At 38.8% G+C, this 262,444-nt stretch overlaps 3 protein-coding genes, 2 long non-coding RNA genes, 1 other non-coding gene and 1 pseudogene across 18 annotated transcripts; 4 read left to right on the top strand and 3 right to left on the bottom strand.

The window, feature by feature from the left end:
* Positions 1 to 35,510: 35,510 nt before the first annotated feature.
* Positions 35,511 to 88,584, bottom strand: ALKBH8 (alkB homolog 8, tRNA methyltransferase). 6 transcript variants are annotated; one of them, XM_023644739.2, is made up of 12 exons: positions 87,933 to 88,584; positions 82,268 to 82,403; positions 78,466 to 78,703; positions 75,157 to 75,288; positions 74,389 to 74,484; positions 72,373 to 72,477; positions 70,939 to 71,009; positions 56,536 to 56,642; positions 47,088 to 47,239; positions 44,328 to 44,584; positions 37,457 to 37,606; positions 35,511 to 36,476 (listed from the first exon to the last, which is right to left on the bottom strand). In XM_023644739.2, the coding sequence occupies exons 1-12, from the start codon at positions 87,956 to 87,958 to the stop codon at positions 35,919 to 35,921; spliced, it is 2,028 nt and encodes a 675-aa protein (XP_023500507.1). In that variant the 5' UTR covers positions 87,959 to 88,584; the 3' UTR covers positions 35,511 to 35,918. The 6 variants fall into 6 exon arrangements, with proteins under 6 accessions (XP_023500507.1, XP_001500983.1, XP_005611605.1 ...); XM_001500933.5 differs by having other exon boundaries at positions 87,867 to 87,995; XM_005611548.4 differs by having other exon boundaries at positions 87,838 to 87,992.
* A 20,524-nt stretch (positions 88,585 to 109,108) lies between these two features.
* ELMOD1 (ELMO domain containing 1) lies at positions 109,109 to 172,555 on the top strand. Of its 4 annotated transcripts, none has more exons than XM_023644740.2 (12): positions 109,111 to 109,789; positions 131,424 to 131,525; positions 142,935 to 143,080; positions 143,218 to 143,246; positions 144,172 to 144,269; positions 147,302 to 147,431; positions 153,416 to 153,549; positions 156,611 to 156,679; positions 157,187 to 157,210; positions 160,654 to 160,704; positions 162,110 to 162,243; positions 171,142 to 172,555. In XM_023644740.2, the coding sequence occupies exons 2-12, from the start codon at positions 131,509 to 131,511 to the stop codon at positions 171,312 to 171,314; spliced, it is 1,005 nt and encodes a 334-aa protein (XP_023500508.1). In that variant the 5' UTR covers positions 109,111 to 109,789; positions 131,424 to 131,508; the 3' UTR covers positions 171,315 to 172,555. The 4 variants fall into 4 exon arrangements, with proteins under 4 accessions (XP_070128850.1, XP_023500508.1, XP_023500510.1 ...); XM_023644741.2 differs by having other exon boundaries at positions 109,118 to 109,789; positions 142,897 to 143,080; XM_070272749.1 differs by lacking the exon at positions 157,187 to 157,210 and having other exon boundaries at positions 109,109 to 109,789; positions 142,897 to 143,080.
* LOC111774143 (rRNA N(6)-adenosine-methyltransferase METTL5 pseudogene) lies at positions 117,964 to 129,008 on the bottom strand (annotated as a pseudogene).
* Positions 143,586 to 143,653, top strand: LOC111774476 (small nucleolar RNA SNORD77). The gene has a single exon (XR_002809480.1). It is a non-coding gene; the product is annotated as a small nucleolar RNA SNORD77 (small nucleolar RNA).
* A 12,273-nt stretch (positions 172,556 to 184,828) lies between the features above and the next one.
* On the top strand, positions 184,829 to 230,265 carry LOC138925077 (uncharacterized). 2 transcript variants are annotated; one of them, XR_011440767.1, is made up of 3 exons: positions 184,829 to 185,043; positions 218,044 to 218,219; positions 228,931 to 230,265. It is a non-coding gene; the product is annotated as an uncharacterized lncRNA (long non-coding RNA). The 2 variants fall into 2 exon arrangements; XR_011440766.1 differs by lacking the exon at positions 184,829 to 185,043 and adding an exon at positions 217,093 to 217,774.
* LOC138925078 (uncharacterized) lies at positions 201,064 to 209,734 on the top strand. Its single transcript, XR_011440769.1, has 2 exons — positions 201,064 to 201,444; positions 209,252 to 209,734. It is a non-coding gene; the product is annotated as an uncharacterized lncRNA (long non-coding RNA).
* Positions 208,385 to 212,890, bottom strand: SLN (sarcolipin). 4 transcript variants are annotated; one of them, NM_001433583.1, is made up of 3 exons: positions 212,716 to 212,806; positions 211,873 to 211,944; positions 208,385 to 209,013 (listed from the first exon to the last, which is right to left on the bottom strand). In NM_001433583.1, exon 3 carries the CDS (start codon positions 208,937 to 208,939, stop codon positions 208,850 to 208,852), a length of 90 nt encoding a protein of 29 aa, NP_001420512.1. In that variant the 5' UTR covers positions 208,940 to 209,013; positions 211,873 to 211,944; positions 212,716 to 212,806; the 3' UTR covers positions 208,385 to 208,849. The 4 variants fall into 4 exon arrangements, with proteins under 4 accessions (NP_001420512.1, XP_023500511.2, XP_070128315.1 ...); XM_023644743.2 differs by having other exon boundaries at positions 208,389 to 209,013; positions 212,738 to 212,822; XM_070272214.1 differs by lacking the exon at positions 211,873 to 211,944 and having other exon boundaries at positions 208,389 to 209,013; positions 212,738 to 212,890.
* Positions 230,266 to 262,444: the final 32,179 nt, after the last annotated feature.

Genomic DNA, 262,444 nt, shown 5'->3' on the forward strand with positions numbered 1-262,444 from the left:
ATTAATTGTGGGGCAAATAAAAAGAAATGGTGACTATAGCAGAAACATGCAATATTATATGACAAAAACGTTCAAATCCTACTTAAGGCACAAAAGAAGACTGGAACAAATGGAGAGGTATACCATGTGCTTGAAGAAGAAGGTTCAACATCATAAAGACATCTGTTGTCCATAAATTAATTTGTAAATATAAAGCAGTACCAATAATATTACCCACAAAAAGTGTTGGGATCAGAGAGGGGAACTAGAAAGGTTGATATAGAAAAATAAGAGAACAGCCAGTTGTTTTGACTAGTTTGCATTTGACCACACCTAATAGAAATCCAGAGTTTAATCAAACAAGGGGTAATGTAGTAAGGAGCCTGCCGGTAGCTAGTCCAGGTTTGGTGCTGTTGCTGAAGTAACCAGGTTGTTTCTCCTTTTGTGTGTTGTAACACTTAGACTGTAACTCAAGTCTTCATGGTCAGAAGAGTGCATTGCATTCTCCCACGTCTGCACATGGCATCCACTAAGACATAGGAATGAAAGGGAAAAGTCAAAGGCAAAAAGCATATGCCAACTAAGCCTACACCATTTTTATTAGAAAAAAGATGACTTTCGTAAAGCCAGTTTCTTCCACTTAAATTTCATGAACCCGAAGTAGGTCACATGGCCACAACTAACTACAGAAGAATCATGAAGATTCCAGGACAGTCATGATGTAGAATGACACTCAGCTTGGGTTTGTCTGAGGTTTCTTTGTGGTTAGAGTCATTTTAGGTATCTTGGGCAGAACTATCACAGAAAGGTAACTGTGTTCTCATTGCATCCTATCAGGTAACACACAATTTCCATTTGTTCCATTGCTAGTGATATTAACTCTGATCATTTAAATAAAGTTGTATCTGCCAAACTTCACTGTAAAGTTACTCCTTTTCCCTTTGTAATTAGCAAGTATTTTGTGAGGCAGTTCTTTGAAACTATGCAAATTTCTCATCAAACCTTCTAATTATTTATTTTTTATATCAATATGGCCTCATGATTTCTATTTTTATTCAGTAGATTCATATTTTTATTCAGTGGGATAATAATACATTATTATCAGTATTTATTTTGGTGCACAAATTGTCCCAGTTTTAGCCAGTGAGAGCCCTTCTGTGTCCATTCCACATGCCTCTGTATTCCTTGAGTGTTTCTTTGCTTTCTAGTACAAGAAGATAACCTAGGCTCATTTTGTATTTTCTCTGCCAAAGCCTTGGAATCAGCCCATTTTCCAAGAATCCCAGGTTTATTTTAGTTTAAGGTGGTATTTAGAAACTGTCAAATAAAAAGCAAATCCAGGCTTCAGTAAGAAAGAGCACAGGAGCACAGGCTCAGGTAAAGTTCAAAACTGTCAAAGCCAAGATCTGGACACTAGGTATGCTCATTCACATTGGGGTGTTGCTGCTCCCAGGTCCTCTGGATGGACAGAGCTGGGAAGAAATATACACAGAAACAGATAAAGCTCTAGATATAGATACACATAAATGTCTCCATTTCTATATCTATCTATATATATTGAAACCATGAGTTAATACAGATGCCTCCAATTCCAATTTAACACCACAGGGTTCCTCCTAGTTTTCTTCATTCCCATGTTTGTAACTCCATTCTCCAACAGGGATAAACCTAATTCCCATTATCCTAAATATATTAACTTATTTCATCAATTATCCAGTATGTAAACAATATCTGCTGCCACAACCACCTCTCTCCTTCACATGGATGCCCTCCTCACCTCACCGAAGCCATGACACCCTGTGTTAGGTTACCCTACTCAGGCTCCAACACCCTAAACCAGGCCACCCTCCCACACAGATGCACTCCTCACCCTGCTTGGGTCCTGATTCCCATGTTCCAGATGCCCCTCATGCCACATAAGCACCGTTCTCAACCCATTTATGCTCTGAGCTCCTCCCCCCTGCTCCTCATCGACACGGATGCATTCCTTGTTCAGCCCACCAAATGACTTTGGAACTGAATTGTTCAGGAGGAAAACGAAAAGGAAAGGAACTGAAAGAGAAAGATGACTTAAGCCTCTTTTAGTCTATAACAATTCTTGCTTAACTCCCCTTTCATTTTCAGACTGTTTATTTATTGAAGAGATTGGGTCCCTTTTCTTTTAGAATACCTCACATTCTGGGTTTAGCTTATTGTATCTTCTTTTTTTTAATTTTATTTTAACCTGTTTCTTTACCCCCTATTTCTTATAATCTAGTAGTTAGATTTAGAGATTTGATTAGATTCAGATTCAATATTTTTTACAAAAATACTTCTGTCTAGTTCCTACTGTATCACTGCTTGAAGCACATCACGGTTGTTCTACTTTTCATAAAGTTAAAATTGATAAGTAGATTCAAGTGTTGTCAGTCTGAATTCATCCATTATCAGGGTCCTCATCAATTTAATAGTTTTAATATCTATTGATGATTATTGTCAAAACCTTTTATTTTACTAGTGCTTAAAAGATGGTGATTTTCAAATTCTACTATTCCTCTGCAGTCATTAGATGAAGTCCTTCTGTAAAGAACTTTCCCTCATCAACTATTTGGTATCCTGAAATACAAGCCATACAAGAAAGATAAGAGAAATGGTTAAATATTTCTCTTTATCAATCTTCAAAACATGCATGTTTCTTTTATTGTTTGTATGGGGGTTTTTTTGCTGAGAAAGTTTCACTCTGAGCTAACATCCATTGCCAATCTTCCTCTTTTTCTCCTTTTTTTTTATGTGAGCCACTGCCACAGCATGGCCACCAACAGACTAGTGGTGTAGGTGTGTGCCCAGGAACAGAACCCAGGCCAAGGAAGCGGAGCACACCAAACTTAACCACTAGGCCACCAGGGCTGGCCCATGGTTGAATGGTATTTCTGTAGCCTTTTAACAACCCATGGTAGTTCTGTGGGTAATTCTGCTCCATGGAGTGATTCAAGAGCCCAGGCTTCTTTCATCTTGTGTCTCAGCCATCACCCAGGGCATCTTTTTTGGCATTCAACCAAAGGAAAGAAAAAGTGTTAGAGAAGCACACCTACTTCTTAAAAAACTTGAACCAGAAATGGAACACATTACTTCTGCTCATATAACATTGCCAAGAACTAGTCACATGGCCATACCTAGATGCACAGGAGATGGGAAAAGTGGCTTTGCAGCCACTTCCCAGGTAAAAATCTACACTACAAAAGAGGAAAAATATTTGGTAGACAGCTAGTCACATCTTCACAGGATATAACATTTTTTCCATATGGATATCTAAAAGTCCCAACATCATTTATTGATTTGCTTTATTATTTCCACACTGATTTGAAATGGTACTTTTATCACACACCCATGTATGGGTATATCACATCCTATGTATATGGGGCTGTTGGTTACTAATTACCTTTACCAGTAGGCCTTCCCAGATTAATGTGCCTCCAGTTGTTCTGTTCCACTCTATTCTGGGTTCTGAGAATACAAAGATGGCTTATAAAAACATAACTGCTGCCTCTAAGGAATTTAGACTTTAATGGAGGAAACTAACACTCTAGTAGGCACTTGTCAGATGTGCCTATTTCAATTTAAATGAATTAAAATTGAATAAAATGTTAAATTCAATTTCTCAATTACTCTAGCCACATTTCAATTCTCGATAAGCACATGTTGCTAGTGGCTACATATTAGAGAGTGCAGATATAGGACATTCACATCATCACAGAAAGTTGTATTAGACAACACTGGTCTAAGAATTTTTAGCAGCCCTGTCATTAGACATGTCCATGGCTTATGGTTGTTAATTTTCAAGCATTGCTACAATGTATTGGTTTCTCCATCATCAACTTAAAGGGAAAAATGGAGAGGATGATTACAAAGGTATTAAGTGGATGCTTTGATAATTTGTTTATTAGAGATGGAAAGAACTTTAAAGATAATCTGGTCCCATAATTTCAAAGAGGAGGAAATTGAGTTTCGAAGAAATGAGTTCCCTTATCCTAGATCACCCCTAGACCTCCTGATTTTTCCTCTTCCCTTCTTCACATCAGAATAAAATATAATGGAACAGGATAATATAGAAGAGTGCTAACAATGGATACACTGAATTCATCATAACTTCAGCATTTACTGAGCACTGATATACCAAATGCTCTGCTAAGCTCTGGGGCTCAAGGACCCCTGCCCTCACTGAGCTTAGATTCTAGTGGAAAGAAGGAATCTTCCTTCACCTTTCTTTAATCAGTCTACTATATCCAGAAACTCTAAATATGCATCTCCAGCCCTTCAGAGGCCAATAGAATGTTCCCTTTCCTTTATTCTGCGCATATCTTATGCATTAAATTAGATGCCTCAATGCAGGCAGAGATAAATTGAAAAACAGCGACCTTTGGGTCCCACCTCCTTCAGCTCTTCGTCGGTCCCTATACAATAGGCTGCTGTGTAGGAATGATGTATGTGTATGCACATGTGGACAGCGAGGGATAAAGAACAGAGGACTGAGATCTTAATTTTATTCTCACCTAGGAAATAGATTTATTTATTTATGATTTTAATGATTTTCTTATTTTAAATTATTAACTTATTATGTATTTGTTTATAACTCTAATTTTACTTATTTTAAAATTTTTGTTTAATTTTTTATCTTATTTACTTATAAGGTAAGTTTTTATGTTTTGCTTTTACTAAATTGTTGCCTTTAAATAGTCGTAATAGTAACTGCAGGTATACCTAATAAAAAGAAAGACGGCTCTGAAGTGTTATTTTCCAAGGAGCAGTGTGGCTTGTGGGTTTCCATGTATATTGAAGATCTTTAATAGCATGCTTATGTTTTTATTTTGCTTCAGTTATCCTGTTTTAGAGACTTTCTAATCTTCCTCTGATTCATCAAAGAACACTAACAAGGAAAATTATAGATTCGCAACTTTATGGCAATGAGGTTCCAAGAGTGTCTTACTCTTCTTTTTTCTCCCCCTTGTCTAGGACACTGAACGATTGAATTCAAACAACCTTTTACTCATTTATTCAACAAACATGTATCAAGCATAGAATATGTGCCAGGCACTATATAAAAGCAGAGTCTGCAAAGGTGAAAGCCATTGGCCCTGTCTTCAAAAGCTCGCAGTCTAGCAGGGAAGGCAAACAAGTAAACCAGAAATCACTCACTGACCTCCCTGCTCTTCCTTGAATAGACCAGGCATGTGCAGGTTATTTGCACATACTATTCCCTCAGCCTGGAATGCTCTTTATGTAAATATGTAAATTATGTAAATATTTATACAGTTTCAAGAAGACACACTCAGAGAAGTCTTATTTATATCCCTGTTCCCTTACTCTCCCATAGGTAATCATTTTTTTTTTTTTTAAAGATTTTTTTATTTTTTCCTTTTTCTCCCCAAAGCCCCCCCGGTACATAGTTGTATATTCTTCGTTGTGGGTCCTTCTAGTTGTGGTATGTGGGACGCTGCCTCAGCGTGGTTTGATGAGCAGTGTCATGTCATCGCCCAGGATTCGAACCAACGAAACACTGGGCCGCCTGCAGCGGAGCGCGCGAACTTAACCACTCGGCCACGGGGCCAGCCCCCCATAGGTAATCATTTTTATTAGGCTTCAGTTATCCTTTTTTAGTTTCTTTTTAAAACCCTAGGCACAAAACGAAACATATCAGACATTACATACCTCATGATGTGTTACAATAGGAAGTACACAGCATCGCTGACAAGGCGTTTTTGCCAAAAACAAAAAATACAAAACATGCATTTAATCCAACCACTAGATCTAACTAGTTTATTGGAAGCATGGGATCTAGAGAAACAGGTTAAGTGACATTACACGGAATTGATTGACCAAATCTAGAATTTTACTAGACAAATAATACATCCTGGAGATCACTCCATAGCAAGATATATATATCTCTTCCTGATTCCTTTTTATAGCTGCGCCATATCCTATTATAAAAATTTATTCTTTCATTTGTGGCCTGTTCCCCCTCACCAAAAAATAAGTTCTACTAGAGCAGGGATTTTAGTCTATTTTTGCTTTAGTGCCTAAAACAGTGCCTGCCATAAATACATGTTTGTTGAATATTCATTCAACATTTAAGGCATGTGGTGGTTCTGACAGAGGAATCCCCGGGGTGATTAGGTCGGCAGATGGTGGGGTGGGGGTAGGGATGCTTCGAGTTGAGTGATGAGATTTCTGAAAAGGCTTCCCATAGGCAATAACCCTAAACTGAATCTTGAAACACCTGTAAATGTTAGCAGGGGAAGGGACGGGAGGCAGAGGAGGAGGTGACTTCTAGGCAAACAGCACAGGGTGACTAATATATGGAGGCACAAGAGAACACGGCACATTCAGGGGAAAAGAACAGGTGAACTGACCGCCTCCACATCTAACAAATTAGCTAGGAGTGAATTCGAATGATTCCTTCTTCTGATGTGGCAACCTAGGAAGAATTCTGATTCTTTGAATGGCGTTCTAACACCTGACTCTACCACTGGCTCCTTTTTTGAAAAATCTACAGAAGTTGAAGGTCTAGTGCTGCTTGAGCCTGGGCACAAAAGGAGTTTCCATCACCATAAGGAAAGCTGCCCCAGTTATGAGATTATCTCCCACCAAGGGACCAAGGGACCTGCTTCTTTGTCTTCTTTACATCACCAATAAATAGGTTGCTGCACAGGAGGCTGAGTGTTATGCTTAATTCAGTTGGCCCAGGTAGGTGGATAAAGGGAGCCTGGGACCAGCCATTTCCCTCTCCTTTTTGCCTCTGGCTAACTCAGGGATATCTGAAACATGTATATTCAAGGAAAGAGGTCTGATAGGTAGCTGGACTTATGTATCTAAGAATTTGCAAGAAGCCATATGCTTTTCACTTCTCTAGGCTATGAATTCCATCTTTTAAACTCCAGAGTAGGTTACATGCAAAAACAGTGATGGCCTCTTGGAGATCGTTTTGATTCATTTTATTAGAGAGGCTGCACACTGCACAGCTGGTGCATCTCAAGTCAGGGTAACCAGCCAAGGCAAAGTTGATTGGAGGGGCTGCGGCACCTGCTCACCCAGTACTGAACGCATCCAAGAGAGCATGCATGAAATATTGTCTAACCACTCTGTATGGTCTACACAGCGACCTTGCATCTCTGTCAGTCAAAAGGGCTTTGAAAGGTCATTTTATTGTTGAGAAAGAAGCACCCATGAGCCCCTCTGCCGAAAGAATTATTGAAAATGGGCACATCAGGAAACTAAAAACTAGACTTTGATACTTTTTTCCTGCCATTCCTGTTCCCCCACCCCATAATGCAATGTAGAGGAAAGACTATCCCATGTTGTCACAGCTAAGACCAGAGCTGCCTGCCATGCTCTGGCTCATGCTCACGAACTGCTTGCATCCGCATTCATCTCACAGGGTCTGCTCTGCCCTGTCCCCGCCACTGTGTAAAGACATACAGACTGGTGAGCCTGCCTCTGGCAAGATCCTAACATCATTCAGTCCCATTCCTCTCTAAAGACAGCCAAGGCTCAAGGAACAATGACATGTTGAAATCTGGTCTTCAAGGAATGATGGAGATGTGCAGGGCATCTGAGCTGCACTGCTGCTATCCTTTCACTGCCCCTCTCACCAATCTCCTCCCTCCCCACCTCTCAACCACTGAGACTTGGTCACACGCGATTCCTTTCTGTTCTCTTACCCTCCGAAGGCCTTTGCATTTGGTGTTCCCTCTGCCAGGAACTCTTAAATGATTGGCAACTTTTGGCCATGCATATCTCAGATCAAATATCCCTTCCTGAGCCTTCCCTGACCACACAATCTAATTTCCCCACCCTGACACTACTCCCCAGTTACTCTAACATATCACTCTATTTCATCTTCATTAGAGTACTTATTCTACCTGCAATTATCTTGACTGTTTATCTGCTTGTTTGTTTTCTCCTGTTTCTCTAGCATCTAGCGAAGTGCTTGGCACATGGGAGCTCAACAAATTTGGTGAATGGATGTATTCATTTAAAGAAACGTATTAGTCTACTTATAGTTTGAAACACTCTTTTTAAACCTCATTTATTTAGAATTCATGCTAATTCTTACAAGAAGTCAAAAGTTATCAGCTTGTACAAAATATCTCAAAAACATTTTTCTACAGATTGGCTAGCCTGCTGGATAAGAGAACTCATTTGAAAATGCTTAACCTATCTATATTGTGAAGTCACATTCTGTAGAGGCTAAATTCCACTATCTAGGTGTAAGGCAAACGTCAAGCACAGTCAAAAATTATCCTTGAAAATCCTTCAGATTGCCCATAAAATACAGGTACATGGTCTGGAGAAAACCATATACAGTAACACACATGTATTAATATGTGATGGGTACAGTAATATGCAACTTCACCAGTACTCTACATGTCTTTAAGGTTGAAACATATCTTGTAAATAGGATGACCAAATGTTCCAGTTTTCCTGGGGAAGTTATTAATAGCACCTCTTTTTATTTTTGAGAGTGTCCCAGTTTGGGTAATACATCAACTGGCCACTCTACCATTAAACCAATCTTAATTCTTTTCAACATAATGCTGCCTATCTTTAGAAGAAAGTAAAGTTCAAGGAAAAGCTAAGAGCCTTTTCTAACAATGTGCTAAGTCAATCACATAGATTTAAAAGCCCCTGTCTTCTAGTCACTCTTGTAATAATTTAAAGGTATCAGTGAGGTGTTCAATTCACAAGTTCTAAAGCCAGACTTCCTGGATTAAACACTAACTTTGCCACTTACTAGCTGTGTCAGGTTACATAATCTGCTTATGCCTGGTTCCTCACCTGTGAAATGCAAATAATAATATATATCTTATAGAAAATCTATGAGAATTAAGTGAGTTAAAACATATAAACCTTAGAACCGTGCCTCAAAATTGTAAATGCTTAGTGTATGTCAGCAACAATTATTTTTAGACTTCAATGAGGCCTTATCATATCCTTGTCAATTACCTGATGCCACAGTAATTCATTTTTCTTGTAAGCTTTATGGCACATATCCTGGTTATATTCATTACGTTCATATTTACAAGTCACGTAGGAAACTAAGAAAACCATTTCTCAGAAAGTCCACCATGCCACTCCTTCTCCAGAATTGGCACAGATCGCTATTTCTCTGGTTGAGCATCATACAAAGCAGCAACCTGTATTTAGAGACCATACTGTCCAAAAATCACCTTCACCTCATCTGGTCCACATTAGTTAAGTGCTAATGTGTTTAACTTAATTTTAATTGATTGATTTTTTAATTAAAAATTGCTTTTAACATTCAAGATGTCACCATGATGAACTCTTTCACTGTCTGTTGTCTTAGTAAAATTGCTTTGAAAACTCTCTCCCTCTGTCTGATGTATCCTGTCTACTGTAAACACTAGAGGTCGGCCACCAACAAGTTCGGCTCCACACAATATTTAAACCAAAGTCTAAATTAGCAGAATATTGAGAGTGCTTTATGCGCTAGGGAATTAGGTGACTACTTTTCCACCCCACATCTGGTGTTCCTGGAGTTGAATCTGGCACAATGGATGCTTTCCTCTCACATCCCACTCCATGTGGCCCATCCTCCCCAGTTTCTGGTTTTCTGTGCATCGGGGTAAAACTGGGGCTGGATTCTGGAACTGGAACCTGGTTCTGAGCTTCAGCTTAGTTGGAGGGGGGCTCTGGGATCTCCCACACCTGCCAGCCTCTTTCCTGGGGCTGGACCCTGCTTTTGTTATCTCTCACACTATTTTGAATGGCTCTCCCAACCTTTATGATTCTGATCCCTACCAGATTACTAAGAATCCCCACAGTCTTCTCCTTGGCCTGAATCCCTTGGATATTGACACCTGCCCTAACCAGAGCAAAACTGGTTAAACTTCCTTGATTTTGGTGACTTAAGAGTGTTGTTTCTCCATGGAGGTGGCTGTAATCTTCTACCCCTAGTAGTTTCTCCCAGCTCCTGCTGGAATTCACTGTGCTCCCAAGTCAACAGCAATGTTGGTGTACTGTGTGGCTAGGGGTCAAGCCAATTGATCTCACCCATCTCAGTGGGTTTGAGTCTTCTACTATTTTGCCAGGTGAGGCTTTCACTCGTTCAGGACCTGGGTTGGCTAAGCCTACAGTCAGCAGATTTTTAGTCCTCTCAGCAAGGAAAACAAGGAATAACAAGCTGTGAATTTCTATTTTCTCGTGCATAAAGTTCACTGTGTTTTAAGTACCAATCAACTGTTAATTATCCATGGTAATGGAAGAGAGTAATGACATATTTCCATATAGCATTGTCTTAATCACATATGCTTTGGAGCCCTATTATTTTCCCCATCAGCAGATTTGCTAGTTACACTGTGCTTGTAATTTTATTAAAATGAGTCTGCTCTCCCTGAGCACCGTGCTTTATAATCATAGGAGGAGATATCACAAAAGCCTGCTCAGTGGCAGGGGCCAGGCAGTCTTGGCTTAGATACTTAGATTAGATGCTTACTATAGAGAAATCCCATGCATCTGTTGAAGAGTCAGTTGTAATGACTGCTTTAGACATCACGTAACAAGATCCTAGGGTGGGACTAGGGGTGGAAGTAGGGTATGATTTGGAGTGAGGAATTGAATATGTGGAGAGTTATGGTAACCAAACACTAATAGGAGAACAACCTAGGCAAAAAGGAAAAAGGAGAGAATACGTTTATTCAAGGACAACTTGTTGCAATGTTCACATATTTAAGGACCATGGTTGTTTATTTCACAGTGAAAATAATTTTATACTAAAATAATTGATCAAAACTTTGAGAGAAGCTGGGGAAAGAGGAGAAAGAAAAGAAGAGGAGGGTTAGGAGAAGAACTCACATTTACTGAATGTGTTGTCCATGCCAAGAACTCTCATAGGAAGGTACAATCATTGTTCTCATTTTACAGATGGGCAATACAGAGAGATTAAGTAATAGAAGAATCCAAGATAATCTGATTTCAACATCAATATTATTACCCAACATTTACTTTCTATTGCCTTTCACAACAAAAAGCAGTGATGTTAAGTATAACTTTAATAGAATATCAAAGAATAAAAAACATTTCTTGCAATGACTGAGCCCTTTTAGTCTTGGATAATAGATCATTTGTGTGCTAAATGGAAACTAGTGATAGATAGTGGAGAACATATTTATATTTTTATCTCCAATTTAGACCAATCTTGGTCACTTACAACAACAGATCAGAGTAGATTATGTTTTTTAAAAGTGGGGCCAGCCCTAATAGCCTGGTAGTTAAGTTCAGCAGACTCTGATTTAGCAACCCAGCTTCGGTGTTAGCGGCCATGCTGTGGGGGTGACGCACACACTAAAAAATGGAGGAAGACTGGTACAGATGTTAGCTCAAGGCAAATCTTCCTCAGCAAAAAAAAAAAAAAAAAAAGATGTCCCTGCTTGGGGCTTAGGTGATCTATATCTGAAGAAAGACCATGTGATAGAAAGGGAACAGTCCTTTAGAGCCTCTAAAAAGAAAAAGCTAAAACAAGCATTAGCCATTGTCCAAGAAGAAAAAGCAGAGATTTTGACAATGCAATCACCAGAGAATTGAGCTGTTGATGTTTTGTCAATGTTTATCACAGCATAAGAAAAACGTCCCTCAAAACTCTTCAATTATCTGTGCAATGATTTCCATGCCATCACATGGCACAAATCTAGGGGACACCATTTCCATTTTATTCTATGTATTCCACATGCATCTTCCGAGGAATAACTCTACCTCCTAAGAACCTTAATCCTAACAAGGGAGTAGCTGGAACTACAAGTAAGGAAATTATAACAAATGTTATTTGTTGAAGTCTAGTCTCTGAAAAGAAATGTCTTGCACGATATAGGAACAAAAGGGTCTTGATCAGTCTCTTATGACTTTGGGTCCTGACACTCAGTTCCCTGCTCCTGATCGACTCTGGCTGCCCTGTCAAAATTGAGTTTCTGAACCTGCAAACCTGAGGCCAAAACCTGGAGTAGAATAATCACCAGCACACCCTCCACCTCAAGTAGGAGGCCCTGTCTGAGAGGCAGTAAGTCTCCTTATTGCTCTAGAACTGCAACCACTTTCAAAACTCCCTGCTTTATATTAGGTTATATTAATTGAGTGCAATTAGTGAGCAGGTCCTAGACATTTCACAAAGTAAACATGGTCAATCCCCAGTAAGTTGGTAATTGAAAGAGGCAACTTTCCAAGGGACAGGATATTAATAGCGCCACATATAGTCATATGCGAGGAGGGTTATAATGCAGAAGTTTGAGTGCTACCACTTTGCTATGGTTTCTGCTTACTTCCTCAGACTCTAGCTTATTTTTCATCATGACCTATCTTCTTGGAGGAAAATGCAAAGGTCTGCATTATTTTCCTTTTACTTAATTTCTTATGGGGCTATTTCCTACACATCACAAAAACCTGTACAATTCATAGAGTCAATGTATCTCTAGAAAATAAGTAGAATGAATTTAATAAGAACGATCATATCCACTTTTGAGGGATTCTATTCTGGAAACCTCATCCTATTTGCTAGGATATAGCACATTTCCCCTTCAAAGTGCCTCAGCTTACATGGTTATAATGCAGATTGAGAGCTCACGTTGCAGCTGACATCCAGTTCCTTTCGTGAACAAGTGTGGCTGCAAAAAATAGCATTTACCAAAAGGCGAAAAATGTGAAAACTACAACATGGCATGGTGTAGAATAATGATGCCTTTTTAAATATTTTCATCCCACAAGCCAGGTTTGCAGAGAAATACTCCTGAGATTGTGGTAGACTGCTTAACAGTACATTTTCACTTAAGGTTAAAATTTCCTACACCAGTGCTGTCCAATAGAACTTTTTGTGATGATGTAAATGTTCTATATCTGCACTCTCCAATATGGCAGCCACTAGGCTCATGTGGCTATTGAGCATTTGAAATGTGACTGGTCCAACTAAGGGACTGAACTTTTAAATTTTATTTCATTTTAAATAATTTAAATTTAGATAGCTACATGTGGCTACTGGCTACCATATTGGACAATGCAGCTCTATAAGAAAGAAGAGTTTAAGAAATTATCTGTGCCAGAGAACTATTGAAAAGTCCTCTTGCTGCTTCCATAGCACTCAACATTGAAGAACAATGACAATGTCCTCACAGTGATCAGGACCAGGGGATGACAATAGTTTGCAATTTCTTTCTATCATGCAGTGAACCATAGGAGACCAACAGTTGCCAAAGGCCTAGGTATGATTATGACCTATGGATGCTGCTTCATAAAAACAGCTTGGCTTACATAAAATAGGTCTTCTAAATGTGCTTATATTTACAGATTGGAGTTACCAACCGTTAGATACTACAATACAAAGTAATTCAGACAAAATTACTTTTTAGCACATATCAAAGTTTTACTCAACCCATTAATGAAAGAACCAATAGGAAGACAAGATCACTGGTTCCAGGAGTATGTGAACAACTGAAATTTATAGTCTGTTAGGAAAGAAATGCTGAAATAAGACTGCTAAATTAGATACAAAATTGTTAGTTTCCTAGAGGGCAATAAAATTGTAATCTTTGGGTTTATCTTTTCTACCTGGTCCAAGAAGGAAGAAGAGACAGAGGTGGAAAGGAGGAAGGGAGGGTAGCACCTCAAACTCAGGAGTAACTGATGCTGGATTTATCTTTCCCAATAGCCAACAAGGTCTCCTTCAAATATCTGGACTTCTCTCAAGGACACCAACTATTCTCTTTTGCTCTTACTTGTCAAAGTAGTTGCTATATCTTCTTTTATAGGATTTTCACAACTATTTCTTTCTTTTCCTTCCCACTGCTCCCCAAACACCCCCTTTTCTTATCAGTTCATTGTCAGTTAAGCAAAGAAAACTTGTCTGAACTGTTTAAGATTCAGGAAACTTCTCAAATCATTTTTTATCTCTATTGTGATAAATTGTTCGTTGAACACAACGAAAACAAATGGAACTCAGAAGTTATGAAAAGCTTGGTAAGTTTTTACATTTTTTTAAGTCAACTAATAAATTTTAAACTCACTTTTGATTTTCTCACTTACTATTGTTTCCTGAAGTATACTTATCTGAACAATGAATAAGAAGCATCTGAAACAATTAAAAGGCCATAAACCATCAAGTTTCTGAGTGCCAGAAGAATTATCTTCTTTTCTTTTTGTTAGGTGGTTACAGATCAATTATTATAGTATAAAGGAACCAAAACTACATTTGTGTTGACATCTTTTCTTTAGCCTTTAATCTAGCTGTCAAGCACTACAGTGCTTTGAAGCTGTCCATCTTCCACAAAGAAGAAATTCATTTTTCTGATCTAATTTTTTCCTAAGAGAGGCTTATGTATTTTCCCTTCACGTCATTCATGGACCACTCTGCTGGCCTCCTAACTAATCTCCTTGACCCTGTTCTACCTTCCCTCCTCCCATTCCAACCCATTCTATATATCTCTACCAGATTAAGCCTCCCGAATTGCTGCTTTAATCACTCTGCTGCTCAGAAGACTATTAGGACTCTGCTTCTATTATATAATAAGTTCCACTTTCCTTAACTAGCACTTGAAACCCTTTGTATTCTTATCCCCACCTCTCTCTCCAGCCTCATCTCTCATGCCCCTCTCCCCCATGCAGACGACACCATCTAGAACAGTGCTTCTCAATCCAGGCTGCCCATTAGAATCACATGGGGAGGTGTAGGCCCCAATTCTCAGAGATTCTTGTTTAACTGGCTGGGGTGTGTCCCAGACCTCCGTATTTTTAAAGGACTCCTCAGCTGTTTCTGATGTGTAGGAAGGTAAAGACCCTCTAGTCAAACCAGACTGAAAATGTAGGGGTGTGTATTTCTGCTTTCACTCTTTGTAATTCCCTCACCATTTACACCTATTGAAATCCTTACCCATTCTTCAAAGTGCTGCTCAAACGCCACTCCTTCCATGAATTTCTTCTTTGGTTACCCTAGCCAAACATTGTCTCAGCCTTCCTCTGAATTCCTACACCAATTTGTTCCACTTAAAAATCTCTTATTGTTATAACTAATCAATTGTCATTTATTTAGGCCTTTGCAGTTCACAAAGTTCTTCCATAAATCTCTCCTGTAATCTTTTCTTATTTGCTATATAATGGAAGCTTTATTTCCCCCAAGTTATGGATGAAGAAACTCTGGCTCGGAAAGTGTATGTGAGTCTTTTTCTCAAGCTCACACAGTTGATAACTGACAAAGTTGCAACCTGAGCCTGGGTCTCCTGAGCACGGTGATCTTCTTGGAAATATTTAAAACAGAAACAGAATCAAATCCCCCTTTACCGTTAAAGCACACAAACATCGTCCAGGGAGCCTGTCAAAATGCACATACCTGGGTCCCAGCCTCGGAGATTCTAGTTCATCTAGTTGCACAGACGCAGAAACCTGGATTTTCATCAGGCACCACCTTCTTATGTAGGTGATAAGGGGCTACACTTTGAGAAAAACCGCTCTAGGTGATTACACACCATATGGAGATTGTAGGAAAACCTCCAAAGGGCCCTTTTACCCATGTAAAATGATAATTCAACAACAATTAAGAATTAATAGAGGGGAAAGCATTTTTTGGCCAGTATAGATCATAGCTCTTGTGCCCAAGAGCATTTTCTCTGTAATTGTGAAAGTTGCTTCTTAAAACCACATCTGTCAGTTTTCCAGACTAGCAAATAGTGGGTTGACCAGATGTCCGCTTGGTGGTCAGTGCAGACCTCCTCCCCCTGAAGTGTGACAGGGGTGCTTGCTTTGTATTTCTCCTCTGGGAGGCATAGAGGTCACTGGTGGCACTTCTCATTTCAGGTGGCTTTGGAGGAACTCGTTTGACTTAGAGTTTTCAAACGAAATTTCCCTCATGAGGGACTCTTACTGACATTTTGTTCAGTGGACAAGGGCAATGTTCTAAGGCTGCCTGGAAAAAAAATCTGCCTAGATTAGAAACAGGGCCACCTGCTTCTGTGGGAAAAGTTTCCAGTATTTTAAATGATACTGTTTTACAACCTTGACATTCTGAAGATGTCCTTTTAGTTTCACCCAAGATAAAAACTGCCATTTGGCCAATTTGGCATGAAATTTCTTCTGCAGGTCAAATACGATGACAATATCCTGGCTTGCTTGCGTGAGCTTTGTGTAGTCCAAGAAAATTACTTGGGTCTATTTGCTTCTCAAGCAGTATTTTTACAGGTTATTCTCTGACTGGAGGCATGTAGATTCTTCATTCCTTAAGGGAATATTCTCCCATCCATGTAGCATTACATAGAGAGAGGACAGAACACTATATCAGATGAGCCCTTGTATCTAGTTTAAACTGAACTTTAAAATGGAGTGGAGGCTCTCAATTCTCTTGATCACCACTTGCCTTTAGAGCTCAAAGAACTTTGTCTTTTCCCATTATCACCTCTCAGAATCTTCTGTTTTCTGAGGAAGGTCAGAAGTGTCTGACCAGTGATAACAGTAATACCTAGTAGAAGCTGTCAGGGCATTGGTATTGGTAAATTACCTAGAGCTGTGTCTTTCTCTCTGAAAAGAATTTTCTCCACTTCCAAAATGGTATCCAGGCCTTTTAGTTCCTTGGAAAGGGAAGCAAGAAACTAAGTAACTTTTGGGCTTCAGGCCAAAAGGGAGTTAGTTGTCAGTCAGATGTGGGGAAATCCACTCCACACCTTCTTCACCATACTCTGTGCCCCAGGCTGACCTTATGGACTGCATCACGGGGCTCCTTTGCATTCTGGTTTCCTCTTGAATTCAGCCAGTGAGAGACACAGGCTGGGGACTGGAAAAGAGAGAAGTAGGTGTATTTATTCCCCTGACTTCCTACCTGTACGGCTGCAGATTAAAGTGTCTGTGTTCTTTTATCAAAGGCCACAGCTCCTGTCAGTGAGCCCTCTCCTACAGCGACAGTTGCCAGCCATGCGGGGCTTCACCTTCCTCTGATGGTTTCCCTTCACTTTGCCCACACTTTTGTAAACAGTCCCCTATTACCTAATTTGAGTGTGTCATCTGTGCTATTTGCTGGGGCCGTGACGTATGCAAAGGGCAACCTTTAAACAGGCTGCTTTTAATGATATTGGACTTCCTAGTAATCTTGGTGTAAAGAAGCTAGGGCTAGCTTTAATCAAATTTGGAAAGTAAAGAAACGAACTTCTCAAAGAAGACGATAAATAAGGCAGATCTGATCGATATGCATCTAAATTTACACTTCCAAAGTAAACATTTTCTTTTCAGATGCTCAGATATTCACTAAAACTAACCATATGTTAGGCCACAAACCAAGTCTCAATAAATTATAAAAAGTAGAAACAGCACAGACAATATTCTCTGAACACAAATGCAGTAAGAGTAGGAAAATTAGGGAATTTTAAAAAATGTATTAGAAAATCAGAAAATAAAAGTTCCCACTGTGCCTGGAAAATTTAAATGTCATTTATGTAAGTAACTCTTTGATCAAAAAGGAAACACCAATGGAAGTTGCCAGATTTCTTAAACTCAATCACGATAAAAACATGACATTATCAGAACCTAAAGCAGAGTTTACAAGAAAATGGAAAACTTATATGAATATAAGAGGAAAATGAAAATAAATGAATTAAGCATCTGTCTCAAAAGGGAAAGCAGAAAGAAGAATATGAATGAGTTAGAAAATTTTTATAAAAAGTATTAAGGAACACACCCAATAGCTAATTCTTTGGAAAGAAAGTTAGACAAACTACTAACTGAAACAAGTAATAATGGGAGAAAATACAGAAACCCAAGATAAGAAAGAAGAAAAAGTAACCAGGGGAAGAAAAGTTAAAAGAATCATAAAAGACCACTTCATTCAACTCAATTCTGTGTAAACAATTATGAAAACCTGGGTAAGGGGAATAATATTCTAAGATATAATATCTAACGCCAGAAGAGGCAGAAAATCTAATTATATTTCCGAAGAAGAAATAGAAAATTTGTCAAAGAGTTAACCCCCACCCAAGAAACCAAACAAAATGAAAAGACCCAGACTCCTTCGTGAAAGAATTCTACCAACCCTATGAGGAGCAGATCATTCCAATGCTATTTAACTATCTTAGAGCTTGAGGAGTGAGGTGGAGGGAAGTAGGCAAGTGGAGAGAAAACTTCCAAATTGTTATTGTTAAGAGAATATAGGGGCTGGCCCCATGGCCAAGTGGTTAAGTTTGCACGCTCCACTTCAGAAGGCCCTGGGTTTCGCCGGTTGGGATCCTGGGCGTGGACCTAGTACCACTCATCAAGCCATGCTGAGGTGGCATCCCACATAGCACAACCAGAAGGATATACAACTAAAATATACAACTATGTACTAGGGGTTTCCAGGAGAAGATTAGCAACAGATGTTAGCTCAGGTGCCAACCTTTTAAAAAAAGAGAATACAACATTGATACTAAAACCTGACAAAGACTGCAGACAAATGAAAACTACAAACAATTCTCATTTATGAATATCAATGCAAAAATCCTGATTAAAATATTAGCCCATTAAAAGAAAAGGACAACATGACCGAGTGGGGTTCAACTGAAAATTTTGAAAAAGTAATTCAACATTAAAACATCTATTAATGTAATTTATCAGATTATAGATATAAGGAAAAATAATTATGTTTATATCTTTGAGTGCTAAAAATACCATTTAAAAATGTAACAAAATTATTGTTTAAACAAAACTCAATAAAATAGAAATAGACTAGATACTGCAATAAAATTTCAGTCCTTTTAGCCTCAAAACCAGCAGCATGCTTAATGGAAATCACAAGAATCATTTCACTCAAGTTAAGAATAAGGTAAAGATAACTGCAATGTCCACTACTATTTCAGATTGTAATGGAGGTATTACAACTGGAAGGTACAAAATTAGTACACAGAAATTAAAGGTTATACACACCCATACACACACACACATAAAATGACTAGTTAAAATACATACCATATTCTTGCTTTAGAGGTCTCAACATCATAAAAAATCGACTTTTCCTAAGTTAACATATAAATTTATCACAATCCAAATAAAAATACCAAGTTTTTTTAAATTAGAGAAGATGATTCAAAAGTTCACGTGAAAAAAAAAGGAACAGACAGACAAGAAACTCTAAGAGGGCAATTGTTAGGGAGGGGTGAGGTGACTAGACTTGCCAGATATTATAAATCTTCAACAATTAAAACTTTATCGGACTAGTACCTGAGCAGACAGAGAAATAATGAAATAAATTAGAAAGCACAGAAATATATCCAACTATATGCAGAAGATTACTATACGGTAAATGTGGCATTTCAAATCAGTGGGATAAATATAAACTATTTAACAAATTGTATTGGGTCAACAGAGTAGCCATCTGGAATAAATGAACAAATTTGATCCTTATGTTACACTATGTACTAAGATAAACTCCAAATGGATCAAATATTTAAATATAAAAAATAAAGTCAAAGATTGCTAAAATTTAAGTATAGGGTAGGAATGGAGAAGACATGAGACAATTCCTTAATATCTTAAGATAGGAAAAATATAAGTTTGATGCAAAATTCAAATCCATTAAAGAAAAGATTATCCTCAAAGCCCCATGTATGACTAACTATACTATAAGCAAAGGAAAAAGACAAGAAGCTGGAAAAAATATACACAACTTATCTCACAAAGAGCTAACCCTAAAAATCAATATGGAAAAACTTCACAAGTCAATAGAAAAATGGCCAAAAGATGTAAACAGACAATTCACAGAAAATAAATTATAAATGACAACGCATGAAAATATGTTCAACCTCACTCATAACAGAAATGCAAATTAAATACCCTGAGCTATGATTTTCCAGCTATCAGACTGGCAAAAACCCAACATTTTAGTAACAAATTTAGATGGGGAGATAGTCTCATATACTGTTGGTGGGACTGTAAATTGGTATGAATTCTTTGATGAGTAATATCAAAATATCAAATAAATTTACAAATGCACATTCCCTTTGACATGGCAATCCCGCACTTTGGAGTTGTTCCTATAGACATATTATTGACGTATATACAAATTTATTTAATATTGATGTATATAAAAATTTATGGTTGCAGATACATATTTTTATAATGGCTCAAGATTGATTTATCAGTTATCTACTGCTGCATAACAAATTACCCCAAAACTTAGTGGCTTAAAACAATAAACATTTATTATCTCAGTTTCTATGTGTCAGAAATCTGGCACAGCTTTGCTGGGTCCTCTGTCTCACTGTCTCTCACAAGGCTGCCATCAAGGCCTCAATACAGGTTCTGCAGTCTCATCTGAAGCTTCAATGGGAAGAATCTGCTTCCAAACTCATTCAGTGGTTGTTGGCAGCATCAGTTCCTCAAGGGTTTTTGGACTAAGGACCTCAGTTCCTCACTGACTGTTGACAAAGTTTTCCCTCAGTTCGTTGCCATGTGGCCTCTCCCACATGGCAGCTGCCATCCCCAAAGCATGCTAGCCAGGAAGAAAATAGAGAGTCTACTAGCAAGACAGAAGTCAGTCTTTTTTTTTCCTACCCAAAACCCTGGTACATAGTTGTATACTCCAGTTATAAATCTTTCTGGTTCTTCTAGGTGAGCCACTGCCACAGCATGGGACTGTCAGACAAGTGGCGTGGTTCCACACCTGGGAACTGAACCCAGGTCACTGAAGCAGAGCAGACCAAACTTTAACCACTAGGCCATCAGGTCTGGCTCAGAAGTCAGTCCTTTGTAACCCAATCATGGAAGTGACAGCCCATCACTTTTGCTGTATTGTATTTGTCAAAGCAAGTTACTAGGTCCAGACCACAGACAAAGGGAGGGGATCACACAAGGGCATGAACACCGAAGAGCAGGGATCATTGCAAGCCATTTGCTACCACAACTGGAAACAGCAAGATGCTGGGAACTTGGCATTTGGATGAAAGGGGTTGAATAGATAATAGACTTACGGCGTTCAAAAATTTTAAAATAATGCAAAAGTTTTCAGTGAAAAGCTACTCAGTGGTGAAAACATTAAACGCCTTTTTGTATTTACATTTTTGAATCATGTGAATATGTTACTTATTAAAATTTTTACGGGCCAGCTCCGTGGCCGAGTGGTTAAGTTAGCACACTTCGCTGCAGCGGCCCAGGGTTTGGATCCTGGGCGTGGACATGGCACCACTCGTCAGGCCACGTTGAGGCGGCGTCCCACATCCCACAACTAGAAGGACGTGCAACTAAGATATACAACTATGTATCAGGGGGGTTTGGGAAATAAAGCAGGAAAAAAAAAAAAAAGGATTGGCAACAGTTGTTAGCCCAGGTGCCAATCCTTAAAAAAAAATTTTTAGATTAAAAATGCATTTACTTTTTTGGTAGCCCCATTCTTTAGGAGCTGTTCTGCTTTTATTCTCTATCAGCAAATCCAACTTATGTCTTTGGAGCACTTATCAGAATTTGTAATTATATAATTATTTGCATAGTAACTTGTTTATTGTTTGTCCTTCACACAATAAATTAAGCCTTAGAAAGGCAAGGGCCGGGTCTGTTTCATTCACCAGTGTGTTATCTAGAACCAGGACAGTGCCTGGCCCATAGCAGGCATTCAATAATTATTTGTTGCATATTGAACAAACCAATGAATGATGCAAACACGAAGAGTGACAATGCATCCTCTTTGAAAACCTGATGGCATGATATAGTTCTTATCCCATTACTACCCCTCTATCATACCAGATAATATTTTTTACACACCTGTAAGCATCTTGGGAGATGATTAAACTTGATACAAGAGGTATAATAGATATCAAACTCATTAATATTTCCTTCTCAAACTCTCTACAATCTAATATCTTTTTATGACATTCTTTCAACAAATAATTATTAATTCCCTACTATTTATCAGCAGGGTTCTTATTCTTAGCAAGCTTACATTCTAAAATAAAGAAGATAGTTCATCTAGGCAAATGAATATAATAAGGCACAAAGGAATAAACAAGAGCATCCCAGATCAAATTTTTTGGAAATCAGAAGAAAAAGAAATTATTCCCATCTGGAGGAATGAGGAAAAGCTTTATGGAGAAGATAACATTTAAAGTAGGTCTTAAATAATGGATAAGATTTGAGTATGTGAAAATAACAGAAAAGGAAAGCACAAGGAGCAAGAATCAGTAAAAAATACAGGGAAAGTGTGAGGCATGCATGGGAAAGAGCAAATAATTTGGTGTGAATGGAGCCCTGGGTGTGAAGTGGGGAGCAGAGAGAACTGAGAGGGGAGACCTAACAGAGGAAAGTTAGAGTCACATCTGTTATTTACAGGAGTTTGGATTTCATTACCAGGAAATGAAAGTCACTGACAGAGTTCAGTTAAGGAGAAACATCTTTAGATTTTATAAAACTCGTTTGGACAGCAGTGTAGAAAATCAGAGAAGTGAGGCTTAAGGCAGGGGAGAAATCAATGCATGAAATACTCAGGAGTAGGAATCAACTGGACTTGGTGACCTCAAATGCAAGAAATAATTGTGAACAGCACAAGACATAATCAATTCACAGTACTAAATGTTAAGGTACAGTACAGTCTGTATGTGGTACGGAGGGCAGGGCCAGGCATTAGCAATAACGGTTGGAGAGACCCAGGGCGATTTTTGAATACCCACTTATGAGGTTGTGCCTTCTATGAGTCCTTGAGGAGCTGCTGCTTGCTGCTAAGTAAACCACAATTTCACTGTTAAAGAACTAAGTTTTGTACTTACGTGCAGATCAAGAATCCAAAATGTGGCTTGCTCCTTGTTATCAAAAGAGCTAAGTAGGGCCAGCCGCGTGGCTGAGTGGTTAAGCTCGCGCTCTCTGCTTCAGCGGCCTAGGGTTTCACCAGTTCAGACCCTGGGCACGAATCTAGCACCACTCCTCAATCCATGATGAGGTGATGCCCCACATAGCACAACCAGAAGGACCTACAACTAGAATATACAACTATGTACTGGGGGGCTTTGGGCTTTTGCGGGGAGAAGAAGGAAAAAAAAAGAAGATGGGCAACAGATGTTAGCCCAGGCGCCAATCTTTCAAAAAAAAAAAAAGCTAAGTAATGAAATATTTTGAACTACTCAAATAATGCAGCATTTAGCTAGAGTAATCTAAGAAAAAGTAAAATGAGTTGGAAACGTACTTTGGTAGTTAATCCAGCTGCAAACTGGGTACCAGGGGATGTGTTAATTTGCTCGAGCAATTAAACTACATCTGAAATAGCAGCTGCAATTGCAGTCACTATCTGGTTAAGTTTACCATAATCCACCACCATTCTCCAAGATCATCTGTTTTTATGCCAGCCAAAAAGGTGAGTTGAATGGGGGTATGGTAGGAATCACCACCCTTGCATCCTTCAAGTCCTTGATGGTAGCACTAATCTCTGCAATCCCTTCAGGAATGTGGTATTGCTTTTGGTTTACTATTTTCCTTAGGGTGGCAGTTCCAGTGGCTTCTACTTGGCCTTTCCTACAATAACAGCCCTTACTCCACAGGTCAGGGAACCAATGCAGGGATTCTAGCAGTTGCAGAGTATTCTATTCCAATTATTCATACTGGAATTGGGAAAATAACTACAAGATGGGTTCGGGGACCCACCGGCCCACTGTGAAAGACGGACCTGATCTAAAACTCCATTCATCACCTGACCTCCACAAGCCCCTGCTTCTCCTGTTGGACCACAGCGACATCTTAGATCTCCTGGAATTAGAGTCAGTTCAGAGCCAGTGTCCAGTAATCCCCAAAAGTTCTGATTATTTCCTTTTCCCCAATGCAGTCACCTGGTTAAAGGCCAAAAGTCCCTTTGAGGAAGGCTAGGAGAAATATTAACAGCATAAATTTTTAGCAGAGTACGGGGCCTCCCTCAAGGGGATGAAGCCTCCCCTTCATTCAAGGGGTCTGGATCTCTAAACTGGCTCATGTCTGGGAATTAATTGGGAGGCTATGACTCTTTGTTTTGGTGATTCAAATTAGACTTGCACTATAACTTCTCTGCTCATACTAATCAAGTTAAAATTCAGCAGATTCTCATCTAACTGTCTCCTAGGGACATTATACTCAATAGCCAGCATCATAGTTCTCTGGGAGTCAAACTATTTTGATTGCTGCTTTGACTCTGCTGTCCTTTACAGTAACCATGCCCCCCTTGCCTTTGGTGGCTAAGTGCAGGTGGATTCCTGCCACCCAGGAATCCAATTATCCTCATTGCATTTGGGATCCCAGTTTGTTGGCAGCAATTCCCCCTGTGATTTCAAAGAGTGACCACATGGTTTTTCAAGGATGCTGGGGTCTTCTCACAAATTTGAGATCTCCTTGGAAGTTCCCTGATGCCAACCCTACTCCTGATGTCATCATTGCTGTGTGGCACTGAAGTCTCTCTGGCTGCTACTTGGAATCAAGATAGTCCCTTTTGTTCTTCCTGTCATTGTAGACATTGCTATTAATCCCATGGGCATAATGATTCTGGCCAGAAGATGCTGTTATATCATTTCAGCCCTATCAGAAAGCCTCATGGTGCCAATGCTGCAAGCCTGTATGGTATAGGTTCATCTGTGCCCCTTTTTAGAGGCGATCCAGAGCAATGGTAAAATCCTTGTGGTTTGCAGCACAGTTTCCATTGCCATTCTGGTTAGTATAGGCCATTCTCCCCATTCTCAACCCTATAGTTTGTGTAGTACTGATGCTACCTGACATAAGAGGTTCCTGATTGGCTTAAGCCAGTCAAGGTATCCCATTCCTCTGGCTACAGTGTTAAGTGCAGGGAACTGCACAAAACCCAGGCCCGAGCCAATCAGCACGCCATTCTCCTGGTCACACTGGCAGTACAACAGATCAAAGATAATTCTATACCACCATTCATGACTGTACAATCCAGCAACTAGTAACACTCTGTGGAATGGGGTTTTTTAAATTGGCTTAACGTTTCCACTGGTCTGTCTGAAAATGTGGGGGTTTCATTACTATCGGTTCAATTGCTCTATTTAACAAGGAGATTTATTAGTCTGGTTTCTTTTGTTTACTGTCCAAGAGAAAAAAGGGAGAAGTTTTCCGTAGGAAAATTCCTGGTATCCTGGTTAATATCTATCTTGACTTTCCTATCCCTGCCCCAAAGTCAATCACAAATTAAGGAATATACCATACACTCTTTTAGTTTTCGCTTAAAGTCTTTTTTCCACATGGGATCTAAATATGTATCCAAAAGGCTGGATTAAGGACTGATTCAAGTAATAATCATCCAGATATGCCATCCCCTACACGTGCATGCGCATGTGCACAAACACACACACACACACACCTGCCACACGTTTGGAAGCTTTGCATGCTGCACAAATCCTGGGGGCACGTTTACATCCTGGTCTATCGGTGCCTTTGGTCCTTAGACTTTGGGGCTGCCTTTAAATTTCATGAGCATAAGCAAGGGAAGGTCACTGCCTGGAGTCTATAGTTTGTGAGTTTGAACTTTTTTTGGAAAAAAATACGAACCCTCTCCCAAGGAAGATGTATACGTGCACCTGCCCACTGAGTTTTACATACAATTATGGGTCATTCTCAAACCCTCTGAAGGCTATTCATGGACCGTAGGTTAAGAACTCCTTCCCTAAATCTACATAGCTCTCTTAGCTCTTCATGTTGATACATTAAAACAGCTTCTAAAGACTTTTATTTCTTTAAATGTCCTCTTTTCCTTGCTGGGAACTACAAAAGCCAGAGTGAACATTCTTTAAAATTGCATTAGAGGCTTATTCACCATTTCTTATTAATCAATAACAACCTCCAAATGCTTTTCCAAGAGTGAAGACAATGAGTCTTTGCACTCTGATAGAGTACCTGGCTTTTTTTTTTTCTTTCACACTTGCTTTTCAGGTTTTTTGGAACCTATAAATAAAGCTACTACAGAAGGTAAGACAAGAGTAAAGCTCTTAACTCCCACTTTTCGTCACCATTTATTCCCTCTTGCTTCTGCAAAGGGCATTTGAAGGTTATGCTCGTGCATACCTGGCTCTTCTTGGAGAAGCATTTTCTCTTTAGTGATTTACTAAAAATAAAGTACCATCAATCACCTGCCTCTCCATTGCTTACAATGATTTGGAATCTTGGGATGTATGTGTCTTGGTCTAATGGTCTCTAAAGGAATTTAAGATCACAAGCCTTACCCTGCATTCTGTTTATTTCTCTTTTCACAAACTGACTGAACATCCAACTGCTCAGCAGTGCATGGACTATCTGAGCTAAAGTACCTGCTGGGTCTATTTACAGATGTATTACCAGGAAGATTTGCTCAGGGAAGCACCCTGGTGGACCCCTTCCTAAAAAGAAAGGAGGTGAAGAAAAGGGAAAACTAAAATTGCATTTAAATGAAAGGGTGGCAGCCCACAGGACAGTTCCTAAGACTTGCAAAGAAGTTCCACACTCATAAGTGTGAGGACATTATTTATTTCTATTGTCGACGAAAATAATCCATAATCAACCTATAAATGAAAATTTGGGTGAGTTTATTCTGAGCTAAAATGTGAGGACCATGGCCCAGGGCCTTTCTTCCCAAAGGAAGAAAGGGAACCAAAGAAGTGAGGTATACAGAGTGGTTATATACCCCCAAAGAGGATGTTTCACATATGATTGAAAGGTCCCTTTTACAATAGTCGCGAGACTGCTCTGTCAGCACAGCGATTGATGGAAACAGCAGGTAGGTCTGCTGTCTCGGTGGACACAGCAGGGTGGCAGGTCTGCTGTCTCGAGCTGGGTGGTCACAGGTGAGCTGGGTGGTCAAAGGTGAGCACAGCAATCAATTCCTAGCCTAAGGAAAGATGCTTATCCTTAAGGAAATGCCAATGTGGGAGGGAAGTTGCACCTTTATCTTAAGGCCATTTGTTCTTGCCATAGGAAATGTTTAAAGCAGATACACAATGCATGCTCAACGGCCACGGTCAGGCCCTTTTGGAAAAAACAAAGTCAGGCCGAATTAGGTTTATACACCAAATGGCTTCTTCATGTACTCCAGTATATCCTATTGCTTGCCATTTCTATTTGTCACTATTCTCCCACATACCACATCCAACCATAAAAAATCCTGATGGTTCTACCTTCCAATCACACAACCAAAAGCCTCCTAGTTCTCACCACCTCCACTACTAATTACCGCACCCTTGCATGCCAATCATCAGCTCTCACCTGGATTACGGCAAAAGCCTCCTAACTGGTCTCCCTGCGTCCACGCTCATCCTCTTGTCTGGTCTCCACACAGCAGCCAGAGTATCCTGGGAACTGAGATTATGTCACTCGTCCACTCAAAACCCCTTATAAATTCATCTCAGAGTGAAAACCAAACACTTTTGGCACATCCTACATGGTCTACCGTACCTCCCAAATAACTCTCTGACCTTAGTTCCAACTACTCTTACTTACTCTGCTCCAGCCACACTGGCCTGCTAGAGGTCCTTCATCTTAGGCCTTTCACCTTACGTCTTGGCACTGGCCTTTTCCTTTGTCTGGAATGTTATTTCCCCAGATAAGAACATGGTTAACCCTCCACCTTCTTCAAGTCTTCACGCAAATGTCATCTTCTCAAAGAGAGCCATCCTGACCACTATTTTAAAAATTGGAACCAATCTGCAATCCCATCCCTTAACTTCTTTTCCTGCTCCACCTCTACTTTTCTCTATGGAGAAAAAGGTGTTATCACTTTACAACACAACATATGGCTTACTTATTTATTATGCTTATTGCTTACTGTCTATTCTACCACATCCTATCATACTACTTCCTCCAACTGAAGGGAGAATGTAAGCTCCATAGAGAAAATAGAGAATGTTATGTTCGATGGGAGTAGAATCTTTTTGTTTTCACTGATGTATGTGTTATTTAAAATAGTGCCTGGCACATAGTAGGCAACCAATAAATATATAAGCTGGCATTTATTGACCATCCATTATGTAATAAGTGCTATGCTTGATATTTTACATGCTACCTCACATAATCCACCCAACAAGGTGCAAGGTAGGTAGGCAGGTATTATTATCTTCCCTTTACAGATCCATTATTTCCCCAAGGTCCCACCAGCTAGTAAGTAGTGGAGTTCAGTTTCAAATCCATGTCTGACTCAAAAACGCTTTATTTTTTCCAAAACCATTAGACCAATTTGCCTCAGGTCAGAAGTATACCAGGTAAAGAGTGTTTACCAAGGCAGATGCTACAAATTAAAGCAGGCACACAGCTGCCACATAATCTGATAAATAGGGCTAATTTTCAAGATTCAGATATATTCTTAAAGCATATAAAATGATTCAGGTCATCATAGCTCTGATATTATTTCTTATACTTTCATCTTATCTTACCCGGTGCTGATTTGAACAGATTATCTTCCATACCATAAATTCTTGTTTTTTTTTTTAAAGATTGGCACCTGAGCTAACACCTGTTGCCAATCTTTTTTTTTTCTCCTCCCCAAAGCCCCCCAGTACATAGTTGTATATTCTAGTTGCAGGTCCTTCTGGTTGTGCCATCTGGGACGCCACCTCAGCATGGCCTGATGAGCGGTGCCATGTCCGTGTCCGGGATCCGAACTGGTGAAACCCCAGGCCGCCAAAGCGGAGCACACGAATTTAACCACTCGGCCATGGGGCCAGTCCCGTAAGCTAAGGTTTTAAAGTTACATTTGGGGGGCTAATATTTCTAACCAAACAATCCCTACCCTCAGCCTCCAGGTATTTCCATTCAAAAGCTGATCAAACAGACAATAGAGGGAGGAGTGAAGAATTATAAAGCACACTACACCATGGTCCCTCAACACCCTCTATTAAAACCTAAGATTCTCTCTCTCATTGACGAAAGAATAACGATTCTTCAAAACTAGAGTCATAACTGACAAAGTTAATTGGAAGCCGTATCTGATGTTCTCTGTTCATTTATGGGAGTTCTTTTATGACAAAATCAAGACCTCTACTTAAGAAGGCTCCTTAGGAGAAGGCCGGCAAGATTCTACCTTGACGATTCTTCTTCAGCTTCAAGGGAAGACAAACTACAGACACAGAGCTAGACATTGAGAAGCAGCTGGAAATGGGCAGTGTAGAGAGAAGGTGTACGTTCTCTGCGCACTTCTGTGAGTGGAAAACATTTAGTAAGTTGACTTAATGTCCTGGCAAGAACAATGCACTTACAGCTTAGCATATCCTTGATTGACAGCCAAGGTTGCTATTTCAAAGCAGAAAAGCAAGCAATGAAGGAAATGATGCAAAGAAAAAATTTGTCTTAATTTTCTTTTTAAAATGTCAGGGAATAGAGAAATATTCAAAGTAGCAAAAAGAATAAATACATTTTAAGAATTTTTATCCTTAGTCAGTCAACTTGGCTTACTTGCTTTATCTGGAATCTCAAATTCTCAAACACAATATTCAAACTTATGTTTAGGAACTGCTTAAGATGACATTTCTTTAATATATAAACAGTATCTTATTTTCCTCAATAAATTATAGAAAAATTGCATAATTAAATTGGTTTGTCATTAGAAGTAATCCTACTGCAAACATTTTTGAAAAAATCTTTGTTAATTGAATAATAAACCTTTTCAATCAAGTGTTAGTCTTGAAAAGTGAGTACATGAGAATCTATCTTCATTATGTTTTATTGATTGAATTTTGCAATTATAAAAGTCAGAGAATTATCTCCCTGGTCAACTCAGTCTGGCTAGAAGTTTATCAATTTTATTAATCTTCTCCAAGAAAATGCTTTTGGTTTCACTGATTTTTCTTTTTTGTAGTTTTCTATTTTATTTATTTCTGCTCTGATCTTTATTGTTTCTTTTCTTCTGCTTACTTTGCATTTCATTTGCTCTTCTTTTTCTACTATCTTAAGAAAAAGATTGAGGTTCTTGGATTTGAGACCTTTCTTTTTTTCTAATATAGGCAATTAGTGCTATAAATTTCCCCTAGGTACTGCTTCGGCAGTATGTTGGGAGTCCCCAGGTCCACACACTAGGTTTAATGGTTCGCTAGGAGGACACACAGAACTCAGCAAACACTCGGAGTCCTCTCCCAGTGGAGTCACACAGGTCATGCCTAATTCCCCCAGCAAGAAGTTAGAACAAAAAGTGTGAAACGTTGCAAACCAGAGAAGCTGGTTAGAAACTCAATGCCCACATTTAATGAGGGCTAACCATGTAGGCACCTCTGCCTGGCATGTACCCAAATTCCAGACCGCCAGAAGGAAAGTAGGGTTCAGCATAAACTATAATGTCTGCATAAACACTTTAGGCACACTGAGCCACTCTTATCAATTAGGGTGGTGGCAACGCTGCAGAAATCCACCTTCCCAGACACCAGCCAAAGGCTAAGCATGCAAAGTCTCTCTAAGGATAGCAATATGAGGCCTGAGATGTGAATTCTTTTCTGCACAAATTTTGATATGTTGTGTTTTCATTTTCATGCAGTTTAAAATACTTTTTATTTTCCCTTTTGAATTCTTCCTAAGTCTACAGGTTAGATTCAAAATTATTGAGGATTTTTTTCAGAGATCTGTTACCAATTTCTAATTTAATTTGATTGTGGCCAGAGAGCATATTTTGTATGACTTTAATCCTTTTAAATACATTGAGTCTTGGTTTTATGACCCAGAAGACAGTCATTCTCAGTAAATGTTCCTCATGTACTTGATGAGAATGTGTATTCTGCTCTTGTTGGCTGGAATGTTCTATAAATGTCAATAAGGTTTCGTTGGTTGACTTGTGTTATTCAAGTCGGCTATATCATTACTGATGTTCTATGTACTTGGCCTATCAATCATTGAAATCGCCAACTATAATTGTGGATTTGTCTACTTCCCCTGCAGTTATATCAGTTTTTGCTTCATGTATTTTTGAAGCTGTTATTAAGTACACAAAAGAACAAAGTTGGAGACCTTACACTACCTAATTCCAAGACTTATTATTAAGATACAAAAACCCAAACAGTGTGGTATTGGAATAAAAACAGACACATAGATCAACAAAACTATGCAGAAATATATCCACATATATATAGCCAATTGATTTTCCACAAAAGTGTCAAGAAATTCATTTGGGAAAGAATCTTTTTAAAATGATGCTGGAACAACTAGATAGCCACATGCAAAAAATGAGCCAACCTCAGGGCCAATCTTCCTCACACACACACAAAAAAAAGCCAACCCTCACAATACATCACACACAAAAATTAATTTGAAATGGATCATAGACCTAAAGGTAACGGCTAAAACTATAAAACTTCTAGATAATCTTAGTAATTTGGGTTAGACAAAAATTTCTTAGCTAGGACACAAAAAGTACAATCTATAAAATTAAAAAGTAACTGATAAACTGGACTTCATCAAAATTTAAAACGTTGGCTCTTCAAAAGACATTGCTAAGAAAATAAAAAGGCAAGCCACAGACTGGGAGAAAATACTTGTAAAACATAAATACGATAAAGCACTTTTATCTAGAATGTATATAACTTGTATAACATTAAAAAGACAAACAACTTATTTTTTAAAATTAACAAAAGATTTGAACCAACACTTCACCAGTGAATATATATATAAATAGCAAATAAGTATACATAAAAATGCTCCAAATCACTTGTGTTTAGGGAAATGCAAATTAAAAATATAGAAAGATACCATTACACACACACTAGAATGGCTAATATTAAAAAGACTGATGATACCAAGTATTGGCAAAGATGTGGAGTAACTGGAACGATCAAGCATCACTGATGGGAATGCAAACTGGTACAGACACTTTGGAAAACAGTGTGTTACTGTCTTAAAAAGTTAAACATACATTTACCATATGACCCAGCAATTCGACACTGAGGTACTTACCCAAGAGAAATGAAAACATATGTAGACACAAAGATGTGTTTCTAAATGTGCATAGCAGCTTTTTAAAAAAATTATTAGTTTTAAACTGGAAATAACCCAAGTGTTTATCATCTGGTGAATGGATAAACAGATTGTGATGTATCTATACAACAGAATACTACACAGCAATAAAAAAGAACAAACTATTGATATATGCAAGAACATAGATGAATCTCAAAAGTATTGTCTTGCGTGAAACAAGAGAGACAGAAAAGTCTAAAAAGTGTATGATTCCATTTATATGAAATTCTAGAAAAAGCAAAAGTATAGCACTAGAAAGATCAGTCTTGGCCATAACAGGAGGGAGTTGGCCGCAAAGGGGCAGTGGGGGAACTTTCTAGGGTGACGGAAATGTTCTCTATCTTGACTGTGATGATGACTACATGACTACATGCTTTCATCAAAACTCATCAAATTCCACACTTAAAATTGGCAAATGTTATATATAAATTATATCTCATTAAAGCTGATATAAAAATATATTTAAAACATTTAGCTGTGTTATTTTAGAACTTTCTTTTACAAATTGTTTTAAATTTTGAAGTTTATACTACACACACACAAAGGTAATCAAATTCTAAGTGTAGAGCTCAGTGAATTATCACAAAGCAAACACCCGAGTAAATACCACCCAGAGAAAGAGAACATTGTGAACCCCCTAGAAAGCCCACTCATTCCCTCCTTTCAAAAGTTTACTGTGATCTAGCCTTGTACAAGTATAACCTGATATTGCTTGTTTTTGAACTTTCACCTAAAAGAGATTGTGTAGTAGAGTTAACCTTATCCAGAGCAAGTTCTTGCCTTTGCCCTAGGCTCCTGGGAGGTGATCTCAAAGCCCTGGGAACGTCCCACCTGATAAGTGTCTGTTTACCTGGGGCCCTTATGCCAAGTGGTATCAACTTGACCTCCATAGGGGCTGGAGACTAAAGGTCAGCCACATGGATGGCCAACCATGTCTATATGAATGAGCCCCAATAAAAACTCTGAACACCAAGACTCAGGTGAGCTTCCCTGGTTGGCAACACTCCATGTGTACTGTCATACACTGTTGCTGGGAAAAGTCAGCTCTTCCCACAATTCCACTGGGAGAGGACAACTGAAAGCTCCATGTATGGAACTCTCCTGGACTTGGCACCATGCACCGAAGTTCCCTTGGCTGATTTTAATCTCTATCGTTCTGCTGTAATAAACTGTGACCATGAGTGTAACAGTTTCAGTGAGTTCTATGAGCCCTTCTAGCAAATTATCAAACTTGAGGATGCTCTTAGGAACCCCTGAATTTGCAGTTGGCAACAAAACTTAAGGGTGTTGTTGGGGATCCCTGAATTTTGTAGCTGGTGTCAGAAGTGAGGGTGGTCTCAAAGACACCTGAACTCTGCAGAAATCATATGCTATTATTTTGTGTATGGCTTCTTTTACTCAGCATTGTTTCCAAGATTCATTCATAATGTAGCTTGTAAGTATAGTTTATTCTCTTTCATTGCTTGTGTAGCAACATATTGTATGAACTGACCATAATTTACTCATTTGGTTGATGGACATTTGAAGTTTTTCCAGTTTTGCACTATTATTATTAACAGACCTAGAAGGAAAAGCAGAGAAATTCACAATCATAGTGATGAGAACAAGCAAACAAAAAAAATCAGTAAAAGCAGAGATTTTATTACACAACTAACAAATCAGATTTGACATAACTCAATACCTAAAACTCTTGTGGGCCTTCTTTGGGAGTAGTAATAATAAACATTTCCCAAATGCACACTATATTTTTATAATATTCTAAGAGTTCTACAAGTATTGTTTCAGTTAATTTTCATAACTACCTTTCTAATTTTACAGTCAAGAAAACCGAAGCATAGAAAAGTTAAGGAATTTGCCCAAAGTCCCACAGCTAAGAAAATGGCAGATCAAGAATGCAACTTCAGGAAATCTGATTCAAGAGCCAAGTTCTGAATTCTTACGCTTTTCAACATCATCCATTTTCTATCTCTTCTTGAGTTAATTTTGGTATTTTCATCTTCCTAAAAAATCATCTACTTCATCTAGATTTTAAAATTGATTAGCATGAGTTGAACTTCAAATTGTGATGTAAAGCCCGGGAATTTGTATCAGAAATAAAACTATTTTTTAGCCCTATATTCTTTCCTCCCGTATCATAAAACTTATAAATTGATCTGGAGGGAACAATTATAATCTTGTTGTGAAATTCCATGACAAAAGTAATCAGTATCTCATCTAAGACCTATTATTGATCACTGCAGGTTTCTGCAAGCTTGATGCTTGAAGATAAGCATCACTAACATTTAGTAATAATTGTCTAGGGAGCCATCATTCACAGAAATCAATTTTCCTTTAAGTAGTCTTAAGTACTACTACTACAAAAGCAATGCATGCTGGGAGTAAAGTTTTTTGTTTTCTGTTTTTTTTAAATCTTTCCCTTCAGCATGCCAATTTTACCTATGGTTAACCTTCTATCTTTGTTCCTCCTGGAAACTTGATCTAAGTGGTAAGTTAACTGGGTAAATGAAATATTTGTAGGTAAGAAACAACCCGATTGCACTTGGACTAGAACAAACTCTGAATGAACAAGAAATACCCAATAATGACACCATTGCTTTGACTATCAGGGCATAACTAGGTCTAACCGACAAGTCTAATTTTTGCTCTTTAAACAAAGGAGTTAAGAGGCTGGCCTCATGCCACAGCGATTAAATTCAGCACACTCCACTTCAGCAGCCCAGGCTCACAGGTCCAGATTCTGGGTGTGGACCTACACCACTCGTCATCCATGCTGTGGTGGCGATCAACATATAAAGTGGAAGAAGATTGGCACAGATGTTAGCTAAGGGCTAATACTCCTCAAGCAAAAGAAGAGGAAGATTGGCAGCAGATGTTAGCTCACAGCTAATCTTCCTCAGCGAAAAAATAAATAAAGGAGTTAAAAGAGCATATTTGGGTTGCCTTTAGCACCTAGATCAATGCATTAGAAATATCAATTAACTCTTGGTAATAAACTTCAGTCAGGATTAGTGGTTATTTCATCTCTTTAAAAATAATTTCTTGGGGGCCGGCCCTGTGGCCAAGTCGTTGAGTTCACATGCTCTGCTTCTGTGGCCCAGGGTTTCACTGGTTCAGATCCTAGGCACGGACATGGCACCACTCACTAAGCCATGCTGAGGTTGTGTCCCACACAGCGCAACCAGAAGGACCTACAACTAGAGTATACAACTACATATTGGGGCACTGTGGGGAGAAGGGAAGGAAAAAATGATCTCTTGTTCCCAAGTGAAAACTCCCTTCTGTTTTATGTTTTTCCCATGGCATTTATCACTATCTGGCACACAGTATCTATTTATTTATTTGCTTATTGTCTGTTTTCCCTTCTAGAATATAAGCTCCATGAGAGCAAGGGCTTTGTTCTTTCTTGTTCCCTGCTCCCCTCCCAGTACTTAAAATAGTAACTGGTACACAGTAGGGCTTCAATAAGTATTTGTTGGATGAAGCTCCTACTAACATATGGGTATCATCTGACTAACTCAAATTTTACTGAGCACCTGCTATGAATCAAACCCTGTGCTAGTAAGGTGTGGTGATAGAGTGGTTATCGTCTATAATTTTACAGAGCTAACAATCACAGACAAAATTTCAGACAATAGTCTGCTAAACAGGAATATTTTCTTTATTAAAATGTCATATCATCAATTCACTAAGATTCTACATGATTTAGTTCCTTTAGTAACATTTTATAACAAAAGTTTATCTTCAAAATGCTGTACTCTTACCCCAGGATCCCAAATACTTCACAAACTACTTCAATCACTTTTAAAAACCACCGCTGTTCCTCTCCACAGGAGAAGCCTACATTTCTGGATAAAATGAGGTCAGCAACAGTAGCAGCCTGAACATTTCCTAACTAATCTCTACTTCCAAATTTGTCTCAGGCGCACTCTTTTGGTACTTTTCCACAAGTTTTCTCTTTAACTAAAAAGACAGTTAATTTAGTCTTCTTTTTTAAAAAAAAGCTGAGCATTTCTTCCCTGTATGTGATACGTTCATAGAGATACTCAGACCTTTTGAAGAATCACACACCAGTTCCCCTGATCGTAGTAGCTTTGCAGAACGCTGACGTTACTCAAGGTTTGGCAGGCAGCTTCCAGTTCTCCCGCACAGAACACGTGGTAGTAACGATGAAACACAGGACTCGGGTCATGGGATCCTACCGGACCAAATGGCTCAACAAGTTTGTTTTTACCAGGGTTTCCCTTAAGGTGCCAGGGAACCAGTAAGTCTTGGGAATGAAAAGATGTCCTGTTAGTGTGAACAGGCAGCTTGGAATCAGTAACTTTCCTCGAATCACATCCTCCCTTCTGAAAATCATTAGTGGAAGGGACAGAACAGGCTGAATCCTGGTTGCCCACAACAGGCATTTGCTCCACAAGCAACTCTTGCACTGATGTATCGCTGTTGATCTCCTCTTTCTTTCCTTGGCTAACTCTGTTTTCTCTGAGATACTTGGATTTCTTATTATTATATTCTTGTTCCATTGCCCAGACATAAATGAGCGCCTTCCCACCAGGTCTCAGGAGTCGAACAAGTTCTTGGATAGCTGCCACTCTACGCGCCTAGTAAAAAAAAATATTGCCATTTATCAACCAGGAGGAGATACAGATAGGATATAAGGGAAATATAATTGACTACGGGACTGTTTTCAATTAAGATGAACAGCCCAAAGAAATCTAAGAATATATGTTACATAAAGCAAAAAAGAAAAAAAAAGGGAAGGAGAATTATGTTTTTGATTAAAGGGAAAAAAAGTGTTGAAGAAACAGGAGAAAGGAAGTTTTTATTTCTGTTAATAAAATAGAGGCAGAGAGGTTTTCCATTCTGTTCTGTTTTGAATTCAGTTAGAGTCTTAAGGTTTACTGAGACTGCCAGTGACTCCGGCACGGGGTAATCTATAAAGTTATTGCTTAGATCGGGGAAGAAACCACTGACACCCAGGAAAAATAAGATTATTTTTCCTATAAGAAAATGTAAAATATTAAATTCAATTATTTTAAAATTAGGAACATATGTGACTAATTAAAAGCATCAGTGACATATAAATATGTCGAGTTTTGAAAAAAGAATAGGAACAGAGGAAAAACAGAACAGGAAGGAAGTGAGACTCAGACGTCATGGATGAGAGTGAGAACTGAGAAAGCTGAGAAAGCGAAATAGAGAAAGGGCTCAAAGGCTGAGGAGAGAGTGTATCAAGAGGCCCTCAGCTGATGATCCCCTAAAGTCTTTTACAGCTAAAATTCTGTGACTCTGGGATTTGAAGAAGGCATCTAAAGATGAGTAAGACTCAGCACAGGAAAAAGGCGGGAACGCACAACAACAAAAGCAGGCCGTCCCCTCGGGCCTCTGTTCAGTAGCACAGCTCCCATGCAGTTCATCTCCACTCCACGCGCTTTCTTAACGAACGGGGAAAATTAAATGACAGCAAGAAAAGAGGATGGAAAGAAAAGAAAAGCTAAAATAGCTCCCAAATCAGTAAAATCCGGGAACACTTCCTGCCGCATTAGTTACAAGTTCTGAGAGGGAGAAAGACAATACTTACTGCTGTGGCAAAATGGTGAATAACAGCGATAGAGATGCAGGCATCACAAGACCCACTGTGGACTGGTACTGCCAGCGCATCACAGACAAAGGCCTCAAACTGCCTCTCTCTACAAATGTCCACAAGGTTCTGGCTACGATCACAACCAATCTATAATAGAAAGTGAAAGAATTTCATAACATCTTGTTTAAATGTCATGGGAAATGAAGACCAATGGGTTTAATCCTTACCATAAAGTTATTAGACAGATTTTATATTCATTGTGAAATGGTTTAAGATCACGATATTATCAGTTCTTACAACCAGTACAAAGTCGGAATATATAATTCACAGGGCAGCATTTATTACCTTAATAGGTATCAAACAGAACTCAAATTAATGAATGGAAACAAAATGACTTGAATAAAAATGACAGTGGTGGAAATGGGAGGTCCTAATCGGCATCTAATCGATCACCATTCAGAATCTAGATCTTTTTGTAATATCACACATTTAAAAATGGAAATTATCCCATAAATATAGATGTTTATTCTTTCAGGGGGAGCTCTAAATAAGAGGATCTAAGGCATCTCTCATTACTGTATAAACCATACTGTGCTGGCCAAGAGAGCAGGAGGATGGCTGATCTTTTTTCATGCTTCTTTATACTCTTCAATATGTATTACTTGTACAATCAGAAAACAAAATTCCAAAAAAATTAAAAAGTGAAATAATTTATTTCATTTTTTAAAGCTATTGAGTCTTGTTCTGCTAAACACCTAACCAATATACATCAAGAATAAAGTGCTGAATTCGAAATTTGTGAAATGCTATTTAATTAAACCTTTTAGTATAGCCAAACCATGCAATGGGAATGGCAGCACTGAAGGCAGCAAGCAACATCCTTTCATTTCCCCAAGCAGGTGAGGCCTAACGTGCCTAACGTGTGTGTCCGGTTCTGTGGGAACAGTCTGGGGGCTAGGACTGCCTATCTTCTCTCTAGTTTCGTTTTTGTTGTTTTTGTACACGGTTTTACTGTTTAGATCTAAAAATATCATATATATGGAGAGAGACAGAGAGAGAGCACGAGCAATGTGCACATGTAAATTAAGAGTGGAATGGGAGGGGGAGAAATATTAAATATCCTAAATTTAACATTTAAGATGTGTTAAATCACTAATTAATAATTATCCTCAGATATTTCTTCTTAACCTAATCTCTACAATAGAGAAAAGAAACGTATAAGTAGATTTCATCAAAGAGAAGTAGCCACCTCAAGCTTATATTTACTCATTTGAATTTGTGATAGAATGAGCATTGATCATCAGGGTTCCCTCAGTCCATCTGAGAATAAAGAATACGAATCTTCATGTCAAAACAATTCTTACCGAGTTAAATTATACAGCCATGCTAGTCATACTTAGTATGAATTTGCTCAATTTCTAATTGGGATTAAACAGTTTCTATATTCTATCCCAGAGCTGCATTAATTTCTGAGGTATAATAAAAGGTGCCAAGCTAGAGGTAAAGTATAGCAATTTCCCTTTGACATATTTTAAGATGGAAAAGTACTAAGGACCCATTAATAACAAGAGTGGCACAATTCAAAATTAATTGCTCCCTTTATGTGTGTAAGACACATAACTGGCTTATTACTTAATTTTCACAAACATTTTATGCCACTAAGCCAAGAGTTACAATATCAAGATATTACCACTCAAATAATATGCATATTATATTTTTGTGCTCGCCAGCTGTTGTTACAATAAAATTCAGTTCACGGAATCAGAAGTGTCAAGTATGCCGGATTCTGACACATGGCTATATCTTGCTAAACATAAAAAGGAAGAAATTCAACTTGCGTATAAAACAAATCCCCAGAGACAGAGCTTGATAGTTACTCAAAGGAGGAAAGTTATTATCTGAGAAGCACAGATAAAACAGAACAAGGAGAAAAGCAGCCAAACAAAACAAGAGAAAATTCCCCTCTTCTTCCTGCCAGGCCCTTACGGTTATTTGTATAGAACGCTCCTTTTCAGCAGCGAAACGGAGCAGGGCAACTGCAGTCACAAAGCGCCAGGTCTCGTGTAGACCTGACTCATGCCTGGCTCAGTACCTTCATTTGTCAATTATTTTGCCTGAGTCTTCCATATACTACCGTCAAAACATCACTATTTTTTTCTCATCCCCTTCTATTTTTAAATTCCCTTAAGTTTTTATACCAAAGATAACACCACATATTTGAAATTCTCCCAAACAATGCTGCATAATATCAACTACAGGACAGAAAATAGCTTATGCATAAATACTCACAGCCAGTAAAGGACTCATGTAAAGCTACATATTTCTGTGTGTTGCATGGAGATCAATGACATAAAAACACACATTGGTTGGGCTTAAAATGCATACTTTTACTTCTACATAATTTTTTAAATTCTCAACAAAGCATTAAATATGCAATTCTGGAAGTACAGGTAAAAATGAAAAAATATTCAACCTAGTAATCAAAGGTGCAAACTAAAACAAGGTTCCATTTTTCTCCTATTAAAGTATCAAAAATATTTTAAAAGAAAAATACACCACAGTGATAGCAATATGATAAAATCTACTCTCATAAAGTGCTGATGACAGTATAAATTGGCTCAACTAATTTAAAAAAGCAATTTGGCAAGCCATTTTTTAAAAAAACAAAAATGTTCACAACTTTTGACCCAATAATTATTCTTCCAAAAATTTATCCTAAGAAAATAATCCAAAATATGGGAAAAGCTAAACAGGTTAATAAAATTGCCCTTTACTGAGTACCCACTACGTAGCAAAGCAGATTCTTCGTATTAATGTATTTAACCCTTATAACACACTTTGAGTTAGGTGTTATTATCACCATATTACAGATAAGGGAACACCATCATCTCAAAGAAGATATGTAATTTGCCCCGAGGTGAACAGTAGTTAACTGGCGGAGCAGAGATTTAAACCTGGGTCTTTCTCACTTCAAACATCCATGTTCTTCCTTCTTGCCACATTGTCTCTCAACATACATGTTCACTACAGCGTTAGTATAATAGTGCCAAACTGAACACAACCAAGTGTCAAAGTAACAACCATCTCTTACAATATTATAAAGTTTAAGAATTACATAAGGCTACATATAAAAATGAAAATATTAAAGGATAGAAATGAGTTACCAAATTATATGCATATTCATCATCATATAAAAATGTTATAGGAAAAACACTGGAAGAATATTTCCCACAATATACTGGTTTAATAAACCAGTATTAGGATTACAGGAGAATACCTTTCCTTTCATCCATTTTCTGAATTGTAGCCACATTATTTTACTTCTTAAAAATATACATTTTAGGGGCCGGCCCTGTGGCTGAGTGGTTAAGTTCACGCACTCCACTTCAGCAGGCTGGGGTTTCACAGGTTCGGATCCTGGGTGCGGACATAGCACTGCTAATCAGGCCATGTTGAGGTGGTGTCCCACATGCCACAACTAGAAGCTCCCACAACTAAAATATACAACTATCTACTGGGGGGATTTGGGGAGAAAAGGCAAAAAAAAACAAAAAGAAGATTGGCAACAGTTGTTAGCTCAGGTGCCAATCTATTAGAAAAAAAATACAACATTTTAAAAACTATTAAGGAAAGATGCAATTATAGGAAAATCAGACTGGCAATCTACAGTTTAAAGTGCAGAGAAAGGCAAAGGCAGTAAAGTACAGTGAAAAGAGCATATTAAACTCTCGATTTGAATTCTGGCTTCAGCAATAACTAGCTGAACAACCTAGGAATGCTACTTAACATCTCAGAGGCTCTGTTTACTCATGAAAATACCGACTTCTCAGGGTTAATATGGAAATCAATGAAATAATGTATATTAAATATTTCACTAACCATAAAAGTGCTATGCAAATGTTAATTATTAGCACCATATGGAAGAAGGGGTGGAAAAAAACTCTCGTCTTGGATTCTAGATACAAAGAGAAATCCACGTATCCTAAAGGTATCTTAATCTGAGTTAAGGCCCACCCATTTTGAGGTTGTCACATTTCTTTCAAGGCTGCAGAACCAAGTGCTATATATATTCTGGTTTTCATGTAAGAAATTGAAAGTGAATTCATACATTTGCTCCTCACCATTCAATAAACAAACAAAATTAATAAGCTTCTATTACATGCCAAGTAAGTGGACAAAAAACCAGACATGATTCCTGCCATGTCTGACTTTACAGCCTTGTGCTCTCTGTCACCACAGCTGGCCTTTAAGGCCTTTGTGAGCAGAGCGCCATAGAGTATGGACTCTGGAGTTGGAGATGAGGCTCTAATATTTGCCCTGACACCATTTAACCTTTGGCATGTCATAACCCGACTGAGCGTCAGTTTTCCGAACTGTAAAGGGAGAGAGTAGCATCAGTCTCACACTATGTATGTGAGAAAACACAGCACAGCACTTAGCACACAGCAGGAGCTTGACTTTATTAGTTCCCTTTCTGTCCTTTCCTTTACTGGGGTAGTCAACAGTTAAAAGACAAACAAAAACAGAAATGTACAAAAGACGCCTACATTGACAGATCTTCAAGTCTTACAGACTCCTGACATTATTATTATATAGGCAATCTCAACTACTTACAGTTACCAAGAAAGTCCATACCATGTAGTAAGTAATTATTTATCTAAGAAACACATTTGGACTGAACGTGCTCTGAGATCAATGCACAGAAAAATCACTCAGAGAATGAGCCAGGCCAAGCTCTTGGGACGTACATCTCATCTATTATTGGTATTATCTATAAAAGCAGTAAGTCTCTTGAAGGTCTAAAATCTTTGCTTATAAAATTTAACTCTGAAAATAAAGCCAGCAGCTAGCTGATAGAAATGAAGAGTAATTGAAGAAGTCTGAAAAAGAAACGGTTCTTAGCCAGGATGCAGGAACTGTGAATTAAAGAGAAGAGCAAGCTCAGGCATAGTCCAGATCAGATAAGAACAGGTTCCCTACATACACTTCTTACAGGAATGAAAAGTAGTTCATAAAACTATTTCCATAAGAGCCCAAGCTTGTATTTAAAACATGCATTTTGTTAAGAAAATCATATGTAAAGTGATATTAATAATTTTTTAGATTCTGAGACTATCTTACATTTGAATACCCAGAATGAACGTCTCAGGTCACATCCCCTCATGAAGGTCAAGAAATGCACAGATTTTCATGCTTAAAGATGGCTGCTCAAAATACACTCAAGAATCCTTTCTCTATCCAGGTTGGAGCCTCAGCAGCTTCAAAAAGCAAGCTTCCCTTTTTTAATACATAATTCCATTTTTGGAATAATGAAAACCAGAACTCCAACCAGACAAGCAGTTTTCATTCATTCGTCGAACCAACACTTACCAAGCCTTCCCTAGAGGTCAGACAACGCAGGAGGCTCTGGGAAGGACAGACAGGAAGGGCGACACGCACACTGGCGCTGAGAAAACGAATGCGGATAAAGAACAGGGAGCGTGCTTGCGACTTTCCAATCCTAAATATATTCCTTCCTGAATCAGCTTTCTTCAGATTTTTGGTTCAATTACCTGTTCATCAAGCAATCATTTTTCTCAATTGTAATAGGAAAATATTATCATTATGACTAAGTCAGTGAAGTTGACTTCAACCTAGTTTCACTGTCACAAATGATACCTAACTAGATAAAGACATGGGTTATTATCAAGAAAGTGCAAAAGCAGAGCTTACTGAGGACATTTTTGTACAGTACCTTAAAACCCCAGAAGCTATCACATTGTTTTGAACAATGGTTAGAACTGTGATTTTAAGTGGCACATCAAAAAGTTTCTTCCTTTTTAACATGAACAAATTTAACTCACTAGACTTTATTCTTTATAAACTAAAATTTAATTGTAAACATGATGACAATATATGAATACTAATGTCTTATCTTGATGAAAAGCTATTCTTTTATCTAAATGCATGAACTCTACCTTTCCTCAACTGCAGTGGCAACTTTCTTCATGTAGGTGCACAACGTCTAGGATGAGCCAAAAAATAGATTATAAGCAACCTGACATACTACAATAGCCCATACACATAGACTGCTCTCATTCTCTCTCCCTCCCTTACTCTAGTCCTTCCTGCCCTAACCTTGAGAAAGGGGAGCTCCAGTCCTCACAGAGGAGAGTTGATATGAGTATTTAGAACAATGTACTAGCACAGGGAGAACTTCCGACTTCCTAGGACAGCAGAAAAAAAAGTGGCGCATAAAAAAGAGAATTATAGCAACAAGAAATAGAAACTTTGGTATTGGACAGAAGTGGGTTTAAATCCTGGGTCTAGCACTGTACCCTTAGTCAAAGTTTTTAATCTATTTGAGTCTGAGTTTCCTCAACAGTAAGACACCAATAAACAGTAACCTACATTTTCCTACTATGAGTATAAGAACACTAGACTTGGAGTCAGAGGCATGGGTTCAAGTTCCAGTTATGGCCCCTAGTTATACGCTATCAGGGAAGTAACATAACCTCTGTGAGCCTCAGTTTCTTCACTTATAAAAGATGGATGAAAATATCTACCTTACCTTTCTTATATTTAGGAGGATCTAAGCAAAGAAAATGGTTTCTATAAAAATCCTTTTTATGTAAAGAGTTTTATAAATATAAGGTAGTTTTACTGATAAAATAATCTTCTCAGACAGCAAAATCTAAAGGGAGAGAAAAAATTACAAACAATGGCATGCCCATAAATTCTAGAGGAATAAAAAAGAATGAGAGTGTTCATTAATTTTCAATCTGTTGGTTATAACTTTTCTGCAATGACCTAAAAAAGCAGCATTATATCATGAGAAAGACAGTGATAACCACCATTGAAAACAAAGCCAGAAGCAACAGTTACTTGCCATATATAACTCCTTATTGACACCAAGATACTTTCCATTTCCACATCCAATATCAGCCACTAATGAGCCACTTGGCAAAGCTTTCAAAAACTCCACGACGCGTGGCCAAGGGGTATGTCTCGTGCTGCTGAAGTGCCCAGCAATCTCTTCATAAACTTGATGGACATATTCTCTCTCCAGTTGTGAGGCCTCTTTATCACTCTCTGGAAATGATGAGGGAGTCTCCTTCATCTGGCTGTCACAGACCAAAGGGTAACCTAAGGAAAAAAGAAGGCAATATAAACCTTGCATTTTTATCCAAATGATTCATGAGGTATCAAGTTTTCTTAAAACAAAAAGCAAATCAATCCCAATTTGATGACTAGGGGTAAGTAGGCTCTGATTTATCAGTTAAAAGAATAGCTATTACCTACCAAGTCCAATTACATGTATGAGAGCTCTACTATAAAAAGAAGGAGGAAAAATTCACCTAAAACAAAATATGACTGCAATTCTGCATCTGCGTTCTAATGAAGATGGCTATTTCATCTCGGGATAAAGGGTCTTATTCAGAAAAGCATCTTGATGGGCCGGGCCTAACTAGGAGAAATTCAGCTGAGTTTTTAGGTTTTTTCTCTTGACAGGTACAGGGGATAGAAATTCTGGGGACCCCAGAACTCTCAGAAGAATAACAAGATCTGGAAGCAAGGTATCACTTGGTAGTAATCACAAATATTTAACAAACACTACTTGAAGCAGTTTATATACATTGTCTCACTTCTCACAGTAACACTATGAGATAGGTACTATTACACCCATTTTACAGAAGAGGAAACTGAAGCACAGACGTTAAATAATGATCTCAAAGTGACAAAGACAGTGAGTCATAGAGCCAGGATTTGAACCCAGGCAGTGGAGACTCTAAAGCCCACATTCTCAATGACTACACTGTGTTGCCTCCTTCAACAGAATGAGGAACGGGAGACCACCACCAAGTAGGGAGATGACAGAGGAAATTTAGAATAGAATGTCTCAAATTAATTTTGAAGTTGTTCCCTGTTTTCTGCAGTAATGTCTAGTGGCCATTTTAAATCCTTGCTTGTTCTCTGCTATGCTATAATTTCCCTTTGTCTTCAGCCAAAGTCTGTGACACACAACATCTTTTTACGGATAGTATTCTAGAGAATAAAGGAAGGAGTAGTGTTTCCCGAGATGCCACAGACAAGACTAAAGCAATAATTAGAAATCATGTGGCAGCAAAGAATTGGGCCACAGCATTGATAGTTTCAGGAATTTTCCATATATCTATACCTAAAGAATGCCAGCTTTCTTGAGAAAGCTGAATGGGACTAGGAATATGTAGCCCCTACTAACGTATGAAGTAAAGCACCAAACATTTTATGTGGACATTTAAGAAAAGGGTAGCCCCAGAAAGCTTGAAGCCTCAAGCTTTCTCAAGCTTTGGGGTAAAACATACACGTGAAAATAGATGGGTTACATCGTGAATTATGATTACATTATGATTACAGAATTATGATTACATTACAATATATAGTATAATTATCCTAAACTGGTTTTAGTAAAATTTTATTCTCTTGGAAATTACGAACATCTAAGTTTTCTAAAGGGAGGAGCAACTCCTATCACTTAAAAACCCACAAAATTTGACAAAAAGTATCCAAAAGACGGTCTTAACCTTAAAAAAAAAAAAAACCTGTACACTGAATACACAATCAGCTTCTTATAGCATCCCTTATATTAATTACATTTAATTCTTATAGCATCCCTTACATTTAGTTGGAGCTTGTCTCTTCAACTTCAAATTCCTTGAGAACAGAAGCCATGCTTTATTTTTCTATACCTTATAAAGCCACTGGCAGTGTTAAACACTTTTCAAACACTAAATAAACATTTTTAATTGATCAAGAAAACTAAATGTTTTAAGGCCTCAATAACACTTTTAGCAAAAGAAGCAAAAACTTGTTTTAAGTTTCACTAAAATCAAGATACCAAATGTAGAGATTTCAAGTTTTCTATCAGGATAACATCGTGCAGATATAATAAGAGTTTTTAATTTTACATGTTTTTAAGATTATGACTAAATCCAAAAACTACTGCTGGATATTGCCCATAATTGAAAGCCCCAGGATACAAAAGGGAACTTACTATCACTATCATTATAAAATATTATTTATAAAATAGAAAGGATTTTATTCACTGAATCCAAGATATACAGGTCATGATGTACTTGTACAGATAATTCAAAATAGCATCCTCTTGACAAGTTTTTGAGCACTTCTTTTATTCCTTTCTAGGTTTCCCAATTGGCTAAAACATAAACCACTGTTTATCTCCCTAGAGTTATCTACTTACTATAGAACAACTCATCACCTCCAACTTCCCTGTTGGGTTAATGAGAAATAATTTAGAAACCTGATAAGCTGTTCCCAAAAAAACCTATTTTTGTACAAGGAATATTTTAATATCCTATAACAGTAACATTCAACTGTGACTTTAATAAATAAAATATTTATTTGGCATTCAACTACACTCAAGTACTATGTTTGGGGAAAACAAAGATGAACAAGATGTGGTACTTCAAGAAATGTGAACTCTAATGGGCGTGGTTAAGAAAATTATATGTAAGTACAACATAAGGCAGAATATTGCAAATGCCATTAGAGAAGTTAAGACAAAGCTCTCCTTGGTTCGATGGAACTTTAATAGATTTTCATACCAGACTTACTCCATTTTATGGTAAAAACAAAATCGTATACTTACTACAGTTACAAGGTGTTTGCCTCACTTTCCTAAATGTAAATGAAGTCCGTATTCCCCTCTTGCTTAAAGTTAAGTCTCCAACATCACTGGTGATAATTCCACTTTTGTGACTCTTGGATGCTTGGACAGTATCAAATTTTCTGGGTGTGATTCTAAAAACAACAGTCAAAATAATTTATTTAACACTGTATTCATAAAAATATTTCAAGTTATTTAAAAATATTAATGGAATAAAACAAATCTAGAAGAATTTATTGCAAACATCTATTGGATTCTCTGAATTATTGTGCATTGCAGAAAAACAAAGAAATAGAAGTGTCTGCCTTTAAGGAAGTTATCTTCAGGGTAATCATATTAAAAGAATGTACAACTAACAAATTATTCAAGGGAGAAAAGTTGAATAATAACAAATATTTAATTAATACCAATTCCAAAAAGGAGAAAAAAATCCAACAAGGAACAGATGGGGCAAAGAAGAAACAAATAGATTACATTTAAAATTAAATCCAATATCATTAATTATGTTAAATGTAAAAGGACTAAAGAAAATCCCATTAAAGAACAAAGATTGTTAGATGGGATAAAATAATAAAATCCAACCATATGTTGATTACAAGAAACACACCTTAAATATAAGAATGGAAAATGATTGAAAATAAAAAGATAGGAAAAAAAGATATACAAAAAACAAGTATTTTGCATATACCAAGCAAAACCAAAGGAAAAGTGGTATAGGTAATACTAATCAGACAAAGCTGACTTTAAGGCAATAATTATTACTAGAGATAAAAATTCATAAAATTTCATAATGATAACAGAGTCAATCCAACAGAAAGATGGAAAAACTCTATATATATTTGTATGGACCTGAATAATAACACAGCCTCAAAATGTATAGAGCAAAAAGTGAAAAAATCTAACAGGAGAAATAGACAAATACATAATTATAATTGGAGTTTCTAATACAACTTTTTCAATTAGTAAAATCTAGTTGAGCAGCAAGGACATCAACATTAGAAAACAATAGAAGAAGAAGATTAGCCCTGAGCTAACATCTGCCACCAAGCCTCCTCTTTGTTCTGAGGAAGACTGGCCCTGAGCTAACACCCGTGCCCATCTTCCTCTACTTTATATGTGGGACGCCTACCACAGCATGGCTTTATAAGCAGTGCGTAGGTCCGCACCCAGGATCCAAACTGGAGAACCCCAGGCCACTGAAGCAGAATGAAAATGCACAGATCTTAAGCGTACAATTCAATGAGTTCTGACAAATGTATACACCCACGTAACCACCACCTCAAACAAGATATAGAACATTTACATCAACCAAGGAAATTCCCCTGTGCTCCCTTCCAGTCAATCTTTACCCACCTTGAAGCAACCACTGTTTTGATTTCTATCAGTATGGTTTTGCCTGTTTTTGAACTTCATATACTGTTAGCACTATTTTGTATCAGGCTTTATCCATTAAACATAATGGTTTTCAGATTCATCCATGTAGTTCACTGCCCTTTTATCACTGAGTAATATTTCATTGTATGAACATACCATAATTTATTTACTCAAAATCTCCTGTTGATAGACATTTTGGTGTTCCCACTTTGGGACTACTACAAATAAGGCTTCTGTGAACATTTTTATACATATCTTTTTTAGATATATATATATATTTATTACTCTTGGATAAATACCCAGGAGTGAAATTGGTGGGTCATAGGGTAAGAAATAACCAGTTTTCCAAGGTGAGTACACAATTTTACACTCCCACCACAGTATATTGGGAGTTCCAGGCTGCATGGCATTCTCACCAACACTTGGTATTGTCAAAGTTTTTAATTTTAGCCACTTTAGTGAGTGGAAAGTGGTATGAAATTGTGGTTTTAATTTGCATTTCTCTGATGACTAACGATGTTGTACATTTTTTCATGTGCTTATTAGTCATTCATAGATCCTTTTCTTGGTGAAGGATCTGTTCAAAGCTTTTGCCTAATCCTTTGTTAGATATATGTATGCATTGTGGATATTTTCTCCCTACGTGTGGCTTGTCTTTTCATTTTCTTAATGGTATCTTTTGATGAGCAGAAGTTTTTAATTTTGATCAAGTTAATTTGTCTTTTTTCCCTCGTATACTGTGTTCTGAAGTCTTTCTATAAAAACTGCCTACACCAAGGTTGCAAAAATATCCTCTTGTATTTTCTTACAGACGTCTTATAGTTTTTGCTTTTACATTTAAATCTATGATCTATCTCATATTAATTTTTGTGAATGGTGTGAGGTAGATCAAGGTTAATTTTATTTCTACATGGATATCCAATTTTCCATCACCATCTGTTGAAAAACTTCCTTTCCACATTGAATTCCACATTGAAGTATCTTTGTCAAAAATCAGCTGACCTCATATGTGTGGATATATTCTGTCCCACTTGTCTATTTGTCTATCTGTATGCCAATACTACACTTTTTTGATTATGTAACTTTTAAGTCTTAAAAATCAGGCAGAATAAATTCTCTAACACTGTTCTTTTGTTTCAAGATTGTTTTGATTATTCTAGATCTTTCATATTTTCTCATAAATCATGGAATCTGCATATCAATTTCTAAAAACAAATCTTTTAAGATTCTGCTTGGAATTACAGTGAATCCATAGATCAATTTGAGGATAACTGATATCCTAATAATACTGTTTCCTCCATGATCATGGCATCTCTATCTCTTCATTTATTTTGGTTATCTTTAATTTCTCTTAGCAATATTTCATGATTTTCAGTGAATATGTGTTGTATATCTCTTGTTAAATTTATTCCTAAGACTTAAATCTTCTGAGGCCAAGTTTTCTGCTTGATTTACTCTAGCAAGAGCTTCTCTCTAAAGAAGAGGATTTCATATTCACAGAGATGTGCTAAGCCTGAAAGATTTCAGTAAATTATAAAAAAGCATAATTTTATATTTAAGTTGTTGATATCTCTTTATTAAAAGCCAGATAAGTTTTTTCTACACATCTAGAAAAGATGAAAGTCAACCATATAATTAAAATGAATTTGATCCTATAATGAAAAAATGTAATGTAATTCAATTCTTAATTTTCATTTTGTCATTGTTATACTGTTTCACTCAATCTGTTGTTAGAATTAGAATTCCCCAAAGGCAACAAAAGCAAAAATAAACAAATGGGACCACATCACACTAAAAAACTTCTACACAACAAAGGAAACCATCAACAAAATGAAAAGGCAACCTACTTAATGGGAGAAAATATTTGCAAACCATATATCTGATAAGAAGTTAAGATCCAAAATACATAAAGAACTCATATAACTCAATAGTAAATTCAAAGAGTCCAATTAAAAAATCGGCAGAGGATCTGAGCAGACATTTTTCCAAAGAAGACACAGAGATAGATGGCCAACAGATACATGAAAAGGTGCTCAATATCACTATCATGAGGGAAATGCAAATCAAAACCACAATGAGGTATCACTTCACACCTGTTAGAATGGCTATTATCAAAAAGAAATAACAAGTGTTGGTGAGGATGTGGAGATAAGAGAACCCGCGTGCACTACTGATAGGAAAGTAAATTGGTGCAGCTACTATGGAAAATACTATAGAGATTCCTCAAAAAATTAAAAATAGAACTACCTATCATCCAGAAATTCCACTTCTGGGTATTTATCCAAAGGAAATAAAAACACTAACTCGAAAAGATATCTGCACCCCATGTTCACAGCAGCATTATTTACAATAGCCAATATATGGAAACAACTTAAGTGCCCATCAAAGGATGAATGGATAGAGAAAATGTGGGGGGGGGGGTGTGTGTGTGTGTATGTGTGTGTACACACACTAGAATATTATTCAGCCATAAAAAAGAAAGAAATCCTGTCATTTGCAAAAACATGCAAAATGTACCCTGAGGGCATTATGCTAAGAGAAAAAGTCAGACAGAGAAAGATAAATACCATATGATCTCACTTATATGTGGAATCTAAAAAACAAAAAAACAAACAAAAAAAGCTTGAACTTATAGATAGAACAGGTTGGTGGTAGCCAGACATGGGGAATGAGTGGGCAGTGGGGGAGGCAAAATGGGTGAAGGTGGTCAAAAGGTACAAACTTTCAGTTATAAAATAAATAAGTCCTAGGGATGTAATGGACAGCATGGTGACTATAGTTAATAATACTGAATTGTATATTTGAAAGTTGCTAAGAGAGTAAACCTTAAAAGTTCTCATCACAAGAAAAAAACATTTGTAACTATGTGTGATGATGGTTGTTAACCAGACTTACTGTGACGATCACTTTGCAAAATAAACATATATAGAATCACTATGTTGTACACCTGAAACTAATATGATATGTCAATTATACTTCAATTAAAAAAAATAAATCCGAATTCCCAGGTTGATAGCTTTTTAAACCACACCATAATTAACTAATTAATTCAGAGTACTGAAAAGAAGTATTTTACAGGTCTTGACGCTATTTTAAAAAGCATTTTATTTCATTTGCCAAAAATTAATTTTTGAATATTGACCTTGTATGCTACAACTTTGCTATATTCAATTATTAGTTCTAGTACTTGTTCATAAATTCCCCAGGATTTTCCATAGCCACAATCATGTAATTTACAAATATTGAGTTTGATTTCTTCTTTTCAAAACTGTGTGATTTTTATTTCTTTTCTTGACTTATTATACTGGCTAAGACATCCAATATAATATTAAATAGAAGAGATGAGAGCAGACACCCCTGCTTTGTTCAACATCTTAGGAAAAAGCATTCAATATTCCACCAGTAAGTAGGATGTTATCTGTGTATTTTTCATAGATGTCCTTTACCAGACTGAAGAAGTTTCCTTCTTGTCCTAGTTTCCCAATTTTTAGTTTTTATCATGAATGGATGCTGAAGTCTGTCAAATACATTTTCTGCATCAAAGATGATTATATATATTTTTTTCTCCTTTATTCTTTTAATGTGGTGAATTACATTCTTTGGTTTCCAAATGTTAAACCATTCTTGCAATCCTGGGATAAACTCCACTCAACCATCACGTATTCTCTTTTTTATATACTGTAGGATTGGATTTTCTAATATTTTCTTAAGGAGTTTTTTTCATCTCTGCGAGATACTGGTCTGTAATTTTCTTTTGTTGTAATGTCCTTGACGTGTTTTGGTGTCAGGGTAATGCCAGTCTCATAAAATAAGTTGCGAGAATGGCTCTTTTCAAAGAGCTTGTGCTAAAGGCAATTAAGCAATCATTGCCTGAATTTATATGATTGTTACTCTGATAGCTGAAAACGATTAAAACTGTGGTGTCGAACAAAGTCAAGATATTTTAGAACAATGAGTCTCTTGAAACTCTTAGTAGCAAACAAATTTCTCTCTTGGGAATAAGCAGTTCTCTATTACGGCTCTTTCAAGGCAGTTACTTCACTTGCCTAGAGTTAAATTTTAGGCACAGGTCAAGCTGTACTTAACTGCTTTTGGCATCAATCTCAGATTTTTAGGAATAGGTAATACATCCGTCAAGAACAATGAATTCCTTAAACATCTCTGAACATCTTTTTTTCCCCCTGCACTCAAATTATAATCTAGTCGGGAAAACATTAAATAAAAAGATAAAAATATTTTTATAGATTTAAATAATAGTTCAACACAATGGAAAAGACATCACAAGATAGCAGGAGACAATACAGTTATTAGGAGTTAAGGGAGAAATTATTTGAGGCTAATGTAGTCAGAAAAATTTATGAATTTATTATAAAGGAAGTAAAAGTTGAGCTGTATCTTAAAAACAAAGCAAATGGAAAGGAAAAGGAAATTTACTGCATTAAGAGTTGCCAAAAGTGTGAAGGCTAGAAGGCACAGTATAAACTCAGAGGAAAGGGAGCAAACAAGTTTAGCTATAACATTACACTTAAGAGCAGAGATCCTGAACCCAGACTGCTGGTTTCTGATCTTGGCTCTGCACTTACTGGTTTTGTGACTTTGAACAAACTATATAACCTCATTATGCTCCAGTTTCCCTTAAAAATGGAGACAAAATGATGGAACAAACTTTCCACTCTGACTGTGTGAGTTACATGACTTAACATATGTAAAGCTTTTAGAACAATGCCTGGCACAAAGGAAATGCTCCAAAAATAATTTAAAAGAAGAATTCACATAAACTCATGAACTAATGCCTCCCAAGGACAGTCAAATAACATAAAGGAGTGAAGCAGGTGGATTTGTTTAGAAACATACTGTTTGCCACTAAACACATGGGAATAATCTTCATTTCAAAAAAAGTGTTCTCTTCCATTTTTCTTAAAACACACATTCTCGCTCATTCTAGCTTTCCATTTCCTACTCTTTTGTGTGTGTGTGTGTGAAGAAGATTGGCCCTGAGCTAACATCTGTGCCAATCTTCCTCTATTTTGTACGTGGGACGCTGCCACGGCACAGCTTGGACAAGTGGTAAGTCCACGCCTGGGATCCAACCCACGAAACCCAAGTCACCGAAGCAAAGCACGCAAACTTACGCACTACACCACCGGGCCAGCCCACCATTTCCTACTTTTAATACAAACATGAGTTGAAGAAATATTAAATGTTCAATTAACTCTGTTATAAGATAAAAACAATAGTGCAAGCACAATGACAAACAACAAATGATACTGAGCCTTAGTTCAGGGGGTCACAGAAAGTGGTAGGAACTGTAGAGAACTTGAAAATGCAGCCTTCGTCTAAGCAAGACTATTGACAGTCTCAGCCACTGCTGCCAAGTGATACCGGGCCCAATGTTGTCAGATCTTCTCAATTTTCAAAAGAAGCCAAAAATTGAGATTTTTATGCGCAAGCTTCTCATTTTTATATGTAGGCAATTAAAAAAGAAAAAATGCTACCACATGGACCACCACTGCCCCAGCCAAACAGCCTGACTGCGGTATTTAACCCATGTGCTGCTAGTTTGCCACCTTTGATTTAGGGCGTGGTGGCTAGAATAGTAAACTTGAACTAGATCAAATTAAAAGTAGCTAGAATTAATATTATAAGGCTGTGTTAATCAACTTTCTTCAATTCATATCCCTTAATGCTTTCTAGTGCTTTTTTAATTTAGCACAGATATCAAAATATTTTTTATCAAGGTTTATTTCCTGTAGTTTATATACATTTTTAAGTGTATTAAACATGCTTTTTCAATCTATTCTCCCTTCCACCCAGAGATCCTGATGAACATCTCAATATTCAGTATACCATTTGTTTGGCCAGTCTGTCTCTGTTCCTCTCTCTGTGTCCCACCCCTCCCCACTATCCTTTTTTCTCTCTCCTAATACACACACAAAATCACATTACAGGCAATGGATATTAATGGAAACCTTTAAAAATAATACTGAGGTTTTCTTCCCTGAAATTTTTGTAAAGAATTTTGATTCTAGAGAAAAATTTAAAAATAAATATTACCTGCCATTCAATCTTCCAGAGACATGACTCTTAACATTTAACAGCACAATATGCTTTAAATAAGAGAATAATGTGATCAAAAATATTTAGGAGAATTAATCTGTACCATTACCCAGAACAGATTAAAATATTTTCATAACATAGGCCTATGAAAAGTAATTTTTTATTTTGTATTTGCTGTAATACCAGTACTCTTAAGTTTAAACGTTACTGATAGTAAAAATGCTTCTAAAAAAAGAAAATGAATATTCTCAAAATTACAGGAATACTTCAAACCATTGGATCACATCATCATTTTCATGTACTGTAAGTGAAATATTTTAAATGGCCATAAAAAAAAAATCAGGCAAATTTAAGCTTCAGTGTACAAAATCTGGCCATCTGTTTTTATGGCTCACATTCAGGACAGGTTACAAATTCATTTACACATTCATTTCCTTGACTTCTTATAAAAATCTGTCAGCTAAAACTTCCAGGCAAGACAGTATTAATTACAGAACTCAGCAATATTTTAAGTGACAACATATGCAAATTTTAGCAGTGTGTGGCTCCCTTCTCAAAAGGCTAAAGATGAATTCCTATAAAAATGCATAATCCATTTCTTTCAGATTAGATTCAATCAAACAAACTCAAATTGAGGGACAGTCTATAAAACAACTGGTCTCCTTAAAAGTGTCAATATCATGAAAGACAGAGAAAAGTTGAGGAATTGATTCACATTTAAGAAGACTAAAGAGAACTGACAATTAAATGTAATGCAGGATCATGGACCAAATTCTAGATCAGAGGGAAAACTTACCACGACATCCTGACAAAGATTCTCTCCTTGACCAAACTTTAGTCAGGCTCCTCCAAGCCCAGCAAGGCCCCATCCTTCAGCATGTCCTCCAAGAACCCAGTTTTAGCAAGAATCCTGCTAAATCAGTTGAGCCAGAAGTCCCACCCTTGATATCTGATCATCCTTGATATCTGACCAAATTCCTCATCCACCACTATCCCCCAGGTGATGTCTGATCACCCTGGTCTGCCTTCAACAAGAATCCTGGAGTCGGTTTAGCCAGATCCCCCACTCACGACTGATGTTTCCTCTTAGTAATTTTCCATCCACCAACACTGCCCCACCCCCAACCCCAGGCTCCTTGGCTATAAATCCCCACTTTTCCTTGTTGTATCTGAAATTGAGCCCAGTTCAATACTGAGGTCTCTTTCCCCTATTGCAACAGTTCCTGAGTAAAATCTGGCTTTGCTGCTTTATACTGTCAGGCTCTGGTTTTTCGTTGACAGTACTATGAAGTTCAACTAGCAAAATCTGTAGTTGGATTGAGTAGGAGTATGATCAGAGTATTTTCTCAATGTTGAATTTCCTGAATTTGAGGATTGTACTGCAGTTTCATAGAACAGGGGTTGGCAAACTTTTTCTGTAACAAGACCAGACAGTAAATATTTTAAGCATAGAGGGCCACATACAGTCTCTGTCACATATTTTTTGTTGTTTTATTTTTATTCTTTACAACCATTTAAAACTGTAAAACCGTTTTTAGCTCAAGAACTGTATAAAAATAGGCTAAGGGCTGAATTTAGCCAGGAGCCACAGTTTGCCAACTCCTTATATGGAGAATGTCCTTGATCTTAGGAAATATGCAATGAAGCAAGTAAGGGGTAAAGAGAGATGGTAGTCTGCAACTTACTCTCAAATGACTCAGCAATAATAATAATGACAGTAACACATGAGAAAGAAATAAGCACAGGCAAAATGCTCACAACTGGTAAATCTAGGTGAAAGGTGAAGGGAGTTCACTGTTCTATGCTTGTAACTTTTCTTCAAATTTAAATTATTTTCAAAATAAAAGGCTAATACTAAAAAAAAAAAAAAAAAAGCCAGAGATGTCCCTGGGAGTTTAATCCCAGAAGCCTCAATGTGCAGGATGGGGCATGGTTCGGGCGGCTCAGGCAGAAAAGAATGAGAACTCTCACCCGTCATCAAGGTCATTTCAATACATACCCATGGGTCCAAAGGTATCTAGATTCTCCAGTCATCACCAGCAAACTCCGACGAGGCAACATAACTGGCACAGTGACACCATCTGGGTGCTTAAAATCCATGACAATCTTGAAATGAAGACAAAAGCATAAAGATCGATCCAAAATGTCATGTAGTCCAAGGAAAAGAACAATTCATTGATTCTGACTATCTTTCTAGGCTGACAGGGATTAAAACGTGATAATGCTTAGAGAACAGCACAGCACAGTGGTTCCCAAACTTTAGTGCCCATAAGAATGGACTGAATGACCAGAAAACATACTTCATGCATAGAGAGTCTCAGCAGGTCTAGGGCGAGGCTCAGGAATCTGCATTTCTAACAATCACCCCAGGAAATTATGATGCAGGTGGTCTGAGGATCATATATACTACACAAAACACTAGGGTTCTGAGCAAATGCAAGGACTTCGGAGCTGAAACATTCATATCCTGGCTCTCCATTTACCAGCCATGTGACCCAGGATAAGCCATTTAACCGCTCTGCGCCTTAGTCTCCTCAACTCTTACAGGATTGTTAGATGAATTAAATATATAACAGATAGAAATTACAGTATCTGGCACATAGTAAATGCAAAAGATAGTAGCTATTATTATTCATAGAACATTAATAATTTATTAATAATCCAAGAAGAAATAACTATTACATACGGATTCTTGTAGAATCCATTTTGCCTTTAAAGTCATGCAACATTTTAGATATTAGGAACTGAGATATAGAGATAATCAGAAAACACAGGAACATTTTCAGCAACTCTTCCTAAGTTGTGCTCAAATATTATTATGAATAGCAACCTATAAAGACACAACACCAAGAAAATATTTTTATCCTCAGGAACCTAAATACCGAAGACTTCAGTCTAAATATAGCAGTAGCTGACAAATGTGAATTTAAGAGACATGTCACAGGGCTGATATTTCTTTAAATGAACAAATCAATCCATTTGAAAAATAAATATGACAACCAATTATCAGTGGGATAAACAGAATTTAGTATAGTACTTCCATTAAAGGTAAACTTAGCACAGCACCTGGCACAAAGCAAGCCTTCAGGAACTGTTAGCTACTATTATTATTAGTAATAATGGATCAAATTAGATAATGCACAGGAAAATTCTTTGTAAACTATAAAGAATTATACAGATCTAAGCTGGGTTTTTTCCCTTTCTCATCTGCCCTTCCAATCTCAGTATGGAAAATAAAGTAAGATGATAGAACTTAATTTTCCAGCAATTAACCATTCCAAATAACCCATATAATTTCAAATAGTCACACTCCAAAAGCATTCTATTTATAAACACTGTAGATGAATTCTGAAGTTTTGGGGGTGAAGTGTACTGATACCTGCAACTTCTCTGAAATGTATAAATAAAAGATGGACAGATAGACAGAGGATGTACAGAAGGACAGATATTTGATAGAACAAACAAAATGTTAAGTACAGAATCTAGGTGGTAGATATACAGCTATTCCCTGAACAATTTTTTCAACTTTTCTGTATGTAACTTTTAATAATAATAAAGTGTTGATGAAAGGGGAGAAAAAATCCACTGTGGCTCATTTTTAAACTAATACAGACAGGTTTCAATTTTCTGACTAGACACTAAGATCCACATATAGGAAAGAATGTGCATATTTATTAATTATCTTATGAGAGACAATCATTTGTGGTTTAAAGGAATAAAAACTACCTGGATGAAAACTACTGATGGGAAAATATTCCAAGAGACTAAACTCTAATTCATTCATCAGACAAATACTAATTAATCATTGCGTGAGGCATCAAAGGTTGCAACGGTGAATGAGACATGTTCTCTGCCCACCTAGAGGTTATAATTTCTGGCTAATTAATATTCAACACGTTTTCAAATACACAACACAGATATATTTGTGAAATTCAAACATTCTCTCCTATCAACAGAGAGTAATGATCTTAAAACAGGGAAATTTCAGTTTAAACAAATGATTAGAACTAACAAAAGAAGTATGAACACGACACTAATTAATTTGGAAACACTCGTTCTAAAATATACAAGCCAAGTTTCAAGGAAAAAAATATACTACTAAATAAGCCAGGGGCGGCTCCATGGCCGAGTGGTTAAGTTCGCGTGCTCCACTGCAGCGGCCCAGGGTTCAGATCCTGGGCGCGGACATGGCACCGCTCGTCAGGTCACGATGAGGCGGCGTCCCACATCCCACAACTAGAAGGACGCGCAACTAGGATATACAACTGTATACAGCGGGGGTTTGGGGAGATAAAGCAGAAAAAAAAAATAAAAAAGATTGGCCACAGTTGTTAGCCCAGGTGCCAATCTTTGGAAGAAAAAAAAAAGGAAGATTGGCAACAGTTGTTAGCCCAGCTGCCAATCTTTAAAAATAAATAAATAGATAAATAAGCCAAATGTTATAGGAATTATGTTAGCAAATGTACGGAATATTAATTGATTATTATTAATGATCACTACTGATTTACTATAGAGGCTCACACAACTCAGGAAAAGTTTTACTTACTGTTTACCAGTTTATTATAAAAGGATACAATAAAGGATACAGATGAACATCCAGATGGAAGATATGCATTAGCGCAAGATATGTGGGAAAGGGCGTGGAGCTTGCATGCCCTCTCTGGGCGTGCCACTCTCCCAGCACCTCAAGTGTTCACCAACCTGAAAGCTCTGCAAACTTCATACTATTGGGATTTTTATGGAGGCTTCACTACGTAGACAAGATCAATTATTAACTCCATTTCCAGCTCCTCTCCTCTCTCTGGAGAATGGGGAGGTGGGACTGAAAATTTGAAGCTTCTAATAATTGCTCGGTCTTTCTAGTGACCAGCCCCCAGCCAGGAGCCCACCAAGAGTCATCTTATTAGAACAAAAGACACTGCTATCACCCAGGAAATTCTAAGGGATTTAGGAACTGTGTGTCAGGAACCAGGGTGAAAGACCAAATATTAGAACAAAAGATGCTCTTATCACTTAGGAAATTACCAGGGTTTTAGGAGCTCTTTGCCAGGAACCAGGGGCAAAGACCAGTATATATATTTTCTATTATCTCACAGGCATATAATGTGAGAGTACAGTTTTTTTCTATTTGAGGAAATAAATTTTATTTATAAAATTAAATGAACACTTTCTATGAAAATATAACTTTTCTTGAAACATTCCATCATAAAGTATCATCAATATCATTTTATTTAAAGTATCTGTATCTTAACTAAACAACGCTTGTGAAAAGACGAAAAAAAGATTTTTAAAACAATTCACTAAGGACTCATAACCAATAATGCTCCCCTAAAACTGCTGAATCATTCTGCCAAGTGACAGCTTTGCTCCACAGGAGCTTTTTCCGATTATTGTTTTTGGTTCTACCTATTTTCTTTATTTTCTGAGATGGGAGAGTCAATAAAGATCAAGCTCCCAGCAAGCTCATGGGGCACGACTGAGGATAATGTTCAGTTCAAAGCAAGCAAACAAAAAACCCTAGACATTCTGATCTTATAAAAACCTTTACACAGTCAAAATACAATAGAATGAAAACCCCAGATACAGCTATCACTCTATGATTCAAGTAAAGATAAGATTCGTGACAGACAGTACATGAAGAAATAAACACATCTCCATGTTGGCTAAACGAGAAAATGAAGAGTATCCTGTCATTGGGAACACTTCTGAGAAAAAAGACAAACTTGATCCTGATCCTTATTGGTTAGAAATAGGCTGAGATCATTAACCTTTTGAAACCCTGAAGAGTATACAGATAAGAGAAAATCTGATGTGAAGAATGATGTGTGATTCACAGAGAATGATGAAAGCTTAGAGGATAGATTTTACTACATTGAACTCGAGAAAATATTCCATAGCTGAGAATTTAGCAGAATACAGAGAAATCCACCTGTTTCCCATAGCCTGCCCAATATGAATCTTCTGTAGTTGCACTAACGTTTTCACTGACCTAAATGATTTAAGAGTTTGCTGTTTATTTTAAATAGCAAACAAGTGATTCTACATACCTCATCATGGCCATGACTACCATTTTCGGACAAGTGGAAAAGGAGAGAAGGGAAAAGGGAGACAGACACAATTGCAAAGAACAAGAATGAAGCTACAAACTATTTACAAAGAAATACAATTATGTCAAAAATGTACGTTTACATACTTTCCTCGGATTTACAAATATGGAATCCCACCACATTGTGAGAGAATTAGTCTATTGTGGAGGAGAAGAGGAACTCTGAACTTTTTTAATAAAACAGAGTTTTCTGTCTCTCTACAAAAGATGATACATCCAGAAGTACCCTGAGGCCCTGGATTGCACTACATAAGGAAAAACTCATTTACTATTGTACCTACTACAGGCCTAGTATAGAACAGGTAGTTGCTACGTGATGATATCTCATTGTGATGATTCTGACACCTCTTAGAATCATTATCATCAAAAAGACAAGAAATAACAAGTCTTGGCAAGGATGTGGAGAAAAGGGATCCCTTGTGCACTGTTGGTGGTGTAAATTGGTGCAGCCACTATGGAAAACAGTATGGAGGTTCCTCAAAAACTTAAAAACAGAATTACTATATGATCCAGCAATTCCCCTTCTGGATATTTATATGAAGGAAATGAAAAGAGTAACTTGAAAAGATATCTGCACCCCCATGTTCATAACAGCATTATTTATAATAGCCAAGATATGGAAGCAACCTAAGTGTCAATCGATGGATGAAAGGATAAAGAAAATGTGATAGATAGATAGATAGATAGATATACACACAAACACACAGTGGAATATTATTCAGCTATAAAAAGAAGGACATCCTGGGGCCAGCCCCCTGGCCTAGTGGTTGAATTCAGCATGCTCTGCTTCAGCAGCACAGGTTCGTGGGTTCAGATTCCAGGTGTGGACCTACACCACTCATCAGCTATGCTGTGGCAGTGATCCGTATACAAAATAGAGGAAGACTGCCACAGATATTAGCTTAGGGCTAATCTTCCTCAAGCAAAAAAAGAGGAAGATTGGCAACAGTTATTAGCTTAGGGCAAATCTTCCTCAGGGGGAAAAAAAAGGACATTCTGCCATTTGTGACAACGTGGATGGACCTTGAGGGCATTAGCTAAATAAAATAAGTTAGACAGAAAAAGACAAACGCAATATGATCTGACTTATATGTGAAATCTAAAAAAAAAACTGAACTCATAAATACAGAAAAGAGACTGGCAGTTGCCAAAGGTGCCAGGTGGAGGGCGGGCAAAACGGGTGAAAGTAGCCAATAGATACAAACTTCCAGTTATAAAACAAGATGGTCCTGGTGATGTAACAAAGAGCATGGTAAGCATAGTTAATAATACTGTATTGAATATATGAAATACACTAAGAGAGATCCTAAAATCTCTTATCACAAGGGAAAAAAGAAATTTGTAACAATGTGTGGAGATAGATGTTAACTAGACTTATTGTGATGATCATTTCATAATATATACATATATGAAATCATTATCTTGTATACTCGAAACTAATATAATGTTATATGTCAATTATGTCTCAAAAAATTTTTTTTAAAAAACAACTACAAGACATACACCAAAAAGAAGAATAGGTGGCTCCTGGTGGTGATGATCATGGTCATGGTAGTGTTGGTGATAAGAGTGAAAGCAACAGTAGCTGCTATTATTATTTTTAAATGCTTATCAACTCCCTAGGACAATTAAAATTCAAGAATTATATGCCAACTTCAATTTATGACAGACAGCCCAGAAATGAACTGATTTCTCCATGGTCCATTAAAAGTTACAAATAGGAATAATCTGGAACCCAAGTCTCCTGACTTGTCCAGTGCTGAATCCAGTCTCAGGGTAAACACGTAAGGATCTGGAAGCAATACACACAGGCTTTACCTTTTTCAGGTTCTATCACTGAATTGGATTATTTAATTAACTGATGATTAGAGCTGTCATTGAGGCCTATATTACTTCATTTCTATTTATTCTTTGTCTGAAAGATTAATCTGAAATCTTGCTGCCTTTGGAGTTGATACTATATCGATATAGCATTTCAGTATTTTGTAACTCAATGGTTCAAAATCCTAACTAAATATCATAACTGCCTGTAAGCTTTCTATAAATACAGAAAACTAGCCTTCATTCCAGAATTCTGAATCAGAATAAATCACAGTATCTGCTCTGGAAGAAGAGAATCTACCAGGGATAACAGAAACGAACCACAAGAACCTCAGATATTCAAATATCAGATACAGGCAACAAAACAAACATGCTTACCATGTTCAAAGATATAAATGCTAAGCTTGAAATGGAAATAATAATAATAATAATAATAAAAAAGGACATTGTAAATTTGAATAAAAACCAGATATTCTAAAATAGAAAAACACCATGACAGAAATTAGGCCATCGATGAATGAGTTTAATAAATCAGACATGGTTGAAGAAAGATGTAGTGACAGAAGAAACTAGAGTAAAGCACGAGAGACAAAAGACAGAAAATCAGAAGACAGGCTAAGTGAAATAAAGGTCATAGAGAAAAGGTAGCTAAAGAGACGGAATGGAACAGAGGCCAAAATCTAGAGATAATAGCTGAGAGTTTTCCAAAATTGATGGAAAAAACCAATCCATAGATTCAAGAAACCCAATGAATCTCAAGCAGAATAAACAAACCTACCAAAATAGACAGAATAATCAGGCACATCAAAATAAAACTACATAAAATGAAAGATAAAGAAAAAAAACTTGGGGCCAGCCCAGTGGCATAGTAGTTAACTTCACGTGCTCCACTTTGGCAAACCGGGGTTCACTGGTTCGGACACTGGGCACAGACCTATACACTGCTCATCAAGCCATGCTGAGGCAGCATCCCACATAGAAGAACTAGAAGGACCTGCAACTAGGATATACAACTATGTACTGGGGCTTCAGGGAGAAAACAAAAATCAAAAAAGAGGAAGATTGGCAAGAGGTGTTAGCACAGGGCCAATCTCCCTCACCAAAAAAAAAAAAAAAGAAAGAAAGATTAAAAAAAAAATCTTAAAAGAAGCCAGAGAAATAAACAAAGGTCACCTTCAAAGGTAACAAAGGCAATAATGTAAGCCAGAAGAGGGTAAAAGAAATCTTTAGTATGCTGAAAGAAAATAACTGCCAATCTTGAATTCTATACCTAGTGAAAACATCCTTGAAGGATGAAGGTGAAATAAAGACACTTGCTGACCAAAAATAAAACAGAGTTGGCCAACAGCAGAGCTGGACTAAAGGAAATTTAAAGGTTATACATTATACAAAAGAAAAATGATCCTAGATGGAATGCGTAAGATACAAGAAAGAAGAGCAAAGAAAATGGTTAAATATGTCTAAATGAACACTGACTGTATAAATCAAAGAACTATCTAAAAAACTGAAGAAAATTAAAATACACAATAATAACAGCACATAAATTAGAAGGGTGTAATGGAGTTAAAGTGTTCTAAAGTTCTTCTCTTGTCCAGCAAGAAAGTAAAGATACCAATTAAGCTAGACTTGGAATGAATCTCAAATAATTATGTTGAGTAAAAGAAGCCACACAGCAAATATATTGTATGATTCCTGTATAAAAAACTCTAGAAAATACTAAGTAATCTAAGGTGTTGAGAAACAGCGGAGACGAGGAAACTTTTGGGGATGAGGGATATGTTCATTATCTTGAGTGTGGCAAAGTTTTCATGAGTGTCTATTTAAATATGTGGTAAAAGATTTACTCTATGACAATTACACCTCTATAAAGCTGTTTTTTAAAAAACACTATGGGATGCAGTTAGTACTGCTTAGTACTGGAGGGCAAAATTCATAATCTTAAAAATACATGTCAAGAATATTTCCCAGGTTCTAAATTGATCAATTAGTGGACAATTAACCACAACAGGAAACCCAGGAAGAGCAAGTTTGTTTTGTTTTGTTTTGTTTTGTTTTGTTTTGTATGCAAGAATAGCAGTGGGTGGTAAATGGCTGAAGAAAAAGATAACGAATTTTGATTTAGAAAAGAGGAAATGTTTTTTACAGAATTGAATATTTAGGTTGAAAATCTGAGGGGGGACAAAATTAAGCCTGAAAATATTTTTGTATCTCCCACATTGCCTGAGACAATGTTGGTCACACAAATAAAAGCTCTTTTAACAGACATCCGTTTCACCACCCAATGTGCCTGATTTCTTCTGTAAAGCACACTCACGCCCTGCGTGTCTGTTGATCACAGGCAGCTAACATGTTCGTGCACTTCTGTTCTCAGCAGTTCAGCTATATGCTCAACAAGTCAGCTGTGCGTTCCCAAACCTCTTTGTGCCAGCTACATTTGTTCCAGCGATTATTTAATTTAATTAAATATTACATAAACCAGTGAAAATAGAATAAGAAAAGACAGGCTTTTCTCTATATAAACGAAGTTCAATGTTATTAAAAAACTCAATGAAAGTGAACAAAATTAGAATTGTTGTAACAGATGTGATAAGTCAATAATAAAATCTTGGGGGGAAAAACATTAAAACATAAAACTCTATACTCAGATGGTTTCATTAGACGCCTTTAAGCTTTTGCTTCATTTTAAAGAAATGAAAACTGGAAGACAAGGCAGATTGTGGACTCTCAAAGAAAGAAAGGCCCTACATCAAAATATTGGTGAGTGAATTTTATATGTAAGTTAAAATAAAATGTTTGCAATATATATGTATCTTTTATTATTATTATTCCCCAACTTAAGTGATTTTTCAATTAATAGCCAACTACTGGTGCCAACTACAGCTCCTGAACGGGCTTCTACTGTAGTTTTCTGCACTTAGTTGACAAATTTTATTCTAGTTACAATATACCTGGAGTGATACAAAGCTGGTGTCTTGCTGCAAAGTAAATGCACAAATTCTCATTGCAAAGATAGAAGAATCAGTACCCTGAAGGCTCCAAATATAGCAAAATGTTCTATTTTATGATGTCACACTGTGCAACAGATTCTATTAGCAGATTGCTGGCTGAAATAGGCATATCTCTCTGCCATTATCCTTATTGTAGGGGCAGCAATAAAGGAGACCTTCCTCCATTTAAAGGAGATAAAGAGTTCGCTTAAAGAACTGTCAGGAGAATCTCATTTGCCCAATTTACACAAAAGAGAATTTTGGCTTCCAACAGATCTTGAAAGATAAGAAAATTATGCAGAAATAGGAGAGCTTCAGAACAGAAGTTGGTAGAGAAAATGCTTAAAAGTGAAAATAGACTTCAATGTACAAAAACGAACTTGATCAAATAAGATATAGCATTTATTTCCAGCCCACAAACCAGCAGATCTACTTGTCCACAGAAGTTGTGAATGTTAGAGACAGGTTGGATTAAAAGAAAAATGAAGATTTGGCCTAATGCCATGTTAGTTGTACTATGATGCAACTAAATATCCCATGTGAGAGTTATGCTCTTTCCACATCTACATCAACATACACAGCCAGACAGAAGTACCATGGCTACGAATACAAAGCACACACATACAAACACACAAACACAAACACACACACATACACACACGCAAATGCAGAAATATACACCCACTAGGATGGCCTATTACTATCCTTTTAATGCTGAGGGCACTACTGAGATGATGGAAAATATCATAAATGCGCTATAAAGGATGAGAGAAGGGAGAAAGGAAATACACAGTACAAACAATCCATTTGACAGAACTTCAAAAATGTAAATATTCCAAGAACTCTTAGATAAGAACAAAGTCTTGGGCCTTGAATCAAGATTAAAATGGGAAGAAGAAACTGTTTGGCTTCTGAGGCTGTAAATATTGCTTATATATGTAAATTTAAGGACTGAATTTGAGGTTGGAGAGGATGTCAATATACCCAGAGTCCAGAACGTTGTTTTAAGCTCCGTAAAGAAAATATCTTTGGTATTTTTTCCCCAGTTTGTTTGAAGATCAGAAACTGATGAAACATTTGTCCGTTAAAGCAATAAACTCCTAAGAGAAGTACCCCGGTGGGTCATTCCTGACAAATGAGAACTGAACATCTCTGGGGCAAACTACACAGATACCAGGCAAAACACCCAAGGGGGCTACAAAACCATTCAGCTGGCAATAGAACAAGTGGACAGCTCAAGACATTTCACAAAACATTTTTATTCAATACTCTATTTCAGGATATCAAGCTGGACTCAATAACTATTTGCTGAAAGCATGAGCCTGGAGAGAGAACAGGTAATATCACGGAAGATATAGCCCTCTAGCAGACATTCAACAGATGCCTGCTGAATGTCAATGTTCACTTCATGAACCAAATGCCCAGTTACCCAGGTCACTCAGTTGCAGAAGTCATCATAATAAGAAATATTTACTGATGAACCAAATTCTTATAAAATTAGGATTTGCCCCAATATTTCTCTGTTCAATACCAGCAGCTATCTCTGCCCACTGAAGTAACCCCTTGTCAGGCTTTCAGTGAATCTTGATCCTATAAATATTATCCAATGCAATGCAAATACAAAACAACTGAAACCACAATTCTTGCAAAAGACAGACTTCCCGAAGTTGATGAAAGAAATGCCGCAGAGCCACTTAAAACACATGCAAAGCCACCTAACGTTTGAAGCTCCGGCAGAGTCAGGAATGTCACAACTGAAGAAGAGAAAAGAAAACAACAATGATACACAATAGGTACCTCAAAATGAAATAATTTGGATATCAAAGGAGTAAGAGAGGTTCTTGGAAAAACTGATAAGACTTCAATAATTTTTTTGGAAAAAAAAAGGCTCTTTATATTCAAACTATAAAAGTTAACCAGAGGAATTTTTATCATACTATCACATTTTTATCAGAAAAATAATACCAAAACAAAGCTCATATGACTCATTCTTTGTTCTAAAAGTTAGTGCAGGGGCCAGCCTGGTAGCATAGCAGTTAAGTTCACGTGCTCTGCTTCGGCGGCCTGGGGTTCACCGGTTTGGATCCCGGGCACGGATTTAGCACCACTTATCAAGCCATGCTGTGGTGGCATCCCACATATAAAGTAGAGGAAGACAAGCACAGATGTTAGCTCAGGGCCAATCTTCCTCAGCAAAAAGAGGAGGATTGGCAGCAGATGTTACCTCAGGGCTAATCTTCCTCAAAAAAGATAATAATAAAAAATAAATAAATAAAAGGTAGTACATAGTTGAAATATAATCTAAAGGTGCTAAATAAAAAAATTTTTTTAACTATCTTCATAATTTTTAGTTTCATTTTTCCAAGTAAACCTTAATCAAAAAAATTGTTTATTTTATTTACAATAAAAGTTTAGTTCTGGCTTTAAGTAGATGCACATTAAATGGTCATTTTCACCCTTAACTGACCAAGTCTTTGGTACTGCTGAACTGATTACTTGCCTAACAACATTACTAGTTCATTATCACAAGGAGGTTTATGTCAAGGATATATCTCAAAACATGCATGGCCAACCAAAGCCACATATTTTACAGCAGGACAAACCTATCAAAGAAGGAGTAACTTAAAAGCAAAAGCCTACTTTACTTCAGAGGGTGTATATTATTCTCACATGTCCTGATGCATCCGACCCCTTGTTGGCTATTTCCCTAAGCCAGTCCTCAGGTAAGGGAGCAGTGAGCATTTGGGATGGAAAAATCTTGGCTCCTTGGTGAAATCACTGAGCTAAGCCAACAAATTAAAACTTTTGGAACCAGCCTTCCTTAAAACATCTTGCTATATGAGGTATTAACTTGTTTTTGTGGCATAATCATTTTTAATTGGGTTTTCTGCTGTTGTTTGCAGCTAAAAGCATCCTAACAGACACATATCATATAACCTATGTATGGGTATCTGTAGTACTTTTGGAGGCATACAACCATAGAAGATTTACAATCTAGTTGTAGAGGCAAAACTAATACATGTGAAAAAATAAAGACAATTTTCGTTCACTATGAAATTTACAATATTTTTTAGAAGAACCATAAGAGTTTTAAGAAGAATACGATCAGGTAGTCATAAAGATAGAGCATTGAAGTAAGATTTATGTAACAGTTAAGAATACCTCATGGGAACACTTTGTGTCAGAGCATTTAAGAGTTAAGAGATCTCAGAAATTTTCTGGGAAAGAGATGAAAGTAAAAAGTTAAAGTATAACCTTGAGGATTTTAGCCAAGGAGAGAGAAACAAACAAAACACACGCTAAAAAAAAAAAAAAAAAAAATGGTGCCACTAACAAATTATTACAATGAAATGGAAGCTGGAGTCGAAACTACAGTAAATTTCTTAAAACAATGAAAGATGTCAAGGATGAGAAAATAAAGAGAGACAAAACTACGCCCCCCAGATTCTAGGTCTAGGAGAGAATTTAAGTGATTACACAGCATCAAAAACAAAACAGAACAGCACAGGGTGCAACGGTGGGTAACGCAAAAAGAAAAGAAGAAAGCCATCTTTCTAGCTACCACTTGAAATCCTATTTCAAGGCCAGGGGAACATGTCCCTTTGGTACAGAAGTGAGGCCTTCAAGTAAGGAGCCCAAGAAGCAGCATACTTTAACAAGCCTTTACATGTGTGGATTGCTCTGAGTTTGAAAAACATTTTCACATTCATTAACTCATTTTATTCCCATCCCAATCCTTCAGCCAGGCAGGAGGTATTATTAATCCCATTTTACAGATGAAATAAAAGGCCCCAAATATAGCAGACTGTTTTAAATAGCGTGATAAACTTAAATGTTTAGTAGACCTTTTTTTTTTTAAATTACAAAGATTCACTTCCCCTTATAAGCTATCTTTTATAAGAAAATCTACTGGTCTTGTCATAACTTATGCATGCTTGCCCGCTATTACAAAGACGGCTTTAACCACAAACTCCATCACTCAAATTAGCAGCTAAAAATTACATGCCTCCAGAGACGCCAAATGGAGATAATGGCTACAGCAGATTTTCAGTGCAACTAAAGGGCAAGTTTTCCCTTCCTTACAACTTTTAATTAAAAACTCCATGATGACCTTGTGGGATGTTGGAGGAACACTGAGTCCCCATTCCTCATATTTCCCTAGGAGGGGAGGGAATTTCCAAGGCACTAACAGTGTAAGAACAACACATCTCCACTCCTTCACTGCTAACTCCCCAGGAAAGAACGCAGGGCTGAGTCTCTTTTCAGATCCAGCTGGTTTGCAGAATCTCGTATATGCTTCTTCATGCCCTATGGAGGAGGTCTCCAGTTGTCTGTCTGTGCCAGTAAAAAGGACAATATGCCCTCTAATTCAGAGGTGAAATCCACGTGGCTACAGATCTAGAGCCACATGCTTCCATGTTTTCTCAGTAGTTAAGTTGACACTCTGATTTCTATTTGACCTTTTGTCTCATTTCTCAATTGGTTTCACAATTGAGAGGAAAAGACAAGGATGCTTTTTACTGGTCCCCTAAAGCTACAAGCCAGGATAAGAGGTAAAATGAAAACAGACTAGACAGAGAAGAGCTCTTTTTTTTTCCTTCCCATCCTCATTATTTTTCAAAGCACGTAACAGGAACCCACATAGGCAGCTGATAAGATGGTTTTGTCTTATCAAACAAACAGCACTAAATCTCTAGTCACGGCATCAACATGATCACACAAGCCCAGTAAAGGTAAAAAAGCCAAAGCTTGGACGGGAACTATGAAAATATAAAAAATACTAGTAAATAGTATATTTGCCTCCAGGAACAAGATCAGATTTTGAAGCAACCTCTAGTTAAATTAGGTGACCTCATATTTTACAGATTCTTCTAGATTTAAATTCTGATTTCCATCTAAAATTCTATCTGCAGTTTGCATGGATCACTTTAAATCATGTTTTTGACAGCTTTAGCAGTTCGGGTAAAGTGCAGCTATAGACATAAGTCAATGAATAAACATGAACCTCTTACTCCTCATCTGTAAAAATAAGGATATTATCCTCTGCTGCTCAAAGTTTTTGAAGGTACTGAATCAGGTAATATATGTGAAAAAGTTTATCAAAATTCCAAACACTTAGATTTTAGTTTTGTTTCCTTTTTCTACAGCCTGCAGCTACTATCTTTGGCCACTAGATGGCAATGCTGCCTCAGTAAATTGTTGTCAAGGGAAGTCTGGATTTTATTCAACTTCTAAAAGTAAAATGTGTAAAAATTTAAATTACAGGGCTTTTCCTGGCATCTGATGAGCTGATACATAAAACTCTGTACATCTAAAAGAAGAGGGAGTGATAATTTCACTTCTGTAAGAAACGAAAGTGCTAATGGTGCCTTTACTTTTTCATTTTAAAACCTTAACTCATTTGAACTAAGAAATGTGGGAAATCCTACAAGAAAGGGTATTGTATAAGACATTTTTTGGTAGCTAGTAAAAAGGTGTGAACATTTACCTCTGACCCCAAACTGAGAGAAACGATCTCATCCTCAAAAGCAGAGTGTGTGTCAATATGAGCGGGAATTCCTGAGATGGAAGATAGGATAATAAGTCACTTCATTTTTCCTTTAGTAGATTTAAGATGACTCTAAATATAGCCTCACACTATTATGGTGAGAACATTGTTTGATAATCAGGAATGTACTATAATTTTAGTTAAAAGGAAACATTTATGGTGGTTGTAACCAAATAAAAATTAAACTAAATCTCAACCAAAAATACGTTAACTTCATGCTAAGACTTCATTCTAAAATCAAGATTTGAGGGATCGGCCCCATGACCGAGTGGTTAAGTTCGCGCGCTCCGCTTCGGCAGCCCAGGGTTTCGCCGGTTCGGATCCTGGTCACGGACACGGCACCGCTCGTCAAGCCACACTGAGGTGGCGTCCCACATGCTACAACTAGAAGGACCCACAACTAAAAATACACAACTATGTACCAGGGAGCTTTGGGGAGAAAAAGGGAAAATAAAATCTTTAAAAAATAAAAATAAATAAAAAACTAAAAATAAATAAAATCAAGCTTTGAGAGTCACTGCTTAACTAGGACATTTACCCAACCCTAGCCCAAAAAGAAGAAGTGAAAGATAAATAACAAAGTCACTTTTCCTCTTGAACACTGGATTCCCAAGTACTTGTAGAACAAAAGCAATAACCAGGTGTGAAGACTAAGCACATCGATAATTAAGACACGGCTGCCTCCACCAACCTCTCAATCTATGTTAACTGAGCACCTCTTAAGTGAGAGGAACCTTGCTACACGGTGAGAGTATATAAAGCTAGTAAGACACAGTTCCTTCCTCAAGGAGCTTACAGACCCATGGAAAGACTGACAGATAAATAAGCAATCATAATACAGCATGATAAATGCAGGGGGGAAAACAACCTACAACTCCTACCATTAATAAAGCTTTTAAGATCATTTGATTACTACAAATATCAGAGGAAGATGCTGTTAACAAGTGCAAAAAATCAATAACCTAAAGATTTTTCACTAACATGTCATCCTAGAATTGTCTTCCACATTCTCAACAGAAGAGAAAGAAGAGCAAGATCACCCAATTAGCCTTTTCTCTGTATCTGTCAATTATTTGGTTTCTTCCATTATACCATTGTTGTTAAAGCAATCTTCTCCCTCTCTAAATAAAATGTTGAGAGGGAACAAAAAAAATCACAAATAGCAATTGTGTCAGTCTGTTCACACTTTGGGATGTAAGCTCCTCAAGAGATCGCTGTGCAGATTTGCAAGGAACTGAAGTCAACACAAGTAAAACACATAAGCACATTAAGAGTTAGTCTGAGCTAAAAAATAATACCTCTGATTTTAGAGAGTTACATAATCTACTGAGTTATGAAATATATAACTGGAATTTAAAAAAAAGAAACACTCACCATGCCCAGGTTCATACTGGTTTACAGTCAATTGATCAGGCTTATGTTTAATGAAACCTTCCTTTAACCATTTCTCCAAAATGCTATCACAAATGTCAGGAAGACCTGAAGTCATTAATCATGAAGATAAAACATATTAAAATATTTACTTTGCATGTTTTAACCCAAGAACAAAAAAAAATCACTATGATAAAAATCATACAGCCTTTAATTTAGAAGTCAGACCCAAATACAGCAATAAACCCACAAGCAAAGCAAAATATAAACAAAACCTTCTTAAGAATCTTTTAAAGTTATCTTACCGATTTTAGCAAATAAAACGTCCAAGAGCAATTTTGCTGACAATTTTGATATTTTGTAAAACAGTAATAAAATGATAAAATTTTCCATATTCTATACTGAAAATTAGCCTGACCACTTTCTTTTTTATTTTTAATTATTCAATTTATTTTAAAATTAATTATTTTAAATTATTTCTCTTAAAAAAAACACTTCTCAAAGTAGAACTAACTTACTTTTATTGGAGTCATGAATGTTATCTCATGAGGGAGGGAAACCCTTAAATAAGACCAAAGCCATAAAAATATAGATAAATTTAACTCCAACAAAGAATTCTAGCAAAGGATTAATATCCAGATTATACAGTAAATTCTTATTAATGAATTAGACAACCCATTAGAAGAAAAAACTAGCAAAACATATGAAAAAGAATTCACAGAAAAGAAAATAAAAATAGGGGCCGGCCTGGTGGCACAGCAGTTAAGTTCGCATGTTCTACTTTAGCAGTCCGGGGTTTGCAGGTTTGGATGCCAGGTGTGGACCTACGCATTGCCTGTCAAGCCATGCTGTGGCAGCCATCCCGCATATAAAAAAAAGTAGAGGAAGACGGGCACTGATGTTAGCTCAGGGCCAGTCTCCCTCAGCAAAAAGAGGAGGATTGGCAGCAGATGTTAGCTCAGGGCTAATCTTCCTCAAAAAAAAAAAAGAAAAAGAAAATACAAATGACCATCCTCACTAGTAATCAGGTAATTATACAGTTAAAAGTTTTATAATATCACATGTTGGTGGGGGGAGGGGGTGAGTGCACACCTGGTGAGAATAAGTTGGCACAACTGTTTTGGGGGCAATTTGTCAGTATCCATTAACTTTTTTTTTTTTTGAGGAAGATTAGCCCTGAGCTAACATCTGCCGCCAATGCTCCTCTTTCTGCTGAGGAAGACTGGCCCTGAGCTAACATCCGTGCCCATCTTCCTCTGCCTTATATGTGGGATGCCTTGACAAGCGGTGCCATGCCCACACCCGGGATTCGAACGAGTGAACCCCGGGCCACCAAAGCAGAATGTGTGCACTTAACGGCTGCACCACCAGGCTGGCCCTCTATTAACATTTTTAAATGAAGGTAACTTTGACACAATTCTAATTTAGCAATCTCCCTTAGAAACTCTTGCTTAGTGCATAAAGTGAGGTGTATGAAGATACTCACCGCAGCACTACTTGTAAAAGCTAAAAACTAGAAATAACCTAAATGTCGATCAAAAGGGAACTAACTGAATAAACTATTATTGAACATTCAATAAAACGAAAAACTATGTAAGATCTCCAGGACATATCATGAAGGGAAAGGAACAAGTTGGAGTAATACAAGTAATATATGATTATATAGCTTACAGAAGGCAATACACTACTCCATGTTAACAACTAGTACAGACCTTTCTAGGTATCTACATTTGAAAGTAAACTCGTCTTTAAAGGATTGGTATATACTAAACTGTTAACAGTACTACTTCTAAGAAGTATGAGAGTAAGGATAATGTTCAAGAGGAACTTTAGCTTTATGTACTAATTGTTTAACACAAAACTGCACTACTTGGCTAATTAAAATGTTTTAAATTTAAACAACTATTTCAAAGTTTACCTACAAATGACAAATGAGACATGTCCTCAGCTACGATGTACTTCTAATATATTAAATCTTTTTTTCTAACCAGCATTTATTGTTTATTAACAATTACTTACCCCCAGGTAATGGCTTATTTTTATCTACATTGTTGTTCTCATAGTGGAATTCATAACCAAAATGCTTTACTCTTCTGTGTTTTAAGGATTTTTGAACTGTATGAAGAGAAGAAAGCAAATTATTTGGGAGAAAAGAATTTCATTCCTTCGTATATTTCAAAGTGAACATTATAAGTAAGGATTAGTTTAGGAATGGTAACTTTCATTAACTGATAAATTATTGCTTTAATAAAATCAACCATTTCCTCTCGTATCTGCTGTTCTTTTAAGTCTAAAACTGTAAAGAACCCTTAAAGAGTCTCCCCCAATCTATCTGAAAGAGCTGAACACGCACACTGCCGCTCACAAGACTGCTAATGATGTGGAGAGAGTCAGAGTAACTCATTTGCAAATATCTCCAGCAGGCTCTGACTGCATTAGAACAGTACGGCGCTGACCTGCTGATTCCTCAGAGGATATCTGCCTTAGGTGGAGAGGATCAAATAAGACAAGACATGTGAAAGGGGTTATAAATGTTAGCTCTACAAGGCTGGCTTACAAATATTAATCAGTTTGGAGTTTAAAATTGATAGCTATATAAATGTTATTTATTATTAATGCTCCTAAGAATTGTTGGTATGACTTGCCTAACACTGGATCCAGGCTACTTTCAGTAATTTTAAGGAAACAGTACAGTTTTAACAAACCAAAGGAGGAGAAGAAAAGAAAGATCAGTATCATGGCCATTTTGCAGATACTTTTAAATACCAGATTTTAAGTTTTACTTACAATTTTGGTTCTCTGTATCTTCTGTCCAGTTAACACTTTCTAAAAGCATTTTCTCATCCTCAGAAGAAATAATTTCTTCTACTACCATGAGGCCTGGAGGTAAGGCTTGAAGCCCCAACTCTTTCCACTGCGCTGTGGGAAATGAAATTAAAATACTCACATACAAATCTTAAAGTTCTTATACACAAATAATTCTGTCCCAAAAGCCATTTATTAGTTCATAAGACTCCTAATCCTTATTTTCAGAAATAAGAATGCTAAAAGGCACATGACATATTAAAAATACAAAAATAAGACCAAGATAAAATTATGGTACATTTATGGTACATAAGTCCACTGTATTTATCAAATAGAACAGTATTTACTTAAATATGCTGTTTGAACATGACTGAACCAGCTTTTAAATCTCACTAAGAAACAAGGTTTCTCATAATATCTACAGTATGCCCCGCTATAACCAAGTCTGATTGTCCACAAATAATGAATACCAAAATTTACATGCTTGTTTTTGCCCTCAGATTCTTGATACTAGCTATGGTCAAGTAACAGAAAAATGCAAAATAACATAAAATTTTCTGGAGAAATAAAAATATCATTTATGAAGAATTATTTAGCATATATTACAATAATTTAAGTCCCTATGTCCTTCGAAGTTTTAGATAAGTACAGCTCTAGAAGGCAAAATAAAAAGAATTTATGATTAGATAAGGGGAATAGTGTAATTCATATTTACTATTAGAGAGCTGATCATGTCACAGACACAATTTCCGAAGCTTTTCCGCAGAACAGTTTTCATCTTTCAATCAATTAATATAAAAATTCACAAAAATAATGTCTACTAGATTTGTTAACATTTTGGAAATAGAAACAGTGAATCATCTGATAAATATTCGCTCAGTGCTTACTATATGCCAGGCATTATATTATTTATTCAAATTACATAAGGAAAAGTTTGGGAAGAATTCCTTAAATACAAGTAATTTATAGCATAAGTAATTCATATTTAGTTTTCTAAATATATTTTTTTAAAACTGAAGAACCAAAAATATCTCTTGTGTTTGTTATTAACTGGCTATCTTGTCGCAGATATAAAACAAGTATCAAAATGTTTGCGACAGTTCTATTCTCTATTCATTTTATTCTCCATTCATTTCTACTAAAAATGATTTCCAAGGTTATAAATGTGATTATAACAGTCTTAGAAGTACATCTGGATCTAATGTATGATTTCAAATAAAGAACACTCCAAAAATCACTTTGTGCAATTTCTTACAGAGTGTTCAAGATACCAATCGAGGGAAAACCCAAGGACAGTATTTTCTGATAAAAACTTACTCTCAAACCATTCAATTTTCAAAAATTGATCATAAACATATAAAATATGGAGATGATCTAGTTTTTAAATCTATAAGGCATAAATCAGATTTAAAATTAAATACAGACACTGAGAATTACAACTTCTAAAATTTATCTTTAAAAGAGTCTTTAAAAGTTTCCTTGAGTCTTATTTTACAAAAACACAAATTTGATCAGATTATACTCATCCACCCACTCAAAGGATATCTAAACAAACCCTTTAATTGCCTAGATAGGGGGCAAGTGAATATAACAGAAGGAGATCAGACATCTAAATCAAAGTTCACCACACTACATTTCATTTCCACAGGACAATGTTGAAAAGATGTAATAATCCCTATAGAAATTCTGTAAATTAGTCTATAAAGGTTTGATTTAAATTAGTTAAGTTAGGGGCCAGCCCTGTGGCAGAGTGGTTAAGTTCAGCATGCTCTGCTTTGGCACCCAGGTTCATAGGCTTGGATCCCAGGTGCAGACCTACACCACTTGGGGGCGGCCATGCTGTGGCAGCAACCCACATACAAAATAGAGGAAGATTGGCACAGATGTTAGCTCAGGGCTAATCTTCCTCAAGCAAAAAAGAAAGAGGATGCTTGGCAACAGATTTTAGCTCAAGGAAAATCTTCCTCAGCAAAAAAAAAATAAAAATAATTTTAATTAACTAATTAAAATAATTTAAATTAAATTAAAATCAGTTCCTCAATCACACAATCATGTTGAACAGCGCAGATATGAACATATGAACATTTCCATTACTACAGAAAGTTCTATTGGACAGTGCCACTATAAAGCTTTTGGGATCTTTGGTGGCTAAAGGTGTTCCTGAAACCAACGAACAGCCTTGATGATTAAGTATCTAAGTACTAAAGTTTTTTTTTCCTTTTTGCAATTACTGATTACAGCTTTTAGCTGTTTAACCCACCCACTGCTGACTGTGCTGCTTAGGCAATACACTATCTGACTCCCACTAGGCTCCTATAGATAACATCTCCCTGGAGCCTGGGTCACCATGGTAATGGGTGTGTGAGCTGTTTTTCAGGAATTAGAACTCCTTGTCCACTTAGCCTGGTTGAGACCACCAACTCATCAACCGGGCCCGTGCAGATGTCCGATAGGTGACCTTTTGACATAAAGAGGCTAAAAACTCCACCCTCAGGTCATGCTAATGCCGCCTTTTTGTCAAGATGGGTCCTATGAAGAGGCGTGGAGTCTGACTACGCTTGCGCAGATCGTCAATTCCCTCACTCTCCTCACCTCCAATCACCTCTCTCCACATTTCAGACCACCTTGCCCCACTATCCCATAAATATCCCTGAGTCCCTATTTTCGGGGAAGCAAATTGGAGGCTCATGCTCTCACTTCCTCACATGGCTGCCTTGTGATTAAACCCTCTCTCTGCTGCAATCTCGCCGTCTCAGTGTTTGGCTTTCTGGGCAGCCGGCAAAAACGAACTTGGTTCAGTAACATTCCTCCATAAAGATGAAGCTTGCACATAATCATTTGGATCATAATTAATTCCCAGGTGATTAATTGAAAGCTTCCAGGTAGACACTGTAAAATAAATTGGTGATCTGAGTCCCCAACATTCAATTTTGAAAAACACAATTAGATAGTAGGATTCCAAAATAAGTAACATGCATAAAAAATATATTGATAGGTTGGTGGAACCAGCTCCTTAAGGCAGGCTATGTCTAACTCACCTCCCTTCAACTACCAGGGCCGTGCCTGGCACAACTAGGTATTTAAAGAACATTTGTTAACGGATGTCCTATTTTATTTCATAACAACTGAAACTCCCAACTCAGGCATGAAAACAAAATTCACACAAAAGTAAGAACTATTTTGGGGCCAGCCCCATTAGCTTAGGTGCCAACCTTTAGGGGAAAAAAAAAAAAGCAAGAATTACTTTTAAAAAAAAGAACTACTTTTTAAAAGATACTTGTATGATAATACCTTTTTCCACAAAATTCAAGTACAGAATGATCTTTTGTCCTAAATCATCCACTATTTCTTTTCCATTGAGGGTAACGTAGGCTCTCTCGGATTCCTCTGTAGTTTTGTATCTTACAAACGAGTAGGGCTTATTAGGTGGCATTAGGAGAGCATCCACGGGTCCACATTTCTCTAAAACTGGAAGCAGCTGGTTCCTACTCACACCATTACCCAAACCACCATTGGCAACAACCAGGACCTTAAAAAAGCAAAAACAGAAAGCAACATGAGCAATTAATATCGACCTGTTTATTTTTAAGTAAGATTTTAAAATAAGATGATGTCTACAAAAGTGTAATTAAAAAAGTTTCCCTTACGATGGTTATTTGGTTTTCTAATTTCATCCAAAGTATATAAATCAATTTACTAAATATTTGGAGGTTAAAAAGTATTCCTATGTTGTAAAGATTGATTTTTAAAAGTGCTTTCAGTAAAATATTTATTTCCTAATGACCGTACATACAAATTAAAAGATAACTTTTTTCACTGTTCATAAATATAAATTTAACATAATGGAAAGAGAAAGCATAGAGAGAGAGAGAAGAAGGAACAAGGAGTTACATAATACTTGCTTTTTTGTCAGACACTGCTATATGCTTTTTCCTACTTAATCCTTATTAACATAATCTTCACAACAATCCTACAAAGTGGGTAATATTAGCCCCACGGCATAGAGGAATCAATTGAAGATGAGAAAAATTGGGTTAAGGTAATGACTAGTAGGAGTGGGTTTCAAAGCTATTTCTGTCAGTTTCCAGAATGGTTCTTTTGATAGAACCATTATATAATGTTTACTAAAAACTAAAAGTAAAGGTACTGACTCAAAGAAAAACCAATTACAGGTTCTACTGAACATAAAATAGGAAGATTTTCCTCTATGGGTAATTCAGTTATTTTGCAATTAAAATTTTTTCCTCTGTAAGTTTCATGCTTACTACCTGTCATTTGCAGACCTGCCCTGAACTTATTCAAGGGATTTTGGGGGATGGGGCAGGAGGTCTCCTGTTTTTATTCCAATGTTAATGGCCTAGTGCCCTTGTAGTCTTTGTACAGTCGGTCCTTAGCATCCATGGGTTCCGCATCTGCAGAGTTGACCAACTGCAGATGTGTACAATGTTTACAATCCGCGGGTGGCTGAATCCTTGGATGCAGAACCCAAGGATTCGGAGGGCAGACTAAGAGATGAGCATCCACGGATTTTGGTATCCACGGGGGTCCTGGAACCAACCCCCTGTGGTTAAGGGACGACTGTACTTATAAAGCATTCTACACAGCGTTAAGATCTTTCATTTATGATCTGTAACTGTAACTCCTAAAAATTTTGTAGCATAACAAAAGTAAACCATCGATAGCCAACTCTCATAAGTTTCATTATTTATACCAGGTACTAGCAAACTTTTTCTGAAAAGGGCCTATGTAAAATATTTTAGGCTTCCCAGGTCATATAAGCCTGTCACGTAGTCTTTTATTTTTTAACAACGCTTTAAAAATGTAAAACTCATTCTTAGCTCACAAGCCAGATTTGACCCGAGGGCAGCAGTTTGCCAAACTCTGATTTATACTAAGCTGGAAATCAGAACATAACGTATTAGTTTCTTTTATACAAAATAGGATTATCTACAACCTTGTTTTAAAAGAACGTTATAGAATTATTATAAAATTGGATAATAAGAAAAGCTCTGTTCCGTCATGGGATAGCCAACATTTTATATGTACGAAAGTATACACATACACATACTAGACAAACACACTAATACAATACTACAAAATATGGTGTAAAATTTAGTCTCAGATGGCTTGCCCTGGACCTAATTCAATGGGGTTTGTAAATTAAAGCACCAAAATAATTTGGTTATATGCAGCCACAGTTTCAAAAACATTTCCATATTCCCAAATCTAAGGAACTGCAAAGGTTTTGTAAATGTCAAGGTCCACTGCTCCATCTAAGAACTAAGGAAGATGGTGAGGCGTGATTGAGGAGGACTAGTGGCGCTCGAAGATGCTGTCTGAGTGATTTGGGGGCAATTCTAAAGGCAAACCACACAAAAACAAGCGGAGAGGGGAGTGAAGGAAAGAACTCATTTCCTATTACATGTGAATTATACCATATAATTAAATACAATAATTGTTTTATTTATAATTGTTCAGCCAAGCAATTTTCCCGACAATATGAAGTAGAGAATTTAGAATTTTTTTTGTTATCTTCAGTCCTGATGGTTTGAGGATCACTCCTCTAGAAAAATCTCACGATGGCTATAAATTTGCACAAAGGCATGTACACTTAAAACACATTGCGGAAAGAGCATTTGTTCTCCCCTAGATAGATAATATATAATTGGAGGTCCTTCTACAATTTTACTCTTTTCCTTTAAAAATACTGTGGAGAAAAAAATAATCAAGCCCAAATAAGTTGATACTTTAGAAGTCACCAAGGTAAGATTAAAGTTTCTAGAGATCTGAAAGAAAAGACAGACCCAACCAGAAACAAGCTTCAGAGGCAGCAAAGAAACTTAACCCATTTCTTTTCTTACCAATTCTCGTCACGACCCCTATAAGGCATGCTTGGGAAGAGATCAGAGTAGGGTACGTCAGTTTAATCTTTTGAATGCCTCACAGCCTCAGTGGCTCTTGGCAGAAAGTCTATGCAAACATATTAATTCTAATCTGTTATCTACTCTATCCTTTTTATAGGGATTTGGTTTAAATTCTCTAAAGTCATTAATATTTAATGAAATCTAAGTATGGGCCTTTTACCTGCTAAATTTAAACTCACCTCAAAAGGCTACTCATTCCTAAACTACGACGCAGCACAGAAGGCAGCCTCAGCATGATATAAGGGAATGGTATTGGTCTGAGAGTCCAGAGCCCTGAATTTTAATCCTAGTTCCACCTTCTCAATTGTATGTCTTTGGCCCTCGGTTAGATGATGGCTAAGCTTCCTTCCTCCTCTCATATCCTTAGAACCAGAAAGAACATCATAAGAATACTTTACATTTATATGGTATTTTAATGACTAGTAAGTACTGTCACATACATGTTCTCTTTGGACTCTAACAATCCAATGAGATAAAAAGGTATGCAATACTATGTCCTTATGAATGAATAAAGCTGAGGTCAAGGGTACTGCTCATGTCCAAATAGTGGAGAAGCTAAAAGTTAAACTAAGTTCTTCTAATTCAAAGCCCAGGAAGTCTCATAGTCCCTCATATATATATAATTTAATTATTGCCATCAGATAATGAAAAGTCTTTGTAGATAAGGTCTAATAAACAAAAAATGTTTTATAGCATATAATCAAAACACTTTATAATACAGACAAAGTTAGGAATAGAAGAAAGAAGCCTGCGTTAGGATACAAAAGATCTAGCTTTAGGTTTCTATTCAGCCACCTCACATCAACGGACATATCACCACCTCTTAGAATCTTAGTTTTCTCACCTGTTTCATAAGGATTTTTAGGGAATTAGATATAATAACGAATGTAAGAATGCTTTGTAAACTGTAAACAGTTTTAGTGTTATTGTTATTAATATCTACTCACAACTTCCTCTAGTTCAACACAATCAAGGGAAATTCAATGTCCCAAAACAGAAAGTGATCAGGTCCCATCATACGTATACTGAATATAGACGTAACACACGACTGAACAATTACAGCATTCCTCTCTGAGCAATTATTAACAAATATCACTGTGACACATTAAAATTGCAATACATTTACATTCAAATACATTATTCAAATGATAATAACAGTTTTAGGTCACCTGAGTAGCATAGGATACTGTCTCAATGCCTTCATGTCTCAGCAAAGTATGCCTGGCTTTAATCTGTTTCCTTAAGAACTTCTTCTCGGTTTTATTAAGTTTATAATTATTTTGATGGTTGCTGTCCATGGCAATACTTAAAAAAAAAAAAGTACAAAATGTCAACTTTAAGATTCTGAAGGGACAGTTATAATGATGCTATTCATATTTTCTATAGTTTATAAATATTTCTATATGACAATTTTTTTAAATGCTTACTTTACCTTTCACCAACCAAGAGAAGTGAGAACAAACAGATGCTTGGACAATAAAGGAATATTTAAGAAGGTAACAAAGAAGCAAGAACATCTAATAGCAGCTCTGGGGTTCTACAATATGTTCCAGAGCTTCAGCTCTCCTAAGGGAGCTGTTTTCCCCATAGATGATACAGCCCTTTACTTACGAAGTCCTAGGTAAAATGTGCCACAGACAAATTTCATAAACTAATATTAGGAAAGAAAAAAAGAAGAAACAAAACAAAAAATTCACAGAAGAATATACAGCATGACTCCATTTACATAAAGTCCAAAACCCAGAAGTAAGCCATATATCGTTTAGAAATACATATGGAGCAAAACCCAAGAAAAAGCAAGGAAATGATAAACACAAAGTTCAGGAGAGAAGTTATTTCTGGGGGGAGGAGAGGAATGGAATATGAAAGAAACACAGAAAAGCATCAAAGGTATTTCTTCAGCTAGACAGTGGTTTAGGTGTTTGTTTACTTTTTAAACTGCACACATTATATATTTTTATATCTATAATTTTTAAAATAACAGATAGTAAGAACCCCATAGAATTGTTTTCATTTTATTGAAATACGTCAATCAGCAAGTAGTCACTAAGTGCTTTCCCAAAGAGGCCTTCACGCCATCCAAATCAGCACTCTACACCATGCTTTATTACAGTGGCCTATTTTATTTTGTTTGCAGAATTTAACACAATTTGTGATGATTCATCTGTTAGCTTAAATCCCTCATCAGGATGTCAACTCCAAGAGAGCAGAAATGCCACCGTACAGCAGGTGCTCAACACAAACTTGTTGAAGGGAATAAACGAACGATAACAGGTGCATACACACACACCTATTTATGGTCTCAGTGCTCTGCGGCATACAACTACAACACATAGTTTATGCTTTCAACAAAAGTGTCTAAGCTGGTTGAGGAAAACAGACTAAACAATGAAAGAACATGATATATCTTTATATAATTAAGTGTTAATGGTACAGTCCAGTCTTTAGTTGTGACATGAATTAGAGACAAACAAAGTAAGACTGACATAAACTAGAAAAATTGGAGAGAACTTCAAAACAGAAGGGGACCTGAGCTGAGTCCTGAAGGACAGAAGTAAACAGTGTCATAGGGAAGGGAGAGTATTCAGTAAGGCAATAAAGGGAAGAAGCTAAAAACAGAAATGGATGTGTCTGGCAAAGACAGTGAGAGGTAAGCATAATCTTTTAAGCAGAGAATGTTGGCTGATCCACCGATCCCACTCTTCACCCACTTGAAAGTCTTCAAAGTTAGCAAACAAAATAAATATAGGGAGTTAAATAAAATCATATTCCAAAACAGCTCATAAACAGTCAAAACTCTAATTACTAATCTTTATGTACAGAAGAAAAATGCAGAGTCTATAGAAAGAACAGTAATCCAGCTTAACTAATACACAGCATGCATGTGATAGGGGGTAAGGCCAGTAAAACAGACTAGCTGGACAGCATACTAGAGAAGTGAGAGGCAAGGGGACCTGCTACGATCCAGCCTGGCAAGTAGAAACGCTGGACTGGAGTCTGGAGGAAGGGTGGAGTCTGGAGGAAGAAAGGACATACGGCGAGAGGGGGAGGGCAACAGAAAAGCTCAGGCACAATCAACAGGCCTTGAATACTACTCAGACGTGAAGGAGAGAGGAATCACACATCACTTACAGGACAGAGCCTGAGTGACTGAGAGACTAGTGACGTCACTTCAAAACTGGAAAGTCAGAAAAAGGTCAGGAAGAGCTGCTCAGTAAGGAAGGTAATGAGTCAGTTAGGATATAATATGTTTGAGGTACTGGTGAGATACACAGTTGCAATGTCTGGCCGGCAGATGACAATACAAAGTAGCTAAAAGGAGAGGGAATGAGGTTAGAGAGAAAGCCTTAGGAGTCATCATTAGACAGGAAGGGGACAGCTGAATGGATATTTTTAATTATAATTATTTATAATTATAATTATTTATTCTAATGTTTGTTCCTTTCCAGTGAACGAAGAGCTCTTTGAGGACAGGGATTAAATCATATTTTTCTTTGTTTCCCCAGAGCCTCCTTCAGTGCCATGAGACAGTATAACACAGTGTTTAGAGGTCCAGGTCCTAGGTTCAAATCTCAGCTCTACTTATCGACTTATCAGCTGTATGATCCTGTGTGAGCTAATTACTTATTTCTGTGCTTAAGTTTCTTCATCTGTAAAATAGGGATAATAGTGCCTATTCTTGGCACGTAACTGCATCCATCGCTGCACTAAAAAACGTGACCAAACTCTAGCACAGCTTCTGGCAGCATAAAGCCAGGTCCCTAGGAGGACCCCAGTTAACCACTAAAATGCCCGAGAAAACTCAAAATGCTGCCAGGAAATTTTACCATTTGTTCTAGCAACACCTGACAATAGGCCCCTGACCTCTGTTTCTGAGAGCATTTACTAAAAGGGGCTTACAAATAGTAAATATGCAACTCAAGTGTCTCTCTCAAGGACCTGAGAGCCATTCCTTTGAAATGTAATCAAAGGAAAGACAGAGCCTCTGTCTCCCAATCCCTGTGGCAGGAGAGAGAACTTTGATAACTGCCAACTGGCAAACACAGCTGGCCTAACTGCATTTGTACTGACCAATCCTTTGTAATCTTTCACTTCTCTAAGTCTACTGAGCCCCTGCTCTACGCCCCTCCCATTCTCCCTTTAAAACACCCAAATCACTTCTGCACAAATGAGAATGGAGCTCAGCTCTTTCCTACTGTCAGTAGTAAGAAAATAAAATGTTTCTACTGCTCTAACTAATGTCTGGCTGTGTTAATCTTTGACACTAACTCATAACTTTGTTAAGGATTAAATACATCTATTACTAAATTATGTCAGCCCTAGCTATCTTGTGGTTAAGATTCTGATATTCTCATCACTAAGGCACGGGTTCCTTTCCTGGTCAGGGAACCACACCATCTGTCAGTTGTCATACTGTGGCAGCTGCCTATTGCTGTGATGCTGAAATCTATGTCACCAGTATTTCAAATACCAGAAGGGTCATGATGGTGGGCCGAGTTCAGCAGAGTTTCCAGACTAAGCTGGACTAGGAAGAAAGACCTGGCCACCCACTTCTGAAAAACCGGCCATGAAAACCCTATGAATAGTGCCAGAAGATGAGAGGATGGTACGAAAAAGACCAGGCAGGGTTCTGCTCTGCTGTACACAGGGTCGCTAGGAATCAAAATCAACCTGATGGCACTAACAACAAATTACTAAATTATTGTTAATTTCCAGAAGAGCCAAATCAGAATGGTTTAAGAAGACAAAGAAAAACTGAGGGCCCTCAAAGGAACTTTCTTATTGCTATTCCATTCCAAGATCATCATCTTTGGAATGGCATCTTTGCAGTATGAAATGAAGAACAAGGGATGAACACACTAAGAATTTTTTTCTTAATATGTCACATGGGCAAAGACTGCAAAGTGGAAGAAATGAGAAAACTAAGATACTGAATACATCTTTTTAAGAGTCTGACACTAAGTGTGCAGTACCAGCAGACGGAGCCTCATAATCACATTTCTCTCATCCCCTTTCCCTTCTCCTTCCCTCAGTCATGCAATATTATTACAGGTGAAGAAAGACAAATCCAGATAGCTCTGGAGGCTCATTTGTTCCTCATTCCAAAGACTTGGCAACGCACTGGCCCAGCAGGTCTGAGTCACCTCAACAAGGAATAGGCTGATACCAGGTGCTGAGGTCTGGGGATGCTCCCTTTCAAACAAGGCCACTTCCCTGGCCAAGGAATTTCCACCATTGCACAAAGGCTTGGATGCCCCTTGCCTTGTTATGGGAGTGTTATGGAATGTCATGGGAGTGAAGTCATCACTAGAATACTAGCCATGCTGAGTCCAGTCTAATCACATCCAGCTAAAGCACACTCTCTATAGGATAACAAGAGTTAAGAGATCACACACGCTCTGCTACTAAGTTTAACCCCAAGACATCCTATTGGATATCGCCCTCAGTGGTAATAGTAGCATGTGTGTCCATGCCCTCCTTGAACAACAGAGTGCATACAATGAACAAAGCCGTATAGACAAATGTTCCTGTGCTTGTAGGTAAATTATACTCAATAGCAAAGATTAGCAAGAACTTAAATTCCTATCAAATGAGGCCTGATTATCGAGTACAGCACAGGTATACATATAAACTTCTAGGACATACAAGAAATCAGTGATATAGGCTACCTCCAGGAAAGGGAAATGGGTAGATTGGTACAAGAATGAGAGGGAGCTTTCCTCTTTCCTAATTTTTGAATTTAGTAACTATTCAAATTGCATTAACCATTAAGAAAGAAAACAAAAATTTTAATTGATTAGAAAAAATTAACCCTGTCATTTGTCATATCATCCCGTTTTAATTCCTTGAAGAATACCTACTCTATATTTTCTTATGCCCTCATTAATTTGTTTATTCACTGTCTTCCTTGTCCAACTTACTAAAAAGTAACCTCTATGAAAGCAGAAATTTTGTCTATATTGTTCACCCTGGGGCACTCAGCACCTAGAACAGGATCTAGCACCTACTAGCCATTCAATAAACGTTTATTGAGTAAGCCTAAACTTACTACCCTTGCGATATTACCTCCTAAACCTCTTCTTCAGAATTCTGAGTTTGGTGGCCCTCTTCAGTGTTTTCATTAATACCTGGCGTGTATCTCTCTCTCTGCAGTTTTCACATTGTCTAATAACGACCTATTTGTGGGCTCACCCAGAAGTCTGTCATCTACTTGAGGGCATAGACTTGAGTCCCTGGCATACAGCAGACACTCAGTAAATATCTGTTAAGTGAAATCAATCAAAACCAGAAGCTGACACTACCAGAAGCCCAAGGATCTCCAGGATTACTCAAACAAGAGCGTAGGAAGATTCAGCTATATGAGCTACCAGACCACCAACAATGCCTTTTCCTCACTGGATTGGCACGGGTCAGAAAAGCCCCAGACGCGCCAGACTAACACTCCCTACTTGCAATCGCCAGTCCAAAACCTCAGAGGAAACAGGACACTGACACAGACACCACGTGAGCACCCGCACTAAACACAAACACGTGCACCTCAAACACGGACAGACAGGATCACCCAACGCCGGACAGCCTACTGCCTACGGACTGCCCCAGAGCACTGCGCCGGCCATCCCTCCCCGCCCTAGGTTCTCAGGCACAGATCTGTGAGGCAGACAGAGAAAACCGGAAGAAGGCGACAAGAGAAAGCAGTGATTTGCAGCCATCATGCCCGCCAGTAAGACGTGCCACAAACCTCCGCCTGGGCTCAGGCTGAGTTCTCACCACGTGGGTGCGCTCTCCTTCGCCAGCCTTTCCAATCTATCTCAGAAAGCAGCGGCGGATACTCACACACCACCCCATCTGGGCGCAGCCATGTTGGAGAAAGGTGCACTACATTTCCCATGAGCCTGCGGGGACGACGAACGGCGCTCCCACAATTCCCTTCGCCTTCCAGAGCTTCCTATTGACTCTTTCTCTGCCGGGCGTGGTTGATCAGTCAATCGCTCTCCGCTGTGGTGAAAATTAGGGTGTCTTAGTCGGGGAAAGAGTAAGGGTAGGGAGTGCTGCTTATTATTAGCTATCCAATTGGACACGTTTAAACAGGTGTGTGTCCGTCGGTCCCTCAATAATGCCCACTCCCCCACCCCCTCCTCTGGGGATCTTTTTGCATCTTTCCTCAGGAATCTTAGAGGAATGGGAGAGGACCTTGGGATCTGAAAGACGACATCTTATGGGCGACAGCGAGGGAGGTGAAAGTGCGTGAACATGCCAGGGGAATGGTGAATAGCGGAGAGTGGTAGGAAGATGAGTGGAAGAATGTTGAGGGAGGTAGGACAGGAAAGGTGGGCTGCGCCAGATTATAGAAGACTTTAGGCTATTCTGTTCTGTAGGTCTAAGGGGGTCCCTGGAAGAAATGGAGTGATAGGACCAGAGCTTCAGGGGGAAGGTGGGAAGAGAGACTAAAAGAAGACTGCTTCACAGGCTATCGCAGTGGTCAAGTGAAAAGTAAACTATTAACTGGGACACAGCAGTGGCAGACGGAAAGGAAAAGATTTCGTAAGAGAGCAGAAATAAAAGACACAGGAGAAGGTGATGATTAGCCATTGTTCCTGCTTTAATGTTGTGGGTTATGAATGTATTATAATCATTCTGCCTGCACTGGATTATAAACTGAGAGCAGGGAAGGCAATTTGGGAGTGGGGAGGAAGTCACTTCCCTATAGTGCTGATACAATGCCCCTATCCACACCCCACCACAGTGGACTATCAGCAAAAGTTAAGGGTTGCTGGCCAGCACAAGTGGCACTGACAAGAGAGTGTTGTTGAGGGGAGGAATAATTTGTATGAAGAATAGGTTAGAAGGGGGAAAGAGCAAGTTGGGATGCAGATAGGCACCAATGCAATAGTTCAGGAAAGAGAGTGAGGCTAAAACTGAATAGCAAGTGAAGAGGCAAGTGCAACCTAGAGAGGTCAAATCAGCCAGACATTGCAAACTACTGAAGAGGGTCTAAGGGAAAACATGTTCAGTCTCCCTGATGCCGTCTTGCTTCTGCACTACTGGATGCTTTCAAAAACACTTTCCAACAGGACTTTCTGTGATGATGGAAGTGTTTTATGATTTGTCTGCCGCTCCAGACATCTTGTCCCCGTACTAGCATCCCTAGCTGGAAAAAAGGAGCAGAGTTTCCATCTTTTCATCCAGGAAATGAAGCTCCCAGTGGACTCCCCCTTGTTTTTTGACCACACAGGTTGCATACTATGATAGGCAGAATGATGGGCCCCCAAAGATATCCACACGCTAATCCTTGGAACCTGTGAATATGCAGATATAATTAAGTTTGCAGACCTTAAAATAGATTATCCAGGGATCCAATATAACCACATGATTCCTTAAGAGCAGAACATTTACTCTTGCTGGAGAAAGAGAAATCAAGCAGAAGAAGTTAGAAAGATTCCAAGTGTGAAGGATTCAACACACTGTGATGTAAGGGTCCGTGTGCAAGAATGGAGAGAGGCTTCTGTGAGCTAGGGCCAGCCCCCAGCTGATAGGCTGCAAGCATGTGGGGGCCTCAGTCCTACAACCACGAGGAACTGGATTCTGCTAACAACCTGAATAAGCTTGGAAGCAGATCATTCCCAGAGCATCTTGGTAAGAGCCCAGCCAGGCAACACCTTTATTCTGTCCTTATGAAACTCAGAGCAGAGAAACCAAGAGCCAACCCAAACTTCTGGACTACAGAATTGTAAAATAATAAACGTGTGCTAATTTATTACAGCAGCAATCAAAAACTATTACACGTGCTTATCCCAGACCAATCACTAGCCAAAGAAAGTAGAATTACTGGGACTGCTTTAGGCTGGTCATGATTAATTGCATGGGGCTGGGACGAGACCCTGAGATCAAGAGACCTGGATAGCCTACACTCTATCTAGAGAAAAGTTAAATTAGGCTTCTCTTAACAAGAAAAATGAGATGACAGCTTTTGGGCAATTAACAGCATGTTCCATAAGGGGGTTGAACACTTCATCTGACTGGATTATCATAATATGATCTATCTCAAAACCTAAGAGAAGAGGATGCTAGAAGGATGAGCACTCTCATCAATTAGTAAAGCATTCAAAGGTAGAATTCTAAGAGTTATTATATTTCTACTTTGAGATTCCTCAGTCAGAAAAGATTGAAAATGTTCCCAACAGTCCTTGAAAATTGTTGTAGTTTATTATGGTTCCAAAATGTGATACTGTTGCACTGCAGTTTCAAATTCAATTCCTATACTTATGAGGTTCCTAATTTCCCTTCCCCTTCTCCCCCACCCAGACCATTTGTTTTTGCTACTTTCTGGATTTTTCCCCCCGCTTGTCCCCAAGAGCAACTATACTAGTTTTGCTTTCTTTTCCTATTTAAGGTTATAAACAAAAACACGTTCATTTCTCAGTCTTTCCTCTCCACTTATTCTTTTGCTACTTATTTTATCCCTGCTGGGTAAATGACAAATTTGTGTCACATTTCCTTTCCAAACTTTTGTCTTCTCTGCTGGCTTCTTGAAACTCCAGAAAGAATGCATTATGTAAAACCATTTGATGTTCACTGTGACATTTGAGGACTGAATGCATTATTCATGCTATGGTGATAAAAATTCAATGAAAAGTTTGTAGTTTTATAAGTCATATGGTGAAAGTACTTCCATGCGGTAATTAGAGGCAAAAGTAACACAAAAAAAAAAAAAAAAAAAAAAAAGGAGGGAGGAGCCAGCCTTTCATTTATAATATAAAATATAAAACTCTGCTTGAGGATTGTTTTTGGTCAGTCGGAAAAATATAAGATTTCAGGGGCTGGTGCAGTGGTGTAGCAGTTAAGTTCACGTTCTGCTTTGGCGGCCCAGGGTTCGCCAGTTCAGATCCCAGGTGCGAACATGGCACCGTTTGTCAAGCCATGCTATGGCAGGCGTCCCACGTATAAAGTAGAGGAAGATGGGCATGGATTTAAGCTCAGGGCCAGTCTTCCTCAGCAAAAACAGGAGGATTGGTGGCAGATGTTAGCTCAGGGCTAGTCTTCCTCAAATAAATAAATAAGAAAAATGTAAAATTTGAGCTGTAAGCAATAACTGCCCTCCCTCCCACAATGGTTTTATTCTTGAGGCTAAAGACCTGCTTACTTCACAGAATAATTATTTTTCTGCAACATGCTTTTCAAGTAGAAGAGAATAAAGCAATAGCAGACAACTCAGGGTGCAGGAAAATCTTTGGGGTGGCCAGAGGAGTGGGATTTGTGGATTTTTAAAGATATGATAAAGTGAAGCAACTTTTTAAAAATATTTCCCTTAACTCGACAAGAAAAAATTCTCTTAAAAATTTATAAACATTTAAAAATGTCAGGGCCAGCCAGGTGGCACAGTGGTTAAGTTCGCACATTCCGCTTCCCAGTGGCCTGGGATTCACCGGTTTGGATCCTGGGTGCAGACATGGCACTGCTTGGCAAAACCCATGCTGTGGTAGGCGTCCCATGTATAAAGTAGAGGAAGATGGGCATGGATGTTAGCTCAGGGCCAGTCTTCCTCAGCAAAAACAGGAGGATTGGCAGTAGTTAGCTCAGGGCTAATCTTCCTCAAAGGAAAAAAAAAAAGTCTCACTACTTTAATGCCTTCATACTGTCATTAATCTCTCAAAGACCCAAAAATACAAAGATGTTTGCCCAAAGAGGGCAAGCTTCATCATTAATTATGCTGGATGTAAATCCGTATTTCATATAATCTTCATGATCACTTCTAATTTGGGGGGATTTCTCATTAGATCTGACTAGATGGTCTTAGCTTTTACTTACATTATGACTCACTAAGACCTCATATTAGGAGCATCAATTTTGCCATTTTCTGTTAGTTACTTGTGCTTGAATTATTATCTTTATTCATCTTCACAATGGGGAATTTAGAATTTTCTAACCTACTTGCCCATTTTGCAAAAGTAGTTTTTACATTATATAAGCATTTACCAGGCACAAAAATCATGTCTTGCTTAAAGGAGGGAGGATGCCAGAGGCAGCTCCCCTGCCTGCGAACTCCCACTCCACTCTTCTCTTAGAACACCTCTCAAAGTCTGTGACATGTGACAATCCGACGTGCAGCCCTAAGGAAGCCTCCAGTATTCTAAGGGGGGTGAAGATTAGTTTGCTTTCGATGAAACTATAAACAGAATTTCCCACGTATTCTTCCAGATACCCAAGTTTTGCATACTATACATTAGAAGCCACTGCACGAGGGCATGTTTTGTAAAGGGTGGTCCTTAGACTGCAGCAGAATCACTGGAGTACTTGTTAAAAATGCAGAGTTCCAGACCCCACCAGGCATGAGTCAACTAAAAACAAATATGTTTTAATAGTTGCTCTGAACCCCAATGGATTACAGGGTTCATTTCAAAATCTCTGGGGCCAGGGCCCAGCAATCTGCATGCTTAACAAGCAATCCTGCTGATCTTGCAGGTGTTCAACCATCAGAGAAAAAACTGTGTATTATTCATCAAGATAGGGCTCTTTAAAAATCTGCCCCAGAGTAACAAACTGCCAATTTTCTAACGTATTTGGGATTTTTATTTTAGGTGAAATGTTTTAACTTTATAAGGTACAAGGAACCAAGAAGCCAGATGATACAGCACTCAGATTATCGAATTATTGAAGACATAAAGTTATGTCTCAAAACAATTCTAATTATTGGCATCTCCATATTCCATGTTATAGATCTAGCAAGTAAGACTTAAAAACAAAGTGTATAAGCTGTGTAAGTAGGAGATATTTTTTAAGAGAGTGATTTACATTCATGTCTGTGTTCTCCAGTGAATAAAAGGACTCAGTTTTATAAGTTAAAACATAGCTATCTACAACTACCTTTTTGTGAGGTATTTAAGTGTTAAATACTTAACTTACATTATTATTTAATCCTAACAACAAAAACAACCCTAGGAGTAAATTTTATGTTCTCAATTTTACAAATCTGGAATCTGAGGCTGAGAAAGGTTAAGCAACTTCCCCAAGACCACACAGTTAGTGACAGAGGCAGGAGTCCTACCCAAAGTCTTTCCTCCCTTCCAATTGCATACACTAAGCTGAGGGACACCATTGCAAAGAAAGTGCCCCTTTTTTGATATTTTGAAGTCTATCCAAACATTATGAGAAAAATATAGATGTAAAAAATGTTTAAATGGTTGCACCTTTTAAGCAAGCACATGTAAGAATTCACACAATATAACTTTTAAACCTTCAATAAAGACAGTGTGTCCAGAATCTTAATTGAAAGTTTAGATGCTATATTAAATTTAAAAAAGACAAGCAGCATTAATGGTCTTGTTTTCTTCTGTTCCAGCTTTGTGTGTCATAAATAAGGTTGGATATCATCATTTTCTCACCTATTTGAAATCGTGGCTTAGGGAACCATGTGGTTAGTAGAAAGTTAATGAGACCCAGAATTTACTTTTCAATACCTCTAGGAAGCCTGTTGACATTCTCAGAATGAGGAATTAATAGTTAGTTAGCATCAATTATGGAACTCTTCTGCGTGAAATTTAACACACCATAACGGAAATAGATAGCTTTGAAAAATCACTTGAAACAAGAAACTTAGTGTAGTTGAATTACTGAGGCGGTGATGTAGGTAGACCATGATCTCAACTTAAAAAATGTTTTCTGGGACTGGCCCCGTGGCTGAGTGGTTAAGTTCACGCGCTCCGCTGCAGGCGGCCCAGTGTTTCATTGGTTCGAATGCTGGGCGCGGACATGGCACTGCTCATCAAACTACGCTGAGGCAGCGTCCCACATGCCACAACTAGAAGGACCCACAATGAAGAATATACAACTATGTACCGGGGGGCTGTGGGGAGAAAAAGCAAAAAAATAAAATCTTTAAAAAAAAAATGTTTTCCATGGGGGCTGGCCCCATGACCTGGTGGTTGAGTTCAGCACACTCCACTTTGGCAGCCCAGGTTCACAGGTTCAGATCCTGGGCGCAGACCTATACCACTGGTCAGCTATGCTGTGGCAGTGACCCACATCTCAAATAGAGGAAGATGTTAGCTCAGGGCTGATCTTCCTCAAGCAAAAAAAAGGGGAAGATTGGCAACAGATGTTAGCTCAGGGCTAATCTTCCTCAGCAAAAAAAAGTTTTCCATGCCTGTCAAAATAATTGTTTGGAGTTTATGAGTCTCTGACATATTTCATATGTCATCCTGTCTATTACAGATTCCTCCGTACTTTTAAATGCTCTTTCAGTCTGATGAATATAAATGTTATTGTGACAGTGGCTTCATGTTAATTGATTCTAATTTAACCCAAGGAAATTAGGTTGGGGTAAGGAGGTTGGACAAGCCTTGGCTAAGAATTCAGGAAACAAAAGGAGTTAGGGACAAATTGCTCATAGCCATATTCCTTCAATGTAGCAGGCACCTTTGACCAGGAGATGGCAGCAGTGGAAGCAGGAATTTCTAGGAAGGGAAAAAAAAAAAAAAAAAAGCAGTCCTGGGCAAGTATCAATATTTGGAAATCAGAATCCTGCCTCAAGAGCTCCAGAATCACTAAAGGCTTCTGGCTGGTGCGGAGGCCTTTAGGAAGTGCCACATCACTGAAGTGATCCTAGGCTTCTCCCATTCAGAGTTTAAATAGGAGTCTAAGTACCAAAGAAAAGGGTTAGGAGTGTTGAGCAGATGTTACCAAGCCATGGTAACAAAGCGTCTCTCAGAAGTCAGCCCCGTTGATACCAAGAAAAATCAATTAGAAGTAACAGACACCAAAGTGTTGCAATAAGAAGCAGAAAGGTGAACAAGGATTTCAGCCACAGGTCACAGAATGGAGTGAAAAGCAAATCTGACTGATACCAGAAATGTTGACACAGTGGCCAGTGCTGAAGATCTACGCTGGGCTAATGGTTCTGCCAATTATTAAAGCAGTGGTGGGACACATGTGGGCAGGTCGCCTGGGAGGATGGGTCTGGGCTAGGAGGTATTGTGGCAATGGAGAGCCATCATGTATTTGGGGATAGTTGAGTTTCTTGGGCCACACTGAAGGTGTCTATGAGAACAGCTAAAATCGAATGGCGTAGATCACAAGTGCCCCCTTCCTTTTCATTAGCTGTTGAAGTAAATACAGTGATCAGGAATGAAACCAGGATGTCAGTGAGTCAGATAAAGAAAGCCAAGGAATGAATGATTTTCTCAATATCTTAAAGAGATGGTGGGCAGAGGTAGGGTCAGACCTAATCACCGCAAGGAAAGATTACAATAAGGAGTTTACTTCTAGTACAACAACTTACATTCTTGGTTGTGCCGTTTTAAAAAGTATGGCTTGATCTCAAGATGATCTAGATCTGTCTTTAGTTCTTCTAGATAAGTCAATAGTAGAGCTGGTGGTTGGAGCTGTGAGTACCTAGAGACATTGACAGTGGAGAAATGGGGTCAAATTACTAACTGAAGAAGAGCTGAGAATCTTTGTTTGATGTTCTAAATAAAAATGCTTAGATTTGAGCAATCATTTGAATTTCCTGAGGGATAATGTGCTTCAAGAATTCTACTTCCCCTAGCCATAGTTTTTGTTTAAAGCAGAGTTAAGACCACATGCACTGGGCTGTCTATCTGGTCCAGAGTCCGGGATTAAGCAAGAATCAGTCACCCTTCTTCTTTGAAGTTATAGGACCTGGTGCTCAGCATCAGATACACAGGACAGCCTCAGGACAGCTCCTGGTAGGTCCAAAACAGTCCTCTCAAATCTCTCAAATCCCTCAAATCTCTCCTCTTTCATATCAGGACCCAAGCCTATACTTTCCTGGTTAGTCAGGTTTGGAACAACTGCTTAGCAGAAATGATTCTGAGGTAAGGGATGGAAGGCAGGCAAAACCAGAGAACTCCACAGCCAGAGTATCCTGGGTTTGTTTCTTATACAAATGGAGCAAGAGAGCCCCAAGGAAGTCTGACATGTAGAAATCCCTGAAGAATTTGGGTTTCAGACTTTGATCACCACAATCTAGGCCCTCAGGCCACAAAAAACATGGTGAGAACACCCCTTGCTCCCAGAACACTAATGAGGTGACTGGGAAGTCATCCATTAGCTATAGAATGCTGGTCTCCCACTAAAAGGCCATAGACCATGGAAGAGAGAGCATTCAAAGGAAGGCTCAGTGCTCAGGTGTATCAGGTTAGAGTCAGGCTACGCCAAGCCAAATAGGTAGTTAGAGAAGACCACAAGTGCTAGAAGGAAGCCCCTGCAGTTGAGGTCCTACGTGGACCTTGAGATTGAGGCTCCAGCCGATAGCCTATCACTAAAGATGTAGCCAAGATTGAAAAGATTGAGTCCTATTTGAAGAGGGTATGACAAAATGCAACCTCCATCCCTCCAAACAAGGCAGCTTTCATGCCAAGCGTTAACCAGGAAGCCAGAGTTCTGAGTCATGTGCAGGTGCTGGAAGTGGACAACATAAAGCAGCCCAGACAGGAGAGAGCTCCCAGGCCTTTTATATGGAGCTGAGCCATTTCCACCCTTGGTGTACACTGGACATACGGCTGGAAAATTCTCAGAGTGCCACAATTGACATAGGTCTGCTGTAAACAGTTGGGGCTTTAGGCCTCTCTGCTGTGATGCACTTCAATTTCCTTTGCAGAAAAACTTCTAGCCTAGAATTAAAGAGCTGGTTTACTGCTTCTCATACCATTGCTGTTTCCCTCCCCACATATTTGTCAGGGCTTCCCATAAATGCTATCATGGGGGCTATTACACAACAGGTTGCTTACCCCTAATCTTCAGCCTGATTTTCATGTGCTCAGTAGAAGAGTCCATGACTAGATTCTACGTGCTAGAAAACTAGAAAAAGGAAAGTCCACACCAAATAGCTAGACAGGACTTCTGTAACTCCTCCTCACTTATCAAAGTGCCAGTGAGGTGGGCTGCACTCTGATGCGATGTCCCATATGCTGGGTCTTCAAGAGTTGGCCCTCCTCAGTGAGGAAGGTGTAAGGCCTCAGAGCAGCATTCTCCTCCAGCAACCGCTGGTCTAGATGCCACAGAGCCACAGTGTTACCAGGGTGAATCAGGACCTGGAAGGCACAGGTGAGGCTGCTAGTCCACCCATGGTCATCTTTGTAAGTTAGCTTGTCCAACCCCTCAGTGGACATAAAGGCCTGAGATACATATGCACTCAGGGAAGGACAAAACACACTCAGTCAGTCTAGTAGCAGCTAAGACCAGGAGAAGCCACCAGCAAGAAGAATCAGGATCTCTTCAGCCACTGTTGACAAGGTCTGCTTAGACCCAAAGAGAAGATGCAGAACTATGCATAGAACTAGACATCAATCGATCAGAAAACAGTACATCTAGAAAGCAGGACAGACCTGTAAGTTATGTGAAAGCAACATAAGGTACCAAAGTTATCACATAACAGTAACAAAAAAAAGATCGAACAGCAGACAATTCTTAGAATTCACAGCATCTTCTGGGAAGCCCACTGAGATGTAAAAGGTCTCAGTCACTACAGTTTAAGGGCAAAGTCCACTCCTTCGAAGAACTGGCAAAAGCAAAGCAAAGTCTCACTTCTCAGGGACGGTAAGTTCCCGTGACATGGGCTCAGAAGCAATAACATGGGCAGGAAGCCCTTGTGAAGGGCTCACAGACCAACCCTGAGAAGGAGCAGCAGGGAGGAGCCCACGGGGCTTTAAATCCCTCTTGCCACCTCAGCCTTGGGGGAAGCAGCCGGGACAGGTTTGACCCTACAGGTGAGAAGTCAGGGACCCCAGGTGTGCTCAAAAGGCTCCCATCATGGGAACAAACCAAGCTCTCAGGGAACAGGAGTGGGTGGGGTCTGATTTATACCACTCCTCCAGCGGTCAGGTAGGTCCCACCTCCCGGTCTCTTTCAACTATTCAACTTTTACATTGTTAATTCAAGTTTCCCTAATTAAACTATAAACTCTTTGAAGGCCACAGCTTATACTTTTGTATCCTGCACCATAGCATCCAGGATCAAGTACTGTGCATAAACACTGCCACTATACATTTGTTGATTTCTTCTGTTCACTGGTTTAAAGGCAGCGTGGGAGTGGGGAGAGGAGAGGGACACTGGCCCATGCCCACATTATGCAGAGTAGATCTGCTTTTGAGGTTCACAATAGAAGGCCATTTAAGGGTTCTATGGCTAAAATTTTTTCAAATTACCTGACTCGATTATTTCAAAGGTCCCTTTCAATCGAAGATGATATGATTTTATAATTTCATTGACATTTACATGTGACAAGTGTCTTATTAGGTAGTGGTCCCTCCCAGTCTAAGCACTGTGCTTCTCTTTACCTTCACTGGCCTCTCATGACACCTTCCAATTTTGCAGAGATGAAATGACAGCTGTGTTGTTTGCATCTGACTGCATCCCTCTTTCCCACTCCTCGGCTCAGTCATTTGAAACATGTCGCCACCTCTCTTTCCTCTAGTCTCCTATGAACCTAATTGGTGTCCTAATTCTTGGGAGAATCACCTGGGACACCCCTCCCTCCACTCAGCCTGGATGCATCCCTGTGTCTTTTGGCTTTTCCCCTCCACAGCATTCTTACCTCGTACTTCTTACTCTTCCTATTTTGCCTGGCATAATGCTTGGGTTTTTTTTTTTTTTTTCCTCTTCTGCCTATTTATACCTGACGTTCCCAGGAAAACTAAGAAATTTCTGTGGGTGATGTCTGCAGACAAATGGCTTAAGCAGTGGAGAAGGAAAAGTGATGGGAGAGGAACAAAGGGAAATGAAAAGATAAAAGGAGAGAATGAGAGCAAGAGGCTAGAAAGAGGAAGGAGGAGTGTACAGTCTCTTGGCATATGCCCCTTCTCTAAAATACATCCCAAATTTCCACGAGGTATGGGGCTGCTTTTAACTAATGATCTGATAAGAAACAAAACAGAATAAAACTTGTACTCTTTTTTCCTTCTCACCAAATAGCAGTCATTTCTGTAAGGTGGAGATAATAATAGAACCCACCTTTATGGTTGTTATGATGATGAAATGAGATAATGTGAGTAACGTGTTCTGAATAAGGCCTGGCACAAAATAAGGCCCTCTAGATGTTGGCCACCATTCTAAAAACTGTTTTGCTTGAAGGCTTTTCTCCCATCTCTATCTGCTACATCATGTTTCTTTGTAAATGAATTGGCCCAGTCTCTTGTGGCCTTACCATGCCTACCACAGCCTAATAGATGTTAATGGCAAACATTGCTTCTCTCTGTGGAGTGCCTGTTAAATGCACTTGTTATGCTAGTAAAGAACTAGTTTCATTTAGACAAAGAAAGGAAATGAGCACATGGTAGTCTATTCACAATAGGCCTGTTTAGAAGGTTCAGCCTGGGGCAACATACAAATTTTATTATTTTATTGAAAGAATATAATAAAGTATGAAACAAGTGAGCTACACTTGATGATTTAACAGAAGTTGGCTTATTTCCTAAGTGTATGGTTCATAATTAGCTGTGTGCATTAGAATCACCTGGGAGAGTTTTCAAACAACATGCATGCATGGGCATCCCCAAGGGTTCAGACTCACTAGGCCTGGGTGATGTTCTGGCATGTTTATTTGGAAAACGGTTACCCAAGCATTCTGATGCAAATCTGCTGTTCCAAGTATTCCTGGCCCCTTTCCTACCATTCAACGGAAATCAATTTCAACCAGAATGGAAAAACCATCCACAGTTTTGATGGCACTCTCCATATAACTAGGTATACTAGAAATTCCTTAGCAAATTCTCCACTCACAGAAGAAAATATCCTCAGTTCATGTTCATAGCATAAACATGAAATTATGAATTATGTTCCGTTAGGATTGAGCTACCCGCAACTCTAGTGGCTTTTTCTGCCATTTTATTGAGAACAGCAAAAACAGAAAGAGCCTTTGTGGATAATTTTTGACAATTCCTTCACCTGGAGCTGACTCTACATTGGGATGTGGAAAACATGATGGCATTGCTATTGCAATTTTAATTTTTCTCTTGGATGCTTTTCCCCCTACTTTCTAATTTAGGATATTTGTCTACTTTTATATATGAGGCACCCCTGTCACTCAGAACTTTGATATAGAGACAAGAACTGAACAGGGAACAGAAAAATATAATTGAACTCTATTCTATTTAACTAAAGCATGCTTTTAAGTTTCATAAAAGGATACATGTTATAAATAAAAAGACATATTGGTTCACCTACTTGTAGCTCCTGAGTCTTGAGTTCTCCATTTTATCATTGGCTGCTTCTCTAACTTTAAAAATTGTGGATAATTCTGCCATCTGTAGCAGCTCCTTCTATACTGGCTCTAAGGAAACACTGGCAGAAGTGATCTAGCAAATAAAATAGGGATTTTAAAAGAGGATTTTATTTCCTCACAGATTAAACACAATTTCTCATGTCCTTTATTCCCAAGTCCACAGAAATCCATTAAGTCAGACTTGTTAGAGCCCCCATGTCAGTTTAGTTGAGTTAATATGTAAAGTGCTTACGCTAGTACCTGGTACATAGTGAGAACTATGTAGAGGTATTACTTATTTATCATATTTAAAATGATTTTTAGGTGTTATTATTATTATTCTGGCTACAACTAATTTTTAAGACGTAAATATGTGGAATCTCTCCTAGAAACGTGTCTTATCTATTCAAGAAGTGTTTGTTGAAGTGAAGGAAGTTAATGGATTTTGAATTTATAAATAATGTCATTGACTTTTCAGAGATGTTTCATAGAAGAAATGCCTTTTCTGCAATAACAAAGAACAGGTACTCTAAGTCCAGCTTTATGTGGAATTTCAAGAGCTGAAAAGTCAGCCTTTAAAGGCACTTCATTCCAGAGTAAACTCACTAAATTGTGACTAATACACTTAAATATGTGATGCCATGAAATCTAAAGCCACATACTTTTACATGACCTGCATACCTGTACTGCATGAGTAACAGGGCACGGTCATGACGTGCCACTGAGCTAAGAGGAGACGTGCTCCTTGGCGGAATATTTTTATCATATGTAGGAACTTCCTGGACGTACTAAGGAAAGATATATCACAGACACTCCTTCTAATGGGCTCCTATCAGAAATCTGTCCCTATCTCTAATCCACTACTTACTCTTTTGCATTAAATTTATGTTTCCATGGCTTTTTCTGCTACTAGACTGTGAGATTTTTGAGGGCTGCCTCCACATTATTTATCTTCATATCTCCGTTGTCTGCCAGAACCTAGCACGTAGCACTCAATAAATGCTGGATGGAAACAGGTTATCACTGTAATCTTCATCTTTTTCAGTTTGCATATTAAATTAGTAGGAGAAATGTCTCCATGTATATGGTAACATTTTCTGAACGAAAAATTGAGACTCATCTGACAATGAGATGAGTCAGATTGAGATTGAGAATGAGAAAAAATATTTGAAATCTGGAGAGCCTCAGAAAATTCTGGAGAGGCGAATGCTTTATCCATGTTATTCATTGATTCATCCCTCCCGCCTTCCCTCCTTCTCTCCAGCTGTCCACCTGTCCATCCGTTTGTCTATCCACTCATCAATCCATCCATCCCTTATTTATTCAAAACTATCAACTCGTACTTCCAAAATAGGGGAAATATATTGCTTTTGACTTATTAAAATAAATACATAGTCACAAAGATTACTCTTTTTTTTTTTTGCTGCTTAGTACAGCATTTTTTACTAATAGGTCACATAATATAGAATTTAAATTACTGAACAGATTTTAAAATCTTTACCAAAATTTAAACAAAAACCTAAATCAATTCCTCTCCACCACATAAATAACTATCGAAAAAACCACACTTTATTATATTTTCCCCTCTTTCAACTGCAGGCTGGTAGGTTCTGAAGAAAAAGTCAATTTAAAGCACCAATATCTGTAACAAACTTGATCTTCAGTGTTGTCTCACCTGGAAATGAGTTATACAGATTTTCAGAAGATTCAGAATTTTTCAGTTTTGAAATAAAAATGAAAGCTTATGCTCCACAGACACAAACAAGCCTTTAAGTTTGATGTTGATTGTGAGGTACACAGTATGTTCAAGATTAAGGCGAATGGTACAATATGTACCTGGAATAAACATGTGGATCTTTCATTGGGAAATATCCTGGAATAAAACAACTTCATGAGGGGCCGGCCCTGTGGCCGAGTGGTTGGGTTTGCATGCTTCGCTTCAGCGGTCCGGAGTTTCGCCGGTTTGGATCCCGGGCGTGGATGTGGCACTGCTCGTTGGGCCATGCTGAGGCAGCATCCCACATGCCAGGGCTGGAAGGACCCACAACTAAAAATACACAACTATTTACTGGGGGGCTTTGGGGAGAAAAAAGGAAAAATAAAATCTTTAAAAAAAAAACCTCATGAATTCACAATGTCTTGGAATAAGAAACTTGTAATAATGTTATATTGTGTAATAGATATTTGCTATAATGTTTCAATAGATATTTGTTATAATGTTATGTTTCAATGTAATATTTCATAATATATTTCTGTTTTAATGTATCTATGTTATAATAGTTATAATGTTATGATAGATATTTGTTATGTTTCATATAAAATTTAATATGACCTTCCAATGGTTTAATATAACTGTTTTAAATGTAATTTTGCCTGAGATTTTTTTATCTCTATTTTTTTGTTATCATTCTGGACTATATGTCCAGCAGAAACTTCGTAAATAAACTAGGCCCTGATTCAAATTTTTCGCTATATCCACATAGGCCATATAGATTGCTCTCAAAAGTCAGCAAAAGGCTGTTCAATGGCAGGTTTACCATGATAAGGAAAACAACATGAGAACATTACATTAATGAAAACTATAAGTGAAATCAGAATTATTTAGGCTACTGAGATATCTATTCTTGAAAAAAGTAGATTTAAGATTTCCCATATAACTCCTCACCCTCACTAACCATTTTTTTTTCTCAAATGGGAAACTATTTTCTTCCTAGTGATGAGAACTATCCCTTTTTCTAGGAATGGAGACATCCATCCCCAATGGATTAAAAAAAGGAACCACTTCTTGGCCATGCTGGCCACAGCCATCTTGACCACATTCTCCAAGTCAATGCCAGAAGTAACAGGAGTTGGATATTATTGAGTATGTTCTGAGACTCCTGGACATTGCTTCCTTCAAGCCTCACCATCAAAACCATGAGTTCTAGTTCTCAGCAGTCTTTGATGATATCATCAGCAATGACAGCAAATTTCACTATTCCACCTAAAACAATGTTGAGGGTGGTTTCAACCTCAGGATCAGCAATGAGCAATTTAAATACACCTGAACTTCCCTTACACTATAACTGAGATCCAAGAAGTTGGCTGGGGTTTGACCATTAAGGTAAATGATGTCATATGGGAGCCATGTCTAGCCCACCATCTTTCACAAAGAAAATGATATTCTCACTTAGTTTTATGGATTTTAGGCCATATTACTTTCAATAGGTACATTTTTTATTTGTTGTCCATGGCAAATATGTCTTTTTATAGCTATCTTGAATTGTCCTCAAAGTTTATCTCGGCATTAAAACAGATAACTTGTCCTTCCAGAGTTTCACCAAAGGATTTCTCTTTCACCTAAGAGGCATAAATTTTCAGGAAGAAATTACATAGCTCCTTAATTTGATTTACAGCCTGATTTTCATAGACCCGCATAAGCCTAAATTTTCTCTCACCCACTAAACTTGACTATTCTTCAAAACGGCTTTCAAAAATGTAAATTTACTCCTTAAAAATACATTCTGGTACAGAAGCTGCCACCTATTAAATGTCAATGCCCTGGCTGCCCATTAGTAAAGGCCTTTCCAGGATGGGCCCATTAAAATTTCCAAGTAGGAATATCATACACAGTGTCCCTCACAAAATATTTTAACTTCTACCTTGTTGTCTGACATCAGTTTCTTGCTGTTGAATTCCTGCAGTATCGGCAACCTCCTAGAGATTAATGAAACTCCCTTGGACTTGGCTGACATGAGTGGGACTTGAGCACCAGGACTCACAGATGTTTTTGGCCTGCATTGTCATGAGGGAATGACACTTTAAACCAAAACCAGGCACAGAGGACTCTGACTGGGCAATCGAGATGAGAGGAGAAGGAGGCTTAGTAGAGATTTAATTCTATGTTGGAAACAAACCTGGAGAAAAAGCCTACACTGTGTGTGTGTGTGTGTGTGTGTGTGTGTGCATGTGTTTGTGCACCTATCTGGATATGAGTTCCTCAAGATCATGGACAGTGTATTATCCATTTTTGTGTCTCCAGTATTTAGCATATGCATTATGTATGCTAAGTGCTAAATAAATGATTATTAAGTGAATTGCATTTTGGCCCAGTCTTTAGGCTACTGGAAAGCCCCTTCTAGATCACGTTTTGAGAACTACTGCCATAGCAGCACATCCAAGAGTTGTCGTTTATTTGGTTTAAAGCATTCTCTAACATGATGATTAACTCTCACATAATTCTAGTCACAATTTCATCAAGATAGATATTAATAGGCATATTGGATGCAACCACCACTTCACTTTTGTACCCAGAACTCCGTAGGCCTATAAAATCCATTCTATTGGAAAACAGAGTGGCCTTATATTAATTTCCAAACTTTACATAACAATTAAAGAAAATGAGACAAGGCCTAATACATTTTAAGCCCAGAGGTCTCCTTCTAGCTTCATTGTGAAGCCAATACATACAATGCATACATCTCCTACAACCAACTCTTCAAATCACAACACTTAAAGTCAGAGGTAGATTAAAAATAAATAAATGGGCCACCGCCCCACCCACAAAATAATCCAGGCAGGAAATGCCTACTTGCCCATTGCTCAATCCAACTTAGCTAAACAAAGAAGCCTCTGGGTGGGTAAGTTTGTATTCAAAGAAATTCCTAAGGATGATGTTCCGGGAGAGATCTCCTGAGCGAGCCAGCATATCCGCCTGTCTGGAAAAGGCTCAAATTCCATGTCATTTGTAATGAGCCAATGTGGAGTCTAAGTAGATGACAGAGCACAGCATCTCCTAAGTCTTCCCTTCCTCCTCAGTTCCACTGCTGTAATTAGGGCAGCTTTAGAGACAAAACTTCCTCCTCTGTGGCTTCTGCACTCATTACTTCTAAATGCTACATTAGGTGATCTCATTTTCTTCAACTACCCCCTCTGGTTGTTGATCTCATGGTAATCTATTAAACAAGCTTTTTATCCAGAAATAATGCAGCTGGATACATTGCTAACTTTTATTGAGCACTGTGGGCCAGCCACTGTATTGAGTACTTTACACATCATTAATTTAATCCTGCACGCAACACTATGAGGTACACGTTATTATCATCCTCACTTTAGACGCAAAATTGAAAGAAGTTAAGCCCAGGTCCGGTAACTTCCAGGCTGACGCTTTAACATTATGTAACATTGCTGTAGCAAATGTCACCAGACACTTTGATTCCTTCATCCAAACAACTAACTGTTTCCAAACTACCTGGGCTTGCAACCCTGCCTGTTTGGAAGCCCATGAAGACTTCCTGGATTATCCAAAGATATACTAGTCCCCAAAAAGTCTATTACCTGAAACTGTATAAACTTCTCTGCATGTCATCCTATTAGATTGTCTATTACCTGTATTTTTCCAGTGTTTATTAACTGATGAGAAATGCTTTATTTGTTTGTATGTGACAAAGCTGCATATCAGAGTAGTTTTTCTTGAACAGTACCTAGTACTCTAAAAGACAAAAGATGTTTGATGACGGGGTTATTTAGGAAAGCTGCTTCGGTAAGCAGAGCATGAGGTCATACATCTTTGTGTACTTACAAACTTGGCAGACGTAACTGTAGCCATGAGGAAGCACAAAAGAAATATCTGGAGATGGGAAAGGACCAATGAGTTTTCTTTAAAGGACCCCTGAGAACTTTACGCTACATAGTTAATTTTTAGACATCTTAAAAGGGAATTGGAATCAAGTCAGGTTTCTTAAAAATCTCTAGGTATGTTTACTAGAAGTTGGAAGGTGGTTGAGAGAGATAAGAGAATGAGAAAAGTTGGTACTAGCCAGAAGAGAGGGAATAAAGATGGAAGAGAATAGTCTATTGGTACAGACTAGCATCAAGAATAAAGATAATATCTACTCTGCTGAGATTGAAGAGGAGGATATATTTACAACAATGAGCTAATTTCTAGAGTGGTGACCCTTGATGGTCTCTCTTTTCTGGTGCAGTGGAGAGAGCCAAATGTACATTGTCCAAAACTTGGTGGGTGGAGGAGGTGGAAAGGAGAAAAAGTTTTAAAGATAGTTATTGTGGATTGGAGGAATTAATAGGGATATTGATTTATAGGTGATATGTGTAGCCTTAGCAAAAACACACAAATTTATAATGAATTATGGCTAAGATTTTCTCCCACAATGCTCTGTGGACCCTGAAGTGTAGAAATCTGTGGATTTATGGCTAGAGAGAAATTAGTAGACTAGGAAAAGACAAAACTGAGCCAAATCCTTGGGTTAATAGGAAGGCCAACTAGAAAAGAACTATATCCTGAGGAAGTAAGAAGAGTTGAGAACCTGTATATATTCATTCATTCATTTCACAATCTTTTATTGAGGATCTATTGCATACAGGTCATCTGCTAAATTCTGTAATTCAAGGAAGAAGGAAATCCCATCCCAGAGTCAAACAATAAATAGCAGCAAAGCTGTCACTAATTGCTATGGAAAACATGTGTGCAAATATGCTTTAGAAAGTTGGTTCTAAGTGATGCCAAGTCCGTCTCACACTCAGACAATAAGACAATCAGAGAGAAAATCTTGAGTCTTTCAGACAATATGTAGGTCCAAACAGTCAAATGATAAACAACAGAGGATAACTATTAACATAAATAATAGCCAAAGGTGGTGAGAAGGTGAGGGATGGGAGTGGTGTGTGACCCTGGAAGAGATGTTTGGGATGCAGGAGATCTGGGAATCAGCTGAATCCAGCCATTGGAGAAACACTGTTCCTTGAGATTAGAGACAGGATATAATTTAGCGTGGGGATTAAACTCTCTGGCCTTGTCCCCATCACCTTCCATTCATCATATGGGATTGTAGGTACCTACCCAGAGTCATTTGGGATTAGGACCATTCTAGCTGAGAGAGTCAAATGAAAGGGGTAAAAACTATCGGTTCAGCAACAAACTGGCAGGGATCCACATCCACGTAGTTTGGTTAGCCTATGGCCAATAGTAATATTTTTATTGATGTTTTTGGAAGGAGGAATCAAGACCGTATAGATTAATTTGATGAATAGCACAAAGACAAAAAAATGCTTGACTTGTGTCCTTGGTGATTCTTTATTGTTAAAGTGTTTATTGCCTATCTTCTTCAAACTAGACTCTAAGTTCCATGAGGGCGACGACCTTGTCTGTCTTGTTCATCATTGTTTTCCCAGCACTTAGAACAGTGCCTGCACATAATAGTTGCTCAGAAAATTGTTTTACATTACTTAAACAGTGCTGTGACAGAAGTATGCACTCATGCAATGACAGCACAGCATCAGCCTTGGAGTCTGGGGAAGCCTTCAGGAAGAAGGTGGTATTTAAGCTTGAAGTGTGGGTAGAACTTTGTGAAGTGCAGTGGAAAGAGAAAAGTGTTCCAGAAAGGATGGAACACCATAAATAAAGGCAGTGTTATGAGGAACATGGTATGTTTGGGAGTAACGAAAGGTTTATTTTTTTAACAGTGATACTTTAAATAGTGGACAGTATTAGTGGAAAGTAAATTTCCTTCCATACAAGCATACCTTACTTTATGGAATACTTGTGAAACGAAGACCACAGGGGAACGCAAGTAAATTAAATTACATTTTTTTGTTTCTTTTTTTTTAAAGATTGGCCCTCAGCTAACATCTGTTGCTAATCTTCCTCTTGTTTTTCTTCTCCCCAAAGCACCCCAGTACATAGTTGTAGATTCTAATTTTAGGTCCTTCTAGTTCTGCTATGTGAGACACCACCTCAGCATAGCTTGATGAGCGGTGCTAGGTTCGTGCCTAGGATCCAAACCGGTGCCACTTGGCCACAGGGCCGGGCCCAAAATTACTTTTAAAAGACTATGGAGTGAAACTCTTTTGTTATGTGCATAAACCCGCCTATAGTGAATCTCTCCTGAAAAGCTTTTCCCTCCAAATAGATCCTATATATGGCCTTGATCTAGCTTTTTCCAACAGGTTTATTCAAGGAAGTATGAAGAAACCGCAGAGTTGAAAGAAAAGGTAATAGTGGTTAATGTTTAACAATGATAAAATTTAGAAAGATCAAAGCTTAAGTTTATTTAATGTGAAGAGGGAAAACCCTAAATGTTCACCATTTAAGGATTATCACTAACCCAACCTTTCATAAAAACAGAACAGTGGAGGTGGAACTTGCAGAGATTTTTTATTAAGAGAACATCTACTATGTAACAGGTGCTTTGCGGTCATAGCCTCATTTAATGCTCACAGCAGTCCAGAGAGAGAGGGATCACCTCCCTCAATCTTACAGACGAGGAAACAGAGGTGCAGAAGGGCTAGGAAATCTCTTGGGGTGGAAACTGAAATCACGGCCCACCTCGAAGCTCATCCTCTTTCCCTGACACTATGCCGCCTCTAACGTAAGAAACTTTTTGATTAGATATGGAGAAAACGTTCTTCATCAAACATGAAATACAATACCGAAGAAACAAAGACAGGCACGGGCTTCCGAGTGTGTGTGTGCGTGTGTGTGTGAGTGAGTTCTGGGCCAGTCGTATTGCACTGTGAAGAAATGTTCCCCACATAGCCCCAGACCACGGTGTCTATAATTCATCCATTATAATTAACCCCGGGGTTAAGTTGTTTGTTTCTGAAGCCCTGGTTGAAATGCAGATAGGTGACCTGGGTAGACTGACACGATCTATCAATTACACCTAATTAAAGAGCTGGCTTTTTGAGAACTTGACCCGACCGGTCCAGGAGTCGCGAAAGGCGGGGGCTGCCTGGGCACCCCTGCGGGGGAGGTCCCAAGGCACAGGAAAGCAGTTGAGGGGTGGGTGTCTAGATTGAGGAAACCACTCAGTGAGACCGCAGAGGTTGGAGCTGAGCTAAAGACAAACTTTGACATCTGGACAATTCTCCCGGGAGGCAGCGAGGAACACACCGTACCCACTCATTCCGGGACTCTGCGAATCCCATTCACAGGTCTCCTGAGGTTCATCATCTTCCAGTACCCGGCTCCTCTGAGGGGTCCATCCAGGCGCAATTATACTGGGCCACTGCGGCCAACCGCCGGCTCTCTGCCCACCGCAACCGGGTCCGCAGATTTAACCCTTTCCCCACCCCCAGACGCCCGCTCAGGGGGCTGCGCTCCCTCCCCCGGCACCGCGCCCGCGCCCCCGGCTCGCGGACTGGGCATGCTCAGTCGCCGCCCGCGTCGCGCTCCCAGGGAAACCTCTGCACGCCCTCCCCGGGCTGCTCTCGGTCGCCTCCTCGCCGCGGGCCGCCCCGGGTGCATCCCGGCTTGCTCCGCTCCACGCGACCCAGATTCCCGCCCCGCCCCCGCCCCTCCCGCGCCCGCAGCCAGTGCGGCAGCCGCGGACACCCCGGTCCAGCCTCGGCACCGGGGACGGACCGCGTCAATCGCCGCCGCGCAGCGCGGAGCCGGAGCGCCTGGGGAAGGCGGAGATGGAGACCCGACTGCCGCGTGCGAGCACCTGCTGAGCTCTCTGCGGCCGCCGGAGTGCAGGTGAGCAGGGGCGCCTGGGGCCGACCCTGGAGGAGCGGAGGGGCGAGGGGCGAGGGGCGAATGCCCTTGGAGAGGAGACAGGTGGCGGCGAGGTCGCGAGGCTCTGTGCGAGATGCGCTGCGACTGGGGCGCAGCAGAAATATAAGGGTTGCGGGCAGAGAGGGGACGTGAATGAAAGTGCGCTCTGCCTCGATGTCGGGGCTTAGGAGTCACCTAGGACCGTAATCCTTTCCTCCTCCTGCTCCCAAAATTAACAACCGCGAGGCTGCTGGTCAGCGCGAGACGCTGTTTGTATCTCGGCCAGGGTCACCTAGCGACTGCACGCGAGGGCTCTGGAGGAGGCGTCCCTGGCACAGGCCAAAATAGGAGGTGGAGAAGGGCCGCCTGGGTCGGGCGAGTGGCCAGTCTGGATCCTGGGGTCCCCCTGCCCCGTGGGTTTCGGCCCCTGAGGCAGTTCAGGGCTACGGGTTGGCGGGGCCACGGGGCTGGGGGTCATCTGTGCTGTGAGCCCGGAGGAACTGAGGGACTGGCGCCTGGTGCCTCTTCCAACTGCTGGGACACTCCTCACTTATTAGAGCATCTCTCTTTCCTGGGCAGGTGGAATTGAACGGACGAGTGGGGAGCGACGGCCAACAGAGCTGTTAAAGGCAGAACAGTGGAGTGTTGTGGTGGGGGGTGTGCTGTTGTGAGCGCCTTTGCTCCAACTGTGGGTGCGGGCTGCTCCTACTCACCGTCTTTCTGCTCAGCCTCTAAGTGGCGAGTCCGGTAACACATCTTATGAATATTTCAGGAATGACCTCGCAGGCTCACTTGCTTCAGATCAAGTTTAATGAATATGTTTGTCAGCCTTTCAGTTCTGAACAGGCAGGTGGAAGCTCCGTGCCTTGAGATTTCCAAATTTCATCCGTTTCCCACAGCAACTAGGAAAATGACGCTGCTAACTCCGGATGAGCTTTAGATTGGAACCATAAATTGAGTCCGTCATTTGGAGAGACCAGTTTTGGGCAGGCATCCAGGCATTGTTCTGCATCTCTGCAGTGTGCGTGTTGTGCCCGTAGCTTAACGGTCCTTAACTGGGGCTGCCAATATGGTGGAAAACAGGTAGTGTGCTTGCGTTGGGATAAACATCTTAATTCATTATCGTCCTATTAAACGAGGTAGTTACAGAGGACGTAGTCGTTCTCTCCCTAGAAGTTGTCTCTGAGGATCAGTCTAGTTCAAATTTGGAGGAAGGCACAGTGTTGTATCCCTCTACATTGGGAGGTTTTTATCTCTCCCTAATTCTCTCCTGGGAATAAGAAATTAATATCTTTTCTGTAATTCCTCTCAGGAGCACTGAAGGAAGAGAGCATTAATGTAAAGAACTTCCAGGATTGGAACAAGCTGTAGGGCATTTTTCCTTAGACTTTGGGTTATAACTTTCATTGCACCATCACCATTAATCAGTAAACAGCCACAGACAGCAGTTACCACTCTAAAATGGTACTCCTTTGCAAAAGAAACCCGCTTTTTCTTCCATTCCTGAGACAGGTATGTCTCTAAACGACCTGTGAGGAATTCTTCTGTTGATTAAGATTTCAAGCCTTCAAGATACACACAATGCCAAAAGCGGCAACTCTTTTCTCTTGCCAGTGCATACACGGTGAAGCTGAAGCATCAATTTACAGATGTTTCACATTTAGGAAAGGCTTTTCCAACAAAGACCCACTGCAGTTACATCACAGGCTCCACCTCCGCCTGCCAGGCTGCTTCTCCCCAGCCTGTTAGTGAGGACAGTATGTCTCACTGTGCTTGATTAACGAAGAGAAATCCCAAAATGGAAGACATTTATTTCCCTTATTGTGTTTTGCTGGTTTAGTTGAAAATATGAAATTTTCAAAGATTGTTAATTACTAATACATGTAGCTCGGAATTAACTTAGGCATGGTAATAACTCTATGAATATCAGCTTTCCAAGAGATTTTGAGCAACATTACAGTATTCTTTGTGCTAAAATTATTGATAATAGTATTAGAAGGGAATTCTATGAAATAGAAAAATAAGTGAAAATTTTACGTAATAAACACCATTTCCTAAAGCGTATTACTGAGATGCTCACAAATCACCCCAGGTGTATTAACAGACAAAAAATCTGGTCAATTGGGAAGTTTGCAGAGCTTGGCTAGACCTCCAGGTGTTCTAAAGAAGCATTCCTTGAGTTCTCTGAGAGTTTTCAGACAGTCACTGGTAGCGTTGTCAGATTTAGCAAATAAAAATACAGGCTTTCCAGTTAAATTTGAATTTCAGAGAAACGAAAAATCATTGCTTTTGGTATAAGTATGTCCGGTGCACTATTTAGGACATGCTTATACTACAAACAGTGATTTGTTGTTTCTCTGAAATTCGGTTTTGATTGGGTAGTCTATATTTTATCTGGCAATTCTAGTCACTGGAAATTTCTCACCCCTCTTTTTTGGGTCACTTATGGGTTGAAAAAATAAAGTGGAGCAGAAATCATATGCTGTTCTGCAGACAATCTGGGACAAGCTGAGTTCTGGTTCAAGCTATTGAAAATAACTCATGCTTAAAAGTAAGCAGTTTCAGTTCAATACGTATTTGTTGAGTATCTCTGCTTGCTGGGCTTAGTGAGAGATGCCTAATCTACAAAGATGAGTAGGCGAAGTCGAGGGGAGGGATCTGTGTCATAAGATGTGAGACTTGCTATGCCAGGTGTGGGGGGTGTCCACTTAGGAGCCTGGAGGGACACTGAATTCTGCTGGGCAGCTCCAGTCAGGGTGTGAGATGACCAGCCATTTTGACAGATCTGGCCTTGAAGAAGAGAGTAAGATCTGGGAGGAAAGAAGGAAAGGAATTCATGGGTTTATAGCTAGTGGAGTGGACCTATAAGTTGAAGGATTTTACCTGATGGCCTCAGCTGGAGGACAGAGTGGCCTGCTGAGAATGAGAGAAGTGTGAAGGGTATTCTGAAAAGAAAGACTTTAAATAGTTGCTGATGCGAATGGAAGAAGGAGTTGAAAAGAACATGTGCAGGAATTGGTAAATGGTATTTGGGTGAATGCATCTCATTGCATTAAAAAAGCAGTTGTTCTGCCCTGACTAAAGTGCTTCTTCACTATCCCGATACCATCTGATGTCCTCAGGTAAAAGGTCATCATCAAACGATACTGGAGTATAATATTTAAAAGTTGTATTATTTTTATATAAAAGTAGGTATTTAAATAAAATATTTGAGATGCTGATCAATATTCAGTTGCTTCTGGCACAAAGTCCTGAAATAAGATAAGCAGTTGTTGTGGTTTTAGGAAACCTATTTCTTCAAGTAGAAAAAGATATTAAATAGCAGTTATTTCCTGACTTGGTCCAGCTATCTTTAAGGAAGCGGATTCCGATGATGAAAAGAATGTAGATTTTACAGAAATAGCACTATGTCAAAATGACCGTATGCTTGTAGTACCAGAGGGTACCTACTCAGCATGTTCCAAATACAATTAATTCCAAAAAAATACCACTTATATTTGTGTCTTTGAAGACCCAGTGGGTACTTTCACTATTGATCAGCATACGATGTTTCCGGGAAAGTTGAAGATCAAACCAGTGCAGCCTGTATAGAGAACAGTTACTCATTTCTTGAAGATTCCAATTTGCCACACTCAAGCAAATGACAATAGAGTGCCATTCTAGATTGCACTGCTGTCAACAAATCTAATTGTTTTAAGGACCATGTTCAGAAGACCTTCGTATATTTGAGTATCCATATGTATGGTTAAATTTCTACTTCATACTTTAAAGAAGTTCTTGAAATCATGAAAATTACCCTATGCTAAAATGTATAATGAAATGGTTAATTGGAGTCTTTCTTATCAAATAATTATTCTTTAAAATAGAGCAGAAAGCAATTCGATTTCAGGTATTTGTGCTGTTCCTCTTTGAAGTATCTGCCAAACATATCTTGCCTTATAATTCTGATAATACATGAGAAAAAAAGTGATCAAGGACATATTGAAGTTGCTAAAATTTCAAGGCAATTGGACTGTAGGTTTTATTTTCAGCAAGATTTCATGTGGATATATTAAAGAAAGGCTTACTTCAGTGATCTCTAATGACAGCTTACATGGACTGTCAACCAGAGAGAGCTTTAACTGAAATTGTGTGCTCAATTCACATTCTAAGTCCTCAGTAAATATTCTGAATTTAAAGAATCTGAAGACAGTATGTTCTTGCATCCCAGGAGCTTTTAACCCTCCAGCTCACTTTTGCTGACCACTAGAAAGTCTTATTTTACGTCAGTTTCTGTGCTGTAAAATGGAAGATGTGCACATTTAAAAAATAATATTGTGCCAATCCAATCCTCTATGTCTATAAAACGTTAACTATTACTACTATTCTAAGGGATAAATTACTTCATTCTCAGTGTAATTAGACAATTTGTATATTGTCTGTGTACTCTCTGATTTTCAGATGCCATAGAAATAATTCATCATTTGCTGTTTGAGTTTTTGCTTTTTTGGTATAAAGCAAGATGATTGTGGTAAATGCTTAAGGAGAGTTCATTAAGCCCCTTTAAAAAAATCAGTCTCACACAAGCTAATGCCTGCAGATTCAAAGGTCTTTACATACCTTTTAAACGTAGTTTCCATTTTAATTATTGGGATTAGGACTTGGTTAATTAGAATGCTTGGTCTAAGAGCTTATTTCAGCGCTGTAACTTGCCTTCCTATTTCCCTTGTACAAGTAGATGGTGAAAAGCTGCCATATGTTTTCAAGGTTTCCTTCATAATGAAACTAATTATTTATCCTACAGCTGCTTTTTGGGTTAGCAAATATCATCAATGACATCATGAAGTCTGTTCCCAGACTTTTTTTTACATCATCAGTTGGCATTATAAATATTTTAAGTGTGAATCGATCTCTGGAATGAACTTACTCTACAAGTATATTTCTTCCTTTTTCCTTTAGAAGAAAATGAATGTTTTACCATTCAGAATTTGGAAGCCAGATTTTCTGAAGATTCTATAGTCCAGTAGAACACTTACATTTTAATTTCAGATTTTCTTTGGTCTTAGAATCCATTTAAATTATCCATTTAAAACAATTGTTTTTAATTGAGAAGTTTAATCATACATTCTCTTAAAATAGTATACATTTATGAATGCTGTTTTAATTAAAATGTATGTTATGCACATCATTAGTCATAATTTTAAAAGCCTGTATTAAAATATCTAACATAGAATTTTGACTTTCATATTCTGTCTCATTTATAATGTATATGTAGCCCAATATATGAACCTAGTATGTGAAAATCAACTTATAAAACAGAAGGATTGGTTTATAATTTTTGCTTCACCAGGGAGTTCTGTGTTATATCAAAATTCCCTCCTGTGATTCCTTTAAATTGTAGATAACCTAGAGTATTCACAAAGAGCCAGACTCATCAAATGTTTACATCTCCACAATCCTCTGGTACACGTCTGTCAACTAGGCTCTTGAGTAGTCTTTGTGGGTGAGATGCAGAAATGAGGTCTGGGATGCAGTCTAATAATTGGCTTGATCAGCCGTCCTCAGAGCTGCACCCAGCTGTTCACAGGCATGGAAGCCAACATGAGAAGATGGTTTCTGTTGACCTGCCCCAGAGCTCTTGCCTTGACCCTGACATTTCTACACTTTTATCAACCGCTCAGATATGCTTAGATGATGCATATATCAGGTTTGTTGATAATGTAAAGCTCAAAGCACTAATGAATTTGGATGATAATCAGGATTAAACTTGATATCCCTTATCCCAGAGCAAGGGCTGAAACTAAGATTATATTTAAAAAGAATAGATGTTGGCTTCATTTAGGTTCTAAAATCAGTTGTGCAAAACAGGGGGTAGAAGTCCTAGTTTAACAACAGTTTGGGTTGTGAAAAATAGTTTTAGTGCACTTGATATTAACCAACAGTATAGGCAAGATTACTGTCATCTTTGGTTGGATTCATAGATGATAGAGTCCACATCAAAAAGGTCAGGAACAAACAGTATAACACTGTACTGAAAGTGATACATTTTGGGCCACGAGTCAGGGATGTAATAAGAGGGAATGCCTTTATTGGGTAGGACGTTGGCCCATGTGACCTTAAAAGCACCTCCTAAATCTGATTATGCAGTTTAAATTGAGCTCCCAGGCACTTAAACATGAATCTGCCCATGTCTAATTCAGCTTAGTAACATTTATGTAACATATAACAATTGTACATCCTTTCCTTGCTTTGTAATGAATATCTATCCTTATTCTTTTTTACTTAGTGATTATTCCTTGGATAATGATATAATCATGACTCAAAATAAGTGCATCTACTCTTTGACCCCCACTGGGTTAAATTAAAGAGACTATTTCCAGGTATTCTTTAATTATCTAAGATCATACTTGAAATTAGTTCAACATGATGTATATTTTGAATAGCCATAAAATAGACGTGTCTTCAGGTTCTAAAGTAAAAATGCACAGTCCCCCTAATCAAATTAGACAAAGACGAAAGACAAACGTGTTCACTCAGGGTACTCTATGTTTACTCTACTGCTCTGTATTATATTTTGGCTTTCAAAGGTATTTGTTTATAGTGTAGAGTGAGCACTTACCATTCCTTTTGAACACCACCATCTGAACCTCTTTCCCACCTTGGGGGCTCTCCCACATTATGAGGCAGAGCCCATTCCTCACTATGGGAGCTAAAAGTGCCAGATGCTTCCTTTCTCAGACACCTTGCATCATAGGCATGGGCCCATGACCCAGACTCTGCCTAAGGGGAGCAATGCCCCTTGACCAGTACTGGGGGGTCGGTGGGGCTAGCTTCAAGAGTCTGGACCTGGTGGCAGCAGTAGAGGTGTCTACACTGGACCAACCATTTTAAGGGTTATTTTTGGCTATGTAACCTCTAAACCCAGTTCTCTAGCGCTCCTGGAAATTGTGTGGGTTACCTTCAGAACAAGTTCCTTGTCTGCTTAAATAGGCAGAGCTAGTTTCTGTTCCTTGTGATAAACTTTTGACTGGTAGAGGGTGCGAGTCCATGCTTATGTTGGCATATTGGTCAGTCTTTAGGACCTGTTGAACACAAAACACCCTGAAAGGCACGAAAGGAAACGTTTATTCATTCTCTGAGTATTTCTGGAACAAGGCACCTTGCTTGGCATTGGACAGAAGGAAAGGCACACAAATCTGGTATTTTCAAATTAGTGCTACGGGGACAAGTAGGAGGAGGTAGGGATGCCACAGGCAAACAGGTGGAGGCAGAGATCCTTCTGTGGATCTACTGATTCTAAAGATTGATTTAGTTTGGAGATGAAGAGTTAGGATAAGAAAAGGTGCTTTTGGGGAAAATATTGTATTTCATCAATTCCAAGAGGCAAATTTTTTTCGTCTTAACATTTATGAAATTAGGAAACATTGTTAGAGTGTGCCATGTTTTAGTTGCCACTTTTTTCTCCTCAGCCCATCTATCATTTTTCACTGAATCTAAGATGTCATTGATATATACTATTATATTTTTTATCACTAAGAAAAAAGCTCAGTAGTAATTACTAAAAAATGACAATACCTAACACCACACTGGGGCCTCTAGAGTAGAGGATTTAAAGAGACCCTAAGAGAACTAAGTCAGTTGTGGAAATGGTATGGGTTAAATACCAAAATCCTGCTCGTTGTTGTAATTTCCCAAAGTTGTTGAAGAGGAATGGATTTACCTCTAACTTCTGTTATGAACAAATTCAGGTACTAATCATCATGTCCTTGCTTGGCTGGAAAAAATGCCCAGTATACTTACAGTGATTCCCAGTGGTTGGCACCTTTTTTTTTGGTAACTTTTTTATTTGGAAAATTTCAAATATATATAGAAGTAGACAGAATAGTGTAATGGATCCCAATATTCAGTAATCACCAACTCATGACCATTGCTTTTTGATTTCACCCCTACTCTCTATCTACCCCGTTTTATTTTGAAGCAAATGCTAGGCACGTATCGTACCATTTGTAAATTTTTCAGTGTGTATCTCTAAAAGATAATGACTTTTCAAAAACCCGTGGTCACAGTATCATTATTACATGCCTGAAAAAGGTATCTATAATTTGTGGCATTTTTAAAATAAACAAATATTGTATTTATTGTAATTAGGTTTTAAGATGCTTTTGCTTTGGAAGTTTTTAAAAAGAAAACCAAATTAGGTCCACTTCAATGTCCACTGATTTCTTTTTAAGAAATGTATATAATGCTGACAGGTCATAGAGTAGCTCTGTAATAATATTTATCTTGATTTTCCATTCTGAAGCTTTCTTTTGAATATGTTCTCTGGTCAGGATTTGTACAAAGAATATACACTCATGTGTCACTTAATAATGTGGATACGTTCTGAGAAATGCGTCGTTAGGCAATTTCGCTGTTCTGTGAACATCACAGAGTGCACTCACACAAATCTAGATGGTATAGCCTACTACATACCTAGGCTATATGGTATTCATCTTATGGGACCACTGTCATATATGCAGTCTGTCACTGACTGAAACGTTATGAAGTGCACGACTGTACTGAAGTTCTTGCCATTTCCAAAGCAATCCTCAGAAAAGTCCTATCTATCCCTCTATTATTTTTGTTCCCAAAGGGAGGATTCATAGTTACTGTATCAAATAACTTGGACATTCTGTTAGATAATGGGCACACATCACATTGAACCATGTCAACATTTGTTAACTCAAACTCTTCCACTTTCCTATTAAATATTTTCAGTGCATCTTCATCTATGTCAAATCTAACATACAACCTGCAATGCGTGGCCTGGTTGGATACTGTTCTAGAAGTAGCTTTTCAAATCCATCCATTTGTTGCAGGTGACTCTCTGGTTCTTTGAGCCTTAGTTTCTTTTTCTTTTCTTTTTTGTTGAAGTGTGGGTTCACAGGGTTTAAGGGCACTGGACCTCAGGAGGCTGGAAGCATCTCCCTGTGTGTGTCCTCTCTTTTACATTTAAGTTTTTGTTTTTATCAAAGTAATACTCACACATCATTTAAGACATCATATAATTATAAAACATTATAATGGAAAATAGCAATCCTCTTACCCTAATCCATCTCCATTCCAGATTTGTTTCTCATAAATACCCACTTTAATTCTTTTAGCTGTTTCTTCTGGTGGGTTCAACCTTACTTTTAAATAGTCAGCTTATACTGCTATTTCTCAATTTTTTTAAAGTATTAGATCCACTGATTTTTTCCTATTGAAATGAAGATTTAACTTTCATATGTAACTCCTCTGTCTTACACACATGCACTTCTTCCTCAATTCTCCCAATATTACTAATTTTGTTAATATTATAACAAATTAAATTAATTAGTTAATAACAAAATAAGTGTAAATTTTGACAATGTAAATTTTATTTACATTTGATTATACAGTAGTCCCCTCTTATCTACAGGGAACACGTTCCAAGACCCCCAGTGGATGTCTGAAACTGTGAACCCTATATATGCTATATTTTTTCCTATACATACACATTTAAGGTGTAACAGCAAAACTAGCAAGAATTTCTTTTTCTTTCTTCACAATTTCACAGATAGAAGATTCTTTCTTACCATAGATCTTAACAACCTGAGTATACAATTTGTTTTTCTTTCCTTATTAAATCTAGAACTTTCACCTTTTCACTTAAAGGGAGTGCTTTATGGCTTCTCTTTGGCATATCCAAATTGCCAGCATCATTACTCTTGTGCTTTGGGGACATTTATTAGGTATAATAAGGGTTACTTGAACACAATCACTGCAACAGCCGATTTGATAAGCGAGATGGTTATTAAGTGACTAATGGGCAGGTACAAATATAGCGTGGACATGCTGGACAAATGGGTGATTCATATCCTGGGTGGGATGGAACAGGAGGATGCCAGACTTCATCACGCTACTCAGAACAGTGTGGAATTTAAAACTTATAAACTGCTTATTTCTGGAATTCTTTGTTTAATATTTTTGGTCTATGGTTAACCACAGGTAACTGAAACCAAGGAAAGGGAAACTGCAAATAAGGCAAGACTACTGTATTTTCTTTTTGTACAACTTTTTGTTTTCTCAAGTATTAGTACTTGGCCTATTTTTACTTGCTTATTTTTCTATTACACATATCACAAATTTATCCCCAAACCAATAGAACTGTAAATATTTTCTCCATACAGTCAGACATGTCAAAAAATCTGTCAGTTCCAGTTTTTTTCATGGAGACATCCTTTTTTTAAGCCCTCATTCACCATCATTCTGAGAGTTCCTTTCACCATTCTCCAGTAGGGAACCTTCTGATTCCTGGGTCCAATGTCTTTCTCATTCCCCATCTTCATTTTGGTGGAATGCTTCCTTTAGAAGCTCCTAAAAAGGCATGCTTGGGAGGTACATGGAAGGCCTTGTGTGTCTCAAATTGTCTTCATTCTCCCTTCATGCTTAATATTTTGGCTGGGTATATAAATCTAAATCAGAAAGAATTTTTTCTCAGAGTTTTTATTCCTGCTTCTATGTTCCTCTTGACAAATTGGACACTTCTGATTCTTAGCCCTTTGTATGTTTATTTTCACTCCCCTGCTGGAAACTTTTATGTTGTGGAATTTCATCATGACGTGCTTTGGTGAGGATCTTTTGTCATTTAAGGATCTGTGTGCCCTGTGGGCCTGTTTGATCTAAAGACTCATGTTCTTTAGTTCTTGGAGAGTTTCTTGTATTATTTGTTTGACAGTCTTTTCACATACATTTTCACTTTTCTTTCTCCCTGGAATGACTGTTATATGGATGTTGATTCTTTTTCTCGCCAATTTTCTCCCATTTTTCATCTTTTTGTCAATTTCTTCTTGACAGATTTCCTCAAATCTGGAAGATTTGTTCAACTTGATCTTTCATTTCTGTCATTTAAGAAAAGTTCCATAAACATTTTCTTATTCTCTGAATGTTCATTTCTATTATTTCTTGTTCCCTTTTTTCTTATATTTATGAAAATTAATTATGATGTATTATAGTTTTCTTCTCTTTGCATTGCCTCTGTTTCTTCTAAATTCCCTTTTTCACCTTTCTTTGTTTTGAGTCTTTGTAATTCACTCAAGTTAGAAACTTTCTTTCATTGTCTGATAGTCTCTGGCTATATGTTCATATTTAAGGTGGAGGCACTAAAATGCCGTTTGGAAGCTTTCTGTGGGTTAGGGGTGGCTTCTTGACCATTTGGCTTCACAGTAGTCCCATTAGAGGTTGCTGCTTCATTGGGGGAAATCCACATGTGTCTTGGGTAGTTTCCTGAGGGATAAATCTCCAATAACCTATGAAGTAGCATTCTGGCTGCTTCTGTTCTGGGAGTTGAGTGGAAGAAGAAGCCTGGATAAATCTTACATTTGTCATGTAGACTTTCACATGACCTTCTTGTATTCAGTGTGACAGCTCAAGCGCATTTTCTCGTGTCTGAACCTTCAGAGCCTTTCTGGCTCAACCTCTTCAGGAGGAAACCTCACCTCTTCTGATAGAATGGAGAGGGTCTGCAGTTTTCTTAGCACCCAGTAACCTGTTTGCTTCCAGGCCCCTGGAAACACCCCAATTTGTTCGGACCTTCCTGTCAAATGTTTCTAGATAGATGACCTCACTATATTCTGATTATATGAAAGTGAAAACTTTGCAAAAAGCCTCAGTTTAGATTGGTTAAACCATATCCATTTAATGTTAATGCAAACATGAGTTTACCATTCTTTTATTGTGGTTTTATTTAGAAATTTAATTTTTAAAACTAAAATATATAGGAGGCTGGCCTGGTTGCATAGTGGTTAGGTTCACATGCTCTGCTTCAGCGGCCTGGGGTTCACAGGTTTGGATTCTGGGCATGGACCTATACACTGCTCATCAAGTCGTGCTGTGGTGGCGTCCCACATACAAAATAGAGGAAGACTGGTGCAAATGTTAGCTCATGGTGAATCGTCCTCACCAAAAAAACCCCACTAAAATATATAATTGAGAATGCACAACATCTAGATTATTTTTGTGGGAAAATGGATTAATATTTACGTTTTGGAATTTCTTTATTCTTTTATAGATTAAAAAAAATTTCATCAGTACTGCTCTCCCTGCTTTTCTTCCTCCATGAAAACAGTACATACATGTAGGTGACCACAGTGAAAGCCAGAAAACCACTGTCCCTTTGAAGCGGATCATAAATATATTTGCAGGCAACCCCAAATTCTGTGGCCTGCATAGCCTCCATTGCTATAAATCACAAAAATAAACTCTGGATGAGTGTTTTATTTCTGAAGAAGGGAAAAAACCTTAGCGGTCATTTTAGTGAGTGTCAGCAGAGCGTTTTTCAAGCTAATCACCAGAGAAGGAGGAATGGAAAGTTCTGGAATGTGGCCAGAGGGAGATTGTTATGCATGAGCATTATATTTCTAATATGACGTGTGTGAAATGTAAATGCACAATTTGAAAGATTTTTCATTTCTCTGGGATAGTAAATTTTCATATTGCTTGCTCTCTCTCCTTACATGCCCCCTGTATAAAGTCAAAATTGTGCTCTATATATGTTTCAAATGCTCATAAATAGCCTTAGAAATTTTTCTTTACCTTCTCTTCTCTCCCCTCCCATTCCCTTCCTTCCTCGTTTCACGTGGTAGGTCTGACTGCGTTATATCCTTTGCAGACAGGGTCCCTCATCTGTGTAGGTCTCCCTTGCACTGACAGTGCTGCTTAGAACTTGACAAAATATGAAGCGTGATACAAACTTAGCCATTATCTTAATTGCTAATTTAGACTCGTTTATTCACCCAATTTGAATCTGACACTTGGCCCACCTGATTTAAGAAGACTGACCTCCTTGTGTGTTTTTGCGGGTCAGCTCAGCTAGAGCCAGCCCCTCACTTGGCAGGGCTTACCGGCTACTCCTTAGCCGTAAGACATCTGTGCCCTTGCCTGCTGTTCCCACAGAGATGTGCTTCCTGCTGAGGTCAGCCTTGTTTTGGAGAAGTTTCTCTAAATGCATACATACAAAGCATAGTAGAGAATTGATGGGAGCTGTGAGCTGAATTAATCACATCTTAAAACTAGCTTGGGGCCAGCGGTTAAGTTCCCGCACTCCACTTCAGTGGTGTGGGGTTCACCAGTTCAGATCTGGGGCATGGACATACACACCACCATCAAACCACACTGTGGCAGCATCAGACATAGAGGAACTAGAAAGACTTACAATTAGGATATACAACCATGTACTGGGGCTTTGGGGAGGAAAAAAAAAAGCGGAAGATTGGCAACAGATGTTAGCTCGGGGCCAATCTTCCTAACCAAAAAAAAACTACCTTGGCTTCAGTTATCTGTAAGTTTTGGCCTGTATCAGACTGGTGCCTTTCTCCTCCATTTTATCCTCTCCATCTAAATATAGCCTTCACCGAAGAAAGGGTGCAAAAAGAGAAGCCTATATCTGTTTCTTTCGCAGATCTCTGCCTGCCTGCCTGACTGAGGGATGTTACCATTTTGATTTCACTAGCCTTGAGCAGGGCGCAAGTACATTCTGTGAGACCATTCAAGAGGGAAACTGAAATTCCCACATAGTGAAGATAACTTACTTAGAGTTGATTACTGTCATCAGGAAATTTTCTCAATTATTTTTAGAAAATATTTAAAGTGACATAGTATAATAAAAACACAGGATAAAGGGAACTGAACTAAATTGGCCACAAGCTCTCTTCTAATACCCAGAGCAGCTTTCGATCAATCTTATTTTTAGGGGAGAAAACTATAAAAGTTATTATTTATGAATTTGTGATTCAATATGACATTGTTTCTTTCTTCTTCCACCTGAAATAAAAGAATAGCTCAAACTGAGGAAATTAAATCGGTGGCAAATAATTTCTATGTTGCCGATCTTGACTTTATCATCTGCAGAGTGAAGTTGTGTGTGCCTCCCTTCCCCAGCTGCTAAACTGAGGGGTTTTTTTACTACTACTATAAAATGTTGACCAAACTTGCCCTTTTTAATCTAGATTCAGGGTAGGGGGAGTGACGTGTTTTCATCTTCTGATTAGCATTAATTACAGTACGTTTTGTTTTGAGGTTAACCTATTTGGTTAATTTTTTTCTCCTAGTGGTGTCATAGCATGAAAAGAAAACAACAAAAACAAGAAGCAATTAGGGAAATCTAAAGGAGAACGGAACTTATTTTCCTTTGCAATGAATTCCAGAAAACTAATTTACGTTACTATTTATCTCTTACATAAATTTGGAATATTTTACCCACCATTAGATATATTTTATGTTTGCTAAAAAAAATAAATAAATATTTTTACCTACAAAGGAAAAGGTGCAATGTATTATGAAAACTAGACCATACAGAGGTAGACTGAAAGAAAACTGAGGGAAAATGCCAGTTTGAAGAGCCTGTCACCCTGAACATGACTCAAAGAATAATTTGGGGAGAATGAAATCACCACACGGATAGCAGTGTGGACCAGGAGCCTGAATTTCACTGGATTTTCTAAACCCAAGGGAGCACTAGATTTACATTGGGGGGAGAGAGGGGATATTTTTATTATTAGTTATATCAGAATTACTCTGTCAAGGATTTATATGTCCTTGAAATGTGGCCTCCATGAAGAATACAAAGCCCATAATTTTTTTTGAGGAAGATTAGCCCTGAGCTAACATCTGCCACCAATCCTTCTGTTTTTGCTGTGGAAGACTGGCCCTGAGCTAACATCCATGCCCATCTTCCTCTACTTTATATGTGGGAGGCCTGCCACAGCATGGCTTGCCAAGTGGTGCATAGGTCTACACCTGGGTTCCAGACCGGCGAACCCTCAGCCGGTGAAGCGGAAGGTGCAAAATTAACCCCTGCGCCACTGGGCTGGCCCCTAAAACCCATACTTTTTGACTCTGTTATATAACTTCTTCCCATAAAATCTTCATGTTTAGAAACTTTCAGCTCTGTAGTACATCTGCTTCCAGAAAGGAAAGAGGCTTCTTTTCAGTGGCACTGTTATTCAAGAGCTATCCCCTAGCTAGCTCCCAGAGGAACTCTCTTACATTTTGAGTTGCAGGTGTACATCCAGGCCTTGGTTATCCCCAGCTCTGCAGTTTCCTTTGAATTGGATACACTGTACATTCTCTTCATTCTTGTATCAATTCAGAATTTTACCTCAGTGGTTTCCAGAGGCAGCACAGAAAGGTAACGAACAACACTGCCTCAGGAGCCAGGCTACTAGGGGTTTGAATCCCACCTCTGCCACATACCAGCTGTGTGACCTTGGAAGCTTCCTGAACCTCTCTGTTCCTCAATTTTCTCGGCTGTAAAATGAGGATATTATTATTATTTGTTTTATAGGATATCTGGTAAGCGAGTTAATATAAATAAAGCCCATAGAATATTGCCTGGTGCATGGTAAGCACTTTGTAAATAATAGCTTTTATTCATAAGACTGTAAGTTAAGACCATTTTAAAAATTAAATTTTATTTTTAAATGTACTCTATACAACATTTTTTAAAAAACTGGGACAATCCCAAATTAGGCAAATTATAAGAATAGAACAGTATTTACTTTGTGAATTGCCTTTTATTTATGTACAAACATTGAGTCCACAAAGCATTTTGGTTGTCATAGAGGATGCAGTCAGTCCGAGTTTGGAGGGCTACATAGAAAGCAGCGTTTTTCATCTCATGTGGGGATTATGATTTTAAAGACAGGAGTTCTGTTCCCTCTAGTTGAGTCTCTAATTTATTCCCTGGGATGTTCAATAGATAGATCAGCTTCTAAGAGGTAGGGTCACCCCAGTGGTACTTTACAAAGAGCCTCGGGGAGCTGCTCCCTCGAAGGAGGCAGAGCAAGCTCCTTGATGCCGGGCGAGAGGACGAGTTTTCAGAAGCAGCAGCCCACTCCCCGCTGCCCCTCTCCTCTCAGCTGGAGAAAAGGTACAAGGGCGCACAGCCCCACACGCAGCGCTGAGGCGTCCATTGATCTCTGGAGGGGTTTGATCCACCGAGCGCAGTCGTTTGATCCTGCCCTTCGGCGTAGGTCGGGGCAGCGGGCCCGTCCGCGAGGGAGAAGTTACTGCAGACAGGCTGAGAGGCTCAGGAAGCCCAGAATTACGATCACATCGTTTATTTTAATTAAACAAAGACCTACAAAGTTTTTTTTTTCTTTCAGTGGAGAGATTTTTAGTTTGTTTTATTAGTGCTGTTATTGATCAGGGCTGTTACAGAAGTGCATTTCTCTAAAAGGGTACAGAGTTCATTTCAACAAATCTGTGTTGAGCGCTCTGTTAACCTAAACGTACAGAACCAAAATGGGAGGCAGAGAGGTGTTTATTTGGGGATCAAAGAATTGTAATTCAGGGAGCACAGATTCAGGTAGAAATTCAAATAGTGTCCCGCTAGGGAGTAAAAGTCAGGGGCTTTTAAAGGCATAGAAGGGAGCTTTGCACTGCAAAGAATGTTAATTGGGGTTGAAGGCAGAAAACTAATTTTGGCTAAATAGAATTGATTGCTAAAGCTAGCTAGAGGGAGGCAAAAGGCCGTCACTGCAGCGAGCTGCAGGTTCAAAATTCCTGTTCTGCTCCACGAGGACGTGCCTATGACCCATTTCCTTAAAGGCGTCAGGGCTCCATGTTAAAGCTCTTAAAGGTAAATGACTCTGTTTTGTTTCTCATTTCACAACTCAATGTGCCAGGCATTGTATCAGGCCCTGGGGCTTCTCTGGTGCCCTAGAGGAGCAGGTAGTCCAAAGGGGAGAAACCGATCCTTTTAGAACAATAGGAGAGATTTAAAATACAGCAGGTATTTTCCACCTCAGGTTAAAAACCCCTCTGGAGAGGAAGGTGTCGGGAAAGGAGAGCTGACAGAGCGGTTTTCGTGCTCTCCTTGCATGCTGGGAAACAGGTGGCATTGGACTTAATGTCTGACCAAACAAGAGCGAACTTGATGTAAATACTACCTCAATCAATCTGAACTAAACAAAAAGTATCAGTGTTTTTCAATTAGTGAGACAGATATAAACAAGGCAAGTAACTTACATTTAATAGAGTTAAAGTCAACAGGCTGGTGGGTAAAATACTTGAGAAGCCTATCAGGGCTACCATTTTGTTAGCGCTGTGTGCAGACAGAAGCAAACTCAAGTTTTCCTCGACCTTCGGCCCTGCCCAGCCGCTGGAGAAATGCTGCTTTGCCTACAAAGGAGGCCTAACGCAAAGGAGTCGATTAGCACAGCGCCACTCGTGGAAGAACAACGTGGAGGACATTGCTCTTCTGTAGTGACTCCCTGGGTATCATACGTTGCGCACCAAGTATGATTTGTTCCATGTTCCTGCCTTTTACACAGATTGTCTAGTTAACGGTAAATAGGATATTAACAAGTATGCCTCCTTCAAAACAAAGCTAGATTTAAAAGTAAACTGTAATTCTTTTTTTTTTAAGGTATCCTTTTTGGCGAGGAAGAGTGGCCCTGAGCTAACATCTGTTGCCAATCTTCTTCATTTTTTTTTCTCCCCCCAAAAGCCCCAGTACATAGTTGTATATCCTAGTTGTGCATGCTTCTAGTTGTTCTATGTGGGATGCCACCACAGCATGGCTTGATGAGCGGTGTATAGGTCCGTGCCCAGGATCCAAACCAGTGAACCCCAGGCTGCTGATGTGGAGCATGCAAACTTAACCACTATGCTGCCGGGCCGGGCCCTCTTTTTGTTTTTCTACAGAAAACATTTAGAGAAGTTATTTAAGGAATACCAACGAGCAGTGCCTTAGATACCATTTGCACAGGCTTTCTTCTACCACCAAAGCCCTTTTTGGTGTTTTCTCATCAGGGGACAGATAATTGGAACTAATTGCTGTCTTTGTTTCCTGTTTGGGTGACAGATAATTAGAACTAATTGTTATTTTTCTTCCCTTCACTTTTCCTATCCAATCAGTAAGTCCAATTGATTCTACTTTCCAAATATTTTCCACTTCTGTTTACTTCTTTCCATCACCACTGTCATTGTCCCAGTTCAGGTCACAAGTTGCCAGAATTCATTTTAACAGTCTCCTAATTGATTCTTCACTTATCAAAATGATCTTTTACTTTAGAGGAGGCTGTAATAAAGAATGGCTGGGGCTGGCCCCATGGCATAGTGGTTAAGTTCACGCACTCCACTTTGGCAGCCCAGGGATCACAGGTTTGGATCCTGGTGCAGACCTACACACCGCTCATCGAGCCATGCTGTGGTGGTGTCCCACATACAAAATAGAGGAAGATTGGCATAGATGTTAGCTCAGGGCCAGTCTTCCTCACCAAAAAAGAAAGAAAGAAAGAAAAGAATGGCAAAATATTAATACGATGAGCAATGAGTATTGCTCATTGAATGCATATTACATATCTGTTACTATGCTAAGCACCTTACATGCTTTGGTTCATTCAGTCCTTAGAACAACCCTGCAAGGTAGTTATAATTACTCTCCCCATCTAACAGGGAAAAAACTGAATCCTGGAGAGGTTAAGCAACTTGTCTGAAGCTACTTGGCTAATTGGAAATCCCAAATATGAACTCTCTGTCTCCAAAACTTGTACCCTTAATCACCATGCACACTCTCTGCCATATTTGCCAAATCTCCCCTTAAATAATAGTAAGGCTCCTTTACAGTATTAAACTATTTTGCATTATCCAGCACAATGCTGGGCACAGAAATGTTCAAGAAGTTTTTTGAAATGGGTGGATTCAGGAACCCCCAGGTACAGGGAGGAAGCTGAAGGATTATGTTACTTCATTTCTCCCACATCACTATGAAATGAGATTTTTAGGTAAATCAGTTTTCTAGCTAACTGAAATTCAAACATTTAAGGATAAAGTTTTTTTTTAATTTCAATAAAGTCTTTCTAAACTATATTCTATTCTTTATTACCTTAATAGCATGACAATTCTAATTTAATAATATCCTAATGACAAAGAAATATTTTACAAACAACAGGTGTTGTGTATGCTACTTAGTTATTCCTTCTGGGCTGTGCTTTTGTTTACCATCTGTATACTGAGGAATCCTAACTCTTTGTGTCCAACCTGGACTGCTATCCTGACCTTCAGATCCATGTATATCCACACTACCACTTGACTCTGCAAACTCAAAATGTCCCAGACATCCCCAAATACACCCAGACACCGAACCTGCATCTCCACAATTCTGTGTCTTAGTAAAGATTCCACTGTCTACCCTGTTGCCAGCCACAAACGTGGGCATAATGTTTGACTCCTCCTTCTCCTTCTCTAACTTCCACTCAATTAACAAAAATTCAATTGATTCTACCCTCTAAATATCTCTCAAATCCATCCACTTCTGTCTCTGTCCATTGCCTTATCCTGCCATTATTATCTTTGCCTGGATTATTGTAACAACCTTCTAAAGGTGTCTCTACCTATAATTTCACCACAATCCAATTTATTCTCCATGCTACAATCACATACATACATACTACAATACACAAGAGTATATTTTTAAAACTAGAAATCTGATTATGTTGCATCTCAGTTTGAAAACTTTCAATAGTTTCTCATTGCTCATGGGATAAGAGTCAAACGTCTGTAATATTGCTTACAAAGCTTTTGATGATCTGACCGTTTCTTGCCTTTCCATATCCAGCCGTCCCTGCTTTAACTTGTCCCTCTCACTGAGCAACTCACTAGTAGATTGAACATTTTCTCCTCCACACATTGTGTGTTTGCATTTAGGACTTTGTATATGCTATTTGGGGAACCCCCTGACTCCTACATCTAGGATAGGCATCTCGCATCTCATTGTCACAGCACCCATTTTCGTTTGTAATACAGTAGTCCCCTCCTTATCCACACTTCCAGTTACCTGCAGTCAACCACAGTCTGAAAATATTAAATGGAAAATTCCAGAAGTAAACAATTCATAAATTTTAAATTGCATGCCAGTTCTGAGTAGCAGGATGAAATCTCACACTGTCCCACCCCCTCCAGCCTGGGACAAGAATCATCCCTTTGTCCAGCATATTCATGCTGTATACGCTACCCGCTCATTATTCACTTAGTAGCCATCTTGGTTATCAGATTGACTGTCATGGTATCACAGTGCTTGTGTTCAAGTCACCCTTATTTTACTTAATAATGGCCCCAAAGCCCAAGGGTAGTGATGCTGGCAATTCAGATGTGCCAAAGAGATGCCATAAAGTACTTCCTTTAAGTGGAAAGGTGGAAGTTCTCAATAAGGAAAGAACAAAATGTGTAAGCTGATGTTGTTAACATCTACAGTAACTTTTATTACAGTATATTGTTATAATTGTTCTATTTTCTTATTAGTTATTGTTGTTAATCTCTTACTGTGCCTAATTTATAAATTAAACTTTATCACAGGTATGTATGCATAGGAAGAAGCATAGTATATGTAGGATTTGGTACAATCCGTAGTTTCAGGCATCCACTGGGGGTCTTGGAACTTAGCCTCCTCAGATAAGGGGGAACAACGGTACTGTGTTTAAGTACCTGTTTGTTTTCCTGTATCATCTTCTCTCCTTTCCTCCCTCAAGACTGTTGGATCTAGAGAGTGGAACTGATGCCTCTCTTGTTCACCCTGTATCCCTAGGCCTAAGTCTGTGTCTAGAGCATAAGCACTAACATATGGTAATAATTTTTAAATTTTAGAATAGTTTTAGATTTACAGAAAAGTCCCAAAGATAACACAGAGAGTTCCCTTTACAGCACCCAGTTTCCTTTATTGTTAACATCTTACATTAATTTATTTGTCACACTAATGGACCAATATTGATAGCTAATTATTAAATAAAATCCATGCTTATTCACATTTCCTTAGTTGTTACCTAATGTCCCTTTTCTCTCCCAGGATCCCCCCCAGGGTACCACATTACTTAGTTGTCATGTCTCCTTCGGCACTTCTTAACTGGCAGTTTCTCAGGCTTGCCTTGTTTTTGATGATCTTGAGAATTTTCTCTAGTCTATTTCTTCCTGACTCATTCCAACTTGCAGCTTTGTAGGCAGCTTCTGGTGTCTTCCTTGTCAGAAGGAAGAAAACCAATAACCTGATATTGTAGACTTTGTGAAAGTAAATTGTAAACTGAGAAGAGCTAGACAAATATAAAATCTTACTGTTTAGTTCACAGTGCCAAAAAAAAAAAAAATGGGGCCGGGGCATATCGTTCATTTGATTGGCTCTTAAATAGCTATTTTTTAGCTTAAAGACATTGCCAGTTGCTACTAGTTATTTTTGAGTTGTACTTCTGGAAGGTTGAGGCTGCCACATTTAAAACCGTCAGATATCTGGAAATCAGGTAGTTAATTTTATGATTCTTCATTTTTATTTATTTTTTTACAAATACTATTCTTCTGGTTATAGAAATAATACCCAAAATAGAGAAAAAGCTTACTATTGAAGAGATTGCTCATGAAACTAATAATTCTTCTAGCAAGCGACTTAAAATGAAAGACTAATTGCATAATTATAAGTGAAAGGCTTTAGCTATGATTTCCATCCATTGAATTGCGTTGCTATGTGGGCAGTTCGGTTGATAATGTTCTGTGTGCATAGCGTGTTGTCTGCTTACTAAGATAAGCAGAAATTTTGGGTTTGGGATTTCCAGCCCCCATAATAGTAAATATATCTAATTTCTTCCCACAGCTTACGCTTACTTTGCTAAAGGCAAATTTGGAAGCAATTACTTGAGAACAGTTTGGATAAAATCTGGATAATCAAAACAGGCACAATGAAGCACTTCCTGAGGTAAGTGTGTAGGGTTCCCTGGACAAGCCCTCTAAAATAGAGAAACTTCCTTGCCAATTAGGATAATATTTCAATTCACCATGTGATTCTGTAACCAGGTCTCTTGGGATTGCATAAAATAGCATTGTATTTTGGCTAAGAGTAATTTGGTCACAAGGTTTCTCTGCTAACTCCATATGCATATTATATTGAGAGCACTTAAAAGTAGTAGATTACAAAACATTACAAGACTGCACGGGGCAGGGAGTACTTTGGACAACCTCACACCACGTCTGTCTCTAAAGAATGGTGTGCTGCTGACCTTGAGGTTGAGGTTTGAGGAATTAGTAGTCTAGGAATCAATGTAATTTGTGTAGAATCATTTTCCTGAGATAAGGAATTTTAAATATTTCTTAATTTAGATTTCAGTTGGCTGGCCAATCCACACAGGCATTTTAAAATGTTCATTTTTGGTAAAAAGCAAATGTTCTAAGTCTTGCTGTTCCTGCCTCAGTGATGCCTCTGAAATCCGCGTTAATTGTTGACTCCCTGAAGATTGTGCTGTGTGGAGTGCTGTACATGTCAGTGGGTTTGGGAGTGATCTTGTTTTGTTTCGAAAGCCATATGGCTGGACCTATAGTTAGAATTATTTCCAAGAATGTTGACTGCCATTCACAATTCTATTAATGAAATTCTTGGAGGAATTTTTAATCATATTAAAACACAACAAAATAAAGTTAGTCTGGTCCTGAAAGTTAGAAAATAAAACACACCTCGCAGAATATTGAGTCTCTTTCCCTCAAGATGGCGGCCTACCCCTATTACACATTCTCACCCCTTGCACTGGCTTGTTTTCTCTAAGCAAATGATTAGTGGGCTTCTTCTTTTAGGGAAGTGACAGTTCTTTCAGTGGCTGCATGAAGGTTTTCTTTTCCCCACTGGTTTTGGTTGTATCATTGTTTCTGAAGCACCTAGATCAGTTTTTGTGGGATTCATTATCTTTTGCTGCTGGATCTTAGAACTGTGAAAACTTCGCAGGAGGTCACTATTAAACCATTTACAGGCATTAGCATTTGTTTTATTCTGTAGAATACTCTTCATTCTGTTTATCTCAGCCATGTAAAACGAAAGTATTTGAAAAATCACTAGGACATTTGCCAGCAAAATATTTGATCTGATACGGTTTTTTGGTTGCCATGGTAATTAACCCATCTGTTTACACATTCATGAAAAATTGGTATTTATGAATCCCTCCTGAATGTAAACATGGTGTCTTTTAGCTGTAGAATCATGTGAACAGAACGATTTAGTGTTAGATGAAGCTTAGAAGTCAGGAGATCCCTTTGTAAAAGAGAAGATGGCTATGATGAGGTTTGCACCAACCCTTGTACTACTGGATTTCTTCTTTAGCATCTTGTTTTAGAAAAACTTGAGTGGCCTCAAAACCAGCCATTTTAGGAGAAATAGCAGCCCTGGTTTCTGTTAGTTTTTTGTTAGATTGAATAGATGCAACACTGTGTTTAGTAGAGATTATAACATTTTAAAATTAATTTGTATCTGATGATTTAAAACAGATGCAGGCAAGCTCTATCACACAGAGCAGCTCCAGGGATGTTGGAACTAGCATATCCCTGTCAGTTATGTGTTCTGACACAAATTTTTCTCTTTTAATTTGGCACATATATTTCACAAATATTACTTGACATTGATTATTTATGTGAAACTGAAGCTAGATAATAGATTACACATTAAGAAAGAAACTTGAGGATTTTTATTGACCATTGATTCTGAAATAGTAAAAGGAAACTTGATCATTGCTCCTCTTTAGTTGATTATTGCTTTTGGCTTTGTTTTTTGGTTTTGGTTTTGGTTTTTAATGCTTTTTATTAAGTTACAATGTGTGTGTATTCATTATATGCTAATGTTTATGGAATTTGGAAGGATAAGAGGGCAAGAAGTAATAATCCTGCATTATAAGTTCTATCAGATAATTTAGACTACATTTTATTCCCTATAATCCATTCCCATAGGTATTGGACAATTTTGGCAATCTTTTCATTGGAACCAAAGAGAAGGTTATGTAAACATGGTCTGACTAAATCAGGTGTTAATTCCTGAGCTCAGCAAATATATTTTGCAGAATAAGGAGTTGACTTTCACCGAGATGAATTCAGCATTATTTAAAAGCCCACAGAGTGATTAATCTGTTAATTTCTGAGTTGCTCTGGAACGAAATGCTCCATGTACAGCCCCAGAAGAAAATGAAGTTAATCTTAAGGAAACCAGTTTGTGGGAAAGAATGGGTTTTAATCCACATTAAGATACATGGTACCCAAACTCTGCTCTCTCTAGGTCACTGCTACCGTCAGATATATTAATGGTATAACTACTCAGAGCATAAAGGAGTGGAGAAGATATTTGATGCTTGTTAAAAAAAAATTGTGTGAAATATTAGAAACAAATGCTACAGAATTAGTACACCTGGCTGAAGAGTGTGTTTTAAATCGAGAGTAGATGTGGGATATTGGATAAGTACCCCATTGTCACCCAATATGAGCTTAGCCATGGTCTGCATTAAAAGAAAACAAGGGTTTAAATGGAGAAGAAAGTGTGTCTATGGGTGATCAGAAAAAGAGGGGACACTTTTGAAGCCCAAAATAGAACCGAGGCTTAGGATTTAGTTTGAATAATATATTTTATTAATTTTAATTCAATTGATGTATATAAAAGAGAGGGCCTAAGATTTTCACTGGAGAACTTTTCCCTTGCTAGGATTTAGTTATTGAGATTATATATTTATAGTCATCAAAACATTATTAGTTTTGAGAATTTCTAATACAGGGAATCTTTTAAGTCACTCTGTATAGATAATTGCTGCCAATTATTCCAGCCCCAGGATCTGCATTTCTTGGCCATGGACTTCACTGCATATTTCCCTTCCTTAGGCAGAAGAGAGGAAGGGAGAGCCTGTGCCAAACTCAGCCCCCCAGGGGAGAGGCTTTGAGCAATACAGCAGACTTGTGCCCAAGTCCTGGCTATGAAACAGTTGAGGGAAAAATATATTTTACTCCTATAATTAGGAAAATAAAGGCTTCCAATTAGCAAAAATATCTGTAAGTTGGGTTTTAGAAGTCAGTCACACTTGATCAGTATCTTGGCCCACTGATTTGTTTAGTAAGAATTTACTGCTCACAATTGTAGTACTATTCCACATTTTTAAATATTTTCTAGTAATAACAATTGTAATAAAGTAGGAATTAATATTCCCACTTTACAGCATAGAGCAAGAAGGTTTAGCAAAGTTAAGTAAGTCGCCCAAGGGCACACAGATATTTGAATGCAGGCCTGTCTGAATTAAAAGCTGTTTCTCATCATTTCTGCGTTGCGTTTCCCCCTCACTGCATCCCTGTTGTGAGACGTGAAAGTGAAAAAAGTGATACAAAAGATACAAAAATGAATATGAGGTAGTCTCTGCTCCAAAGTAATATACCACCTGGTAAGATGAGGCACACGCATATAAAACTAAGGTATAGGAAGGGATGTGAGGGGCTGGCCCCGTGGTAGAGTGGTTAAGTTTTCGCGCTCTGCTTGGGCGGTCCAGGGTTTCGCTGGTTCGGATCCGGGGGCGCGGACATGGCACCACTCATCAGGCGTCCCACACAGCACAACCAGAAGGACCTACACCTAGAATATACAACTATGTACTGGGGGGCTTTGGGGAGAAGAAGAAGAAGAAAAAAAAAAGAAAGGATGTGACCAGAGGCATGCTACAGGCACTTTGTGGTATCCAGGGAAGGCTTCACATGGGTGATGTTGAGGGAAAGGAAGGACCAGGCTGCTCATATTTTTAAATAAGGGTAGAGGGTGTGGGAGGTGACACAGATGCTGTGAACAAAGCCTGAGAAAGTGTGACCAGCTGCCACAAGCAGCAGGAGGTCCAGGTTTGTTGGGGTGAGTAGAAGTTGCAAAGATGAAGTTGGGGGCAGGGCTGGGACACCTTTGCAAGCACGACATAAAACCGCCCAGAAGCGTGGCAATTTTCAGCCAGACCTAAAATGGACCTTAAAGAGAAGGGAGAGTCAGGTGAACAATCTTTTTCCCTTGCAACACGTATCTAGCCTCCCCCTAGAGCCGGAAATCTAGTCCATTCCCTTCACCTTACAAATGAGAAGGCAGAGACCCAGAGAAGCAAAGTGGCTCGTCCAAAGTCACACAGCTCCTAGTGGCAACTTGAGACTAGACTTGAAGTCCGACCTCCAGACGCTTCCCTTTTAAGTGGCAGTATTTCCATTCAGCACACACATACACATGTATCTACACATACATATATTTTAATTAGTTTGTTTGCTGCATTAGAACAAAAACTGTTTCCACCCCCTTGTTGACAGATGTTAACCTGAATAGTTTTCTAGGCAGTTTCCTGTCAGTGCTCACCGGAGCCTGCCTGTCGCCATCAAGCTGCCATCAGAGATTCTCTGAGGCTCCATCATCAGCATCCCAGCTCTCCTGCCCCTTTAATTCCCTCAACTTCTCAGGGCCAACTTTTCGGCCACGTCACTGTTCAAGTCCCTCCTACAGAGCATGAGCAAGATAAATGAAGGCCACAGACACTCAATAAATGTTGATTTGAATTTCATTCATCTAACTGTTGTATTTTTCACTTTTCTTCTGAACTGAGTAAGGCACGCTGGTTTCCCACGTCGTTCTTGCCCTCTTTGTTAGGATAATCAAGAGTCGGCTGTATGGGTAGCAATTATTTCTAAATCAAAAAGAAAAGAAAAAAGAAAAGAGCTGGTTTTACTGTCCAATATCAGAGGAAGAGACTTTCTCTCCTCTGCTTCTCCAACACTTTGGGCAATTTTTTTTTAATAAAATTATCACACTGTTTTTCTGCTTTTTGTTGTTGTTGTCATTTTCCTGGCTAGAGACTGAGTTCCTTGCGGACAGGGATGGCGTGTGGTTTACAATGAAATTAAGTTCTTGACTTATATTCACATTTTCCCTCTGCCGTGATCCCCACTCCTTTTCCTTCTGTACTGCGTGGCCAGTCTTCTCATCTTGTTTTTCTTCAGTTCCTTGAAATAATAAGTAAACTGCCTTTCAGTGATCATTTTAATGTTTTCCCCAGTTCATTTCACATCACTCTCCGTCATCTGCTGCAGGTCTTTAACTCAACAGAAAGAATTTATTCATAATACTGAGAATGGCCTCTCACCTGGTCCTGGTGGGTTTTATATATTTTTTTAAAAGTTATATTATGTGGAGAATCTATAATATTAAGAAACCTGCGCCTTATCCCCTATAGAAGATTCTAAGGCCTATTCTGGATGATGACTTTCTTTTTTATTTTTTTATGTATTTAATTTTTTTTATTAAGGTTATGATAGATTACAACCTTGTGAGGATGACTTTCTTTTAATTATAGATTTATTTAACTTTGGTTCTTTTAAAAAATATTTTTATTTACAATAAAAGTTTATATTTGAGATTACATTTAAATGCTTTTTAAGTGTCAAAGTATAATGTATATGCTGCTTCCCTTATAAGTCAATAAAAGTATTATCCAAATAGCAAAAAAAAATCTGGTTTTTAAAAAAATAAATCTTGTAAAATGTATGTATTTAAGCATCAAATTTTTAATTGAATAGTGATGTCACTAATACATTAAGATAAACCTGTGCCTCCTTTTCTTTAAAAAGAAAAGGATAAACCATTAATTAATTTATTATTTTAGTTATCCCACAGTCAGCTGTTGCTCTCTAAGCCCTCAGATAAAATTTCCCTTGAATGTAAAAACAGTGCCCTTTGCTATAGCAATAGAATTTGGAAAAATATTGATCCATGAGAGATTTATTCCCACCACTTTTCAAAAGCAGCATGATATGGGGCTGGCATGGTGGCTTGGTGGTTTGGTTCGCACATCCACTTCAGCAGCCTGGGGTTCACAGGTTCGGATCCAGGGCATGGACCCACACACCGCTCATCAAGCCGTGCTGAGGCAGCACCCCAAATATAAAAAAATAGAGGAAGATTGGCACGGATGTTGGCTGGGGGACAATCTTCCTCAAGATAAAAAAAGAGGAAGATTGGCAACAGAAGTTAGCTCAGGGCCAATCTTCCTCACCAAAAGCAAAAACCAAAACCACCAGCATGATCTCTTCAGATAAGGAATGATGGAAAAGACCATGGGGCCCCAATCGCCTGGACACCGGGCACTGCCTCACTGCTGCTCAATGCGGGTAAAATACTCTTGTTTTTCTAGAGGCCCACAAATGGTTTTTTTGTGTGATTTCACATTTCCAGTTCATGTATCAAGTCCTCTGCAGTCTCTCTTCCCAGTAGGAAGCTGATGATAGAGAGGGTCTCATTTACTAGGCCAAACACCTGTTGACAAGTTAATCTCCAATTGATGACCAGTGCCCTTAATTAGGAACTTCAATAGAGCAACTAAAATTTTTCAAAACGTGATTTTAGAAAGTGCATGAAATGGTGGAAACATTGAGCGTTTTGCTGTTCTTGATGGCCATTTGGATGAAAAATGTTTCATTTAGGAAACTGCGGTTTGAACCAAGAACTGTGATTATTTTGTACATATCCTTCCTCACCAATAGTGTACTTCTTATTTATTACAGGATTTCTTCAAGCAAGAATTAACTTACATTAGCAAATTCATTGAGACTGTTCAAAATAAGCCACTTTTCTCTATTATTCCAAAAGAACACAGCAGTCACAAAGTTAAGATGATGGAGTAGAGTTGCACCACAGGTACCCACAGCCCCCCACCCATGGCAGCAGGCCACATGGTTCTAGGTGCATCTCCTGTTTCAGAGGCCCCATCCATGCTGCATAGATCCCTCTAACAAAACACCACAAGACAGGAGCTCGCTTTTATTTGGTAGCAGAGATATGATCCATTTTGAATAATTTACATTGGGTGGCTATTCTGATTCAAGCTAGAGAATGAATGTTAAATAATGAAAGCGATCATAATTGCTTTATGGAAGAGCACTGCTGTGAACTCAGCCATAAACTTCACTCTGCGGCATGTTAATAAATGGCAGTAACAGAAAATATTGGAAATAGAACCTAAGTAGCTCTTATTATTGAATCAGATTCTCCCAGTGCTTCAGTAACACTCTTTTTGGAATACTATCAAAAAGCTGTGATTAAAAAACCAGAAACAAACACAGAAACTGCTGTCTCTGCAGGTAGTTGTTAAAAATAGGAGATGGTGATCAGCAGTGTCTCCTCATAGTCTTGAGAATTTGATTGTTGTTCCTGCAAAATGTAGGAGATCCTTTCAGTCGTGAGTTGAGAATCTTCCATCAGAACTGAGAAAACTGTCTAGTGTTCTGAAGAAAAAAAGCAAATATTCCCCTAATTAAAACTAAACTTATTGGTTTGATGATTCAGGCCAGGAGGAAAACACGAGCAGAGCTATAAACCCCTTGAACACAGGGTTCAGGTGATGGAGAGGGGTTGGCTCTAACGCTTATTCTAAGAGTAGGAACAGAAGGATGGGATCAAAGAAAGCAAACGGGATCTGCCTCACAGGTATATTTGAGATGCCTCCACTCAAGGCATGCCATCAGAAACATAAGGACATAAAGGAGATTAAAAGGAGGAAAGGTACTATGATCCAAAAGTGCTTAAACTCAGGTAAGACATAGGCACACCTTCCTACCTGCCTGCCTTCCTTCCTTCCTTCCTTCTTCCCTTCCTCCCTTCCTTCCTTCCTTCTTATCTTTCTTTTTCCGTCAACCAACCACTGATTAGCTTAAAAGCATTTAAAGACCCATTTCTTAATTTCTTCCTTTTCAGGATAAATATGCCAAACCAATTTAACATTCCCCCCAAACGTTTCACCATGCTTATTGTTCTCTGGACCTTCAGCAGTTTTTCCATAACCTTTACGATTTGGAGACTTAAGCAGGCCCAAAAATTTAAGAAGTGAGCTCCTGGCAGCACTTGATGGTGAAGAACAGCCATCCTGAGATGCTCAAATGGAGGTTTTGCTGCCCTGGTCCTTTCATGAGGAAGCGAGTTGGGTATTATTTCTGTCATCAAAATAAGGCTTCCAAAGTAAGGGGTAGCACTGGTGTTTCGATCTCTGACCATCCCTTAAGTTTATGATCTAAACACAAGATAAATTATGTCTGTCAAAATGTTGTTTGATCTGATGATCTGGCTTAAAAAAATATAGCACCTAACACAGCAAGAAAATATATGGCCTAGCATAGCAAGTTGACCTTTTAATGAAATATTTATGGGCATGGTCATCCATTAGAAAAACAAGGAAAACAATAAAAATATATGCTTGGTAATAAATAGCATTATCAGAACTACAGGCCCAGAAATTACGAAAGGGTAAGGAAACAGTGTATAAATTTCATTTCACAATTGAAATGGGCATGTCTCTTTCACGATTTGTGATGCTGTTTCTGTGATTAGGTGAGACAGATGTGATACACCTCACAGAGTGGGGAGCCCTAAGAAATGATGCATCCTCCCTAAGCCCTCACTGTGGATTTCTGCTGGGTTTCCCTGTCTTTGACAGTGTGAAAATCCTCAGGGGAGTTGAAAAAAAAGATAAAAGCAAATAGAACATGATGTCTTTTCTCCCTCTTATGTAAGACTGTCTTGATGAAAACAGTTCCCCAGGCATTTTCTTCTCATATGCAAGGAGGCCAATGGGAGAAATTACAGACGGGCTATAAGCCACTCTCCCTCTGGACACTTCCTGCTACCTAGAGTGACACCTCTCCATCTCAAGTCACATCTTTGTGTAGATCTAACAGAGAGGTTGCACCAGGGAAACTTTCTATGGTTTGATCTGAGCTATAATATGATCTGGTGGCTTGTACCCTAAGTAGGGCGAGTACAAAGATGCTCCTTAAGCAATAATCAGAGCTCTTTTCTCTGGGAAGATTTAGTGTCACAAGAACTTGATTATCATGGAGTCCTGATTCACAGACTTAAAAGAGGCTTCATTTGAGGAAGTGGCCCACATGCTAGACAAACTTTACTGGAATAAGTAATAGAATAGAATAAGTCAAACTTCACTTGACTTAGTAATAAGAACAATGCCAACCAGTAATTAATATCATTATCACTTTGCTGGTGACCAGTTAACCAATATATTGCTCAATCTTTTTTTTTTTTTTTTTTTTTGGCATAGCTATCCAATAATTGGAAAACTGGAAAACCTTTTCCAAGAGAGCAAGTTGAGGTTTTGCTCATCTAATTTTTCACTCATCTAATTAAAATGTTCCACTAATTTTGTTGTTAGGGTTCCATTTTTTATGAAAGCTAATACCCAAATCCTAATAGATCTTAAAACATATTTGACTAAAACAGTTGAATTGCAGACTTTACGACATAGTAAATCCATTTTTTGTCTTTCAGCAGAATCTGACTTCACATAGAAATTTTATATGCACTTTGTAATGGCTTTTGGTGATCATTTAGTACATTTTAATTGTTGTTAAAACTTTCTTTTTTTCTTAAATAGAATAATACTTACTTATTATAGAAAAAAATGAAAATATACTTAACCAAAAAATACCACTGTTAGCGTTTTTGTCCTGTATCCTGCCAGTATTTTCCTCCTTGTTCATATATCACCATTAAAATTTTTTACTTGATTTTTTAAAGAAAAAGTAGATCATTCCATACACATTCCTTTCTAACTTTTTTCTATTTTATAAGAATATTATGGGCATTTTTCTCATGTTGTTAGATATTCTAGAACATAATTTGACTGCCTACAAAGGATTCCATTGTGTTATCTTAGTGTAGCAATTTGGTTACTTATACTGTTTCCTCCATATTCCCTTTGCATTTATATGATATAGACTCCACGCTGTTGTACAAGTTAGCCTGTTGGAATTTTTATTTTTATTTATTTATTTATTTATTTATTTATTTTAAAGATTTTATTTTTTCCTTTTTCTCCCCAAAGCCCCCCAGTACATAGTTGTATATTCTTCGTTGTGGGTCCCTCTAGTTGTGGCATGTGGGACGCTGCCTCAGCGTGGTTTGATGAGCAGTGCCATGTCCGCGCCCAGGATTCGAACCAACAAAACACTGGGCCGCTTGCAGCGGAGCGCGCGAACTTAACCACTCGGCCACGGGGCCAGCCCCTGGAATTTTTATTTTTAACACAGGCTGTTCAAGATATTGGAGTCAGAGCAATTTGAGCATAGGAACACAGTCAAGGCGTTGGTTCATATTCAGGGATGGATCACATCACTGAGGCTATTAGTTGACTATTCCTATTCATCTGAATGACCCTGGATCACCTTATGTTAGCACTGGAGGGAATTAGTGGACGTTGGAGGAAAAAACCCATCTTTTAGAAGTGACACCAATAGGAAGTAATATAAATAATTCTGCCTCCTACGAATGCAGAGTATTAAGAGAAGATGAGTTGAAAATAAGTTCCTGGATGATAAGTCCTCTTTACTTCTATAGCTTGAGTCATTTTGAGACTCTGAGCAGGACTGTGAAGCAGTAGGCACTCACATATTAAAAACTAAAAGTCAGCATAAAACACAAATTCTCATGTGCCAGAGATATCGTGAATAAGTGCATAATTGATGACAATATACTTCATAGCTTGTTGAGGTACTATTGGAGTAAGATAGGGTGTGCAATAAAGAAAAATTTGTTTGGCAAGAGCCAGGAACAAACTTGTCAAGAGGTAGGAGTTTGGGGAAGGCTTAAATCAGAGAACGTTGGGGAACCAAAGGTCAATGTGCTTTGTTCAGTGAACTGAGGGGGAGGCCTCTGGCAAGTCCAAGAAGTGTTGGGATTGGTCAGCAGAGAAGACAGGTGGCCATACAACCAAGTCCTTAGGGAGGACAACAGTGCCTGAAGGAAAGCAGAGGGAAGGAGGAAAGAATGGAAACAAGGGAAGAAATAAAATAGTGGCCCAAAAAAAGGCACTGAGGAGGGGCTGGTAATGAACCAGAGTGAGCTGAGAAGCTGTCCTCAGAGGCAGAAGATGAGAGTTGCCATAACACGTTCTTTCCCCCATGTCTAAGGGTGAGACAACTCCTAAAACACAAAGATTCTCTTTTCAAGGTACTGATTTCTTTTCAAAATGTTTTTAGGCAAAGGGAAGAAAAGAGAGGATTCCCGTGCTTCATCCTCAGTTTGTTGGAATATCAAATTTGTTAGCACAGGGTATTCTGGAGTTGCTTGCAGTCATAGTAAGAGCGTCTTCACAGACCTTGGGCTTCCCTCTCAATGATGGGTTGTGTAGCTACCAGAAATAAAATAACATGGGATTAGAAAAATGAAATATGCTTGTAAACCCAGGAGTCTAATGGTTGCTTTTCTTGTGGGGTTCTTTTCTTGCTGGTGGTGGCTGCTTTCTCTTCCCTTCCAGAGTTCTATTGGAAGGGTGCTGTCTTTTGTTTTTGACAGAATGTTGATCCAAGTGTGCCTATATTTTTACTGCACATTTTTGTGGCGCTGCCTGAAATTTGTAATGAGGAAGCTGACTGGAAGATGTGAACTGCAACGGATCTGTTACAATACCAAGCCTGGAGCTTCTAGAACCATGAAAATCGGTAAGCGTGAAACAAAGAAGTAAGCAAAATGCAAGCTTGCTGGGATGGAGGATACAGTGTTATATTTCACTATAGTAATTTTAAACAACTCATAAAGGATAATTTTTGCATGACTTTTTTTATTCTCTGTTTTACAGAAACATCACTGAGGGATTCAAAAAGTAAGGTAAGTGAGATCATTTCTATATTTTTCAGCAACTTTTCACCTAGAGGCTTACCTCCATCATCAAAAGTAAAAATTTTAAGAAATATACCATTGGCCCTACAAACTGAGAAGAAAGAAGCGTTTGCCCATCACAAACCACTGTACTTTTGACATGAGAGCAGCCACTGTATGTGAATTTCTAGGCAGATTTATGAAGCACTTATTACTTCATTGTTGGATTAATCTTCTTTATACCTCTTTCCAAATCATAAAATACATATTCCTTGAAAATACATACATCATTAACTCTGGTATTTCCTTCAATATCCAAATCATTTAACTTTATACTCAAGATTTTCCATACTATGATGGTTGCTGAGTTCAGCAGATTGAATCGTGAAGAAATATACCATTTGTCTAATGTATCTGAGAAAAAAAATACTTTCCAAGAAAACCAAAGAAGCCACCATGCGAGCTTTTATAGCACATAGTTAAGCATCCACATAAGAAAGAAAATCTGTTTTCTTTTTCAAGATTCTTTATAATTCTATATTGTTATTTAATTTTAGCATCCTTAAGACTAATCTCCCCTAAGTACTTCACTCTTTAATCATATACATGATGCCCATTAACCATGGAAGTCATATTGTTTGGGAAAAAAGAAAATATTTCAACGTAAGTAGCTTGAAACAGATGGAAGAGGTTAGAAAAATCATATGTATTTGTGTTTTTATGTTAATTACCTTAATCGGGAAAATTGCACTACCCCCATTGTGAAAATGTCAAATTTACTAGAATTCCAAAACTAAATCAATTTTTGCTTTTAGTTTAGGTTAGTATCTTCCTATAGAAGCTTTAACCAAATACTTGAAACCCCTGTCTAAGTAGACCCTGCTTAAGCCACTGGTGCTCGTGACAAGGGGACTGACTGAAAAATGTTTTCCAGCTGTTGCAGACTTCAGTGAGCGTCCACCCTGATGCTATTGAAAAAACCATAGACGACATCATGGAACTGAAAAAAATTAACCCCGACATAAACCCACAGTAAGAATTTATTTTGTTGAAAATATAGAACACAAGTCACATGGCCACATGTGTAGTGGTTCTATAGCACTCATTTGAGTGTGCTCTCAATCTCTTTCTCTCTCTTTCATTCTCTCTCCCTCTCCCCAGCTCCCCCTTCCCCCCTAAAACAATCGTCTGCCATGTTTTGACTTTCAGATGAAGGATAAAAGAGAAAAGGGGCCTTTTTCATGTTTGTAAATGGCAGCAACTCTGTACCTTGGTTGTGATTTATGCAGGTGCTTCTGAGATACAATGAATGCAAGAAATCTGATGGATGCCCCTGATATCGGAAGATGAAATAAAGGGGAACCATTCATCGACAGTTGCTCTATGTGCTGCCTATGTTTTACATTAACAGTAAATGTTCAAATCGTAAATGTGCTGGAGCTGATTCTGCTCCATCAAAAATATTCCTTCGGTTCATGACAGGCTGATAATCTTGGAGACAGTTCCTACCTGCTTGTCAAGAAGACAGGCATGTGTGTGGGAGAGATGGTTTTTGTACAAGGACTTTAGAACTTTGTAATTTAGTCATCTCGTCTTGGAAGTATTAAAATACATTTGGCAACGTACATGATGTTTAAAATTTAGCTTTATATTTTCCATTGAGCACAGGAATTTTTCAGTAAAACTTTGGGCTAAGGATATTGGATAGAATAAATTCTGCATGCAGAGATATTTAGCGACAGTTTAGGTAGGTAACAATCAAACTGTCTTCTAGATAGATGTGCATACACGGGAATCTCAAATGTTGTCGCTGAGAAATGCTTTTAATTGCCGAAGACTGGGAGCCATTGTTGAGGGGAATTTCAGATTGCACCTTGTATAGGTCTGTCTCTTGGAGAGATTTTAGGGACTAGCTAATTGGGGCTCATCACAAAACTCCATTTCCACGTGGTTGCCATAGCATCCTTCTGCAGCCACTTCAGCTAATTAGCTCCCTTTTCCTTATTCAGCCATTGAAGGTTGATTTAATTATGCAATAAATGTCTTTTTGAAACCTTGTGACATATATTTTACTCCTCTGGGAAGGTGATAAGAAGACAATTCATTTTAAATTACGTTGAACCAAAAATTTAAGACTACAATTGGGCATGAGGAATATATTAGTCCTATAATCATATTTACAGATTATGATTTAATAGCACATCTTTTCTATGTCAGTTTTATGTTTCATTCAAAAGCATTTCCTCGCTATCTATTTTTTTGATTTCCTTTACGGGGAAAAATCCTTGTATGTAGTAAATTGTGTTTTTATATCTCAATATGGATTCTAGTGCTTTTTACCAGATTAACGTTGACAAAATGTGATTTTTAAAAAATTAAATGATTTTCTGAAAAAGAAACAAGAAATAGGAGGGAGGGCTGGGGGAAATATTCTATAATTTATCAAGCCATTACTACTATTAACCTCACTTTAATTATGTTTTTTTCAATTACAATTAATTACATTTTTTCTCTTCTCAGTCCTGCGTTGATTTTCCAGGTGGTCAGTGGCACTGTCCCCTTTTCCTAAATTTAAATATCTTATTTAGTCCTCTGATGCTATAGTCACAAGTAATTATAAAGGCCATTTATGGAATATTCAGTTTTATTAAGTTCAGTCTTCTGGATTATTGGACACTGCCCTCTATGTTTGGAATAAGTATACAATCCTAAGACTTGTAATTCTCTATTGTCCCTAACTTTAGATTTCACCTCTATACATCTCATTCACCCCCAAAAAAGAAGATGATGATGACACCATCATCACGATTATAATGACCACTGCAACAACAACAAAACTTTAGTGAATAAATTAGGAGTAGGAGTATATTGGACAGTAATTCTTGGGTTGAATCATGTGAAACTGCTTATGTTCAACCATTTCTGAACCACAAAAGAACTTAGCGGGAATAAATAAACATGAAATGCCACCTTTAGATTTAAAAATGCCATAACACAAGTAGAGGAGAGTAATTTACATGACAGTAGTTTATGTGAAAAAGGATCCTGGTGATTATTTACCCACCTGTTTAATAAAGTTGTAATGACTGCTGAAAGAGACTCTAGTTTACCTTCTACATTGTAGGAGAGAAAAAGAGCATTCAGATCACAGGAAGTAATGTGCCAGATTGTTCTCTGTTCTGGTGATAAGTTTTAAGGGGGCTATTAATCAAACAGTGTACATTCAGAGCAGACTCAGCAAGACAGTAAAACATCTGAAAACCGTGTCCCATGAGAGGGAATTGAAGGAATGAGGGATTTTTTTTTTTTACCCTGGGGATGAGACTAGAAGAAAGAATTGCTATCTTAAAATAAATAGGCATGGTAGGGAAAAAATGGAAATAAATTTGCTCAGAGAACAGAATTTGAACCACTTGGTAATAAGGAAAGCAGATTTTGTTTCAGCCTCAAGAAAAACACTCGGACAACTAGAGCAGTTGGAATGAAAAGGAAATTTTGTAAAGTAGTGAGTTCTTTCTCTTGGCAGTGCCTCAGTCTATTAGGGATGCTCCTAAGCAGAGGTGTTTTTGTTGTCGTTATTGTTTTGTTTTGCTTTGAAAATTTTTCTTATCCCTAAGCCCCTGAGGGCTTTCTCTCTCTGTCTCTCTCTTTTTTTCTGTCTCTCTCTTTCTCCTCCTCCCACCCCTGCCACACACACCTCTTTGAGGTGTTTCTAATATACCCACCTGGGGGGACTAAATGATCCCTTAAGAACCCATTATCACCTTTATTTTCTACATCTTTCTTTCAAGTTGCCTGCATAATGAGCTCCCTTGTTTTTTTAAACCATATTGTTGCAACTGGACTTAAGAAAAGGCCAGAATGAGAGGTAAATTTAACCAAGTCCCAGAACTATCCATGTGGCACTTCAGTAAGAAATTGTGCTTCTGTTAAATAGATCCAATTTGAGCAATTTCCTAAATATTAAATAAAATGAAAAGTCATATTGTGCATACATCAAGTGAACAAACACCAAAGTGTATTTTCTGTTTTTCCTCATGTATTTCTCTTTTTGAACACCTTAGGCTGGGAATCTCTCTTCAGGCTTGCCTTCTGCAAATCGTTGGGTACAGGAACCTTATTGCAGATGTGGAAAAACTACGCAGAGAACCCTATGATTCTGATAATCCTCAACATGAAGAAATGCTTTTGAAGGTTAGTCCTTAAGCACAGTTCAGTCCTTCACTTAGGTCAGCTGATGTTTGCCAAGTGCCTACTGTGTGCTAGGCCCTGCTCTGGACGTGGGGGAACAAAGATGAGTAAGACGTGGGCACTGAACTGTTGGTAAAGGCTACTTTTCTTGCTGGTTCAACTGTTGGAGGCAAATTCTTCATTAGAAGGTTCACATGAGAGCTTAAATATAAGTTTTTTAATCTGAAAAAGCGTCAGATTTCTCTGGGCTCTCACATTTGACTCAAGTTTAGCTTGTTTAACTGTGTTGAAAGCCAATAGGAGTAATAGCATTTGTCAAAGACTGACCTGGGATTTCCTTTTATGACTTTTAATAGACATCAAAGAAGATGAAGTTGGTTTCTGCTTCAGCAATAGCCCTCTTGGGAAATTACCCAAGATCTTAATGCTGATTATTTATTTATGTAACTTGGAGAGTATTAGAAGAAGAGGTAAAGGTTTATATCTGGTGTATTGAAACCATTGGAAGAATAACATGCAGTTATAAATACTCCTTCCAGCTGTCAAAGCAAAACCTTAAAAGGCTCGTAGGATCTGATGGTGTATTATGAAACATCAATAAAACTTTACCTCAAAACACTGAATTTTGAGTTAAAAAAAATTCAGACCAAAAAAATTAAGACCAAGCTTTATAACTACTCATCTGAAATATTTTCTAAATTGATTTCTGAAAATAGATGCTTTTTAGGATGGCGTGCTTCCTTGTCCTTTCCTAGGATTCAAAAAGGCAGAAAGAAAATTGGAAGAAAACATTTGTTTGGCTGCCTTAACTTTATTTTATTGAAAAATATCAATAGAGGGTGTAATTTTAACAATGTAGCCCGTTATATTTTTGTGTGAAGGAGTGTGTGTTTTTGTGTATGTAAGTACTTAAGCAGATGACTCATTTGTCACTACTAATTAGTGCTAGATCTTTGTGAATCATTAAAAATTAAAGGAGCCTCATTCATAGCAATAGTTTTTCTTCTTCCCTCTCGCCTCTGCTTAACTTTAGCCAACCTGCTGGCTGAGCTTCATCTCCTTTTATTGCCTTCTATTTTCTGTTTTCTGATAGAGGTAGTCAAACTCAATGCAATGACCTCAAGATGGGAAATAAGAGGTGAATAAAAGAGAAAAGTGGTATAATGAACAGACTGGCCCCAAGGGCCTGAACAATCCTTTAGAATGGCTCAGATGCCCTCTGAATCAATGACATTTGGGTACCTGCATTGCACCATCTTAACTGATCTGTTGAATGTGTGCTGGCACATAGTGGGTTTTCAACAAGTGTGGGCGAATACATGAATTATAGTAGTTCATTAGATACATGTCAAGAACTTTTATGACATGGCTTTTATCTGTGGTCATGATTTGAGTATGTATGTGTTATCATTTTTTATTGTCACAGCTATAAGAGGGGGGCAAGATGATGGTTGTTATCTTTAGTTTAGAGGTGTGCAAACTACAAGCATTTTAGTACAGGCTCTGATTCACACAGCTAGTAAATGATAAAGCCAGGACTGTCGACCACTGCCTTAGGCCCTTTGAGGAAAGGCATCTTTTCCACCTGCAAGTGGCTTGCAATCTGATTGGGGAGATACTCTGCATCTACAAACATCACTGAATCTTACCCATAGAGCCCCCCCCAAAATACCTCTCGTATGTTTTCCATGCCTACTACCTTATTCTAACCATCATCTCCAACTTGAGCTATTAAAATAGCCTTTTAATTCCACCACTAACCATTAGCTTCCTCCCTTCCATCTTCTCAAACACTGCTGGAGGGACTACCTAGTCATGTTATTAGTCTCTAGATTAAAAACTTCAGGGTCCCTAATGTCTGATTGTAGGAAGCCCACGCAGCTTAGCCTGCATTTTGGACCCTTTCCAATTTATTCCTTTAGACTCTGTCTCCTGGACCTCTATTACGTACAGCACATTTCCACCATGCTGTCATTCATCCTGACCCAGAATAGGCCATGCCATCCCCTAGGCCCAGGTATTTGCTCCTGCTCATCGCTCTGTTAGCACTATTCTCACAGCAGAAGCTGGCTCACTTTTTTGAATCCTTATTCATTGAATTTTGAAATCTTCTACTAGTCTCCCCAAGCAAACTTAGGAACTTAAGAGTGGGGTCTTGATTCTCCTCTTCAGTTTATTCAAAGTCCAAGTATGATAATAATAAAATCAGTAGTAATGAAACATTCATTGAATGTTTAATATGTGCCAATCATCACAGTAAGTATTTTATAGCATTATTTCATTTGTTGTCACAAGAACCTTGAGGTGAGACTTTGGCATTATTCCCACTTTTCAGATGAGGAAACTGAGGCTGGGCAGTTAAATGACTGCCCAGGTGATTAGAAAGGGCTCTGACCTGGTGCCCTGCACTACCTCATGTCTTGCTCACATTTGTGTTTCCAGGGGCTGGCCCGTGGTTTGTTTAACTGCCTCAGCTTAGGCTGCTTCATCTTTAAAATGGGTAATAACACTCTTGGTACCACTGACTTCATAAAAATGTTTAGAGCAAGGGTCAGCAAACTAAAACCTGTGGTCCCAATCTGGCCAGGACCCATTTTTGTAAGCAAAGTTTTGTTGGACACATCCATTCATTCATTTAGGTATTGTTTGTGGCTGTTTTTGTACTACGATGGCAAAATTAAATAGTTGCAGTAATGACTGTATGGCCACCAAAGCCTAAATATTTACTATCTGGCCCTTTACAAAGTCTGCCGACTCTTGGTTTAGAGGCTTGGGTAATATATTGCCACATTGTTTAAGTGCTTTGATTTATAGTTTATATAAATAAATATATGTTTATTTTTATATTTTATACAAAAAGTCTATAATTTATAGAAACACAGTATCAGTGTTTCTACTTAAAGTCTTAGAGGATAAAAAATCTGGATTTTTTTCTTTTAATTTTTTCTTCTTCTCCCCAAAACCGCCCCCATACCTAGTTGTATATTCTAGTTGTGGGTCCTTTTAGTTGTGGCATGTGGGACAGCACCTCAGCATGGCTTGATGAGCGGTTCTAGGTCTGCACCCAGGTTCTGAACCAGTGAAACCCTGGGCCGCCAAAGCCAAGTGCGCAAACGTAACCACTTGGCCACGAGGCTGGCCCCAAAAATCTGGATTTTATAATCATTTAAATATAGACTGGGATGAAACTGTATAACATGTAGCACTGTCCATATGAGTTATTCAAATGCACATTTCTATTAAATGTTTCTAACCAAATTAATAATAAAGGCAAAATTTTAGGTGGATTCATACACTTAATAGAAAAAATATAACCCAGAATTATAAAGTCTTCTCCTGATAGGAAGAGACAGTTCCATGGTGGCCTCAGAGAGAAACTGCTTCTCCTCGAATGAATGATAGACAGATGGCCTTGCCCGTTCTGTTCTGCTACAGACCTGAGGCAAGGCAAATAAGCTTGTGGTAAAGACTGAGTGCAAAGAGAAGAGAATTGCACAGAGAGCACAGGCCATGATGGGTGATAGACTGACTCAGAGTGCAGCTTCCACACATGTACCTTGTCATCTACCACAGGAATCACCCTTCCTAGCTTTGGTCTCCTGCACTTGGCTGGTGGCTTTGCCATAACTCTGCTCCCAGTAGCACAGTCTTACATGGCTGCACTCCTGAGAGCCCCTCCACCAGAGGCCTGCCACTTTAGTTCAGATTTCCAGTCAGCTTCCTACATGCAAGAAATGACCTCACCCTTCAGGGACACCTGCTTCCCACCCTCTTCCTCCTTTTCAGGAAAGAGCCTGCCTATCAGAAGAGAATCCAGCGGCTCAAGCGTTCTTACAGGACATAGACACATGGTGTACTTCATAGAAGTATTTTAGCATAATCGACTTTCATTTTCCAGGAAAGAGACCCTTATTAAAGAAGAAAGGATTAAGGATTTAATTAAGAACATGTTTTAGCCATTAGTCTAGTCTGTCATCATACATGAAATTATTAAAATGGAGGGGTTTTTTAAAGCATTTTATTATTCAAACTTTTTACCCCACAAACAAAGTATTCCCCTGATGAATGAGGCTTGTAACTTTACCTGTAGAAATAAAATGCTTGCTTTTGCCATTTTACTCCACTCACTCATGAAACTAGGTATTTTTAAACTGTGTAGGACCCTGAGATTACTTAAAAATGTTATTTAAATGAATGTGATGAGCTTTACAATCTGTTTCCTTTTGTTTCTTTTTTTTTTTCCATTGTAGCAGTAACCAGATCAGTTCCTAAAGGATTTTTTAAGTGACCTTTTCTCACATCTTTTAGTACTTTTCTGATGAACTCAGAAATTTTCTGTTTCGAGGAATGCAGAGCACTGGCAAATTCTTCTATAAATAATATAAAAAAGATTTCTTATACCATTGTTTGATATTTTGCTTTCGCACATGATAGATTTACTTTCTTTCCTCTGAAATTTTTTCTCACTCTTTAGATTGAATTTACCTGTTGTGAAACTAACATAAAATATTGTATCATTTGAATAATAGGTAATTTTGGATTAATGCCTAAAATAACTTTCATGAATTACAACTCTTTTTTGATTAGTATTTCCTGTCGTTGAACATTATTTTATACTTGTCAGAAATGTGGCAATTCACTATAAAGCAAGATGTTTGCGTACTACTGTTCTGTTTAAGCTTTGAAATCGTATAACATAGAATAAGCACTTTAAAATTTGGATAATGTCTGAAATAGAAACAGGGACATTTTATGTTTGTATTTGTCAATAATGAAGATATAATATAAAATATTATTTATAGGCTAAAAAGTAAATTTGCTTTCATGCTTATCATTGTTTATTAGACAGAACTAATGGTTCCAGCATTACGTATTTATACAACTGTGTGTCTCAACCTTTCTCTCTCTCTCAAGTAATTATATGTGCAGAATCTCTCTTCCTGTAGAAAACTTAGAAAAAATAGAACCAGTTTCTTAAGCAGTGAACAGCACAGTGTTTAGAATTTATATTTGTAAATTAATATATATAATTGATTGTAATTGAAGTTTTTTTAGGTAACTCTTAAAGATGATAATATATTTTGAGGTTTATTCATGACCATTATTGCTCTCACCCCTGGTATAGGTGAGAAATGAAACTCAAGTCAGTTTACTCTTCTTTTTGTTAACAATGTTGCTAAAGGTTTTCCTATGTAAGTAGAAAAGCATGTTCTGAGAATTTGAATAACACATAGCCTCAATATTTTCTCTTAAAAATATTCTCTTAGGGCCGGCCCAGTGGCGTGGTGGTTAAGTTCACACGTGCTCTGCTTCAGCAGCCCGGAATTTGTGGGTTTGGATCTCAGGCATGGATCTAGCATGGCTCGTCAAGCCACGCTATGGTGGCATCCCACATAAAGTAGAGGAAGATTGGCACAGATGTTAGCTCAGTGACAATTTTCCTCAAGCAAAAAGAGGAAGATTGACAACAGATGTTAGCTCAGGGCCAATCTTCCTCACCAAAAATAAATTCTCTTAAATATTTTTGAGAACTCCAAAGAGCTTTTATGGGAGATAATATATATATATATATATTTCTGAGTGGAAATTAAAACAGAAAGATGTAAAACACCAAAATAGTGCATAGTCCATTGCCTTCAGAGTGATGACATCATCACATCATACAGCCTCCAGAAAATTCCACTATATGCTCAACAAGAAGATGAGAATAAAAAGGCAAATAATATCTTAATTTTATTATGAAACTGTTTTTACCTCACAGACCCTCAGAAAAGGTCTTAGGGTCCTTCCAAGGAGTCTTCAGACCATACATTGCGAACTGATGTCTTACATAATTGAAAGATGATCAAATCTTTAATTGTAATGTATTTACATATATTCAGCTTTGCAGATCTCCTCTAATAATGTAAAGGAGGAGATTTTTGAGCCAGTAGGAAAGAGTATTTGTGTGTTTATATCAACAGGCTAATTTTCTTTCTTATCTCCAGTTATGGAAATTCTTGAAGCCCAATACTCCTTTGGAATCTCGGATTTCCAAGCAATGGTGTGAAATTGGTTTCCAAGGTGATGATCCTAAGACAGATTTTCGAGGAATGGGACTCCTGGGACTGTACAACTTGCAGTAAGTAAAATGAAGCATGGTTGAGCGTTAAAGTGACGTTCTGGTCTCCTCATATGGAAATGGCAAAGTTGAGTTATTAGGTCAAAAAGCCACTTCCCAGAGGACTCCAAGAAAATGCTCCAGTCCTCTGAGAGAGAACTCAGGTTTGCAGAATTAAAAAGCTACTACCATCTTTCCTTTCTTTGACAAACATCATGATTTTTTAAAGCAAATCGCAAATGGTTTTATTTTTCATTTTTTATTATGAAAAATTTCAAGTTCTTCAAATAAAGAGGGAAGATTGTAAAGAACTCTCCTTATACTGATCGCCCAGATTCAGTCATTATTGAGGTTTTGAAATACCTGCAATGCTCGTTTTTTTTGGCGGGTGTGTTAATGAAAATCCTATACTATTTGTCATTTCACCCTCATATTTCAATATGTGGCTCTAAAAAAAATCAGTATTACCTTACATTAACCACAATGCCATTATCACATCTGACAAAATTAACAATGATTCCTTGGTGTCATGTATATCCAGTCCATGTGAAAATTTCCCAGTTCTCTCAAAAATGTCTTTTTATAGCTTTTTTGTTCTAATTCAGTTCCATACAAGATCTACACGTTGCAGTTAGTTATTGTGTCTCTCCCCTCTGCCCTGACCTTTTGTCCCCTCCCCAGTGTCATTAACCTGTGCAAGATTCCAGGTCAGCTGTCCTCTAAAGTGCCCCATGGTCTGGATTTTCTGTTTGCATTTGTACCCATTCCCTGTATGTCCTGAAAATTGGAGGTATTTGGAAAGGCTTGAGTAGGTTCAGGTTGACATCACGGGGGGAGGCCTGTGGTGTCCCCACTCCCAGTCCTACGCTGAGATGGATCAGAGGATCCACAGCCTGTAAAATCCGTTGCAAAATCCCCCATCAGCCTTTTATCTAATCATTTCGTCCTTCTATGATCTTCATTCAACCAATTAATTAATTATGCGAAAAGTGCCCTTCTAATTCTGTTATTCTTCCCACAACTTTTGGCTGGAATTCTGTAAAGACTCATTTTCCTTCATCAACTATGGTAATTTGGTTTCTCTAAAATATAGGCAGGACAGATGCTCAATTTTTCTATTTAGTTGCCAGTTTTCAGAGTGAGGAATTGGTGTCCTAGTTCCCTTGTTAGTGACCAAAAAAACCTTTTTTTGCTTTATGTCTGTATTTTTTAAATATCATTTGTAACTACTGGTTTTTATATGCTGGTTGTGATTCAACTAATTGTGCTTCTTATTTTCTTCACACTTAAGTTGAGTCACATGTAGCTATTATTTTTCAAGCCAAAGGGAGTCCTTTTAAGTTGCTTCTTGTGTCCTTTAACATCATCCTATTAGTGAGGATAGTGGTGTATTTTTAAAAGAAATTAAGCCTTACTCAGTCATTTTTGATGGCACCCCATTTTTTCCATGTATCTATGCCTTTATTTTAAATTTAGGAAGTTTAATCTTTTATGAAATGTTTTAAATGCCACATTATTAAGTAATGTGAATGAATAAAAAGTAAATTTTGATAACAGATGTGGTGTTACAAATAAGTGGGTAAAGGATGAGCTTCTGAATATGTAGAACTGGGACACTTGGCCTTCCATTTAGAAAAAAATAAAATTAAATCTGCACCTCACCTCAATTCGCAAATTGAATGTCAAAAACAAGTCTTTACAACTTTTAGGAGACAATCTTTCAGATATGTGTATAAAGAGGTCTCTCTTAAAGACGGACCAAAAAAAGCATAAACTAGAAAAATCAATAAATTTCACACATTAAAATAGAAAACTTTTGTAGGATAAGCCACCATAAACAAAGTGAAAAGATAAGCCAAGACTTGCACTAATATAAATGATAAAGGATCCATATCCAGGATATTATTCTCTATCTGGTTATTTATCTCATTTATTTGAGACATTTTTAGATACACTGGACCAAGAAATTTGAACAGACAAGATATAAAAGAGGAAACCAGGATGACCAACAGCAGTACGAAAATAGACTCAATTTTATTAATAATCATGGACATATGTGTTCAAATTGCTGACTTTGGTTTGAGATTTTCTGAGAGAAAATTCAAGAGCTTGTTTATGGTTTAGATTTATGCAAGAAATTTATATACATCAAGTTAAGTAATATATGCTATAATTTTACTTTATAATTCTTTATGAAGCACTTTTTACGATGTGTTTTTGAGAGTATGTAAGCTTTTTGTGTTTATTAGGAAGCTTCACTGTGCCTTTCTCCCCAGAACAGAATTTTATTTTTAACATCCCTAAGCTCTATAAGATATTTTCCGTTCATCCAGAATTCAAATACTGCATGTATATGCTCCAAGAAAAATGCATTTGAAACGCATCCTCTCTCTCTTCCTCTAATCTCTTTCTCTCTCTCCAACTTTGGCTGTCACAGCCCCTCACCATGTCCCTTTCATCCAGGCTTCTGCCTTCTGAGGGGCCTCATCCTGCCCCCCATCTATATCCCTTCTTTTTTTTTTTAATTTTATTGAGGTCATATTGGCTTATAACATTGTGTAATTTCGGATGTACATTATTATATTTCAGTTTCTGTATAGACTGCATTGTGCTCACCACCAATAGTCTAGTTTTTATCTGTCACCATACATATGTGCCCCTTTACCCCATCCACCCTCCCCCCACCCCCTTCCCCTCTGGCAACCACTAACCTGTTCTCCTTATCTATGTGTTTATCTTCCACATATGAGTGAAATCATACATTATTTGTCTTTCTCCGTCTGACTTCTATCCCTCCTTAAGAAGAATATTCTTAGCTCTCTGGGGATGGTAAAGTTCATAACTAAGTTTCAAAACTACCGGACTCATTCCTAGATCTATGTGAGTTTTACAACTACTCTATTATTCTGTCAATATATTTGGAAAATTCGATTATGAAAAGCTGTTCATTCTCTGGAGGAGCTGAAACAAGCGATAATCTTCTGCTGATGTCCATCTCTGAATGCAAAGTGGCCTGAGATTGGATTAAAATGAATGTAATCCACAGGTGTGGACTTACGGTTTTCTTTCCCTCCAACCACAGGTATTTTGCTGAAAGGGACGCGGCGGCAGCTCAGCAGGTCCTCTCTGACTCTCTTCATCCCAAGTGCAGGTAATTGTTGGAAATAAAAGATGCATTAGGCTTTATGGATTAGGTAGAATTAACTTCGTCTCCTAGTGGATATACTTATGAGATTCTCAGGAGAGTCAGCCCAGCTGAGGTGAGGCTGAAAGCTCTTTCACACGCGCCATTTTGACAAATGCTGAACAGGGAAGTTAAAACTTCCGGTTCTTATTTCGGGATTTAGGATGTGAAGTGGCACCATTCAAGTGACATATGTATTTAAAGGCACTAATAACATCACTGGGGTCCTGAAAGATTAAGGACGTGGGCCTGGAAGAAAGAGGAAGCAGAGTCTGGGAGAAAGAGATCAGAGACAAGGGAGCATGATGGGGGAATAGAGGGGAGAATGGAAGTCATGATGTCAGGGGCCAACTGAGAAAGTCTGGAATTGCTGAGGTGGGTTTTTGATTTGCTTTTCGTAAAATTTTAGATTCTGAATTACTTGCACTTTCATTTACCTTTCTAATTTTTTTTTCTTTAACTGATTACATGAAGGGATATCACTAAAGAGGAAATAAGGTATTCTTTTCTTTGCTTTTGTGTTTTGTTACTTTTATTTTATTTTAGAATAAGTGTGAGTAAAAATTTTTAAATAAATATAAATTCATGAAAAAGTTTCAAAAAGCAACATTTCCCAACTTTTTATATGATATAGTTTTATTATATTTGGGCTGTGTTTTAGTGAAGGAAAAATCAGATTAGACCAACCTGATAGAAAATGTCAGAGTCTTTCTACAGCCTTAACTATGCTGGTTGGAGACACATTTTGAACACTTCACCTAAAGGCTGATCCCTCATCACGCGTGCTGTGACCCCACCTACTCGCCAGAGAGGGACATTTTATTTGGGAAATTTGTTGCACAGAGCAAATTTGCTCTTCTATTAATATATTTCTAATTTTATTATTATAAATAGTAGTTATTATATATATACTTTACTCTTATTATAAGGAGTTCTACTATTTGCAGTCGTGGTTTTGTCTCACTTTTTTCTCCTCAGCATAGCAAGTTCCTTGTTAGCACTCATGTTTGCTAAATAAGTCCAAAATTTCATACACTGTTGTTGAAATTCAGAAACAGGTTGACTTTGGGGCCCCCTCCCACCTTGCTATTTTACTTATTCTAGTTGCTATTGGCTAAGGTTCATTAAATCATACTATATGTCCCAAATTTGTATTTGTAATCTTTTATAAGATTAAATTTTCATTTTCTTTACCTTTTATTTACTTTTTGAAAAACACTAAGACCATTTAGCTCTTTCTTGACATATTACATGGTTAAAATCAATTTTAATTTTTTAAATTTATTTTATTTATTAACGACATTTTCTGAATTGCATATTTCTGTAACATAATCCCTCTAAAATTGGCTGAGTCGTCTGTGTGCACTGACAAGTGGCATTTCCTGGAGGAGCACCAGCCAGAGGACAGGAATCCTCCATGGTCCTCGGGAAGTGACAATAAGCTTCAAATATTTTTTGATTGACCATTGGAGGGAGGTTAATTTTGTCTATGAGCCGTTCTCCAAAAAAGGCTTTATAGTTTTATCTCCTGTGTGAGCTATCAGAGAGGAGGTATTTCAGGGTTTGTGTGATTGCTCTTATTTAAGGAGAGCCTAGCATTTGTGTGTGTGTGTGTGTTTGTGTGTGTGTAGGCATGTAGATAAAACTACCAGGCTTTGTCCCTCAAGCTACAATAAAATTGACTAGATGAAGTTCAAGTACTCATCACTTCAAATTCATGGTAAATGTCTCTGAATACAAATCAAAATGTTTTGAAAATGCTACTGTCCTTCATCATTGTCTGAAAGAAGTGTATGTTGACTGATTGCCATATCAACGTAGTTTCTGTCAGGCCCTGAATATTTCAGGGGTTCAACACGGAGAAGCCAATATATAGTAAAGAAAGTTCTTTCCTGTCTATTCTTCAGCAAGCATATGTGATTGCTCTTGTGAACATCCATCCATTGAGTCCTGAAGTAACTTGAGGGATAAAAGTAGATTGAAGTTTAAGAGGAAAATTTTGACTATTAAGTTTTTGTTTGTTTTTTTGTTGTGTGTGTGTGTGTTTCCTGAAGGGAGGGATTCCTTCTCTTTGGGCCAGGATATCCTATAAGTAATCACATGAGTGGAGGTCTTTTGGCCTTTTCTTATATTTCCAATGCAGATAGAGATTTCACTTAACAAATACAGAGACACTATATATTTATGATTTGTTGAAGAGAAAATAGGTGCTTATAGGGGCTGGCCCCGTGGCCGAGTGGTTAAGTTCACGTGCTCCGCTGCAGGCAGCCCAGTGTTTCGTTGGTTCGAATCCTGGGCGCGGACATGGCACTGCTCCTCAAACCACGCTGAGGCGGCGTCCCACATGCCACAACTTGAAGGACCCACAACGAAGAATATACAACTATGTACTGGGGGGCTTTGGGGAGAAAAAGGAAAAATAAAATCTTTAAAAAAAAAAACAAATAGGTGCTTATAAATTCATTTACATAAACTTTCCTAAATTTCACACCTAACTCATTTTAGTTTGGTTATAAGTCTTTTTAGATAAAAATCTCCTGATGCCTCTTTGACTGGTTGGTTGGTTAGTTGGCAGTTACACTTTAAAAAGAGGTGACTGGGCCGGCCTGGTGGTGTAGTGGTCAAGTTCACACACTTTGCTTTGGCGGAGTTCATGGGTTCAGATCCCAGGTGTGGATCTACACACTGGTCATCAAGCCATGCTGTGGCAGTGTCCCACATACAAAATAGAGGAAGGTTGGCACAGATGTTAACTCACCAAACAATCTTCCTCAAGCAAAAAGAGGAGGATTGGCAATAGATGTTAACTCAGGGCCAATCTTCTTCACCAAAAACAAACAAACGAAAGAGGTGGCATATTTTAACATGAACTAAAGTAAAGGCAGTTACTTTGAATTATAATGAGTCATGTACTGAGTAGAAAGTACATATATTTCGCATCATGTTTTTGTGGTCTTGCGCTGTGTGTATTACATGTATCTTTTAATGTAGTGTTTGCAGTGTATTATGAGAACTCTCTCTTTTCCTACTTAGATGAAAACTAAATGTTCATAACAACTCTAGTTTTAAAATTTTATTTAGTTTAAATGCTAATCACATTTTTTAGTGTAAAACAACGAATGAAAGTTAAATTAGCCACAAAGAAGTGTGGAGCATGGCTCCTGCCTATAAGACATTGGCAGCATGGAGGGGGTGAGAATGGGGGGGATAAACAAGTGCACAAAGTAATGGAAGGCAAGGCAGTATTTTCCGAGTGCTTCTGTGACAGAATGCTCTCTTCAAACAGTCTTATTCAGAAGCTCAAATTCTGAAGTGGATTAAAATGGAACTGCTATGTTTTAGCTGTCTTAGCTTAGCTGGAGGAAATGCCATAGCACTTGTTGGAATTTTTAAAACCTAGATATCCTCCTTCCCTTTCTTCTTTCCTCCTCTCCCTCCTTCCTTCCTTTCTTTCTGTCTTTCACTAACTGAATCTATAAACGTTTACTTGGCATCTACTGTGTGCCAGACATTGCAAATAGGGCTGAGTAGGATAAATACCCTGAGATAAACCAAATGAGGTGCAATGGGAAATCATGAGAGCGGAGGTAGCATCTAGTTAGAGGAGAGAGAGAGGCCAGGCGAGGTTTCATGGAGGAAGTGTTGTGTTTGATAATTACTGATAGTGTGAAAGAGTATTTTAATATTGGCCTTTAGGGCTGTCTCCCACTACTGTACTAAAGTGAATGCGGGATAAGTAGCATGGCTTTAAATAATTCCATTCCTGAGCTCCATATAAATTGTATTGTGGCTTTTTAATAGATGACATTGAAGTTGATTAGTTTTGATAACCAAGTTACAGATCTCTGCATCTAGTTAACTGTTTTAACGTAAACATTAAGGGAACAAGTACCAATTAGAAATTAAATCTTATTTATTTATTTGTTCATTCATCCATTCAGCAAATTCAGCAAAGCAGACTGGGAGAAGAAAAGGATGGATAAAGCAATTGGGTGAGTTGGGGATTTCGTATATGAAGGGTGTCAGTCTGAACCAGAACCAGAGCAAAGACGTCCTAAGGGCACTGTGAAAGATGACAAGGATGAAGACCCACTTGTCCTGATGGAAATCTACAATCCAGTTGAATTTTTAAAAGGACCTGCTTATATGTTTTTGGCTTTATTTATATGATTACATGATACTACATTGCCTGTGACCAACTGACAAGGTTTAGAAAATGATAACTATATAGAAATGATTTTCAGAAATTATCATTTAGAAGTATATTTGGTAATTTTCTTTTAAGAACTTCTATCAAGTATCAGATAAAAACTTACTTTAGAAGTTTTTTTTGATAATTCCCCATTTCATCCAAAAATATTTCTGAAAAGAGAACTTTTTTTTAATGTGTTGGATTTATATTACCAGAGAGGACTTAAGAACTCAGTTCCATTTCATTTTTGACAGATATGTAGAAAAAGGACTAGAAAATGTACCTTGAGTGTTAAGATACTTATTTAAGTGTTTCCTAATTTTAAGAGTATTATATAATTTATCATAGAACATTTAGAAAATATAGGAAAGTAGGGGCCGGCCCCATGGCTGAGTGGTTAAGTGCGCTCTGCTTCAGCGGCCCAGGGTTTCACTGGTTTGGATCCTGGGCACAGACATGGCAACGCTCATTAGGCCATGCTGAGATGGCATCCCACATGCCAAAACTAGAAGGAACCACAACTGAAATATACAGCTATGTACTGGGGGCATTTGGGGAGAAAAAACAGCCAAAAAAAAAATGATTGGCAACGGTTGTTAGCTCTGGTGCCAATCTTTAAAAAAAAAAAAGAAAATATAGGAAAGTAAATAGAAAAAAAAAATCACCCCAATCTTACTACTCTAACACACAAATATTAGTATTTTGTAGCATTTCATTTTAGCCTGTTTTCTGTGCACGTTTGTGTGTATATAATAAAACTTGGCCTATTCTCTACATGTTTTATATCCTGCTTAAATAATCTCTAGAAATATAGTTTTTATTGGCTATAGTATGTTACATGAGATTACCATCATTTATTTCACCAATCATTTTTTTAGAATATTTTAATAGTTTCCATGCCATTGCCATCATAAATAATGCTGCAGTGAATATCCTTGCATATAAAGCTTTGTCACTTTCTGATTTTTTTCTCTCATATATTTGGGAATAGAATTACCAAGTCAAAGCATATGAACTCTCAATTCTCTTGGTACATATTACTCGAATTTTCTGGTAAATTACAAAATTCAGGGTTTTGATCGAGAGGGAAGGGTAACCTGCCATTCTAATAATTTAATAGTAATTTAATAATCAGATTATCATATTTTTAAATGCTTCTTTCCCATATGTGACACACAGTTGGTTTTGTGGTTTATGCTTTACAGGTACTCATTTGCAATTGTGGGCATCAATATAACTGATCTGGCATATAATCTACTGGTGAGTGGAGCTCTAAAAACTCATTTCTACAACATCGCCCCAGAAGCTCCAACATTGTCTCACTTCCAACAAACATTCTGTAAGTGTCCTGTTGCTTAATTATCAATGTAGGTTTCTATAGAACACTCGACCAGGATCAAAGCTGAGAGATCCCGGTGATTTGGCTGCTCTGGGGCCTTTGAACTTCTTCCTTCAGTTTAGATCGTTTGTTGGTTTTCTCATTAAAAAACCCACACTTATATTTTCAGGCATGGTGGATTTTTCCTCTTTCCCAGCCCTTGCATAATAGCCAATGAATCACTTCTGGTCTGACTTAAAGACATTATGGGTGTCTCTCTCTCCCTTTGACCCAGCATGGCATAGCACTTAAGAATGCAGGCTCTCAAGACAGCCTGAGATCTCACTAAGCCTCAGTTATCTCATCTATAAAAGGAATCCTTTCCTTATAGAGGTGCTATGAAGATAGAATGAAATGATAGATCAAAAGTTGTTATAAGCCAGCCCCGTAGTTAGTGCTCAGTGAATATTAGAAAGAAGAGGTGTTGGTTTAGTGGGTGATATTGATGGTGGTAGATTTGTCATTGGTATTACTTTTACTACTAACACTACCATTGCTACCCTCTAAGAGTAGGTGCTAGTAGAGGGAAGTATTGGTGGCCTTGAACCAGAGCCTTATGTTGTGCTTGACTGAGGGGTATCCTTCGGGGCTGCAGCTGTGCTGAGGTTTCAGAAGATAAAGACTGAGACTGTATGGTAGAGCCCTGGGATGCTAGTCTCCATTCCTGGAGGCAGAATCCTAAAATCCAGCTGTATGTCATTATGATCCTGTGGGCCTGACGCAAGCTGGTTTGGAGGAAATGGAAAGCTAGTCCACCAAGTTGTCCAGCAACCTAGGCAAATTAAAGGAGAAACGTCACTTAAACCATGCCTGCCACCCTGAGGGCCTTGGACCTAGGCTTTCTTAGCAAGAAAATTTCAGTTTTTCTTCTCCTTCTCTTTCTTTCAGATTTTTTTTGCTGTTAATTTGCTAAACAGTTCTGCCACTCTTTCTAAGTATGATTGAGACACAGTTGTTTCACCTCAAATCCACCACAGGGCAGTACTGTTCTCCAGTTCATTTTTAAAATGTGATAACATCACGAGTTAATAGCAATTTATTTTATCTAAGTTCCTAAATTAATAGTGATTATATTATCTAGGGTCTTGTCTTCTTTTGTATCTGATTAATCAGGACTTCTGGTTAAAGAGAGCATGCGTTATGCTCCCTTCTGAAACTTCATTAAAGTTAATATAAAGGAATTTTTCAAAGAAAACATAAATCCACAAGGACAGGAAAAATCAGAAACAAGGCAAGAAAAACCTTATTTTGAAAGCAGAGAAACAGATTAGGTAGTAACTGATTTAGTAGTCCTGAGAGAGCAAATCCCAAACAGGTAGTGTGGAAAGTTAAGAAGCAACTTAATTTATTCCATAGGACTCCCCAGAAGGTTCAAGAATTGGCAGCATTAGGTATCTCTGGAAATAGGGGTGAAGGTAGGACCAAAAACAGCAAGGTTGCTTGAAAGTATGATGAGAAGCTCTTAGAGACCCAAACCTCCTCCCTTTCCCCTTCCCCAGCAGAAGCTGGTGGATTATTCTCCAGGGAGAGACAAATAAAGGATCTCTAGTCTGATGAGTATCAGGTACAGTTAACAGCAAACCATACCGAAAGTGTTGTGAAAGCTGAGACGCCCAGACTCCTTCTCCCACCCAGTTCCTGTCACTTTGGCAGCCAGTCAAGAGATTGACAGGGCCTTCTCTTCTCTGGGGAATCTGAGCAGCCCAAGAGAAAAGAGCTCAAGATGTTGACCTCTGGAGCTCCCCAGTGAAACAGCCCAGCCATATCACTCTATAGTCATGCTCCCAGTAAACAAGCCCTGTCTAAATGCTCAGAGCTTTCAATCAGCTCTTAGTCCAACTGGCTGTTCAGTTCAACTGTGAAAATATTCAGAGACAACCAAGGATTATCAGATGTCTGAGTGTGATGGTTAAACACATGTCCTCAAATTTTTTGACACTCCTCCCACTGAGAGGTAAGGTTTATTTGTCCCTCTCACTGCTTGAATCCGGGCTGGCTGGTTAGTTGACCAATAGCGTATAGCAGAATTGACACTACGTGACTTCCAAGGCTAGATCAGAAAAGGCTTTTGCCTGGTTCTCTGGGACTGAGCTGCCTTTGGAAGCATGAGCCACATGTAAGGGATCTGATGTCTCCGTGTTGTGAGGAAGTCCAGGACACATGCAGCAGCCATATGTAGGTGACCTGACTGACAGCTTTAGATGAGGACCCAACAGCCAGTATCTACCATCAAACATGTGAGTGAAGATGCCTCCAAATGATTCCTGCCAGCAGCTGTCAAGTCACCCCAAACTTCAGGTCTTCCCAGTTGAGACCCCAGACATTGTGAACCATCCACCCAATGCCCTTTCTGAATTCCTAACCCACTGAATTCATGAGTATATTAAAATAGTTGTTTTAAGCCACTGGATTTTAGAATAACTTCTTAAGCAGCACTAGATAACAAGAACAGTAAGAAAAGCCTAAAGCATGAAAGCCTCAAGCAAGAGTCTAAAACAAGCAGAAATAAAGTCACTAGAAGAGGAAATAGAAACTATGCAGGGAGAAGAAGACTTTAAAAATATGTGTCATTAATATCTCCAAAGACAAAAGAAATGCAACTATGAAACGAGAGCAAGGTGCCATCGAAAGAGCATTCAGAGAACAGAAGAGTGCTCTTAGAAATTAAAAATCAGATAACAGAAAAGAAATCTCTAAGACAGATTAGAAGATAAAGCTGAAAACTCTCCCAGAAAGTAGAACAAAAAGTATAGATGAAAAATAGAAAATAAAGGTTGAGAAATTAAAGGACCAATCTAGAAAGTCATCTTATATCTGAATAATAGGAGTACCAGAAAAAGAACAGTGAAACTAAGGGGAGAGAATCAAAGAAATAAATCAAGAAAAATATTCAGAACTGAAGAATGAGTTTTCATATTTAAACTAGTAAGCACCAGCATAATAGATTAAAATAGATTCACACCAAGGTCTACATCATCATGAAATTTTATGACACAGGAAAGAGATGATTCTAAAAACGTCCAAAGCTTTCACATAAAGATTTGGGAGTTAAGATGACATTGAACTTCTCAGCAGCAAAAAGAAGACAGTAGAATAATGCCTTCAAAAATTTAAGAGAATGTTTTTTAAATCTAAGGGAATATGATTTCCAATTTAGAATTCTCTACTCAGTCTAATTTACCTGTTAAGTGTGGGAATAGAATAAAGACTTAAATGCAAGGTCTTAAATGTTTAACCTCCTTGTACCTTTATCAGGAAGGTTCCTAAAGGATGCATTTCCACAAAATAAGAGAGTAATCCTAAAAGGAATAAATGGAGTCCAGAAAGCAGGAAATCTATTACAGGAGAGAAGAGAAGAGAATCTTCAGGATGAAGGTGAAGGGAAAGCCCAAGATGATATCTATGCAATAGGCCAAGAGAAATAAACCCAGATTTTAGCAGGTCAGAGTGCTCTGGGAGAGACTATTTGAAGAATGTGACATTGATGGAATATCTACCATGTTGAACACGTTGGCATACTTAGAGAATAGTTTAGAGTTAAATTAAATAAGTAGAAACTAAGCAAATAAAAAGAGGGCAGTTAATAAAAGTAGATAAAGAAAATTTTTAGAAAATATGTGATAATGTGATTGGAATGAGTGAAAGGGAGCCAAATCTTCATCTTCTATAGAGGGAAGTGAAAACAAGCAAGCAATGGAAAGTCTGTTAGTTAGAGCTATGCAGGTCAATAATCAAAAGCTTCAGCTGAAAGAGTTGAAGTGTTGCTTCAGGGAAGCAGAATTAGGGCAGGGGTTGCTGCTGGGTTTTTGTTTGCTTTTTGTAACAAGCCTTGTTAAACTCTTTGTCTCTAAATTATGTGTGTGTATAAATTAGGTAAAAATAAAAAGCAAATTTTAAAATATATACACCTTATGACTTATTAATGGAAAATGAAAGTCCCTTCAATATGTGATTACTGCTCCTACTTTGACAACTAGATGATTATATTTACTCTTTTAACAACTCTGACCATTTCTGACAAATATTGTTGAAGTTTTACTACAGATTAGGTTCTGTGCTGAGGAAGGCAGACATCTGAACAAATAATGAGAATGTGGCGGGAAGAATTGAGGAATTGTGATTGAGGAATAAAGATATTGTTTTTAAAAATGGAAAAGGCCTATGACTGGCATAGCTCACTCGGTCTGGGAGTTGGAGAAAACTTCCCAAGCAAATGCCCTTTTCCACGAGACCTAAAGGGTGAATAGAGGGAAATAGAGCAGCCGTGGGCGAGTGGTCTAGACAGAGGGAGGGAGTGGCGTGGGCAAAGGCACAAGACGCAGAGCATGGTGAATTCAAGGAACAGAGCAGAGGGTCTGAGAAGAGGGGTGACTAGAGATGACAGTAGGAAAAGCAGGGGTGGGGATGGGGGTGCATATCTTGAAGAGCTTCGTCAGCCATTTGCAAGAACATAAGCATGTAGATAAATAAAACCCCTTGCTCTGTCTCCTGCCCCTTGTACTTACCCTATTTCTATATATATACCATGCTCCTTAGGGAAGCCAGGGAAGCAGTTTTGAGGGAAAATAGAATGAGTTTAGTTTTAAGCATGCTAGGAGTGAGTTCTTTTAAAGAAACCCACAAGGAGATGAATAGTGGGCATTCTAATGTAAAATTCTGGTGGTCTGAAGAATTGCAAGGGCAGATTTGGGATTCTTCAGCATGAGGAGAATGCAGGGCCACGCAGTGGGGGAGCTCTTGCAAGAGAGAATCAAAGTTAGAATCATAGGAATTGACGTTTAAGGACAGGAATGTTTGTTTTGTCCCCTGCTGTATACTCAGCACAGAGCCTGGTACAGAGAAGGTGCTCAGTAACTATTTGTTGGATGGATGGATGGATGGATGGATGATGGATGGGAGGCTAAAATATTGGATGATGTCCTTTGCCAGAGAAAAGGAGTCTAGTTTCTCTGGAAAAATTTAGCCTTGGCCTGAATTGATATGCTTCCAAGAGAACCCTAGCCCTGGTGAGAAAGCATGCAATAGGATTATTTCTTTCTCAAGGCTCTCACCAGGTTTTAGACACAGCAGCAATCCCACTATGGATTGGGGTGTAGGCAGAGGGTCTCAGCCCTCTCTAGAGGAAGCAAACTGTGCTCTGAATTCCTTGTTCCTCCATCGGACATGATCAGTTCCTCGCTTCTCCTCTGTAATATTCTTGCAATTACCTGTGTCCTTGCATATGTCTCTACTGTCTACTAACTGAATGCAATGAAGCAAAACCAAGACACATTCAAGCAACAGCAAATATGCTGCAGGCTTGGACTGGAAAGCCAAATTAGTATTCAAAGCAGGTATTTCATCTAGGTGAAAGAATATAAGAATATAATAGCCACATCATTCTGACTTCACAGTATTATTCAGTGAACACTGCACTGCCAAGGCAGTATGCTACAAAAATTGCATTCAATTTAAAGCTCCACTCAACATACAGCTCCATTGAAATGAAGTAAGGTTAGGTGTAGTGAGCAGAAGGAAAGCACAATGGCCAGAAGAGGAGAAAGAATTATCTTTACTTTGACCTTCAAAAGAAGGAACTATTCAGTAGGAAGAGCCTGAGGAAGAGACTACACTGGAAAAGACTGCTAGTACGGTGGGAAGTCAGCTGATTTCAGGTCCTGGCTTCCAGCTTCAAGCTGTAATTGTGCAACTGTACACCATTCAAGTATCTTTTCTAAGCCCACTGTTCTCGACTGTAAAATGAAGATATATCTGCATTACCTACTCCACAAAGCTGTTATAAGAATTAAATAAGAGATTGTAAGCAATAGCCTGGCCACTGTTTCCTTCCTCTACTTTCCATGCCATTTTATTGGCTTCCTTAGCTAAGAAATCATCATCTGAAATCATCTACCTGGGTCCCTGTCACTGAGAGACCAAGAATTGAGGAGCATAGGAACTCTACCTTCTTTTGTATCTGTTGCATATTGTTAATTGGTAGGTGGGCCAATTGACCAATTGACCAAATGGATTTTTGAACACTCTGTAATGTTACATAAATGAGTGGAGTTTTATAATTATAATATGCACCCTGGAAGCCAAGCAACTATTTCTGCATTTTGATTAAAATCACATTATGCAGTCTCTATTTTCCTGATGGGATAAAGAAAGAGAGTCTCAAGTCTTTACAGCTTGACTGCTATAGCCTTAAGAGGAAGGATCCTGAGAATGGTTGAGAAGATGAACCACCCCCACCTCTACTCTTATCCTAGCCTGTCTTTTAAACCTTTCAAAATGTTTTTCTATAATTGCGTGTAAGGTAGAAAAATGGGGAAACCAAATGGATCTGCATTCTCCTAAAATTCTGCTATACTCGATCACCTTTGGAGTGAGTTGCCAATATACCTGCACGTTGTAGAAGAGTGAATATTTTTATCTACATTGTGGAAAAATGAATTCTTCATTGAAAGATTGTTTTTTTACAGTTCCTATTTATTACTGTCAATAGGAGTAAAGACTTTGTCGTTCATGAGATACTAATGAGATGCTTTTCATTCATCATGGATTATTTTAATTCATAGAATAGGAAACTTGACTCTAGATATGAACAGCTCAGTTGTGTTTATTTAAGCTCAGAGGCCAAGTCAGGAAAATTATGTGTGTATTTTATACAGCAAGGGAAGAAGAATTTATAAATGATCATAGATTTCATTTAGAACCATAAAAATTACAATATTTAGAAAGAAGCCAAGGGAACTTAAAAAGAGAGCATCTCCTAGAGACCATCGTCTAGACTAAAGGCCATCACAAACTTAGTGATGTAAGGTTCCTCTTACTGACTGCGATATCTGGTTGAATCTGGAAGGGTCTGTGTTTTTAGAGAGTTCCCCATACCATTCTTTGGGTACCTTAGGAGTTTGCCCAGTCACTAGATGGATAGATGGTTGAATTCTTTGGGTTGAATAAGATACTGAGAGTAGAGGAAACAAGTTTCTGTTAGCGTTTCACTGAAATGACCAGGATGATAAACAGCTCCAAGTTATGGCATGCAAGAAATGGTGAAGAGAAATAGGGATGCTTAACTTGGAAAAGAGAGACACCCAGTGCATGAAGGGCACTTCAAATATTTGAGTTGGAGAAGGATTGAATTTGTTCCGAGAAATACAGGGCAACATATTTTGGCCCCGTGTGATGAAGAACCTTTTAAGAATCAGGTTCTTCATCTTGGAACAGGCTAATGTCAGTGTTGTTTACCAGAAGAGTTCAAGGCTGGATGCCACCTTGGGGAATCCAAGTACAGAATAGAGCAGAGACAGATGGGATGGCTCCTGGGGTCGCTGATGCTCTGGTCTGGGGCTTCTCTGAGGTCGTCAGGTTCCATGACAGCGGTAGTGAGCCCTGGCTTGTGTAGCCCAGAAGCTGTTCGGGTGAGGGTTGGTGTGTGTCCCCGTCAGAGTTGTTAAAAGCAGTCACATCAGTTACTGTGTGTGGAGGGTCCAAAGACAGTCCAGTCCTAAAAGAAATGGAACCATCAACCACCCCCAAAAAAGTAAAATAAATTCCCTCTTTCCTTACTACCCTTCCTCCTGTAGTTGTAGAGAGACCAAATACTTAAAGATGTACAAGCATACTTAACAATGTAATGAGATGAGTAATTGGAGGTGAGTTTGTGGAAGTGGACCAGCCTCTGGCAGTGTGTTGGGAGTGGGAGGGAAGGTCACTTCTAATTTTGTATTGTAGCGAGAGATGAATAAAGATTTTTAAAAATCTGTTTTATGGAGCTATGCTGAAGGTTTTCCCATAAGCAGCCAGTTACCAGACAAACAAAAGCTGTTGATTTTTTTTTTACTATTAGAATTGAGTACGTTTGTTCCAAAATTCTCTTCCTATGCCTCCTACTATCTCTGCTGCTCACTCCTTCCCCATGAAGCTGAAAGAGCTAGGATTCAAATCAGGTTTCTGGCTCCAAACTCCTTACTCCCAACTATTTTCTATTGCCTTCCAATGTTAAGACAAAGAAAAGCCAGTTTAATGTTTGGTTTTCTTTTTTTTAACTAGGATTATTTCCTTAAATACTTTTTTCTAATATATATGGGGACATTTGAGCTTGCAATTGATTTACTATACACAAATGTCTTTTATTCTCTTTTTAAAAAGCTATTCACATTTCAATTCTAAATGTGGTGGAGGGAGGGGGCACAATGGGAAAACAGAATACAATGAATAGGTTCTCATATCAAATACTTCATGTTTATTCCCCAAATTTTCCCAATCTGGATCATTTTTTTGAGACACAGAAGTATTTGAATATGAAATTATGTTTCAGAGCAAGGAAGGCTTATTAACAATTTCATGTAGTTAAATGACCAGTCTGTGTTGTTCAGAGTTGATTTACATTTTTTATTGTCTCATAATAGGTTGTCAGAATGCATTTGTTTGATTTGTCAGGGTAATTTAAAACTTTACTCAAATCGAATATCAAGGAAAAAAAGGCTGAGTGGAGTAATTTTGGAAAATCAGACCATTATGCTAATTTAATTAGGAGGGGAAGGATGAAGTAGTCACTGTCAGCCTTTCAGAGTATGTTCCAGAAGTGATTCGTATTCAAGAGATGGCAGAATTGATTTTTCTTCCTGCTTGAGAAGAGTGAGAGTAATTCTAAGACCAATTGCAAAAATCTTGCATCTTGGTAGCTTCTACTGCACCGATTTTAAAGAATAATTTTTAACAGCAATATTTGCTGTATTTTGATCTTTTCTTTGAGCTCTGTGGTTGCTGTTATTTGGTCTGACATCTCTTCCAGCATTCAGGCTGATTTTGAATGTGATTAAGGACTTTTTTTTTTCTCCAGGGCTCTTATCACTGTCTTATCTCTAACAGGCTATTTGATGCACGAGTTTCATAAGTTTTGGATTGAAGAGGACCCCATGGACATAATGGAATTTAATCGTGTGCGGGAGAAATTCCGCAAGAGGATCATAAAACAGCTGCAGAACCCAGACATGGCATTGTGCCCACACTTTGCTGCCTCGGAAGGTTTAATCAACATGTAGTCACCCACGCTGGTTTTAATGGATGCCCCGGAACACTGCCTCATTGTCGTGTTAGTTCTCTGCTTAGATCCCAGCTCACACACTGAATGCACAGTAATTGTATGCATGCCTTTTGGTACAGTATTTTCATCTCTTGGTCATAATTACCAGATCCCCCGATACCACTGTTTCTGGAGAATCTGTCATCCAGTGACTGCTCATATTGTGGCATTATGCAGTGTTACATCTTGCCTTGACACCCAGGTATGGAGAGAGTTTTCTATTTTTTTAGATTGTTTTCCTCCCCCTCATAATTCAGCATTGAAGAATTGTATTTCTCTAGCTGTGTTTTGTATGTCAGAGATTTAGCTGAGTCTTATTCTGTGAAAGCCTTTTAATTTATTGATATGTTTCATGACTACTGCTGCTAGCTTTTCAAGCTGGGTTCATGCTTGGACCTCATTCTAATAAAGTATGACTTTAAAATAATACAGACAGACAGACACATGATAAGCCAAACCATTCCTGCAAACATAGCTGTGCTTCATGAAAATCTACCAAGGCTTACAAGAAGCAATTTTAGGTAGGTGCTGTTTTTGTTTGAAGTACCGCGGAATTATATCGTAACTTACACCCAGTCGCAATTCTGTCATAGTCATCTGGCTATCAAATTATTTTATTCCCATAATTTCATTGGCTTGGATCCCTACATATGTTTGTGATGCTTGGAGCCTCAGAAAAGAAGTATGCATATTTCAAAAGCTGCAAAAGGTTTTTCACTGCCGGCCTTTTGTTGAACTCAGAGTTACACCCTGGCGCTGTTCTGATCCAAGAATCCAAGCTTAGGGAACCGAGTGCTGACTGGTTTGTTTTCTATGTCAAGAGGCAATATTAAAAAACAGTTTGCAAGAAAATGCATTACAAGAGAGAAACCCGAGCTATGTTGTTCTGCAATATTTCTTGAAAATAATGACCTTGTCTTACATCAGTAGAAGAAGTATATTGCTTGGAAGGGGGGAAAAAATCAAACCATTCCAAAACTGCTAAAAATCATTTTAAAAACCATGATTTAGTTTGGAATTATGATTGTAGTCTGTTGAATAGTACTTACCATGGCATTTCATACCCATGGTATTTTATACCTTCTGACTATCAATTTTAGTATTATTAGACATTTGTGTAATCACTTGCTTATTTAAATGAATTTTCAGTACTGCCTAACTGTCGGTTATATGAATAAATTACATGTCATTCTACTGTAATGTATAGTGGATTTCATTTTTAATAGTTTTATGCTCATACAGCTTCTGAATATGCAAATATGTGAGTGAGTAAAATGTCACAGACCTGGCGCCAAATAGAAGTCATGTGATCATTCAGAGTAACCAGGTGTAAATTAGTGTGTCATGTCTCAGGGACTTCTTTTATTTAACTAATCTTGAGGCCTGGTGGTGCTTTAATGAAAGAGTAAGATCCGGCTTTTCTTTGCACCTTCCTGTGAAGCATGGTTTGTCTACTGATAGGCAGCTGATCAAGGAAACATTAAGTTGCCTGTGGTTTCCTTGTCCATTTCTTAGAATGGGGAAGGGAAGGAGTGGGTTAATGCGTGTTGTATCCTGTGAGTAACAACAAGAATATATGTTCCCTCTGGAGTAGGTAAGAACTTGTGAACCTGTTAAAAGGCCTGTCTGGGGAGCCCTGAATTTCCACCGCAGCTGCAGCTGCTATAGATGAAGGCATTATTTCACACGCAGTACAGACTTTGTCAGCCACATGTGTGCATTGTCTCCTGTGGTCCTGTGTCACTGACATGGCTTGATAGTATGTGGCATTTACACCAGCTCATGTCTCTTCTGTTCAGGTCGATGGTTGATGGTAACAAAGCTGGGAGTTTTCCCTCCCAGCTCCTTGAGTCGTTTCTCTCTGTTGTATCTTAACGTGGCTGCACAATTTTAGCATGAACAGACTCTGCCAGCTCCTTCTACTTCAGAGTATTATTAGATTTCTCTTTCACACCTCTTTGTGGAAGATGCCTTCTAGCCAGTAGCATGAAGTGAGGTGAGAAAAAGAAGAGGAGAAGGTTTCAAAAGCATAAAAAAATGTGTGATGTGTGTTTTTCCCTTGAGCATTCTTAGCTCGCTTGTACTTATTCCATTGAACAAGGGTTGACCACTTAAAATGTAAATGATGTAGCAAGCCTCTTCCAAGTTTTCCAAAACACGACTTGCTATGATAAAAACACTTCCCAGTTCGCAGTATAGAAAGAAAATTCTTCGAAGCATCATTTCTGAAAATTGTGACTTCAAAATTCTGACTTTCCTTCTCACAATTCTTGTTATTCTACTGAAAAAATATCTTTTGCCTGGTAACTCACCATCTTTTCTATTTGAAAAGAAGTTTAAATATATACCAATCCCAAAGGATAGGATGACCTTACAATATAACTTTCAAACCAGGACACATTTGAGAGAGAAAGAGGATGTTGTTAATTTCTTTAGAACAGTAGGGTAAACTGGGACAGTTTGAGGAAATGAGATGTTAGTTGACCAATAGACAGATGTATGTAGGGATTGTCCTTGCACAACTCAATTAGACAAACACAACCCAATGTCTTCACTTTCTAACCTCTGGTAGGAGAAGTACATCATAGAGACATAGACAGTTTGATATCCAGGATACTACCCAAAATCTTAAAGACCCATCAGAAGTGTGGGCTTGGTCTGTGCTGGGAGGTCAGCCGAATAATCTGGGCTCACTGCAAGTCAGCAATGGGGAATTAAAACTCAGCAATCATATTCCATGGTCACAAATTATTTTGACCCATAAACATATGGGGCCAGATCCAAACTGAATGGGAATGAGTAGGGGACCAGAGTTGGTGGTGTGTGGGAACAGAATGGGATTTGGAGAGAAGAAAAAGGGGATAGACAAAAAGGAAAGTGTCTGCTGGGCCAACAGCACATCTAGAAACTTTGAGCCATAGTGACAGATGCTCTATCAAAGCAATGCTTCCAACTCTGCAGGGAGCTTAGCAGAAGTCACTGCTCTAATCTAGAAACAAAATGACAGAGAAGCAGAAGCGAGGATAACATCAAGTCCTAGAAAATGAGCTAGACTCTGGTATGGATTCCATCTCCAGAGGAATGCTAGTGAGTTCTGATGCCAGGACCATGCCAGCCCTTTACCTGCATTATTTCACCTCCTCAACAACATACAAAGGGAGACTGTTTGCTTGCTTGTTTTTCTAGACAAACAGGCTTAGAGAATTAAAATGCGTTACCAAAGGTGTCAAGAAAAAGAAAACCACAAACCACCACGAGCTATCACCTCTCACCTGTTAGAATGACTATTATCAAAAAGACAAGCGATAACAAGTGTTGGTAAGGATATGGAGAAAAGGGAACACTTGTGCACAGTTGGTGGGAATGTAAACTGGTGCAGCCACTATGGAAAACAGTATGGAAGTTCCTCAAAAAATTAAAAATAAAGCTACCATATGATCCAGCAATTTCACTTCTAGGAATATATGTGAAGGAAACACAAACACTAACTCAAAAAGATACATCCTCCCCCTTGCTCATTGCAGCATTGTTTACAATAGCAAAGACATGGAAACACCAGTGTCCATTGATGGACGAATGGTATATACAATGGAATATTAGTGATCCTTGGAAAAAAAGGAAATCCACAGGGCCAGCCTAGTAGTGTAGTGGTTAAATTTGCGTGTTCTGCTCCAGCAGCCCAGGGTTCACAGGTTCAGATCCCAGGCATGGACCTAGCACCACTCATCTAGGTCACACTATGGCAGCATCCCACATAAAGTGGAGGAAGATTGACACAGATGTTAGCTCAGCAACAATCTTCCTAAAGCATAAAAGGAGGAAGATGGGCAACAGACATTAGCTCAGGACCAATCTTCCTCACCAAAAAAAAAGAAAAGAAGGAAATCTTGCCATTTGCAACAACATGGATGGAATTTGAAGGCATTATGTTAAGTGAAATAAATCAGACAAAGAAAGTCAAATACCATATGATCTCACTTATATGTAGAATCTTAAGGAAAAAAACAAAAAAACCTCATAGATACAGAGAATAGATCAGTGGTTGCCAGAGGTGGTGGGGGGATGGTAGGCGTAGAGAAAACAGATGAAGGGGATCAAAAGGTACAAAAAAGTAAATGACATAGAGACCTTGAACCCAGGGCCTTAAGCCCAGACTTTTGACATTATGCCACCTACCTAATTGGAGTTATTCTCTACTATCCAGGGGATTGGTGGATTATAAAGACACGTACACACTCTAACTCCAAGTGATGATATATGTGTAAATAACATTTCTTGCTGAGGTGTCTGCAGGGAGAATTCATACCTGTAAATCACAAAGGCTGCCATAATGTCCCTTAGGACTTCCCACATTTTCGGTCAGAATTTCTTCCTCGATACACAAAAAACAATCCTGACAGGATTGTGAGCTCTTTCTCCTGATCCCATGTCCCCCAAGGGCCCTGGAAGTCTGCACACTCCTTTCTCACTCCCTTATGGGAAACTTCAGCAAGGTGGGATTGCAGAGCCTGCGCTGTGGTATGCTCAGGCCGGGAGCTATGGGGCATATCCGTGGAAAGAGAAACATGTGGGACTTTGGACATGTGGACTCTCTGTAAATAAAACATTACTTTCTCTTCTGAGGTTCTTACACCCCATTGACCTGACCTAGCCTCCAGAATGCTGCTACTCCCAGACACGCTAACAGGTGTGATGTCGTCCATTACTGTCCCTAGGATGCTGTACAGAAACCTCATATAGATGATTAGGAAACGGATCAGGGCAAGATTACCAAAAACACAATGTTGACTCGGTACCTTTCTGTTATTTTACTACTGTGGTCTGCTTTGGGAAAGACTTAGAAGAAAAGTGTATGGCGACTAGGAATGTGTGGCAAGGAGAAGAGAAAGCCGAGATTAAACTTGTTAAACCCCCTCTTTCCTGTAAAGTGAGTTAAGGTGGGTCCCTGTGTGATTGCCACGTACCATACAAGGGTTCTCATGAATTCCACAGTGTCACACGGCATGGGTTTTGGAATAGACTTTGTTAGGGAAATTTCTAAAGCAGGAATCAGCAAGAGAGAAGGTGTAAGTGCTTCCCATTGTCCCAAGGCACGCAGGGCCCATGTCCTGTGCTAGACACACCGGAGAGCTGAGTTCAGGTGGAGACCCTCCACCCGCTGCTGTCCTTCCTTCTTTTAGGGCAAGACTGAAAGCAACCTTGACAGAGGGGGGGTGATCTGATCGGACCACATTGTAGCCAGACAGCCCTGATTGGCTGCCAGCTGGTGGGGAACCCAGGGGGAGCACCAGCTGACCTGCCCCTCAGACCTTGGGGTCTATGGATTTTTGCCCTGGGGGAGGAAATCTCTGGTCCCAAGAGAAGCTGAGCTTGGATATAACCCTTTCTGCTGGGAGAGAGAGGAGTCTTCAGGCACAGCTGGTTTGTCCCAGCAGCCCAGAGAGAGCTTGAGTTATTTTTTGACACATCTCCTCACATCGCACCCATACACTTACATTTTAGATATATTAGCTCTTCTGTACCAAGTGTGTAACAATTACAGAGGAATAGGGACATCAACAGCCTCAAGCCGTACAATACTTACGTAATCCAATTCTGGTTAAGTTTTTACTATTTCTGCAGAGTACAGCAGGACAAATCCAGCAGTCAGAAGATCCCATGTTGCAGTGTACGTGCTTCTAGCCTTCTTTAAACCGATGACTTACCCTCTCTGACTTTGCTTTTACCATCCGTCACAGGAAAATAATAACGACAACTCTTCAGAGGATTACTGTGAAAAGTAAAAGTCAAATAAGCTATCATTTAATTAAAGTGCTTGGGAAACTCCAAAGTCCTAGTCAACCACATGTTTAATTATGGTTGGTTTTTATCCATTTGGTTTTTGGCTATGAGCTTACTTTAGCAGAAAATTAAGCTACAGAATTTGTCCTTGTAGCCAGCGTCCCCTATTAATTCAATTCAGCAAATATTTATTGAGAACTTATTTTTGTGCCAGGCATTCTGCCAAGTCTGGGGCTAAGATGGGAAAGAAGACAGTGTCCTTGATCTCATGGACCTTGTAGTCCACATCTAGCACCTGCTTCTTGAAGTCTGGTCTTTGGACCACTGGCATGAGCAATGTTAGAAGTGAGTCATCGCAGCCCCCTCCCCAGACCTACTGAACAAGAATCCTCATTTTAACCCTCTCCCCAGATGATTCGTGCACACAGTGAAGTTTGAGAAGCACTGCTCTAGAAGGTATTGATCTCGTTACTCTCCAGTGAAAACTGACAAGGTTTAGTCTCATCCGTTAATGGTTTAAAGATAAATCAAACATTCTCTTTGTTTTCCCTCAACTTGTTCTGTCAGTATAACTTGACACCGGCCCACCTCTAACAAAGAAGCACCGCAAGCTCTGTTGTCATCTGCCCAGAGGTGCAAATAGGAGTTAGCATGGAGAAGGAGGAGGGCTGTTGTGGACTGAATATTTGTGTCCCCCCAAAATTCGTATGTTGAAACCCTAACCTCGGCTGTCCAGTGGCCAAGTGGTTAAGTTCATGTGCTCCACTTCAGCGGTCCAGGGTTTCACTGGTTCGGATCCCGGGCATGGACACGGCACCACTTGTCAGGCCACGTTGAGGTGACGTCCCACACGCCACAACTAGAAGGACCCACAACTAAAATATACAACTACATACTGAGGGGATTTGGAAAGAAAACGCAGAAAAAACAAAAAAGATTGGCAACAGTTGTTAGCTCAGGTGCCAATCTTTAAAAAAAAAAAAGAAAGAAATCCTAACCTCCAGTGATGGTCATGGGAGGTAAGGCCTTTGGGGTGATTCGGTCATAAGGGTAGACCCCTCTTGAGTGGGATTAGAGCCCTTATAAGGAGACATGAGAGCGCTTGCTTTCTCTCTCTCTCGCTCGCTTGCCTGCTCTGCCACGTGAGGATATAAGGATAAGATGAACATCCACAAACCAGGATGAGTGTCCTAACAAGACACTGGATCTACTGGCACCTTGATCTTGGGCTTTCCAGCCTCCAGAACTATGAGAAATAAATGTTTATTATTTAAGCCACTGAGTCTGTGGTGTTTTTACTATAACAGCCCAAACTAAGACATCAACTTAGGCACAGGCCTCGGGTGGATGGCCTGCCCTCCCACCCCAAATGCTTCTTGAGAAGCTTCCTACCGTAGCCAGTGCTGGTGCTGCCCCAGATGTACACTCTCACTGATGGCCGTTCTCAAAGAGCTTCCTTCTCTCAAGTGTCAGTCAGGATGGCCAGCCTCCTACATGCTGGAGAAAACAAATAAATAGGGTCTTCACTTATTAACCAAAGTTTTCCCCCCACTGAACAGAAACCACGTAGTTGCAACTTGGCAACTATTCATAGAAGTTATTTGAAGTCCAGGCCTTGTGCTTCTTAGAGTGAATCCAGGAGCTTGACAGTGCCAAGAGGATGAGAGCCAAAACAATGCAACTCTGCTGCCCAAGTATTCCGACCCTATTTTAAGAGAGATCAAAACATCTTCAGAATAAGGCCATTCTTAATTAAACCAAAAAATCTCACACAGGCTAACAACAATCTGAATAGTTTTCATGATCTCAAATATATTCATATATCAAATCATTATGTTGTCTCCCTAAAACTAATACAATATTATATGTCAATTACATCTCAATAAATGAATTAATAAATGAATAGATTAACGGGTGTGAAGGTGCTACACAAATGCCAGGGTTGCTTTTTTAAAAAAATTATTGCTATTTAGAGGATGATGTGTGGATCATCTAAACAGGATCCATCTAAAACACCATTAATTTACTGTGGGTTTATTTTTTTATGGATTAATGTTTTAATTAAATTAATTTTTTTCCAACTCCTGAAAGCATTTTTTATTAAACTTAACATATTGCATTTCTTACCACATTCGCTTCTAGGGAACAACATGGAGAGATCCCATAGACCCTTCATCCATTTTCCCCTAAAGGTAACATCTTGCATAGCTGTACTACAACATCACAACCAGGAAATTGGCATTGATACAATCCACTTATCTTACTCAGATTTCACCAGTGTTACATGTACAAGTTTGTGTGTGTTTAGTTTCATGCCATTTTATCCTGTATGTACATTTGTGTAATCACCACCACAGTCAATGTTTAGAACAGTTCCATCATCGTGAGGATGCCTTGTGGTGCCCTTTTATAACCACACCTACCCACCTCCCTCAACTCCTGTCCCTAAGCCCAGGCAAGCTCTAGTCTGTTCTCCATCTCTAGCATGTGGTCATTTCAAGAATGTTTTATAAATGGAATCATACAGTATACAGCTTTTTTGATTGGCTTTTTCACTCGGCATAACTCTCTTGAGCTCTATGCAAGCTTTTCCATGTATCAATAGCTCATTCCTTTTTATTGCAGAGTAGTATTCCATGGAATGAATATACCACAGTTCGGTTACCATTCATCTGTTGAAGGATATTTGGATTGTTTCCAGTTTTTGGTTATTGAGAATAAAGTTGCTATGAACATAGGTGCACATATTTTTATGTGAAAATAAGGTTTCACATCTCTGGGATAAATGCCCAAGACTGCAATTGCTGGGTCATATGGTAATACAATATGGTCATGTGGCAATACATATGGTAATAGTTTTTTTTTTTTAAAGATATTATGTTTTCCTTTTTCTCCCCAAAGCCCCCCGTTGCATAGTTGTATATTCTTCGTTGTGTGTCCTCCTAGTTGTGGCATGTGGGACACTGCCTCAGCATGGTTTTGATGAGCAGAGCCATGTCCACGCCCAGGATTCGAACCAGCAAAACACTGGGCCACCTGCAGCGGAGCATGCAAACTTAACCACTCGGCCACGGGGCTGGCCCCATATGGTAATAGTTTTATAAGAAATAGTCATATTGTTTTCCAGAGAGGCTGTACCATTTTACATAAAAGATAAGTAGGAATTTCTAGGTATAGCAGAGACTGCTAGTTGTTCCCCAATGTCTGACCAACCCTCTCTCAAGGTAGTAGAAACCCCTAATTTTGACCTAGAGCACATGGCTATCCAGAGTAAAGACTTACATTTCCTGCCCTTCCTTGCTGCGAGATTATGATCATTTGATTAATTCTGGCTAGTCATATGTAAGTGGGAATGTTGTGGGAAGCTTCTAAGAATGTTCTGTTAAAGAAATGCAGAATCTATACTCTGCCCCTTTACTTATTTCTCAGTTCCTCTCACTGCTACAAACCAGATGTGATGTTTGCCATCTTGGACCATAAATACGTATCCTAAGGAGGTCCGAGTGGTGAGCTGGAAGTAGTCTAGGTCCTTGAGGCCCTCAGCAGAACTACCAATCCCATTTTCCCCAGAATTTTATATGTGACTGAAATAAACTATCTGGTTTAAGCTACCATCCTTTATTTAGGCCTCTGGTATTTACAGCCGGACTGAATCCTGACTAATACCAGGTACCAAAGCATGAAAACATACATGACCCATCCAGGGAACACTACTAGCTCAGAACAGCTGGAGGTCAGAACAGCTGGAGCACAGAGCGCTCGTTGGTATCTGACTAGAAATGAAGCAGGAGCCAAAGACAAAGGCAGGGGCCCGGTCATGAAGGGTGTGGTATGCCAGATCCGCTCCTGTACAGGAACAGAGAGCTCTCGTTCAAAGTCTTGCCTAACAATCCTAGGAACACCCACGCATCCAGATGTGTTCTCCCACAAACCACTGAGAGGGAGCCTCGGCCTTGGCACTGTGCTGGAACACTCCCTGAGGCTGCTGCCTCCAGCAGCTCTGCTGGGCAGCCCAGCGCTCCTGGCTTCATTGCTGCTTCAGCAGCTGACTCTGCAGTCGTGGGTCATGCAGGTGTTAGGACAGATCATTTAGAGCCCCTTGGTCACCAGGTACCTTGAGCGTCACTGATTGTAGCTATATTCTTGCCAAAGACACTTAAGGTGATAATACCTTCAGACTCTGGCCTAAATTACCCTCCTCCATCAGGGAGGTCCGAGACCAGCTGGACACCACTCCATACCACCCTCTCTATACTTCTCCTGGGGAGAAACACGGAATTCCTTCCCTCACCCTCAGAATCCCAAAATGTGTACATACACACATGCATATACACACACAAACACATGCACACACAGGTGCACACATCGGCCCTGTGACTAGCACAGGGCTGTGATGTGGTCAGATTTACATTTAAGAAATTTTCTTTGCTTGCTTCATGGAAAATGGTTTGGAGCACAACAGGAAAAGAAGCAAATAAAATTGTAATGCCCAAGCAAAAAATTCTGAGGGCCTGAACCAAAGCAGAGACTGAAAGGATGTTTGAGTATTTCCTCCACACAGAGATGCAGGAGGGGATATATTCGAAATAGCACAAAATAAGTAAAATCCACAGGGTTTGGTGGCTGATTAAACATAAGAATGAGGTATAGGATGGATTCTGGGACTAGATGACTTAAGTTATTAATAAAATGGTGCTAGAGGGGCTGGCCCCGTGGCCGAGTGGTTAAGTTCGCGCGCTCCGCTGCAGGCGGCCCAGTGTTTCGTTGGTTCGAATCCTGGGCGCGGACATGGCACTGCTCGTCAAGCCACGCTGAGGCAGCGTCCCACATGCCACAACTAGAAGGACCCACAACGAAGAATATACAACTATGTACTGGGGGGCTTTGGAGAGAAAAAGGAAAAAATAAAATCTTTAAAAAAAAAAAAATGGTGCTAGAAATAGCCACAAATTACCGATCGCCTACTCCGTGTTCCTCTTTGGGTCAAGTGCTTTATATTCATTGTCTCTTTTAATCCTCAGACTCACTCTCTGGGGTATTGTTTTTATCCACACTTTACAAATAAGGAAACTGAGGCAGAGAACAGTTGAGTGTGTTGCTCAGAGTTTCCTAGCTGGAAACTGGCAAGGATATACTGCAAACTCAATTTCTCTGGCTTGGTTCAGGTCTCTATTTCACAACCATATGCTATATTCCACCAGTTCAACACTCAGATTCTATATTTTTCAGAAAAGGAACTGAAAGAAAATATTCCAAAATGGTTACCTCTGGATAATTGAATTATAGATTATTTTTATTTTATACTTATCTACATTTTCCAAATTTTCTTCCATAAGCATGCATGGTATCTATAATCTGAAGAAAATAACAAACGTTTTTATTTAAATAATAAAATAAAACTGCTTGAGAAAGAAAGAACAGCCTCGGGAATCTAAATTTATGCATGTTCTTTGGCAGGAAAGAGGAGCCTGTTTTAAATAATCAGGCCCAGGTTGCCACTAGGCCTGAGAGCCAACCCTAATAATATTCCCAATAAAAGCCTTGTCAGAGAGCAGCCCCCTGGGCTGGTGCTGGCCGCCACCTTTCTTTCACTTAGCCATTACTTCGAAAGTCTCCCATCATCTCACTGGTTCTCAGAGACCACTAGTTTGTTAGTTTTTCTTTCTTTTAATTTTATCAGTAATAATTTCAGGCACTGAAGCAAAAAATTCAGACAGCACACTCTCTGCCAACACTTCATAACTGTCTGAATAATGGCACTATGAATATTTATGTCTTGTTATTATCACTGCAGCAAAGAATGACAGTTTCAGCACAAGCGACCGTATTCGTTTCCATCTCACTGCTCAACCCTGGATATTTGTGTCTTTATTTCCTCCCACTCAGCAGCTCCAGGCGTTCTGCTGCAGAGTGTGGCATCCTTCCATCGGTGTCATACCCCTCAAAGAAATGTTCAGTTTTCCTTTCCTGGGCGATCAGAGGGCTAGGGAAACTTGCATTCATTCATCCGCTCATCAGCGAATATTCATTGAGGGCCTGCCAAATGCCAGGCATTGTGCTGGGTGCCAGGATACAAAATAAGACACGCACCTTGCCTGAAAGTCTAGTCGGGAAATAGACACACAAACAGCCCATTGCGCTACAGTGAGGTGAGTGTGATGGCTGGCGCTAAGTCTTAGGTGCTGAGAGATGCCACTCAGGGGGACAACATGAATGAAGGCACCAAGGTGAAAAGAGCGCAGTCTGGGCCAAGCGTTACAAACAGTTGAGTGTTGTCAGAGAGCAGAGAACACGGGATAAGAATGGCCTTGAAGGCTTTGTTACAGAGCTGGAACTTGAGGGTGAACATGAGGGGTCAAAAGTGAAACAGTAAGATTGCTGGGAGATTGGTAGTGCAGTCCAGGCGACAAATTACGGAGGCCCACGCTGGAATTGTGAGCGTGGGCATGTAGAAGAGGAAACAGATTCAGAAACTATTGAAAGATTAAATCAGGAGGAATTAATACATGATTACAGGGGAATAGAGTACGCATTTATTTGGAAGTGTTGGGGTAGGAGCATCCAAATGTGGGAGAATGAGGAGGAACCAGCAAATAGAAAAATTTGTGCTTTATTTTATGGAAATTTCATCTATTTAAAATATGGAATCTTCCCATCAAGTTTCTTATTGTCTCTTTTCAAATATTCAAATCTTCTTCTGGTCCCAAAATAATGTTTTGTCATTTCCTTCATATGAGTCTCACTTATTTCTTACTAGGCGAATACCTATGGATTTTTTTCTTATTTCCCTGTTGCTGTTGTAAACAGGATATTTTTTTACATCATATTTTCTCATTGGTTGCATCAATTAAGATTCATTTGGTTGCAAATGACACAATATCCTACTCAAACTGATATAGACAAATAATGGTAGCACATATTGAGTACTTATTATTGCTGGACATTGATCTAAGCATTTTATATGTATTAATCTTTTAACTCATTTCAATAAAAAGAGAAGACATTGGCTCATGTAAATGAAAAAGTGAATCACATATCTGGCTTCAGATACACGTGGATCCAGCAACTCAAAAACAATCAGTAAAATTGAGTTTGTCTTCATCTCTCGGCTCCACAGTGGCAGTGACTGAAGCAGCTCCCACATTGTGTACTTTTAGTGAGTCTCTTTCGTGGACTTTTGCATGGTGGGGGAGGCTGTTTCAACTAAAGACCTGAAACTGAGTCTCTTAATAGTCCAACTTGAGACGTGTGCCCATCACTGTTACTAGGGGAAAGCAGTGCTTTGATGGACTAAACATGGTCATGTGCCACTCTCCCAAAGCTGCATATACTGAGAGTAGGGGAGGAGTCACTCACTCCTAAAGAAATTAGGTACCATGGCAAGAAATAGGGGAAATGCATATGGGGGGGTGGGTGGCAAAAAACAACATATGTCCATTCCATTGGTTACTACTCCGTTGATTACTATTATTACTCTAGATTAAAACAACACACACACCCCTATGTATTTGTATACATGTATAATATATATATAACAACCAACCAGCTTGGATAGTTTTCAAGTTGCTTTAATTTGGATGTTGTACTAGACTGTTTGTACTAGTAGCTCCAGTTTTCACACTTCCCTGAGTCTGACCTCTGTGCTCTCCCCACTGACTCGTGCCTTGCTTTTGCCAATGGGACGATATCAAACTTGACACAAACGGAGGCTTGAAATAGAACCTTTGAGTTTCTTCCTCCTCTCTTTGAACTTGGCCACCACCAGGAGAACAAGCTTGGGCTAGCCTGCTGGAGGACCAAAGACCATTTGGAAGAAAGTCAAGGTGTCCTAGCTAAAGCTATCCTCGACCAACTGGCCCCAGTTGACCTGCCAGTTGACAGCAGACTCATGAGCAAGCCCAGCCAAGGTAAGCCACATCAGCAGAACCATCCAGCCATGGAATCATGAGAAATAATAAACGGTTGTTCTTTTAAGCAGCTAAGTTTTGTGGCAGTTTATAACACAGCAATAGATAGCTGAAACAGACATTCTCCATTTATGCCTAGTAATGTGATTATCAAAGTTAACAAAGGCAACAAAGCCCCAGACACTAATGGGCTACTTTTGGTGGTTGGGAAGACAGCAGGAAAGAGACGAACATGTGGTTGCAGCCCAAGTGAGTTGATACAGTGGGCACGCTGGCAGCCAGAGGCCTTGGAGAGCAGGGCCGAGAAGTGCTAAAAGGCAGAAGTAAGTTGCAAAAACTGGTGGCTGGCAAATGGAATGAATCGACCTACAAGTTCCCATTTATACATTTGTTGAAACAATGTGGTGCAACTGGCTAGGCCTCGGGGCAAAGACAAAGGAACTGAGGAGAAGAGATTCATACTCATGAAATGAGCAGAGCATAACAATCCTTGCCATATGATTAAATGCACACTGGCAAGATGCAGGAGCAGAGTAAGGTAGAAACCGGAGGAGGGAGACAGCACTGGGGCACAGGAAAACTGAAGAAGACAAACCAAGCGAGATTTTCCCATGAAATGGGAACAATATAATCCCTGGAAATTTGGAAGCTCAGACAGTTTACTGAATAATATGAGTCATATTGCAAGCCATAAAAAAAAAATCAGGAACAATTATTTCTTTGGTTATGTGCTGGAATGAAAAAAGCAGAGAGCTGAGATCAGGAGACCATTTCTGCTTGAACTTGGGCAGCCCACAGAACATCTTTGGATCTTAGTTTCCTCATTTATAAAATGAAGAAATTAGGTAATCTTTAATATTTCCTCCTCTTCTACAATTCTCCAACTCTTATATGAAAGAAGAACCCAAGTATAAAGCAGAAAATATAATTTCTGGGATATTTCATCTACCTTAATTTTGGCCGAAGACTCAGTTCTTCACCAGCAACCTGGAAGAGGAAAGAAAAAGCCGGCAAATTGTCATTTCAAAGCCTAGGATGAGGGAGATATACATGTCAGGCTTAAAACACAGTTTGAAAAAGGATAATCTTTTGGTTATTATCTTTTTCCAGAAATGTTTCAAGTCTCCCAAGCGTAATGAGGCTTCTGTCTACTTTTTTTGACAGTGTGAAAATGATCAAATGTCTTTCTCTCCTTAGAACACAAAGGCTCAGTGTTCAAATAAATACCTGTTTGATGATGTCAGGAATGGTGCCTCAATATCAACCCTCATTGCTCTCTTAATACATGTAGCAGACTAGGTCCTTATTTAGCTTCCAACACCCACCCCTATCCTAATGGCACCCCAATTTTCTTGTGGGGAAATAACTCTCTTCCACTGAGTAGTCTTGGAAAAAGGGAAACTCTTGGAAACGATTTCCCATAATAGAAGATGAAGGATTCAGATCCTCCTTCCCCTGGCCTTGGGAATAGGGACAGGGGTCACGCACGTTACTAAGCTTGGCCAATAAGACACTTTCTGAGGACTCTGAATTTGAGCAAGCAGCATGAGGGCTGGGTGTTACTCTTTCTAGGTGTTACTCACCAAGCTGTTTCTTCCCCACAATGCCTATTGAGGTTTCCATGGGTTCTCATGGACTCTACATGTCACCAAGCCTGGTCCTTCAACCTTCCATCTATTGCTATCAGGAGCGCCCTGACATCCTACCAACAAATTCTGTTTAACTTAAGTTATGCTGAGTCAGTTTCTGTTGTAAGTAACTGAGAATCCTGACTGACATGATAATGTTCCACCAGAACCTGTCTTACACATAAGTCAAAGTGTTAGGCTGTCTCTTACTTTCTGTGCTTTTATGTACTGTTTCCTCTGCATCACATGCTCTTCTTCCTTTAACAATAATTCACTATTTTTTGCAGTTTTTATGGAGACTCTATAGAGTAGCACAGGTTAAAATTCCAGTTTATCCACTTATGAACTATATAATAAGTAACACATTTGCTTCAGTTTCTTTGTTTGTAAAACGGGTATAATAGAAGTGTCTGCAACATAGGGTTGTTATGAGGATTCAGTGAGTTACACTGCCTGAAAATAATTGCCTGAGAAATTTAATAATGTAGTGAAGGAGAATAATGTCTGGCACCTGGTAAGTGCTGTACAATTGTTTGCTATTGTCATTATGTACCAAGTACTTTACAAAAAATTTTCTATTCCTTTCACAATTTATGAAGTAGGCACAATCATTCTCATTTTATATATAAGGAAACTGAGGCTCAGAGATGATAAAAACTTGCCCTGCGTCCCACATCTAGGAAGTAATAATGGCAGAGTCAATTTCATGTCTGTATCTGACCAACTTCTACTGTCTGCCTCAACTCAAGTTTTACCTCCTCCAGAGAGCCTTGAAATCCCAGGCGTCAGTCTGAGGAGCTCTCCAGAGCTCCCACAGCTCAGTTCATGTCCTATCCTGCCATCACAGTTTCACCTGATTGTAATTGTGCCTCTGGACTTCAAGCTCTGCCAAGTCAGGGGCTAGGCTTTCTCGGCATAGTCAGTCTCCAACACAGTATCTGCTACACAGCAAGTTCTCTGCAAAATAGTTGAGGAATGGGGAGGTCCCTGAGCCGTAGTGGTTGAGTTCAGCACACTTGGCTTCTGTGACCAGGGTTTGTGGATGCAGATCCCAGGCGCATACTGACACCACCTGTCAGCCGCGCTATGGTGGTGACCCACATACAAAATGGAGGAATATTGGCACAGATGTTAGCTCAGGGCTAATCTTCCTCAGGCAAAAAAAAAAATTGAGGAATGAATGAAGAGAAGGATATGAATAGAGCATAGAAAGGAGAGGATGGAGGAACCTAAATAACTTTCCCCTTCACCTCAGCTTTGCCCAGAGCTGGGCCTGAATCTCCCAGATTCCAATCACAGAGTAATGCAGAGATTTTGCAATTAATCAGCTTAGTCGATGTGGGCGGCAAACCCAGAAAAGTCAAATCACAAGGCCACTAAACCCAAAGGAATGTTTGTAACTTTTAGCCATGTAATTCACCTTTGGAATCAGTCCCTAGGATATAATCTGAAATAGAGAAAAAAGCCTTCACATAAAGAGATGCTTATTTAGTGTTACTTTAGAATGAAAGTAATCTAAAGAACTAAAAATAGTAGTAAACTGGTAAATAGTGTTTTAAAATATTAGTGATAAAAATAATAATTCTCATGGCTAAATTTGTCGAGTGCTTGTACTCTAATATACACTGTTCTAGGCACTTTAAATGTATTAACTCAGCCCTTGCAACAACACTAGGAGGGAAGCGCTACCATTATCTCTTTTTTACAGATGAGGAAACTGAGGCACAGAGGTTGCCTAGGTTCACACAGCTAATAAGAGACAGTAATGTAGAATAGGTACTAATATGGGGCAGGGGAATCTTGTACTATAATTTAAGCCAGAAAAACAGTATTTTATTTAGTGATCAAAATGTTGCTAAACAAACAACCCATGTTCAGACACATACACACAGAGAGAGACATACACACAGAGAGAGAAAGAAGAGGTGGGGAGAGAGAAAAGGGAGGAGAAAGAGAGAGAAGTAGATATTCTAAAGAGTTAAGTTTGGGCAGGAGGGAGGGTCTGAGTGATTTTCCTCACTTTTGCCCCTTCCTTTTGTCCAAAAGGACAAGGATTTCTGTTTCATTTTGCTTTCTACTGTATCCCTAGTGCCTAGAACAGTGACTGGCATATAGGAAGCACTCCTTAACTGTTTGTTCAATAAATGAATAAAAGAACAAATGTATTTTCCGTGATGACTAAGTATTACTTTTAGAAGCAAGAAAATTTAATTCTTGTAAAATATGACCTTGGAGACACAATGAATCAGACTGAAGACTGACATTCATCAGTGAGCTTACCTTCAACTCTTCTTCTCCCTTGTCCCACTCCTACATCCAGTCAGGCTCCAAGCTCTCTCCAATCTTAATAGAACCATCGTGTAGGTCCTTTCCTCCCTTCCCACTCCCAGAGCCCGTACCCCACACTCCACCCCCTGTCTAATTCAGGCCTTATGAATCCATACATGAACTATTTCTATGGGCTACAAATGGTTCCTTCACTACAACCTTCTCCTAGCAATTTAACCTACCTTTCATTATGAAATTTAACTTCCCAATAATATCTAGGATCACATATTTTTCTCGCTCAAAAACCTTTCTTGATTCCCCACAAAGCCATATTTCTTTTATGTAAGAAAACAACTTTTGGACAGTATTTCACCCTCAAAGCATTTGGAACAACCATAGATGAGGTTCTTCTTAAAATGATGGAAACTTAACATAGGGTAGAAATTTACAGGCCATCTAAGTTAATTTGTAGGCCCACATATTTAAACTCAAATCCTTAAATCTCTATGCAAAATGAATTGGTAGGGGCAGAGAATACAAGAGGTGATCTTGATGTAACTTGGCAGACTAGATGGAGAGAACTAATGTTGTAGGTTCTGTTTAAACCCACATCATCTTGGACTCTTGCATTAGCCACCTCAAAGGAACTTGGCCTTTAACCTCTCCTCCCTCCAAAGTTTGTATCATACCACTACCAGAGATATCATTCTAAAACCAAAATCTATGTCATGCCTTTGAGAGTTTTCCATTCTTAGAAAATAAAGTCCGTACTTGGTATTCAGATGGTGATAACCCTTTGGTATCTGATCCCAACTCAATAGATTGAGAGCAAAGATATCGCCAATTCTTCACCTCTCTCTGTATGCCTGTCCTTTGAGATGTAACTTTGCAGCTCCTCCTATCAAGGGATAGAGTCTATTTCCCCACCCTTTGAATTTGGGCTGAACTTGTGATCTTCTTTGGTCAATAGAATGTGGCAGAAATGACAGAGAACCAATACCAAGCTTAGGTCTCAAGAGGCCTTGATCACTTCCGCTCACTTTCTTGGAATCCTGCCATTGCCTCATGGACAAACCCAGGCTGGGCTACTAAATGATGAGAGACACATGGCCCAATCACCTCTATCCACCCAGCCGACAGCCAGCCATCCACCACTTGTGTACAAGCCATTCCTCAGTGTATTCGTCAGGTCACTGCAGATTTATAACCAAGCCTGGCTGAAATCAGCCAAGTCTGGCCCGAATCCGCAGAACCCCCAAAAGGCCTGTACACTCACAAGCAATCATAAATACTTCTTGTTTAAACCACTCCATTTAGGGTGACTTATTACACAGCAATAGCTGACTAAGACACCAACCTACTTTCCTGCTTCTCCTCCACTCCCCAACTCATACCCTGATCTTCCTTTACCCCAAATTACTGAGTGTCTCACTGCCTTTGTTATGCTGAGCCCTCTGCCTGGAAGGCAATTTTCTCTTTCCTATATTGTGAAAATCTACTCACCCTTCCAGATTGAGCTCAGACATCATTCTTTCCTTCCTGAGATATTCATTGAGTCTAAGCACTGATGTTTCAAAACCAAGCAAGACACTAGTCCAGCTCACAGCTGAGGACAAGGCAAACAAGTAAATAGCTAATGTCACTTTTTAACTTTTTACCCTAACTCCCTTAGATGGACTTAAGTCTATCTTATTTCTTCCCAAGCACTCTCATTCCTCAATTATAGCACTTCTTTCTGTGTGACTCCTGCCATAATAACAGTACCTAACTTGAAGAAATCTTATGAAGACTAGATGAGATCGTGAAGGCAAAACCCTTAGCATGGTGCGTGAAACATAGTAAGTAGAAAATAAATGTTAGCTGTTGTTATTTTTAGTTGACACATACTCTCATCTCCCCTACTTGACTGCACGTAAGTTTCTTGAGAGCAGGAACTGAGCCAAATTCATCTTTGTGTCTGAAGTGCCTAAAGTGTATATGTGCCTGGCTCATAAAACACACTCACCAGATCTTTGTTGAATAGATATCTCCAGATGCATAAGAACTGAGCATAAATCCAGTCATCACAGAGCTGTTCAGTGGCCCCGGGGCTCTTCTGTTATACTGGGGCGCCCTCTGCTGTGTATGAGTCTGGTCACACCTCAGGGCATGAAGTGAAACTCCTGAGGGAGTCCAAGTAAAGCTACGGTTTCCAGAAAGGCTCATTCCAGGCAAAGGGTCCATCTCTTTAACCAAGGGCTACTGTCCCCTCCCCAATGCTATACATGGAGTCGCTCACTTTATAGCTGCAACCACATGTTTTATTCGTTTTTTGAAGAAGTAAAATGTTTGGCTCAGATTTTGTACCTTGTTTAGATCATAAATACCCCTTCAGAAGTAACCATGAAATAATAAAATAAAGAGAGGTGGTGGGAGAGATGAAAGGAGAGATCACAGGACTCCATGCTCTGCTGTGTTTGAAATCCCTCTGAGAAAAAAGAGAGGAAGCGGCTATGCACCTAAAATATACCCGTCACTTGAGATTTTAGCTAAAAACACTTGAATGCCGATGCCCCTCGATTTACAGAGTAACAAGATTCGGAGGAACACCCATATAAATCATATTTTTAATAAATCAGATTATGTGCCATGATTACTTAATCATATAACTGTAAAAGAAAAATTTAAGCAGAGAGAATAAAAAATTACAATTCGGGTGCTGGCCTGGTGGCACAGCAGTTAAGTTCGCACATTCCACTTCAGCAGTCTGGGATTCACGAGTTCGGATCCCAGAGGCGGACATATGCGCTGCTTGTCGAGCCATGCTGTGCCAGGCGTCCCACATATAAAGTAGAGGAAGATGGGGATGCATGTTAGCCCAGGGCCAGTCTTCCTCAGCAAAAAGAGGAGGATTGGCAGCAGATGTTAGCTCAGGGCTAATCTTCCTCAAAACAAAACAAAACAAATACAATTCATATTGCAGCAAATTATTTAAAATAATGCATTTGTCTGGAAATAATATATAATTTATATATTAGGAGATGCTGTTGGACACTGTGGTGAGAGGAAAATGTATTTTCATTTTTGTGAAGACTTTTTTTACTTAAGAGAAAACATGTTCAAAGACAGTTGCTCTGAATAACTTAATGTACTGTGCTCCATAGATAGTGGTCTCTTTCTAGTTGTCTCTGCTATGAACAGTCAAACTTCAGTGAAAGGACGAGCCTACGTTCTTGTACGAATACTTCATGCCCATAAGACTGAAAGCTGGGTATGAGATAAGCCAATTAGTGTATTGCACTTTCCATAAATGCAAAGCTTCTTTATTCCTCTATTTCTGCTAATATTGGAGTATCAATTCCTTTGAACTAATTTTGACTGAAATTGACAGTTCACACTCATCAGGATGTAGTGATAGATTTACAACAGTGGTAACAGATTTGGGTGAGTTTAAACATTTTCTTTCTCAGTATTAACTGAGGCAAGTGGCAAGATCCCAATTCTGGAGGAATCGTAAGCTTTCTCAACGGGATAAGAAAAGAAAAGGGAAAAGTTAAGGTGAGGCAGGATAGAAAATAAGATGAAGACAAATCAAATTTTTTAAAAAGTGGGATTCCCAGAAGAAAATTTACTGTCAAAAAAGACAACCCTTGAATAACCTGGAAACTATAGTCCGAATGGGTAAGTTGAATAAAAAATGCTGCTGGATAGGTGTGTGTATATTAAATATGGGCTAAATAAAACTGATCTTAATTACTTCTTTATTTAAACTGTATAGAAAATAGCACTGTTTTTTTCTGGGAAGGTAACTGACTTTAAAACCTTCTTTTCTTCTAAAGTGATTCCCTCACTCCAATGTCACAAATTCTAGTTTGACTCCACTCATTTGATGGAAATAAGAAGTTGGCAAGCCTTCTAATAAAAGACTAAATTGCAGATACAGAGAATATTAAAAGCTATAAAAGAATGCAAGCGACAATGTTATAACAATATATATTTTTTCCTTGAACATTTTGCTTTTAAAGATTTTATTTTTTTCCTTTTTCTCCCCAAAGTCCCCTGGTACATAGTTGTATATTCTTCGTTGTGGGTCCTTCTAGTTGTGGCATGTGGGACGCCGCCTCAGCGTGGTTTGATGAGCAGTGCCATGTCTGCGCCCAGGATTCGAACCAACGAAACACTGGGCCGCCTGCAGTGGAGCGCGTGAACTTAACCACTCAGCCACGGGGCCAGCCCCTCCTTGAACATTTTAAGCAGAGTTATTTCAAAGTCGGCGTCAAAAGACTGCATTATCTATATTCTCTGTGGATCTTCTCTATTGTCTATTGATTCTCTTGTTTTTTATTAACTTGTCTCTTCATATGCCTAGTCATTTTTATTGAGTGGCAGATATTGCATGTGAAAAAATTGTAAAAATAAATTGAGGCCTAGGATTAAGAAAGTCTCCTGAGAGAGCTTTCGTTTGCTCTGCCAGACCACTGTGGCACTAGGGGTCTTGTATCACCTTAATCCAATCAGGGGTTTAGATGATTCAAATCTAGAATTCATGAACTTCTGGTTTTGGCTAAAATAAATAAACTTGCTTCATCTTCTATCTTTTTCTCAAAACTCATGTAATAACCATTATAGCGGAGAGTTCCCGGTTTTTTTATTTTTCTACCCATATCTCCTAATTTAGACTCCAGGGCAGCCCAAATCTTGGAACAGGTATGAACAGAAAAGCTCTCAGAGAAACCCTTTTTTTCTAGTCAGAGGACCAGGTAAGAGACCCTGCAGGATTGTGAATGTGGAGGGAATCCCCTACTTTTTCTTTTATTAATCTCTCGGCTGTGGCCTGTGGCAAGTCATGAAGCTGTACTCAGAACAGAGCAGCAGTGGTGAGCTTGAAGTCACCTAAAACGCAGAGAAAACCCTTTTTTATTGCAGAAGAACTGGGGAAAGGAGTCCTGCAGTCTGAAGTGTATTAGGGGAATGTCTATTAATTGTTTTCTCTCTCTTTTTTCTCTACCCTTTGCTCCTGAGGCAGATCCAGTTTTGGAAAGTATGTAGCAGCATGGAGAGGCCAAAACTCCAGCTTTTTCCCTCCAGCTTTCTAAAGACCATGAGAAGGGGCCTTTGAGAGCTAGAAAATATTGGGGAAATCGTAGAAAGGACAGCTGTAGAAATGGATCCTCTAAATCTGTGTAGTCAGTCACTTCTGAGATCTTCATGGGTGGATAGGAAGCAACATAGCAAAGAGTTTGAGAACTGAACTATGATGTAGACCATTGCCCATGTCCCAAACTAGCCTCTGAGTGGGCCACACCAGGGGTGAACCCAAACAACACTGCAAACCCTTTAAAAACTAAGCTGACATTGGAATCACAGCACAGAGAAGGCAGATTGGGACTTGCAATCTTAAATTAACCAGATTGATTACCTACTAAAACTAAAGATCAAATCGTCCAGAGGACCTTAGCAGAACCCAATGCCTCATAACATAATACTGAAAATGTCCAGGAAATAATTTTAAATTGCTTGATGTAAAGATAAGGAAATTCTCAATAATCCTCAATAGAACATATAATCAATAGGTAGGATCTCAGAAATGACCAGCTGTTGAATCATCACACAAAAATTTTACAAGTATCCATTCTAAGTATGCTCCATGAAATAAGGGCAATACTCTTGAAATGAATGGAAAAAATAGGAGTTCTAAGAAAAAAAAAAGAGAGAGAGACTAAAATAATGAAAATTTTAGAACTGAAAAGTAAAATAACTAAAATAAAAAATTCACTGGTGGGCTCAATAGCATAATGGAAATGACAGAGAAAAGAGTAAGTGAATTTAAAAACAGATGGATAGAAATCATCAAATCTGAACAACAAAGGGGAAACAATTTTTTAATATTGAATGGAGACCCAGGGATCTGTAAGAAAATGTAAAAAAGTCTATCATCCTTATTATGAGGGTCCAAGAAGAAGAAGAGAAATAAATTGATGCAGAGAAAAATTTTTGAAAAAATAATGGCTGAAGACATCCCAGATTTGTTGAAGGACTTGAGTTTGCAGACTCAAAAAGCTCAGTGAATTTCAAATAGGATAAACTCAAAGAAAACTACAACCAGGTGCATCATGACTAAACTGCTGAAAATCAAAGATAATGAAAAATCTTGCAAGCAGTCAGAGATAAATAAAACATATAGATATTACATATGAAGCACAACAAATTGAATGATTGCAGATTTCTCATAAGAAACCATGATGATCAGAAGACAGCAGAACAACATTTTCAAAGTGCTGAAAGAAAATAATGGTCAACCCAAAATTCTATATTTAGTGAAAATACCCTTCAAAGAGGAAGGCAAATAAAAACGTTCCAAGATGAAGGCAAACTAAGGGAATTTGTTGACAGAAGACCAGCCCTAAAAGAAATGCTAAGGGAAGTTCTTAAGGGGGAAGGGGAATTGTATCAGAAGGATACTTGGAATGAAGAAGGAGCAACAGAAATGGTAAATATCTGAATAATTAGACTATTTTTTCTCTAAATTGTTTAAAACATATATGACTATTAAAAGCAAAATTAGGGCCACCCTCAGGGCCTAGTGGTTAAAGTTTGCTGGACTCCTCTTTGGTGGCCCAGTTTGTTTCCTGGGCATGGAACCACCCCACTTGTCTGTCAGTAGCCATGCTGTGGCAGCAGCTCACATAGAAGAACTAGAAGGACTTACAACTAGAATATGTACTACTGGGGTTTTGTACTGGGGCTTTGGGAAGAGGGGAAAAAAGACACAGGAGTATTGGCAATAGACGTTAGCTCAAGGAAAATTTTTCCCAGAAAAGAAAAAAAGACTTTTCATTCTTTAAAAAGAAAAAAAGAAAAATTATAACATTATGTATGGGGGTTTTCAGTGGTTGTAAATGCAATACAATGTAAAGAAAAAAGGGTAAAGAGATCTATATGAATATAAGATTTTACGTTTCACTTGAAGCCATGAAATATTAACTCTAAGTAGACTGTGAAAAGCATATATTGTAATCCCCAGAGCAACCACTAAACCAATTATTCAAAGAAATGTAGTCAAAACGCCAATAAATAAATTAAAATGGCATACACCAGATACACAGGAAAGCAGAAACAGAAAAACAAAAACAGGGAGCCAATAGAAAACAAATAGTGCTAAATGCAACCATATCAATAATTATGTTAAATGTAAGTGGTCCAAATATATGAATTAAAAAACAGAGATTGTCAGATGGGATAAAAATCTGGACTTCAGTTATTATGAAGGCCAGTTTATTTCTGGTTTATCTTACTTCTAGTGTAACCTTTTGACAGTCTACCCAAAGCCTAGGGAGCTTTCCATAACTCCTCTTCTTGGAAGACTCTGAATTCAAATGCTTATTCCTTTAGTTCCTAAAGGCTATCTAAAACACTATTGACTGTCTCAGTCACTTCTTCAGAATCTAAAAACTAATAGGAAAAAAAAATCTGAAATACATTCATGCACTGCATAACTATGTTTTGGGCAACAATGGATCACATAAATGACGATGGTCCCATAAGAATAGCACAATAGAGCCTAAGTGTGTAGTAGGCTATACCATCTAGGTGTGTGTAAGTACACTCTGTGATGTTCACACAGTGATGAAATCCCCTAACGTGAGCCTGAAGTTCTTCATGCCCTTTTTAGCTACCCAAAGCCGTCAAACATATCTCTTAAAAATATTTTGTCCAGCTTTTCTAGCTATTTTTTTTTCGGAAGTATTGGTCTGAGTTACCCACCTGCTATATGTTTAAAACCCAAGAAGAAATGAAGGATTTTTAAGAGAAAATATAAATTACCCAAGTTGATTCATGAAGTAGAATATCTAGATAGATCAGTAATAATATAAGAAATTGTATAGTCTAAGATCTATCCCTAATAAAAGTATTCCACCAAGCATTTTACCAATGAGTTCTATCAAATCCTCAATAAAAGATAATTTCAATGTTATATAAAATATTACAAGTTATAAATGGAAAACTGAAAGTTATCCAACGTATTTTATAAGACCAGCATGATCCTATTGCCAAACCTGAACTGAAGAAGGATAACACGAGAAAAGAAAATAAAAAACCAATCCCACTTATGAATATAGGGGAGAACATTGTAAATAAGATGGTAAGCTGACTCTGGTTATATAGTGAAGTATAATATATTGTGATCAAGTAAGATATTTCCCAGATATATAAGTAGCTTAATTACCAGATCAAATGAAGAAGAAACTATACGATAATCTCAATAGATGGTAAAAAAGCATTTGATAAAGCTAAAACCATACCTTGATTTTTTAAATTGGCAAATTGAGAATAGAAAAGGAACTCTTTACCAAATAAAAGTTACCTACCAAAACTTACATCAAATATCATACCTAATGGGGAAACTGTAGAAGCATTCTCAGTAAAGTGAGAAACAAACGATGCCTTCTATTATCTCCATTGATCAACATATTGCTGGAGAATTTAGCTGATGCAACATGAATAAAAAGGACTTAAGCTATACACATGTGAATAGAAGAAATAAAGCATCACTATTTGCCTAATAAGTGATTGTCAACTAGGAAATTCCAAAGCAACAACTGCCAAACTCCTGGAACTAATGAGAGTTTAGTAATGTGGCTGGATATAAAATAAACATACTATTAATAGAAATATTAATTTTTTAATTAACAGAAAAATATTCTGTTCATAATAGCAAAAAACTATGAAGTACATATGAATAAATTTAATAAGAAATACATAAGACCTTTTTGGGAACCCTTGTGCATTGTTGGTGGGAGTGTAAATTGGTGCAGCCACCATGGAAGACAGCACAGAAGTTCCTCAAAAAATTAAAAATAGAACTATGATGTAATCCAGCAATTCCACTCCTAGATATCTGTTCAAAGAAAATGAAAACACTAACTCAAAAAGATAGATGCACCCTTATGTTTATGGCGGCCTTATTTACAATCCTCAAGATATGGGAACAACCTAAGTGTCCATTGACGAATGAATGGATAAAAAAAAAGTGATATACACACACATATACACCCACTGGAATATTATTCAGCCATAAAAAAGAATGAAATCTTGCCATTTGGGACAACATATGCGGAACCTAATGCCATTATGCTAAGTGAAATGTCAGACAGAGAAAGATAAGTATCATATGATCTTATTTATGTGAGGAATCTGAAAACTAAAACAAAAAACCAAGCTCATAGATACAGAGAACAGATTGGTGGTTGCCAGAGGCAGGAGGGAGGGTGTGTAAAATGGGTGAAGAGGAAAAGGTACAAACTTCCAGCTACAAAATAAATAAGCCCTGGGGGTGTAATGTATGGCATGGTGACTATAGTTAATAATATTATGTTGCATATTTGAAAGTTGCTAAGAGAAAAGATCTTAGAAGTTCTCATCCCTTTTGTATGGTGACAGATGGTGACTAGACTTGTCGTGGTGATCATTTCATAACGTATATAAATGTTGAATCACTATGTTGTAGGCCTGAAACTAATATAGTATTGTATTTCAACTATACTTCAATAAAAAAAGTTTACAACATCAAAAAAAAGTTCTCATCACAAGAAAAAAAATTTTTCTAACTATGTATGGTGAAGGATGTTAACTAGACTTACTGTGCCGATCCATTTGCAACGCATACAAATATCAAATCATTATGACGTACATCTGAAACTAATACAAAGTCATACGTCAATTATAGCTCAATTTTAAAAAAGTAATCATGGAACTAAAAGAAAAAAATATGTAAGTCCTTTTAACTAAAACTATAAATTTTACTGAAGGACATTTTTAAAAATAGACTAGTATATTTGGAGAAATACACCAAGTTCATGATTTTAAAATATTCAATCTTTTAATGGTGTTACTTCTCTTAAAATCAATTTACAATTCACTATACTTAAAATAAAAATCCCAATGGACTTTTTATAAAATTTTAAAAACTGATTCTGAACTTCACATGAAATAGTTAATATGCAAGAATAATTAAGACACTTTTGACTTCTAGTCGGAAGAGCCAAGCTTGGTTATTTACTCCCTAGCATTTCATCTCTACAGCAGCAGCTATTTTGACTCTCCCCTAGTCAGAAAAAAGGAATGACAAGGATGCTTCTGTTCACACTTTTTAACAAAAATGTATTGATGTATTACTTTTGATTTTAAAAGTAAATATTGTTTTAAAAAAGTAAATGAGGCAGAAAGGAATTGGAAAGGGAAAGGTGAAAGGGAATACTAAAATTTTACTTAAAAAGATGAAAATTAGCTTCTAATTTCTTATTCTTATCTTCGCTCATCCCAACACTTACCCTCAACACACAGACACGTGTGGTGGACTTGGTGAGACGTTAAACTTTCAAAAGTTTACCTTGTATGAGGAGATGATGCTCCATTCTAGTAACCAGATTCAACCTAAAAGTCATAGCTAAGAGTTATAATTCATCTAGAATCTACTATGTTTGTGTACTTTATATGCACTATTTCTACTTCTTCCACTACCTGCTAAGGTAGGGAATGTTATCTCCATTTTTAGATTAGAAAACTGTGTCTCAGGGAGTTTTAATTTACTTGTCACGGGTCAAACAATTAATAAATGGCCGAGTCAGGATTAAAACTTTAGTCTAATTGTAGCCAAAGCCACTGTTTTTTCCATTATGCCCTATTGCTTCTCTTCTGAGGAAGAAGCTGTGGAAAGAATTCCTTTGGCATCTCTCAGGGAATAGGATACTGTGTCACTAGGAAGATTTTCTAGCCAAGATATTGGTGCCTGTGATGATTCATATTTAGATCATGTTCCTTGAGAGTAAGGAAAGATATCTGTAAGCCGCTGGTTTTAGCATCTGAGAGCTGTAAAAAGTTCTCAGGGAAACCGTCCAATGATATTGTAGGAAATCTCAGAGGTCATAGGGGCTATTTATTCCTCCCACAGCTAAAATTTCAATGCTTGCTGAATTTTTTTTTCTACTTCCAACCGTAATGAAGGCTAGAGTGTTTATTATTAAATAACCGTAGGAAAGATTCTAAAAGATTCTGCAGGCTTCTGATTCCATCATCTCTGAGCCCATCCTTTTCAGGTAAAATTCCCTCATCATGTAACATAAGATATATTGACTTTATATGTCCCATACACACACATACACAGCTACAGAGGCCTTGTATGTGCATATGTGTGTGTGTGTGCATGTATATATATGATCATAGCTGGTATTTGTAACTACTTTCTTCCACTATCCATTCTGTATTTTTTTGTTGATGAAAGAGGTAAGCCAAGGCAAGGATTTCCATTAACATGGCTAGGACCGATTTTCACCTTACCAAAGAGTTCTGACTACCTCAGGGAAACTCTAGCCAAGCAAAATTTGAGTAAATTTGTCTCTTCCCAGAAAATATAAGACTTTATAATGAAGGGTTCTAATGAGTTGTGATTAAAATAGCACAGTAACATATAGCAGTTCAGATTTCAGAGCTGAGTTGTTTTTTCATTGGCACCAAGATAGAAAACAAGCTTCTGGTATCTTTTTTCAAGTCATCATACCTAATGCTCAGAAGAATATTTGCCAGTTTTGAATTGCAAATAAAAAATAATGCTTATCAAAATATACGTCCTGCAGTCAGGTACTACCCCATCATTGTCTCACAGCAGAGATAGCCCTTCATTCTCATTTCCATAGATGAGTGGTCATGTGGTTTGCACAGCTAGGTCTGAAGCATCGGACTTGCTTTACCTTTTCACTGTAGATAGAAAGGATGTCCTTTTATTTTGGGGGATTGATTTGCAGATTAAATGCAACCTTACCCGAAAGTCCATATTAATCATTATGGTATCAGTCTAAGCATATTTGGGACGCTGAAAATACCGGGAAAAGAGGGAAAAGAGAAGATGGAACCCAATACAGAGATCTTCAAGGGAAATATATTTAGCTATACACATCTTTCCCAGGAAGAGAATACTTCATGGCTCAGAGACTAATTATCAATAGTACTAAATGTCAAAGATATGATCTTTCATAACCGACATTCAAAACAAACTGGTCCAAAACCATCCTTAATGTCAGTGACACATGCTATAATGCATAATGTTTCTCAGGTTGGCAGTCTCGAATTGCATATGGCTGTTTCTCATTTCCAAAATCAAGGTTTAAGGTATCATCACACATGACAAAATCAAATCTTACAATAGCTTCCCACTTTCTCTATTAGTCTGCAATACGAATGAGATCCCAGTCAATCTGACAGGGTGGGAATGGGAGTGGTGACTGACAAAAACGGCCTTACGCTATCACCTGATTCCGAGTGTAGCTCTGCTACTCACAGAGAAGTCTCAACATTGATTTTAAGACGCTCTGAATGCCTTGTCATTCTGGATGAAGATGGAATGTTCAATGGAGATGCAGCAAAGGACAGGAGCAGCTTTCATGTTAAATTGTCAGATAATCATCAGGAAAGCTCTGAAGAGCTGAAGAGTGCCATTGTGAAGACAAATTAACTTGGCACTTGGCAGGATGTACGTGAGTGTGTGGGTGGTGGGTATCACTATGCATGTCATCATCGTAGACATAGCATATATAGAAAATAGACTTTTTTCCTCCATGGCCTTTTTGAGGCTGTGTCAGAGGAATATAAAGTGGGAAAGTGGCTGGAAGAGAAGCAATTCACAGTTGGATCTGGGTCACACAGTATTGGCTGGAGCCAGTGAACACAGCCGCCAGACCGATATCGCGTCGGGCAGACCCAGGATGGAATGGCTGCTGCTGAGAAAACTCATTTTCACTTTACCTACCCAGGGAGAAAGTAACAAAGTTCTGAATCTTTTAAATCTGAGGTCTGAAGTGAAGACTGCTTTATGGTGATTTTTCTATCCTGGGGTGCAACCTGACTGCCAGGAAAAAGGTGGGGGTCAATTGGGAGCAAAATTTGGAAAGATCTACTGATATTTAATGTTCTAAAGTTATTAAAATTTGAATGACAGTTCCAACTTTTCTTTGAATATATCAAAATAGAACTCTTGCATACAAGCTGACACACTGTATAAACTCAGGTTTTAAAAAATCAACTTAGTAAGCGTAGCTGTGGATAGATCTGAATCTGCAAGTACAAAGAAGCAGCCTCATTTGGGAGAGAATCTATAGATCCAGGGTGGGATCCGACTAGGAATGGGTGTGGAGGATGGAAGGAGAGCTTTCCCTGGAGGGACTGGGAAGAAGAAGAATGTAAACTTGTAGTTCAAGGGAATGAGGGTGAGAATTCTGTGATCCCTCCGAGAAAGTGAAAATGTGTGAAGTCCTCAGTCCAACCTGTGCCCGAATCCTGGATAATATTAGAAATGAAAATCCTGGGGGCTGGCGTTGGAGGATGTTGTAGATTAGTGGTTCTCAAGCTTTAGTGAGTACAAGAATCATCTGGGGAGCTGGTTTAAAATGTGGCAAGCCAGACCCCACTCTCAGAGATTTCATTTCCGTAGTCCTGGGCTTGATGCAGGAGTCCGCAATTGAATAGGTGTTTCAGATATTGTACTTCAAGAGTTCCTTGCATTTTGAGAAATACACTATACTCTTCAGGATTAAAGAAATCTGCAATTCTCTTATACCTTTATCCTGCTTTCAAAAAGAAAAGAAAGAATCACTAACTTTCACAAAGTGTTTTATTTTCCCTCCTAGAAGAGATAGCGTTGAAATAGCAGCAGCAGCATTGCCCACCACCAATCCTTAACACTTTTTTAAAGCCTTCTATGCTCTAAGCATTGTGAACAATTTGCTTATGTTATAATAATATTAACTACTGTTTATTGAGTGTTGATTAATTGCCAGGCACTAATTATCTGATTAAACACAGGATGTCTAAATAATATCTGATTTAACCTTTTTCCTAAAAAGAAAGTATTATTCTCAATTTTTATGTCTAAGGAAATTGTGGCTCAAAGAAGTTCAGTAACTTATCTGAGGTCACATATTAATAAGCAGAATACAGTCTGTGAATCCAAAGGCTGTGCATTTTCCAATGCTTTATTTTAAAATGATCTGGTGGGTGAGAGATAAAAACATCTCCATGTGACAAATTGCTGCAAGTGTGTATAACTGGCTAATGCTGGAGATAGTGCTGCCATTTCCACTTAATCCCCGTAGATAACAACAACACGTTGAAAAGTAATCAGTCATCAATATTCTTGTCCCTTCTTATCTACTGCTCAGTTGACTGACAAAGAAAAGATGATTCCAGGGCTTTGTTTCAAACTCCTGGGAAACAGAATTGTGTAAGCTGCACACCCCATGTGATTGAGCTGTAGAGCGATTCAGGCCTCTGACATATACCATATCTTTGGTACTTTCTGCCCCATATACCATATCTTTGGTACTTTCTGCCCGGAGTAAGGGAACGTGCTTTCTGCCCTAGAATCACTTATCTGATAGCACAGAGGGGCAGCCATGAGTTTGGAAAAGAGCTCTGCCTGATCTGAGTTGGAAAGAACTGGATTTGCTTCTCAGCTCTGCCTCTCGTTAGCTCTGTGTTTTGGGGCTGGTCGTTTGTCCACTCTGAGCCTCAGTCTTCTCACTCTCAAGGTATTAATAAAAATAAATACTTCAGAAAATAAAGGAGAATTAAATAAAATGAGTTCCTAACACACAGTAGGTATGCAATAACGTTTGATTAAATATGCTGTTTATAAATGAAGTTTAACTCCAACTTTATGCAGCTCGAAAAATGGAAATTTCTCCAATATCACCCTGTTTGTAGATGAACTCAAAAATACGCTCAGCACTTTGGGCTTTGATGAGTCATTCATAAACATTGTCAAAGTGTTCAGGGTGGTGTTAGAGACAGATCAAAAGAAGCAAGCGCCATGAATATTTTATAAAGAAGCAAACTGCCTTTGGAAAAGCTGTTTCAACTGTCTAAAGTTTAAAAGAAGTTTGATTTGCTCAATAGTATAGAACTTTTAGAACTATGGATTTCATAGTTCCCTCTTTATTACACTGTGGTGAGCACAGATCATGCACCCAATCATAGAAATGGGTACATGTTTATTCAGGAGGATTTTATATCTAGCCCAGAGTTTATTGATGTGTTCAACTGATACTTATTTAGTGATGATGATGGACCAGCTAGGAACTAAAATTTAACATTTAAGAGAGTCCTCATAGACAAGAAACAAACATGGGAGACAAGTGCAAACAAACCATACAATGAGGTAAGTGCTATGAGCACGTTAGGCGTGAGGCTCAGAGAAGGGAATTATCTGGGGATAACTTCCAAGAGGTAATAACACCTAATGGCAATCTCAACAAATGAATTAGCCAGGGAAAGAAAGAGAGGGAAGCTCAGGCAAAGGGAACAGATGTGCAAGGTCACGGCAATATAAAAGAACATGGCACCCTTGAAAACTACAAATAGGAGGAAATGAGCAGTGGGGTGGGCATGTGGGACAGGTAAATAGAACAGAAGCTAAAAATAGATGTGGATCAGCTAAGAAAGGTCTTCTGTGCCAAAATTTTTTAGAAGACATTCAGAAAGCAGTAAAATGATAAAATATATCTAGGAGAATGATGGGTAACATATTTGGAGGAAAGGAGAAGAGAACCAGATTAGTTTATTTTGTCCTTAACTATTGAGTACTCTAGGCATTCAGCACAGGATTCTGGGTAGTGGGATTTCAAGATGGTAACAGAAATGCCCTGCCTGCTGAAGAAGGCTCTGGGATCCTATATAGGAAGGGCACGGATCAAGTCCCAAAATGGCAGCGGGGGCAGGTGGGAATGGCAGAAAGAATTGTGTCCCAGTGGAGCAAAAGGGACTGCTAAGCAATAAGAAAACAGTAGGAGTGAAAAGGGAACTGTCCCCTTGAGATGGCTTCTAGATTGATTGAGAGCCTCAAATTAAAAGAGAACAATGGCAGCACTACCATTTTATGGCAATTTTCACACACCTCTGTCTGGGTCAATGGAGCAAAGATGGAAATGTGGTTATGGAAGCTGGAGTATCTTGGGGCTCCTTTCTTAGAGCCATGTCTTGGCACATGAATTATCTGGATAATTTCTTATGCCTATAAAGGCCAACTATATGGCAGTCCTGGGGAGAGGAGTTGGTGACCAGATATGGTGTTGCGACTGCTAAACTAATAAAAGCTTGTGTATTTTCTCAATGTAAGAAAATTATTAGATAAAAATGGGATGTTCCAAAAGATGTCCAATTTAGCAGTGAGTTTAGGGAAGACTGGAAGAAAAGTCTAAGCCAGCAATATAAGATATCTTCTTTTTAAAATTCATGTGGTTGGTTGGCATTGTGATATGAACAGTTCAACTTTAAGATGCGCTGGGATCCTGGCAGCTCAGGGCAGGAAGACACCATCACCTAACAAAGAGCTTCTCAAAGGGTAAGATGGTAAGTGGGGAGAACTGACCTGACTGTCATAGATAAAGGTTGCCAGGTGTTCCAAGGTCCAGCGTTTAAACTCTGTGCAAGCACAGGCATGGTTCAGACAGTTGTTGGTGGCAGGAGGTCTCTTCCAGTGAGTAAAGCGTGATGGTGAGGGATCCCAGAGGTGGTCCAATGAGAAAGTCAGACAGATGCAGTCAGAATTTTGAGATCTACCCTTATGTAGCATAAGTTCTGCCAATGGTGGGAGAGGCACTCTATGCTTTAGCTATGAAGATACTTTCAATTTCCTGAATTTGTCATGCTCTCTGACCTTTAGATTTTTATTCATGCTGTTCTCTCTGCCTGGAATCTCCTCCAACAAAACCCTTTCCTTTTCTTGTCAAAGAACTTATCATGCCATTATAACCACCTGTTCATGTATCTATCTCCCTCACTAAATCATATGCACCATAAGAATGGGGCTTATCTATCTCATTTACCATTTTATCCCCAGTGTCTAGTACAATGCCTGACACATAGTTTCACATAAGTATTTGTTGAAGGAATAAACAAACTAAATAGAAAAAAGCTAGGGCAGGATCAAGCCAATGAGCTGGACTTTAGCTAACAACTAGAATTCAATGTTCTGGTTCCAGAGGAGAACTGGCATCTTGTTTGGAGGTAACTGAACAGCATTTGGGTAGATGGGGCCAACACTGAGGGAGTACTGTGATGATTCAAGGTACCCAAGATCCCAGGGAAGGTTATACATAGAAGGAGAATTATGAATCAGACTGGAATCTAGCCATAATGACTAGGATTCCTGAACACGGGAGAAATTAGACATAATTCTAGCCTCAGCTAATGGATGCCCCACCCCTGCAAAGGTGACCCATAATATGGCCTGCAAACGGGTCCTATCAGCAGGAAGAGACAGGCAGGAGAAAGGTGAGGACTGACAAGCAAAGAGAAGTTACGTAGAGAATTACAGCTGTTCCCTTTATCTAATTAGGCTGATATTTTAGAAAGCTAAAGAATGGGAGAATAAGAACCTATAATCAAACGATTTGGAGATCAATAATGAAGTATGATTTGTATGCAGACCCCAACAGATAATAAGATGATGCTTTTGTCATCCTGGCTTCACCGCTTACATCTGGCTAGTGAGCTTTGTGATCCTCAGTTCCCACATGTGCTAAGTGGCTTAATGTGTGGAAAGTGCCTAGTATAGGGCTTCATATACAATAAACTCAACAAGTGGTACTTATTGTAAATGTTGGCACGAGGACTCAAACTTACGTGGAAGGAATGTTGTTGCTCCTTTTGTCCATTCCCCTCTCCACCACCACACACACCTTCTCCAACACATACACGGTAGATTCTCTAAGGTTTTCTTTGAGTAAGGGAAAGACTAGTAACCCTCCACCAAGCACCCTAGAGCCATGTGCCTATGAGTAGATGTGCTGCACACTGAAACATTAACAACTGCCATCCGTATATGTAGTCCAACTCTGAAATTAGGAACAGGACATTGAGAAACATACATCACTATTTGCCAACTTTTTCTGGAAACCCCTCAAAAATAACAACACTTTTGGGGGCCAGCCTGGTGGCATCGTAGTGAAGTTCGTGCGCTCCACTTCAGCAGCCCATGGTTCTCCAGTTCAGATCTCAAGCCATGCTGTGGCAGGCGTCCCACATATAAAATAGAGGAAGATGGGCATGGATGTTAGCTCAGGGCCAGTCTTCCTCAGCAAAAAGAGGAGGATTGGCAGTGGATGTTAACTCAGGGCTAATCTTCCTTTAAAAAAAAGACACTTCTCCCTTTAATTATATCAGGGTTCTTAATCTTGGCTGCACATTAGGCTACCTGGAATCCTTTTAAAAGAAGAATAATGCTCAGGTTCACCCCAGATCAATTGAATTAGAAACTCCTGGGAATAGGGCTTAAGCTTGGGTTGTTTGCTAAAGGTCCCAGGTGGTTCTAATGTGCTACTCCACATGTAGACCATGGACCACAGCACCGGTACCCCTTCGGAGTTTGTTTACAGTGCAGGATCTCAGGCCCCAGTCCAGACTGAGTCAGAATCAAAACTGAATCAGAATCTGCATTTAAAAGGGACCTCCCAGTGATTCGTAATCACGTTAAAGTTTGAGAAGTACTGGTAGCTATCCTCGATTCTCAACTCTGGCTACACAATATAATCATCCAGAGGACTTTTGAAAAATGTAGATGCTTGGGCTCTTTCCCTTGAGACTTTTATTTAATTGGTCTGAGGAGGACCTAGCAGGAATATTTTTGAAAAACCATCCCTGGGTGAATAAACTGTGCAGCCAGGGTTGAGAACCACAATGCTAGGTAGGTAATGCCTCAGCGATAGGCCGAATTCTCGGCAAGAAATGCCCTCACGAGGAGTGCTGTGAAAGATGAGGTTTAACGACGTTTCCCTTCTCTGCGATTACCTTAGAATTGGCACAAAGAACAAATTTGATCTATCTGGTATGGGGTGTTCTAGCTACGTGTTTTAGAAATATCTATTTCATAGTCTCTTTTATAAACATATATGTAAATTTGTACTTTTTATTTTCCTCTTTGTTATAACTATAGTTTATTAATGACTCGCTCGATTTGCATAATGATAATAACCAAACTGAAAAATGCTACTCTTAGGGACATGACTCTTCTCTAGTTTTACTCAATGGTAAACAATTGTAAATATTTATATTAAAACAAACATGGAGATATCATAGGGTAAAATACACATTTCTTGTGAATTTTAAAGATAAAACACAAAACTTCAAAGAAATTGTGTGCTTTTAGTGGAAACTTCAGGCTGTGCCCTGGACCTCCTAGCGGAATGCATTCATTCTCCCTCTGCCCTTGAGATTAGTTCAGAGGGAAAGTTTGAGGAGCACTGAACCAATGGAATCATTTGAAATGTGACACTCGTAATTGACTTGGTTTCAAATCCTTAGCAGTTGGAGTATTTTGGCTTATCTCAAATGCTAGAAATACTGTAGCATTTGTCACTTCAATCCCAGCCAAGGGTCAAATGCAGTATCACAAACAGAAGCTAAAATAAATTCTCAAAGTCGTTTTTGTGGTTGACTTAACTTTATTCACACAGTAGCTATAGGAGCTGACAAAGACTTGGTCTAACATTTCTTTCTTCTGGCAGGTTGATTTAGAGTTTGGTTGCAGACAGTGTGGGTTGAAGGGACGTGTGGTAAGACAGATCAGAGGCTTGTTACAATTCTACATCACCGGGAATCCAGTTTAATTTTAACCTTGTGGCTTGTCTAACATGTTTGCAGTAAGAGTTGGGGGAATAAATCTAATGCTCGCAGGCAAACGCTTGGGAGCCCTTGAGAGCAGCATCCTTAGAGAACACACAATCGATCCTAGCACTGGAGGCACCTCAGATATTGTGAGTGCAGGTCAGAAATGTCTTGGGGTGCCAGGAAAGGCATCCCATGACAGCGGTGAGGTCTCAGGGCATACAGCAGGCAGCTCTGGAGTGTTGCAGTCAATCCCAGGAGCGTGGCATGGCCTCTCACTACTGATAGGACCTCACAAGGAGCCACATAAGGAGAACTGTAATCAGGACAACGGTGAAGTTGAGAAACAGCTCCCGTCTCCACTCCATTCTCAGAGTGGCTGGGTGAGAATTGAAGGCGGACTTCTGAGGGCACACCAAAGACCTCCTGTTGTCCTCACCTCCTAACAGAAAACAGCAAAAAAAAATGGGGAGATTAGTGAGCATTTTTTTCTCAAAGGAAATAGAAGCATGGTGGAAGAGGTGAGTGTCATGGGCTGAATTGTGTCCCCCTCAAAATTTATACGTTGAAATCCTAACCCCAAGTATCTCAGAATGTGACTATATTTGGAGATAGGGTCTTTTAAGAGGTAATTCAGTTAAAACGAAGTCATTAAGATGGACCCTAATCAAATATGACAGGTGTCCTTATAAGAAGAGGATATTAAGATACAGTCATGTACAGAGGGAGGACCATGTGAAGACACAAGGAGAAGGCGGCCATCTGCAAGCCAAGGAGAGAGGCCTCAGAAGAAATCAACTCTGCCAACACCTTGATCTCGGATTTCTAGCCTCCAGACTATATTTGGACTAAGGCTGCAACTCTTCCCTGGGTGTCCAGCCTGCTAGCCTACTCTGCAGATTTTGGACTTGCCAGCCTCCACAATCACATGAGCCAATTCTATCTATCTAACTATCTATCTATCTATCTATCTATCCATCAATCATCTATCTACACAACACACACAGACACACATACACATATCCTATGGTTCTGTTTCCCTGAAGAGCCCTGACTAATAAAGAGAGCCTGACTTTTCTACTTGATGTCAAAAAGACCAACATAGTCAAGATTTTTTTCCTGTGATGATTGTATTGATGCTTTTGATAAAATACAAAATATTACACTTTTCTCTCTCCAAATTCTGTGTGTGTGTGCGTGTGTGTGTGTGTGTGTGCGCTTACTTTGTTAACTTAGAGTGCCAGCAAGCAAGGTCACCAAAACAGAAAAAATGTTATGGTTTAGTATTGTTCTTTCTTTGAATTGCATATAGAAGTAGGATACCATCATTTTTCAGGTTTTAGGCTGCTAGAGGACTTCATCTAACCCTCGTGAAAGCTTGAAGTAGTTCCAACAGCTGCTTGGCCTTTTTTATAAGCCCCGCATTGGGCACAGAGCCTTCTGGGGTCACCCAGAAGTCCCTCACATAACAGACACTTGGTCCAAAGAGCAAGTGTTAGCCTCATGAGTACTTCTATTTCAACAAAGGCTTGTGCCAGCTATTTTTAGTCAAGTCCAGGATGTGCCTAGATTGTAAACACTTCAAAGAGTAGGGATGGTATCTTTATAGTTCATACAGATAGTACACGCAGGAAATCATACTTTGAGAACATATGCAATATAGTCGATCGAACTATTATCTTCAGTGATGTGGCAGAATTGGCACTTCATGTATGCAAACCACATGAAATTAAAGATAAAATTTTAGATACTTAGGACAAAAGTCTACTATGGAGTGAAAAAGTTTAGGAGGAAAGAGTGTTTTTTCTAAGGGTGGGACTTCAGGGGGCAGAAAAGTTATTAGCAAGCTTTGGGCCTGAATGGTATTTTTAACCATCTAACCTGACTGAATTATTAATTGTAATTACTGTATTTGTTATATTATTAGTGAGCCAAATTACTACTTTTATAAACCAGCTGAATAATCATTTTTCTTATTATGTAATTGTTGGCATAACACGCAGCTTCAAATCAGACGGTGTCAACCAGTAGGTTGTCGAATCTTGGTTTAAAATATGGCTGATGATGATTGATTGATGTTTCATTTTCCTTTTAATCCTTATCCATCTTTTGACCCTCTGCATGAAGAATATAGTAAATTGCCAATGAACATCTTTACAAAGGGTTGCCTGAAGGAGAAAATAAACAGAAGAAAATAAACAGATAAGGGAAGTAGAGAGAATATGTAAGAATGTACACAGAGCAGAGGGGAACAGGAAGGTGATGATCCAGGCAAGAAGCCTGGAAGCAAAGGGATGAGAATCAAAGGCAGACTCCTTCTTAGGAATTTATTAATAAAATCAAATCCTGGTCCAAAAGCCCACGTATTTGGGTGAGTTCTGAAGAACTACAGAGATCGGCCAAAAATATGAGACCCTGTTTATAATGATCAAAACAACCCAATTCAGGGGGGTGCAAAATAACTGTCCCACCAAATTTGCTTGTTAGGTTATGCTCTTAAATAAAGGAAATCATAGATAGTGGCCCAAAGGAACATACTCGGAAAATGTTATTGACAACTGTGCACAGCTCCATCCATGGGACCTTCCAAACAACTCTGTGACCTTCACAACCACTCGGGCAAGTATTACTGCAATTTTGTTCTCTCTCAAGATTATAGCTGAGAAACCGACTTTTAGAGAGAGGTAGTTCATTAATGACACATAGCAAGTTAGAGGCAGGACTAGAACTGGCAGACTGGAACTAGTTGCTAGAATTGTGGTTACTCCATAGAAGTGATGACAAGAATGAGTTATTACTGCAATTAATGTCCCTGGCTAAAAAAATATATAAATTTTCAACCACTTTGGGAAAACTATTTGACACTTTTTATTAAGGTTGATAGTGCTCATTCCCATATTATCCAGCTATTTCACTTCTACTCTGGAAATTCAAGCACATATGCACCAGGATACACAGGCGAGAATGTTCACAGCAACATTTTCATAATATCCCCCAAGCTGGAAGCAACTCAAATGCTCATCAGCCGTAGAATGGATGATGAATTGTGGTATATGCATACATTTGAATGCTATAGAGCAAAGAAAACATGAACCAGAGCAACAAACAAGAAGATGGGCGGATCTCACAAATATAATTGTTGGGCAAAAGAAGAATTTACAAAAGAAACATAGAATATGATTCCATTTATACAAAGCCCAAAACAGGGAACTTAATCACACTGTTTAGGAATGCAGACATAGGGGGTAAAATTACAAGGAAAAGCAAGGACAAGATTCTCAACAATCAAGTTGGTGATTACCTCTGGTGGGGCAGAAGGCAGAGGTGATCAGGAACAGACTTCTGGGGTACTGGCAATGATCTGTTTCTTGACCTGGGTGATAGTTATACAGATGTTGCCTTATAATTATTGTTCAAACTCTATGCTTTATGCATCCTTCACATTTTCTTCTGTAGTCTCTGAATTGACAGGCTACCCATCATCACACTTCTTTATTTCCTACAGTTTACCTCTTACTATTTCTTGCACTTTGATAGTGAACTTAAATGTGTTGTTTTATATATTTTTAAATGAATAAAACACAAAGAGTTAAAGTTAGAATTTCTAATAAATCCAATTCAATCAACATATACACTAGCTGTAAGGGGCGAACTTTACTTTCACACACATTTATACCAAAGTTAGGCAGAAATTCAGATCAGCAAACATCCATTTTTCTGCCATTAATCCACAAAGACAATTTTGATGGCATTTTAAATCGTCCCCACAGTCAAGATCACACCATATGATCCGAAGTGATTGCCATATGGATGAAATAAAATCAAAAAAAGCTCTGAATAAATTGGTTAACATTGACTTTCTTTGAATGGAGACTTTGAGAAGATGGAAAACAGACTTTCTTCTCTGATATGAAAAAAAAAAACATTTAAGTAGGAAGGGAGAAAAATACATCCCATGAGGTGGAAAAAAGGAAAATACGAATCAACAGTATTCACTCTACATCTTAAGAAACATTGTGTACAATAGGCATTGTCCATTTCATTAAGAAATGTAAATATTCCTCTGCCTTTCTCGTTTTCAACTTGCATGCACGCGCACATACGCACACACACTGTATGCTATGCACGAAAATCCTGCCGTTACCTGAAGAGGGTCAGGGACACACCTGGCTGCAGCAGGCTTCTCCTCTCTCTCCAACTTGGGCTCCAACTCCTGCTCCTCTCCCGGGCTGTCTGGACTCCAGGGCTCTGGGCAGGGCCTAAAGTAGTCCAAGGGAGGTGGCAATCACTGTGATGTCACTGATGAAACATCTCAAAGGAACAACCTCCAAAGGTTTGAGGCTATTTGTGTTTAGGTGGACATGGAAATATGTTGGCCAAGACTCCGTTCCTTTGGCTGCCAATTTGTATTAACACACCTGGGACTTAAAATCTTCTCCTTCCAGTTGACTTTTGGTGCAATTGATGTGGGTTTTAAATTTATCTTTTACATCTTCATGAATATCTCTAACATGTGTTTAAAACATCATAAACCAAGAGTGATAGACCAATGTTAAGAAATAAATGCTGCATTTGGCTGTGAGACTGCATTTACACCCTTAGCATGTGAGGGTGTAAAAATGTGACTTCATTGTGCCACATATCTTTAACTATTTGAAATATAGACAGTGCTCTGCTTTGCACACATACAGCAAAACTACACACATACACACCAGAATTCAATGGGCATCTTTAGCTCCTTCAAAACTGACTTGAGTCCAAGCAGTGAAAATTATCTCCTCAGTCACCTGCTCCACATAACTTTCCAGTGTATGTTGCAAGTTTACACGTTAATATACAGTTTCATCTGAAACAGCTGTGGAAGCCATGGTTTATATATATCTCTGTCAGTAAACTAATACAGCAGTAAACTCATACAGCAAAACTCAGTCACTTGGATAGATTGAGGGTAGGAGAAATGGTCAAAACTAGTGAAGAATGTGAGTTATAGAGTATGTCTGAGAGAAATAGAATTCTGTAACTGTCAAACGTAAATACCAACTAAAACTGGACCGTTAAGATGAATTCATGATCAACATTCCAGATGTCTGAAGGTAAATGGGACCTCTACAGTGTTGAATTGGACTTGAAAGCACATCAATTAAGCACTTTAAACATGACCCCAGCAATTGTGTTTGATCAGCAGATCTTGGCATTATAGATAATAGAGCACTTCTCCCCTCTGAATTCCCAAGTAGGGTCAATCAAAACAATGCGTTCCCAGAAGGCATAAACAAACAAAATTCTCTATACAATTGTGTTCATAATCAAACATTTCCCCACCATTCTTCATATCCCAGAGGCATGACTAAAAGAAAGACTTTCCAAGCCATTTCTTCCTTTCAACATAAGCCCAAGGATGCGTGATCTTAACACAACATTCTGTTGCTGCATGCCTCGTAAAAAGACAGCTTGCTGAGTGACAGATAGTATATAATAATTATAGTGCCATCAAACATTGGCAGTTATTTGTTGCCATCTGGCAAACTCCTTGAACGTAGTCAGATTTCTGTCTTTTGCCTCTAAGTCCTTGCCAGATTGTTTCAAATGTTAGGAATGTTTTTCCACTCACCAAGCCACATCTGTCCCTTTTTTTAATCACTCGAAATTCTTTTTTGTCCAATTAAAGAGTTATATAATTATTGTAAAAAAAATTGAAAATATAAAAGTACAAAGAAAATCTAAATTACCTTTAATCTCACCACCCAAAAGGAAAAAAAATCTTTCTATTATTTTTTATTCATGTTTGAGGCTGCATAAACACAATCTAAAATTCCCAAGGTACTTTTAGTAAAGGAAACTTCTCCTTGAAAAACCTTTATCTTTTTTGATTCTTATAGAGTCCAATTACTCATGCCATGCCATGTGTTGGAACTGAGTTTATGGGACAAGAATTTATTTGGTACTTATCAGAATAGGAATTAGCTCCACAATATTTAAAATGTTAAATACATTTGGGAAGCGTAACATATCACAAAACAGCTCGCCAATACCGTTAATTTAGTCGAATTGGTCAATTTCAATGTAACTTGGAGGAAAAATCTTACTGTTTATTCATGAGTCAGTTCAATTTGTCTACTTGATTGTCCCATTTAAGTTTATCCAACATTACACCAGGGACTATCGTGCCCAGTACATTGACAAATTCCCAGATAGAAACTTCAGAAGCTTCTGCATAGTAGTGGTTTATCCTGTGATGTCATGAAAGAGTGGATTACACTGGGAATCTAGCTTGTCACTAGTTTGACCTAACCTTCTCCAGAAAAATATGCAAGCCTCCCAAAGACACCTGACAGCGATTCAAAGGCCTAAGGGAGAGTTTAACCCTGAGGACCTGCCCATCCATAAAAAAAAAAATCAACATTGTTATCTCTCATTTAAGAAGTTGAGAATAACAAGATTTCAAACCTCAGTGCCAAAGTAAATTCATCCCTTTCAATTAACCTTACTTAATTCTGCTGATATTTTCTGTGAGCAATTCCCAAGACTTAACGGCATTCATTTCATATCAACTTTCTTTCAAAGTGTTGTCCTGCCATCAACAGGAGAACATGCTAATCTTTGAAATTATTTCTATGCCTGTTAATCTAAAATTTAGCCAAGGGCCAAAAATGTCAAGAAAACAACACTGACATTGATATTAGCATTGAAGCTCTAATTGGCATGTCTCTCTTCCAACCCCTGCCACCACCACATACATTCTTCAGTGTAAAATATTATAACTTTCGAGAATCAGTGCTGAGCTCTTGTGCCTGATTAGGAGCTAAGCTAATTTGCCTAATTTATTCCCCATTTCCATCCACTTTTTTACTCTGGGAAGTGAAAAGTGAAGACTTCATGTCAGTCCATGAACTCTACAGTCCATGACACAATGGGAGAACTCAGCAAGGCCTAATGAAAGGCGATAAGCTCTTAGCACATCACAGTAATGAGTATGATGATTATGGTGCCTTTCTTGCTTTCACATCTTCACATCCAGCTGGTCATGGAGCTGCTCAGAAAGAAAGAAAAAGCTCTCTGCTATTCATTTCATTATCCCAAACACAGGAGTACAAGCCTAGAAAAAGAGGAAACACTATTTCTTGAACCTCTCTCAATGTCCTTGAAAAACTGATGATTATTATCTGTATTCTTGACCACTTGTGGCACATGTGTGATTTTTGTGTCACTAACTGGATTTTCATTTCAAAGGCAGGGATAGTTTCTTATACTTCTTTTGTTTCTTTAGCTGTGCATTCGCTTCAGCAGTGAAGAATCACAATCGCTGCTCTAGCGTGTATAGCACAGGGCTCAGCTTGAACCTCCATCCCATCCCGTTGCCTCTGAGACCCAAGACATGTCTAATCACGCCTGGCAAATGTGAGTGGGAGAGGTTGAGGTCAACATCAGATCTATTCATAAAAGGACCTAGAAGCCACCTGGGAGAGAAAATTCCTCTGAAGGGAAGTGATCAAGAAGATACACGTTGTTTAGCAACAGGGAGAATACATAGTCACTCTGTTGCACATAACACAAATTCACTGTGTTACTCTAGGTCCTGTGAGAAGTGGATGCCAAGATGGGACCAAATGTGCAAAAGAAAAATGTGCTGGGGGAAATGCCTGCAAGAGAAAATATGGAGGGAGGGTAGAAACTGAGAGAGTCATCAAACAGCAAGAAAAAGAGGGAAAAAAGAAAGGGACGTTGGGTGGAAACATTTTAAACTGCAATTCGATTCTAAGGAAAGTTTGACAAGGCTACTAGGAAACCTCAAATCAAAGTCTCCTGTCAGAGATGTCCCACGTCTCCCAGGGATGAATTGACCCGCATATTCCTTCCATGCTGAATCACTGACCAGGAGCAGCCCAGGGGAACTGTGGCCTCAGCAGACGTGATGATGATTTCAAGGCACAGCAGCTGGGTCCATCTCAATTATGAAGCGGTTGCATGTGAGAGACACATTCTCATGGCCACCACACGTCCCTACTACCCATCCTACTCCCCTCCAGCTTGACATCTGGCTCCTAGGAGGAGCGAGAGCTACGGATAAAAATTCTGTGACTCTAACAGTCAACCTCAACAGTGTGTAACAGAGAGAGAGAGAGAGATTCTCCCTCTACCTGTGCCATCTCATGGACCTCAGTGCATCCATGGAACCAGCCATGTAATGTCCTTCCACTGAAGTGTCACAGAGCCTGGCAGAAGCAGCAATACTTATCATGACTCACTTGCAGTTTATATCAAGCTGTGCAGGCCTTAGTAGCAGATAGAAGCAGAGAGGAGCTTGAACTAAACAGCAAGAAAATGGCAGGCACTATGTGGTAGCTAACAGCACTTGTGCATGGGCACATGTCAACTACCCTCTGAAGCTGCTGGAAATAATCAAGAGGAACATTACAGGGGCATGCAGTCTTGCATAATAGGTGGGAGCAAGAGCCAGAAAAATACATATTAGTCCTGTTTATAATAACCCATTTTAAGTTCTGGATTGGTGAGGTGACACCTGTTACCATCATTTGACTTGGAACCAATCAAATTCCTCTTCTCTGGACCAAGTATATTTCTGCTCTATAATAAGATTCTGCAAGCAGACAGCTTTCTCTCAGCACATTAAACATAGCTACTGGGGGAAAAAAAAGAAGCAGCTAAAAATGTGTTTACTACTAGGCTAATACCATCTGCCCTTAGATTTCAGATTGGCTTTGTGAGTTTTCTGATGGGAAATAAGAATTCAGCATTCTTTTGATATGCTGTTACTGAACCATTCAGGGAGATTCTAGCCAGACACGCCCACTTGAAACATTCTGTTCCTTCGTGAATTTGATCAAGGATATTTTCACTGAATCGCTTTTGAGAATCTGTCAGTCAGAGTAACAACTGTAGTTTCAGCAAGAATAATAAGGATCAGACAGAATTGCTTGTTGTTCTCTGTGAACGAGTTCATTTGGCTTTAGCCTTTGGCTATTAAAGCAGAAAGAACATAGTCATGAAGAATCATGAAAATCTCTCTCTGCTCTCTGCGAAGATAATGGAAAACCGAAGTGCCCAGCTGCAGTAATGTGGAAGAAGATTAGCCAGATGCAAGTTACAGGCTAGGTTTCCTTTCGGATGAGGGATGTACTATATCTCAGGGCAATTGACTACTTCTTCTTCTGGGGAGTAACCTAACCTTTTACACTTTTACAGTAAGTGAACGTGGAGTTGCCAGGGGCTAGTATTCCGAGAATTTGGGCAGCTTATCTGGGAGAGGTGGTTCAGGCCTACTCTCTTTACCTTGCGTTTTGCTGGTTCTTGCCCCCATTTGCCAGTGTAGAACAGAAAAGGAGGCCTCTATACCTCAGGCCAATTATATCTGTGTCTTCATGGGGGTACATGTTTTGTGCTAATGAAAGTCCAAAAAGCTAACATTTTCTTCCTCTTCTCCCATGCTATCCCTCTTTTGCTATTGTGATAGCATTCAGCAGGCACTTAACATGTCAACCATTTCCAATGAGTACCAACGCGAGCACAAGACATCCCTGCCACTTTCTTCATGGACAATCGCATCTGCTTGCCTTGGCTATCATCCACGCCTACAAGATATACAAGATATATTTCCTCAGCAGCCATCACAGCTTTTGACCATTGGAGGTACCAAAGTTACACTTGCCTCTAGAGCAAAATGAGGAGTGGGGGTGAGGAAGTGTGCCTCTTCCTGTGTGTTACACCCTGTTGAGGAGTACCAAAGGGACACTTCCTTGCTCTCACTCCAGTGTCTTCCCAGACATGAGTTCATGGGGAAGTCCAGCTAGGGAATACATAGAGGTAATAGGCATCTTGTTTTCTCAGATTCACTTCTTCCCTTCCACCGCTAAAATTTGATGCTACACCAAACTTTCCTTCCCTTAGAATAAATTCTCTCTCAGCAGGTGGCTAAGTTCCCAGGGCACAGCAACTTCTATCAGGTCTTCTCCATCAGTACCTGTGACGTGGTGACATATCTTGGAATGCAGCATTAGACACAGCTTAGGCTCAAGCTGAGACCCTACCACATCAGTGTCCTTGCACAGAGACTGTAGCATATCATGCTACCAATTAGCTTTCCACTGAGATCAGAGCAGAAATTGGCTTCTCTGCACTCCAGATAGAAAGCATACTATTTTTTTTAACTTTTTATTAAGATTATGATAGTTTACAACCTTGTGAAATTTCAGTTGTACATTATTGTTAGTCATGTTGTAGGTGCACCACTTCACCCTTTGTGCCCTCCCCCCACCTCCCCTTTCCCCTGGTAACCACCAATCAGTTCTCTTTGTCTCTGTGTTTAACTTCCACCTATGAGTGGAGTCATACAGAGTTCGTCTTTCTCTGTCTGGCTTATTTCACTTAACATAATACCTTCAAGGTCCATCCATGGTGTTGGGAATGGGACGATTTTGTCTTTTTTATGGCTGAGTAGTATTCCATTGTATATATATACCATATCTTCTTTATCCAATCATCAGTTGATGGGCATTTAGGTTGCTTCCATGTCTTAGCTATTGTAAATAATGTTGCAATGAACATAGGGGTGCATGGGACTTTTGGAATTGCTGATTTCAAGTTCTTTGGATTGATACCCAGTAGTGGGATGGCTGGGTCATAAGGTATTTCTATTTTTAATTTTTTGAGAAATCTCCATACTGTTTTCCATAGTGGCTGCACCAGTTTGCCTTCCCACCAACAGTGTACGAGGGTTCCTTTTTCTCCACAACCTCTCCAACATTTGTCACTTTTTGTTTTGGTTATTTTAGAAAGCATACTATTTCTTATTTCAGTGGTTTCCTGTAGATCCCAGATTAAACTCAAAGTCTTCAGCTCCAGAGGCAAGGCCCTACCATGATCTAGCTTCTAAACTCGCTATCCTTGTCTGTAGCAATCCCAAACTTGCAGTTCTCGCCATGTGTGCATATGTCATCCCTTTTGATTATACCATAACATCCTTTATCCCTTCCTTCAACCCTTCCCACCTTTGTTTGACGATTAACAACAGTACTTGATTCAAGCGTCACATTCCCTGCTCCTTAAGGCTGGGGTAGATGGACCTCTGACCTACGTAGCCACACACACTACTGATTTCACTGTGTTGTCATCGTTGACCTTCTTGTCCATCTCTCGTCCTTAAGAACTCAACCCTGTAGACCCAGCGCCTAGTCGTATAGTGCACACAATGCAGTGGGCTCTGCTTAAAAGTTTGTTGAATAAATATTTGTGGGAATGTAAAGTGATTAATTAATTAATAACTGTTCAGCTCTGGGGAGTCCTGGGCAAATGAATATTTTAAAAATAAAATGCTCTAATCTGTCATCAATTTGCACGAGAAAAGATAGTGATGTTTATAAGACCTGTAATAATTTGAACTACTCAGGATTTCTTGATCTAAGAATAGTACCTTCTAGGCTTCCTACCACTGAGCAGGTCTGACAGCTGTTTTATGCTTTAAAAAGATGATTTTTCTCTGCTGTTGAAGTTGAACAGCAAACAATGTAATTTGCTGTAGATTGTTTTTATGAGAAAATTTAAAAATTTACAAATGTAAAAAATAATTTAAATATTCCTACCACACAAGATTAACAATTCTTAATATCTTTGTCATGTTGCTTCATACCTTTTTTTTTTAATAAGAGAATTAAAATATTATAGATGAAGTTGAAGTCCCGTTGAAGCACCATTCTCCGTTCTGTGCTCCTAATCTCTCCAGAGGAAGCAGTTGCTGTGAGTCTGGCGTGAAATCCAAGTTCTATAATTAACCCTTTCAGATTTGGCATTCAGACTACGCCAGCCTCATAGGTAGGTTTCCCACTTTCTTTCTTCTCTAAAAATAGACATTAAATAGATACGGTTTTTTTTAAGATTTGCAACAACTGGTCCATTAAACTATAAGGGCCTGGTGACCTTCTTGGAGTGTCAGAGGAAATTTTTGGCTACTGATTTCATGATTTTTCATGGTCATAGGTCCTATTTAATAGGTTTTCTATTTCTTCTTAACTCAGTTCTGGTAATTTATTATATTACTAGAAAATTTCCCTTTAATCTTTTGTAATTCTATCAGTATCATTTTTCATTATATTCTCCTAGATTTTTCCATTTCTCTTATCTATTGTTATGCTCTCCCCCTTTTTAGAACTTTTTAACCACATGATAATAGAAGAAATAATATAACAAGCTCCAAATTTTAGCTATTATGAATATTTTGACAGTCTTGTTACATTTATCCTTATCCCTCTCACTTTTCTTTTATTTCCTTTCCTTCTTACTTTCTTTCCTTCTTTCCTACTTTTTCTAGAATACTTTAATGGAAATCCCAGAAATCATGATCATTTCATATGCATCTTTAATTGATAACTTGAGTTTCTTTTTTTTTTCACAGCCACCATATCATTACTATACCTAGTAAAATTAACAAGAATTCTTGATTTATTTCTTGTTTCTTGTTGAATTAGTGTCCCCTTTTCTAGGTCTTTTTGTTCCTAACATTATTTACTTTTGCTTTCTTTTTTTTTCCCTTCTTAGCATGTTTTGCTGTTTTATTAATCTGTTTTCTATTTAATTAAGGTCTCCTTTAACATTTACTACTCACTTCTGTCTGCTTTCTTTGAGCTTATTCTTTGTCGTGTTTCTAGCTTCTTTATTTAAGTGCCTGGGATATTTTTTTTCTTTCCTTCTGTCTTCTTTTCAAATATATGCACTTGAGGCTATAAATCGCCTAAATTCTAATTCAGCCGCTCTCTGTATGTTGCAATATGATAACACCCTTGGTATGAGTCTGCTTTAAAGACTTTATCTTTCTCATCAGAATTTCTTCTTTAACCACAAATTATTTTGAAGTGAGTTTTCAGTTTGATTTGATTTCAAATATATGGATATTTTGGTTCTTTTTTATTGTTTATGTCCAATTTTATTTAATAATTGATGTGAATTCTCCTAATTTTAAGAGATTTTCTTCGAAGTCTAATAGAAAAGTTCATGTAACTTTTTTGGGTGTGCTTAAAAAGAATCTATATTCTCTGATTATTAAAAATATTATTTAATATATATCTGTTGGATCAAACTTGCTCTTTGTATTTCTGAAATCCCCAATACCCTTACCAATTTTTATCTTTTTACTCTGTCTATTTCTGAGCGACATCTGTTAAAAATCTAGCAGGGTCCCATGGTACCTGTGGGTTTGCATTTCTTTTCTTATAATTCTGAATTTTTTAATTTATATACTTTGAGTCTTTCTTGTTATATTATTACATTTCTGGTGAGATTTTTACCTTTTTAAGGATGTTTTTCTCCTTGTCCCTCTTAATGTTTTTAATTTTGTATTCTACATTTTCTGGTTTAACTAATGTTGTACTAGCTGTCTTTTGATTAGTATTTGTCTGATTACTTTTAAATCTCTTCATTTTTGGCATTTCTATATAATTTTGTTTTATATGTGTCTCTCTAAACTGCACATAGCTAAATTTTTAAAATTTAATCTGAGTGTATATCTTTGAATGGGTGGGTTCTTTATTTATATTTATGAGATTGTTCTGAAATATTTCTAACATCTTACTTTACATTTTCCATATTTTTCCTCCTTATTATTTTTTCCTTCCTGCCTAGTCTCATAAAGCTGTTTTGTTTCTGTTTTTCTCTTTATTGACTTAGAATTTGTGTATTCTATTTCCATTCTTTGAAAGATTAACTCAATAATCAAATATCAATTTTTTTTTTTTTTTTTGAGGAAGATTAGCCCTGAGCTAACATCTGCCAATCCTCCTCTTTTTTCTGAGGAAGGCTGGCCCTGAGCTAACGTCCGTGCCCATCTTCCTCTGCTTTATATGTGGGACGCCTACCACAGCATGGCTTGCCAAGCGGTGACATGTCTGCACTCGGGATCCTCACCGGCAAACCCTGGGCCGCTGAAGCAGAACATGCGCACTTAACTGCTGCACCACCGGGCCAGCCCCTCAAAAGTAAATGTTTAAACATACATTTTCTATTAAAATCTAAACTTACTCAGAATCTCTATCTTCCTTCTAAATAAGAAAAGGATATTAGCACCTCTCATTCCCTTTGATGTCCTCTAATATCCATGTAATTATTGTTCAGATCCTTAGTTCTCTATTATTATTGTCATTATTATTATTTATACAATCAACATTTATTTATTTTATGGCAGTAGCACTTTACAACATTATATAAATTTCGGGTGTACATCATTATATTTAGATTTCTGTGTAAATTACATCATGTTCACCACCCAAAGACTAATTACAATCCATCACCATATACATGTGCCTAATCACTCCCTTTGCCATCCTCCCTCCCCATTTCTGCTGTGGTAACCACCAATACAGTCTCTGTCTCTATGCGTTTGTTTGTTGTTGTTTTTGTCTTCTATTCATGAGTGAGACCATATGGTATTTGACTTTCTCCCTCTGACTTATTTCACTTAGCATAATACCCTCAAGGTCCATCCATGTTGTCACAAATGGCCAGATTTCATCATTTCTTATGGCTGAGTAGTGTTTCACTGTGTATATATAGCACATCTTCTTTATCCGTTGATGCCTTGATGGACATGCAGGTTGCTTCCAAGTCTTGGCTATTGTGAATAATGCTGCGATGAACATAAGGGTGCATGTATCTGTATGCATTTGTGTTTTCAAGTTCTTTGGATAAATACTCAGCAGAGGAATAGCTGGATCGTATGTTAGTTCTATTCTTAATTTTTTGAGGAATCTCCATGCTGTTTTCCATAGTGGAGGCACCAGTTTGCATTCCCACCAGCAGTGTATGAAAGTTCTCTTTTCTCCACATCCTCCCCAACACTGGTTGATTCCTGTCTTGTTAATTATAGCCATTCTGACAGGCTTGAGGCCATATCTCACTGTAGTTCTGATTTGCATTTCCCCGATAATTAGTGATGTTGAACATCTTTTCATGTGCCTGTTGGCCATCTGTATATCTTCTTTGGAGAAATGTCCATTCAGATATTTTGCCCATTTTTTAATTGGGTTGTTAGTTTTTTTTGTTGTTGAGATGTATGAATTCTTTACATGTTTTGGAGATTAACCCCTTATCAGATATATGGTTTGCAAATATCTTCTCCCAATTGTCAGGTTGTCCTTTCATTCTGTTGGTCATTTCCTTTGCTGTGCAGAAGCTTTTTAGTTTGATGTAGTCTCATTTGTTTATTTTTTCTATTGTTTTCCTTGCCTGGTCAGACATGGTACTTGAAAATATGCTCCTAAGACCAATGTCAAGGAGCATACCGCCTATGTTTTCTTCTAGAAGTTTCATGATTTCAGGTCTTACACTCAAATCTATAATCCATTTTTGAATTAATTTTTGTGTATGGTGTAAGATAATGGTCTATGTTCATTCTTTTGCATGTGGCTGTCCATTTTTCCCAACACCATTTATTGAAGAGACTTTCCCTTCTCCATTGTATGTTCTTGGCTCCATTGTCGAAAATTAACTCTTCATAGATGTGTAGGTTTATTTCTGGGCTCTTGATTCTGTTCCCCTGATCTGTGTGTCTGTTTTTGTGCCAATACCATGCTGTTTTGATTACTATAGCTTTAGAGTTATCAATATACTTTTCAGATTTATTGGCACACTCAGAATTCTTGCATCACAATTCTTCCTTCTGGGTTCACTTTTCTTCTTGCTGAAATTCATCTTTCAATAGTTCTTTCAATAAGCCTTTGTGTATGGTAAGCTTTCTTAGTCCTCAAATAGCTAAAAATGTGATTTCTTTAAATCTCCCTTTTAATTTTTCTGAGTATTAATTTTTATGTTTACATTTATTTTCTCAGAGCTTTTTTTTTTTTTACAATTTCAATGTAACATTTATTCCAGTTGCACAAATGATGACCTCTCTCAGTACTTTCAAGCAATAACTGCATTGTTTTCTGGCGTCTGTTGCTATGGCTGAGGAGTCTGCTACTGATCTGGTTGATATATCACTGTAGATAATCTGTACTTTCTCTTTAGTGACTTCTGCAATTTCAACTTTTTTTTAATGCTCTGCATCCCATTCTGTCTTCCATATGTCTCAAATTTGCTTTCATTTTTCACATCTCTTTACCTTTGCATCCTGGGAAATTTCTTCTGTTCTATCTTCCAATTCATTAATTCTTTCTTTGACTTTTTCAAAATTATTATATAGCCCATCCATTATATTTTTAAATTTCATGACTATATTTTATTTCCTAGATTTTCAATAGTTTCATTTTTATATCTGACGCTTTTGCTTTCATAAACTCCTAATCTTGTTTTATGAATGATAACTTTGCCTTTTGGGAATTGTTTTATTTTTCTCTTTTTTTACAGTTTTAAACTTTAAGGCCCTTCCAGAGTATTCTGTTAGCTCTCTTTCTTTGGTTATGAATTTTCTTATTTATGGATTCTGTTGACTATTCTTCATGACTCCGAGTGTCCCCATGTTCTTTTTGTTTGAGGGATAATCTTTGGTGAAGGGTTTCCCCTATATTTGGCCTGTATGTAGGGCAGAGTTAGCTACCTCACCCTTGCCTTACCGGTTGTGTGGCCTCAAAACAAGTCACATACTCCCATTTTGCCTTGGGATTCCCCTCTATTCAGGTGGCACAATTACTAATGTATATACATCCACCGTATATATAGTACAAGCTCAAATTCCAGTCTCACACAGAAACCTGTTTCGGCTACCAGGCATGAGCCGAAGTAGGTTTTGGATGAGTAGGTGCATTTATTTCCCTATTTTTAAACACACGACATGGGTGATATTTGAGAGCAAAGAAAATAGCCCTTGTCTCTTATACTGAAGAAGAAAACTTGATCTCCATCCTCATCATGACTGGGGCATGTTTAGCCCTTGATCCCATGAAGGCATTGTAGTCCTTGTCCTGTTTCCAATCCCAGCTTCCTGAGGACCATGTGTCTTCAGGCCCTGCTTATCTCTGTAGTTTCCCTCTCTGCATTTGTCCATGGGAGTTTTTTCAACCATTTTTTAATGTGATTATATGTATTATTTAATATCATCTCTCATTCCTATGTATTTAGAACAGAGGTGGAGAGCTCTGCATGTACTCATTCTGTCATGCTGACTCAGAAATTTTGCTTCTATTTTTTAAATAAATTATTACTGAAGTAAACAACAAAAACTAAAATTTTATGAACTTAAAAATCAAGAAACTTGAACCTGATTCCCTGATCCTGAGGTAAGAGGGTAGATGAATCATTTCTATCAATTTCTCTCACTATGCTTGAAATCATTGTATGAAAAATTGTGATAATAACTGTCATCGTAGTGCCATCTGATAGTTTCAAAGTATGTAGCATCTTCAAAGCACATGAGACTCACAAAATTCCTAGATGAATAAATATAGGTAGTATTATTATTTCCATTTCTCAAATGAGGAAAAATAAATGAGCAACACAACTCATTAAATGGTCAACCCCAGAGGTAGTCTTACCTCTTATACATGAAAGCAATATTTATGGTCTCTCAAGATATATATTCCAGATCAAGTGCTCATTTCACTAGATAAATGATTCCCAAACTTTTAGAAAATATTTATCAACAAAATGCATGCTGACAGAATGTTTTAATAGCTTTAAACGAATTCATATTACATTAAATTCTATAGCATCAACAAATATTTGAAAAACAGTAGTGAATGTTAGATATTTAGTCCATAGGCTGTGCTTGGTATGAATAAGAATTCACAAACCTTGGTGATAGCTCCATAGCACCCAGGTATTGATCCAATCTACATCCTTCATGGAACATCCTCAGTGCCTTAAAGTTTCGTCAGTAATGTTACATAATGACACTCTACCTGAACTTCTCAAAGAATTAGAGAAGTCCTGATATAATTTGACCATGATGGGCTCGAAAATGAATCATTTAATGGGAAAATATATATCTATCTGTAAATATATATATGTATATGTGTTTATATATAACTCCTATTGACCTTCTTATAATTCCCAGAAAGTAAATAAAACTAAGATGAAAAGAAGAAAAATTAAATTTTACAGTAAGGAAGATAAGACAGAATATTCAATCTACCATCCCTTTTCTAAGGCTGATAAATCTTCAACTCTACTAATTATTAAAACATGTTATAGAAATTTCTCTTTTCCTTGAAGCCTGCCCCTGAACTCATTACAGAAAGGAAGATCTTACTGATAAAGGCCAGTACTTCCTTTTGTGAATATATTATATGGTTATCAGAGATTTGAAATACCATCTGGCTGTCATATTTTTAAGCCTACTTATAGAATAAATCTTCACAGGCAATTTGGCTGCAGTAAAATATAATGACTAGCTAGAACTATCTCCACACAAACTTTTTAATCAAATGGATAACTCACTTCTCTCTTTAAGATTAAGCAGAGATAAAGTATATTTGTTATTATTCATTACAACTAGCATTATTTTATTTGAATAAAATTAATTTTTCTGATTATAAGAGTAACATGCAAATTGTGGAAAAACAGAGAAATGCTAGGAGGAAAAAATTAAGTAGAAAATAGCCATATTAGCCACTATTAACAATTTGTCACTTACCTTTCAGTTTTCTATACATTTACGCTTTTCATATCTGAGAGCATAATGTCATATACTCAAGAACAAATGAACAGAGAGATGCTACAGGAAAAAAACCTGACTTAGCAACTTAACAATGATCATCTCCATGGAGTCCCTGTGGAGGGGCTGGGGCTTGGCGGGGGCGGGGCAGATGGGAAGGATTTTTCACTTCTTGGTTTAATCACTTCTAAACGATTTGTATGGTTTCCTAAAAAGAAAAAAATTAAATTCAGTAATAAAACTATATAATGGGAACTAAATGGAAAAACGCTGTTCTCTTTATATTTAACCTTATTTATAATATTCTTACTGCCCTAAATTGTAGAAGCTGCGAGTTGAAAGATTATTTTGTCCAATTTCTATGTTATAGATGAGGAAATTAAGGCCAAAAGAAGTTAAATGACTTGACAGCAAGGTCACATCTCTAATCTCTTGAACTTATATTAATCCCTTGGATGAGTTAATATTAATTTACTTTGAATAGTTAAAAGGCATGTGCATTTTATTGATCCACTCTGACGTTAGTCTGGATTTGGCGTAAGCAGTATTCTCAGTCATTAAGAGCTTTTCCCAACAGACTAATCTGAAGTAATTCTCCCTTATTATTCTCTTTCATAGCATTCTGTTCTTTCCCTTTATAGCACTTACCATAAATTTTAATTATATATTTTCCTGTGCTTATTTACTGTTTCTCTTCCACCACACTCGAAAATCCTCAAAGGCTAGCCTTACATGTGTTCTGTTCTCTCTTATATACATACCTAGTACTAGCACCCTGCCTGGTATGTAATGAGTACTCAACAACATGCAGTCAGAAGGTCATGAACTCATTTCCTGTAGTTTCTCTTTGCTGACTGTCCTTTCATGGGCACCCAGGTTACCTCAACTTATTGAGCGCTTACTATGTTCTAGACTTTAGACAATGTAAGAAGCATATCGTGTAGGTATATGTACTTTAACCTCATAAATTAGCTATATTATTATCTCTATTGTACAGATGAAAAAGACTGAGGCTGGGAGAGGTTAGGTAAACGTCAAAAGGTCAGAAACCCAACAAGTGGCAGACACAGGATTCAATCTCAGGTTTAATTCCAGGGTCTAAGCTCTGAACCCTTATGCTATCTGGCTACTAATTTCCTGACTTCAACTGATGTTCAAGATTCAGTAATGGGAATAGAATCTCTTTAGCCTCAATTTAAAAGTTTTCCTGGCTTCTGGGTTAAGACAGCAGATTGAACATATGCATCTAATTTTACTCCTTCTCCAAACCCTACTAAAATGACAGGAGAGGTTTTTTTTAAGGCATAAAGCCATAAGGATGAAGAGAATTGAAGAGGAGAAAGCAGCAAATAAATTTTGGAAGCAGTAGTGCTAAAGGACAGGTGTAACCGATTAAGCAAAGCTATGAAAGCTGAATCCTAAACTGTTCGTAGGGAAAGCCAAGAGACAATATGATTTATACTGTACAGATTGGTGGCAGCGGGGAGGAAGAGTGGGGTGGCTAAACTAAAGAGAAGTCGTTGAGAGCTTTTCAAGAAGTTGTTAGGTCCCAAGATTCCTCCCTACCCCCAACCTTGGCACAGCCAACAACCACCCTTTGCCCACCTAAGCAGAAGACTAGAGTTTTATTCCCTGGAGAGAGTCTCTGGACTGAGAAAGCACAGGCACAGTTAAAGCTAGAAGCATCCTACTGAAAGGGGGGATTTAAATAAATGTACATCTGGATGGTGAGCCCATCTCCTACTCTACCCCTCTTCCCCTACTCAGGTTCCAGAAGAGTGGAAGCTAAGCCTTCACATTAAACTGTGGGCAGAAGATTGGAAAAGCCTTCTCTGAGGAATCTGAGCAGCCCAAGGAGAAAGGATACTGACATTGGAATTCCCCTGATGGAAAGGCCTCAACAGCTCATCTTACAGAGAAGTGCACAATCAACAAGCCTCACTCATGTACTCAGAGGGTCTTAGCAGGTTTAGTCCTACATACTTAAATATTAGCAGAAAACATGGAAGTTAGAGGCCAAGATGAACAGAAGAAAAGCAACTTGAAGGGAAGTTATACAAGGGGAAGAAAACATGAAAAGAAGAGGGAATTAGACTGGTTTCCAACTTCTCATCAGCAACATTGGACACTAGAAGGTAATGGAGAAATTACTTCAAAATTCTGTAGAAAATCTATAACTGAGAATTCACTTCCCAATCAACTATCAATCAAGTGAAAGAGTAAAATAAAGATAGTTTCAGACTTTCCCAGAACAATTCTCAGATATTCTCAGAAACAATTCACCTCCTATAAATTCAGCCCCAGATGGTATACTCCACCAAAATGAGGGAGCTCCCCTTGAAAGAAGAAGTGGTATCCAAGAGACAAGAAAGGCCAAGGGAATACCAAGATAATCGTGAGTGGACGTCTCAAAGTGACATCTGTGTAGCTGGAATAAAGGGCAACTAATCCACACTGAAGTAGGTCAGATGGCCATGAGAGAGGCCTTTAGGAAAATGCAAACCACTAGGAAACCTGATGCATCTGAACATCTTGAAAGGAGATTTAGAGAATCAGCAGGGTTAGGGGATGATTAAGTGATAAATATTAGAAAAGCAAGCAAAGAAACAAACAAAAAGATGACAACTCTTAACCTCAAGAAAAATTAAATTTTGTGCAGAAAATGAAAAGTAGTCATAGTTTATTACATGGCTCAACTATGGATACCATTTCGATAACTCTAACGTAAACAATGAATATTGAGCTAAAGAAAATTAAAATATAACTCTATTGGGACATGGAGAGAGGAGAAGCGAAGAGAAATAAGTTCTTTCTACCATAGTGAGAGGTCAATATAATGCTTAAAATGTGTAAACTCAAGGAGTAATACAACCACATTATTTAAAAATATGTAAGTAAACATGAAATGAATCAATGCTTTTGTGAAATCACGTTTTGTGAAGATGGTTGCCTTGGGGGTGGGGGGAGGATAATGGGAGTTAGTTAAGACTGCCACTGCGTATTGTAAAGCTGTGAGTCACTTTACACTATTGTATCTATAACTTAAAAAATTAAAACCAACATTTTAAAAAATGTAAATAAATGTTTTTGAATGGTAAAATATATTCATACTCAATCCTCTGTCTCTCAAATTATAAACCTATGCCAGCCTCTGCAGACAATTAGCTGGAGAAAAGGGCTTGTTTTAAATACCAAGTTGACTTACTCTGATTAATCAGTAGAACCCAATTAGACAACAAAGAAGAACTTTTCCTTTCTAGTTCTCTACATAAATAGGTCCAAAACTTACTAGAAATGGAAATTCCAGTTTTGTCATGAAAGAACCCCTTTAAGGATTTATCTTTCACCCCGTGAAACCGTGTATTTCTTTCTACTGGTCTTCTCCATAAAAGTTCCACATAATGGTGTGTGTTGACTTATGAGACTTCTTCCAGCCTTTATTCCATGTATATTTTTTCTTACCTTCTTATTTCCCTTGGCAAGTGCCTGTGTTAATATTTGACCCACGCAAAGGGTGTTCAGCCAAAGATAGTCCTCAGTCAAATGGTGGCCTGAGACAGATGGTGAGGCCCAGCCAGTGCCTTAGGGAACTCAGATTACATTTCCAAGGTGTTCTCATGTGACAGCTGTGTGCCTTTGATCAAAACACTGAGAAACACAAACCCTCATGTCCTCCTCAGTCCAAAAACAGCCAGGACCCTGTTCTTTTGGATCAAGGAAAGGCATGCCAACTGTTCCATAGGACTTTGTATGCAGTAAATACCCACGTTCTCAGCTCTGCAGAGACACGGGATTACATGGGTCAGATGAAGGGGGACCTCTGTGGGGAGTAGGGAGGGAATCCAGGGGGACTGTTTGCCTTTGTGTCTGCTCTACCCTTAGCCCCTGCAATAGTGCTTGGCACATGGTAGGAGTTCAGTAAATATTTGTTGAATAAATTGTTGAATAAATATGCCGCAGCTCTGTCTGGCATGCCCTTTACTTAGGTTGACATGTTCCTGCTCATCCTTCAAGATCCAGTTCATCTGTCTCTTGTAGACCTTTCTTTGACCCACTCAAACTCTTTCCTCTCTACATATCTGCACACTGAACAGATTTCTGTTGCCTGCTCTTATAGCATAGCATTGCAGTCTGTACTCTCCTACAAGACTTTTAATTCCTTGAGAGCTGAGCCTTATTTATCTCTATTCACACCGCCTAGCAGAGTGCCTGTATATTTATTTACTCTCTCATTCAACAGGATTTGAGTGCCTACTATGTTCCAGGCACAAGAATGGGCTCTGAGGATACAGCAGTGATCAAGACATGAGCCTTCCATGCCCCCAAGCTTACGTTCCGTAAAGGGTTGCAGATAATTCAAATAAGTGTGATAAGTGCCCTGACGGAAGTTGTGAGCACTCAAACTCAAAATTTGAGGAATCAGGAAAAGCCTCCAAGTGGAAGCTTCCCAGGAAAACAAAGAATATCTGAAGAAAACTAGAAGTTACCCATGAAGGGTGGGAAGGAGTGTTCCAGGGAGCATGGTGAGTTTGGGGAATGAAAGAAAGGAAGAAGGAACAGAGAAAAAGAAGGAAGGAAAGAAGAGAGGAAGGAAGAAGAGGATGAACGGAAGGAAGGAAGGAATGGAAGAAGCAATGAAGGGAGGAAGGAAGGGCTACCGTAGGCTCTGATTTGCCTTGTAATACTTCTTGTTCCAAAGCCGGCCTCACCGGGAGTTCTAAAATTGCCAGAGGCCAGCTGCTACCCTAGCTGATCTGGAGGATCTGTTTTTACTCCCAGTCACAGAATCACAGGTTATTTTAGAGCTAAAAAGGGCCTTCAATACCTAGTTCTATCCCTCTTATTCTACAGATAGGAAAACTGAGGCCCACAGAAGTTAGTAATAACAATATTTTGCTTTTATCTCATCTTACAAAGCATTTCCACCCCTATCCAGTTTGAATCCAACAGCCCTGTGAAGGAGTATCATTCCTTTTTACACGTCAGGAAACTGAGGCTCAAGTGGAATTAGTGGTAGAGCTGGGAGCCAGGTGTTCTGGTATCATATCCAGTGCTCATTCTGCCACACTTCAGCTCCTCTACCAAAGTCACACCATTAGGAACAGAGCCAGCAGTAAACTTGACTCCTTACCCAAAACTCCTTCCAGAAGACAAGAGTGTCCTGACACCCGATACGGACTGACCACTGCTAATTATCACAGTGTGTCCCAATTGCAAGAACACTTGTGCTGAGTGACTCCTTCGCCAATAGCCTGGGGAACACTGGATTGATTGGGGTTTACTTGGTCTTGCCTTCTTTTGGTGTCAGGTTATAGGGCAGTATTGTTACAAATTAAAAGATGATTAATTCTGACTATATAAAAATGTAAAATGTCTATAAAAGCAAGACTCCATAAACAAAGTTAGAAAATAAGCCACAGACTGGAGAAAAATGTTAACTGTGTGCAAAGACAAAGAAATAATATCCAGAGTTCAAGGAATTCCTGCAAGTCAATTAAAAAAAAGACTTACAACTCAATAGAAAAATGGGCAAAGAATATGACCAGGCAATTCACAAAAAACAGGAAATCTTAATGGCCAACAAACACATGAAAAATGCTCCTGTTGATCAAGAAATGCAGAGTAAAACAATAAGGTAACCTTTCACCCCAACCAGATTTATAGAAATGTTAAAGTCTAGCAGCAGAAAGTGTTGGTGAAAATGGGACAACAAGGAACTCCACTTTGGGAGAAATCAGACAATATAAAGAAAAGCTGAAAATGCTCTATGACCTAGCAATTAATTCCGTTTCTAGACTCATAGATAGATAGATAGATAGATAGATGATAGATAGATAGATATTAAAGAAATGCACACCTGCACAGAGATTCACTGAAACACTGTTTGTCATCAAAATTTTTAAAAAGCAAATTTCAGAATGTTATACTATGTTACAATTTCTATAAATTAAAATCATTACATAATATTAATACATAAATATGAGCAAAGTGTAAAAGCATGGACTGAATATATACCAAATTCGTGATAACCATTTCCTCCAGGAAAGGAAAGGAATAAGATAAAAAGAGAAGAACATAGGGACCTCAACTTTGTTACACTTTTATTTCTCAAAAAAATTTTTTTTAATCTGAATCTAAAATTTAAAATATTTCATGATTCTTTGTTCATTTCTGCACCAAAGATATTTTTCAAAACATTTTTAATAAGCCTGACATTTCGGGCTTATTAAAAATTTGGGAAGAAAAGGTAGATTAGATAACTTCTAAAATCTCTTTCAGCCCTGACACTCTAGCCTCCTAAGAAATCTCATAGGCTTTGACAAGATTGTAGATGAGTGACCTTTTGTTTGAGCAGGTTCTGGAAAGGAGTTAGAAATATACTGTCAGCTGTTACAAGGGAAGGAAGCCCTGGAACGTTTTTTAAACTATGAAAGCTTCTTCTTTTCACAGTAGCCTCACCCCAGAGGCATTCCCCACCTAGTCTTATCTATTTATATTCTGGAACCTTGTCTAAATTAAGCTCCTACCACATAAGGTTTATATGATGATGAGATCTGGACTTTCTGGGCCTGTTTCTCTCCCCCAACCCCAAGCCAAAAGCCTTGACATGAAACTTCATTGTCAACAATTCTTGTATAAAACACTAAGTTTAGAGGTTTGGTGACCATATATTGAGCCCAGAAGTAGAGCTGGTGATCTGACACAGGTCTGACGATGGGACAGAATACTTGCTAATCAGGATGCTCCCAGCAAGTCTTTACCCTGCGGGAGACTGAAGGAGCCAGTTAACAGGTCAGATGTGAACACTGCCAGAACCAAGGGTTTTATGCATTTTCATGCTGTCCTTCAAGGGCACACAAATCCTTCTGGAGAAATCTACCGGGGATCAGTTTCATTCAACCAAGAGAAAACTAAGAAACCTCCAGCAAAAGGACTAATGATAAGCATTTAATATAATTAATTGTAGAACTAAGAATAAAACAAGTGTTGAGCAATAGGTAGGAGAATAGTATGTGAACAAAATAGCAACAATGCAACTAAAATAATGGGAGGAGAAAAGATAAAAGGGAAAATAGAAAAAGATAATTGACTCTGAAAAAAAAGATACCATTTTAAACTGAAGGTATGTTATTAGTTTTAAAGAGGAACTAGGGGTACTAGAAAAAATTTTAAAACAAAAATAAGTATTATTTGCACCCCCAAGTTCACTGCAGCATTATTTACAATAGCCAAGACAGGGAAGCAACCTAAGTGTCCATCAATGGATGGAGGGATAAGAAAATGTGATACACACACACTGGAATATTATTCAGCCAGTAAAAAAAGAAGGACATCTTGCCATCTGTGACAACATGGGTGGATCTTAAGGGCATTACGCTAAGTGAAATAAGTCAGACAGAGAAAGACAAATACCATACGATCTCACTTATATGTGGAATCTAGAAAAACAAACAAACAAACTCATAGATACAGAGAACAGACTCATGGTTGCCAAAGATGGGGGTTTGGGTGTGGGCCAAATGAGTGAAGGGGGTCAAAATGCACAAACTTCCAGTTATAAAATATATTGGGGCAGCCCCGTGGCTGAGTGGTTAAGTTCGAATGCTCTGCTTCGGTGGCCCAGGGTTTTGCTGGTTGAGATCCTGGGCACAGACATGGTGCCACTCGTCAGGCCGTGCTGAGGCGGTGTCCCACATGCCACAACTAGAAGGACCCACAACTAAAATATACAACTATACTTGGTGGGGGGAGGCCTGGGGAGAAAAAACAGAAAAAAAAAGAAAAGATTGGCAACAGTTGTTAGCTCAAGTGCCAATCTTTAAAAAAAAGAAAAATTAATAAAATATCTAAATCCTGGGGACATAATGTACAGCATGATGATTACAGTTAATAATATGTATTGCATATTTGAAAGTTGCTAAGAGAGTAAATCTTGAAAGTTCTCATCACAAGAAAAATATTGTAACTATGTGTGGTGACGGATGGTAGCTAGATTTATTATAGTGATCCTTTTGCAATATATACAAATACTGAATCTTTACGTTGCACACCTGAAACTAATATAATGTTATATGTCAATTATATCTCAAGAAAAAAAGAAACAAAGATAACTCCTACAACTGTTAATACAAACTTTTCTAAATACCAAACGTAATGTTTTTAAATAGTAAAGGAACGTAGTAAATACGATACCTCCAATAATTATAGCATTAAATAAATGACAGAGTTGAGAAGGAGTGCTTTCCAGGAGATATTGTTAAGTGAAAAAAGCAAAATACTAAAGAGTATGCACAGTATGCTACCTCTTGTTTTAAAAGAGGGAAACGTACCTATATGTTTCCACTTAGTTTCGCAAAAAGAAACAGAGGAAAGATAACCAAAAAACAATGAAATCAATTACATACAAGGAGTGGAGAGAAACGAGGAGGAATGAATAGGAAGGGGAGTGATGCTTCTCTGAGTATAATTTTGACTTTTGGAAGCGTGTTAATATTCTACATATTCAAATAATACAATTAAATCAACAAGAATAGGTGGAGACCTAAAACTGAGTGTAAGCAGAAACAAATTAACCCAAGTTTATTTCAAGTCAGAAAGAGAATATGACAAACCTTGAATTCTCTTTTTTTTCTTTTCTTTTCTTTATTTTTTTTTTTTGAGGAAAATTAGCCCTGAGCTAACTACTACCAATCCTCCTCTTTCTGCTAAGGAAGACTGGCCCTGAGCTAACATCTGTGCCCATCTTCCTCTACTTTCTATGCGGGACGTCTGCCGCAGTATGGCTTGATAAGCGGTGCTAGGTCTGCACCCGGGATCCGAACCAGTGAACCCTGGGCCACCGAAGTGGAATGTGTGAACTTAACCACTGCGCCACCAGGCTGGGCCCCTTGAATTCTTTTTTGGTAGGTTTGTTTTTCAACAATTCTGAATCTATCTTATATTTGTTGTAGGATTGAGTAAATGAGTAAATACAATAAAGCCAGAGTTCTCACTGTGGAAGAAAGAAAGTACAATTATGAAATGGGGCAAAGGAAGGAAGATACCTGTGGTGATGAGGCGGCATTGGAAGTACAAGCATGAGCTCACAATTTCTGAACACTCCAGTAGCAATGAGCATCCCTAGTGCCCAGATCTTGGTTTACAGTAGAAGTGGCATCACCAAATTAGAGGGAAAGATGGTGTTGAAAAAAGGGGCTCATGATGTGGAAAAAAAATGTAACATGGATCCACACATTACACCATTAATCAAGGTAAATTCCAGATGTGTGAAATATCCATATGTGAAAGGTAAATTCATAAAGCAAATAAGAAAAAAATGTAAGAAAATATCTTACAAATTTCATGAGGGATTTCTTAAATAAGACCCAGAAAGCAAAAACCATAAGAAGAAAAGTTGATGAGATTTGACTACGTCAAAATTAAGGGTTTCTGTTCAACAAAGCACGTCATACCATCAAGTGGTAAGGTGATAGATTAGAAAATGCTTGCAACGTGTAAAATCAACAAGGAATTACTTTCTAGGTTTACCAGGAACACCTGAAAACATATAGGAAAAAGGAAGGACATCCCATTTTTTAAAGGTAAATAATATGAATAAATATACGATTCACAAAATGGAAAAAACAAATGACTAGCAAATATGTGCCGCTAAAGTCAAGATTCTTCTCTTCCTCCAACGCCAGATTTTCTTGTTCTGGCCATTGAGCCTCTGCACCAGCCATTGCCTTAGTCTTAAATGCTTTCCCCTGAAGCTTCCTATAACTAACTACTTTCTAGTCAGATCTCAATTTAAACCTTAGCTCTTTGGAGAGGTCTCTCCATCCCACTCCACTTAACATGGCCATCCCACTACCCACCCCATTATTCTTTTTTACATCACCCTGTTTTATTTTCATTGTACTTATAATTCAGTGACATATTCTTCTTTATCTACACATCAATTCCTCTCTCTTACCAAATAATAATGTCCATGGTGTAGGAAATTTCTCTCTTTTTCAACCCTGTATGTCCAGTGATTGGCACATAGTTGGTGTTCAATAAATATTTGTTGAGTAAATAAATATATTAATATGTGAAAAAGGGAATACAATCCTTGTTGCTGGCCTAATGAACTTTCCAGATAAGGATGTTCAATTATAATTAAATGTCTAATTAATAGAATCTTGCTAAGCAGTGTCAAGCATCAGATGGAGGATGGGACAGGGTGACCATTTAATATACTCCTTCTAAAAATAATATTTTATAAATCAAAGGAACATAGTTCCCTTGGAGACCTTTGTTTTGACCACAGTGCCTAGAGCTCATTATTTTAGTCAAATGGACTAAGTCAACTGAAACTCAATCTTCTTTAGGACTATGCACATTCTAAACACCATCACTCCGAGGGGCCCTAATGTGAATTCCAACAGGATGTGGTGTTTATGCAGAATATTCCACCAGGCAGAAATAGTCTAACCATGAATCTCTGTGACTCAAGGTCACGGACAGTTGGTTTCCACTTTAAATCCTGTGGAGTGACAGTCACCACATGATAGTGGAAAACTCTTATATTTTGCTAACCGGGTCCCATGCGAGAAAATCCGGTGAGTTCCCTACGATTAAGTCTCAGGAGGAAGCAAGATGTCACGTGGTACCACACCTGCCATTTCAGTTAACGTAGAGAACTTGATTTAACAAATTGTTGAATTTATTTCAACAGAGGACTTACGTGCTTGGAAAATCTGTCATACAGCTTCTCAACATGCCATGCGATTTCCAATGATCCGTTTGTGTAATCTTATCTCACTCAGTGTAACATGAGCTCGGCCCTGGGAATTTACAGGGATGTCTATTTATGAGGTTTGGTTTGGTTTGGTTTGGTTTACCTTAGATGAAGAGCTAAATTAAGTACAATTAAATTAAATTAAGTATAATCCTAATTCTTAACACGTTATCCTCATCATTCCATGTGAAACACCTCTCTTGCTTTATCTCTTTACTCTTTCCCTTCTCTCCTGTCTCCCCAACTCACTAACTATAGTCTTGAGTTTTTTTATGTTGAGCTTGTAACCTACAATTTTGCCAAATATGTGTTAATGCTAATATACTTGCATGTTGAATAGATTGATTTTATCTCTTTCTTTTCAGTCCTTATACCTCTTATGCCTTTTTCTTGTTTTAGCAGTGGCCAGGACCTCCTTTACTGTGTTAAAAAGTAGTAGTAAACAGGCAAACCCACAGCCAACATCATACTCAACAGGGAAAAACTGAACGCCATCTCCCTGAGAACAGGAACAAGACAAGGGTGCCCACTCTCACCACTCTTATTCAAGCTAGTACTGGAGGTTTTGGCCAGAGGAATTAGGCAAGAAAAAGAAATAAAAAGAATCCAAATAAGCAGTGAAGAAGTGGCACTCTCACTGTCTGCAGATAATTGCACATGAGGGGTCGGCCAGTGGCACAGTGGTTAAGTGTGCACATTCCACTTCGGCAGCCCAGGGTTCGCCGGTTCAGATCCCGGGTGCAGACATGGCACCGTTTGGCATGCCATGCTGTGTTAGGCGTCCCAGATATAAAGTAGAGGAAGATGGGCATGGATGTTAGCTCAGGGCCAGCCTTCCTCAGCAAAAAGAGGATTGGCAGCAGTTAGTTCAGGGCTAATCTTCCTCAAAAAAAAAAAAAAAAAGATAATTGCACATGATTTTATATATAGAAAACCCTAAAGAATCCATTGGAAAACTATTATAAATAATCAACAACTACAGCAAAGTTGCAGGGTACAAAACCAACTTACAAAAATCGGTTGCATTTCTATACTCTAATAAAGAACTAACCGAAAGAGAACTCAAGAACACAGTTCTATTTACAATTGCAGCAAAAAGAATAAAGTATCTAGGAATAAATTTAACCAAGGAAGTGAAAGACCTATACAATGAAAATTATAAGACACTATTGAAAGAAATCAATGATGACATAGAGAAATGGAAAGATATTCCATACACATGGATTAGAAGAATAAATATAATTAAAATATCCATACTACCTAAAGTAATCTACAGATTCAATGCAATCCCAATCAGAATCCCAATGACATTCTTCATGGAACTAGAACAAAAGTCCTAAAATTCATATGGGGCAACAAAAGACCCCAAATAGCTAAAGCAATCCTGAGAAAAAAGAATGAACGTGGAGGCTTCACAACCCTGACTTCAAAATGTACTACAAATCTACAGTAATCAAAACAGCATGGTACTGGTACAAAAACAGACACACAGATCAATGGGACAGAATTGAAAGCCCAGAAATACAACCCCATTTACGGACAGCTAGTCTTCGACAAAGGAGCTAAGAACATACAGTGGAGAAAGGAAAGTCTCTTCAACAAAAGGTGTTGGGAAAACTGGACAGCCACATGCAAAAGAATGAAAGCAGACCATTATGTTTCACCATACACAAAAATTAACTCAAAATGGATTAAAGATATGAAGGTAAGACCTGAAACCATAAAACTCCTAGAAGAAAATATAGGCAGTACACTCTTTGACATCCGTCCTAAAAAGATCTTTCTTTTTTTAAAGATTAGCACCTGAGCTAACAACTGTTGCCAATCTTCTTCTTTTTCTTTTTCCTTCTCCCCAAAGTCCCCAGTACACAGTGGTATATTCTAGTTGCAAGTCCTTCTAGTTGTGCTATGTGGGATGCCACCTCAGCATGGCCTGGTGAGTGGTGCTAGGCCCAGGCCCAAGATACGATCCAGTGAAACCCTGTGCTGCTGAAGAGGATCGTGCAAACTTAACCACTTGGCTATGGGGTTGGCCCCTTAGAAGGATCTTTTCAAATACCGTGTCTACTTGGATGAGGGAAACAAAAGAAAAAATAAACAAGTGGGACTTCATCAGACTAAAGAGCTTCTGCAAGGCAAAAGAAACCGGGGACAAAACGAAAAGACAACCCACCAACTGGGAAAAAATATTTTCAAATCATATATCCAACAAAGGATTAATCTCCAATATATAAAGAACACATACAAGCCAACAACAAAAAAACAAACAACCCAATCAAAAAATGGGCAGAGGATCTGAACAGACATTTTTTTCAAAGAAGATATACAGATGGCCAACAGGCATATGAAAAGATGTTCAACATCACTAATCATCAGGGAAATGCAAATCAAAACTACACTAAGATATCACCTCATACCCATTAGAATTCCTATAATCACCAAGACAAAAAAAATAACATGTTGGAGAGGTTTTGGAGAAAAGGGAACCCTTATATTCTGCAGGTAACAATGCAAACTGGTGCAGCCACTATGGAAAACAGTGTGGGGATTTCTCAAAAAATTAGAAATAGAAATACCATACCATTCAGCAATCCCACTACTAGGGATTTATCCAAAGAACTTGAAATCAACAATTCAAAGAGACTTATGCACCCCTATGTTCACTGCAGCATTATTCACAATAGCCAAGAAGTTGAAGCAACCCAAATACCCATCGATTGATGATTGGATAAAGAAAATGTGGTGTGTATATATATATATATATATATATATACAATGGAATACTACTCAGTCATAAAAAACACAAAATCATCCCATTCCCAACATCATGGATGGAGCTTGAGGGTATTATGTTAAGTGAAATAAGCCAGACAGAGAAAGGCAAACACCGTATGATTTTATTCGTATGTGGAAGATAAAGTAACACTTGGACAAAGAGAACAGTTTAGTGGGTACTGGAAGGAAGGGGGTTAGGGGTGGGCATAAGGGGTAAAGGTGTACATTTATATGGTGACTGACAAGTAATAATGTACAATTGAAATTTCACAATATTATAAACTATTACAACCTCGATAAAAAATAAAAAAATTAAGTAGTAGTGAACAAGGCTATTCATTGCAGTAAAAGACTGGAAGGAATTCAAATACCCAACAATAAGGAGCTATTTGGATAAACCACGGACATGCATATGATGGAGTACTATACAACTATAAAAAGAAACAAGGAAGATCTGTTATTTTGCTATGGAACATCGTAGAACAAAAAAGCAAGGTTCAGAACAGAGTGTATAGTGTGCTTCCTTTTTTCTAAGAGAGAAAGCAGATACAAATGAGAGAGAGAAAAAGAGAGAATTTGCCCCTACAAACTATTAAAAATGATTGAAGAAGACAGTTTAGACAATACAGCAAACTTATTTAACACTGCATGAAGCAGACAGTCTCTGTTCCCAACAGTCCAGAGAACTGAAAAATGGGGCAGAAGGCAGGAAGCTTTTACAGGATAAACAAGTAAGAATAGAGCCCAGAGTTGGCTTGGCATTTGGGGATAGGACGATCGGATATGCTGGGTTTCTGGTCAACAGAACATTTACAGGGACAGAACGTTATCCAAGTTTCAGTTTGCTAACGTGGCACTCCGGGCAGGAGTGGCTCCATCTTGGGCCTAGAAGTTTATTTCAACAAAACTCTCCAGAATTTAGTATAAATTAGAGTAGAGCCAAGGCCTTAACTTTTTCTTTTAGGAGGCTTTCTTGACCTGACATTCCAGCTCATTAGCTACTGTTTGTATTCATTCTGCTTAGCGCCATCTATTGAATCCAGTTTTCAACTATAATATTTTTATACCCTGGATATCTACTTGGTTCTTCATGGTTGCTTTTTGCCCCTGCTTTATATTACCAATATCATCTCCTATTTCTTTGAGGATGTTTATTAAGCTTATTTTAAAGTCTTAGTCCATGTTTTACATTAATTCTGTTTCCTCTAGTATAGGTCATTTGGGTGGTGTTCTTTTTCTCAAACAGACTGGACTCCTCCATTATCTTGCTATTTTTGCCTCTGAGTTTGTTTTCCCCCGATGATGTACCCAGAACGAGGAGCCAAGGCCCAGATTCTTGCTTATATCATTCCTGGGGAGCTGGAAAGACAAGCTATTCCATGTTTTGCACATTCACCAAGTGACCCTGACCTGATCTCCAGGTCATTGGAGAAGCTGCATAAGCCCCTCAAACATCTCCCCTAAAAGAGCTTCTTTTCCTCTGTTGTAATTGCCCAACTCTAGATGTGTGGAAGTGTGATATTCTGATTTATAATAAGAAATATATATTTGGTCTTCGTCCTCCTTCTTGGCACAGAACTCTTAAAATTGTTACTGAACCAGATTCATTTTGCCCATCACACAGAAAACCAATCACCAAAATGACAAGGTTGTGGCAGAGAAAGGGTTTTAACCACAAGGAGGCCAAGTGAGGAGGCAGGAGAATGAGGCTCAAATCCACCTCCTCGAAAATGAGGACACAGGGATATTTATAGGTGAGGGGAGCGAGGTGGTTTGAAGTGTGGGGATAGATGATCCGAGGCAGGGAGGAGTGAGGCATTTTGATGATCCGTGCAGGCATGGTCAAACTTCACGCCTCTTCATAGGATGCATGTTCAAAAGCGGCAGCACAGGCATGATCTGAGGGTGGTGTTTTTAGCTCCCTGACGTCAGGTGTTCACTTACACAGGCCCAGTCAGTGGGTTGGTGGTCTCAACCTGCCTGAACTGGACAGGGGTTGACTCCCAATTTCTGAAAAAGAACTCAAGCATCCATTACCATGGTGACCCAGGCGCCAGGCGGTGTTATCTATAGGAACGTAGTGGGAGTCAGATAATACATCGCCTAAGCAACACAACTAGCAATGGGTGGCAGACAACTAAGAGCTACAGTTAAAAACTTTAATAAAACTATAGTCACTCGCAATGTAATCATTAATATCTAACTCTTCAATGGTTTCAAAATCCTTGGAATTTACCCAGTGATAAGAGTGATATGGGGCCAGTCTGGTGGCACAGCAGTTAAGTTTGCACATTCTGCTTCAGTGGCCCAGGGTTCACCAGCCCAGATTCTGGGTGGGGACCTACACACTGCTTGTCAAGCCATGCTGTGACAGACGTCCCATATATAAAGTAGAGGAAGATGGGCACAGATGTTAGCTCAGGGCCAATCTTCCTCAACAGAAAAGAGGAAGATTGGCAGCAGATTTTAGCTCAGGGCCAATCTTCATCAAAAAAAAAAAAAAAAAGGAATGTAAGAGTAATAAAGGTGAAAGGAATATCTTTTGTTACTCCTAATAAGCCCCTTTCAACCACACCTGAGTTTATGTTAATGAAATGACTCTTGGAGGAAGAGGGCTGATAGCCAGAAGAACTAACCCTGTGATTAGAAGGTTAGGACTTTCAGCCCCACCCCCTGACCCCTGGGGAGGGAGGAGGGTCTGGAGATTGAGTTCAACCGCCAATGGCCAATGGTTTAATCATTCATGCCTATGTAATGAAGCCTCCATAAAAACCATAACCCAAGGGCTTTGAAGAGCTTTTGGGTTGGTGATCACGTGGAGGTGCTGAGAGGGTGGTCCCCCTGAGAGGGCATGCAAGCTCCAGGCCCCTTTCCGCAAACCTTACCTCGTGTATCTCTTCCATCTGTCTGTTCCTGAGTTGTATCCTTTTATAATAAACCAGCAATGTGGTAAATAAACTGTTTTCCTGAGTTCTGTGAGCCATCTAGCAAAACCTAGTAGACTGTCCTGGGGACCCTTAATTTACAGCTGGTCAGTCAGAAGTACAGGTGACAACCTAGGACTTGTGATTGGCGTCTGAATGGGGTAGGGGCAGTCTTGCGGGACTGAGCCCTTTAACCTGTGAAATCTCTAGCTAACTCTAGGTAGACAGTATCAGAAGTGCGAGCATAGTAGTAGAGAAAAACAGTAGTTTTTTTTTTTTTTCTTTTGGGTGGACATGGGAGACAGTAGGGAACACACAAAGGCTCAATTATGTGACTGCATCACTGTTATATGCTCCTCACCCCAGCCAATCGCCCTGCTGTTATCTCAATGACTCTTGAAGCCCTGGGCTGGAGCCGCTACATTTCTGTTTACTTTACAGCAGAGCCCTCAATGATCCCCCTGGGCAACAGACAAAAGAGCACAACTCAAATCTTCCTCCCCATCCTACTGGATCCTGGCCTTTCTCTATGCCATGCTGAGTTTTCCTTCCCATACCAGGTCAAAAATCACCTTGCATCTCCGCAAAGGTTTCTCATGGATTTTGCTCTAGTCCTTTAAATCCTAGTGCTTTCTTCTCATTTCCGTGGTATGTCTACGGTTCAGTGAGAAGAAAGAGCCAGCATTCCTGCTGAATCACCATCTTGTCTAGAGCTAGAAGTAGCTTCTGTTCCTATCAGCACTAGTTGAAGTCTCCTTTGACATTTGATTTTTTTAAACTTTATACGTTTTAATCCTTTCTTCCATCTATTAAGCAATTTGATCTTAGGCAAATTGACTGCCAACAATCTCTGCTTTTTTATGACATCTCATGTAGTAGCTGTGAGGTAACATGCAAAATCATCTATGAAATGTGTTGTACAAATCAAGGATAGACTTAGAATTAGAGTTAGAATTTAGAAGCAGCATAGCATAGGCAAGCCTCAGTTAGTTCTGCTGCTTGACGAACTATCCCAAACCTTAGGGGCTTAAATCAACCTGTTAGAAAACAAAATTCAGCTGAGTAAATTTTAAAGCTCTTATTGGCTTTATTCAATGATTCATGAATCTGGCAGCATCCAATCTAGCAGATAGAAAGAAGCTCCAAGAAGCTGTACAAAATGAAAGACTTTTATGGGCAGAAGGGAGTAAGAATAATAAAGGTATACTGGGCAAAACAGTGGATTGGTTATGACAAGGTCACTTTCCTTTAGGGGATGGCAGGGGTTTTCAGGCAGATTATCTAACCAGTATCGATCCAGCAATTCCTGATTTACTGGTTTAAGATTCCATTTTTGGGAGAGCTGAAACTGTAATTAAGTTGTCTCAGTTTGGTACTGTGAGGCTTAGCATAAGTGACTCCATTTTTGGCCTGCTGTCTTATTTTTAAGAAGCCACAATTTACTTAGCTTGTGACTTTATGGGTTGGCAATTTGGACTGGGTTCAGCTGGGCAGTTCTGGGAATTAGCTACTGTCCAGTAGAATGAAGGAATGGGCCACATGTTTCTCATCAACCAGCAGGCTAGCTCAGGCTTGTTCACATGGCAGCAGGCAAGGTTCTATGGTGATAGCGGAAGCATGTGTGGTCTAGGCTTGAACCTGGCACAATGTTTCTTCTGCAACATATAATTGACCAAATCAAGTCATAAAATCAGTCCAAACTCAAGGGGTAGAGAAGTAGATCCACCTCTTGATGGGAGGAGCCACAAAGTCACAGTCTAAGTGACACTGGCTCAGCACAAGGTTGACATAAGGGAAGCCATATTATAGAAAAGAAACCTTATTGTAACTTTGAATGACCTCTGATTAACTAACCCTCTGATTAACTAAGTGCAGCTGGAGGATATGCACCCTCCAGGAGATACACATGCTCTGTAGATCTTACACCCTCTCCCAGCTGTGATAAGTCAATAACTTCGTTCCTTTGAGTTCCTTATGAGGCAGAGAGTCTATGCTGACAGCCATCATCAATGACAACTGAAAGATCTGAGTATAAGGCATTGCTCTGGTCTCTGATGCATATCCAGGCAAACAAAAGATTATCGGGAACTAAGACCAGATGTCTGCCCCACCTGAAAACCAGCTGCCTCCCCCACCAGGAGACCAGCCCCTTATGTGACTGGCCTGCAGTCTTTGTTCTGTAAGATGGTTCTTTGAGACATTAGTCAGCCATCTCCCCCCTTGCTAGCAAGCTATAATAAGACTCTTTCTCTCCTACCCCGTGCCTCTCAACTATTGTCATGTCTTGCGGCAGGCAAACAACCCGCCTTGGGCAGTAACACAAGGTCTTGGACACACAGAGAAAAACAATCTGTGCCCACTCTTACAATCCACCACAAGTGGTTAACACAATCTCTGGGTTTGAATCTAGCTCTGTCACTTAGTGGTTTTGTGACCTTTGACATTGCTCGACCTTCTATGCCTCAGTTTCCTTATCTGTTGGATGAGGATAATTATAGCATATGTCTTATAGAGTTGTTGTGAGATTAAATGAGTTAATGCTTATAAAGTGCTTAAAGCAATGTCTGCCACAGAAAGCCTCTGTAGGGGAGGAAGGAATTTTCCTCTATCCTTCCAAGTTGTGGCTGATCTAAGAATTAAATTGACATGAGACAGAACAACAGGAGAAAATCAAACAAATTTAATAACATGTATATGTAGGAGAGACCCAGGAAAACTGAGTAACTCACCAAAATGGCAGAACCTACCATCTTCAGCTAAAGACTAAAGAGGGTGTTGGGAGTAGTGCTTTGGGACTTCAAAGGGGAGGAAAGCAATTCACGTGGAGATGGAAAAGGAAATGTTTGGTAAACAAATGTTTGCTGTGCCATGCAGAGACAATGGGACATGGTGGGGACTCTGATCTCTAGGCCCTGCCCTCTGTCTCCTTGACTGCACTTAGCCCATATTCTTTGTAGATGTCTCTGGTGATAGCTGTGTTCCTGTTACAGGCCTTTATCTAAATTCTTTCAGGCAGTTAACAAAGAGGTAACAAGAAAAACTTTGAGTCTTTGGTTCTTAAAAATAATCATCTTAAAATAACCACCATATTAAAGAGACACATTTTGGGCTGGCAGATTTTCTTCCCTATCACCTATATGTGTTTTGTTTTATTTTGTTTTGAAGTTTACCCTCCCCTTGTCTCTCTCTGCTTCTCGGCCTGTGTTCACCATGTTCCCTCCCGGACAGGAGAAGAATCTCTATCACCCTCCTTCTCCCCATCAAAATTCTGCCCATCCCTCAAGGCTCTGCTCAAATGCTTCCTTCCTTCCTTTTCCTTTTAATCAGCATTACTTCTTGCCCCTTCTGCACTCCAACATCACTCTTTATCTCTTTGATAGTAGTTGTCACATCCTGCCTTGCGTAGATTATATATTTATTCATCTAAAAGTCACAGTGAGCTCCAACTATGTTCCAGGCACAGGATAAAGGGTGATGAAGAAGATGTACAAAGTCCCTGGGCTTATTGGACTACAGCCAAGGAAAGAGTTGTGTATATGTTTGCCTCTACTAGATAAACCTCCTGAAGGTAGGGATGAAGTCACATTCATTCTTCACCTTCCACATACCCGAGCTACAGTATGTTGCTCAAAAACTGTTAATTAAATCAAAATATATTGAATTGAATTAAATTGAATGGTGGGGGATTGGAATTGGCCACCCCAAGATATGTCTCTTTGGCATGAGGATTATTTTGAGCTGGTTACTTTCTTTTTTTTTTTTTTGAGGAAGATTAGCCCTGAGCTAACATCTTCTGCCAATCCCCCTCTTTATGCTGAAGAAGACTGGCCCTGAGCTAACATCTGTGCCCATCTTCCTCTACTTTATATGTGGGATGCCTACCACAGCATGGCTTGCCAAGCGGTGCCGTGTCTGCACCTGGTATCCAAACCGGGAAACCCTGGGCCGCCGAAGCGGAACATGTGAACTTAACCACTGCACCACTGGGCTGGCCCCATGGGCTGGTTACTTTTAAAAACTGCAGACATGAGAGAAACTCTGAAAAGTAGAAGTTACCCTTTGTAAGAGAGGTTTACATTTGTAAGGGAAATCTCCATCTGTAAAGGTGTCTCCTTCTCTGTACCAGGAAGAAGGGGAGGGAATGACTTTATCTCTAGAAACTCTTATCAATTCAGAAGGCAAGGACTTAAATCTGCATAAGAACTTTTAAAAAATTTATTTATTTATTTTCAGATGTACATCATAATATATTTCGAATTCTGTGTAGATTACATCATGTTCACCACCTGAAAACTAATTATAGTCCATCCCCTCACATGTGAGCCTAATCACCCCTTTTGCCCTCCCCCCTTCCCCTATGGTAACCGCCAATCCAATCTCCTGTGCTATGTGTTTGTTTGTCGTTGTTTTTATCTTCTACTTATGAGTGAGATCAGACATTATTTGACTTTCTCCCTCTGACTTATTCCACTCAGCATAATACCCTCTGCATAAGAACTTTTACTCTTGTTTACTGTGCTTTTCTGGTAATCTCCCATAATTGGCTCCCTCTACCTCCAACATCCTCCTTCGTCTTTAGCTGAAGGTGGTATTTAAGATGAGAACCTCCACCATGTTGGTGAGTTACTCAGTTTTCCTGAGTCTCTCCCATGTAAACATGTTATAAAACATTGTTTAAGGGCTGGCCCCATGGCTGAGTGGTTAAGTTCACGCACTCTGCTTTGGCAGCCCAGGGTTTCGCCGGTTCAAATCCTGGGCGCAGATATGGCACTGCTCATCAAGTCATGCTGAGGCAGTGTCCCACAGGCCACAACTAGAAGGACCCACAACTAAAAATACACAACTATGTACTAGGGCCTTTTGGGAGAAAAAGGAAAAATAAAATCTTAAAAAAAAGAATCAACCAAACAAAAAGACTTTGTTTAATTTTCTCCTGTTATTCTGTCTCACATGAATTTAATTCATAGCCTGGCCAGAAGGACCCAGAGTGGGTACAGGAAATATCTTCCTCCCCTACAGAATCAAACATTATCAAATTGATAATATTTCATTTGGGTCACTAGTTAACTCTCTTTTTGCTTGCTTGTGACCAGCAAGAGATCTAGATTACCTTTAAAGCTTCAATAATTGCCTTTTTCAAAACATCTCCTCAAGTCCTCCTTATTCAGCCTCTGAAATTAAGACAGACATTTTCTCCAAGTAAAACCAGAAGGGTCAGCTTCCAGAGCAAGTGTCACTTGTGGCCTTTCACAGTGTCTGTGTGAACAAGGCCCTCCTCTTCCCCTTCATGCCACTTCCCATAAGATGAAATCTGTGCCCGTGACTCAGTGCTATAACAGACCAAAGAAGCGCCTGTCCACACATGTGACATGGCTGAGCTCTGACTCTGAAAATACCCTCACATCCTGAATCACAGATTATTTTGATGGTAATAAGCTTGTAGGAGACTCTACCATGAAGTGGTTTGAGAAGTCAGTGTAGTACAGGATAAAGACAACTAAATCATAAAATAAACATAAAGAAATCCATAAAGTTCTGATGTTTCCCATGACAGCTATTTTTAAAAATAGAAATTATCCAATTCTTTCAGAATATTTCTTCTCATTTTTTATGGGTGGAGCTGGGAGGGCTCTAAGCATATTTATGGTCTACATATTTAATACCCCAGAAGGGGATCAGGAGTTATTATTACATGTAGGGGAGGAAGAATTATTCCTCTACCCTATAGTTTCTTCTGGCTGGTCCAAGAATTAAATTGACATGAGATAGAATAACAGGAGAAAATCAAACAAATTTAATAACATTTTTACATGGGAGAAACCCAGGAAAACTGAGTAACTCACCAAAAAGGCCGAAGCCCACCTTAAATATGGTCTTCAGTTAAAGACAAAGGAGGATGTTAGGGGTAGTGGTTTGGGACTTCAAAAGGGAGAAAGGCAATGCACATGGAGATGGACAAGCAAATGTCAGGTAAACAAGTGTTTATCATGCCTTGCAAAGACAATGGGACGTGGAGAGGACTTTGATGAAATGGGCCTTGCTAGGTTCCTCCCTGTCTACCACACCGAGTTCATGTTATACTATAGTTATCTATGCTGATAGCTCCTTTCTGGAACAGGCCTTCTATCTTAAATTCTTTTAGTCAGTTGGGGGAAGGTCAAAGAGTTTCTGAGTCCTTTGTTCTTAGAAATAATCAAGCCAAGGAGATACGTTTTGTGGTGGCAAATTCTGATCCCCCACATACTCATCTTTAAGAAGACCAAGATGGAGAAATAGACAGGGTAAGGGATTTAACCAAGATCACAAGGTCTGTTGTTGGCTGAGCTGAAGCTTCAGATTTGCACCTTGCACTCTTCCCAACAGAGCATAGTGCACAAATACCAAGGGGTGCGTGTCCACGCATTTATCTGCGTGCATGTGTGTGTGTGTGTGTGTGCATGCTGGGATCAGAAGTGGGAAGTATCTACAAAAAACAAGGTGATCCAAGGGAGGCTGGGATTCTGAAGGTCTGGGTGGACCTGCTATCTCTCTATGGATGCAGTTGCTATGGGGAGTATAAATTCCCAGGAGACTTGGATCCACATCTCTGAGACTTGGAATCTCAGAGTAAAGCACCACCCACTGTACCTTGGATCAGACAGGAAGCCAGTTCTTGCCTAACTGCCACGGAGCAGGGCTTCCTCTGCTATGGATATAGCACAAGAATCAGGCTGGCTTTTCTGAGTAGGGAGGTAGCAAGAGTGTCAGTCCTTCCACTGTGTCAGGTACGGGAGGTGGGGAGAGAGTGTGATGGAGATGGCAAGTCGTTTATTCCTTCCATGAAGGGCAGACTTTCAGTTTCACAGATGGACGATAAAATAAACCTGAATGCAGGGGCTGGCCCCGTGGCCGAGTGGTTAAGTTCGCGCGCTCCGCTGCAGGCGGCCCAGTGTTTCGTTAGTTCGAATCCTGGGCGCGGACATGGCACTGCTCATCAGACCACGCTGAGGCAGCGTCCCACATGCCACAACTAGAAGAACCCACAACGAAGAATGCACAACTATGTACCGGGGGGCTTTGGGGAGAAAAAGGAAAAAATAAAATCTTTAAAAAAAAAATAAACCTGAATGCAGTCTTACCAAGTTTTAAGTCTTGGGAGCTTTATGTCTGCAGCCCAAGCTGGAGGAATATGGAGCCTCCAACGTAACAGAATCTTAATCAGATAAATGTCCTTTCACCAGTTATTAGTTATCAGGATGTCAATAACAACTGAACAAAGTCCCAGGGGCCTCTTGTTCCTGTAATGCTGGTAATTATTTTCCAAAATTTTCATTTCAACACTGCCATCTAGTGTCCGCTTCTCTGATTTACCAGGCCTCGGGTCAGTCGTTCAAGGAAATGCTATTTGACTCTTAGACAAGATAGCCATACTATCTACCTTGGAAAGCTATCTATGACACTGTTGAATGAAAACAAGAAAACTAAAATATGATATGTACTATATAATTCCATACGTGTAGACTTGCGTGTATGTATGTATGCAAACTTTATTCTTATGTGTATATGCATAAAAATCTGGAAAAATATTCCCCATGTTATTGATGGAATTTCTGGTTGGGAGGATTTGGGGGAATTTTTTGTTACTTCCTTATTCTTATCTGCATTTCTTCAATTTTTCATAAGAATAGTCCATCATTTGTGAAAATAAGGGGAAATCTCAATTCTTAAAAAGATTAAATGAGACCCCAAGATGAGAATCTACCCCCAAAAAAGATTACTTTCTGAAGTTAAATATACTCAACAGAAATTTAGTGAGCATCTGCTATGTTCAATGTATTCTTTTGATCCTAAAGCACACCAGTAAAGCACCCCAGGTAATAATACTAGCTACCAGTTAATGAGCATTTACTATGTGTTAGGCACCACACTGAGCTCTTCGCATTCTAAAACTTAAAATCCTGGAGGTGAAAGTACTGAGGTGAGAATACTGAGGCTCAGAGAGGTTGAGAATATACGTATTTCGGAGAATATGTGAGATTCAAATCCAGGTGTTTCTCCAAAACTCAGCCGCTGAACCACTGTACAATCCCTTCCACGGAACTGAGAAGTTCCCCTCGGTTATCCACAAGCCTGGGTAGAACAGGGAGGTAACTTTTTGGAGTGCTTACAAAGTGTCAGGCACCGTTCTTTAATCCTCATAGAAATCCACGAGGTAGATATTTCTTACAGTACAACCACAAAACAAGTAAGCAAAAGTCCATCTTTACATGACAACTTTACCTGAGGTCACAGAGAGAATAAACGTAACAAATAGCATGTTGAGCACCAGCTCTCTGCCCGGACTTCTTCTAAGAACTTAACACGCACTGACCGGTTTAATCCTCCAACGACCCCGTGAAGTAGTAGGCACAATTACCCTTCTCATTTTGCAGGTGAGGAAAAGGCTCAGAGACATTGCCCAAGACTTAAGTTAGTAAATAAAAGAGCCAGAATTTGAACACGGGTTTGACTGACTACAAAGCTCAGACCCTTCCCTCAGCCTCATGCTTCCCTGGCTCAGGATAGTGATCAACACGTATTTCAGATTAATCATTTAAGATGAGGCTGCCACCATCCTCATTTTACAGAGGAGGGTATGGGACCCAGAGACCTGAACATGATAACTGTCCATGGTCACTCAGCTGGTTGATAAGATTAGAATCAGGATGCCTGATTCTCAGCCTCTTATACCCCTGGATGCAAGTGTATGTTAAATGGTTAGCGTATTCGTTTTCCATCACTGTGTAAAAAACTGCCACAAATTGACTTAAAACAACACAGGTTTGTTATCTTATGGTTCTGGAGATCAGCAGTCTGAACTGGTTCTCACTGAGCTAAAATTGTGGTCAGGGCTGGGTTCCTTTGTGGAGGCCCCAGGGAAGAATCCATTTTCTTGCCTTTTCCAGTTTCCAGAGGCTCCCACCTTCCTTGTTTCACGACCCTCCTTCCATCTTCAAAGTCAGTGTGATTTTGGAGTTCATAGAGTTGGAAATTATCAATGATAAACAGCTTGACAAAAGAAAATGTGATTGTTGGAGAGCACGAAGCACCACATTGTGAAGGATCTACCATCAAAACAATCTGGAGGTGCTGGCCCAGTGGTGCAGGGGTTAAGTTGGCACGTTCCACTTTGGCGGCCTGGGGTTCACTGGCTCCGATCCTGGGTGCGGACCTGTGCACCACTTGTCAAGCCATGCTGTGGCAGGCGTCCTACATATAAAGTAGAGGAAGATTGGCACAGATGTTAGCTCAGGGCCAATCTTCCTCAGCAAAAAGAGGAGGATTGGTGGCAGATGCTAGCTCAGGGATAATCTTCCTCAAAAAAAAAAAAAAAAAAGACAATTTGGAGTAGAAATGCAGAATAGGGGGCCAGCCCCGTGGCTGAGTGGTTCGGATCCTGGGCACAGACATGGCACCGCTCATCAGGCCATGCTGAGGCGGCATCCCACATAGCACAACCAGAGGAACTACAACTAGAATATATAACTACGTACTGGGGGGCTTTGGAGGGAAGAAGAAGAAGAAGAAAAGAAGATTGGCAACAGACGTTAGCTCAGGTGCTAATCTTTAAAAAAAAAGAAAATGCAGGATAAGCAGTAATTGATGTCCCTTAGTCAAACAGCAAGTGTAATATATAATGACCCTAGCATAGGCTCCAGAGGTCCCTGGGGACCCTGCTCAGTATCTTGACCAAGATCGGGTGACCTACAGAGGGGAAAACCAGGACTTCTGAATGGAATGCTGCTGCTGCAATGAACTTTGAAATGTATGCATTCTTCCATCCCTGAAAAAGTTGACATTGGAACTGTTGGGATAGAAAAGTGAGGAATGAACCATCAGACATACCTAAGGAAGGGGCCAGGTGGTGGCGTAGTGGTTAAGTTCGCGCATTCTGCTTCAGCAGCCCAGGGATCGCAGGTCCAGATCCCAGGTGCAGACCTATGCACCACTCATCAAGCCATGCTGTGGCAGCATCCCACATACAAAACAGAGGAAGACTGGCAACAGATGTTAGCTCAGGGCCAAACTTCCTCATCAAAAACAAAAGCAAAAAAGAAATACCAAGGGAAGCCAAAGACCCATAGGATATAGGTGACGTGATAAGGAGGCTTCCGCTTCATAACTGCTGATACCTTATCCACTATCACGTATCGCCCTTAACTGGACAGAAGGTAACCCAGACTCAACCATGTGGATTTTCCAACACACATTTCCTGTTAGACCAGAAGTGATGTTAAGCAGGGAATGGAGGACTGCCCAGACTGTGGGCTAGGACTGTCAGGTTGGGACAAATCTATATCTCTCAGTCTAGAAAGCCAAGAAAGATATTGTGTCATACCATTGATCCACCACTGGGGTTTTGCTGAGAAGGATGTGGGTGCAAGGAAATGAAGAGTTTAGGCGAGAGTGGAAGAAATCCAAGCAATCAGTCACAGACTGTAGGTGGGAACGACAGGAGAAAGAGCATTCCAGAAGGGGAAAAACTAAAGTAATTAAAGAATAAGAGTTCAGGAGAGCTTGAAAACCAGGTATACTGGGTTTAAGGATGTAAATTGTGTTCAGAATATAGAATATGGGGATTTAAGACATAACGGTAGAGCACTTCTGAGTAATAACAAAATACAGATGTGATTTGGAAGTAACTATTACAGAGAAATTAAGGTAACAGTCATCGGCATGAAGGGCATAAAGAAAGTGTGAGGTTCGGGTGTGGGTAATTCATCCACATGGGCACAGATGGTCTGAGTGATGGATGTTGGGCGGGAAGACTGCAGCCCAGTGTCCAAGTCTTTCATGACTTCGACAGAGTGACTGGGAGGCAGGAGGTAGTTGACCACCCAAGAGATAGAGGGCATAAAACCAAATTCAAAATAGGAAGACAATAAAACAAAATGCACAGTTGCATTGTTGGCAACAAATTTTATCGCTATGAGAAAATCACAAACTAATTATTCCACTGGGCCAAAAATTGAAGTAATACTGTTGGCAACAAATGTTATTGCTGTGGCAATGAGACATAAATAGTTATTAACTCCCCTCAGAGAAAAGATTCTCAGTAGGTGTGACACTGCTAAAGAAAAATAGTCAGATTTTTCAAACTTGATAGTTTATTCTTAAATGTAAGTCATCCTAAATTTAATGTAGCAGAACGACTTTCCAGATAACGAATTTGTGGGGTGTTTTTCTTTTTCAGCCAGGAAAGCATCAGAAAACTGCCCTGCCTTCATTGAGAGCAGCTTCTCTTCAAAAGGGAATAGACTAGCTTAGATTCATGGAAAATAGTTACTGCCCCAGAATTTGGTGCAGACACATTGGAATCTTGGAGAATCTCCCCTAAAAAAGGTGAGTTACCTTCACGGCAATCAATGGACTAAGGGTTTCATCCCTGAGGAGGATTGGTGGTCTGGGTGGGGAAATAGTCTGTTTTTTGAGGACTGAAGATTTAAAAACTGCTTGACCCCTACAAGTGCAGACCCCTGGCCAGGAAAGCAAGTCAGTAGTTCTGAGTAATAGACACCTACTTGCCTGAGCCCAGCCGACACCTTAAGAGAGAACCATGTATAAATTCAAATGTCAAGTATTAGGGACTGCAATACATGCGGCCAAGCTTCTGCAGGCTCAGCTCATTCATTGGAGAACCACAAAGAACCACATCAAGTTTCTGCACGTCTGGATCAGCTCAGGCCTCACCCAGAGAGGAATGGCATCCTCTGTCAGACTCCGGAGGACCAGCTTCTCCACAGTAATACTGTTATGTTGCGGAGAAGAAGCAACAGAGGCTGAAGAATCAGAAACAGCTCCTCCTGCCTACGAAAGTTGGAGAAAAGCACCCTTAAACCATCTGAATTGCTGAAGCCCCCTGGGATTTTCAGGGAATTCAGGGAAAGTGGAGAGCCCCAAAGAGAGAACGTCTTACTAACAAGGACGATGAGTTCTAGAGTAATTCATTAGTAATATAAATGTCATATAGCTTTGTTCCCATTTCAGGGGGCAGTTTAGATTTGTGACAATCACGATAAGTCACTTTGTGCTTCCTTTATTTTTGGATCGCCTTGCTCCACTGTCAACAGAAACAGCTGGGTGTCTCAAGATAACAGGGGAGGTAGTGAGACTATGAGACTTGAAATAGCTGAAGTGTAGGAAGAGTGTGACTGTAGCATTGTGAGACAGAGCCAGCACCCGCAGAGGACAGCAGCCCAAACACTGCCAGAGGGGCAGTGCCTTATAGTGCTCAGCATTCAACGTGCATTCTCTCACTTAATCCTCGCCTTTTCAGATGAGGAAACTGAGACACACGAACTAAATCACTTGCCCAAGCCTCCCTCAGCCAGAAGAGACAGGCTTGCACCCAGCAATGCTCACAATCACCATGCCCAGGCCAGGCTGCTTTATGATTGCACGGCTGCTGTTTTCTTCCAGAAGAGGTCTCTGATCAGGCCCTGCAGATGCCAACCTATTTGTGAACTCCAATTCACCCAGGGTCTTTTTGGTTATTGTTGTCATTGTTGTTTTAAAGCTGTAGATGAAGAACTCCGTCTCTCACAGGGTTTAATGTAGCAGCACGTTAATTATTCTTCCTGGCCCTTCTAATAGTTTCCTGGGTAGCAGGCCTGTGTCTGGGAAGCAGCCAAAACCTGAAGCTCAGAACTTATTTTCAAATTCCCGGGGACTGAAAACACTCTGGCAGGTTTGGGTGCTACCAAATCAAGTCCTATCAAATGATGGCACTTGAGAGCTACTCCTCAAGATGCAACGAGGTATCAATGCTTAGAGCTCACAGTTCTCTTAGTTCTGCTCAGACCTCCATGTAGCTAAGTAATAATCATTTTACTATAAAAGTTAAAAACAATACCTTGCAATCTGGCTACCCTTTTTATTTTCTCCCCACTTTACTGGTTTTGTTATTTCAACAATGATGGATAATATAGGTATTACTATTTCACCATAGCCAATATAGTATGGTGGCTAAGAGTGTAGACTCTGGAGTTAGAGAGATGAAGATCTAAATTTCTTAAAGTTGCTTAACTCCTTTAGGTCATCTGACAGGGATGCACACAAATACCTCTGGGTTTCTTCCCATCCAAGCACACAGTAGAATTGCATTTCTACATCCTTTTGAATTTGGATGTGGCCAGGTGATTTGCTTTGGCCTATGAAATGTAACAGAAAGTGATATATGTCACTTCTGGGTTAGTCTTAAAGAGCCAGAGAAGAATTTTCCATAGTTCCCTTTTCCCTCTAGTATGGCTGCTCCATTGGCCTGGGTCCCAGAGTGAGGCCAGCTTGAAGCAGACTCACAGTAGACATGTAGTATGGCCAAAAATTACATCTTTGTTGGTTTAAGCCGGTAATATAGTTGTTGTTGTTGTTATAGCAACATAACCTACTTCATCCTGACACAAGCCTCAATTTCCTCATTTGTTAAATGGAGACGTAAATAGAATCTACTTCCTTTGGATGTTGTGAAGTTTAAATAAATAATGCATATTTTTAAAAAATATAGCACACTGCAACACACACTACCTTTAGATCAATGAGACCTATGAGAGGGCAAGGTGGTAAAGAGTTGCCCAAGACTTTTAGTGATAGAACCAGTTTCTTTCCTCCCAGGCAGTCACTCGGAGAGTCTATAAAAGTGCTAATTATCTACTCAGATGTGCAGATTCTGGCTTCCAAATATAGTCATTTTCACCAACGTTCATGTTAACACTGAGGTGATCATAATTTCCACTAATTCCCCTTCTATTTAATTTGCTTATCATTTCTCAATAACTCATGTTCTAACCATAGGAAATATAACCTACCGATCTAGGCTTTCCTTTCTCCCAACTAGAGTAGCATTTCACATCAAGTAGCTTCTAAAAGTCTTTATTCTGCCCCATTTTAACTGATGCCAAGAAAGAGCCTTTCTGGGAAAGATTAATGTGCAGTGAATGGATACCATGATTGGGCATCGTCCTGAACAGTAAATCATCTTTTGGTTTCTTACATCATAGAATTATTACTATTTACCAAAATCAAAAACAGTGATTCACAAGTTTAGAATCAAATAGAACATGAGAAAAACATAATCAACAAATACAAATGCAATATTACTGAGCCATGTTATTTTTAAGGCTTATACTTGGTACTATGATGAATGTTTAAAAGTGTATGTTTGTGAACTTTCTCATTCCATCAAGGTTTAAGTATATGGCGAAGTAGGACAAGATCTGTCCCCAAGGATCTTATTTCATTTGGAGGATAAAATATTCACATGGATTGTTAATTAGGTAAATTAGGCAGAAGGTACTCAAATTCAGTATTTTCATAGAATCCCCATTTTCTTATATTAGACATTAATACCACAAACCAGTTTTTTTTTTTAAGATTTTATTTTTTTTCCTTTTTCTCCCCAAAGCCCCCCAGTACATAGTTGTATATTCTTCGTTGTGGGTCCTTCTAGTTGTGGCATGTGGGATGCTGCCTCAGCATGGTTTGATGAGCAGTGCCATGTCCGCGCCCAGGATTCGAACCAACGAAACACTGGGCCACTTGCAGCGGAGTGCACGAACTTAACCACTCGGCCAAGGGGCCAGCCCCTACAAACCAGTTTTTGAAAGCCCTAGGATGCCACAGCCTAGAACAGTACCTGACTCTGTTGCTCAGTAAATATAGTTTTGAGTAAACAGATGAATGATGTTGCTGCCAGCCAATTGTTTCACCTCAGCATTATCTCCACTGAGCAGTTATTATTTATGTAACTGTTTGACTATTTTATCTCATCCTGCCCATCCTATTTTACAAGAAGAAGTGAAAATGAGATTCCAGTGATGAGTGTAATTTTTATAAATATAATAGAACAAAAATGGAAACTGCTTCCATCTTCCAAAAAGTGGAATCGTGAAAGTGGTAAGTCTATAACCTCAATCAGGATCACTGGTCTAAGCTGTGAGGAGAAAAGAATGAAGAATATATACAAAATACTAACGAAGTGCTGAAAATGTGTCACCAAACTATGTGCCTAAAATGTGAGATGTAGTTGCATATTTTGAATTTCTTAGCTCTCTTGGAATGAACCTCTTCACATGAAAGTGTACTGTTTGACTTCCACATTCAACTGTCACACACAGTCTGAGGAATGTGGTGTGTTCATGCTACGGGATGCTTGGTGTGTCAACAGAGTGGGACAAAAGAGGAAGTGCTATGGGCTCTCTGAAGAGGAAGAGAAACCTGTGGACACCCTCCCTAGGAAGGAGGAGATGCACTTGAGCTGAAGCTTGGAGAATGAAGTAGGCGTTAGATACACAAAGTGAAGTGGAAGAAGGAGTTGGACCTAAGGAGAACTGCCTGTAAATTATACAGAGGCAGAATCCACAAAGCATGTGAACATAGACCAGGCTTGTTGACTAAATTTGTATGAGGAAGCAGTATGTGATGATATTGGGAAGGTAAAAACAGTCAGGCTCAGCTTGGACTTTATTCTAAGAGAAACCAGGAGACATTGAAGATTTCTGGGTTAACTGGGGATATTTTAGAAAAGTTCCTTTAGCAGGAATATGTAGGATTGCAAGAATTTTAGGACTATGTAGAGAATAAAATAAACTGTAGACTGAGACTCCAGATAGTTACAAGATAGTTACAAGACAGTTATAGGACTAGTCTGAGCAAAGTAACAAGGGTTTGAGCTAATGTGAGAACTAAAAAAAGACAGACAGACAGACATGAAAGACGTCACCAAAGAAGAACTAAGAGACACTGGTGCCTTATGGGATGTGAAGGGTGAGGAATAAATCTAGTATAACTCCAAAGGTTTGAATCTGAGCAACACTAGAACAGTGCCATTAACGAAATACGAAAATCAGAAGTGGGAAGTCAAAGGTTTGAGGTGAAAGCAGATGATGGAGGAGGTGAAGAGGATAGAAACCATGATGTGCTTCAGTTCAGCTCACTGAGTTTGAGGCAGAGGTGGGATAGTCAGCTGGAGAAATGTCTATTTAGAAGGTTAAAGAACAATCTAAGGGCACAGGACTATTTGGGGGCCAAATTGAGTTGTCTGTCCTCAGTGCTCCTGGTCACCTTTCTTGAGCTCATCCTAGAACCAAGGGCCTAGGACTCTCCTTTACCCCAGTTTCTTCTCCCTGCCCCATCTTGGGGGTCTATTTGAGTGTCATCCCATAACCTAGCCAGCCTTCTCCCTAGGAGAGTGGCATGCGGCCACTGAACTCCAAGCAGTTAGAGAGTGCCTTGCTCTCTACAAATAGATCTCCCAGAGAGTGTCTCCTGGGCTGCCCTGGGGTTCCCCTGCTCTGCTCCCCCCACTGAGATGAGGACTTGAACCATGTTCCTACATCATGACCAGAGTACTCAGGATAGTGTACTGTGCTCACGACCCAAATCTGCCTCTCACCTGAGCCAAATCCCCCTGCTTTGTCATGTCTCAGACATTAGTTAGCAGATCAAGGATGAAGCCTTGGCCGTCCCTCTCCTGTCTCAATCTCCAAATTGACAGTAGAGACCAAATAAATGTTGTACAACAATTGTGTCCAAGTGAAGGTACCATATACACTCAATGCAACTGGGGACTGGGAAAATGAAGTTCTGCAGGAATGCCTCTAGAAGTGCGTCAAGGATGGGGGTAGATTCCTGAAGCTGCTGCAATCAATCTTACCAACATCAGCAATTTCTAGAGAAATAAGGTGTGGGGACGGGGTAGGGGGAGTTGATGATGGTGGTGACAGTGGTGTGTATGACTGTGTGTGTCCTCCCATGTAAAGTGCATGCAATGGACTAGCAGGCTTTTCACGAAGACCAAGGTGGGCAAGGTCCCACATGGCATCACAAGACCAAAGTCAGAATAGGAATCTGAAAGAATGCAAAATGCTCAGGCAAAAGTGGAAAAGCACAGTCATCAGGCAGAAAGAAAGTACCATCCACGGTCAGGGAGTTGGGATTGGCATGGAAACTCCAGCTACTAACCCAAGTCATCACACCTTGTATACAGAACCTGGCCTCAGTAATGGCTGATTGAGTGATGAGCATATGGCACCATCTGAATGTTTCTTAAGGTCAGTTGGAGCTAATTGTTCAAATGGCTTATATGTTTTTCTATTGGCATCACTTCTTTCTGTCTTTCAGTCTAAATTTCGCTCTTCAAGTACCTGCATTTTACATTAAGATTGCTAGAAGAGGGCAAGATTTAAACCAAAGAATAAAGTGCATGATGAAAGCACTGGGAGAAAAAACTTTGGAACATTCATCCTTTATTCCCCTTGATAGACCATTCAGACATGGCCAGGCTTCTCAAAACCCCCTTTATAAGACTGTTGGAGAACGGCATGCTCAGCATTACCTAATTTCCTCATAAATCTCTTGCCCTTTTAATCAGCTAAGTGGCTATCTGCTGAATTTCCCTGATTTATTGCTATCTTTTGAGGGCTGAGGATATGTCCAGATACTAAGTGATTAAATGTGGATGAAAATTGCACATCACCATAATAATGACAGAAAAGAGAATCGTGACTAGGCATACATAAGACTCCTCAGAGACGAATGCAGACAGTTTCTTTAATCGGCAGACTCCAGAGTCGCAGGGAAAACTGCACCATCAAGGCAGTTTTTTCACGAAAATCTTCCCAGTTGTTCTCACTAAAGATGCATTCGCCTTTGCTGGCTCAGCGGTTCCACAGGAATCAGCCCCCTCAAAATTCACTGTTTACAGAAGCCATCCAGGCGGAACTGAAGGGACTCGTGGATTTTGTTTTCATCTTCTCCACGAAACTCCAAAAAGTGACCTGCAAAGGGCGTTTCAACTTTTCTGAGACCCAGATTTCTTCAACTGTTAATCAAAGGCAATCCCTGCAGAGGACAGTCGTCATAATGCCCTCTTCAAAAATGAAACGCTTTAACAGTGTAACAAAAATGAAACACTATTATGGAGGCACTATAAAATGAAACTGTTGTTCCTGTCAGAGATCTTTGGCGTAACAACTATTAGAGCGCCACCTGCTGGAAACGCCGCTGATAACACATGTCATTTCTGTGAGACGCTCCTATCAGAAAGGTGAGAAATGTTAACCACCTGTCCACAAAAAAGAACCTAATTTCAAAATGCAGATAGTGAAAATGGCACCAGCAAAGCCCTCTCTTCTTACAGGGTCACCACAGTCCAACTGAACAATTTATTGTATCTATACAACACTAGGGAACAATCTAGCAATTCTATTACACCATTCAGCAGGGATTTTTTAATGGCATGAACATCTACCAAAAATATTGAAAAATCAATATTGTTTTAATAGGCTGCAAAAGGACTGATGGGAGGTTCTCAACTTAAGAATGTGTTGTGTTTCAAAAGCTTGTGTGTAATCCAGATAAGACATTTTCCACAGACGCGGTATCATACAGGGTGGTTAAACTCTGTCTTTAAACCAGGGAGCACAGCCCTGCAGCATTATTATTTAATCGCTGAATGGCATTCTCAGCGTTGCTTCTCTGCAACACTGAATTCTGAGTTTCACCTTGGATGCCCGGATCGGAACTCCGTTGCCCCTCTGCACAGGGAGCAGGTAGGAGAATCACTAGGATTAAGGGTGATGTGTGGAAAGAGCAGAGCAGGGTAGGAAAACTTGCTGCCTGGGTGTATCTGCATGAAAGGCCTTACTTTATAGGTCAGTCTCTCCTCACATGTTCTGAATTGGGACCAAAGACAACGTTTATTTAATAAACAGCCAAGAAGTAAGATAACCAAAGGACTAGAAAGATGAAAAAAGGCCATTGTTGACCTGGAAGAGCTCAACCTGTGGTGAGGAGGAGCAGGTAA

Source organism: Equus caballus, chromosome 7 (assembly GCF_041296265.1).
Source record: "Equus caballus isolate H_3958 breed thoroughbred chromosome 7, TB-T2T, whole genome shotgun sequence".
NCBI classification, from domain to species: domain Eukaryota; kingdom Metazoa; phylum Chordata; class Mammalia; order Perissodactyla; family Equidae; genus Equus; species Equus caballus.

Excerpts from the sequence above, each read along its gene's own strand:
- ELMOD1 (XM_023644740.2), top strand. Across the intron at positions 143,081-143,217 it reads TTCTAGAACCATGAAAATCG|AAACATCACTGAGGGATTCA; the intron begins GTAAGCGTGAAA and ends TCTGTTTTACAG. Across the intron at positions 153,550-156,610 it reads CTGGGACTGTACAACTTGCA|GTATTTTGCTGAAAGGGACG; the intron begins GTAAGTAAAATG and ends CTCCAACCACAG.
- ALKBH8 (XM_023644739.2), bottom strand. The coding sequence starts at position 87,958 with ATGGCTGCGCCCAGATGGGGTGGTGT. Across the intron at positions 72,478-74,388 it reads AAATAAGCCATTACCTGGGG|GTCTTCCTGACATTTGTGAT; the intron begins GTAAGTAATTGT and ends TAATGACTTCAG. Across the intron at positions 71,010-72,372 it reads CCAGTATGAACCTGGGCATG|GAATTCCCGCTCATATTGAC; the intron begins GTGAGTGTTTCT and ends CTTCCATCTCAG.
- SLN (NM_001433583.1), bottom strand. The coding sequence starts at position 208,939 with ATGGAGTGGAGACGGGAGCTGTTTCTCAACTTCACCGTTGTCCTGATT.